Genomic DNA, 241389 nt, shown 5'->3' on the forward strand with positions numbered 1-241389 from the left:
TAAATAGCATTTCCCCCCACGAATGGGAACGAGTGGTCTTTGACGATACTATTCCTGAGAGTGGAGGGGAGTTCTCCGAAACAAAGGCTGCAATTTGGTTAGGAACATGCCATCCTCGTTTGCAGTGTAGGGGGTTTGGGAAGGGAGATGAAAACTTTTTGAACGTGTGCCATGTCTGTACCATTCTCTTATCTGAGGCCCGCGACTGCCAGCTGGCGGCAGAATGTGCCTACTTGCACTGTGATGATGATGCCAGCCAAGCTAGTTGGCACACAGTGTGGTAGGACTGGCATGTGATCTAAAGCCAATCTGTGTGGGGTAGCTGCGCTGTCTGGTCCCCTGTCCCCGTCTCTGGAGAGCAGACTCTCCCCTGGTCCTGCAATCTACAATCTGAGCATCATGGAGCACTGTGCTTTAATCACAGGTGATCATTTCCTCACTAATCTTTGCTTTTTATATGAAAAGGTGGGAAGTTTATACTAAACAAAACAGGAGGGAATGACATTATATTGTTATTGATATAAAGCCTCATACACTGTCTCTAAACCTCTGGTGTCATATTAACACAGTTCTTACAATCTGGTCACAGGATATTTCAACATTATCTGTGACACGTGTTACGACGCTGTGATTTTACTAAATGGAGTGAGCAGCAAATTACTTTCTACTGTTTTATTGAATAATTTTAATAGTGTAGTCCAAATGAATGGGCCAATGTGTGTGTGCGCACGTGTGTGTGTGTTTTAAATGCATATGTCTATTCATGCACCCAGGTATCACAATCTCAATGAGGCAACATGTTTGAATAACATTTTTTACGTTTTTTTTAGAGGAAGACAAATTACATCATCACTGAAATATCTTAAATAATTAAGTACAGTGTTATTAAAATATCAGTCATTTTAAATTGTCACGATATTGACATCATATATGATATCTGTGTGTACTGACGAGGCGGGAACCATCGTGAGCAGTATTGGTTTCATGTCGGAACGTTAATGCCGGTGCACCGTCCTTCACGACAAGGCACCGGCTTCTTGTTGAGGTGAGTGTGAACAGAATAAAATGTGTTCACAGCGGAACACAGACATTAGTAAAGAGATTTTTCTCGGAAAAATGGATCGTTTAAATCTTCCGTGTTGTTCCTCTGAGTGGTGTCGTCTCCTTCAGTCGCTGTCAGTCACAGAAACAAGTCAAATGTTATGTTTAGCTGAACTTTCTGACGTTGTTGTCCTTGTTGAACCTGATGTGAGCGGTTACAGCTGCTCTGAACGACGTGATGGTTATAAACACAGACGCTTCATCGCCATTTTCAATGTTTAATATCTCAGGAAGCTACTGAGAAAAGGGTTTGAACCTTGATATTTGTGCTGGAAGTTTTCTGGTGAAAGGAGAACTCAGGCAGCAGCTGGTGTCTTATGCAGGAGGGTTTAATGTAGACTTGATGTACAAACGCCAACAGATTAACATGAGCAATTGTCTCCCCCAAGTCTGAAGATGTCTCCCACAGCATCCCAATTCATGTCCCTCATCTTGCGTCACCCATCCCAACAGCGCATCCACGAAAGCATGCATACCTAACCTTTACGTCTAGCCACTGATGTAATACGCAAAAGAATTGGGAGTTGGTGCCTCTCTGTCTGGGCATCTGAATTAGATATGAAAGTCCATGAGCGTAGACACTACAATGTACTGCTAGTTGCCCCTTTATCTATAACCTGACCTTTGGTACTGCTAGGAGAGAAGGGAGTATCTGTGGAATGAGTCTGGCTGTAGTCTCTTCATGGTGAACAGATTTATGAGAATGGTAAAAAATAACTCACAATATTGACACACAGATAGATAGATAGATAGATAGATAGATAGATACTTTATTGATCCAGAGGGAAATGTAGGAATCCAGTATCACACAAAACATTCAAACACAAGAGCATAAGAATAATAAAAGGTCAAAATAAGTCAAGAATAAGTTCACTACAGTGAGATGAAAGTCCAGTCACCAGATCTACTAGAAAGTTGTCACTATAAAGAAGTTTGTGCTTATAAAGATATTTACAATACAAATATTTCATGTATAAGATACAGATTTAAAGATAAATAACTGAAGCTGTACAAAGTTGTTCATTGAAAACATCATAGACAGTGGAGGCAGTCACACATCTACAGACACATTTCTGAAATATACCTTATATCATTTTTGTTGTGTAGATTTGTGTAATAAACAGTCCGGAAACTCAACACTGTTAAGACACTACACGTCAGCTGCAGAGTTCTTGTCCCAGAGAGCACTGCTCTGCCTGTGTAAACAGTTGCCTCATGTCGTCTGTGGCTCTGGAGGCGTGCAAGTCTGACAGAGTCTGAGCCAGAAAACCACGATGTTGAAAATGATTGTAGGACAGGGACCCAGTATCCAAGTGCTACAAAACAGGTAAACTGGACATGGTTGAGTTTCTTGAAGACATGTCACCTCTCATCCAAGAGGCTTCCTCAGTTCTAACTGACTGCTGGGAGTCGTAGGTATACCACCCAGTGTTGTGAGTTTTCAACAAACTTGAGTCTAAAAGTCAGGATCTCTCTGCTGCGTTAACAGGTTTCTGCAGGGCCTTAAAAAGTCTGTAATGTATTCATCTGAGTTTTAGGTCTTTAAAAAGTTTTACAAATGTTAAAACATTACACACAGTACTTGGCTACTTCACTTTATCTTTAATTAGGAAGTGTGAATAATTCTGGGTAACTGGGACGATATTCTTTCATATCTGTTTTAGTTGACATAGGTCTTCAATTTCATTAATAATGGTCAAGACAAAATAGTTAATACCTGCTGTAATTTCTGTCAATAATTGTATCAGTGCATTTTTCAATCTCCCCCTTTAACTGTTTACCATGTGTAAAAGTGAAGTAAAAGGTGGTACACAGGGAGGATAGTCAAAGTCATACATTCCTGTGGGAGAAGATGCTGATCTTTGTGAGCTGCGTGATACAACAAAGCTCTAAAGCTTTTTTTTGTCCTGTCACCTCCCAGATCTCGTCTGATATGAGCAGACTGAGAGTGAAGCCATCCTGAGGTTCAGTCTCTGGAGGGTATGAACAGCTGAGTCTCAAACATGCTGTCAGGACTTGTTGCTGTTGCCCGTCGCTCTCTGAAGCGGACTGTGCCTCACTGGAAAGCCACTCTTCACAGAACCTGTTTTCCATCAAAGGCCAGGCAATGGCTACTGGTTCAAAGGGGCGCTCACAGATGGACCTCCGCCCCGTCATCGAGGATGAACCAGAAGCCAGCGTTTGTCAGAGCTCCAGCATTTGGAGATAGGCTCGCTGTTATAGACAGCAGTGGCAGCCACAGCTACAAGCAGTTATACTGCAGCAGCTTAGATCTTGCAGGTAGAATCAGCACCGCTCTCAATTCTGACTTTGCAGGTCTGGAAGGAAAACGAATCTCCTTCCTGTGTGCTAATGACGCGTCATACACAGTGGCACAGTGGGCAGCCTGGATGAGTGGAGGGACAGCAGTACCACTGTACAGGAAACACCCTCAGTCGGAATTGGAGTATGTGATCTCTGACTCCCAGAGTTCACTGCTAGTGGCGGGGCATCCCTTTGCCGAGATCCTCGAGCCTCTGGCACTGAAGCTGGGGCTGCCGTGCCTGACGCTGCCTCCTACGTCTGACCTGGGCACTTTAGGTGTGGAAGACACAGAGGAGAAGGAGACGTCCGTCACTGACTGGGCTGATCGACCAGCTATGATCATCTACACAAGCGGAACCACAGGGAGACCCAAGGGGGTTCTACATACGCACAGCTCCATCCAAGCCATGGTAAATGTTGTCTTTTTAACCATAACTACATTGGTAACAAACAATACATTTAAAATCCTGGTTGTCATAGATTAATAGACTTCCAGTTTGTCTGCGGTGAAAAAGGGGTTTTCACCACTCTCACCCAGTAGAGCATGATACAGCTGGTGCACACTGACTGAAAAACTAATTAAAATAACGAGCTGTGTGCGTTGTCTAATTTTTTGTTTTATTCACAATAGTCTTGAAATAGACCTGTTTCAAATAATTTAATTAGTTTATAACACCCCTTCAATAATCAGTATTTCATATTTACAATGTTTTGTGTAATATTGAATTCATGTGGGGGTGCTTTTTTAAACTTCAACCCATTTTCAGTTTTAATATTACAAATAAATAAAATCTGAAAATGTTGCTTTGGTGCTACCATATAGAAATAAAACTCCTTTTTCTTGTCTTGATGAAATAAGACTTTCACATCCTTCATTTCTGAAATAACTGCAAGTAGAATATCCTTGTAAAATAGTCAAAAGCTACTTGAGATTCTGAATTTGTGCAATTAAATGACACAACAGACTAGTTGTGTTAATGTTGAACAATGAAAGTGATTCAAGAGGTTGGAAAGTGTTTCATAACTGTTTTTGTTGCTGTATGTTGCATTTCTGAGCCGTTTTATTGTTTGTTGGTGATATTTATTCTTTTTATTTCTGTTAACTACTAAAATCATGATGGTGTGACATCATGAGCAGCTACAATTGTAGTTTCGAAACATGAAAATTAAACGGTACTTAATTTTATCTATAAGTTTACATACCACATAGGGGGAAATTAATTACATATATAGATGTCACAGGAGTGATATTAGAACATAGTGCGGTTTGATTATTTCATTTATCGATTAAATGTCTTTATTCATTGAATTCTGGGAATTTCAGAAGTCATTGATACAGAAAGTGAAGCAAATAAACTTCATCAGAAGACTTACACATGATGCTTTTCTTAAATTCATCCTCCTCAAGGACAAGATGAAATGTATTGTATTCATCGATAAAAACCTACCATTACACACAACAAGTTACATACGACCAGAGGGCCCTAGTACAGTGGTGAAGAATTTAACAGGAATCATTTCTGTAATCTTGAAATGTCCCAACTGACGGCAAGAGGGAGATCATCATGTCTTCAACAGTGGGAGCCGGTTGACATGATTTATTCTGAAGATGATGAAATAGTCTGACCCTTCACCCCTCTTTTCTTTCCTCCTCCCCCCCCCTCAGGTACAGTGTCTGGTTTCAGAGTGGGCGTGGACCAGAGATGATGTCATCCTCCACACCTTGCCGCTCCACCACGTGCATGGCATCGTTAACAAGCTGCTGTGCCCGCTCTGGGTGGGCGCCACCTGCATCATGCTGCCTGAATTCCAGCCTCAGAAGGTCCAGACTGCACTTTATCTCTTTCGTTATCCTCTTCTTCCAACTCTTTCTCTTGGTACAGTGTAACTTTCATTAACCAATAGAGGCAGATTTACAGTTGTAATGTGGAGGGAGACTGAAGGAGCCAAAAAGAAGATGTCCGGCATGGTCAAAGTGTTGCACGGTTGAAAAAGACCTTGAGCTATTTCCACATCAACCCTTCTTTCTCTATGTTTCCTCTTTTACTTTTCTTCTTCCCTCTTTTCTCCTCGCTTCATCTCCTCTCTGTCTCTCCCTCTATCAGTCCCCCACAGCCCCACCTCCCCACCCCCCGCCTGTCAAACTAAGTGTTTGGGGCTCAGTGATGAATTGCCCTGTGTGGCTTTGTATCTGACCAATGCCGACTCACAGCAGGGGCTTAAGCAGCAGATCAATCGATGAGCTGACATTGAAGGATGATAGTGCTTGTTTGGCCCGGAGAAGGGAGGGGAAGATGGGGTGCTAAGCGTGTGTATAGAGGTTTAGATGCACGTGTTTTCCCTATAGTATATGTGTGATTGTTTGTTCGTCAGGACCTCGGCAGCTTGATGGCAGTGACAGTAGAGGGAAAGTAAAGGTCTTTATAGGACATGTATGCATCAGTCAACAGGGGTATTGCTACGTTGTTATTATAGCTATCAGTATTCTACTGTTATCCCTGACCTTGTGTACCAAACCACAAAATCCCTTCTTTCAACCTTAGAAAAAACCCTTTATTCTCCTCCTGCTGAAGTTACAGTACATTGATGAAGTGATCGATAGTCTGTCTCTTCTCTCCCCGAAGATCTTTGAAGGGTAGCCCGGGCAGCAGAGGCCACCATTGATTTTTACTGATTTCGCCTGGAGATAGTGGCAGAAATTTTCAGCCCAGGAATTGTGATCCAGTAAATCGCTGTTAAGTCTATTTCAACTGTGCTGTTTACAGACTGACGTGAGCAGATACTCATCCAGGGGTTTACAACACCAGTCTTATTTTGGTTACTTGAATCCCACTGACCACCTCAACAGGTAATACTGTATTTCAAACAGTATGGAACTATTCCTTCAACATAGCAGAAAAGCACAAATGAAATATTGCAGACATTGACATTGATATTTATTAAAAGGAACTGATAATGCACAAATTCTTGTGTTCTACCAGGTAAAGGCATTTTATCAAGTTGATTGATGGAGGCGTTATTTACACACTCACATCTTCCTCTTCTATAATTCAAAGTCAACACTGTTATCTCTAAAGTGATATTTTATACACTAATGGTTCAGGTTGAATAGACTTGGGGGGCATAAAGCATTTGACAGTGTTTTGGCTCTAGGGATGGCAATTTAAGTCCATATAGCAGCCTGTCGGTCATCCACCACTTTCTCCAGACAAAAGTATCTCAGCTACTATTGGATGAATTCCATGGATATTTGCACACACAATGGTCTCATGGCCCTGAGAGCATGAAGCCTACTGGCTTTTACGAGCCTGTAGTGTAGCTGCAAGTTCTTTCGACACACCTTCGTAACCAATACCAGAACTGTACCTTTTGTACCTTGTTCGTAACGCAACGTAAGCCAAATGCATCAATGTTGTTTTAATAAAAGCCCCTGGAGAGTAAAACCACTCTGAAAGTACTGATCCATCACAAAAAGCTGATAAAGAAATAAGTAAATGATACAATCTGGTAAACCCTTAATGTTAACTTTGATACTTTTTCAACATCTGATTGTTCTTTAGAAGAATTGACGTATTTGAGTGCCGCGCTGAGCAGCTCATACAGTTATTTAGGATGCAGTCCATGGCTCAGGGTTCTCACCACATCCTGTCCCCTAGGTGGAGGCCAACTCTTTGACAGACATAAATTGCCTTCCTCTCCCCTCTAGACTGGACTTGGTGGAAGCGCTCCACTGCACTTGATAGACACCACCCAGAATGGTCAGGGCACACAGTTAATAACCCTGCTCGCTCTGCACAAAGTTTGATTCTGTATGAGCACAGGTGAACTGTCAACGCTGGCACATCTAATGATATTGTGAGAAATGGCACAAGTATAGACTGTAAACAATCATTTGAGTTGTATTTATCTAGATATTCTTTATTAGACGCAGAAGAGGTGATGGAGGAGTTAATAGGTGAAAAATTTGGTGTATTCTACGATGAGGTGACTCGAAGGATGAGTTGAGAAGTGTTTGCCACATTAGGAAGGGATGTGGTGGTACTGTAGGTGAGAGTGATGATAGGAGAGACTGCATCTTTCTCTGTATGTGTCTAGTTGGTGTGTGTGTGTGTTTGAGAGAGAGAGAGAGAGAGAGAGCGAGCGACTGCAGAGGCAGCGAAGCAGGAAATTACGAAATGGAGAAAGAAGGTAAGTGAATGTGAGATAGGGAGCGAAGGTAAAGGGGGGGCCAAAGATGAAGGGAAGATGCAGGGTCAGAGATGAAAGTAAAGAATAAAGAAGACACACTGGGTAAATGGAGGTAGAATGAAAGAAGAAGAAGTGATCTTAAGTAGACTAAGAGAGGAGAGGAGGGGAGGAGAGCGGAGACAGCTGGGGAGGAGCGTTTGTCTCCCAGGGGGGAGACCAGAGTTAGGGAAGCTGTCGTTCACCTTCACTTAATTCATGCTGTTGTCCCATCCTCCCGTTGTCTACTGCGATGCACCCAGACGACTCTGAGTGTGTGTGTGTGTGTGTGTGTGTGTGTGTGTGTGTGTGTGTGTGTGTGTGTGTGTGTGTGTGTGTGTGTGTGTGTGTGTGTGTGTGTGTGTGTGTGTGTGTGTGTGTGTGTGTGTGTGTGTGTGTGTGTGTTGGAGTGGGGTGGGTGGGTGGGGCTGGGTGTGTGAAACAGCTTTGTCCTTGAACAAGTGAGTTAATGTGATATTTGAACAGTATTTTTATATGTGCATGTTGTTCACAATGTATGTTTATGTTCATCAAGGGCTGTGTGTGTGTGTGTGTGTGTGTGTGTGTGTGTGTGTGTGTGTGTGTGTGTGTGTGTGTGTGTGTGTGTGTGTGTGTGTGTGTGTGTGTGTGTGTGTGTGTGTGTGTGTGTGTGTGTGTGTAAAGCCTCTGTAATAGTCAAAAAGCACATTTGTCAACAGTAGCTGGACAGAGGCCTTTTCACTGGCCCACAGCGATCTGCTGTTTTCCTCTCCCTGACCTTTACAAACCATGACTTATTTTCTTGTCTTTTTTTGGCATTGTGTTGACAGCTTTAAAATAAGGTTGCTGTCTGGACTATACTCTGCCATTTACATCAAATACAGGAAAATAAAAATCACACCTCTCTATCACATGCCCTAATGGAATGCATCTGGACGTTATAATTTAGTTTGCTTGGCTCCATCCATTATATACACTGCTTTCCTTTTTTACCTATCCTTATCTCTGTCCTCCCTCTTCACTTAAGTGTTGTGCTTATCTCTCCCCTTTCTCTCTGTCTCTCTCTCTCTCTCTTTGCTGCGTTGCAGGTGTGGGAGATGCTGTTGAGCTCTAAGGCTCCCATGGTTAATGTGTTCATGGCCGTGCCAACTATCTACTCTAAGCTGATCCAGTACTATGATCAGCACTTCACGCAGCCTCATGTCAAGGACTTTGTCAAAGCAGTGTGCAAAGAAAGGATCAGGTACTGGTTGTGGGATGGATGGCAGTCAGCTCACTCATGGGTAGAGGTGTTTGTGGATACGTGTATGCAGGGTGCGATTCTATTTGAGGTGATTACTGACACCAGGGCGTCGGACTGTTGTGTTGAACAAATGACAACCTCCACCGACTTGGGTCAGGAAAAATATTGAACTTCGATATCACAATTTTGGAATATTTTAGCACAAAAAATGTAATTCATAAACTAACTAGTGTCATATTTTCACTGCTTTCCTCATGTGGACAGACGATGGCTGTGATCATACACAACAAAACAAGAATTGAAATGCTATAGAATGCTTGAACATAATTAGGAACTAAATCCACGTTTCAGTACCATGGACAGTGACACTTGGCCAGTGATGCCAAACACATTTGTAAGCTTCATTATTTCAGAGAGTAATCACAAACTGTGAGAGCACAATGGGTCATCAATATAAAAAAAAATAGACTTTTGTTGTACCCATAGATTTTATATAAAGATTGACGACATGACTGCTCCCCAAAAGTGAAGCCAAAGCGTCTCGATCGGTGGATGGCTGCAGTACAGGTTATAAATTCCACCTCCTCCTCTAAAAAGTAAAAGTACAAGCTGAATAAATTTTGGCTGCAGCAGTTTTAGCTAGTTCCTGTCACACTGATGTTTGTTCAAGTGCTTTTTTTTCTGTAAGTTTGATTTTTTTTTTTGTTATTTGATGCAATTAAATAATAATCTAAAACATGTTTTTAAATTTTAGCAAATTTTCTCTGATGTTTCATCAACTTTTAAGGTCATCACTACCCTGATACAGTTTTAAGTTCCAGTCCCAACAGACTGTAAATGAGGATGTTTCACAATGTCTTTTTATGGCATATTAAAGCCTAGAAAGTTTTTTATTTGGAGCCTGGAGGGTTTTCCTCATGTCTGGCCTTCTCCCTCCAGGTTAATGGTTTCGGGCTCGGCTGCTCTCCCTCTTCCCACTCTGCAGCGCTGGGAGGAAATTACAGGACACGCACTGCTGGAACGCTACGGCATGACTGAGATTGGCATGGCGCTGTCCAACTCTCTCAAAGGCCCACGCATCCCAGGTACACAAGTTTGACTGACTGCATACACCCACACAAAAAAGATTTTTGGAAAAACAAAGAGGCAAACAAGTGAAAGTAAGATAAAAGGTCATTGTCAGACCACCTCTGTTTCAAACTGGTTTATTTGAAATCCTTAACTTCAATAAGTGACAATAATGTACTGCCTCAGGTGTAAAAGGACTGACAGCACAAACACAACTGTGCCAACTGTTGGTTCAGTGGTAGGAAATTAAGCCAGAACTAAAAGTTTTGAATGGTATTATAACAGTCATTGGTATTAACCAGTGATGACTGCTGAGGAAGTGGAGACAAGCTGTCCTTCTTTATATACAGTCTATGGCTTGAACACCATCACTCTTACTCAGATCATCAAACATTAGTCATGTGTCTGTCTTTCATTTACAAATGCTGGAACAAGGCTTTCACATTATAAAAATGCTGTTTTATGTTCTGTGTTGTGCTCTTAAGAAACATTGTCATCACTCTTTCAGTGAAACTGAACTCATAGTTTTACTGGCAGTGAAATTGGTTGCCAGTCACCCCTTCTTAAAGATTCACTTTCCAAACTCGATAAGGAGCATCAATGTTTCAACTTATGTTAGATTTTAATGTGTAGCATCTTCTGGGATCTCATGGACATTTTCCTTGGCACAAAAGAAGTTAAAAAGCACAACCTTGCACCACAGCATTATTGGTCAGGTTTACAGAAAACAGCGACAGCATGTTAGCTTGAGCCACATTTCTGGGATTATTCTGCACTTTTGGCCAAAGAAACTGAACCGTTGGTCTCACCACAGATTGAGGTACTTTTCATTTTCTTTCTCGCAAATCTCAGATATCTCTGATATGATTCCGTCTCCCTCACCACTTTGATTCAGTGCTTCAGCTTCGTGGGTCGTGTTTTGATCATAGGAAGTTCTCTCTGGTTTGATGTCAGGTAAAAACCCCACGATCCCAACTACACCTCCCTCACACATGCAGCAACAAAGACAGGGACTGGAAATGAGGTCAGACTACTGGCGGTTGCTTTCTTCTCCCGTCTTTGCCTGCCCCCCCCCCCCTCCTTTTCTCTTCCCATCTTCTCCTTCCCTTCCTGTTCCCCAGCCAACTCTTCCTCTTACAGGTAAAGCTAATTAGCTTGCAAGTGGATTGGGTAATCCTCTGTCTGCTGTTTTGCTGGGGCATTGTTTTGTTTGTTTGTCAGGTTATGTTTGGCATAAACTGAACAGGTTGTGTTTGATTCCTCTCGGGTGATTATTAAGAACGGCTTCAAGAGGTCTATTGATGTTTCCATTGCAGCGCTGAGACTTGTGGAGGATGTGTGCATGTTTGTGTGCCTAGGTGTGTTTGTATATGTAAGTGTATGCAGTCATGAGCTTGTGGCTGTTTGAGTCAGTGTGTTCCTGTCTTGTCTTTAAGTAGGTTAAAATGGATCAATAGCAAACCGTAGGAAACACTCTCAGAAGAGTAGTGGAGTGGAGTCACCTTCTCTATGCTCCTCTTACACACACTCACTTTCTCTTCTCTCTGTCCTTCGCCAACTAAGTAGCACACAACTCAGCTTTTAATGCACCTTATTGACAGCAATTTTATTAATAAGTTCCGACTGTAAATACAGCATCTAACTGGCCTGATTTTGTTGTGTAGCGTACAGTTTTGGAGCATTCCAGATTAACAGCAGCGTGGCTTTCTAGGTCACGTTGCCCTTGTTGAGATGTAAATATGTGAGATGAGTTCACCCTAGTTCTTTCCATCTCATTATTATCTCACTCTGCTGCCCCTTTTATCTTCATAAATCTTTTTCTTCCTTATTTTCAGTCTCTTTTTTTGTGCGTAGAGAACAGAGACACCTTCTCGCCCGAAGTCTCTTCCTCCAGATGTTGTCCTTCCAAACCTTTATGTCATTTACCCTGAAGATTATTTGGTCTTTCTTACAGCTTCTTTGAAGAATAACTGTAGAGCAATACTATTTGGACCCTTTTCCTTATTGCTCCACACATTGCCTGAGTTATACTATTGATTGATTTTGGAGACTTTGCCGTTGAGGTTGTGGAGGCTGTTTTTGTAATTGTGTAGTTTGCAATTTTTCGTTGTACTTGGAGAAGAACTCAAGATGATCCCTTTATTTTTACCAGGTTTGTTCCCAAGGGCAATTTTAATCCTTGGTTATTATGTCATTATGATTGCTACAGACATTTTTATACTAAAATAAAACAAAAGCCATCGATTTTGTGCCGCTAATTTAGGGTTGTGTTGTCATGGAAGTAGGTCAAGCAAAGTAGTCCAGATGTCCCTGTCCCCAGCAACCTTTTCCAGCTTCTTCTGGAGGAGGAGGCCAGGGATCAGCATGCTCAGGCCCCTGACCTGGCTTGTTGCCCGGCTTTCATTGCAGCCCAACCTGATGCCTGTTCCTGCTGTGGTGAACCCAGGGTGTTGACTTTGTGTAATTCCATGGCTTCAGGGATTAAGGGCCCAGTCACCAGGAGTTCACTGGTGAGCTCTCCTGTGAACCAGGTCTCGCTCCAGGATTGTGCCCTTGTTTTCCTGAGCCAGTCAAGTGAAGAATAACTTTATTCTGGTTGTTGTAAATCGAACTTAGTCTGATCTCTCTACTTGAACCAATTTGCTTTGGGAGGCCAGGGGCAAAGTAATGCCCCCCACCTGAAGTGTCCTTAAGCAAGACACTGAATGTCCTCCAGCTGAACCTGATCCTCATCCCACTCCGCTTCTGTACTAATGAAAATAAGTTACCAGAACCACCTTGTGCTGCAGGTGTCAATTAACCTTGTTCACACTGTCCACAGCAGTCCAGGATATCATTATAACCAGTGGTGGAAGATGTATTGAGATCCTTTACTCCAGTAAGAGTACCAATACAGCAATATTACAAGTAAAATTCCCATTTATGAATAAAAGTACATAAATATTAATAGCTGAAATACTGATATTATATATGGCATTATAAGATGATTAATACTGAAGCATCAGTGTGTTTTAGAAACTGCCCAAGTTTGTAATTGAGCAGCTTGATATTTTATCAATTGTGTAAAATTTAAATCTTAAAAGTAACTAAAGCAGTCAAACAAATGTAATGAAGTATAAAGTACAATATGAAATAGTTAATTTGTTACTTTCCACCACTGATTATGCCCTCGACAGACACAGCTTGTCTAATCTTCGGACTCCAACTTGTTTGTTATCCTGCTCAGTATCAGTCTTTTGTGGTCATTTCCCTTATGGACTGAATGCATGTGAAGGGGGGCATGTGATAGACATTGCCAATCAAGACTGGAGTGGACTGGATCAATATGAAGCGAGAGGATCAGTCTTTAATTAGGACCTGACCTGCTCCTCACTGCGAGATCAGTGGTCTGTGAAACGGCATAATAACCTTAAAGGTGAAGGAAGCGATTCTCATCCGATACACTTTTTGTCAATCTCAGTAAATAACTCCTCCGTGCCCGCCAGCTCTCCATTCTGTGGGTGTTACTGGACAGCCCTTGCTCTGTAAATGAGAGATAAATAAAATATCTTGGTCCATGCCACACAACAGTATTCCTGCTACAGCAACAGGGAATGTTAATGCACAGGAAAAGTAAAAGAAGCGGGGACATTGTGAAAAAAGGGGAGGTGGGAGTGAAAGCTGGCTAATCTGGCACATGCTAGTGTATAGTACCAATCTAAGGATTACCAAGGGAAGGGGAAAGAGAAGTCAATCCTTCTTTCACTGCCAGACACGGTAGATTGTTGTGTTATGTTGCAGAGCCAATAGTAATATTTGTCCCATCTTGTTACTCATCACGTGTGTCTGTGTCAGTTATGTAAAATTACTTGCCCATTGGCATTCAGCTTGCTTTGTAGTTTTCCATACGTCCATACAATGTGAAACAACAGTGTGAAAAGGGTTTAATATACTGTAGAAGAGCTAAAAGCTGTATGTGTTGTATTGTTACCTTACTTATTAGCTTGGCTATAAACCTCTGATCCTTTGATTTTCTTCAGATTCATCCAAAAATCTGTGAAAAGTAGAAGCAGGGAAGGATGATCTTGTGTTATTGGGTTTACTTGATACCATGGGTGCTGCAGTTCATACATTTTGAGAATTCAATTCACTTGATAGATGGCAGTGTCTTGGAGTGTATCTGGGATCTGTTTTTAAGAGTCTAAGACAGATGTCCAGAAACAGTTCTCTTATTTGGAGTTTACGCGGATGCTGGTGAGGCTGCATTGGGCATTTTCCCAGAAATCCCCATTACTGTCAACGTAAGCCAACTTGTGGCGACTGAGATGAATGGCTTTTGGTTTCCACTGTTTTACAAGCTCAGAAAACCATTAAGTGACCGGTTATGCCCTGCAGATGGAGGGTAATGCCGTCTTGGAAGAGAACACTATCGTTGTCGTATATGCTTCGCCAACGCTGATGATCATCACTTTGTTCGATACGGCCCAAATATGTCCAGCTTTTTAAAAAAGGGACGAAATCATCCCATCTTTTTTGTAATAAACCATCTTCCCTTTGTACTGTGATACTTATGTGTGTGTGTCTCTGCTTGATTTGTTGACAGGGGCTGTGGGGTCACCGCTCCCAGGTGTGGAAGTTCGGATTGTCATGAATAATGCAAGCAACACCACGATTGCGGAGGGCAGCCACAGAGAGACTCGGGTAATCTATAAATAAATAGGTTACACACTGAATTATCTATAGGAAGTGAAATATTTCAAAAGGTTGTATAATTCATTGAAATTCAAACCTTGAAATGTACTTAAAAAGTCCTGATACCGATAGTGACTGCATACTTTCCAGAAGTGTATGTTAAATGTGGGATAGGTTTATTTTTCAGCACATATTAAGTATCTAAATGCAGTATTTTGCTTTCAGATTAGATTCAGTAGTATTTGTTTTCTTGCTTGTTGTTGGAAAGTTCATCACCCAGCAATCAACTAGATGGTAATTTAACACTATTCTGGCTAATATAAACTCTTTTTTACTGTCTAAACCATCTGTTTCGGTCTCTTCCTTTTATCTCTGTGCATATGCTACAGGTACGTGCAGGTCTGGAGGGGAAAGAGGGCGATCTCCTGGTTCGAGGTCCATCTGTCTTTCAGGAATACTGGAACAAGCCTGAGGAGACCAGAGAGTCTTTCACTGAGGGCGACTGGTTCAAAACAGGTATTGAGCCCTCATCTCCTCCTCCACCCTTTGCTCTGGTCTTAACTCACACTTCAGCACTGTACGCAGGCCCACACACATTCGCACACACACATTCGCACACACACATTCGCACACACAATCCCTTGGAGGAAGTGAATTCTGCCACTAATTGCATCTACATGAGTGGTGCTGTCAGAGGGATTCACAGGAGGAGGAGAGATGTCAAAAGATTTTTTTTCATCTTCACTACAGACTGCTCTTCCAGGGCCCGATTTTAAGCACTGGATCAGGAGTCCAGTCACCAAAGCACACACACACACAGGCAGGCACGCCCGCCCACCCACCCACCTGCGCGTACACACACACACACACACACACATACACATACACACACACACACACACACACACACACATACACACACACACACACACACACAGTTTGAGTATATGTGTTGTTTGTGTTTCGGGGGACTATAAATGGACTATGTGTGTTTTTGGTGCTGCAGGGCATTTTTCCTCCTAAGTGGTTATGACTGCTCTGGGTCTTGAGGAACCAAGTATTGCTCTCTCGCTTTTCCTCTCCCCCTCTGTGTGTGTGTGTGTGTGTGTGTGTGTGTGTGTGTGTGTGTGTGTGTGTGTGTGTGTGTGTGTGTGTGTGTGTGTGTGTGTGTGTGTGTGTGTGTGTGTGTGTGTGTGCACGTGTGCGTTTAAAAGCACAGAGAAAAGCTGTCATCGGAGGCTTTCTCCCCTGCGGCCAAGCACTTCATTCTCTGCCCCCCCTCCCCAAAGGAGCACTTCTTTACTGCAAAGCCACCGACAGACAGGTGTTAGGTTGTCATGGGGGAGGCTGGGTGGTGCACAAGGAGCTTTGAATTGTAATGTACACGACAGGATATAAGCAAGAGAGTGAGGAAAGAGCTGGAGGTATTGAGCTTGGAGATGTTGTGGTGGAGGGGTTAGAAAGAGTCAACTGCAAAGGGTGGCATGTATGGTCCCAGAGAGACTGGTGACGGACAAGGTAGGGATGGGGAGCGAACAGTGGTGTTGGAGGAGGAGGGAGAGGGAGAGGGGGGCAAAAAGCAGCAAGGAAGGAGCGAGTGATGGAGAGCGAAGCAGGGTGAGGCAGTGGGAGAGCAGGGCAGACTGTGTTTAATTGGCTTTGCAGGCTGGAAGGACAGAGATCCAGAGCACAGCACGCTGCTGTCACACTCCATTACAGCCACTGGCCACATAATGAGAGCCAGTGCAATCAGCTCCCCACAGACTGGTACCTCAAGCAACACACACACACACTGTAGACTTTTATGTAGGAAGTTTTCAAACGCGTTCCTTGCCCTACCTGCCTCTGATGAAGTTAAACAAACATACACTGAGTTGTCAGTATATTACACACCTAGTTAAAACTCACCTCTTTAACACAGTTAAAAATGAACATTCATCCTTTATGTAGGTGTAGTTGCAAGACTGTTGTATTAGACTGCACTATTTTAAATCTGGGTGTTCCTAATAAACTGCCAACTAAGTGTATGAAGGTGTGAATTGAAAGGTTTTCTCGAAATAAAAGCCCTGTCTAGACAATGTTTGGTTTAATCTCTTTCAAATCTCATTGTGATTGAATCATCTGTTTGAATGATGAGAAACTGAGCTGGAAAATATCTGGTTCTCTTTCATTTTTTCTCTGTGGCCATAGATTCACAGCAGCCACAGGAACACATCAGCTACGCAACCGTGCAGCGACTAGTTTTGCCTCCAATGCCTGTTGTCTCGCTCAATTTGTAGGAGCTCTTTGTTTTTATACTCTGGCTCAAAGCACGAGCAGCCATCGTAGTCGATGCTTAATCAGAAATTAGGAAAAGATTCAGCCATAACAATCCAAACGCCTCTCTCTCTCGTTTCAACCTCTGCCTTCCTAAAACAACCCAAGTCTCAAAAGATTTGAGTGTGAGACTTCTTGTTGAGTGAGAAGTGTAATGTTGCCTTTTAGGAAAGTTTGAACCTTTTTATTAGTGATAAAAAAAAAGCCCTTTTAATGGACATTTCTTGGACTGTCGCAGTTGCCCCAGGATTACACTGCTGCTGTGTTGCAGCAGTCAGGGGAGGAGATTTAAAGTGAAGGCTATAACAAAAACACACTTTAGTTTATCCTGTGTTTCTTTGCTGTGGAACAATTTACGGAGAAGAAAAAAAAACATCTGTACCCCGCAGCTGATCCCAATCCACAAGTCTAAACAGTTAAATCTGTTAATTTCCAGATAGAAACATGCTTTTGTGGACTGGAAACTCCCACGCACGCTACTCTTGCACTTAACCTTCTCCTGAGCTTTCTACCTCCCCTCTCACATTCGTACCATTTTTACCCTCACACCTGCTCCTTGTTTCACACTCATTTCTAACACTGTCTCATTCTCACACTCCACTGCTGACTTACTAAGTCCTGGCTGATCTTTTGTCATCTTCCCTCTGAGCTTTTCATGTGTCAATTGTTATACATCCCCCAGGATTTAACCTCCAGGTCAGGGAAGAGAACATAAAAGATGTTCAGCCCTTTTCAAGAATCAGACTTAGATCTTGATGGGAGTGATGGGAGTTCACTTTTTCAACAAATTTGATTCATGTTCAACTCTCACACATCCACCAACTGATCCTCAGCTTCTCCTCTCCTCTGACCTGAACCTCCTGTCCTTAGCACCATCTACATCAGGACTGTGACCCTTCATCCGTCTCCAGCTGAAGTGTAGTGGGCAGGATTTGTATTCAGCCTGAGAGACTCAACTCAGGAAATTCTATTTGTTATTCATCAAAGTAGCTCATGACTTAAGTGCAGGACCAACATTTTAGCTGAGACATGGAGAATGAGTAAAGGAGATAGCCCTGTAGGTTGAAAATAAGTTTGTGGTTCATTGAAAGTCAAAAGTGTCCAGCATTTCACACTCAACTTTCAACAGAGTGTAAGATTTAAGAGAAGTAATGTTCAGTTTTGCAGGTACATGTATTCTTAGTAAAACCTTATCTTATTATTAAGATTATTATTATTTTTCAAATTTATTTAAAAAAATAACACAGTTTGCTTTTGACAATGTTGAAAGGTTTGAGAAGAAGAAGGCACAGGAGAGCTGGCTGGAGAAAAGTTGAGCGTGAGAATCAGAGGAGGAGTGTGAGAGTTAAGATCAATAAGTTCTCAGCCGGCCAGAGGTGTCCTCTCTAGTGCGAGGGACTTCTGCGGAGCATGACTGGCAGCTTCATAGGAAATCTGTCGCCTTCTGTTCACAAACATCTTTGAGTACGTTGGCCCCCTCTCACCTTTTACAACCTCTTTTTGTGCTCGACAGTGTGTTCTATATAGCTGTTTTCTGACACGGACTCCTGAGGAAGTCCGGAGAATTGTAACTCGGACATTTGCCTTTCACACATGAAGAACGCAGCAGAAAGAAGAACGTTGCAGAAATTACATAATTTGATTTCAGTCCTTATTGTCAAAAGCTCTCAAATCTTGTCTTTCCAAGTTTACATCTTTCTCATCTTCAAGATATGTATATTATTTATTTTTGCTTTGCGTCTCTTGCAAGATAGAATCTCACTCCAGACATTTTCCTGCTGTATTCTCACATGGGCTCACTTGGATATTTTATGGATATTTTACTCGGGTGTGGCAGGAAAAGTTCCAGAAAAATGTCTGGAGCTACTGCCTCTAACATGCTTTCTCACATACGGCCCCTCTGGAAAATGTATCGAAAATATCCAGCCTTGCGTGGGCTTTAATTGGATATGATGTACACTTGTAAATACAACACAACAGGGCCATCATTTTTTACAAAGCTTTAGTGTTAAAAGCATTTGGTTGAGAGGGTACGTATGTGTGTGCATATGAGTGTGTACTTCTGCATGTGTGTGACCGAGCGAGCAGTCACCCCAGCTGTAAAGGTGAGCTTCAGATCTGCAGGGTAACTTCTCCACAGACAGACTGACAGCAGTGTGGCTCATATCCTGCAGAGCCATCACTACTCATTTGTGCATGGGTCTTTCGCTCCCAGCTGTGCTCTCCTCTTCCCTGCCTCCGTCGCTCTCTGTGTTTCCAGTGTCATATTTTACCGCGGGTCACATCTTGTCCTCCTAACTCCAATGTCAGAGCTCCCTGTGGGATCCGCCGACACCCCACCCTCCGAGCACTCTGTTCAAACAAGCCGTCTCTGTGACATTTAAACAGCAAAGGTGGCACTGCATGCTGCTCCTCGTTTTATTAGCACCAGTTGAAGGTAACTTTTTTATTTCATTGGTATCTGCTGTACATTCATCTGTTTAGGGGCCTGTAGTACGAAGCAGGATTTGTGGTTTATCGAGGTAACTTCAGGTTTAATTCTCAACTTCATTCCTACAGGGTTCGGACAGGGACAAAAGAGTAAACTGACGAATGATAAAGAGAAATTTGTATTTATATAGATCAGTCAAATCCTTTTTGCTGTTCCAGGCTGTCCTTCTGACAAACACAGGGAGATATCAGATTGAATAAATACACACAGTATATGTTATAGCTTCCTTTATATTGAACAAAGGGTTCACTGAGCCAGTTGATAGTCCAGCTTCATATTACAGGATATCGAGGACAGTCAGTGTTATGTTCAGTAAAGCCGGATCAAGAAAATATATATATATATATATATATATATAATTCCATTTATGCTGCACTTGCTACAGGCCCCTGGTCAAAAGCAAAGACACTAGAGGTGCTGTGATTTCATAATCAACCAAAATTAAAATGAATTTGAGTTTTGCTCAACACTCAGACTTCAATGTGTCTTGGCTGACTATCGGATAGTTATTCTTTTGATTCAGTGCAGAGAAGGAGCATATAAACAACAGTTAAGTAGTTTGCCTGATGATCATGAAAGATGTGAGACAGACATCAATCCTCAAGTTCAGCTTGTTATCTGCTGGTGGAGAGGCAGCCCAGCACGGACTATAATCAGTAATATTAACATAAAGCAATTCACGCTCCTTTAATTGCATTATATTAAACAAATTAGATCACTCATCCAAGTGCAAAGTGCTTTATTGTACAATATTAATTACTAAAAAAGGAGCTGTGACAAAAGTTAAGGATGATAAATAATGTCAGAGCTGAGATTTCTCTGCTCGGCTGTCTGTTATTTATCCTCATTAACTCTTCCATCTAGGCTGTGGGGCTTTAATGTGGAACATTAATATTCATATATGCTAAGTGTTTACAGTCAGTCTGAGGAGAGGCATGACTCACATTTAGACCTCTGTCATCTCTGTTCAGATAAGGCTCTCCTCTCCACTGTGATGGAGGGCACTCCGCTCTAACCCGCAGTGTGAGGGTTTAGGTTGTGATGAAAGACGGTGACTCCACTTGTACCTTCTCGCAGAGGAGAAGCACCACCACTTTTAAACACTTTGGACTCGCCTACGCACGACACAACGTGACTGTCAGTGCCTCTGAAATGTCAACGTTTCTGAAGGGATACGACACTTCTGAGTCTTGGCTGAAGATGGAAATTCTTGAAACTGTTTAACAGGTTTTAAAAAGTTTGAATCGACGTGCCTCGGTGTCTGCAGACATGTTTGTATCTTCACTGAGTTGGGTGCACTTATTACCTCGGCCAGGGAGATTGTGTTTTTATCTGCATTTCTTTGTTGTTTTTTTTTCTGGTTTTTTTTTGTTTGTTGGCAAGATTACACAAAAACAACTGAACGGATTTCCACAAAACTCAGTGGAAGGATTGAATAGGACAGCGAAGAACCCATTCAATTTAGTTGCCGAGGCAGATCTATTATTCAAATTTCTTTTTCTAGTTTTTCTTGGTTAAAAATGTAAATACAATTAAGGCCTACATAACTTCAGCAACCTCCACAACTATTGGTATTGATCAGGTCAAAGCTTTTCTTTGTCTTTCTGGAATGAGCAGAAGGCATCGAAAAAATATCAATAATTATCGCAATAGAATTGTCGTCAAATGCAATGTAATAAAAGTCAAATATATTACTTATGCATTGTGCAAACGCAGTGAGGAGGTATAACACATAATTGATCTACCTCAGATTTATTACATGTTTTGCTGTTTGTCATTATCTGTTTAAAACCACAAACTTCACTCAGGAGCAAAAATCTGTCTTTAAACTTAAAATAAATTTTAACGTCATAATTCTGCCTATCGACTAATGTGAACATTTTTATCACAATAAAAATCCTAATGTCACCTTTGTGTGTTACAGTTTGGGATCATCTTGTTCATTAGACTACATAACCTGGTGTTTACAGCAGTTATAGGACAAGTTATAGACGTATGTGACCTCGCTGTCGTCAGGGCTTATTCTATCAACCTTCAGATGCAATGAAAAGAAAAGCAGTTGATGAGGACTTCGCAAGACAACATTAGATAAGAGGAGATAGAAATTTCTTTCATCCTCCCAAATGAAGAATTGTGCAAAAGCTGCTCAGTAAGAAAGTGACACAAACGCTTTGTATAGTCACAAAGAAATTCAATTTTAACTTAGATTTTCAGGATAATTAAAGTGTTTGAGTGTTTTCATAATGTTTTCATCATTTTACTAAAGATCTTTTGCCTTTAACCACCCAATTGAACTTGAATTATTAAGCCACATCTCATCCTTGAATTTAAGTGTTTTTCTTACTTATTCAAGTGTTTTAGTCTCTGTTTGAGAGTGCAGTAAATGAATGTGGAAATGTTTTCATTTTATTCCTCAAAGTACGCGCTTTACAGGAAGCTACATGCCAGCCCACGTCTCCAGGGCTGAGTGGGGTGTGCACACAAAAACAAGTACATGGTACTTAGATCAAGGCCAGACTGGAATCACATTCAATTACAAACACTCTTCTAACACGATCAGTGACGGCAGAAATGTGTTATGGGGATGAAAGTTCCTAAAAGTGAAGAGATGACTTCTTTCACCTCCACAAAACCAGTTTTTATGCATTCTTCGTGTCCGCTCTGCTTCCCCAACACCTCCGGCAGCGATGCTTGTGGCAGCAGGCTGAACTGTTGTTGTGGCGTTGGCCTTTGTCATGTGACACACTCTGCCCTTTTCTTTCTCACACTCTTGTTTTTCCTCTAAGAAAGGCAACATGCTCAGACTCTTGCCTGTATCCGTGTGCCTGTGTAATTTTGAATAGTTTTGTGGCTGCTTTGCAGAGCAGAGCTACTTTTGTCAAATTATAGTTCACATTTTCTGAGGTAACATAAATGCACCGTAACTGTGGAACCCTCAGCTCTGAGTGTTTGTTGAGTGAGGACTCAGGGAAGCAGGGACAGGTTTAAAGCCGAACAGCCTGGTTCTACATCCAGGATCTTCCCTGACTCTTCTGGGCTATAGACTCTTTATAAAGATGGACGACGGGACGGCTCCTCAAAAGTGAATCCAAAGGGTCTTAATTATATATAGCTATGTTAGAGTGACCATTCGACTGGTTATTTTGGTATTTTTTTAGTTATCTGATGCTATAAAAACGTGGTGAAAGCTGAGAGTGACTTCTGATTGGTTGAATGGGGGTGTTGCAGGACCTCGCTTCGACAGCTCAAGCCTCTTTTCACTTCTTCACAGATTCTGGCTCCAAATGTGCAAAAAATGGCAGCGTTTTTAACCAGGATATTTTAGCTTCTTTTCTTAATAGTGGGTATAAGTGGAGACATTTTAATATACTGTCTATGATCTGGGCTTAATTTAAGCTCCAGCCAACATCACCAGTAGTTTCTGTAAATATCAAATAGCCTTTGTCTCTTTACTAAAATACTATATGGGTGCTCAGGATTAAAAAATATGACGATGAAGATCAATAATCTATGTTAATAATTTCATTAATCCTCTAAAAGCAATGTTGCATAACAGCACGTGTTGTTTTTTCCTGTTAACAAAATTATTCTTAATAGCTGAAAGTAATTTAGTGTTGATTTTCTGCCGTTGTGGTTTAACAGTTCTGTGGCGGCAACTAATGTAATTTTCTTGTTTTCTCTGAAAGACATTAGTGAAGTTTTCTCCGCCCTCCATCCTCAGTTAAAGTCTTGATCTGTTTTTATTTCTTTTTTTTTCCCGCACTGTGTGCCTTCACTTTCTTTAATGCCTCAGAATGAGATGAAAGCCCAGTGCAATTAGGCTTCTTATCGTTTTAATTAAGAAAGCCATTCGGCCATATCTGGCTCCAACGCCATAACACATAATGGCAGAGAGTCTCTGATGCCTGAAGTAGTGTTTGTGTGCATGTGTGTACATACCGTGTGTGTGTGTGTGTGTGTGTGTGTGTGTGTGTGTGTGTGTGTGTGTGTGTGCGTGTGTGTGTGTGTCCTAGTAACACAGTTCCCGACAATCTCTCCCGACCTTCTTCCCTCTTTTATCAGTCTTCGTTCTCCAATCACTATTCCCACTTGTGCCTCTCTCCAAACATGCTGTTCTATCCCTTGTTATTTACTTCTCCTCAAAGAGAGACAAGGTCAGAGTCCTGTGTAAGTGCTTCAAACTCAGTTCAAGTATGTTTTGTACCAGTGTTTCTTTCAAAGCCCTTTTGTCCAACGTAGTCTCAATAATTCTGTTTCCTCGCTTCAACATTTGCAGCTAAATGGACCCATTTTATGGTGTTTTTATCTGTTTCAGCTTGTGCACACACACACCTACACACACACACACACACTCTCACAGGGCATGATAAGAGCTTATCAATGTGCATGTAACCAGTCCCTTTCCCCTCATCTATGTGCATAAGATGATAGAGCTGCATATCATTTTTTCCTTCTACCCCCTCATCCAAAGACGGAAGAGAACTACCCTGTTAGTAGTGTTAACACCCAACCAAGCTCCTCCACTCCCCTCCTCTAGCTCCCTCTCCCCTCTCCCCCCATCCCCCCTCTCTCCTCCTCTGTTACCCCAGCCTATCAGTGCGGAGCAGTGGTCTGTGAAGAAATTCCCAATATCTAAATTTACACACTGTATCAATCTTGTTTAATAGACTGGAAAGCTTATAGCCGCCGTGGCAAGCCGGCAGAGAGGGCAGCGGTGATAAATTGTCGGTGTGCAGGCGACAGCCGCCCGTGATGTATAATGAAATATTTATGATTTATCCCAGCTAATAAACTGAAATGAAGTGCGTGATGTATGGGAACAGATGGGCCCTCTATTGATGCTGAGGCAGAGAGGCAAGGAGGGAAAGGAGGAGACAGGAAGAGAGGTGGAGATGTGATGAGAGATGCTCCAGACGTAGTGAAAGAAAAAAATGGAGGGTAAGGATGGGAGTAAAAAAAAACAACAGTTGTGTGTGTCTGACTGACACTGTGACACTGGAGAAGGGGAAGCTGGGAAAAAAAGTTGACATAAATGTGAGATTGATGGAAGGATTCCGGGTTAGAAGAGAGAACAAATGAGATTAAATGATGGAGAACAAGACATACGGAAGATGGCAGTAAAAACAGACCACTATCAAAATATAATCCTTCTCCTATAATGCTTCATCGTGTTGAATCCAGGCAAGGGAGGGCCAGTTGTTTTCTTTTATTGAGTCGATATTTCAGGTGCACGTTTTTTTCCAGCTCTGGTGTCAGCAGACGTGCACAGTCTAACATTGTGGAAATGTTCCTGGCAGGGCTGTACCGACGATTTTAGAAATACTGAAACCTCGAGGTGAGAGGCTCCATATAAGAGTGGAATTCATTTTCTTATCTAACTCTTTGCAAGAAAGTAAATAAGTGTCAAATTATTGTCATTATTATCATTCCTTTAAAAAAACAACCATAAAAATATATAATATATGATTTTGGGGGGGTTTTCATTGTATTTTTATATAAATTTAACCATTTAATGGTTTAGTTTCTGTAAATGTGATGTCCCTGCAAACTGGTCTAATTGATTCTCTGTGCCAGGTATTATTTCATTTGGCTGTAAAATAATAAGTTCCTTTATGTAAATGTATTGTTTGTGTAATAAATATATTTTGGGTTTGCTTTGTGTCTAAGTGTAAAAGCCCATATATAAGAATGGTGACAATTAGCCTTCCATCTGAGAAACTCTATATGTATAGCAGTAGTCTCCAGCTGTGGCCCCCACCCTTGACTTTTCCTGACCTCTCCTTCATTCAACCCCATCCAACCTTAACCACATTAGTGTCACACACACACACACCGTCACACACTTCCATTCCCTCCTCGGCCCCAGCTGTGGACGCAGCACCTGTAATAATCCAAAAGGACACCTTCCTGTTCCTTCTTTTCTTCTCCCCCACTCCTTCCCTCCTCCGTCCATTTTTTATCCCTCTGTCTCTCTCCACTCATCCATACTGACCCATTTCCTCTTGCTTGTCATCCCCGGGCCCAGCTGAGTCCCCCATCCCACATACTGTACTCATCCTCCCCCACACCTGTCCCCCAGACACCTCTGTGCTTGTGTGTGTGTGTGTCTGGAGGATGTGGGGGGAACTCTCATCCATCCACTGCACCCCGACTTCCTCTGTCTCAAACACACACCTTATATTCAACCAAGTTTACACACCCTACATTCCTTGTATCACGTTATGTCGTTTTTATGAGTATATATGCTTTTTTTGTTCAGTTAATTTTTTGGTCACCCACATAGTATTCCCCAGAAAACCCAAAAGTTTTCTCTGACGCAATAATTCATTCATGGCTATTTACAGTAAATGAGGAGGTCTTGTGGCATAGAAAAGAATAGAATATACTTTGCGTAATAGAAAGATAATAAGCTAATAAGCTGCTGGTCATGGACAATCAACGTAATTTAAAGTGTCTGTGGTGCAAATGGATAATGTTTCAAAATTAAAGATAATATTTGTAACAATTATTCATTAAAATGTCTAAAAACGAATATACCTATCTTAAGCATTTTGTTGACTTGTGTACTTACAGAATTTAATGTTACAGCCCAGAGTCCAGGTAACAGGACGTTTCATTTTGGTCGCCTTTGAACTGCATCATATCTGCTTCATCTTCCAGGCTAAACACTGTATGACAAAGGAAAATCCAGTTAGCCAATCAGTCCATCAATTTTCGACCCTCTTAAATAACAAAAAATAATGAGCCATGAAAATCTTACGGGAATGTTTTTATTGATCACCCGCTCTCTCCCTGTTTGTCTTTTAGGAGACACAGCCGTCTATAAAGATGGTGCGTATTGGATCATGGGCCGTACCAGTGTCGACATCATCAAGAGCGGTGGCTACAAGATCAGTGCTCTCGAGGTGGAGCGGCACCTGCTGGCTCATCCAGCCATCATCGGTAAGAGAGCTGAACACGTTTAGTCTGTCGATTTAAGGACAATAACGCACTTTACATTTTTAGGATATCTCTGTTCTGCAGGATACAAATTAAATGACTATGTTGTGAAATTGACGGGCCTTTGCATTAATATTGTATCAAGACTTATAGCTGTTTTTAAACATTATCGTATTCCTCAGTGAAGGAAATGAAATAAGACAATGATGCTGCACAAACATGATGACGGAGGAGAGTTTTATGACGTGGGATGTTACAAAGAATGGTGTAATTTCTACATCTAATGTGCCCTAACCCTAACAACCTCTAATTACAATTGAGAGTCAGCACCTTTAACCCCGGTCATTGCTGCCCTTTAAAACCAATGTGTTTAAGTATAGAGCAGACACAGCAAAACATGGCAGTGTCTTATTATTCTTAAGTACTGCCCTAAGATGAAAGAATTGGAGCAGCTGAATCTTAACAACAACGCGTCTGCTTCGCGTGGTCTTAACTTCACAGATGTGGCCGTCGTCGGGGCCCCAGATGCCGTTTGGGGTCAGAAAGTCACTGCAGTGGTGCAGCTGAGGAAGGGCCAGAGTATGACCCTGCCGGAGTTGAAGATCTGGGCGAGGTACTGTGACTTTCAGCTTTGTAATAATTCCTTCACAGTAACTACCTTTTATTTCTCGTATAAATTTGTTTATACTTGATTTCAGAATGATGTTAAAATCATGCCACAGTCTGTTAACAGATCAATAAATGAACTTCATTGGCATATTACTATTGCTACAGGGTTAGCAACACATAAGCCATAACAACAGCAGCCTCAGTTGTTTTGTTCATAGACATTAAAGTCGGAAAATGCTTCCAAATAAACGGTAATAAACCTGCATCCTCGAGTCTAAGCAGACGACAGCGCTGCATAAAGATGTGCATCCCCTTCATTCATTCATTCCTCTCTCTCCTTCCACTGTCCGCTGTCAAACTAAAAAGAAATGCCACTAAGCACAATATGATTTATATATTACATTTTTAAAAGTTACGTATTAGGAAAAGAAAGATGGTGATCAGGTCCTTTTTTCTTAATAAAAAGAAAAAAGATGAACTTCTTGGAAGCACCCAATATTGACAAAGAGGAGCTGAAACTACAACAACTGCTGTACCAAGGACTTACGTCCCAAAAAACAAAAGCCGCAAAATCATCGAAATCTCGTTGCTGATGTGAAAGCTTGCATTGACTGGATACAAAAAAAAAATATATGAATATGTTTGAAAAATATGAACATCAACTGCACGAAAGCAAGTAAAGAGACAGTTATCCAGATTTGTATGCCGGTTCAAATCATGTCTTTTTATTACTGCGTTGACAATCTGAACATTGTCACTGTATATTTGCAGTAGACGAGAAGAAGAATTATATAAAGTTTGCTTTGATATTTTCTTTTTTTAAGAAGTGCAGTGTTTTGGTGTCTAATAAGGAATAAAGCTAAACAAAAATAGATATATACATTAACTCTAAACTTGCCTTTCTGGATTATATCTGATCTCACTAGTACCTGAAACCAAATGTTTGCTTCACACCAGCGGAGCCGTTTGTTTTTCTGTTGTTTTTGGTATGAATGACCAGTGAGGATGAAACCACTAACCACTGGACCACCTGCCACCTTTTTAAAAGTGCTTTGTGGCAGCAGGTGGACTCCAACCAGTACCACCAGTGGAGACAGTGACCTGAATAACTTGCTACCAATCCATCATCCTGAATTCACAAAAACAAAACGCAAAAAAAGGAGCGCTCCGTCCCGTTACTGCCAAAGACTGCTGACCCTGTCTTATTGCAGTGATTCCAGAAGACAATTTTTCAGTCCTGTGGTAAACAAATGAAGGCTCCTAATGCTCTTCCAGCAGTTCAGCACACACATCCCCAGTGACTGGCCCTGAAGTCCTCAGATCAATATGGGAGGATGTGAGAGAGAGAGAGAGAGGCCAGAGATGGACTAATGAGGGGAGCTGAAAGAAAGACAGGCGATGAAAAAGAGGAATATGTGTGAGAAGTGAACGAACCATAGTTACAGCGGGCTTTGTCTTTTCCCCCTCCCCTTCTAAATGTCAGCAGAGTTTGTTTTGTCGAACATGGACAGGTACTGTTGACATGCTGCCCTCCACTCCACAATGACAGACACCCCTCTTTCTTTTCTTTTCCCCTTCTGTTGCCTCGTTTTCATAAAATATGGATCCATTCATCTGTCCAATATTTTTTTCTTCGTTTTGTCTCCTCCACTATCCTGTCTAGTAACCTGAGTGGGTGGGTGTGTGTACGCTGTGGGCTCCATATGGTGTGGGGGGGTGTTAGATGCTACTGCTGTGGACTGCTCGGCTGGTCATACTGCTGCTGCCTGTTACCCAGGATAACACACACACACACACACACATACACACTCTCATACACTCACTTACAAACACACACACAGTGTTTCCAGCCACGGGTGCTGCCAGTGGACAGGCAGTGCCAGCGCACTGTGCTGAGGCCAGTGTGTAGAGGAGAGGGAGATAAGATGAGACGTAAACAAGTAGATGGATGCTCACTCTTCAGTGCCCTGGCTTCAGCTGTCAGTCTGAATCTCTGTCACGCTCCCTTCGCCCCACGCAGCCTCGAACACGCACGCACGAACACGCTGCCCCGGAGAAACCTGTGACACGAGCGAGCCCCATTACAGAGAAGTGTATGTATGTACAAATACTCGCTCACACTTCACTCACTGAGGGACAGAGACATCTGCTAAAAGTAGTGTTTGATGGCAGCAACATGAGTCATTATGCACACTCACACCACAAGCACGCACGCACACACACACACGCATGCTCACAAACAAACAAACTAGGTTAGAAGATAATAAAAAAAAGCTCCAGGCTTCAGGACTTGACGTAACAACCATGCACTCAAAACGGAAAAAATAAAACACTTTTAATTATCTCAGCCTTCTGTTTTTCCTTTTATTATTAGTTTTTTTTTTTTTTATTTCATCTCACAGTGATTATATTGTTTTGCACAAAGGGAATTGTCTGTGTCTGGAAGGCGAATTGGGGATATAAGGGAGGAGAGCTGCAGAGTGTATGAAGGACATTTCTTTCCTTATCTCGACTACTCTGCCACAGGGCTAGCCTTTGTTTTGCAGTTGTTTTCTGTTTTTGTTTTCACCCTTTTTGTTGTTGCATACGTGCCGGCGTGCACACGTTTATGCATCCGCTCGTGTTATGTGTGTCCCCGTGCGTGCTTGTATTAGTTTAGTCTGTGCGTTTCTGCAGTAAACAGTCATCAGTTTATTAACACCAGTGTTTATTGCAGGGAACACATGGCTGCCTACACCATCCCCACAGGCCTGGTGCTGGTGGAGGAGTTGCCCAGGAATCAGATGGGCAAGGTCAACAAGAAGGACCTCCTGCGACACTTCTTCCATTGACCGAGCCACCTCGATGTGTACGACAACAAACAGGTTCCTGGTCACTTCCTGGCTGCTCTCATCTGGTTCATCTAGATTCGAATATCACAGAGAAGTAGGCAATACAAAATAATGGATAAACAAGAAAACATGTAGGTAATTCTAATGTGTTGAATGCCAATTATCCTGAGAACTCTTTTATGTCAAATAATCTCTTTGATATGTAATTTTCTAGACAATTTGTTACAGATCTTAATAATGAAAAAAAGGTTCAAAATTCTAACTAACCAACAAGGATGTGTCAGACGAACAATATGCAAGAAGTTGTCAAGTCCTGTTAAATGCTGTGCAACCTAATATGACCCACTTTTGTAGGGTTTGCATTTGAAGCAGTGTCACAGTTCCATGCCACATGACTGTATGAATAATAACCAGGGTTAGACTATGTAGTGGGTTCATACTGAAAACAGAAGTATAAACTCTAGACAGACAGAATGCAGATGAAATACACCTGATTTATAAGAGTGTGTTCAACTATTGTCCAACAAATGAAATGGAAGTGATGCTCCACAGCTACAAACTAAAAGATCCACCTCCACCATCGCCCAACAGTCCCCTTATGCAACCACATTTAAATTCACTAGATCCATTTTTTTATTTGGATCTGCACAAAATTGTACACACTCATAAATATCAGCCTCCTAAACACGTCTGATTTTGTTTCCATTAATCCATGAATTATTTTCTGGGATATCAACTAAAGTTGTTGTAAATCTCACAATGTTGAAGAAAGAGTAGAAATATAACTGCATCCACCCCCTGATCAGCGCCAACATTTAATTGGTTTCTCCTTGACCCATTCCACAACCTTCCACCAAAATGTTTGGAAATCCATCCAGCAGTTTTTGCGTAATCCTGCTTAATAACTGACAAATCCATGCAGACGTAAACATAACAGTTGGTAGAGGTTAAATGTAATTACTTTAAACTGAGACAGCTCTTAAAAAATCTAATCTTTTCCTCTTTAATGAAATTAATTTGAAATGTTTGGTGCAGTTTGTAGATTGTTCTGTATACGGTGTGTAATGTAGTACAGAAGTGGGACAAAATATTTGATACACTTTCCTCAGAGTCCCCGAGCAGAACTGTGGGATCCACGGTTCCATCTAATGAGACATGAACAGCTAGGGTGTCGTCTGCTTTGACTCCTGATCAATAAATCCACAAACCCTGAATGTCCAACTTTTCCAAGAAAAGAGTTAAACACAGCGGTACCTCTTGGTAAAGAGTGCTTAGGGTTCTGTTATTTGTAAATTCAGATGTTTTATTGGTGTGATCACATCATTTTGTTGGTAGAAGTGGTTGATTACACCCGAACGAATGGTTAGAAAAGGAGACATTGAAATGTAATCAGCGGGAAACATGGTTAAGATTCATTTCTTTGCACCCACACAGATGCACTTGACATGTTTATCTGAAAATTAAAAAAAGTTTTTATAAAATATAAATTTCCAAAGTGTTATTTTTTGTTTGCTACTTGCAGACTTCTTACATGTGTGTGTGCGTGTCTGTGCAGCTGTGGTTACACAGGTGTGATGAGAGCCTGAAGGCAGATTCTCTAGCAAGGCACAACACCACAGCTGGATGCCCCGCACTCCATCTGACTAACCCTCTCTCTGCGCTCGCTCTTCGCACCTCTCGTCCTTTTTTCATCTCCGTTTCTCCAGACACTTCACCTCCTCTTTCTTCATCACAAGTCAAAACAGATTGCAATAGCAACAGGACCAACTTGACTGCGAGGCTCTTTTTGAATGAGCCCTAGCGCGCAGCCAGAATAGGCAGAGAGTGCATGAAAAGATGAAAGAAAAGGCAGAGAGAGGAGTTAAAACATAAAGCAGGACTGTCAGAGATTGGAGCCTTAACAAGAGCTGGCTAGAGAAAGTTGATCAGAGGAGGGGATGAAAGAAATGAAAATGCAAAAGAAAAAGCCAGTGTGTGGTTTTGAATAAGTGATTATTAAAAAATATGGAGATGAAAAAGGGGAAAGAGAGGACGTGCGAAAATACGGTTGAGATAAACAGATGTGATGAACAGCCAGAGAACTGAAGAAGGAAAGAAACACAAAAACCTTCGGCCAATAAAACCGCCCGTCCACACACGCACACACTTACACACACACACACTAAAACACACGCTCATCCGCCCACAGTCACCAGAGACCTGATTAAGAGAGCAGAGCTATCGATCTGTGGGCTGGCAGGCTAGGATGGATGAGCAGGCAGGGCTGCAGGAGCACCAGAGGACAGCTTCGGTGCCCCCAAATCCCTCGTCGCCCCACCCAACCACCCACGCCAGAGCTGAGAGTCGGCCGGGGCCACGGGCAGGAGGCTGCCATGCTGAGGCCGCAGCTGAGGGTCAGAACTGAAGAGTGAGGAGCTGGTGCACAGTTGTAGTTGATGTACTTTGGATGAGGGGTGTTCAGGACCAGGTTCCAGTGCTCGTCTGGTGCTCATGGGGAAGCTGGTATAGATATTCCCTCGACTCCAGCTTGACGGAGCACTCGTGCCCTTGAACCACCTCCACCTCCCCTTTCGCTCCTCTTCTCTCCAACACACATTCAAACGCTCCCTGCCTGAGTCCGCTGGAGCATGGCGGAGGAAGTTGTCTGCAGATGGCTGCTTATTGGGCCCCAGGGTCCTGAGGGGGGGTGGGGGTTATGGGGGACACCGGTGAGGTTGTATTTGTGTGTTCTGTCGAGTAGAAAAGGTTCAAAGAGCAGGTGATGTTACAAAGAGATGACGGAGAAGTTGGTGTTCTCATGGTGCAGTTTCACTTTTTTATGTAAACCTCCTTCGAAGGTGATATTTATTCCTCGGGACTAATTCCGCCTCCTGTCCAGATGACGGATACATCACCTCGGAACATGAATCAGGTGGCATCGCAGGATAACAAAGGATTGAAAGAGAATTACACTTTTTATTACATCCGGCGCACTGATTGAATGCCAGCTCATTCAATCACTGATTCATTTTCTCTCACCGCCTTTCAGAATCTTATCCCAGCATGCACCTGGTCGAAAGGCAGACAGGAAAGCTCGACAGCTTGCAGCTCGCAGGGCGGACAGACACCAATGGCCACATAGTTCAGTCGTGACAAACTGAAAAAAGGACACAAGGGCAGGTGTGAATAAAAAAACACCAAATCTGTTTGAAAAATGTGCTTCAGAGTAAAAGCCATTGAAGAGAAACTTAATGGCAGCTGAGGGGGGGTTCCAGTGGTTTAACCTCTCGCCGTGTTGCGGTGATGTAGAGACGTGTACAGGGATGCTTCAGTGCACTACGGCGTCACAGTTGAGTGTAACCACATGTGCAACCAGCATATTCTCATTAAACCTGGTGCCTCAGAGTCCCTCTGATCCCCAGGAACACACCCTCACCCATCAGTGATACCCTTTGTCAAACATGAGGCACAATTAAAGCTGATGGAATATAAAAGGAATATTTGCACATATGCAGAGATAGGTTTGTCATGAATTGGGTGAGAGGATCTATACCCCTCTCATTCCTGCGTGTAGCCAGTTGTCTCAGCAGAAGGCCGGGAAGCAGAGGATACAGATAACGTAGAAGTTGCAGCTCCAGGCCCAGAGGCAGTCCAGCAGTGAAACCACAGCTTCCTGATGTACACTTCAGGTATTTTTACAGATTGAAGAGGCTTTATGTAAGTTGTCTCTACCACCACATGGGGTTTCACACCAGGAGTGGGTGGAGGTGATGGTCATGTTACCTTTGAACAGAACCAGGCTACTTCTCTCCTGTTTCCAGTCTTGGTTTTAAAGATTTTAAAATGACGGGTCTCAGTTGGCAGAAGAAAGGCTCAGAGTTCAGCTGGTAAGTGTTTATTGTAAAAACTAGCAACAGATCTCCGGCTGGTTCGGCTGAGGTGCTGGACAGGGGACGTGGTTGTGATTGACTGAGCAGGACAGGCAGGTTGTGTCTGAACAGGAGTTCTGAAACCAGGCAGGTTGGAGAGGGTGACGGACAGATGGTGAGGCTGGCAGAGACTCTGAACCGGACAGGCAGACAAAGACGAGGCCGGACGTGGCCGGTCACAGGCACAGGTGGGGCGGTGAACCTGAGGCAGAGGCAAACAAGTGTTTAACAGGAGCAGACCGACTGGCAAAGCATCAAAGCAAAGGCAAAGTGTGGCTGTGACGTTTGTACCACTGCTGGTGACTGAACAATCTGCTGGAGCCTGGAGGGAAGATGCAGGGTTTGACTGCTGCTTCTCATGAGGAGCTGACCGGGAGATGACAGACACACATACATGTATACAGGGGAAACATGAGGAAGAGGGGAATGCAGAGGGATACTCTCAACACTTGGGGCTGAGTTAAGCTTTGTATTTTATTGCTCAGACATGAGAGTGGTGTCAGTCTTCTCAGTAAACTCTCTGAAAAATGACGAGTAAGCATACATATCCCAATACATTGAACTATTTCTATGTTGCTTGAATGATATGATCTAATAATGAATAGTAAACTATTCCAAAGGTTAGATCATGAAATGTAAATAGAGATCGAGGATGTAGCTCCACTTCCTGCCAAAAATTTATCTAAAATGTCCTGGTTACTGGCATCACCGTGTTGTGCTTTTGAAGTCATTTATACGCAGACTCCGCAGTAGCTTTTATAGTCTCACGAAATTAATTAAAATAATACTGGAAAAATGAGCACTTGAACATACTTCATACTAGTTTATAACTTATACTGCAGCCATCAGCCACCATGAGGAGATCCAGATGATTTGCCTTTCTTATTTTCAGCTCTGGGAACATCTAGAGTGAAGTTCTGTGACCTGAGTCACTATATGAATACAACAATTCCGAAATGTGCCCAGGACCTGCAGCATGCAGAGCCTGGGATGCAATAATTAACATTTAATATTGAAATAAAATGAATATTTAAACATCGCAGCCGATGCAGAGGGGTGACACTGTATTAATGTGCTCGCTGCATTCGGAGGATTTGAATTCAGTCTTGCGCGTACACACTGTGTTACTTTGAAAGTCATCCTCGGCTGCTCCGGCTCCTCAGAGGTCTCCGTCAGCCTGTCATTCTGCCGCGAACATGAAAGCCGTCCATCATGAATGATTCTGGAGAAGAAAGAAGTTCATCCCTCGTCTCTTTTTAACACCGGCTGCATAATAAACAGGTCAGACTGAAGTAGTGAGTCACAGAGACACACGGTGGCCTCTGCATTCATGGCAGAGCTCTTACACACTGCTGCTCTGTTGTACATTTCTGGCACAAACAGAAATATCAAGCTACAATTATACAGTCAAACATTCGCATGTGCACACTTCTGACAGTCACAAAAGGCTGCGGGCCTGCAGCTACTTGATCAACATGACAGGCTTTATGCATGTAAGTGGGCAGAGGGGAGGAGTGATCGGAGGATGACAGGCAGGGCTCCTCAGCCCCGGGGACACCCTGAGTGTACAGTGCACACACACACACAGTCAAATGCACATCAGTGAATCCAGAACCCCACCAGGTCCGTGTGGGTACATAACCGATGCTTGTAGTGGCAGGTTGTTGTTTACATGGAGCTCATGTTTATTCTAAAGCTACTTACACCTCACTGGCTCAGCCTCGGGCTCCGTTCCTGTGAAACTCCTGCTGACTCGCTCTCTGTTTTCTCTTTGCCTTTTTCTCTGTTGACCTTTTTCACATTTTCTATCCCTCTTTTTTCTTTTCTTTTCTTCTCCCCTCTGTCCCTCATGACTCAGTTATTTTTATTCGTCTCGTCGTTTAAGATGGAGGATATTAGACGTCACATTTCAGAGGGCTATACGTTAAAGTATGATAGTTACGTCCGCCTGCAAAGTTGTGTTTTCAACTGCGTTTGTTTGTTAGTTAGCAGGATTATTCCAAAACTACGGATTGCCAGGAAACATAGTGGAAGGATGCAATATGGCTCACTGAAGAACCCATTCAATTTTACTGCGGATCCAGGAATTTTTATTCTCTTTCTTTAAGCGATAGGGCAAAGATCTGGAATTCTTTCTGATTTCCCAGGGAATAATTTATGGATCTTGATGTGTGTAATTTGGTGCAGCTTGATTGAATTTAAGGGGACTGTTGGGACTAGGTGGAGCCATCTGCTCTACTGAGTAACATTCTAGTTTTTATTTGTATTGGAACATATCATCATGATATTGCCAAGTAAATATTTGTTATGCTTTTTTTCCCATCTCTATCTGTGTCTTTTGATTTGCAGTTAAAATTTTATTTTTGGGGAAAAAAATAAAAGTTTAAAAACACAGAATCAATACTGAATTATCATGTTTTAGCTCTCATAACTCGGCCCACTCCACAATGGAGAGAGACAAGGTCATGAGAGAATAAATAGCAGGCAGACTAGCTAATGATCTATCATTCTGGACAAGCGGCTGCACCCAAGAGCGGGCTGGCTGACAAGATCATTAATAAAAGCTGCTGGGAGAGTGATCGATCGGCTTGATGGATGATCAGAGCCACAAATACTATAAAACACCTGGATGTCAAGCCTCGTCTCTTTGAAGAGAGGGAGGGGGGGAGGAGAAAGAGAGAAAAAACCCCGACCCCGATGGGGAGTCGTCAGAGGGGATCAAACCCTGACGCTCAACCTCTGTACTGTGCTGGAAAATGAATTCAGTGCTGCAGCCGCAGGTGTGGTTTTATGCATGTAGCCTATCTGTGCATAGCCGCGCTGTAAATCTGTCTGTTTTTGATGCAGTCGGTGTGTGTTGTCGTTCCACAGACACTCAGTGTGAGAGCATCATTGTAATTTGAGGTGGATGAGGGAGCCGGCAGGTGTCGTGTTGTACAGGCTGATGCAGCAGTCCACTGTGGTGTAATGGGAGGTATTTATTATTGACGTGCTCCGCTCACACCATTACTGAGCTCTGTGGTGGTAATCTGTGTCTCTACAACGCGTCTCCACTCCCTCCTTCTATCTCCTCTTTCTCCCTGCTCTATCTGTGGTATCTGCCGGTGTGTTACAGTGTCTCTTTTGTCATCTACACACACACACAAACACACACACCTTACTCAGCAGTTCATCTCAATTCCTAATCTTTTCAGTAAGAGAGAGAATGAGTTCAGAGGGAGTGTAGTCTCCTTGCATGGCTGCGTGTATCAATATCTGTACATTGATCTGGCCTCGCCTCTCCTCCATTCGTGCAGATATAGATTGGTTTTCCCAGCAGGTATCTGTGCCTAGAATCTGACTGATGGGCGGAGTGCATAAGGGAGGCTGTATTGAACCAGGGTGTCCCACATGCCACTAGAGTGTGTTAGACCGCTGAGCAAAAAAGCACTGGGAGGAGGAAAGGGTGGGGGGGGGGGCAAGGCTCTACTTCAGGCGAGTGCAGCAGATACTGGGGATAGAGGAGCGACTTTCTTACCAATATCTGAATTCATGCAGAGGTAAAGCCAAAGGCCGAGGGCTGCAATGATCGTTTTCATTATGGATTAAACTTTTGATTACTTTTGGATTTATTGATCAGTCATTTAGTCGATGGAATGTCACCAGTGAAAGTGGTGAAAAATGCCCAACGACCAGGAGTCCAAAATGTAAAGATATTTAACGTAACAAACATTTGAGAAGCTCAAACCAGATAAGATATTATTTTTGATATTTTAGCTTATCGAAATAGGATTTTTATGAATATATGAAATTATGGACTTCATAAATGATAAAAGATTAATTATATTTCATATGCCCTACTCGTCTTTACTTGACTGTTTCAGTATTAAAGATGTGAACAGCCAAACATTTCTACACTGCACGTCTTAAGGGACCTGATACTCAAGTTAAACCGTTTTCAAACATTGCATTGATATCATACAATTTTTTATTAGAATAGGTTTTTTTTCCTTCCACTTATATCGAACCTAGGATTACTGGCCTGTGGTTGTATGCCTCCCTAGGTCACTGTGACATTTGACCACTAAATTTGAGTCTGAGGCACAGATGGTTAATGTTTCAGCCTAAGTGAACATTTGTGCCGAACTTGAAAGGATTCTCTCCGGGCGTTTTAAGAAAAAACATTCATGAGGCAAAAAAAAGGGTTTTGTGTGGTTGCTGTGACCTTGACCTTTGACCTTCAACCACCAAAATCTAATCAGTTCATCTTTGTGTCCAACTGAACATTTGAACCAAATATGAAGGAATTCCCTCAAGGTGTTCTTGAGATATCGTGTTCACAATAGTAGGACAGACAGCCAGCCAAGACAGAACAATATTCTTTTCAAAACTTTATGACATCTTTAAAAGTCATCTGTTATATTTTGTATTTAAAGACATATTACACAGGCTTCCTGCTCTGTGACTGGCACATACCATACATGAATTAGTCAGCACATTCATTTAAAAAATCATAGTGCAAAACAGACACATGGTCACACCCAAACTTTTCAACAACAATAATATTAATTTTAAGATATTTAGAACATTTATCTTAACATATATAATAATAATGATAAATTACATCCTGATTAATGCATGTTGTCCCCTACATTTAAAAGCTCCAGATTGACTGCACTGACTATTTAGTTTACTAATAATATGTAAAAGCATAAACCTAATGGATAAACTCCATACAGTAAATAGAAAGCTGTGTAATCTGTGTTTGGGTTCGGAGTGTGTAGGATGTTTTATGTGCGAATGCATTTTGTCTGTATGTGTCTGTGCTGTTAGCATCAGTGCCTGACCATAAATCAGAGGCCCTCAGGCCGTGGGATTGCCCATCGCGTGGCTCCACGTGTAATTACAAAGCTGACATTTAAACAGCAGCAGCCATATTTCACTCGCGCCAGCACCGGACGCAGAGTGGTCTACGGATGGAGTAAAAGTTTTCGAAAAAAAAAAAAAAAAGAAGTCAGGAAAAAAAATCAATAAGACATAGAATGCATTCTAATGCCTTGTTAATGGACCCGCATATTAATTATTCAACGGTGGCCATTTTGTCTGCTCATTAAAGTGGCAGCTGTGAGGAGAAATGTGCAGCATTACTCTGGCCTGCTCTGCAGCTCGGTGCGACGCTATTACCTCATTCTCCTCTTCCCACAACGCAACATGTCTGCATGTGCTTGATCCCTCTCAGAAAACTGATGTGGATTTGTTGGTCTGAAGATCCCTCATGTTTCTATTTCCTGGTTCTTGTAGGAGATGTTATCTCAGTGTGTTCAGAGGAAACATTGTTTTTAAGTTGAATGCACCATGCAATGTAATCGCTAATGAATTATTTCACATCAATCATGTCATATTATTACTTTTATTTATTTACTTGTGTGAGATTACTATTTGTTATTATTTTCTTCTCGTGAATGGAAAAACACCTTGATCTTTGACTTGCCTTCTTCGTTTGCTTTCCTCCATTACATCTCTCTAACATGGATAAACAGTATCAAACTGTCTGAAAATTGTGACTTCACACGTGAACCATGTCAGAAACTGCAGAGGTAGAAGAGGCAGAAGCTGAGGCAACGTGAAAATAGTGGGTGAAAGGCAAACTCGGGCCATTTTCCTGATTTCATGTTCGAAAACGACTTTAGAGACAGTTACATGTTTGTATACAGGCTGCAAAAATGTATGTAGAATTTAACTTGAAAACTGTCTTAAAAGAGGCAAAGTAAGATTTGTTTCCATTTCAAATGATCTGTTTGTTTGTTTTAAACTCGACCAATAATGAAATTACCTGATTACCTTTGTTATTCAATATATGATTTTGATGACTTTTTCCTTATTATTTAAGTTTTGAGCTAAATCTTTGCACATCATCAATATGTACAAAATCAATATTTGTTATTTATTTTACAAAATAGAGGATTACACAGTTCACACTAAAAGGGAAATTAGAAAATTCAAACATTTAGAAAAATGGGTTTTAACCTTTCCAAGCATGTTTTTGCAGCCTGCGTGTTACATATTATGAGGATGAGGGTGAACGTTGCTGCTGGCAGGTTGACCCGGTGGTTAGGAAATGTATCTGAGGTGGGAGCTGTGAGACATGGGGGGGGGGGGGATTAAAATTCCTGTTTGGCCTGCTGTCAACCTGCGTCTGCTGACTGCTAAGAGAAGCCACTGCGTGACGGGATTCCTAATGACACTGCAGCAGCTATTGCCACAAATTGCTTTGACTTGATTTATTTCTCCTTTTACAACCCACCTCCCCACCCACCTCTGCTCCTCCTCCTTCTTCTTCTTACTTCCAACATTCAAGCATTCGGTTTCTCTCTCTGTCTCCCTCTGTCTTCGTAGACACACACACACTGTGTGCACATGGGATAGCATCTCCTCTGCAGCGCCATGCCAGTGGCAGGCAACATCTGTCTCTAGGTCCCCCTGCCACACAGTGTTAGAGTCAGGGTAGGTCACTCACTCGACTGGCCAGTTTGGAAAGGCCTGTGGGCAGAGCAGAGCAAGACTGGCTCCGAAATGAGGGCGTCCAGGCGGAAACTTGTCCCCAGGTCCATCCTGCTTTGCCTGCCTCATGCAATTTGTATCTGTTTGTGTGTTTGTGTGTGTGTGTGTGTGAGAGAGAGAGGGAGAGCTTTTGCAAGCACAGACAATGATTTTGTAGGTCAGAGGGCAGCAAGGCATCAAAAACAACTAAAGGCTGCTTCTACAAGTCCTCTCGCCCTGTGTGTCTTTTTCTGAGCTTGTCCAATGCTTGTCTTTCTGTTTGACTTTGTGAAGTGTGTGTGTGTGTGTGTGTGTGTGTGTGTGTGTGTGTGTGTGTGCGTGTGCGTGTGTGTGTGTGCGCGTGTGTGTGCGTGTGCGTGCGTGCGTGCGTTTCTCATTCTTTCGGCAGCGCACAGCCCGCAGTGATGCATCCCTGTGCTCAGCCACTGTTTGGCCAGTTTTAATCTCCTTACATTTAGACTGTTTAAATTGTCTCAGTTCAGTTAAGTTCCTATTTACCTAACCAAAGTGGAATGCTATCAGAGGCAGCAGGCAGTCGTCTGCCAATCACACAACAGATAGCTCCTTCATGCAGCGACAGCCCAGATAAGAGGAGAAAGTACTGTTTCATTAAACAGTGGAGGGAATAGGGGATGAGCACAGGCGGCCTGGACCGGGTCGCATCAGCTCTTTATTCATTCCATCGCAAAGTTAGTCCTTCTTAAATTCAAAGTAATGCTATAGCTTCAAAGTAGTGATTTACAAAACTGGCCTGCACCTTTAAACTGTATCTAAATCTTTAGTAATGTCCAGTCAAAAGCAATAATCAGCTATGTAAACATGAAGTCACAAATATAACTACTAATTGTAACTGTTTTAGAGAGGCTGAAAATATATATAAAGGTAGGTATCACCTTGTTTTATTTCTATGTTCAGTAATGCTATTCAGCTAGCCATAATTTGAGGTACATTTTTTTTTAAATTTAAACTAAATTCTTCAGCAGTTTACATAAATATTAAACAGCATTTGTTGTTAAGTCGACTAGAAAATGGAATTACTGAAGAAACTTGTGTTTGGATTTCTGGCCTCTGCTCCAGCTGGAAAAAAGATACATGAAACTGTATGAAGAATCAGTGTGAAGCAAAAAGGCACTGGCCAATCAGATCGTGTTAATGTGACAGAGGAGGCAGAGAACTCATATCTAGAAATAAGTGGAACGGCAGACACTTTGTTTTATGGGTCTGTAAATTATAATTCATTTCCAAATGATCTCTCAGGATCAAAAAGAACCGTGTAATTTGACAGTAATTACAGGTAAAAACAGAGGGTCACTTGATAAACTAGCTTTTTATAAAAAATTAGCACAACCTTGAGATTTTATACGCAATGTGTGAAATATGTTTAACAAACAGTTGACACTGTTCAGCCTGAATAAAGGATAAAGTTCACAGTAGAAATTAATAAACTATTGATAAATATTTGCTGGGGAAAAAACTGAAGAATTTCTCTAATGCAAATTACAGTATATATTTTTCTCAAAATAAATTATTGAACTAAACGAAAAATAACTCTTTTATTTTCCTTGTTCCAAATTACTAAACTATATCAATTTAATCTCTTTGTGAGGTTATAGTGAAGCTGAGTTTGGGCTTATAAAGAGTAAAGTGGAGGTTCCTGGTGCGCTCATGGTCGTCCTGTCCCCTTCTCTGTCGTTTGTCTTCTTCTTCAGTCTCTTTCATCTTGAAATCCTCGTCATTCTTCTTCTTCAACTCCACAGTTTTTTTTTCCTCTCCCACAATCAGTTCATTTCGATATCTGTAACTGTCTCTCTCTTTCCATATCCATCCATCTTTTCCGCATGCCCTTTTCAGGAGGTGGGGTATTTATCATCTTTATACCTGGAGGTTTGAGGGCTGTGCACTGGCCTGATAGATGGGCGAGCCACTGATGTGCAACCACCTCAGGAGACACAAACCAGACAGCTATTTAGTAACTGAACAAGACACATTGCTTTTTCTTTTATTGTTTTCAAACTGCAAGGATGTGTGTGTGTGTGTGTGTGTGTGTGTGTGTGTGTGTGTGTGTGTGTGTGTGTGTGTGTTTTTGTTTTTGTGTGTGTGTGTGTGCAGGGTGGGTGGGGAGAGGGCGGTTTAAGAGGAGGAGGACAAGGAAGGAAAGAGAGGAAGAAAAAAAAAACAACAGATGCTCCTTCGCTGTCCAGAAAAAATGCAACAACTGTGCACAAGATGGGCCATTATCCATCTATAGTGTATCACAATGTTGTTGACAAATCAATGACTCTGACAGTGATGACTCTGTGTTACAGCAAACACAAAGCACTCAGACAGTCTCCCTGCCTGCTATGGAGACTGCAGCGAGGGAGCACTCGGGGCAAGGGTACTCAGAGCCAGGAGGAGTGTGTGCATGTGTGTGTGTGTGTCAGTGTCCGTGTGTGACACAGAAAGAGTTTATATTGAGCATATTTGTGTTTGCTGTTTTTGCTAATTTAATGTAAAAGCACAAGAGATCCTCATTAAACCTTCATGCGATTGATCCGATTTTATGAATCGTACATATTATTGCTGAGGCAAAATATTAACATTAATTTAAAAAGCACCTCTCAGCCTGACCTCAGACATTTTCCTGGTTTCCTGAAGTGCTGAGGTTAACACAGCCACTTTAGTTCTTTAACACAAATCGGTCTTTTCACAAGCGTCTGCAGAGGCTTTAATGCGAGACCTGACCTGTTCCTGGCTAAAGCTGCTCTGCATTCATATCCTGCAGACTGGAAATATTCAGGAATCACACATGCCGCCTATAGCAGACTGTGATGCAGAACAAAAATCCATCTGTGCAGACAGACTGCACAGAACATGGGATTCATGGTTAACATGCAACATGCACGCTGAGACAGGGTCGGAGATGAGCAGTGGCATGTAGTGAGTTGGAGAAGACTTGCAGCGTGAGCCTTGTGGAAAGAGAGGGGTGGGCGTTAATATGAGTTTGATTGACAGGTAGTCTCAGAGCCCCCCGTGGACGGTGCCAGGGGCAGGTCACTGGGGCGAGAGCACTGTTGCCCATATAGATATAAACGCTTGAGCGCTTGACTGCTGTCTTTGCATAAGGGCCTCTCCCTGCTCAGGAGTCCACTGGTTTATAGTGAGTGATGCTGGTGCATTAGTTTATTCTCTTGTTCTTCAGGGACACATTGATAAACACACGGTGTGTTTTTCATCTGTTGACCGTGTTCAGACGTCAAAGGGCAAGACTGTCCTCCCATCAAAAATGTAAACCCAGAGGACATTTGTGCGAGCAGCTTGATATGTCCCAGAGTTATGTTCTATCAGGAGGTGACGTCTATTAGTCTTGTCAGGCGGCATCAGTCTTTTCAGCAAATGCCCGAAAACATGTTTACATTCAAGTGACTGAGTCGTCTTTTGGCTGAAATAATATGACGGAGCAGGGGAGGAAGTCAGGTGACGTTATAGAGCGAGGCCGCGTCTCATATCCTGTTTCATACTGAGAGTTAACGTTGTTACTTTTATACTTTGTTATCACAATGACAAAGATCGTTTTAACCCAAACCATCATCTTTCACTAAGCATAGCCACGTTGTTTTCAGAGTTATTGAATTTTAATCATATTTATCTGTGGCATATCTCTTGTTGTCATAAGGGATTATAATTCAGATAAAACTCCTGAAGGGACTGTTGTATATGCTCATTTATTTTCAAGGGCTTGTTTTAAAAGGCTCCTCAGATGCTACATTTATTGTTCGAAGCCATGGAATTGAATTGAGTACAGTACAACTGAGCAGCCAAGGAAAAAATATAGAAATCACATGTTGAAATTTTTGTTCATACACCCCTGATTAAAAAACCTTGAATGTTTAACACCAGTGTGAAGTACAAAAAAATTTGTGGAAAAACAACATTTTATATTCATAATAATAATGTAAATATAATGGACTTAATATAATTATATGGAAACTTTGTGAGTGTGGGGAAGTGAGTGTAATTTAGTTTTTAGGGTTAAAAGCACTAAGAAAAAATGTACCTTCAAGTCGCAGCTGTTCAAGTAATCACCGTGTTTTAAAAACACTTTCTGATGTTATTTCCAGAATCCTGCCACCACCTGGAAGGTTCCTGGGAACAATAAAACTATTTTCATACCTATATGAAAATGTCTATTATTAAAAAGAAAAATAAACATGTATATTGGAATATTCCAAATTGGGAAAGGTGGTTTGCCATTTCAGGCGACAATCTTTTCTCCTTTTTTTGGGGGATTAGACAAAAGACACACACACACACACACACACACACACACACACACACACACACACACACACACACACACACACACACACACACACACACACACACACACACACACTGGGAGGTCAGAGCTCAGGATCAGTGCAGAACGGCATCAGTGCTGAAGGACGGTCCCTGTACTCTATACAAAACCATGCAGCCACAATTAAAGTGGCTACAAAATCTGGTTATGGATGAAAGAACAGAGGCTGGAGGAGAAAAGTAAAATCCCTGTGAGTGTCATTTTCACGTCCCTGCACAGACACGGGAGGGAGGGGAGCAGCAGGGAGAAACAACAGGGGGAGCTGAAGGGGTTAAAAGGGAACAACGTCAGCGGCACACAGGCAATAAGACAAGTGTCGACAGCGACAGGAAAAAGACGGAGGCTGCCCATGTGCCTATGTCTCCTCCGCCACCCGACCCCCACCCCCCCTCTGTCCCCACCCCCTCCACTGCAGACGAGCATATGTGGGCTGACAACATGACATTGCCGGTGAAGAGAGGGAGGGACAGACAGAGAGAGAGAGATGGAGAGAGGGAGGACCAGGAGCCTCTGTAGCCCTGACATCCCTGAGTCTGACAGCTGATGGAGGCAGATTAGGCTCACGCATGCACATAACTGTCACCCACCTCCAACTCCACACACATCCCCATCCAATCCTCTCCTCATTCCACCCCCCCCTACCCAAAAAGACCTCTCTCTGCTCTTCTCCATCCCTCGGCTGCTGCTCCTCCTTCCCTCCATCCCTGCTCCGGCTGCACAGGGAGCAGCACTTCCTCCTAAACTCTCCTCCCTGTACTTCTTTTAGTGAACACACACAAAAACACACGGTTGGCAGAGAAAGTGACCATTACCGGCTCAGCACTGAGGGGATGATGTTATACAGATGGGTTTTGCATCACACAGAGCTTTGTGAATTTGCACAGTACAATGCTTATACTTTTGCTTTGCGGGCCATGACCCAGCTCGTATTGACAGTCAGGGTCGTAACAACCGAATCAAGATGCAAGCCGGCAGCCGCAGAGTCGAGACCTGTTACTGAGAGCAAGTTCACGCAAGCCGTCTGCCTATTACAGTACACAGCAGATATCCATTACCATAATGTCTGTAAGCCCCATGACTCGAGTGCCCTCACACAGCCCTGACACGGGGAGCTGGAGTTATGAACGCTGATGCATTAGCTGTACAGGTGCACACATAACTTCACTATGCATTGAGATCTTTGGGTCTTATCTCACAGCGGATAATGGGGTGTGTTTTTCTGGTGGGAGGTCGTTGTTAGAAGCATAGAGGAAGACAAAGAGTTTGTGTGTGTGTGTGTGTGTGTGTGTGTGTGTGTGTGTGTGTGTGTGTGTGTGTGTGTGTGTGTGTGTGTGTGTGTGTGTGTGGCTTGTGTAGCTTGTGTAGCTTGTGTACTGTATTTCTGAGTAAGAAACAAAAAGCTGACATTTTACTCTCCGACAGAGAAGAGGTTGAGGCGAGAGAATGGAAGAGAAAGTGTGTGCATGTGTGTTGCCTCTGTGTGTGTGTGTGTGTGTGTGTGTGTGTGTGTGTGTGTGTGTGTGTGTGTGTGTGTGTGTGTGTGTGTGTGTGTGTGTGTGTGTGTGTGTGTGTGTGTGTGTGTGTGTGTGTAGCGAGGCAGACGTCCACCCTGGGACTGTATGTCATCGATTGAGCTGCAGGAAGAGGCCTATTATCTCCAGCCATGGTTCAAGCGGGGGAGTCAAGTGTGTCATATGTGTTGGCTCTAATTGGCAACCCACCCTGGTGGAGGCTGACTGGGGGTGAAGGCAGAGCTGCTGCAGCAACACGACCACCTCACACACACTCACCTCCCTCCACCGGTGCCTTTGGTTATGTTTCATTATTCTGTTTGGTGTTTGAGAGGTTGTTTCTCTGCACGTAGACAGATTTGTAAACGAGAGGAATGTTCAGAAATATCATATCGAGCATAATGACAAGCCGACATAAACGGAGGGATTATTACAGTGCATTGTGTTGCTCTGTGTTTGTGTCTGTAGTTATATATGATGCAAGGATTTGGGGGATTAGCCGACTGCACTTTACTGTTGTGCTGTGAGTCAGTCTCTGTTTTTTTTTTTCTGCTCAATATTTTGCCCTCCATCCTCAGGGTCATTATTTGTTCTATTCTGCAGACAGATCTCTTATCAGACAAACCCTCAAGTCTCACAAGTTTCCTCTTTTCGTGTCTCTTCAGCTGTATGCTAACACAGTCTAACACTGCCCCCTACAGGTCCACAAAATTACTGCATTCTCTGCAAAGATAACTGCTTTAAAAAAAAAAAGACCTGATTACAGTGGATGGAAAACGCACAAAGAAATTCACATGTATATTTAACAGTCACAATCTGACTGATACAGAAATATTAAAAAAAATCCTGTATATGAGTCTTAAAAAGCTTTTTCAGCCTCACGTCTTTTATTAGAATAGTCATGAACTCCCATATATTTTGTGACATCATTCATTTGTTTGGTTGGTTTAATATTGCCCACCTAAATTATTGTGATACAACATATATAGTTCAACATGAGCAAAGAAAGATTAGATGTGATGAGACATGCATGTATTTAAAAACAAATGACTGTGCAAAAACAACAACTTAAACAAATCTGATGCCTTGGCAGCCAATCAGTGACTCACACTGACGATGCCAGAGGAATTAATCAGTTGTTCACTGACAAATATCAAGAGCTGCAGCTACAAAGTTGAGCAAATGGAATATAAATAAATCAAAGTATCCGTATAATAAAGTGATACAAGTATTACTATGAAGGGGCAGCAGAGTGGATCGGTGGTTAGCCTCACAAAAGAGAAGGTTGTCAGTTCAAATCCTGGGGTTCTAAATAGAGGTGTAAATGTGAGTGTTGTGTCTGTATTTTGATTCGCTGGCGCCCTCTCCAGGGTGTATGTCGCCTCTTATCCAATGTCAGCTGAAAAGGATAAGTGGTACAGATAGTGGATCGATCGATAGATAACGGACTGATCGATTACTGTGAGGCTGCCTTGTTAAACCACACACGTCACCAGTAGAGATTTCATCCTTTGATTTGTGAGTCAAACCTTAAAGAGATATTTCGTGCGAGGAGATTTTTTTCTCATCAGGCAACACTGCTTTCATTATTTTTTTTTCAATTTAAAGAGCTTTTAATTAAACCATTATTCATTGTTTGTTAAAGTGGGCTTCATAACCAAATGACATTTAGAGAAAATAATCCTCAACAGTAGATTTGTTCTCGACTGTAGCTGCTACTGACGACAGACATATGTGAAAACCAAGTTGCTCTGCCCCCTCCCCACAATATCCATCATTACTGGTGTTACTGTCCGCCTGGAGAGCCAGACAGCTCCCACGTTTGGTGCCTTATTTTCCAATCAGTGGGGCTCCGAGCCACCTGTATGTTCACAATATTGTGTAGTTACATGACTACAGCTTCAAGAACACTACGAGTCTGCTTCCCCATTATCACCTCAGTGGGTCCCAAAAGGAACAAGCCTTTGAAACTCTCACTTCATCGTGTTCTGCTGTGTCTGATGTTGGCAAGGAGCTGCAGTGCACAAACGTTGCCTCTGTTTGTCGTCGTCTTCCTTGTTCAGGAACAAAATCGACATGCATATTCATGAAGTTCATGTGTTTTTTTGTAATATCTTTAAATATATACATAAATTATATCTATTACCTTAGCAAAGTAACCTTTATTTTCACCACTGTTTGTTTGTTTGTATGATGTTTGTTTGTGAGCAAGATTACACAAAAACAACTGAATGGATTTCCATGGAACTTAGTGGAGAAATGCCGTACAGGTCAGGGATGAACCCATTCAATTTTGTTGCGGATACGGATCAGATGGTGGATCCAGGATTGTTTTATCAATTTCTTTATCATTGAGAGACAGAGCGTTTTCTCAGGAGGTATACGCTCTATTGGGTGCTTTTCTAGTTTCAACTGTCACCCGAGCAAATAACTCTGAAACTGTTCCTTCCTTCTGGATGAATATTTGGACGAGGCTAGGCTATAGCTTCATTGCTAGCGACCATGAATAATGGAGAGAGGACAATGCACTGCAGAAATCCTGCTAAACATTTATTTAACAGGATGTATATAAGAAACAAAAAAATCTATAAAGCAGATAAAGATTATCACTATCATTAATAATCATTGAGATGAGGTTCCTATAGGGTGTTGCACTAATTAATGTTGTATATTAAATCACAGATTTGAGGTATGCAGTTTTCTGCAGATCTATATTTAGCATCTTTCAGCTTCTTACATGACTCAAAACTTTTTAAAGGAACCTCTTTGCTAACATGTTAGCAAACAGTCTCTTCTTACAGTAGAAAGATACATATACACATAGAGTTGTATTTACATATTATTCTTTTAATTACAGAGGAAACATGGCTTAGATTAAAACAAGGCCACGTCATTCATTTATGTGGCAAATAAATCCATCAAGATTACACTCTTATTTTGTTTTTGAATATATTTTGTTTTTCTTCCTGCTGCTTGTCCTTGTGTTTCATTATTCCATTCAAAAGGCTCAGTTGAGTTCATGCAGACTGTTAGTTCTGCCAACAGTGGGCAGCAGAGCTCTGTCGCTGAATGTGTAAGAAATGTTTTTAAGCAAGATTATAATTAGTTCAACTTTCTAACTTTAGTTTTACCTTGTGTTTATGAGAAACTCACCTGGACGCCCTTTAATCTGATCTAATCCTACATTATCAACTGGAGAAGAGGCACTCCTCTAGCACCATCTGAAATGTGTGTGTGTGTGTGTGTGTGTGTGTGTGTGTGTGTGTGTGTGTGTGTGTGTGTGTGTGTGTGTGTGTGTGTGTGTGTGTGTGTGTGTGTGTGTGTGTGTGTGTGTGTGTGTGTGTGTGTGTGTGTCTATGTCTATCTTTTGTTATGAGGGCCAGTCAATGGGCTGTTGGAGGGGTAAGACTTGGTTTTAGGGTTAGGGTTAGGGTAAGGGGCTAGGGAATGCATTATGTCCTAACAACTATAGAGAGACCTGTGTGTGTGTGTGTGTGTGTGTGTGTGTGTGTGTGTGTGTGTGTGTGTGTGTGTGTGTGTGTGTGTGTGTGTGTGTGTGTGTGTGTGTGTGTGTGTGTGTGTGTGTGTGTCATCAGTGTGGCTCCTGCCAACTGCCTCTGCCTAAAATGACAGAGACAGGTGCTGTAAAATCGCCCCCTTTATACCAGACACACACACACACACACACATTCATGAACACACATGGAGGCATGCGGACACCCACTCAGCATGCAGGGCCAGTCTGCCAACACATTCCCGCTGCTCTGCTTTCTAACACCAGTATCTCTACTGTAATATCAACAGTCTCGCTTCTCTAACTGTACATTCATAACCCAGCCTGTGATTTTCATTTGTGTGGCAGCATTTACTGCCAGAGCGAGTCTTCACCTGAGGTTTTCAGTAGAATTTGTTGTCTGACCTGTGAGCAGAGCAGTGTCTGTGGTAAATGAGGAGCCAATGTGCTCCGACATTGTTTACGTTCTAAAGATCCGTATCGACCGCTGACCTGTGAGCAGCCTTGCTGAGGGGGTGTTGATGAGTAGCGTGGAGGAGACCTGGACTCTGCACGTCTAATGGTCCCATAATGCCAAACACATCTTTCCTGCAGGTTTTCTCTCCCTCGAGGGCGTCCGTCCTTCAAAACAAACTGACGTTCTCAACTTCGTCCCTCTGAGGCGGACAAACAGCGAAACACCTGTACGCAGGCATTCCTCACTTGTACCTGACAGGTCATGGCAACGTGTCAGTCACATTTCAAGCATCACAGAAATGGCAGTCTGAATTTTGACATCACTCATAGAGAACCATAGATCTTCATCTTCTGCTTTGACAGAGAGTTGAAAATAGCAGGCGATCAAAGGGTTGTGTGTGAATGTTCTGAATATGTGAGGGTGCAACTCACACCACACGGCACAGGGAGGTCAAGCATCCGACCTCACGACATCAGGACTCATCTGAACAAAATGGTTTTAAGAAGAAATCCTCTTCTAAGCCCCTGAAGACTTTGACAGAAGAGAATATTGTGATGTCAAGTTGGGTCTGTAAAACACGAGAAACATGTTTTATTTCTATTTCTCTGTTATCATGTCAGCAGGAGATGTTAGAGGACTTACAAAGAAATCGAACTATTGAATTAATTTGCGTGCCAATTTAGTTTTAGAATTGATGTCATTAGCTGTTTTTTATGGAAGCCAATTTTTACCACTTTCCATCAAGTCATTATAATGAGAAACTTTTACAAAATAAGGACATAGTATCTCAAAATAATGAGAAATTCTCAAAATAGTGACATGCTTATTCAAAACAATGACTTACCTGCTCAAAATTACAACAAACCTTGTTATCATACTGACTCAGTATCTCAAAATAATGACTTAGTATCACAAAATAATTACTTGGTATCTCAAAATGATGACTAACTTAATAATTGGTACATATTTAGCTTTTTTGTTTTATACCATTATATAGTTTTGGGCTGTTGATGAGACAAAACAAGACATCTGAAGATGTGACTTTGTTTCTGAGAAACTTTGATGATTTCACCAACGGCATATTTTATTAAAGCAATTTGAAATTCAAGTCCTTTTTTTGTTGCTGCTAAATGGTACGGTGCCAATGCAGACGACCAGAGTTGCATCTGACTTCACATTATTCCATCATTGCCAGAACCAGAGCTCAGAGAATTTGGAACAGCTTTCGTCACTTTTCAATAAGCTACATTTAAAAAGAGAATTTTAAAACACATTCGGTTTGATTGATATTTTACTGAAATAGTGATTTCACATTACTGCTTCATATGTATTGCTCAGAAACGTGTTGAAGTTTACTCACACACTCATTTTCATCTGGTGAAGACACAGACTGCGTCCACACTACCAACAGCTGCCCTGCCTCTCTCTCCATCTCTCTCCCTCTTCCACTGGGTTCATGAGTGACAGCACATGTGCTGGGGTACTTGGGAGGGCCGCTGCTGAAATTCTAACCCCCTACCCCGCGACTGTGAGACATACCCCAGCTATGGACAGGGAGGAGCTGTGAGAGACGGGCGCTGGGAGAGGGACGGGGGGAGAGACAGAGGGAGAGACTGCGAGAGCGAGAGGACAGAGAGAAGGAAGGAGCAGGTTCAGGATTGGAGAGTTTGGCCCAGTGGAGCCACTCAGGAGCTCAGGTCTCAGTTGGAGGAGCCTCGGATCTTTGAATCATCAGTGGTCTGTTAGTACTGAGTTTCTGAGTGCAGGTACTGAGGATGGGGGCGACGACGTTGATGGTGTGTCTGCTGGGTGCCCTGCTTGGTCAGGTAAGAAACAGACTTTACCTCATGTTGAGTTATTTGAGCATTAAAGTACGTTCGTTCTTGTTTTCTGTTGAGTTGAAGACTTTCGAAGATTTTAAAGCACAGGTGCCTGAGCAATGGAACTAGTAGGAGTGGTAGGGGGTGCTTCTGATTGGTTTAAAAATCTCATCGACTACTATAAAGGCATATGTCATTTGCATCAAACTGTACCGTTGTGGTACTGCCCCCCCTCTCCTCCTCTGCTCTATGGGTCTATATTCAACCTACCTCCAATTTTTGGCTCTTCTCACTTCCTGCCCCTTCAGAATGCGAGCTTGGCTGGAGAGTGACCTTTCACTGGCCCTGCTCCTCAGATACACAGTTTATGTTTTTACCTGAGTGATGTCCTCAGCCAAACATCAACTTATTTCCATCAATATGGAGCCACTGCACCGGCTCTGCAATCAAAGGCTCCTGCCGATATAAACACTCGAGTTGTAACGAGGATGATGAAGCGTCCTGAGGAGGACGAGACTCCAGATGTGTACAGAGGGCTCCGGGCATCATTAGTCGCCCCTGTCAGCAGACGCCATTATGAGTTCCAAAATGGATGACAATGTAAACTGACTTATTACCAACAGCACTTCCAAGCCCCATCCGTCTTTCTCTGTGTTTGGAGTTGTAATGCGGCCCAGGTTGGGAGGCTGAGTGACCGGGCCATGGGTGATTCTTGGGGAACGTCTTGCTATGATTTGCTCATAGTAAATAATTAAAGCCATTGTTAATGTTGCAGATTCTGTGTGGCTGTGGAAAGGAATAATTCAGATCTTCTTTATCAGTGAACTTTCTCACCAATCATACATTTTTGCAAATGTTGAGTATCTTCGGGGTCTTTTTTTTTACCTTGCGCTACTTTTGTGGTTCATTTTCATCTTCCACCATCTAACTGATTGAGAGAAAGCCCGAGAAAATATTTTTTGTCTATTTTGAACATGGGAGTAATAAATCACTGACACAGCCATGGGGAAAACCAATTTGTCACAGTGAGGCCCTGAAGTCCTGTGACATTACACAAAAGATATTTTGTGTAATGAGTAATAATTTCATTTCAATGACCAGAAGTAACCTACGAATGATCTGAAAGCAACATGTCCTGTAGTTCATGGATCCTGATGAAGAAATATCAGTCATATTATTTTATATGATTTGTGCAATTTAGTTTGTGTTTATTAAAGAAAGTTAATTTGAACATTTATGCATAAATGCGTTAACTTAATAAGTGACGAATCAACGACTGTAAAAAACATTGAGGCCGAAAAACAAAGTAAAGGAAACTGACTTCACTGCTCAGTCAACTAGTTTTTATGACCGGGACGTTGTCTCTTTATCGTTTGCTCCCCTTGAAACCTTAGTCGGTGTAAAACAGCTTGCAGGTATCCACGCCCAGCAGGACGACTGATTCAGGCTCTAAATCCTCTGACTGATTGTTTCCGATGAGTGAGACCTCAGCGGCAGCTGGCCGCTGCTACACTCTCTTGATTTGTACCCAATTTCATGGTCCAGAAGTGGCCCACTCCTCTTTCCGCCAGGGGGATTACAGAGCGGGACAAATGGCATCACGTATGCATCTGGGAACAGCTGTGGCTGCTGCCCACTCCTCACCTCAACAGACACCCACCACCGCAGGGCCGAGCACTGTCCGCTTCAAAACAACACCAGCTCACTGAGATGAATGGAGCACAACTGACGCACAAGTGGAAGCTATCAGGTGACACTGAGAGCTTTCACTTGGACTGGACTGACAGCTGCTGATGGTTGAATTGATCTATTCAGATTATTTACTCATTAGAATTCATAACATAATTCTATTCATTTTACATATGAAACAGCCACCGGTAATATTTGAAGAATAATATACAAAGAAAATATGGGTAATCTCTGTAGAGATTCTGCACATGACATGACTGCTCCCAAAAGGTGAAGCCACTCTCCGTGTTAGTGGATGGGACAGTCAAAGTACACGTTAATTCCATTTTTCTCTGGTGAGATTGGATTTAATTAGTCATTTGATACAGTAACTGTGGCTCCACTCCATGTTTACATCTGCACAGACTTCAGATCCATATTGCGTCTATTTTAGCTTTATTTTGGGACAGAGGAAGTGGAGATGTGTTTTCCATGTTTATGTTCATTCTAAACTTAAAACTCTGGAAAGCTTTTAGCAATTGTTGATTAGCATCTAGCAATGTCTCCTCCTCCAAAGGAAGGGAAGGGAAATACAGACTTGAAATTCTGTAAACAGACTTTTTCAGTGTTGTAAATTCACTCTTTAAAGGAATACACAACCAAAACGGAAGCTTCTGAGTCTTCAGTTCCTCAGTGTTGATCGGTGTGTTCAGTATGTTCCAAACACTTCACTGTTGATCAGTCTCTTCCTGTTTGTCATGACGCTTCCCTGAACGAGGTGTATCTAGTGATTTTTGGTTTGTTTGGAGTTATTTAAGCTGTTTTGATGTTTTCTCTCATCACAGGGATATTGGATCGTAATTGCAGTCAACTAATGCTGCTGTTTCATATGAGGGAGTCAGTTATAAACATTTTAGAGCCACCTCTAAAGCCATCATTGGATTAGTAATAGGATTAGCACTCAGTAGAGGGGATTCCTCCACCAACGCACAACAGTCTCCTTATGAAACCACATTTAAATTCACGAGAAACAAAGATTTTTGATTGGATCCTCACCAAAATTGCACACACTCATAAATATCAGTCCATAAATATGACATGTTTTTTTTCATCAAGATCCATAAATTGTTCTCTGAGAAATCTCACCAAATTTTGAATTGTTTTTGCGTAATCCTGCTAAACAAACACGAATGAGAACATAACCTCCTTGACCGAGCTCATCGCGTCATTTAGTATCTTTAATCCACCACTTGTCAGATGACGTTATTTCCGTGTACATTTTTTCAGTGCCCCCACATTTCTCTCTCTATTGAGTCCTCCCTTTAGACTGACTTGAATGTTACAACCTTGCTCAGCATTCCGAAAGATCAGACATCGGCTCCAAAGAGGACACACACTTGTAGTGGCTCCATAAATAGGGTGTCCATACCGATGCTGGGCAATCATGACTTAGCAAAGAGAAGGGTGTGGGACCAGGCCAGTTGCTGGTGAATGTGGTTGAATGACCAGTAACAGAAGTGACCAGGGAGGCACCTGTGCGACCTCTTGGCCTGCGGCTGAAGGAAGTGTCAGACGTGCGAGACGTTACTTCTCAGGCTGCGCAGTGTGTTGTTCTGGAGTTGTTTGTGTGACTGTTCCACTCACACACGTCTGGTCTGGAGACGCTCAGGCCGATAGAGATTGAGATAAAGATAGAGATAGAGATTCAGTGGGCTGTCTCTGGGTGGGGGTGCTTTTCTAATAAGTCAAATGTTGCAAGGAGGCATTTTTGAAAAATCTATCACTTGTTTAAAAACATCACAGGAATTGTGGTTCTCCCAGTTTCATTTCTTTCTTTCACATGTCTCGTTTTTAGTGTCGTGTAAACATTCCTCACTTCCTATGGGTTACCAATACTTTGAGCTTGTACCAAACAATCTGAAAGGTGTTACTCTACAATCAGGGCTGTTCTGAGGCATGCTGGGAAGGAAGATTGCAAATGCTCTGAATGTGTGTCCATAAGACATAAGGCATTTGTACCTGTTACAATACTTGGAAGGTGGACCACCCCATTGGATTGTGAGTGAAGGTCCCAGGTTTAATGTAGTTGCAGCAGTGGCCAAGCTTACAAAGCAATTTTACAGGTATCAACACATGGTGGTGAATGTAAGCGTGTGTTACTACAGTCTCACACTAGTTTCCTATTTGTGTCTATACCAGTATAACCTGGCTCTATTGATATGTTGATCTGTTGTTATTGCTGCAAGTTATTAAACAAGAAACAGGAGAACGCATACCTTCGCCAACAGTCCTCTAATGAAACCACTTTTAAATTTACTAGAAGATTTTATTTGGATCAGCAGCAAATTTCACACAAATATCAGTCTTCTAAAAATGCCCGATTTTTTTACATCACGATCCATAAATTATTCTCTGACAAATCAACAAAAATGTTGAAAAATGCCCGAACTCGCAATGTTAAAGACATTTATTCAGATTTGAATAAGCACAAAACTTTAATGGTTTATTTCTTGACCCACACATCCTTCCCTCAAGTTTCGTGGTAATCCTTCTGGTCGTTTTTTTTTTTTATTTTACTTAATAAACAAACAAACAAATGGACAGCAGTGAAAACATGTCCTCCCTGGCAGAGACAATAATAAATTCAAAACTGAATTTTGATAAAGCCATTTTTAATTAACAGTTATTTCCTAAAGAAAGGACACATTCAAAATAGGTCTTTAGTCAACATCTGTACTTAAAATCAACAGAATCCTAAGTACAACATGACCCTTTTATTGTCACAATCCAGCATCAAGGAGGCAGAATCAAGTTTTCTAGAACTCAGCAAACACTCTTCAGCAGCAGCAGCAGAGTGCTTCATGGCTCCTGAAGTGAGGGCCTATCCTCCCCAAACAAGCTGTCCATGCTTATGTGAGGGCCTGGGGTCAAAGGTCAAGCTGTAATAGTGTCTGGGAAAAGCCTCTAAAACGGTTGATCTGTGTGTGGTGACATCTCTCAGACTGTCAGAAAAGGTACTTGTCGCTCTAATTGGTAACGTGACACTTCCATTCAAGTTTCCTCATCTTGGTCTGGTAAAAACATTCTAACAGATACTTGGTGGAGCCACTGTCCAAAACACGGTGTCATGTTCCGTTCAGACTCAAGAGACAGGACAGTGATGAAGGGTGTGTTCAAAAAAAAAAAACTGTTATCTGACCGTTGTATGCTTTTCTATCTATTTCTTGTTTTATAATCTGGAAAATGTTGTGGTTTACTTCAGTATTTCCACAATAAAGTTTGTGTCTTCATTATCGTCCATTAAACTTTTAATTAATCTGGTTGTTTTTTTACCATTAATGGATTAATTGTTTGAATCACGGCATGTTGGTCAGTGATCAAGAAAATAAGTGAATTTATTCATATTTTAGTGGCACTTTCCTGACATTGCACCGAAGCGTAGAGGAGAATTCAATAAGATGAGTATCCTAAAGAATAAGAAGCAGCATTAAGAATTAAAGAGATTGTTAACAAAAATCCTTAGGTTCCAAAATTCACTGTGAAATGAATGTAATGATGAATTATAGACCATAATGTCCAATTAGTTATTAATCCACATCTAATTTTCTGAAGATCTGAACGTCCCAATGAATCAGCACAGTAATTCTAAAACATTATTCCTCCATGCATATTAGAGCAAGATAAAGATGGTGCAAAAATAGACCAGCAAATGAATAAAGCTACCAACTTATTTTCTAAAAATAAATCTCCAGGACCTGATGGTTCTGACAATGATCTTGATGCTCTGCTTTTGCATATATATCAACCATCTTTTACCAAATCAACATTCATCCTAAGATGCTGATAAAACCTTTGAATTTAACCAAATGTCAAAACTAACATCAACCCTCATCCTCAACCATATTGTTTCGTACTAATGATCAAATTCAAGCAAGATCTAGACTGAATATAGTTTTTGTCAAATTCCTCTTTGTTAAGTCTCATAGACGATATCCTGTCACACCTTCATCCTAAATGTTCTATTGTTTACTTGGGTAGTGAAGCAGGATGTACTACAGAGAAGGGATTTGTCTTAATGATGAATCTGCTGTGTGTGCATTCTTAAAGAGGAGGTGGTTGCGACGACCGAAGAGTTCACAAATCAGTCAAACTGAGAAAGTGCTATATTTGGACGTACAACTGTGGTGCAGCTGTTATTGATTTTGAGGTGAAGTAACTATACACAATGTGTGCAATGCTGGAGGAGGTTCGAGAGCTCGTATGTGCAGAGGGCTTCAACATGGAAGTGGATAGCTATCAGGATGAATTTGTGTGGGTGATAGGCACTGCCGGAATGCGCCTGTAAACATCTCTGTGGATGTGTAGATGAGGACGGCTTCGAAAAGTTAAATAGGTACGAGCCGGGAATATAGAAAAAGTCTAAGATTAGCTTGGCCCCTGACTCGGCCTGGAGATGCCCGCCATGGTTGCCATTCCTCGCTGTACTGTCCAGCGGCGTGCCTGAGGGTCGGAATATTAGCTCACCCACCCCAGAGACAAGGGATCACAGGCCATTAAGGAAAATATTCACAATTCTATCCACTGTTTTAGTGAGTTCATGTTCAGTTATATCTCGGTTTATGTCTGGTTTCATTGGACTGTGTCTTTGAGCTGTTCAACATATGTGACGTAATGCTGAGTCCAGTGAATTCCCACAGAGGAAGCAACTTACGGAAGTGTAATGTTGGACCTGAGCGTGGGATGGTGTTTTGTTGATGCACGTGCATGTACTGTATATTTGTGTGTATGTGTGTGTGTGTGTGTGTGGGTGGGTTTGCGTCTGTGGGATTCCTGCAGCAGAGCAGCTCCGTAAGGTGACCCCAAACTCCCAGTCAGGTGCAGAGCTAGGCATAAAGGGGGAATTTGTGAGTGTGAGTGGGAATGCTTGTGGGAAAGCACAGGATCTAAATCCACAGTCGACAGCTGTGGCCTGAGTATTCTCGTGTGTGTGGGTGTATTTGTGTGAACGTGGTGGAGACAGCAGCGTGGAGGAGGAGGAGGGCTTGTGAAGTGAGCATGAGTGTTTGTGTTTCCTCGTCCTCAGATGAATTTGCGCCCAGTTCAAAGGGAGCTGACAAAGACGTGTATTAGTGAGTGAAACCTGAAGCCGTGGCCCCTCAGACCTCCTGCCCTGAACAATCCCTGCTACAGCTAACATACAGAAATTCCATCAGGCCTCTGAGAGTAAATAGCACAGAGGGATACTTGTGATATTGTTTTTTAACAGCTGCATATGTCTATAACGACATCATTTGTGTCGGTCCCTGAAGGAGAAAGACTGGAAACAAAAACGTTGAGTGACTTATCCACATGTTATATGTTTATGTTTGATGTAATGTAGGCTAACTTTGAATTAACTGCATATTCCTGTGACCGTCAGGCTTGGAGCGCCGCAGAACATCATCGCAATGAGGAAGAGCTTCCTCCTCAGGCCCTTTACCCCTGGAGAAATCAAGGAAGGGGATTGGTCAGGGTGAGGAGAGACTGGATCATCCCTCCAATCAGAGTGTTGGAGAATAGCAAGCAGGTTCCTGAAAACCTTGTCCAGGTAAAAGCGTCAATATATAACATCATGATAGGAAAATGCAGAACCCTGGTGTAAATGGTACTTAAACTGAAGGTTTACAATATAATCTGCTGAGAAACACGAGTCAGATGTCCCTACAGTGTAATAATATTATATAATAATGATAATAATATTTCTCCTTGCTGTGGTGCACAGTCACTCACTCTATACATATTAAGAGTTTATGTAATTATAGCTGAAGTAGCTGATGTGAGGCCTCAGCAGAGAAACACCCTCAAGGCAAGGAGCATGATCAATGCCTGTTCACACGGCTCACGCACAGTTTTCGATTTACCTCTCAAATTGTTTGGAAAGCTTCAACACTATAGTTCCCTGACTTTCAAAAGAGGTGCAGGCGAATAAAGCTATAACGGCTTTATAACCTTTGTTTAACATTGTCCTAAACTGTCTTTTCAGTCTCTCCAGCTGTGAATTCAGAAATCTTGGAGGTATTTTAAACTTGATAAGAAAAGACTGAGGCTAAAGCTACATGAGTTGATCCATATAATACATTGTTCTTGCAGTGTAATAGATATAGAGCTGGCATGTCGTAGTATTACAAAGTACATGGAGGGGAAAAAAGAGACTCTGATTTCATGTAACAAATCGTGTTTGGCTGCTCAGCAAGCTAATAAATTACTTCATGTAAATCATTCAGATTTTCATTCACTTGATACATTACAAGAAAAAAACACTCTGACATTTTTGGACAGATTAACAGGGAGCTGACAGGAACAGTTCTGGAAAATGTCCAGAGCAATGGACATGGACATTCGCGTTCTCACATGCAGCCCATCTGGAGAAATGAAAATGTCTTTCAGTACATGTCTGAAAACAGCTTTACTTTAGTTGTGGTGACATTTAGCTTCTAATGTTTAACAGCAGTTGCTAACCATTTGCCAAACAAGTGCATACATATGTTTATATAATGTGAGTAACAGTTATACTTAAACTATAATCAAAATTAGATTGTGATGAAGGAAGAATCTGGTGTTTTTCTTCTCCTGAGGGAAAACTCTTTATTATGCATTTGTTTCAATGAGCTGAGGACTGACTCCAGTTAAACGCACTGCCTTGTGTAGCCATGCACTGTTGATTTGAAATGATCTCACACTGCTCTGCACCAGGTTTTTAAAAGAGGTGTGTAGTGTAAATGTTGTGTTAATGCTGTTACAGGCGACCTGTAATATATAAATCCTATCATACAAGAACAAATATTGAGGCACTTTTATGAAGTGATGAATTTGCTGTAAAGACAATATGTCAAAAACAGTGACTACAAAATGCATGAAATATGGACTCCCTGCTACTATTACTTCAGAATCTCATTTCCTGCTATAAGTCAAAGACCTCTCTGAGTTTAAACACTCCTGTCTCAAGGTCCCCGTCAACATCCACACATCTGGTCTTACGACATATGGTTTACAACCCCCCCCCCCCTTCCACCTTCCCCTGAGGTTGTAACAATCATATCTCCTTCCTCTGTCCAGATCAAATCGGACAAAATCTTTACAGGTGAGGTGATCTACAAGTTGGAGGGACCGGGGGTGGACCAGGACCCCAAGAATCTGTTTGAGATCGACGATATAACGGGGATGATCAGGAGCAAGCGGCCCCTGGACCGAGAGAGATACAGAAGCTTCACGGTAAGAGAGCATTTATTGGTGTGGCCACTTTAAATCCTCCAGTCACTTGAAATGGGTTTTAAAGCCCAATCAAACAGAGGTACTTAACACAGCGAGACACCGGCCACGTGTTTCAAAGTGTGGGTCCATGTTTTCGTCTCAAAGCGTAGATCTGCCTCAGACACCAGCACAAACAGCCAGAGGTCAGTTTCCAAGGGCTTTAATGGGCATCTAGGGAGCGACTTCAGGATGTTTCACACCAGATGACTCGTGATGTATACTCATGATGTCGAGGCAAACATCCTGCACATTTCTTTCTGCTATACCCAGCATATGTTGTGTACACGTATTACAGATACCTGCAGATTGTCCAATATTTCCCTCATGATTGGTGCTAATTAAAGTGTAACTTCACCTCCAGCTCTGAGCCTACGGGTAACGTAACGTTAGTTAGAAGGTTTGACTTTTAGCCAACATTCAAATACGTTGTAGAGCTATGTTATTACCACCACATCAAATAAATTAAAGGGAAATTTCACCCAAAAAATGAAAATTCACTCATTATCTACTCACCACTATGCCGATGGAGGGGTGGGTGAAGTGTTTGATTCCACAATCTCTTCTCTAGTTTCAGGGGTAAACAGCGTTGCAGCCAAATCCAATAGAATTGAAGTAAATAGTGACTGATTCTTCAAATGTAAAAACAACAGAAAAAAAACATTAAACGCCTCCATACTGCTCCTGTGGTGTCATCAAGTGTCCTTAAGCCCCGACATTTAAATTTAAAATCAAAACGGTGTCATTTACACATTTCTTTAAGCCTTTTTACGTTTGAAGAAGTGGTCACAATTAAACACTGTTTACCCCTGAAACTCCTAAAGTGTTTTGATGACTCAGACATTTCACCCACCCCTCCATCGGCATAGTGGTGAGTAGATAATGAGTGAATTTTCATTTTTTGGTGAACTATCACTTTAAGCATTCCATCCTGACCAATAACGTCCTCCACCTGTGTGCGGGCTCTGCAGACCAGAGCACAGTTTGTCTATTTAACCCAATTATCACTCTCTGATAATGAACACGCCCATTTTTGATTAGAGGGTGTTAACTTTCAATTTCATGACATAGAGATTGTTTTAATGATTGACTCTATGTCAGCATCGGCCTCACAAGGTCCAAGATGGTTTGAAACACTGAGTGGCATTATGGGGCATGTTCAACCCACGAAATGACAATGTTTAATAAATTTGGCATAAACTGTGATATTAAAACCACCATTAATGTAAAATAAACATTTGCTCTTGTAACTGTTTGTGTTTGTTTTTGTTACTTGCAGCTAAAAGCATTTGCGCTGTCGCCCAGTGGACAGAGACTAGAGAATCCCACCACCATAGAGATAGTGGTGCTGGATCAGAATGACAACAGACCCTTTTTCACCCAGAGCCAGTTTGTCGGTGCTGTCTCTGAGTTCTCTGTCCCAGGTACGTCCATGTGTTATATGTTACATCACTAACCTTTCATTTTCTCACCTTACACACAGTTTCCTAAAAATCCCACGTTACATTTCCTTCCTGAAGTGGCCTGAGTAGCTTTCTGGTTTGAATCCGGGGTCTTTCTTTGTGGAGTTTGCATGTTCTGTGTAGGTTTCCTCTGCGTACCCCAGCCCCCTCACACATCACATTTGACAGATATAATATTTATCACTTTGCTGCATAATGTGAATAAAACTTTAATCCATAACCTCATCTGTGAACAAGATTTGCGCCTGAGTTGCATCAGGTAGATTTTCATTGGTAATGGTGATGAATCATTGATCCCACGCTGCCATCAGAGCAGGACTTTTCTTAATGTTTAGATTGAGAGACCCCTTGTGGCCGGAGTTATATATTGTAAATTTAACTTAAACGTGTAGTTGCTAACAAAGTCACCAAATCAACTTACATCAAATATGTCAGTGTTGTGTTTACAGGCCGAAAAATCTGAAATTGAAGGTTTGAGTAAAATACTCAAATAGCCAAGTAAATATTTTACACCTAGAGACACATTGTCTTTCCATTTTAGGAATAGTATGTTTAAGTGTATTTTTTTAGTGCAGCCTGCCGCCTCAGCTCACCCTATTATTTCTCATAGGCACATCAGTGATGACAGTCTCAGCCACTGATGCAGACGACCCAATGACAGAAAACGCCTTTCTGAGCTACTCGATCATCGACCAGGAGAGTGATCCTGCCAACGCCTTCAACAAGACCATGTTTGGTATTAACAACGAGACGGGAGCCATCTACACGAGAGACGTCGGCCTGGACAGAGAGGTGAAGTGCAGGTCAACGTTAAGATGCATTTTCTCACATCATTACATCGTTCATTTCATTAAAATGTGCTGAATTCTGTTTCAGGTGGTGAAAAGTTTCAGATTGAAAGTGCAGGTTGCTGACATGGGGGGCATGGGACTAACAGGTGTAGGTGTGGCGGTCATACATGTATCTGACATCAACAACCATGCTCCGCAGTTCAGCCCTGTCTCGGTGAGTCTCAAACAACCATACAAGAAGTTTTCCATATTAAATTACATAATGTTAACTTCCTTTATATATTATGAGATACGTTGCTTCACAATGATTTCAATGCTTCGGCCTGTGTTCTGTGTGTGCATGCAGTACAGTATGACAGCAGTGGAGAACAGGCAGGACTACGAGATCGGCCGAGTGAATGTGACGGACAGAGACGATCGGGGAACAGGAAACTGGGAGGCCAAATATTTCATTTCCAATGATCCTGATGGAAACTTCGCCATCGCTACAGACCCCGTCACCAACCAGGGCGTCCTGTCAGTGGTTCAGGTACAGTTTGCAGGAGGAGAGTGTGAGGGAGGGGTCGTGATCATTGTTAGGCATCACACATTTAGACTGTAGAGCCCGACTGGTTTATCTGTTGGACGATAATATTAACTTTCTACAGACATATCGTATCAGCATTTATGTTTCTGAATATGCTTTTATTTTACAGAATAAAACTTAAGTTCTATATATTTGGTTGTATTTGTTTTTTCTCTTTATTTATAGTTACTTATAATCAAGTTTATGATTAAACTGTAAAAATATCAAGCCTCAGTTACATTTCATTGTCATAAGGGTTTGATAACATCTCAGGAATCATTGCCAATAATTTCCAACATACCGGTATATCGGTTTCAGGAATTTTTTACTCCTTAATATTAGTATCGACATCAGCTCCCAAACCTCCACATCAGTCGGGCTCTAATTGAGACATCACATAAGTCTCAGTTTGATCAAACATGTGGATTCATGTCAAGTATCCACTGTTACTCTGACAAAGACAAATGACTCATCTATGTGTTGTTGTGGGGCCCAGGAATAACAAGAGGTTTTCAAAATGGGTGATGTTGCCCTTTAAATCAAAACATACACTGAGGTCCACAGACACAGCTCAACTCAATACCACCATCTAGTGGTCAGGTTTGGAACTAGAGGTTCCTCATACAAAGATTTTAATTTGGCTTTTCCTACATGTGTGATGGTAAATTAGTTAGAAATGACTGAAATGTTGGTTTTTGCTTTAAATGTGAATTTTTGTGAAATGTTTTCCTTCATTTAAAAACGGTGTCCTCTCCTGTGTTGCAGCCTCTGGATTTTGAAGCACATAGTGAGTATGTGCTGAGTGTAGTGGTGGAAAACGTCAACAGTCTGAGCAACAAGGCTCCCAACCTCCCAGCGAGCTCTGCTATGGTGGTGGTCAGTGTTACGAATGAGAACGAAGCTCCACATTTCAGGGAGGACCCGATACAGATCGTGGTCCCTGAGTCTGTGGTTCCCGGGACACTCCTGAAGAGCAACATCGCCTTTGACCCTGATAATTCTGAGCTGAGGTATGAAGATACAGCAGAAACACATAGGGACCATTTCCTGTTTATAAAACTGTCAGTAAATAAAAGCAATCCTCCGCTCTCTGTGTGGCAGATATGAGATCGTCAGGGATCCGGAGAAATGGCTGGACATCAACAGAGATACAGGAGATATTAGAGCCAAGAGAACCTTTAACATGAGATCTCCAAATGTTAAGAACCGTATCTACACTGCTGTGGTGAAGGTGACAGGTCAGTTCATCCACTTATTCTGACTCTGTTCCTCTGGCATTCAAAATATATATATTTGCATCTATATCTGTATTTAATATGACATTTGAGAGTTGCAACAGTTTGAAAGAGTTGCAGGTCGACTGTATCTTGAGGGAAATTTGTCTTGGACACACACTGTTAAAAAACAGTAACAAACTTACATGCACTGGCTGTCACACACACACACACACACACACACACACACACACACACACACACACACACACACACACACACACACATACATATGTTTCTGAATTAATCAATTTATAAAGCAAGAGACAGAAAAAGAGCATTTAACTGCCTTAAAATATAATAAAAGATGGCAGGTCACTACACGAATATCAACATATCTGATTTGAAATTGTAGATCTTGCCAGTTGATTTGAGTTGAAAACGTGAGGTTCTGGTTAATGTTTGGTTTTCACCTCCTTTATGAGGAATTAATGTCTCATTACTAACTTTCATTAACTTGTATTTGCATTTGAAGAGAGAAAAGCAGACATAATTGATTGTTGTGGACGTTGATAATAAAAAGTTGGCTCATTGCTGTGTATTTATGTTTCTCCCTGTAGACGGTGGTGGTGTGTCGACCACAGCCACAGTCGTCATCACACTGAAGGAGACCAATGACTTCCCCCCTCAGCTCTTTCCTCTGAGCGGCTCTGTGTGCAGGGGTGCACACCGGACACGTTCTGGTCTGATGGTGACGGCGGTGGATGAGGATCTTCCTCCGCACGCTGCACCCTTCACCTTTGAAATGTCCAATTATCTGTCAGTCAACTGGACTGTTGTTCAAGTCAATGGTAAGGGTGAGAGTGAGGGGGGGGTAGCTGTGGATTTGTATAAAGGATGTTTAGTCTCCTCCTGATGTCAAACCTCATTCAAATTTTTTCTCATCTTCAGATACTCATGCTGTGCTTCAGCCCCTGGTGGAGCTGGAGACAGGAGAGTATGCAGTCACGGTACTGGTGTCAGACTCCGGCAGCCCAACTCTGAGCGCCTACGCTCAGGTCAACATCACCGTGTGTCCCTGCGACTCCTTCGGAGACTGTAAGTCTGAGGCAGGGGCTGTCTCAGGCTCCAGTGTGGGAATCAGCTTCATCGCTCTCATTATCATCATGGCCTGTGTTGCACTCCTACTGTGTAAGTCCTCTTAAAGAAGCATGAGTCTAGTTTCAGATGCTTTCAAACCTTTGGGCTGATGTGTTGTTTGAACAAAACGCTAAAGACATGTCGACTTTGGACTGTTGATGACTTGGTTGGATTTCTTTCTTGATGATAGATGCGATAAATCAATTAATAGAGAAAATATCTTCAAATTCAATAAAACAGTTAAATAGTAAAATATGACAATAACAATGTTGGCTTCAGCTCAATCATTAATGAATCCTCACTGTTTCCCTGTGTTTGATTGCAGTGCTGCTGCTCCTGGCAGTGGCAGCGACCACCTGCGGGAGACGCCACCACATCAAGAAAGGAGGCGGTCTGCTTGTCGGGGAATCGGAGGATGACATCCGGGACAACGTCATCAACTATGACGAGCAGGGAGGGGGTGAGGAGGACGAGGTGAGGCTACTATAGATTTTAATTATTTGGGATTTGTTTTCTTTGTTTTTATGCATCATCGCTGATTATTAATGTGCACGTCGTCAAACCGTTCATCTTATCTTGCAGAACGCCTTTAACATCGACATGCTGTGGACTCCCCATGATGCACCTTCAACCCCGGGGTCCTACTGCCCGGTGCCCCGTGTTCCTCGAGGCAAGCAGCCCCTCAGGATGGACGCCCCACACAACCTGCCCTCGCCCATCTACCCAAGGAGACCTCCTGCAGATCCCACTGACATCGAGGATTACATCAATGACGTGAGAGACATTCATGACAGGCCCAAATCATAATCTAATGTCATACAATGAAGGAAAGACAGGAACTCACTATCCCTGTGTTCTTCTCAGGGCATTTTCCTTTCACTTATCAAACATTCTTTATCATTATTTTTTCCCCTCAGGGCCTAGAGGCAGCAGACAACGATCCTAACGTGCCTCCATATGACACAGCTCTGATCTACGACTATGAGGGAGAGGGATCCCTGGCAGGCAGCCTCAGCTCCATCGCTTCAGGCAGCTCGGACGGAGACCAAGACTACGACTACCTCAACAACTGGGGACCACGCTTTCAGAAACTGGCCAACATGTATGACCCACGTTAAGTTGGACCGCGGCCCCCCCCCATGGAGAGAAGTATCACGAGTAGCTAGAGACACAGATCCTGCTGCGACCGTTATTATCTAGACACGGTTGATGAGTGTTTTTTGTCCAGGACGAGATTTGAAGTGCACCGGGGAAAATGAATGTGATGTAAAAAACCGTGGGGCTTTAATCTAATGTGCCTTATGTTGAGGATCATTCGGACACAAGTGTCAAAATGGCTCGTGCCACTGTTTTGAGGTGAGCTCAGGAGAAGTCAATGAGAATGTAAAAATCATATGTTGACGTGGTCACACAGGAAGGAGCTGTGCATGTTACAGGGCAAACAGAACGTGTGTTGAAATGTGAGTCCATGTCTGGTGTGGCTACTCTTCAGACCGGGATGACTCGGTAATGATTCATACAACAAACCTGAAATATAAAACATCTTTTAAATGTATTTCTTTTTTTATATCAGTGATTATTTTATAAAATTCTTTGCTTTGATATTGATTGTTTGTTTTTCTGTTGTCATCACAAATCCTCCATTCCAGCATCTGTTTCAATCTTTTCAAAAAGCTATCGCAGCACAAAACATGACTGAAGAAAACACTGTACCGCACTATGTTCTGTATTCAAACCGTTGGAGGTTAAACATTTGAATGTTTGTTAATGTTTATTATATTTAGATCATACTGGTTTCTTCAGAATAAATGTAATTATTTTATTTAGTGTCTACTTCGTATAATGATCACTATGAAACCGGCTGCAGGGTTACTCGTACTACATACATGTTACCAATGAAATTAAATGCTACACGAACAACACAGTATTTAAGTATTTATTTATTTAAATATTTAACAACACAACCCTTTGGATTTTCATATTCACAAACCAGCACAGAGCCTCTCAGACAGATACTGTATTATGGTTTTCCATCTGTTAATTCAATCTATCTGCTGCCAAATCACCAACATGAGTCTTTTGAATTTCAACCTTTAAGGCCTATTTCAAAATGTACAACGTAGAAAAGTTTCCTCTGTTGATGGAGAGCAGTTTAATTTGTCCATTTTCTACCACACGTCTGTTTCAGCCTGGTCAAAGAAAACACTCCACAGCAATTTACTCATGTGAATACAAACACAGTGATGCAGACCTGAATGCGTTTGTGTAGAACCAAAAAATCCAGATATTTTTGTTGCATTTGGCAACTCAAAATCTCCCTTAGACATCTTTTTCTTCAGTGTGCAACTTGAATCCGAACCTGTGTGTGCCACAGTGCGTCTGCATCAAATGATCCCACATCTGTTTCAGGTATTAACACAGAGTTGTGCAATCCGAAGACAAAACATTTAATTGTTGATTACACACAAAGTAAAATGCTGTTTAGAAGCTTTTTCCTTCTGCGCTTTATGCGAGTCAGAGACATCCTGTTTAAATAGACTTGTCTTTATTGCGTCCAGAGTATAATTAACTGCGGCACACGACTAAGAAAAGTAATGGACTTCCTCCCAAAATAATCATTCTGCACTGGCTGCACATTAAAGCCTACGTCAGATGTTCTAAATGGCTCAGTACACTGGAAAATAAGTGCAAATGTTCTTTTGGACAAACGTCTGCATGGAGTTCTGAAAAGCTAGGATTTCACCTTCAGTCATATAAAGCTTCAAAGTGAGGGAACAGTGCTAGGTTTCAATAAGCTCACCCAGCCCCTGATGAACCGCTGCCCCCCCAACAAACGCAGTAGTTTGAAAATACTTTCGCTACATTCACTTCAAGATCAGACTAGCTGTGGATCCATGTCGTCTTCCCTGCGTTTGTGAGGAGGTGGTTGAGGTTCGTCCTCTCCTGTGTCTTGTTTGTCCCTCTCAGCTTCCACCCAGCTCTGAGGGGTGATCATCTTCTTGGGTCCGTGAGGGGACGGGCCGAGCAAAGCTTCGATGTCATCGTAGTTCACCACCTCGCGCTCTAACAGGGCATTGGCCAACTGCAGAGACAGAAACAGACTTAGGCCCCGTTCAGATCAGTTATTAACATCCTTCCTGAGTGATCCAATCACAAGTGGACAAAGCTTAGTTCTTCTGTGATCAGATCTCACTTCACCGCTCTATATGCAAATAATAACGTACGTCGTTTGCGTTTGTAAAAACCAAATGATGTTTTTACCCAGCTTACAAATGTGTCCGATATTACTGTGAGTGTGTGTGTGTCTGCACGAGTGAGACATAGAGAGAGAAAGAGAGGGAGCAGAGTCAGGAGGCGCTGGATGTATAAATCAACAGTACGAAGAGCTTCTATGAAGACAGATCGGAAAAAGTATCAATTGGATGTGGTGATCAGTGTTGGGTACGTTAACACATGTACTTAGTGTTGAGCACTAGTGATCAGATCACTTTGGATAAAAGTCAATAGCAGGTCTGAACTGGGTCTTACTGCAACTTCTCATTTTAACAACAGAGAAAAAACAGAAGGGTTAAGACAAAAAAAAGGAATAATCAAAGAAGTAAAGTCTGACCAGTGTCAGTTTGTCTCTGTTGTCCTGTATCAGCTTCTCCGTTTGTCTGTAAGCGCGGGCTATCAACAGCTTGGCCTCCTGAAAGAACATGTTCAAATTTAATAACATTCATTGTGAACTAGATCAGTTAAACAGGGGGATGATAAAGTAACTAGACCTACTTCAGGAACACGGTTAACATTTCGGCCTCATGAAACTTAAATAGCTAAAGTTAAAAATAATATCTAAGTTTCAAGGATTTTAAGGTGATAACCAAAAATTGATTATGTCGACTTTCACAGTGAGCTAATTTAAGAACAGAGAACTAATCCAATTTTAGAAAACTCACGAGGTCCATCTGTTGCTGCAGGCCCTGGCTGAAAGGACGACGTCCAATGGCACCTTGTGACTCTGTCTCTGGGAACGAGACTTGTCCGACGCTGTCACACATGCCGTACTGCTTCACCATAGAGTAGGCCACACGTGTCACCTTACGCAAATCATCCTGAGCTCCTGGGTAAACCACACAGAATAGGAGAGTATTGGCTGTGTAGTCGGATGTTTTTAAACAATTTCTCTTTCTTAATTCTTGATGCAGGAATAAAAATCAGATTTCGTGTTAGGAATAATAAAAATGATTTGGTTATTTTAAAACTTAGGAATTTGAAGAGTGGAAAGCTATGAAGAAGTGACTTGGAAACAATCAGCAGGATAAGTGAGGAGCGTTTGTCAGAAGGTGATATGCACGTGAACAGGCTGTGGGAGTTGTACCTGTTGTAACTTTGTTAAAGGTGATAGCTTCTGCCGCTCTTCCTCCCAGAGCCATACACATCCGCTCAAACAGCTGCTCCTTGGTGAACAGGTACTGGTCACGGGGCAAGATCTGAGCAAATCCCAGAGCTGCATTGGTCCGTGGAGCAATGGACACCTGGAAAACACATCATGTGATCCATCAGTAACAGCAGACGTTACAGTCTTCAAGGCTTTTATCTGAGTCTATGCATATTGTGCTAACATCAGCCATGAGAGGGTGGCTGTTATTGTTTTCCCCTTATGAGTCAGTGTGTTTTATAGGTGTGTCTTTGTTAACAGATTTTGTCATCGCAATCACAACTGCCACAACTTCCTGCACTGACTCTGTCCACAGCAGAAATCTTAAAGATCCTTTCATTCATAATTCTGGCTTCATAATTTGTACTCATTCATAGATGAGGCTGGGTTTGTAGGTCGCTCCATCTGGCAGCCAATACCATATTAATGGAGCGTTCCATATTTAACACCTAGTCTGATGTCCTGGTCAATCGGGCTTTGACTCATAGACGTGTGGAAGAGAACCTGGATCCTTTATTCTACTTTAACATAATATACAATTGCTGAAGCTTTATAAATTGCCCCCAAAAAATTATTTGTACTCAAAGTCCTCTCAAAACATTAACACAACTTTTTATGTTAAAGGATGTATTTACACAGGTCCTGCATTTAAAGTAAAAGCCTACCCCACATCAAGCAGCAGACACAAGTGTGTTACCTTCATGACTGCCTCTGTGTGCTCAAGTAACCATCCCACTAGCGCATGTCCTGACTCATGGAAGGCCACCACTCTCTGCTCCTCTTTACACAGGATCTTACTCTTCTTTACGCTTCCTGAGGACACACACACACACACACACACACACACACACACACACACACACACACACACACACACACACACACACACACACACACACACACACACACACACACACACACACACACACACACACACACACACACACACACACACGTCAGATTTCAGAGTAGCAACTGAGACATATGAAATGTGTTGGTGTGCTGCTAGTAATATGGTACCTGCTATTACTCTCTCCACTGCGTACTCAAAGTTGAAGGTATGGATGGACTTGTGTCCCTCTCTGGCAGCATGCAGAGCGGCTTCGTTGCAAATGTTAGCAATGTCTGCACCTGCAGAAAAACAGTGGAACAGAGAGTTTTCATATTTGTTGGAGAGTTTTGACATCGGGGGTGCCATTATTTTGTTATGGCCACAGATGTTCGTCGATTTACATGAGGACAGAAAAGTAAACATGCGTACCACTGAAGCCTGGAGTTAGCTCAGCCAGACGCAGAGAGTAGAAGTTCGCTGGCTGTGTCAGCTTCAGGATCTTCAGATGCTGCTCGTAGATCTCCTTCCTCTCCTGAGAGACAACAATAGAAATTAATCAAAGTAGATCTAGGTGTGTATGCGTCAGTTGTCCCAGTATTATATGTTGATACATTGTTCTTGAGAATGTACAATGGAACAGCTTATCGAATACTAATGTGTAGGAAAGGAGTAGTTACAAGGAATGGAAGGTTAGTTAGTTCCCTGCAACAGATACAGTGGTTTGTCAACAGTAAATAAACTCACAAGGTTTTGCTTTACAATAGTACGAAAAACACACGTTGGGTAGAGATGTTCCACTAGATACCAGCATCAAAATGCCTCTGATATTACAGAAAATGCCAGGACAAGCATCGACGAGTACACAAATGTATGTACCATCTTTTAAGTATGTAAGTATTCACCCAGATAAAACTTCTCTCTTCGCAGAAATCACTTCTTCTCCAAAACAGCAGTTACACTGTACTGCCACAGGTAAATACTGTTTTTAGAGATGTGAAGAAGACGTGATTTCCAGTATTGTAGCGTGAGACAGAGCTAGTAAAAATTTCAGAAATTTCACACTGGAAAGTCCCAAAAGTAAAATGGAGATGAGTACTGTATCCAGGACTTCAGTTTCAAACGGTGGTACTACTTAAAAGGTCTTTTTTTCTAATTTCAAGAAACTGGGGCTACACTACAAGTTTTTATAGGAAGTAACTGTTGTGTATTCCCAGCTTAATTTATCAATGATAGCAATCATAACTTCCATACAGGGTTAGTAGCATACAGCTGTTAAAATATAATAATATTAATAATATATGTTTTTATGCAACCACATCAACTCATTATTGAAAAGACTCAAAAAGATACAAGTAAGTGCAGAACAGTAACTACACTTTTTAAATTGAGTCCAAAGTGAGTGTAGAAGTCTACCTGCAGTGTCGGCATGTCTATGAAGATATGTCTGTCCAGTCTGCCTGGTCTCATGAGAGCATTGTCCAAGATATCCGCTCTGTTGGTGGAAGCGAGGACGATGACATGGTCTGTCGTTCCCATTCCTGTAGGAGAAGAGGAGTTCAGCGTTTCATTGTTCTGCCTCTGATGAAAACAAGCTGCTCTGAAGTCCCAGGTTTTACTCACCATCCATCTCGACCAGCAGCTGGTTGAGGGTCTGCTCCTCCTCAGTGTTGGAGAAACCGGACATGTTGGTCGAGCGCTTCTTTCCTACAGCGTCGATCTCGTCGATGTAGACTATGCAGGGCGCTCGGGCACGAGCCTCCTTGAACAGACTCCTGACCCTCGCAGCACCCAGGCCTACACACAAAAACACAAAATTAGTCAGATCACAACTGTAACATACCCACATCTAATGTGTCATGAGAAATTGACATTCTGATAAGGCTTCCATGAACCGCCGTCATAATTACCTCCAATAACCTCCACAAACTCAGAGCCAGCCATAGCCAGAAAGGGCACCTGGGCCTCAGTGGCTACAGCCTTAGCCAGCAGCGTCTTCCCACAGCCTGGAGGACCAAGCAGCAACGCACCCTTGGGAACCTTGGCTCCCAGCTGGAGGTATCGTTCTGGATTCTGACAACAGATAAAATCACTGTGGTGAGCAATGCACTGCTAACTTAAGTGTTCAAAGTTTGCATTGACATCCTGTAGCCAAGGGACTTAAACATGAATCTAAATCCCTCCATCTTTAGATTACTTAATTGGAATTGAATATTCAGGGGCTAATATATCATACAAGAGTGACATATATTATTTGAGTCTGGTTTCTTACCTTGAGGTAGTCAACGAATTCCTTCACTTCTATTTTAGCCTCGTGCAGCCCTGCTACATCTTTGAAACTCACACCTTTACCCGACTTGCCATCCACAATGGTGAACTTGGCCATCTTCAGCTGATTCTGTCAAGTGTGTTGTAATATGTAATTAATACGCATGATAAAGCAGTGGAACACAGCAAAAACCCTAAATGTTAATGTACACAAGTAGATTTGCTTATGCAGTGTCAACTCACAAAAGCACTGAAGCCACCTTCTCTGCCACCCATGCCCGCGAGTCGAAAGATGTACCAGAGAATAGCCACGCCAATAGCTGCCATCCCCAGAGCATAGACTGCACTGTGGAGAGAAGAGAGGAAAAGGCATCGTATCAGAGCTTTGTTCTCTTTACATCAGTGTAGGAGAAAATCTAAATCAGGGTTCAAGATATTAAAAATACAGCTGGAGTTGCCAACATCACAAGTCACAAACATAGCCACATTAAAAACAAAAAAAGAAACTGTTCATGGATTATGGTAACAATACATAATGATAGTGACTGGCTCTTTAAGAAATTACCAATGAGTAGAAGAAGAAGAAGAAGAAGAAGAAGAAGAAGAAGAAGAAGAAGAAGAAGAATCCAACGTAATTACAAGTTAATTGATGAGCTTTTTGTGATTGACAATTCCTTTGACACTATTTGGAGATAGCATTCCTTCAAACAGCAGGAAACACAATATTCAATTTTAAGTTTACGGTGAGAAAGGTCATCTTCTTACTTTCCAAAGAATCCAGTACGTTTGTACGACACCGGTATCCTGTCTTTAGCTTCAATACTCAGCTCCTCTTCAGCAGCTCGCAGCTTCTCCTCAAATTTGTCTATGTTGGCGACCTGCATTCTGTACATGAGTGCCAACCTCTGCAGAGCGAGAAAAATGGAAGGATATGAGAGGTTAGTGTGCCATGGTGCTGTGAAAGCTCTGGTGCTAATTACATGTTTGCATTAATCCTGCACAACATACAGGCCTCCCAAAGATTACTGCGCCAGGATGAAGGTAGATTTCTACGATGTCACTCTCAGGAACAACTTGCACACGGGACACCTCCCCCTTGGCCAACATCTCATTGACAAAGTCGTTCCAGGAGATGTTACCACCGCTGGTGTTAATAGAGTTCAGCAGGCTCATGATGAGCGCGATGATGAAGAGCGTTCTCAAGCGCTCCCTGTACATCTGGTCCTCTTGCTCACGCCGTTTCTTCTCCTCTGATAGGCGAGGAGGAAGAAAACAAAGAATATCAGAGAAAAACATTAAGATCACAGCCGGATGTTGTAAAGTTATTGAATGGCCATCTGCCAAAGCAATTCGTCACTTACCTTCATTTTCCTCTGGAGTTTTTCCCTTCGGTCCATCACTTTTCTTTTTCTCTTGTTTGGATTGAGACGTACTGAAGAAGTTTGTTGACCCTGAGATCAGAGTGTTTTTAATCACGAGTCAGTCACATAAAAAAATACATAATCACATTCAAACTAAGGTTAACAGAATTGATTGTTTACCTAATAGATTTATCAAACCAACAGGGTTCCTCAGTAGGTTGCTCCTGATTAAATCTTTGCTAATTCCCAACAGGCCAGGACTCAATGGTCTGTGGAGAAGACTCTGAAAAGGGAATAATGACATTAGGGTCATTCAGTGACAAATCATCACAGGGTCGAACCATCACAGATTTGATCTGACATGCTGATTTGATCACGAGAAACCGATGGGACTGAAGATATGAGATATTAACTTTTTTGGGGGGGACTCTGTTACTCTGACTTTGACTGTCTTCTTTAATATACAGTAGGTCACGTGGTTCTCATATTGTTTTAAAGCTCTATTCCAGCTCGATATTTATCCAAAACATAGAAGTTATAAACCAACCACAGTGTGCACAACATCTTTAAATTAAATGATGCATTATACTGCCTCACCATGCATAAGCAATATATAAACATATTGAACTTAAGTTATATTGCTATCGGTGAGGATTATATTGTGATGATTATTGATATCAATCCTACTGAATGTGTGTGTTAATAAAGTTGTGTGCTATGGTAACAACTGACTCTCTTCTATCAGTTTACTACACTTGACCCACAGTCTGTGACAGTTAATAACAAACCACATGTTAGCTCGGCCCGTTTGGAGGATCCATGATGTGCTGGTCTCACCTGGATGACTTTCTGAGGCTGACTCGTCACTGTCCGCTCTGACTGGGAAAGCAGCATCTTTCTGAGCAGCACATTTTTAACACTATCGCTGAAGATCGTCCTGTTAGCTAAAGCATGAGCGCTTCGCCTCGACAGTAACCACAGTAAACGTGAGCTGTGTTTCCTGCACAGACCAAGACGGTGCTGTAACAACAGAGCGGCCATGACGCCGGTGCTCACTGACTTTGTCAACTGAACAAGTGTTACGACATAGTTATTAATGTCGTATTAAGCTCAAAGTCAAGCTCTGTTTACCTCTAGCTTGGTGCAGCGCTAGCTAGCTTGATTGCTATGTTATTCAACTGTGCAGCAGAGCCAAGATGTCAGCGGGAGAGGGCGGGACCTGGCTGCAGACAAGATGGCGGACCACCAACCTCTGTCAGCGCATGCGCAATAAATACGCACTCGACAGGAAATTATGCAATCCCAGCAGCGGAAGTGGATCTTCTTACTTTATTTTAACAGATTAATCAAACTATACAAATTTTATTCATTAGAAATGTTTTTTACAAGTTACCTGAGAGTCGATACTTTGCATTATGTTAATTTATACATTTTTAAAGTTGATTCAACAAGTCTTTAAAAGATCTCCAATTATTATATCTAGGATTGAAATCAAATTTAGATACAAACAACATCTTTTGAACACTGTATAAACAATGTATGTTTATACATATACATAATGTATAGGCGATAGTTAGATATACATGTATTAAAGCAAATCTTCCACAAATGTTGTTTCCTAAAAACAACTGATGTTTTTGTTGCAAATTTGAATGAGAATAATATCGAATATTGATACAAAAATATCTGAAATGCTAACTTGAATAACCAAATATATGAACATTAATTCCAAATCGACCAGTTGTGTGTTTATATCTTTTCTTGTTTAGTATTTAGTTTTTCCTTTTTTGTGCATGTGTGTGTATTATATTATATACTATACTGTACTATATGTCCTCTTGAGTGCCATGAATAACTGCATGTTTTGCCAACTTTACGAAAAAGTGCATTAGGGATATAAATAACATTGGCTTGGTTTACAAATGTGTCTTTATCCGTGTGATATTAGGCCAGGTTAAACCAAACTGTTTGTCTCGTACTAAATTTCATGGTACCAAGAATTTTTAAAAACATAAAACATTTAATTCAGCTAACTTTCTGCATTTGAATGTAGAATCTGGACCCTAGAATAAAATGATATTATTTTTTGTTAGTATAAATAGGTTTGTTGACATAATGGTTGAACAGCGAACCAGCAGAGGGCACTGTTGGTTAATTCATGATCCAGAGCTGTGGCTCGACTCGGTCCAGTTGATACGTGTAAATATTTTGTTTACAGTTGCACGAGTCTACTGGTAAAAACCCAAAACACGTTTTAAACTGGATCATCGTGGAGCTACGTGTCACTAACAGTGTGTCGCTTATTATTACCGATAATCACCAGAGCAGATCGTTTTATTAATCACTTTTAACTCCAAACATTAGAGGAGCACAAATCATTGAACTTTACGAGCAGCATCTTTACAAACTAATTTCCAAACAACTGCAGCGTGTTAGTGCGCGTGCCCCCATCGTTGCTGGAAATAACGAAGGAAATAACGTCGTGTTTAGCGACGTGTACGGGTCAGTTTGAGTGACATGGGAAGTCAGCAAATGAGCTTCCAGGATTTTCCTTTGAGCCAATGGGATCCTTCCTTTCATCCCCTCCGCGTTTCAGCTCGACTTTGGGTGCGTTCGTTGTTCTTACCGACACGCTCCGATCTCTCGCGAACTCGGTGTGCCCCTGACATATGTGACCTTTATTTGAGGTCTGATTCTCTGCATTGAATATAAGATATAGAGAGTAATTAAGCCCCAAATATATGGTGTACACCGGCGTTTGTGATTATACATTTATGAGAAGTTAGATGACTATTAATAGCTGGTACTACATACATTCGTAAAATGTCTTAATTAGCAACTTTATGTGTATTTATAATTATTAGGTGAACTTTTGGAGGATACATCAAAGTTCAATTGACCTTCGAAAAATCTATATGTATCAACAACAACACAAAAAAAACAAATTACACTTTGTCAATACGCTTCACGGTCTGTATAGGTGTTGAAAACGAGCGCACCCGACGCTCGTACTCCATTTCCTTTTCTCGGTCTCCAACTATATAATGGAGTGTGGTCCATTGCGCTTGAAACTGTGCGCGTCTGTCAGCCACGTTGGGGCTTCGCTCGCGTTTGTTGTAAACGGGGAACAAGACGCTGCGCGGATCCAAAATGGCGTCAGTTTCATAGAGCGCGGAAACGGTATCCACCCACAGCAGCGGAGCCAATCAGAGCGCTCGTTTTTATCTCGGAGCATTTCCGCCCCGCACGTCCACACAGCGAAGTCAAAGGCCGTTCGAAACCCGCTCGAATGTGTTGGCGGAGAGGATTAAACCGAAACAAAATATTGTCTTTTGCTGGTTTACGACCACCACAGCAAGCCCGGCGTCGTGCAAATGGACTGTTAAAGGTTCCACGTTGTTGGTGGAGACGAAATAACTGCGCAGCAAACGAGTTTTCGTGGATATTTTAGTGTTTCCCCCCCCCCCCCCACCGCTGGAAGCCTGTTCGCACTGTTTTAACAAGCTAGTGCTACTAGCCTCGGCACCGCGGAGCTGCGATGGTCGTCGCGGTTTTTAGCGGATGTGTCCGGGCCACTCTTTACTGAACCGACGACAACAAATGGGACCGTCCAGCATCGGCCGAAACCATCGCGGCATAGACTAACCTTTGAGAGACATTTCTCTCTTTTTTTTTGTGGGAATTGAACCCGAGGTAAGTCACATTTTACTTTGCCCTGCACAGCTAAAACGTTAACAACAACAAACTGAGTATTTCCAGCCCCGTGGGTGACTCTGGTTGTTGTTTGTTGCAACAAAGGTCAACTCTATATCTTCATTTCACTAACGATTTATAAGCATTTGCGTCATCAATAGAATAATTAGTTTTCATTGGTTTTTGCCACGCTGCTCTGTTTATGTAATGCATCCTCCCAGCTGCTTGTTGAATCGGTGATAATCTGACCAGAAATGTAGGTTATTACGTGTATTACACCACCTGACACTGTTTTGGAAAACGCAGTTTAGCTGTCATTAGTGTGATGGGTCTTGCACGAACAGCAAGTTGGTGTTTTCAAACTAAATTCAAATGTTTTGGGTGAGAATCCAGTGCTGCATGCCTCCATATCATGCATGCAGGTATACGTACGTGCAAGCCACCAGAATAACAAATCAGCCTTGTGCGTGTGTATTGGGAGTCTTGTGTTTGAAGCCATGAGAAATTTACTTATTACTATGTACAATAAGTTTAATAGTAATGTTTGGTTGTGTGCATACTCTCGTGATCAGCATTTTCAATATCACACGCTCCAATTATCATTGCATTTCTCAAGGAAGTAAACTGACAACCTCCAAATGTTGACCTGGTTTTGATTGTCACATTGGCAATGGTTACTTTGCAGGTGACCCGAGTCAACACGACTCCACCTGCTTATCCAGTTATGTGTGCATGGCGTCATAAATTGCTGTCACCATGTCTTGCCCATTTGCTGGTGTGTTCCTGCCCTAAAGCTGAATTGATGTGTCACGAGCCTGTGTGCAAGGATGGCAATGCACTAGATTGTCAGAACTACACAGCACCAAATATATAGGTGCTTTGTAGTACTATTTAAAGAACGGTGCTTTATAATGCCCACAGGCTATCTGGAGTTGTCAGGAAGTGTCAGTAAATAGTAGACTAACAGTGGGCTGTATGAAGGGATAAGTGTCACTGTGATTACCTAAGTTGGTTAAGTGGAGTGCCTGTGTTTTCTGTGGTAAATAACATGTAAAGGAGGCACAGCATGGTTGGATTTGAGAGACTAGTTGCAGAAGGAAAGAGTGTGGATAAGAACCTCTCTACTTTGGTGCAGTACCAATGCTGAGGAAAACACTGCAGTGCCGCTGGTGGTGTTTTCCACCAAGATACTGAGAGTGTTTTAGTTTGTTGGGGCGTTCATGTTGACTACACTGCAGAGGCAGTGATGCATATCTCTGTCTCCCTTGAGCTTGTGTAGGTCCTATTTTTCTGTGCTATATTAAAACACTAATGTTCAAATGGTGTCAAATGCTCTTCTCAGTTACATGAAGATTATGATGATTGGGATGTAAATATAATCAAGGCTTTATTGCATAATTCTTTACAGACGTTATCTCTCGTGCGTTATTATTCATCACTGATGACAACCCCAATACTGATTTAAAACCTCATTGTAATTTATCTTTCTGGCCCTTTTGGGCAGTGTCTTTTCAACATTTTATATTCTTTGACATTCTGTTAAATTGCACAGGTCTGCAACATAGTGGTCTCTTGTATACCTTTTATTAATTTGTTTCCTTATGAAACTATTTACTAGTGTTAAAGTGTAATTTATGATTGTAGGCAGTATTGAGGATCCCTGAATTAGAAATAATAAATAATCTGCACGTTTACAGTAAGCACTAGGCATTTATTTTATTCCGGGCTCTTTTTGAGACTTTTTAGAGTTTAATGCCAAGTACTTATCTTGTCTCATGCACGGATAATTGCCATGTTGATTGACGCTCCTGAACTGTATGTCTCACCTGGTTCCTGTCAGTAAAGGTACGATTTTGGCCCTGCTATAAGTGGTACCATATACATAAGGCATATCCTCTGTCTACAGCAGGAAATGGAGATTTGTTGGCATCAGAAAGGCCATGAGCTGTGGTTGTAGCTCCAGGATACACATTTTGTGTCGTATAAAAACAGGTAGTAAGTCTCTGCTCCTCGACTGTTGTTGCCTATTTGATTATGAGACATCCTGATCCTACCATGTATTTGTATTACCTTGAGTAGAAGGTTGAGTTTAAGACAAACACAACTGAGTGAATTCATCATGGCAAAAATACAATTAGTTTGAAAAGAACCAGATACTTTGCATTGCTGTATTTGGACGACTCAACAGTTGTACAGGATGAAACAGAGGATTCTTGTCACCAAATATTTCCCACAATTAATATTGTTATTCGTAATCTGAACCAACACAGAATTGACCAGTAGCTTCAGAGCAATGAGTGTGGCGGTCAGAGAGGATCATCTGTTTTACCTTTACAAAAGTGCGTTTTAAGGTTTGCGTGTTGTCCCAGCTCGGGAGCAGATGCCTCATCTCTGGAGTCGGGAGGAAATCAGGTGTCTTAGTCAGGTGGACTGTTAATGCCTTATGGAGGTTTAGAGTTGCTGGCCAGCTTATGCCCGATTCACCTGTACGTATTGTATATAGGAACCCTGTTGTTCTTGCTTCTCTTTCCGGTTACTTTCCTGAGGTTGTTGGTTTGTGAAGATCCGCAGTAAAACCCGGAACAGATTGTTTTTGTTGTATCTGTTTTTTGTTGTTTGAACTGGATTGAACTGAACTGTGTTGGGCCTTTGGGGGAGACTGAAACAGACTTTGTGTGTATATGTATATATATATATATATATATATTATATATATATATATATATATATATATATATGGATTGAACTCTGGACGTTGAGACTGTGGGAGACACACCTTTACATCGCTCCTATTCATTGGTTATTTTTGTTTACGTAGTTTCACGTGGAGTCAAGTACCACATGTTCTTTAGTGTTCTTCTCTTTGCTGTTCCAAATGTTGGATTTTTCTTACGAACCCACTACACACACTCCAAAAAAAAACGAGGTATGAACTGAACTGTGTCTTAAAAACCAAGGTCCGAACTGATACGTATATAGTATAGTCAGTATATATATATTTGACTACGATCACTCGAGGAGATGGTTTTGTCTATTTCTGCAATCATTATTAAATCAACAGAGAGTTGATGTTAGTTTTGATAATTAGTCATTAAAGTAATTTTATAAACAAAATGCCAAACTCTGAAATGCTGATTTCTGGTGTGCGTGAGAATACACATGAATATTGTTGCTTTTTCAATCAATTGAATAGTTAGTTGTTGATGGAAAAAGGTAATATAAGTGGTCGCTGAAACGCTGTTTGTCTTGTAAGATTTCCCTATTGTGAGCAGAATCTGTGCCATTACACTAAACTTTGTAGTTTTGTTTATGTATCAGTTGTCTTTCCAGGAAAGAATGGGCATTACTTTTCCTGCTCCCATGCTCTCTTTATAAGATCTATTATATAATGATAAAATGCGTAGGTGGCTGACACTGTACATGATTCATTTTTGCAATTTCTTCCTTGAATATTGCTGAGAAACCCTCTTTAGGATCAAATGGAAGAATACAATAGCTCGTGCTGGTTGTGAGAAGGGGGAGAAGCATTTTGCTGCAACTTCAGCACTCACTCACTCTGCCTGCCCTCTGTGTATGCAAGCTCTCCCCTCCCCCTCTTGTGCTGAGAGTGTGGTCCTTTTAGGTAAACAAGCATGGCTACTCCTGTTTCTTGCCTCTCTGTCTCTGCCTTGTTTTCTCTCTCTGTCGTGGTTTCTCTCTCACTCCCCTCTCTTCCTCTCTGTTCAAGTTGTCTAAATCTTTAATTGCTGCTGTTCTACCAGCACAATCTCAGCAGATACTCAAATGGCATCTGAAGCCCTTTGAAATTCAGACTAGTCCTTTGCCCCCTCCTCTATCCTCGAAGCAAAATGGAACAAAATGGCGGGCCCCAGTCCTGCTGTTTCCCTCTGGGACTGTAGAGCCTTATTTTGGGGTTTAGGAGGTCCTGGTGGTTGACGGCATCTTTAACTCATGTGAGGTTGTGGTTACATGCTTGCCTTCCACTGCACCACTCTCGATAATATTTTCTCTTTCCTGAGTCGCTTGAACATCAAACGGACGGGTTCTCTATTTTGGCATGCTGCTGCTTTTCCAGAAATGTGCATTTACAGACTTGGCTTTTGATCGTTCTGATTTAAGCTTGAAGAAGGAATATTTTATGCCCTAAATTTTAGGGGTACATTCCCAATATGCCTTGTCAGAATCTCAGGCACCCAGCAAGTCTCAAAACCTGTATAATACATGAGTTGGCTCCTGGGGGGATTGATACGATTTGTTGTTCTTTCAGAAATAAAAAAAATCTTTTAAATGATTTCTGGAAGGGAACTAATCTTGTGTATTTGAAGGTTATTATGTACATGCTATTGTAAACAGGAAGCAGATTGTCAATTTGTAGGTTGAATTGTTAATAAAAGTTAGCGTTAGCATTGCTTTGCATTCAGTGCTGGAAGTAGAGTCATAAGCTGCTTTCAGGACTGGACTCGGCAGATCCACCGTATTTTCTCCGGAGGAGGTGCATTTGTGAACGCAAATGTCCGAGTGAGACGCTCCACAGGTACTACAGACTTTATCCACCTGACCTCCTAGTATAATGTCCATAGAAACCCAGGGGAATCTGATGTGTGAACACAGCAAGGGATCCCCCACTGGATTTACGTGCAAGTGGGGGAAGATGACCCACGAAGATGTCTAGGAGAGTTTGTGGAGATAAGACCTGATGACGGTGTCGGGGTGCTGTAAACATGATCACGTGATCTACGCAGCAGAGTTAATACGTCAATTCCTGCCTCTGTCTGCTGCACCATACTGCTCCACCTCTTGCCTGAATAATGCAGAGTATTTAAAGCTGTTGTGAACGCGTCTGCGCAGAGAACCTCCAGCTTCGTTGTGCAAGTGTGAAAGGTAGACTCTGGGTAAACTCCGTAATCCGTTTTCCGGGTTTTTACCCAGAGGTCATATCTGAAATGGCTTTACAGCAACTCCAGAGTGGCTTGGACACCAGGTTTAAACTAAGCACAAGTGATGTGTTTAAAAAATGAAAGGTATAAGTGTTGACATAGGGGCAGATATGCATCAGGGGTGGTACAAATCTTAAGACAACACTAGGTGCTTAGTTTGGATGTGCCGGAAGTAGCATGGGATGATGCATTTTCCATACATGGCAGAAATGGATACTACTGGAAATGTCCTGAGGTCAGTTGGCCAGGTCTGGGAGCTGATGGCAGAGACAGTCTGTGTGATGTGTCCCTCTGGGCTGAGCTGTTATGGTCTGCTCAGCCTGTAGTTGACACACAGCGAACAAGACAGGCTTGCTTGCCTGGTATCACTTACCTACTCTGTCTCTACTCCTGAATCTTAAGTCCCCTTTTTAACCATTTGCCATGACTAAGGTATCAGGCTCAAGGGTTGTTTTTTTTAACCTGCTAACAAGCTGTGTTATAAAACAAATTGTTGTTCATGCATTGCAGTGATAAATCCACGACTGAAATAAATTAAGATCTAGCTCACGCAGTATACACAGAACATTTAGTGAATAAAGCTTTATTTTGAAGTAACCATAGCAGTTCTTGCTGACAGAATCCTATATTGGTTTAGTTGCATATTATGTAGGCAAGAAGCCGGTCAAAATCTATATTGGTTCATTTTAACTATTTTGCTGAGATTAGTAGGCAAAGGGCTGCAGGTCCCAAATGCAGATTGGAGAATGACATCAAATTGATGGTAGACGTGATATATGAAGCAGTTTGGTCTTTTGTGTTCCCCATCACTACAGAGATGGAACAGGATTTTGTGTTGTGTCCGTAACCAACCTTTGTCACCCTGAGATAAATAAAATATGTCTGGGATTATTGCCACTTTTAGAGATTGCTTCATGCTGTCTACTTTTGTGCTCAGAGGCAAATGGCTATATCAGTTTTCTTTAAGCCGTCTTGTACCCAGATGACCGCTTCATGTTGGACATAAGCTATAAGCTGAGACAGGGGGTAAGGGTGTTGTGACAAAGTGTCGGGTGGGGGAGGGTAGAGGTGGTGTGGCCTGGCTGAATCTCAATCACCAAGGCCCTTCAGCAGGGCTGGCCTTTTGATGGGCCAGCTGCAGCCATTCATCCAGCCATTTACATTGAAATGCAACAACAGGAAGGGGGGAGGGGAAGACTGTGGGGAGATGGGCCTCTGCGCTTGTGCAAGTGGGATGTGAATGAAAAGCAAAGGCATACCTAAATACCAAAGAGAGGAGGTCCGTCAGTCGGGGCCCACGCCCCTGCTAGCCAATACGTACTTTGTTTTTCACCCAGCATGCTGTGGGGCAGTATACTTTACACAAAGGATCTAAGCACCCTTTTGACCACTACATGCATTTTCACCACTCAGCTCTTTTCTATCTTTACAGCCAGGCTAGTGGCTATAAAGAGATCGTGATTCATCCCACTGTCCGTTTTAACAGGACTCTAATGTTACACCTGTTGACCGTAATGCTTTTCTTACTTTTCTTTAATATTTTGTGGGTAATTGCCTTCAGACAGATGATTTACAGATGTTATTTCTTCATCAAGACTTATTTATGAAGCTTGTAAGGGCTGTGGAATTTAAAGTTCTTGTTCCTGGCTTGCTGTTATGGAGGCCATGCTGTGCTATTGGCCGGGAGAAGAAACTTGTTCTCATTACGAGCTTTAGACACACAAATGAGGCCAGTGTGTCATTTTTCTGAGTTCATCCAGCTTTCCAGGATAACTTGGATGTCTTCAGAGGTGTGCATGTGACAATGTTCAAGAGGCGTTTTGGGGAAAGTGTTAAAGCCAAATTCCTACTGGTAGTAGCATTGCATCACTAACCACATCCTTATTTATTTCAGGTAAACTACTACATAGGTAGCCCAGCTAGAGGGCTGCAGCAAAAAAAACTGACAGAACTTAAATCTGGCTGAACCTTTGCAGCTACACAATTCATCGTCAGCTCCACAAATGCCATTTTCAGACATGACCTGCGAGCAAAAAACGGGGAATTAGTTTGCCTTCAAACATGCACAAAACAACGGGAGGTTCTCTGCACAGATGCATTCACAGCAGCATAAAATCCTCCGCATAATTCCAGCCAAAGGTAGAGCAGCCGGGTGCAGCGGGCCGAGGCAGGAAGCGACATATTAACTCTGCTTCGGAGATCACGTGATTTTCTTTACAAAACACAGACACTGACGTCAGTGTTGCACCCCTGAATAGGAATTGCATAACTTGAGTCAGAAACACAGCTACTGTTCAGCTTTCAAGTCAGTGTTTTTAATGACTGTTATCAAAACAAACAGCGTTACACCAAGGTGATGTCTTGTTGGAGGACATCTTGTATTCATCAAAACCTTTGTTTTGACGTTGGCTGAAGTGATGCTTGGTTCAAGTACTCATTCTAATATAGTGCCACTTATAATATCATGCCTTACATAACTTTTAGATTGCAGGCATGGTACCTGTCAACCAGGGCTGATGAATATTTCTGGGCCACTGCACCAAGGCCTGCAATCAGATCACTATTTCATGCTCACAAACCCTTCTGATTTTTATGATGTTATAAAGGAAGTTGAGTGCCATTGTTTGTGTTTCGTTATTAAACTGGAAAAAGAAAATCTAAATATTTACCCCTTCAACTAAATTTGTATATGTCGGCACCTTTGGCTGAGATCACAGCTTTGAGTTGACATTGTATTTTACTTTTATCATGTCTTTGAAAAGTTGAACATAATGCAGCAGCTTTTTCTCAGAGAAACATTTGCATTACATCACACAATGCAGGTTTTTGACATTTATTCTCTCTGTAGAAACATATTTTGTGGATATAAGGTCTCACTGAGATATTAAAGATGTCTCTTTGACTTATTTCAAATAGTTATTATTGCTGTTGAACCAATGCTGTAAATGCCTGATGGTATTACAGAGTTGGTAGCTGCAGTAAACAGTTGAAGCTTGAAGGCTATGTGCTGCCAAGCATGTACATCAGCAACGGGACATGTACATTTCAAGTAAAAAAAAAACTCAAAGCTAATGATCTGTTGAAAATGTATAAAGCAATGAGATATCGCTAATTTTAGCTCGTCCACTTTCCTTACTTCGTGCGTTGCTTTAGCTTGTCAAACTAGGGCACTGTAAGTACAGTTTGATGCTTTGCTTTGATTTGCTGTACAATAGTGTTCGATTCATCATAAGCTAATGCCATTTGTCAAACACAAAAGTTGATGTTACATCTGAGTGTAACTTGTCAGAGTTGCATTAAAATGTTTGAAGTGCATTTCTGTTTGAACAACTTACCATCAAATCTTAAACACAACTAAGCATTGGATGTGTTTGCTGTGGGTCTGTTTCCCATAATAATAATATCAATCGATTTAAATGTTGTAATTCAAGCAAAATAGTTTTCATCAAACAATTGATCCAAATAGTAGCAAGCAGAATAAACAATACTACAAGAAAGCTTAAGTTGCTGCCCTGAATGGTTATTTATTTGATATTGTATAAAAGATTCTCCCTAAGTCATCGAGACGGTGAGAATGAAATGTGTCTTTTTGGGGGGTAGGGGCAGGAATTAGCTTGTGTGTTTTAACTAGAGCAGTCAAGAGGGAGTGGAAAATCACATCATCTTCATTCAGCCTGCACAGGGACTTTCCCTACTGAATATGTGGCAGCACAGAGACGCTTTTAAAGCTACAGGCCACTATGTGTTTGGCCCTTGTATCGAGCCTTGTACGTCCACATTGAATCCCTGTGTCAGACATTGTGAAGGTAATTCACTGAGGTATTTGTTTTGCCCAGAAAGGCAGCATCCTAAATGAGAAGTGGAAAATAGGAGAACAGGAAATATAGAAAACATTTTAAGTTGGCCCCGAGCTACCAATAATCTTTCCAACATTTCAGTATGTTTGTCTGCCAAGGCTTCGCAACAGTCATAGATCTGTGATTGGGTGACTACAGTTAACCAGACACTGATCTTCTAAGTTCTTTTGATGCAAGAACCTTCTTCCCTATAAATACACTGCCTTGTTTTTGTGCCCATCTCTGTGTTTGTGAGGGCGTCTGTGTGCGTGGTTGCGTGTGTGCTTGTGCCACTCATACTCCCTGCAGTGAATCTTTTTATAGAAACAGCAGCCAGCAGTGTAATCTCTGGCGTGGATGTAGGACAGCCTTTTATTCCTCCTCATTACTTATGCAAAGCCATTTCTCACCCACAATCACTGCATAGCCTGTTTGAAAAAGGTGAACAGTCAAAGGATCATACCTGTGTTTTTGCATGGTTTAGCACATGTTCTACAAATTGTGCATACTTTGTTGCTGCTGGTCCTTTCTCTGAAGTGTCATGTTTTTATTTTATTTGAATACCTTTTTCCTAGCTATGATCCGCCATGCCTTTATTTGAATTTCAGTGCATTTTGAAGTGCTTATGTATCGCAACAGTTTTGTTATAATACAGAAGTCTTCCACATTGAGAAGGACTAACAGAGAGGAAACTTAAGCTGGCACACAGTATTATATTCATGGTCTGCGGTGTGAGAAAACACACCTGGAAGACAGGAAGCAAACATTAGTGTCATAAAAACAGTATAATGAATCGGATGGCGTCCTGCATTAAAATGCCCTCCTTTGTTGCCAGCTCTCTCAAGTCAGATTTTAAAGCCCCACCATTAAACGATCTAAATAATGGAAAAAACACAGCTCCTGTAAGCTTTAAATGCGCACATATTTTGCCTCAGGCGTTTCATCTCAAACAATAAATGTCAGAGGCTATGATTTGGTTGATGTCACATAACATTCCCCAAGGTTGTGATCAGTGATAAGTATTGTTGTTGTTGGTTTTTGTTTTTTGGGACCATGTGATTGTTAAAGAAGAAACTCTTTTTTGCTGCAATTGTTCTATTTTTTAATTATGTAGTTATAAGTGGCTATTTTTCCTTCATACAATAATTCATACATCCTGCTTGTCTGTGTTGATTGGCAATACACACATACACCCTAATTGTACTAACATGGACCGTATCTATCAAATTTCACAATGTTATCTGTATTTCTTGGACAGAATAGATTGTCTATTGAACTCATCCCTGTGGTGCACTGTTATGCTGCTCTCTCACACACGCTTGGATCATCTCTCCCCCCATCCTCTCTTTCCGTACCCAACTACCTCTGTACTTGCTCCTCTTCTGCTTCCACTCAAACCCTTATAAACCAACATTTGGCCATATATGTTGGTTTTTAAATGCAGGCAAACTCAATTACTCTATTTCCATTGCCAGTAGACACGTTTTCCTTTCTGTTTTTGTATTTTTGTTCTTGGTGTGTCACATTTCACGTCACAAATATGCTGTAAAACAGATTTGGTAGCTAGCAGCACATAAGCCAGTGAGTATGTTACAGCAGTACCTATTTAAATATAGTTAAACTGCTTTGAGTAGAGAGGAATTGAATTTAAGTCTGAGATGGCAAATAGTCTCACAAGTTACCAATTGAGGTGACAACTTTTATCACCTCTTAGACAAACATCATTGCATTGCGTTAATTTGATTTGGAATTAAATGTTCCTTTACTGAGGACTAATGCCAGAGATTAGTGGATGTTGGCTGGGTTTTTGGTCCAGTGTGAATATAGCCGTTTTCAGACATGACCTCCGGGTAAAATCCGGAGAATTGTCTATGGAATTAACCCAGACTTTGCCTTTCACACATGCACAACACAGCGGGAGGTTTTCTGCACAGACGAATTCACAACTGCATCAAATCCTCCGTGTTATTCAGGCGAAAGGTGGAACAGCCGGGTGCAGCAGACAGAGAAAGGAAGTGAAGTATTAACTCTGCTGTGTAGACCACGTGATCATGTTTACAACACTCCGACACCATTGTCAGCTCTAACCACCACACACTCTCTTGACATCTTCGTCAATGTCTTCTACGTGTGTCACTGCTTTTTCACCGGGGCATTTTTGTTTTCTTTTTGTTTTTTATCTTTGTGTCTCACACATGCACCTCCTCCGGAGAAATTCGGAGGTTCTGCAGAGTCCTCTGCATGTCTGAAAACAGCTTATGTCGGTCTCTGCAACCCTTTCCGTATTTTTGCATACTGCATCCTCACATGCCCATCCTCCCTCTCCCGTCCCTGACAGCACCACCCCCCCCCCCCTCCCCCATTTCCACCTCGATGCAGTAGCCCTGGGTCCTCAGGAAGCTCTGCTTGCAGGAAGCTGAGGGCGTTGGACCTAACTGTTGGGCCTTGATTCCTTCTTTGACAAAAGTCATAGTAAATGATGCACACTGGCAGGCTCTGTGTTTTTCCGTATTTAGTCTATTGCATTTTGTGTTAGGTAATTCAGGATTATTTACTTGACATGTCTTTTCTGTAGTCCAACCTTCAAATATGTACATTTATCTAAGAAACCCTTTTCCACTGCTGGAAGAGCCTGACGCCGAATCTTTTAAATGATGACCAACCTGCACTGCTGATATGATAGCAGTGCAAAGTTCATTCTATTACCTGACTTAGTGGAAGTGATTGAGATCTCTATTCTTTGTGTGAGGCAACGAGAGGCGGGCTACTAACCATACAACTGTCAAGGCCATTTAACAGACAAAAAATGTGGATGTATTTTATATATCATTGTCTCTTTCATGAACAGATCATCTGTTTCTACAGTTGCACATTCAGTATACAGTATATCCAGATTTATGAAATGCTGAGATTGTGAAGTCTCTTCTTTATTGTCTCCATGTCTTTCATGTTATCTCCATCAAGGTGGTTATGTTTTCAATGGTGTTTGTTTGTCTGTTAGTTAGCAGCATTTCACAAAAACTGTTGGACAGATTACCATGAAAGTTGGTGGAAAGATGCAGACTGGTTCAAGGAAGAACCCATTACATTTTGATGCAGATTTGGACCAGGAAAGTTTTCCCTTTCTTAAACGTTGCATCTTTATTGACAATTTAGATTTCCCAGTGAATAATTCATTGATCTAATTAAGGGGACTGATATCTATGAGCGTGGGTGCACTTTGGTGCAGCTTGATTGTTGGGCATGGCCGATATATGTGCTCTATTGAGTGCATTCTAGTTTTTTTGTTGAATTATATAATTAGTCAACCAGGAAGTGAATTAGAATAATAATAATATGTCAGGTGAAGGGAGAAACTGATATTTAGCAAAAAGAAACATACATGGTTTCTCTTCAAACTAGTGCAAAACTCTCTCCATCTTGTAATATGGCATTCTGTGTCATGATGCTACAACTGCTTCTCTGGTGGGGAAAAAAAAAAAAAATCCTAGGTTTTTGTCATAAATGGCCACCGTCCTGAGTCCTGTATATTTCATACCTCCACAGATTAGAGTTGTCACCAGCTTTTTATCTAAGGGATCAAAGCCCTCTTCAGCAAGCTTGTGTCTGATTTGTCTTTTCCCTCCAAGGAGTGAGAGGAAAAAAATATACACTACACTCATACCGTGTGGGTGTGTGTATATTCATGGAGTTCAATGGCAATCGTTGTTTTCATAATAGTAGCTTGACAGCCTCAGTTAGCGTTCTTACTTAGCATGTTTATATTCAGTGGCAACCCTTAATCGGGTCGTGTTGTCTTAACATATACATGCATCAACCTACTGCTGTAGACATTTTCCCACTTTGTGCACCGTGTGCTTTGCAGTACTTTTCACACACCCTTTAATTTATGCACGCCCATCTAAAGCCTTTCAATAAACGCCAGATGCCGGCCAAACAGATGACTTTTCATAGAAGTCCAGCTGGCTACTCTATCATGGTATTTCCGCAAATAGTGACCACAGCCTTTATTTTCCTAGACTGCAGAAAAGTAAAGCCTTGATTTGAGGAGGACTTGTTTTAGAGATATACTTTATTTCTAATTCCCTGTGTTTGATAAGTGTAATTGTTTATATTTTAATATGAAGCCCTGTCTGCTCACTGTCCAGGGTGCGGCTGCGGTGTATGCTCCACAAGCACAAACACACTGAGTAAGCTGATCATAGAGGTTGTGTTGGATGCACACAGTGACCCAGTTGAAGTTGACGACAACAACTCTAATTTTAAGTTTAATTAAAAGGCCAATACTTTATCAACCCACCTGTTTAACACACGTGTATATACTCAAATAATCAGCAGTCAGCATATATATTACACAACCACAACATGCTTCTGCAGCTAACAGGGCATTTTGATGGAGAAGGTAAAATGTGTGTGTAGTGTAAGTAATCATTTTATTTTGCCACACATTCTTGTAAACGTAGCTACTGCATGAGACAAACCAGCCCACCTCCTTTACCAGCGGTACCTGCAGACAGTGAATCACAGCAGCTTCAGAGGGAGGAGGACATGAGGATGCAGTGACTACTAACCCTAACCCTACTTTGACATGTTTCATTCTACTGACATTTTAGATGTCTTTGCATTGAGAGATTATTGATGTAAAAGTAACTTTTGCTGCTCTAAAATACTACTTAGTTGTCATATCAGATGCTCCAAATAATGTTTAAAAATAAGTAATATAACTTCTTACAGTAATACACATGATCGTATTGATATATTCTTCCCCACAGTGTATATGTTCTACCAGAGCTACCAAATTTGAGCTTTTCAGTGCTAAGGACACCCCTAGCTGACTACTTTTACTTGCTGGCTTGTTGCTCTGTATACTTTTGTCAAACCCCTGTTTTCTCAGGTTTTTAAATAGGTTTCCAATGAAGACTAAATTAGAAATGCCATTGTGGCTCAACCTTGTCAAAAATGAGAAATGGGTTATTGACAATATGGCCCAACGAAATACAATGAAGATCACAAATGGCTTTTTGACAATGGTACAGTCGCATCCTGCATGATGGCATGGTGGAATTTGCACTGATAGAAATCTGAGTTGCACATCCCTCTGTAGAATTAGAGAGTAGACTTTGGTTCAGTTTGTGTGGAGACAATGTGTGTCAGCTGGAGATATGTATTAAATGCCTACTTTTTAACTGGCAGAGAATTGTGTGGGTGAACGGATGGCTGCAGGCTTTCAGAACAGTCGACTTGTTCTGTGGTGTTAGAGCATGTGCGTGTGTTTATGTCGATAATGTACCATGAGCTGCTACTCCTCCATTTCCAATATTCATAGGGCTCTGTCTTTCACTGCAACCATGGCAACAGAAAATTAACAATGGCAGAATTGTGGAGATTAGGGTTTTTTGCAGGGCTGATGTCGATGCCGATCATTAATAATCAGGGGGACCGATAACCAACATACATTTGCAGTTAAAATAAAAATCCGGGTATCAAAATTTAGAATAACACACCGGCCCCTGGTAATTAAGTGATGCGCAAGAAATAACGTTATAGCGTATGAGTTTCTTTTTCCTAGTTAGGTGGCATAATTAAAGATCAACAAAAGAACTTAACTTTTACGTTAGCTATCACATTCAAGTTAGCTCTACGAGACAACATAGCTTACGTTATAATGGCCGTAAGCTAGCCTACCTATAACCTATGTAAAAACACCAACTAACTTAGGGCGAGTAATGTTACGTTTGCGATATGGTGGCTAAAATAAGTTCCAGTTGCACCAACGTTACTCAAAAGATATAGCTGTCACTACATAAATAAACTTAACTGTAGGCTGTATCACAAGTGGGCATTTTCAGTGTAACTGGGAAACTGGGCTTGTTTGTCATCATAGAAATAGATCATAAGATTATGTGTTTTTGCAACTTGTCTCTCTGTCTCTCTGTCTGTCTCTCTGTCTCTCTGTCTCTCTGTCTCTCTCTCTCTCTCTCTGTCTCTCTGTCTCTCTCTCTCTCTCTCTCTCTCTCTGTATGTGTGGGTTTCACTCTAACACACATGTCACTGGTAAAAAAGGATGACATCCTCGTAAAAATTACATTATTTATTGCCATTTTTAAGGCAAACCCTATGGGGTAGCAGCTCCTCCTCTGCAGAATTGCGGCTAAACAGCAGCCAGTGTGAACAGCAAACAACCGCGACACACAGAAAAACAGCGACGCAGCCGTTCCGCGGCGCAGCAGCAGCCCGTGTGGTCCGGGCAGTTCTTTTGAAACATAGCTCTGCTCTGTGATCAAAGTTGCTCCAGTCTGAAATGCGTTCCTTTGCGTTGGTCTGTGATAGATTGGATGTCTACTAAATCAGATAGTGCTGTGGGTGGGTCATTGCTCGAGACGACAGAGTGGTGTCTATAGACATTTTAAAATGAATTGATATTATCGGCAATCCGATAAAAAAAATTACAGATACAGATAATCTATAATAAAGAAGCCATATATCGGCCCCAATAATCGTCCGGCCGATAATGGGTCAACCCCTCGTGGAAATGCTCAGGTTGTGTGTGAGGCTGAATGACAGAGCGAGCTTTCTTGAAAGAAAATCAAATCACTGTAAGTGAAATGTCTGACTTCCCTACGCTTATTTATAATGCCATTGTTAAAAAGCACAGATTATTCAATTGTTAAATGACGAAACATCATGACTCAAATATAACCTAAAATGCTTTGTGTTGTTTGACTGTTTTGTTAACATTTGGTAACAACTAGATGCCAATGTGGCACATACCATTCTGTATCTCGATTTGCAATATCATAATTAGGAACTATAATGTGCTGTAGAAGCTAAGTGAACATAGACCTCAACAGCTGTACAACTGTTTAAAAAACTGTAATCAAGAAACAAACGTTAGGAAAAAAATGTATGAAGTATACGACACTGATATGTCGGCTTGTATATTAAATAATAGGAGATGCTGTATTGATGAGCATAGTACAGACAAGTGTGATTTGGACTCCACACATGTATTTGAAGCCAGCAGTAGTGTTTGAAATGAGCATATATGACTTAGACACCACTGGCTTCTAGAGAAACAGTTTGTAAGTGCAGAAATTATTGTTGTGTTATAGTCAGTTGACAGAAAATGGATGTCTTATCAATTTTAAAGTGTATTTTCAAAGTCATAACTTAGGAAGAACACATTTACGTCATCTTAAATGAAGAGCAGTGTTATTGTGTTTTGGATTTACTGAGAAAAACCTGGTTGTCGTAATGGTGAAATCAATAGCCTATAGATTTAGTGCTGATGTGGCTTGGCAAATGCAGACAGTTTGTCTTAAGATCAGTGATTGTTCAGTTATCAACATTAATTGCATAATAAATCTAAAGCCACACTCCTTTCTTGGCTTCTTCTGCATTCACAGGTTTTGTCTATGCAGCAGTTCTGGCCCTTGCTTCTGTAGCATTGCTTTAAGTTGTTTATGTAAAATCTACAAGGAAATAGCAATAGGAAGTTGATTAACTTGATTTAATAGAAATTAAACTTGGTTGCTGTTGGTTTGTGTGCTGCTGTCAGTGCTTGTCAAAGAGGGTTTGTGAGCATTACATTTGTAATGCCAATGTACAGCCATGAGTTTGTAATATTGTTTGGATCACCACAAAGAACCATAACCACTACAATTTAAAAGAAGACGCATAAAGTGAGTGAGATTAACTCCTCTATAGCTGTGTTATTTCAATATGTCAGATACATAGGCTATTAGTCAAATTCTAAATAATGTAATCAGACTCAGTATTGACATAAATGCAGTGTTAAAATTACACCGTTTCTGTAAATAGAACACCTGTTACCACCTTAATGCCTGATTTAACAGTGAGTTAAGCCCGTCAATCACTATTCTAAACTAACTTTGCTAGTAAAATATGAATCTGCTGCGAAATAACTGTATAGTGAACCTACTTCGTTGGTTAGTGGTTTGCTGGTGTACCTTTTAATGTACAATTCGACTCAGATAGAGGGGGAGATGAGCTGTGATTGAAGGAGATGATGATATAAAAAAGCCACAGGCTGGGCCCAAAGGTCTGTGACCAAGGTGGTGTCAGGATTTTTGAGCCAACTCTGTCAGAAAATAATGAAGCTTCTTTAAATTTGACTTCATCAGAATGTAAGACTTAAGGACACAATATGCAACAAGCCCAAGCTGTAACTGTAACTATACAAGTACAACTTCTATGCTTTATTTGGTTTACACCCATTTATATTTAACCATGTAAAGAATAACTAGGTGCAACGCCATGGATGTTTCACCTAATCAGAAAGGATTGAACTAGCTAGGGAAGAGACTTATTGGTTTAGCTTCTCTCTTGTTGATGAGGTCTTGGATTAATTTACTTGATTATTTTTAATGAAGCAGCTCTTAACAGCATTATTATGAATGTTTGAACAAGCACCGTGCTGTCATTGCTGTTCTTCATTTTCATTCCAGCTACATCAGAAGTTACAGTATGGCGGTACAGTATGATTTCTGAATTCCATGGAAAATTAGAAAGTGTTTTCCTTTGTTGCACGGCCAAGCTGAGGATACCTTCATCTGCACACCCTGTATATTAAGAACACATGCAAGTTTCTGGTTGAGGCCAGCATTTTAAAAAATAAAAAAATAAAGCATCTTTTGAATGTGAAGGTTTTTCCCAGTCCAGAGAGCTTGTTACCTTGACAACAGCAGAAGATTCGTAGCAAGGGGAACTGAGCGTGTGAGCTGAGCTTGCAGTGGCATGGCTGTGCTGAACAAACAAGCGCTGTCGCTAACCATGTCACGAGCAGTGCTGCTGCATTTCATTGCAGCTCTTCTCCACTCCCTGCTCCTCCTCCTCTAACTCCTCAGCCTTGATTTAATATCAGGCTTTTATTTGGCTGGTTTGTTGTTCAGCTACCCCAGCCATGTGACAGACTCACCTTTTTATCTTTCCTATCTTTTATTTCTTCTAACTCCCAGCTCCAATTCCCCCCCCTCTCATGCTCCTACCTGCATTTGCTTTTATGTACCTCTCATTGTTAACTTCTATGCAGATGTTTTATCTCTCACTAGTGTGTTTGGATAAACTGATTTGGATAGAGCTTTCATGCTGCTGTCTGTGCTGATTGTTCATGCTGGAGATATGGAGGACCAGTGTGCTGTGGTCCCTCCCTGCAGAAGCCAGGCTTTATCAATAATGTAGATGTTTTTGAGGAGGAGAGGTGTGGTGTGTATCTCTTTTCCTTTCTCCTCCCCCTGGCCCATCTCTCCATCCCCCTCAGCTGTCTCCCCATACCCTCCAGTGTCAGGTTTCCCCTCCAGTATTTGCGCATAGAAGAGCAGATGACTGAATCTAATTAGTGAAGATATTACAATAAGCTTCGATACCTGATGCTTTGACATACTGCAGGCCAAATCCAGGCGTCTATATTAAGCTGCTGTTGCTTCCTATTGTTCAATTGGTATTGTGCTCGGATCTTATATAGGCATTCTTCACTGACAGACAACCCCCCCAGATATTATAGGCAGTGTTTCATCCATGTGTAGTACATAATTTTAGTAAAAGTAGTTAGGTGTTTCAATTGACTCAATCGATTATAATCAAGATGTCACGATACCAAAAATGTAGTAGTCGATACCGATAGCATGAAATTTCCACGATTCTCGATACCCATTTCGATGTGAAAATTATGAGATTTCAGTTATCAGATATAACTGAATGACTGAAAGAAAACAGCAGAGGCATGCACACGCAATGTACTAACACACGCACACCTATATACATGAGTGCAAGGCTGCAAGCAGTAGGTTACTACAGCAGAAGTGACAGACCATTAAAAAATATATTTAAAATTCTAACCTTATCAGTGGCCCACCTCTGCCCTGGTCAACAAATGATTTTGCTTCTCTGCTCCTCTCCAATCACACACAAGCAGAACCGATCTCCACAATATCCTGTTGAACTCCATGTTCCTGGATAAAGGTGCCGAAGCTGTTTCTGCAACAATGAAGTTGAAACACTGTGTTGCGTCACAATCTTCAGAAAGAACTTTGCCATAAGTGAATAACTTGAGCTGCTTTCAGACATTCACTGAAGTCTGGACATTTTCCTGAAATTTCGAGAGTGGCTGTATGCGAGAGCGTCCGCATCAATTGCTAATGGGATTTTCTGGAACTTTTCCTGGCAGGCCCCTGGTAAAATGTCTGAGTGAGGTCATGTGGTAACGCAGCAAGAAAATGTCTGGAAACGAGAATGAGTGGGCATGTTGATGAAGTCTCTATCGCACGACAGACGTGAAATGGGAAGAATACAATTTTATCAGGACGAAAAAGAGGTACCATACACGTAGACGGCGATGTTGATGTTAACTTGGAAAGATAATAAGATTTGACCGCTTTTGGCGATAAGGGCAGATGCCGGTGTCGATGTGCTGTCAACCACTTGCTTGTTTTTATCACATTGCCATTGATACGACAGCTAACAACATAACTTTAGGCATTATTTCATGGTTCTTTCATCAGGCTGCTTTGGGAATTTTTGTTCAAGATGATTTACTGTGCTGCAGAGTCTACAGTGTGAGCAAGCAATTAATGTCCCGCTATGACATGTATGAGGCCTGCATTATGCTTTATGAAATCAGACATAGGTTAGTATTGTTGCTACAGCTGCTTTTTAGTTGGCTCTGTTCTGTTCGCCGAACAAGACAGCCAGACACAAGACTGACTGAGGAGGTGTTCTGCAGCCCCGCGGGGGTGCACACTGATGTGTTTGTGTTATATGGTCCAGGTATCAATTACAAACGTCATGTGCTCCCATTGTTCATGCACATGGGCCCAGCATTCTTTAATTGTTTTCCAACCATGAGGTCTTGATAGCAGTCTGCAGTTTGGGGTTTGTCTCATACATTAATACACCTTTCCTTAATAGTTTACTATTAAATCTCCTGAATGTCACCTCCATATCGAACATTGGAGCGCATTTGAGGCTTTAGTCCGTGAATATATTGTGGGACAATTGTTGCAACGATTGAATTGAGTAAAACCAACTAGCAAGAAGCCATGTTTGGCTGCAACTAAACGTTTCAGTCTCTCTAGTGCGAAGCCATTGCCCCAGCTCCAGTGAAGAGATTTATCCTTATCTGCAGTCATATTCTGTCAGCATCAAAGACAGCCTCTGATTCTTGTTGAAGGTCACTGTTAAAACCAGCATTGGTCTCACCAGCTCTCTCACTTACAGCAGTGTTTTTAAAGAGCTTGTAGAGCAGCTGCCTCGACCACACATGTGCTTCTTGCCCCCCTGTGCCTCACAAACGGTTCTGATCCTCACCAATATGGCAAAATCTCTGCTGCAGTGATGAGCTTAGATCTCTAAATCTCTGATATTTCAGCTGCTTGTCAACAGTGACATGTCTAGTGAACATGCAGATGAATTAATAATGCGGACATGTTGTCATGGTGATGCAGAACTAGAAATTTGCTGTATGTATGGCTGCACTTTGCTGAAGCAGGCTTTTGACTCAGGGCAAGGTTGTATTGAACCAAGGTTTAAAGCAGGGGTTTGGCCTCTGACCTCTAATGTTTCATCAGCTCCACCACATTAGTCTTGTTCACATATATTTAATCACATCTATAGATTTTATTTTGTACACACTTGTGCTTTTAAATTTATGTAAATTTGACTATTCAGCAGATTTGCTATTTGTCATCCCCTCATTCTCTCCTTGTGTAGTTTAGTCAAAGCTAATAAGCTAGGTAGCAACTGTTACTAAGGAGCATGCGTCTTTGAACTTTGAACTGTCCCAACCTAATGGGGACTGCTTGGTTGAACTTATTGAACATTTGTTGAACTTTGCTCAGAAGCAATTCCAAAATAATTGACACCATGTCAAACAGGTCGTTTGTGTTGTGTTTAAAAGTCAAATCGCACTTTGCGTATCACAGCTTAATGTTTAACGCTGACACTTTTTTGAGTGAACATATGATAATTGACATATTTAATATGATTGATCTAATAATGATTGAATAGAGTTCACCCAGTGTACCATGGCCGGTTTAGTTAATCTAAACATGACCCTCAGGTTATTTTTTTCCTGCAACCAATCGATGGGTGGAAGAGTAGGTGCGATTTCAGTCAACTAAGATTAACCAGCTACAGCCCTAGATAACTTTCAGCTTCCAACTAACTGCTGAAACTAGTTCAACATGTTTATTTATATTCTTAAGCTATCATTAGTCTTATCTGTTACACCACAATTCTTGTTGGCAGAGCAATGTGTCTTATGTCTTTGTCTTGTTCCCACGGCGGGGTTAGTCTTCTGAAGTGTGCTGTACAGTGAAGTGTAAGGTTTTGTAAAAAGCGATTGTTGGGTAACACGTGAAATTGTCACTGATATAGCTAGTAGGTGATCAGTTTTCATATTCTGAACAGCTTTCTTTTATTTCACTTCCTGACAAATTTCAATCTAGAAATGTTCATTGTAGTGACAGTCGACTCGTTTTCTTTCAGCTCATTGTTTTGCTTGCTAGTTTGTCTTTACATTAGTGAATTGTATACAATAAGAAATTCTAATTTTGTAATAAAGATAATTCATAGTTTTCGTCCCCGACTTACTTTGGTGTAACGATTTTTTGTGTGCTTTTTGTTGGTGTTATTTGGATCGTTTATTAATCTACCGCTCTCAGTTGAAACTGTGTCCTGTAAGTTTTTTTGGGTGATTGTCAAAGTGAATTTATGCTGTGTCTCCAACTCTGTTGGGAGTATAGGGTTCTGCTTCCTGGCTGGATTATTACATTCTGTCAATCCTGTGATTCCCACTGGGAAAGCCCCAGAGGTTCCACTTCAGAACAAACATAAATACACATCTAACCATCATCCTTCTTATCACTTAGGCCTTTCCAGCATGGTCTGGCCTTAATCTGTCCTGCGTACCCACCTGCCACCCTGCCTGTACTATCAGCTTTTGAGCTCTATCCAGTAAAACCCTCTACAAGGGTCCTGTTTGATATTCATACCAATAGCAGAGGTACAAGATCACTCCTACCAATAATAAATAATGATTTGTACATGAATGCAGATTGTGAGATAAAAGGGACTTGTAAGTACTATATCTATTTAAATGGTATTAACCCTGACAGCTAGTTGCAAACAACCATTGGACTCCAATCCTCTTGTGATGCCTTAAACCAGATTGATGGAACAAATGTGGGTTCAAACTGGGGGGGGGGGGTCCAATAATCACCGGAATGTTACCAGTTTAGCCTGACAATGGACCTCTGTTAAATACCCTCCCATGTCCCGCCTCCTAAATCCTGATAAATCCTTGTCCTCATAGTTGGGAAGAGACTGGGGGAAGGGCCACTAGCCAGACAGGTCAGTAACATTAGCAGATCTCGGATGCTGGACTGTGGCTGATATGTGTTCCAATTTGGCTCCTTACTGTGGACCAGATATGGAGATGTTCTGAGGACAACCGGGTGCAATAGTCTTAGGGGCTGGCTGCCACAGTCTTCCTTATATGTGCTTCTTTTACAAACCATTAAACAGGACACAACTAAAGTTATAGGTCAACATATTTTTACACATATTTTTGATGCATTGTGACTGTCATTTCATGAACCCTCTAAACACGAGAGTGGCAAAACACTGAGGCTGTTGGTGTACTTTTGTTGGTGCATTACCTAACCACATCCTGTTTATAAATTCAGAAATCTTTGTCTCTTTCTGTCTATGATTCTTAGTTCAGTGCTTTGATGAGTGCTCTTTGAGACCCCAACCCCCAATTGTTTTTAAACTAGACTTGTTTTTATCTCACTTATGTGACAGAAATCCAGGTTGAAACGTTTAGTAAGGGGAAGGGCTGTCAATTATTTTTCGCCATAAAACTCCAAGCTATTTATTTCAAGTGACATTAAAATCAGATGTTCATATGAAGGATTCCTAACAAAGCCATGTGAAGAGGCCTTTTTTTTTGCAAAGGGCCTATTGATGGCATTTTATGGAACTTGTATACGTTTCCCAAAAGAACTGAGAAGTAGCAGAGAGCCTATTTTTACTTTTAAATTGCTGGCACAGATAGACCCACACATGTATTCTACTGTCATACCTGTAGCTGTGTACATTTATTCACTGATAAACAGTTTTTTGGCTCCACTTGAATAATGTTTCCATCTCATTGCTGCACACCTCAAAATGCAGACAGTTTATTAGCACATTTGTTATGTGAACACATATAAACGACTATGTTTTGGATTGTAAACATTCCTATGGCATGTTATCAGAAGGTAAATCTTAAATCAAAATAAACCCATAAATGTTGTTTAACTGATAATCTGTCTATACACAATTCACTTTGCTTTGTCAGGGAAGGTGTGGGCTCAAGTCCTACAGTTTAGGACAAGACAATGTAAAGGTTTGTGATAATGACTACACAGGAGCACAGGGGCAGGGTACAAATATTTTCCATCTTGTCCTATGTTCTAAAATGGATAAAGACAAGGTTTTGAAGAAACAAAAAACAGGAACAAACAGCTCACTATATTTCAGAGCATCTGTACCCTGTTCTCCCATAGGCCTCTCTGAGCTTGTCAGAGAACAGTGGGAGAACCGATCCTGGGAGGAGAAACATGACCCTCTGCATCCACCCCAATACCCGTCCATTGCAAGGAATGTGAAACTGCTTGTTCTGTCCAAGTAATTAATGCCTGGTTTTGTTTTCATCTTGTTTTTCAGGATTCTGTGGACTCTGCTGCAGCAGGTGTTTTCTAGTTGGATTTTAGCCCACTGACGTTCTCCCACAGCCATGGAATCGGTATGTTAATAAAAATCATCTTTTACATCTTCAAGCTGATATTCGGTCCTTTTTATGGCAGATCCGTTAGTAAGCACTTGCTTTTTAGAAAGATGTTTCTGACTAGTTCCTACATCTATTTGCAGCATAGTACAAAATATGCAGTACATTGTGGTATGTGTGTGTTGATGTTGGTTTTTAAATTTTGGTAAAGCAACTTGAGACCCTTTGAGGATATATACATCACAATTTCCCCTATATCTTTATAAATCATATGCTTAAGTATACAGTCTTTCTGCTTTGGTTTCACTGCTAACACAGACACCATACAGTGAGTAGCCTATGCAGACACTGAAAAATTTAAACGCATTATTTCCATTCCAACAACATAGTTGTATTGAAAAAATTCCACCTGGCACCAGAAAAGTATCAATCTTTATGTGATGATCAGTGTTTAAATTGTGGCGTCATTTCAAACAGATGAACTTTTGAACTGTAGCGAGTCAGAGACGTCAGCTGAATCGGAGAGAGAGAGAGAGAGAGAGAGAGAGAGAGGGAGCACACAGCGGAGTGTGTGTGTGCAAGCGTCGTTACCTTGCCCTCAGGTTCTGGGACTGTGCTGTTCTTTTATAATAATCAACCGCTTATAGACATTAATTTGGCCAAGGACAAACATGATCACTAGCAGTTTCCACTGTACTAGAATTTTGTCGGGTGCGGAGGAGACACGAAATTTGATGGAGGTGGCTCGCAATTCTCAATGCAGGAAAAAACCTGGACTGGCCCGTTAATTTTCTGAATATCTTTAATTTATTATCTAGGGCGTTAGGGCTCCTTCTAATTGGCCAAATATATTGATATGTAGAGCGTGAATGCATGGCGCATCGAATACCATTTATCGCAGTTCAAGTCTTTTGCGATATGTATATCGCGTATGTTCGTATCGTTATGACAGTAAATTATTTTTATATCGTGCAGCCCTAGTACAATGTTTTAGTGCTTTATTAAATCTCTGGTATGATGATATAGGTATGGAAGAGCACAATGAAATGCCTTTGACCTTGCATGCAGCCCAAAGGGAAAAATGAAATGCGGAAGACGAGAGGGGGCCCTCCTACACAAGAGTACACTCCTGCTGTGGAGCTGGCCCTTTGCAATAATGAGGGTCGTTCATATAAAAAATTGTCAGGGAACTCCAAAGGGTTTTATGGGTCTCTGAACACTTTTGCGCTTCTAAGAGATCATCTGATGATCCACAAACCAAGCTCCACGGGCCTTCCGTAAATAGTGCTGCCGGTTTCCAAGATAATTAATTGGCCAATAGGTGGTGCTTTTATATGCATTTATTAGTTTTGATCGCACTTAACCAGCTCCTATGCAGATTAGGTGTGTGAGGTTAGTTACCATGGTGATGTCACCTACCCTTGTTAAATATGAAATTATCTCATAAATCAGAAAAGCCTGAGGCATCTCAAGCTCTTCTTTTTAAACCAAACAACTAGTGTATTGTGTTTGTTTTAAGCAGTATTGAAAAAGACTACCTGTATATGAGTGCACTTGTATACGTGTATGTGATTACATATTATAGAAGTCAGGCTCTACCTTTTATTGTCAGTCATGCAGGGGACTGTGTGTGTGTGCAGAAGTTGCTTGTACCAACAGGCAAGTGCAGCAGCATTGAGCTCTATCCACTGGAATGCATGTATTAAGAACAGGGCTTAGTGCATGGCTAACCTCTGCTTTCCTGTCCCTTTGTCAGAGTCTGTGTGTATGTGCTTGTGTGTTAGAGACTGTGAAAAATAGGTCACAGCTTCTGTAGTGCAGCGTTAGCATGTGTCCAACCGAAGCCGTCCATCACCCTCTCCCTGTCCCACTCACACTTAAATTGCATACATTGAATACACACAACAACATCCTCCTCTTCTTTTAACTCAGTGTAAAGGAAATTCAGATATTTTTTTCTAGACTTGTTATTGAAAACATTAAAAGAGACTGAAATATCTAGTAGCTACTCAATCCTTGATTTAGACTTCCAAACTGTTTCATTATTTTTGTCTTGATGATGTTTTTGACAGTCCAAATATCATGTATCTTTGATGCACTGGAGCATTACTGAGTATGACCCCTCCCCTGAAAGTGTGACAGGAAAAAACTAGAGCACATTAGCATCAGTGGTTCTCCAGCTTGATTGCAAGTCCACTACATCCGACAGTTTACTTGCTAGCTATGCTAATCTTCTCTGGATGCTAGAATTTATTTATTAAACTGCTCTCATTTCTTTAAAATTTGTTAAAATGAGAAGAGTTGGGTCGAGTTTTTTGAAGAACTCTGACAACCACTGCTAGCACCGTGAATCTACCTCTTTGTTTGAAAGGTGCTTTATAAATAAGATTGCCTTGCCTTGCTAACATCTGTCTTTGTAAACTTTAAAACAAGGGTTGGTAATCCTGGAAAAGTTCAAGAGCAGCCTACTCTTTGAAAGAATGCACCCAATACATCCCAGCCCCCCCCCCCCCCAGCCCTCTTGTCAAAGCTACGTCCCCAAAACACATGAAAGCGCACTGCTTGATAACTGCTAGAATCCGACTTTTCTGTGACCTGCTCGCAACCTCCTGGCTATCATCTCTGCTCCAGCAGTGTATGCCTCTCTGCGCCAATCGTTTGAAGTTTCAGACCACTTCATTTGTTGATAGCTATGGAGACGTGAAGAGGATTTCAACTAATAAGAACATGTGTCAGAAACAGCTTACCAACCCAAACCCCATTTTTATGTGTGACGTCGCAAACGTCTGATCATGTGAAGTATTTTGACACAGACAGGATAACATCCTGAGTGATTCTTTTTTATTTTTCCGAGCAGAAGTGTTACATCTGTGAGCCACAAAACCTGAATATGTGTTATTAGAAATCTGCGGCCTGGTGCTCGCTGTCTGCACTGCCTACATTTCTTGACCAACAGCTGCAAAACTGGCTCAGCCCCCCTCTTCCTCTGCACAAAGTCATCTCTCTCCTCTGTCTCTGACTCTCTTACTCTCCTCCCACCTTCCTCTCTTGCGTCTGTTTGTCTGTAGCTGTGCACCAGTAAGAGCTGCTAATGTTTACCTCTCTGCTGCCTATATCTGCTTACTGTCAGTGGCAACCACGGAAACTGATCACAAAGCTTATTGTGGTGCCGGGAGCCTTCTACCTCCCCTCATGTGATGCCAGTCACATGGTTTCCAGGCAAGCGGCTCAGTAAATCAGAATCAGACTTTTATTTTTAACTGCTTTAAATCCTCCACCTGGTCTTCATCATTAGCAGAAGAGACTGAGGTGTGTGGTGATTAAGACTGGGTTTTGACACAGATTTTTAACAGTCAATTGATTCTAAAACACACGATTTGTCATGATTCCATATGTTAGTTTAGGGATAATTTAGTTACCCACTACCGCTATGTTTTAGCACTGAATATGTGAGAGTGATGTGTGGAACTAAAGTTATGGGTTCAGGCCTTTGTGGCAGACCTTTAAATTTACAATAGTTTTGGGACCAAAGTGTGATGAATTTGTCAGTTTTTGTCTAAAAGTGGTGTCGCCTCTGTGCTGTAGCAGCAGTACTGATTTTAATCTGACTGGTATCCTTCAGCAGATGAGCTCAGAGGGGAGGGGTGTCTGCGTGTTTTCGATTTGTTGCAGATAAAAAGCAAAAATTCTTGTTATCACACCTTCTCCACTGGTTCTCTCACAGCTCGCCTTCTATCCCCTCCCCTTCCTCTAAAGCAGGGCTCGTTCCTCAGTGGGGATTAGTGTGTGCTGCAGCTCAGTACAGGGAAGTGGGCCCTGCTAGTGGCATTACATAACCCGCCCCCGCTAGTGCAGCTCGGGCTGGCCTGGCTGGAGAGACGACTATAGAGGCTTTGTTTTCCCAACCTTCCCTTCTTCCTCCCCTCTGCTGCTCCTCCTCTTCCCCTTTAAGCAAGCTGCATACTGATGCCGTATAGAAGGAGTCTGTTTGCCGGGAACAGGCGAGGCACTGTGGCATGGAGTGCAGAGAAATACGCTAATAGTGAGCTGAATGGTGCGGAGCGCACCTCTTAGGCAGAGGAATTTGAGGGCCGCCATAGGTCATACAATTTCAGGGAGATAGGGGAAACAAGGGACTGCAGAACCGGGCTTTAGTATCCGCCCAGGGGTTCCACATCAGCATTCCCAGTGTTTATACAGAAGGTTAGAGTTATTTCGAGTGTTGGAGCTCTGTGCCAAATTTCTCAATGTTGACAGGTTATGAGATGCTTTCTAAGTATTTTTTGTGCAGCACATGAACACACACGCACGCATACAGGCACGTACACTATTCCCCACCTGGCAGTCTGCCACTGTAGGGTGGGAGTGGGAGGCCAGTGTGCTCTGTGTAATGGAGGTTCAGACCAGTTAGCACTCTGACTGAGAAGAAGTAACCCGTAGGCGTGAGAGTGAAAAAGATAAATAGCAGTGCACAGCGGCAGCTTTATGCACAACATCTTGCAGCAATGAGTCCTTTGCTTGCTCTTTATTCCTGCATTTTGCCTTGAATTGATGAGGAGGGAAAGTAACTCGACACCAGAAGATACTTGGTGTTATGGGTATGAGTAGCAGGGATTTTTCCGTCTCACACAACAAAACACTTATTTGTTTCTACTGGCTTAAATTCAGATTTGTGAGATATTTGAATACCATGCCTATAATCATGCTAGAAGCATATTCAGCAAGTTATCTCTTGGCTTGACTGTCACACATTGCTGCAGCGGTTAATGTAGTTCATATGGTCTCGCTACGTGGTAAATTAGTCTCTGCATTTCTTCCTTGTTTCTGACTCTTCAGGGGTTTGGTTATTCATATGTGTTGAGGAATATATTTGTTTTAAGGTCACAAAAGCCATCAAGCATTTCAAAACCTGTTGGCAATGTTTAGAAAGAAAAAGAATAGTCGTCATATGTTGAGTGTAAACATTTAATTTCCATGCAAGCCCCTCTTGCTATTTAGATATGAATACAAATAATGTGGTTACACAGATTTGGGATATAAATAGTAGTATCTGTGCTGGTGCATGGGCTCCATGAGCACAGGATGTTGGTTTGCTTTCATCAGGATTTTTTCCTGCTCTTGCTGGGAGGTCATGGTTTCTTCCCAGGCACTGTTTTCCACAAACTTAAGTACACGTTAATACACACACGCAAACAGGATCTGTACCTGATGGTTAGACTGATTTAGACTCATTGCTTTATAATGTTGGTGGTCTATGAGTTGCCATGAATTCTACTGTCTACTTATTCCATCAGCGTCTTGAAGCCTGTATTTTTAAGAACTGGTCTGTTTTATGTCATTCTCCCTCTTGAGTCATAGCTGCTGTCTTCGCCCTTCCTTTATGTCTTTTTTTGTGGCTCACCTCACTTTATCTTTACAAGAGTCTTGTCATGGAACTCTAGTTTTTTGGTTACTTGTAAATAGTAAAAAAAATTATGTGATACAGTATTCTTCCAATACTGTATCACATTATGGCAACAATAAATGTTTTTATCAATATTATCTGATATGTTTCATACCAGTAGACCAACTGTATGCTTATTGTATTAATTTTAAAATTATGTTTGATTGGAATGGCTTTTTTCATATTGATAATGAACACAATTTACACAATAATAGACACTACAACATTATTATGATAGATAGTGATCAATTAAGTTTATTATGCTGTGTTATTGGGCCCACTTTCATCCAAATGCTTCCTCCCTGGATATAAAATTTGAGACAGTCAAGGACTGTGTGTCTCTAGTTTGCATTTTTATACTATCTTGGCGTCATCTCTGCATTTGGAGATGGGCTTGAGTGTGCTTTCAGTACGTCAGCCATGAGCCAAGTTCCCATCAAAGAGTCGCTGCTGCACCAAAGACAGTGTTTAGATGTGATGGCTAATTTTAGAGCAGCTAGGCTCTTGTCCAAGGTGGGGGAGGATAGGATAACATTGAAGCAGCTCTCCCTCCTTACAAAGTTTGGTTTTGATTGTCAATCCAATATCCATCATCCAGCTGCATCCATCACCCCTCATTCAGCCACTGTGAGTGTTGGGCACAAATTAGATTTTTGGGTGTAGATAGATACAAACCTTATTCATGGTTACCAACTCTCAGTAAGTCCATGATCTCACTGAGGATCATACAAGCAAGGTCATATTGTCATCATATTTTACTTAAATAAATTGGCCTTAGTACAATTGGCATTTGTCATGTATTTTTATGAAGTTAAGTGCTACATCATCCCTTCTTTGTCTTGCTAATGCTCCAGTCCACTGGGGACCATATCTGAAGACAATGTACAGATACAACAAAGGGACACATACTGCCTCATATGTCTCCACATCAATGTGTAAGAGCGCAGCCTGGATAAGCAGCTATTTTGAATTTCTAAACTAAACCATGTGTTTGACTGTGCCAAGTTACTAGGGGACATAGTTCCCTAATCTTTTGCTGTATCCGAGTGCAGTGCGAGTCAATTGGCCTTTTTTTTTTCTAGGAAGGTAGTCAAAACCAAGCAAGGGGCTATTTAATGTTGAATGAGAGCAGATAGCAGCTAAGATCCCTTCTCTACAGTTTCTGGCCATAATGGACTGTGTTCTGATTTGTTTATGTCAGAAAGGCATCTGGTTTCAGGAAATCTGGCCCTCAATGGTTGTGGATATGTTACTCGTTCATTTATTCTCTACCAGAGATCTGAATTCCATCAATTTGGACGCGCACACAAAAACATGCAGTTACACTCCCACAGCACATCATACTTATACACAGACCATGTGGCAAAGCTGTCCCTGTCTGGCCCCTTTCCCCTCTCCCTCTCACAGCCACAGAGCACTGACCTTGGTTTCAAGTAGCTGTGCTCTGTTAGAAAGCCAACACCTCTCCCGGGATGGGCTGACCTTGTTGTCTGACACACTGTAAGTCTGCACGCCCCTCTCTGTCTCTCTTATTCAGTCACACACACCTCAACCTCAGCGGTCGTAACAAGTCCCTCTGTGTGAACTTCACCTTTGCAAAATCATGTACATTATACTGTAGAGGAGCGGGTCTCTTTGTTGTCTTGTTTAAATACAAATGCGGAGTTTAGCAGGTTTGGGCTTCTCCCCCACCAGGTGTTCCTTCATCAGAAAACCATCTCTTCTTTCAGTGACAACATGCTCTTTTATGATGGTGTTTGCAGCATTGCACATCATTGTCCCCTCCCTTTATGCTCCCAACTTTGATTCCCTGCAGCTGTCCAGCTGTGCAGTGCATAGATGGGTCCAGACATGTATATCCATTTCATTGTAGGCTCATAACTGATAGTGTTCATATGCAGAGGAGGCTTTTCATCCATTCAACAAGCTGGCCTCTTTCTCAATTTGTGTTTTAGTCACACAGGCATAGGTTCAATTTGTGGAAGAAAGTATTGCTAGTATTTGCATAAAGTGTCAGCCAAAGCAAATTTGAAGTGTATGACATTCAGTGTATCATACAGATTGTTGTTTTATTCAAAGAATGAATAATGAAATAGTGAAATGAAATTTAAGCAAACAGGTTGTTCTATATTATGTAAGGTCATTATCGTAGCACGTATATCCGGAGCAGGGATACCTATCTTTCAATTTGCCCTTTACTTACTCACACCAAAAGCAACATGTCATTGGCATGTAACGGTGTGTCTACACTGTGTTTCAGACACGTTTTTAAGTCATCCACTCGTTGTAGGTCTGACAGAAGACATAAGCTAGTATACCAGCTTGCGTTTCACTCAAGCTACATACTAGTAAACACGACCGAAAGCATATTCTTACATTTCCAGTCAAGTCGAAATAAGAAAAATGTTGTTAGAGAAACATCAGGAATGTTCCTTTGGTGTCCAGGCTTCTGAGGTGGTGGGAAAGTTTGTATATTGACTGACAGCTGAGCCTGCAGCAGCAGTGAAGCTCAATGTAAACAAATGTGTCCCTGTAACTGTAGTTCACCTGACAACAGTTGACAAAAATGACCAACACAATTTCACATCTCAGATGAACATTTGACACAGTTATCTGAAAGGCTATAGCCTATGAAAATGGTAGGTTTACGATTCTTCTAGAAAACCTCTCTACATGATCTCCTGATGTGGTGAAAATCTTTGTAGGTTCTTGGCTATGCATGTAGCAAAATAGCGCAATAATGCCCCCAACAATATTTAAAAGAAGTAGCCCTCACGGTATGTTTCACCTACACCTTTTTTGAACTTCTAGTGTATTTTACCATTTAGAGCCATCATTCTATCACAATTTGTTAAGCTTTTGAGTTTTTGTCTGATGGTGTGGCCGTGGCGTGGACTTTCTATGTTTTACCACAAAACAGGAAGCGGTTTGTAACTCGATTGTAGATATTGTAAATGGTCAAATCAGCCTCAAACCTCACATTTGATAAGAGTCCCGATTAACACTTCATGCGGCTTTAACTACACAACTTTCTGTTATTCCTATATTGTGATCCATTTCTTCTCACAACTGTCAAAAGGTATTTCCAACCAGCAAAATGTGTGTTTTTGCTCTAAGCTTGCTGTAGAGTACTGTCGAGAAATGTTAAAGACATTCTCAGATGTTCACTTAAATTTATCGGCCAGGTCTTTGGCCCAGGGCATTGGTATCTAGTTGAAGGCCATCTGGAAAACCCTTCCGTACTTATTAAAAAAATAAAAAAGCAATGCAAAAATGCTCAAACCTGTCAGCATTGTGGTTTGGTTGTGTGCAGTCCAGTTGCGTGTATGTGTTTATGTGCTTTATAAAAGTTGGGCTTGGGCCAATAGCCAGCCAGGAGGACAGACGAGGAAGCAGATGGATCTGTTTGGACTTAACCCTTCCCACGCCACTTCATCCTCTTGGCCCTCCTTTTCCAACCTGCACGCCTCTCTGCAGAGTAGAATGAAGGGAGGGGGGGGGGGGGGGGGGGGGGTGTGTGTGCGAAGACAGAAAGCAGACAGACAAAACCAGAGGGAGCAAGAAAGTCTTTGCTATTGCAGACCTTTCCATACAGATTCAGTCTGCTCTGAACTATGCTGACATATGGCTCCTGCTGCCATGTAGGAAATGCTCTGGTACTCGGCTCTCTGTCTCCGGCTCTTCTCCCCCTCTGGTACTCTCTGCTGTCTGCTCTCTCAGCCAAACCAGCACTTTGCTTGTTTGTCCCACGAATGTCTTGCTTTTTCTGGGATGTTGAGTCACCACACCCAATGAGGTCCACTGGCTGTCTGCCGATTGTTTTAGCCACTCTGCCTCCCTCTTTTTTGCTATGGCCGTTCACCACAGTAGTCAACGTTTCACCTGCAAACATATAATTGCTGTTGGTTCCATGCAAAAAAATCATTTTTTCACAGTCAGGCACACACCACAATACGCAGTATACTTTTTTTGTGCTGAGAGGTGAATTGATCGTGACCTTGTTGTTTAGCCCCAGTTCATGGCCTGGCCAGTGTCTGTCTACAAACATGCTCAGGAGAGGGTTTGCAAGCGATGTCACCACAAAATGTCGCAGTCACTCCACAGTCACTGCAACAATGCAACAATTAAAATATAATCCTCAAATGTAAAACAGCTGGTGAATTGAACAAACAAAATTAAACTTTCTCAAACTTGTGTAGTTTAAAAACAAGACAAAAACGGAACAGTCGACTAATGCAAAAGGGAGATTCACATAGTCTACGTGTCAGAAAGCTCAATATCTGGCTATATTTTGTGTTTACTAGATCTGAATCTCATTGTTTCATAGAGTCAAAATACAATACCTGAATACCTTGAGGCATTCGAGAGTCATTCAGATTTTGTGTAGAAATGCAGGGTCCCAGTATTATTGGAAATCAGTGTCAGCTGAGTAAAGTTTCTGGAAGACACCCTCCCTCCTAACCAGTGGACTGTAAATAGAAAACCCTGAGGGAAGATCAATACCAACTCTGCCTGTTGATGAGGAGGGAAGCTCACTGTGTGAAAGAGATGCACGGCATGTTTTATAGAGTAGATGTGCTCACATGGTATCCCAAAAATTGCCACCATCTTTTTCCCATATTGGCATGGCTCGATAGGTCCGTCTACTTTTGTATTTTGTTACCTCTTGGTAAGGAGGTTATTTTTTCACCCCTTTTTATATTTGTTTATTGGTTTGTATGTTTGTAAATAGGACTACACAAACAAAATATATCAATGGATTTTCTCAAAACGTTTCTTTGTATCACACTGGCTCCTCCACTTCTTTTTGGAGAAGAGAGCAGCTGTGGGTCAGTGCACTGATGTCATCTGTTGCTGTATGGTAACAATAGCTTTAGTTCCTCTTCCCATTCCTTCCTTCCACCCATCCATTACAACTACTACAGCCAATACCCATCTACTACACTCCGACCCCCCCTTTACCGTCCACCAACAGAAATAAGAGCCTTGGTCTTATTGTTCTCAGTGATGTAGATAACCATAACATAAGGGGAGCAGGAGAGCCAGAGTCAAGTAGAGAAAGGGGTAAGGGGTAAGAGGAGGAGCTCTGGAGGCTAGCTTTTGTTTAAAAAAAGTTGAGTCTCACAGTCTTATGTGGGTGTTTTATGGATAGATGGTGGGGGATGGTATGTAGAGGGTTTAGACAGGCACTGACCTCTGATCTGAAAGACGTATTCAGGATTTTTTTAAAGTCAACTAGTTCACCACCCTCTGGTGTCTGTCTCTTATCATTATCTCAGAGCGTCAACCAGCACCCCAGGAAAGACTGCTGTGCTGTTCTTACATAATCAGAACTGTGTTCTTTACGTGCTTCTTATTCTTACCTCTTGGCCTTTTTTGTGACCTTTGGCCAAACCTTAATGGCACTGCATTGACAGCGTCACAAGCCTTGCAGCCTTTCAGAAGCTGTTAAAGGGAGATGGGATTAAAGTTAGACCTGTGTTCAAATTCAGCAAAGTAAGCTACCAAAGTGTTGTTATGGTATGTGCTTGTTATGATATGTTATGGCGAAGCAGTTGTCAATGTTGATATGATGAAAGTTACAAACTTTTGTCTATGTATTTTGCATAGTTGCTTCAGTATCATCTGGAGATCAAATACAACATACGTCATAATTTCAACAAGCTTTAGAAGGGTCTCAAGAAACTATGGTCTTTGTTTATATACTCTCTTTCACAAACTCATAATAGCTTTTGTTCACATTTTCTCTGAATATTTAAGCCCCAATAACAAGCCATATATCTGTGTTTCAAGTATTGTCTCATTTCTATCATTAACCGTTGATTTGTCACCATTCATTGTAGTACTTGCATGTTAGCTGAGAAAATGGGCTGGCACATAATGTACCAGTAAATGACTTCCCAGTAGCCTGAGACTTAAGAATCTGGTATGTGCATGTGTGATAGCGGTGCAGTATTTTAAGGCTACATACATACAAACATGGTTTCGTTTAAAAGCAGAACTTGAAAATTAAGACGAAATCCTTCCACACATGCGTTTTATCTAGGCATTCTCATACTCGTACCCATGGCCAACAGTGTTAGGAGAAGTGGGGATCACAGGCGTGAAGCGTTTGAAAAATAGAATATAGTAATGTGGATGTAGCCTAAAATTAGGTAATCTGTGTCCTCTGTACTGATGCCTGGCCACTACCTCAGTGCTCCTTTGTTGTACAGTATTTGCCTGCTTTGACACCACCTCTGCTGTGAGAAGACAGAAATACAAAAGTAAAAAATTTCAGGAGAGCTCTTCTGCACTCTCATTTTGTGTAACTAAGTAATGTACCAGTAATTCTAGAGGACCCATTCATAATGACATGGTTCATAAAGTTTAACAATTTATTTGTGACATGCTGTTGATGTCATTTATATGGTTGTAATTTGGCAGAATTTTTAGTTTTATTAAATTCTGGGATAATGGACCTTTTTATTCCTACCTCTGTTTTTGTTGTTTTTCGATTAAAGTAGGTCTATGGTGCGTCACTACTAGTTGTGTCAAACAAATTACTTTTTAATGGGAAAACCCTTGTTGGGTTTGGTTTCTTGTCATGATTTGTTTATTAAGCAGTAATTCCTTTGCTCTTTCACTTTATTTTCCTAAAGCAGACTCTAAAAACATAAATGTGATAGTATCATGTGATGGGCTTTGCCTGCAAACAGAGGGGCAGATCACAAAGATCTGGCAGTTGGGAAAGTTGGTTTCTTTATATTATTGAGACACAGCACCCTGCCATCTCTGTGCATTTATTGTCATTGTGTTTGACAAGCTTTGTTTTCTGATCCACATCATAATTTAAAACTGGCATTTTGAGATCTATCCACTTCGGAGATTATTTTTTGAAAAAGCACCATGATGGGTGGAAAAACATTGACTTTGGCCCGAACTTAGAGAAAATGATGCCTTTTCAGATTTAGCAGGCTTAGCCTGGATATTTCCTTAACTAGCAGTCATAGGCAGCAGCCACTCATAGTATGATGTACCATTAGATTGCATCAGCCAGATTCAAAGCTCTTCCTTCTGTCTGTCTGCCTGCCTGCCTGTCTGTCTTTCTCTTTGCTGCTTTGCTGTTTCTTTCCTGTTTTATGGACAGCACAACATCCTAATTGTCTCTGATAGCAGTATTTGCTTAGACAAATGGGATGGCAACTGCTACGACTAACTACTAATGTCACAGGAGGCTTGTCTGCAGTTTACTTGCTTTGTTTTACTGTCATAGCCAAACATTTATTTTAATGGATTAGAATCAGTCCTGATGGATTAATGAATTATTGGGTGCATCACCATTTGGGGAAAAATAAAAAAATCAATAACAATGTATTAAAGCAAATTAGTTAAGGCCTCGTATCTTTGCCACAGATTGCTGGGTTTTTTGTCATGGCCAGAAGGGAGAGTGACTCACGCTCATCCGCCCTCACATTTAGAGTTTGTGTGCTTGTGAGGAGCGAGCGGCTTGTTTGTGTGACAGTGATGTGTTCAGATAAGACATCAGAGGTGTGGCGACTGTCTATTTTCTGCCCTGCATCGTTATCTGCCTGCTCCTGGCCACGTCACAAAGCTTGAAACTCACCCACTGCACATGTAGGGTTGTATTGTATTTTTGTCAGTCAGCAATGCACTGCTGCACGCTCTTCAGAAATACCAGTGTTGTGTGGATTGTGTGGAAGTAAACCTAATACAGATCAAATAAGCAAATATATCAACTTAAACCTTTTTTTATTTATTCTTTTAATTCCAGTCACCACTCACATAGTAGTAACCCAGTCAATGTAGCAATGAGGCAGGTTTTGGTCTGGTTAGGTCATGTTGGCTCTGCTATTATCTTGATTTTTTTTTTACAGCCCATGTGCCTGTAATTGGGAAAAATATTGGTCTTGGGTTAGGTCCGGACCCAAAAAACTGAATTCCTGTTGGTTTCGAGTTGGGCTATGTTAGTTTTCTCTCTGGCTTGGACAGAAGATTGCTTCCTGAGCCGCATTCTAGTACTGATTGGTCTTTGCTGTATATGTTTTGTGTTGTCCTTTACAGCATTCACATTTTAACTATCTCTGTCCTAGCACGTGAAATACCCTGAGGAGATAGAAAATAATGGTTCATATAAAGTATTACGAAACATATTAATAGGTGAGAGAGCTGTGTTTGTAATCCAATCTTTGTCATTTAGGTGTGTTTGTGTTTACTGTATGTGATCACAAGGAATGGAAACATGCACTCTGCAAGGCCCAGCTTTTGTACTCTTGCACCAGTTTGCCAATTCTAGTTGTTTTCAACACTAATACACAGACACGTGCGGTTTTTGTTTTTACTGTTTCCTCAAATGTGTTGATTCAGGCAAAGTCTTCAACATTTCACCCGACTGTCCTTAGCATCAGATATTCCATTGTGATTAATACCTTGCCCCCAACCACCACCTCTAGCACGTAACTGCTCACCTAGAGTACACATTATATTTCAACTGGAGACTTGGGCTGTATTCAGACATGAGATTATCCAGACAATTGGTTCTGCACATTCTCCAAACTTTGCCTTTCACGTATGACCAACACAGCAGGAGATTGTCCAGGTCAGATGCATTCACAACAACAGGAACATTGTCAGCGCACTCGGCTGAGGGGTAGCGTCTGGGTAGAAAATGCAGGAGGCAGGACATAACGTATTAAATTCTGCTGCGGAAATCACCCGTTTTACTTTTTAGCACATTGGCACTGCCATCTGTTCTTTTTGCCAAAAGCTCTCGAATCCTACTGCCTTTGAAACCTTTGTTGGTATCTTCTACATGTATATCACCTCTTTTTCATCTAGATATTATTATTTTAGTTTTTTTAGTTACGCGTTTGTTGCATGTTAGAAACGTCATCAACAGGCCCACTTTCTCGCTGTTAATTATCTGGGTATTCTCCTGCTGTATTCTCACATGGACTTACTCTGACATTGTCCGGGCATTTTAATAAGGCGCTGTCAGGAAAAACTCCAGAGAGCGTCCAGAGCAACTGACTCCCACATCTGCATTATGTCATACAACCTCTCTGGATAGTCTAAATTTCAGTGCATGTCTGAAAGCAGAATCAATCAGAGCATTTTATAAAGACGACCAGAAGCAGGGTATTTTTTTAGCAGGGTGCCCTTGAGACAAACAAATTTACTAATGCATCTATTCAATACACTGGATTGGTATCAGCACTGTTACTGAGCTTACTAAATGCTTAAGCCAGATAGGACCAATCGCCAGCAAATTATTTCTCATTTGCTTCTGGGAGGTAGCAACAGTTGCGTGTAATATATGTGTAATATAAGCATTACAGTATTGCATATCCATTCTTTTGTCATTGTGGTTCATTTCACAATTCCTATGCATTTCATTTGGATCTACCTCAATGTGAAAACAAGTTCAGCACATGATAAGGTGTGATTTTTCTGTCTAGTGAAATACTTCATTTTAATATGTTTGGTGATTTACCAGAGGTGAAAGCGTCAAAGGGAATTTTCTCTGCTCATATTCACTCAAATCATCCCAGCAGGGTTCTTCTTTATCCACTGCAGTCTATCATGAGAAATTCTATCTCATATTTTCCGTATTTTTCATATTTATCTCAATGTGACCCACAATTCCAATTTATAATTCAATGCAGTTCCGCTTTGATATGTAAATTACATTTTGAAGTATGGATTGCATGATATGTACTATTATTCTGGGAAGACAGAATCCAGTAGATGTTGCTGTGGGTGCTGCTAAAACTGTCACTCTGATGTGGTTGAATGCCTGAACTGGAACAGTAAATTATCCCGCTTATGCCTGTATCACACAGTAAAAAGCAGGGGGAGGAATTTATCCTCTCACATAAATAAACAAGTGACATGGGTGAAATGATAAAGGCAGATTTATTTTTATTTTTTTCAAGAACTACATTTTCACCTTATTCTGATAATGGAAAATGTTTCATATTTGCGTATCTTGGCAAACGCTTGTGAGCTTTTTCTTCTTGGCTTTGCTGCTGTGTAGTTCTTCAGTCTGTTTTGGCTGCCCCTCTTGTATTGAAGTGATGTAGAGCACTGGAGCCTGAATAGGCTGAAATAAACAATAGGAAGTCTAATCTCTTCCCCAGCGCTCTCCCCATAGTCCCGTGTTTAGCCCTGAGCAGAGTGAAATGCCTAATTTTCAGCAACATGGCTGCCTCTCGACAATTTTGAATTATAGTGGAAAAGCTGCTTGTCAGTTTCTTCAATCTTTTATGTTTTCCTGGCTATTTCATCCCACTAAACTTAGTTCATTGAGTTCAACCAAGGTGTAGATATCAAGCCCTTATACCAGCTCATTGTTTTCCTTTCAAACCAGATAAGCTCCAGTTTCTTCATTGAGCTGCATGGTTTTTATTTTCCGCAGAAATGTTGGTGACCTCAAGCTCAGTTCACCTGTGCTCTAGTTGGCATTGTATACTCTCAACTTTCCAGTGCTGTGGCTCACGTAGCCAACTGGTGTGAGTTGCTGAGAAACGAGGCCCTGCATAGCAGTGGAATAAAACACAGCACCTGTCACAGAGGCCTGAGGGGGACGAAGAGGACAGTGCTACATCAGCAATGCTCCCTGTATGTTTCTTTCCCTACATTTTTATTGTATATATCCTCCATACTTAGCCAGTAGAACTGCACTAAATTTTAGTTTATACTGTAATGGTGTGGATCTGGACAAAGGGGCCAGAACTACATGTTCACCTTAATCTAATAATATAATTAAAAATGTTTCATATTTGCGTATCTTGGCAAACGCTTGTGAGCTTTTTCTTCTTAACTTTGCTGCTGTGTAGTTCTTCAGTCTGTTATGTCTTTTGAATAGGACATGGGCCAAGACAGGACCCTTTAAATCTTCATGTGGATCTGGACAAAGGGGCTGATCTTTTCTTTCACATTGTGTTATTTGATACTTTCACATATTTCTCTGGGAATAATTGATGTGGCTTGAACAGGCATATTTTAGGGACTGATTTCTCATAAAATATAGATCTAGCAGATTTAAAAATGGTTTCATAGGGTGGCTGTTGGGTCTTTGTGAAGGTATGTGTTCTGAATCCCATTCTAGGTATACTTTAATTTTTATCTATACTTTAACAATACCAATTTTGATAGAGACTAGCATTAATTGTTATACTCAGGTGTTCTAACTACTAAACTAATGTATGGCAGTACATGTTTGTGTGATCCAGACCACTGACTGGATTCTACTGGTAGTAGGCTTACAGCAAAATAACAAATCCTCTCCAGATGAAGGTGCATGTGTTAAGAGCTGTGACTCTTTAGTCAGACAGGAGAAAAATATAAACTGGGTCCATTTTGACTGAAAGAAGACAATAAGACAGTCAAGTCTGTAACATTCAAATACTAATAGCAGTGTAATAGCTGGTGCTATTTGGTGTGTTTTGTCTGCCAATTTATGAACCACTCTACTGTGTCAGTTTTTTGTACCATTATGCACTTTCTGTGTTTATATTTTGGATGGTCCTTCTATGGGTGTTTATTAGTTTATATGTACTGTAACACATTCAACTTAATATATGACAATACATACGATAAAAGATGTCAATTTCAAGGGATTTTTACATTGGGTGTCAACGACGCTCAGCCATTTCCAGCAAAGACAGGAAGTTAAGAAAACAAAATTGCAATGGAGCGCTTCCCTGATGCAAGGAAACATGAGGTGGAGAGCAACTGCCTGGTGTTCAACCCATGTTCATAGTTTCAGACGGGGAGGGTGGCGTGTTTATGTGCAAGTGAGTAGGTGGATGGGGGAGCTGAGGGTGGCATCTCCTAATGGAACTGGGTCTGTACGTGATCAGGAATGAGATGAGGCAGATCTGCTCCTCACCTGTCCTGTAGTGCAGGGTAAGACACGCACACATACACAATCTGTGTATCAAGGAAAGCCTGCCCTGAGTGCTTGCTGGATAATCTGATGAATCTCCCCAGCAGCATGTGTGCCCACCTGTTAGTACAGCCCCTTGTTCCCCCTTCAATCACTACCACATTACTGAGAGGGGGGGTAATAGTGTGTTTTCGTGTGGATAAGTGGGCAAGAGTGGCTTGAGGAATGTAAAGCCACTTAACTGTTGAAAGATGACTGGTTACGGTGCGGTGGGTAGAGGACAATATAGGGGTAGAGTGATGTGTGTGCTTTGCTGATTGAACCATATAGATCTGGAGATTAGTGCTTTTGCAATCAAACATTTGCCATACATGGGCTGCTTTTCCTGGAATCTTACATCCGATCTACTGTACGCTGGTGTAGGGATAAAGAGGCATGTGTGGTTGAACAAGAAATTCCAGTGTTCAAAAGACCGAAGAGCCCTCCAGTTCTTTGCCATTGCTGTAAAACACAGTAGCAAGACGAGCCAAACCTCTGAGCAACTTTTGAATGACAATTAACCGGCAGGTTTGACTCCTTTTGGCATGGTTTTAAACACCAGTATTATAAATTAATCATACTGCTACCTGGTAAGGCTGCATGGCTGACAGCTGTTGAGTGTAGCGTATGGGTGCTGACCAGCTGCTTTCCCTCCATGCCAGTGTGAATGTAAAAGCTTTCTGTTAAGGAGAACTCTGCTTGGGCTGATTGTCACACTCAAGAAAGGACAGAAAAGTAGTACTCCACAAAAACAGCAAAACAATGTAAGAATATAGTTTTCAAATATGTGTTTGATGCATGGAAGCTGTGTAATTGAATCAGAGAGTGGCCAACACCAGAGTAAGTAGCTTAGCAGCTAGTAGCCATTTTCAGACATGAACTCCAGAAAATGTCTATAATATTGTGTCCGGAATTTCACAACAACAGGAAAATGTCAATAACATTCAACAGAGGGGTGGTGCCTGGTTAGATTATGCAGGAGGTAGGTTATAACTTATATATTTCGTGGCGGAATTCCCTTTTTACTGTTTACAGCACATCAGCGTCAGTCCTTATCATCAAACGCTTTCAAAGCTCGTTGTCTTTCAAAATTGACATTGTGCATAGCTCCTCTTTTTAATCCTGAGATATTTGAATTTGTCCTGTTTTGTGTCTGTTGCGTGTTAGAAACATCATCAACACACAAACTTGCTGTGAATGTACAAACTTTTTAATTCAGTTTTATCACATGGGCTCACTCTGACATTTTCCATACATTTTACCAGAGGGCTAGCAGGAACTGACTCAGATATTTGCAGTGTCACTTACAGCCTCTCTGGAAAATTTCAGGAAAATGTCTGGACTTCAGTGCATGTCTGAAAGCAGCTAGCGACGGGCAGGCACCAAAATACCTAGCTTAGCAGCTATTAAGAGCAGAGTTGAAGGTGACCCAGGTGATCCTGATGATTCTTGTCTTCACCCACCAGGCTCCTGCAGACAGGGAATATTGACAGAAGAGAAAACATGAAATAGGGCCATCAAATGGTACATTCCTGCTAACTCAGCCAAAACGCCATAAACCCTGTAGCTGCTTCACACTGTAGCGTACTCTTCAACAGCACCACACCTTGTGTTTTACTGAGCAGCCCCAGCAGCAGCACGAGGGTTGGGTAGATGTAGAAGTGTGCTGCGATGTAGATAACATAAAAGCATTAGGTAGAAAAATTAACAAGTGCTGAAGCCACTGAATTACACAAATGTGATGGAGCAAATTAGATGAGGCGGTGTGTCCTTTTCCTGCTGTGTGGTTGCTGAAGCTGTTGGCTGGGTGTCTCTAAACAGAAGTAACCAGCACACACTCATTGGTCTCCTGCACTTCCCCTCTACCACTCGGTGGCTTTCACACACTGCAGAAACGTGAGCCTGAATAAATTGTCACACGCTCGCAGATTATCTTCCCAGGATGTTATTTTGTGCAGGGAGGATGTTTGAAATGCCAGTCACAGACAGTGCACCCTCCCCCATCCTCTCTCCCACACACACAGTCTTTTATAATGTACCGTTGAGCAGCAGTGGAAGAGTGCAGTGTAGTATTGCAGAGCTCTGCAGGGCTTATTTTTTTGTGTTTTTTGAAGTGTGTGAGTGTGCCGGAACACATCGTGACAGTGTGGCGTAACGAGGCAACACGTGAGCCATTCTCACAGTGGGACTTTATGGAGAGGCTGATTTACAGCACAGCTATTCACACCATCCTGCTTGTTCCTCCAGACCCTCCCCTCTGTCTTTCTCAATGAGCATCTTCCTCTTGATCTCCTCTCAGTCCCTTTCTAGTCATTTCTTTCTAGCTCTTTCCACCTTTCCCCCTGTAAAATAAAATGCATACTACCTCCTCAGTTAACAAGGGGAGATGAGCCATCTGAGGCAGTGAGGGAGGGAGGCTGAGCTCAGCCGAGGCATTGACAGGAGTAGAGAGACCCAGAACGGGTGTGAGCAGCTAAATATAGAGCACCTCTTTGGAGCGGTGATGATGTCACAGGCCGGAGAGGAGAGGAAAACAGGGGAAAAAGAAGCAATGCAAGACTCGGAGGCAGCAGCCACTTCTACTAACTGACTATTCACCAAAAGCCATACACAAAGAGCTGTGTTTTATTACTGAAGCATGAGTAAATGTAGTAGTTTAAGGTTACTTTCTATGCAATTATGTCATACCAAGGCTTAAGATGTTTGTTTTGAAATCTGAAGACTTATGATCTATGGTAGATGCAGTAATGAGGGCTTTAGTTGTGTTATTTGGCATAATGTTACATTTTTAATTATGATAGGTAATTTTTATTATTCTTGATGTCAGGGACAAAATAATTTGTACTATATTTCCTTTGCTAACGTACTGATATTCTTCGTAGAAACATATTTGCACAGTTCTAGTTTTGCGTACATGGTGTGACAGTCCCACACACCCCCACCCCATACTCCATATCAAGGAGACTACCTTTGTTGCACAGAACTAATATGTAATCCTGTCAGATCTCTAGCACGAGATAACTGGATATGTGAATGCATCTGTAATGGTTTGCAGTAAAAGGAAATGTGGAGGAGCGCTCGATTTACTGCAGCAAGATCTATGTGGTTGTGCACCCGTACAAGCCTCCTTGGTTTTTTTTCTTTTCTGCTGGGTCTGTAGCATAACACTCTTCAGATGATGGCTACTACAGAGGGGATGTTTAGTGAGAAACATGTGGCCATATAATGCTTTACTGAATTTTACATTTCTTATATTGTGTCCTTCAATTTGTGCGTGTAAATGTTTTGATAAATTAGAGAGGCTAATGTTCATGGTAAAGGGACAGAAAACAAAGCTCTTTAAGTGCTTGAATCACCTTGTCTACATGACTGTCTTTTTTTGCTTTAATGTGTCTACATCACATAAATGTATAGCTTGGTACGAAACGGAATTGAAGATTGGACACCATTGTTCCCGTGGTTACAGCGTTATTTACTGCTGATTGGGAAGCCTGTGGTTTATGGGTGTGACAGTTCTGATGCACGCTCGACACAGTTGACCAATTGCAAAAGAGTGGTCCAGCTGACCAATCAGAGCAGTCTTGGAGAATTAAAGATAGAGAGTGAAAAAAGTCACTCTGATATACAGTATGAGACAAATGTGTATTTTGAACATTACCCCCAAATTATGAATCTGTAACTAGCAGATGTAAGGGCACTTTTAAGTGTGTGTTACAGCGGAAGAGTTGAGAACAGGGTGTTGCTGGTAATCCAACTAACACAGCCTTTTTATCAGTATTAACTTTTGTCAGGGCCAGTGAGGATTTTATTGCAATGCGGCAGCTGCAGCAGAGAGTGATGGCCTATTCCTATTGATCACTAAGCCTGGTGGATTGTTTAAGTACAGAAGGTTGGCTAGTCTGGTTGGAGCTGTGTATCATCTACAGTAAAACTACCAGCAACATGTTTCTAAAAAACTTTTTCAAGAAGCTGTCAGTTTGACGTTTGAATGGAATCGCAAGAGTAAATGACGTGTGGTTGAGCTGAGCAACGCTGAACTGGACTATGCTCTTAACCCTTTGTGTTTGTAAACATGACAGCTGTAAAAGCGTAAAGTTGGCCCTCTTTATGACCCATCTTTAAACAGAGGACTGTCCGCCTCACAATACCTCCCTTTTCTGTCATGCTCTCCACCTCTCTGTCGTTGGCTTTGTTTTTCAGTACATTATATAAGTTGTTGCTCTTCACCAAGCAACTTGCAGCAGTGCTGTAGTTCCCTCAGTCAAATAACATTCATATGTTTAAGGATTTGGACTTGAAAGATGTGATTGTCACTCATTATGGCAATAAAACACTTTGGAAATAAAGAGTTGTGACTCACCCAAGACGAATGTCTTCTTACCTTTGACCTAGCCTATAACAGATTTAACATCCCTTTCATTCTATCATATAAATAGAATGTATTTTATCTATATGAACTGCTTCTATTTTCCAATCATTCTAGATTTGGCTTCAGGGGAGCATAAACCACATATTATTGTGTGTGTGGGTGTGCATGAGCCTGCACATGTCCCTCATGTGATCTGATGTAGAGTGGCTTTCTTGTGTAGGTTGCTAGGCAACGTGCTGTAGAATTCTCAGTCATAATCTTTGATTTTAGCTCAGAGAGACGGAGAACGAGTGGAGGAGGAAGCAAGAATGAACGAGTGTTTTAGAGTGCATGGCTAAGCCCTCAGAAAACACATTCACTGCCTTAACAAGCTGCAGTCCTCCTTCAGAGTGGCTTTTGTAATTTTCGTGATTCAATTTAGTTCTGTGCTAAAAAGTGGTTGTGAAGCCCATCATTTTCTTGGAACTATGATTTTTTTTTTTTTTTTTACATAATTTATATGAAATGTACAAAGACGTCCAAAACAGTTGAATTAGGTTGCTTATATGAACATGCAAGAGGAACAGATATTTTATTATGTGGGATCAGCAGTGGGAGATCATTTAGTGGAGTAAAGTAGGATGGTTCAGTTCAGTTATTGTGACCTGTGTAGAATATAGTGGTAATGGGAAATATTGGCATAAAAATTTTAATAAAACATATTCATACTGGAGCTTGCACTTATTTAAAATTATGTTTGTATTTTCCCCCTTTACTCAGAGGGGACATGAACAAGAGGTGGTTATTCTCAGAGGAAGGTGGCTTTTAGTTGTTGCCCAATAGATAAAGCATGATGTGAGTAGTAATTTGGCCTACTGTGTTGTAATCTCTGTTAAGAATAAATACAGCTATGCAGAACAGTCCAAATTTCCTTCTCCAACACATATCAGGTTGACCCCATTTTCACATTTCCATTGGCTGAGAAATTACATAGAGAGTCTGTTCTTATCATCTCCTTATTATTCTGCCCTGTTTACACTGGTCTCATTCGTACCTTAACACTCAATATGCTGAAAGCATTATGGTCAGACCGCATTTAACACCTAATGCGATTCAAATCCACTTTCCCATTGTTTAAATATATTATCTGCCATAGTTACTGTGCTACTACTGTACTAACAGTAGCACAATCTCTAATGTCTACAATTGAATGGCATTTTCACAGGCTTATCTGAATATACTAGAAAAGAAAGGCAGGGAGAGGAGTTTGGAGAGCTGTTTTCAAGCAGGCTAAACAAACCTGGAGGGAAAGAGGCGGTGCAGACGGCCTTGTAGCTGACTAAAGAGCAAGTTGGCGAGCGGTAAGGGAGGCAAGTCTGCGAGAGGATGGAGGAAAACAGCCGAGTGACGGCACAGAGGTAGTGTGTGTAGGCTGAGGAGCTAGCTAGCACCCTAGCTGGAATGAAAAGCCTTTGTGTGCTTAATAAGATTGCTGGCAGTGCTCCAGCAGCTCTGGCTAGTGTAGGATTAGGCTTGGACAATCAGGACTGCAGGATCAAAACAAGGGGCAGGAACACCAGGGTCATTCTGCTTGCTAGGATACCATCTGCCCTGCTTGCCTGCCTGCCTGCCGCAGTCAGGGGGAGGGGAAAGAGAGAGAGAGAGAGAGAGAGAGAGAGAGAGAGAGAGAGAGAGAGAGAGAGAGAGAGAGAGAGAGAGAGAGAGAGAGAGAGAGAGAGAGAGAGAGAGAGAGAGAAATGGGGGAAGGGCAGACCAGAGCTCTAGAGGCATCAACAATGTTGAGGCAGAGCTAGGCAGCTTTGTATGCAGCTCAGCTTTGCTCTGCTCAGTTCAGCATGCTGTGCTCTGCTTGCATACGCACACACGGAAACCCAAAATATATGCCTGTGCATCAATATCGTGTACAGATATTAAAGATCATCTGACATTGCTATACCCTCACAAAAGGCCTTTCAATCGCAGTGACTAAACGTGATAATAAAATACACAACTTTAACAAAACAAATCATAATAAATGTCCTTTCAGTGGGATTATTAGGATTTTTTGCATTGAAAATGTATTCCTTTTCAGTCACATTTAATGCATACAATATTACACTTTTTACACATTTTCCATTTTGTTTTGATCTCTGCACAGTTATTTCTCACATTATCAGTTTTACAGACGTTTTATGTTGTTGTTTTTTCCCCTTCTCATGCTTTGACTAAAACTTTATATTTTTTGCACACTAAAAATAGCAAAAATAAAGCGCACAGAAATGTTAGAAATGGTTTTGCCTCATTATACGCTTTGTTTTTATGGTTGATATTGCCAAAGGGCGCATAGAAGTGTGTGTGTGTGTGTGTGTGTGTGTGTGTGTGTGTGTGTGTGTGTGTGTGTGTGTGTGTGTGTGTGTGTGTGTGTGTGTGTGTGTGTGTGTGTGTGTGTGTGTGTGTGTGTGTGTGTGTGTGTGTGTGTGTGTGTGTGTGTGTGTGTGGAGAGAGACAGGTTTCTTGAACGACTGAGCTGATTGCCAAGGCTCTTTTGGGATCTAGTTTAGTATTCCAGCAACATCATGCAATCAAAAAATAATCTGCTACCTTCGTTTTGCATTGAATACACTCTACTATTTATTCCCTTTCTTACTCCTAATATTTTCCTTACCCCTTCGTCCAGCTTCAGCTTTATGCTTATCCTTTCTCTCCAGTCTCAGACACAACATTACCTGCAGGCCCCATGACACAAACACACGCACACACTCTCTCCCCCCCTCAGTTCTCACACACTCTCTCTCACACAGACACGTACACACAAAAGACACGACAAGCTCAGAGCAGGGGTGGCGTCATATTGGTTCAGTCCCCCCTTTGTGTTTGTGTAGAATGGACTTGTCCAGCAGGCCTGTGTTGTGCTTGGCCTGCACACTGTATTGTTGGAGGGGGTACTCTACATGGCTCCTAGCCTCTCTATGAACTCAGATCTTGTGGTTAGCACTTTCCAAAGACTGCACCTGAACTCCCAACACAAGTATTTTTGTTAAATCATTAGTCTTTTGCTTGGTTTGCGATTTCCACAACAGATGTGAGACTGAGTGTATAAAAATATCTTGTGTTACAGCAGACTCTGTGCTGGGGAGGCTAAAAGTGTTGAGGGTGAAAGCTGTTGTGGGGATGGTGTGACAGAAGACAAGAGGGCAGGTTGAGGTAAAGAGATTAGAGGACCGTCAGGCTCAGTCGAGGCAAAGGTTGTGGGTGGTGGCTTGAGGAAAAAGAAGAGAGGGGACATACAGCTGATGTAATGTGTAACAATATCCATGCTCCTTGTAAATGCCTGTGTGCACCTTTTAGAGTGTGGGTGCATGCGTGCATTAGTACTAAGGGCCAGCCTGCTGGCTCTCATCAATAATTCACCAGTCCTTTTAGTGAGTCTCTCCTCCTCCCTACCTCCCCTCCCCCAGCTGCCTCCTCTGTCCTCCCTCTTTGCCCTAACCCCATCTCTCCTTTGCCCATCACCAAACACCTTCCAAAAACACACACCATACCCTCAGTACTTAACCATAATCTTGATACCCTATCCTGTACTACAAAGTCCCAAGCTAGTGCAAGCCAGTGTCCATATCAGATCCCCTCCCCCTCTACTTAGAGATATTTTTGTAGTTTTTGTTATCTGGTTTATGGTCCAAGATTCATAATAGGGACATATCCCAAGATCCCTTGTGTGAGGGAGAGTGCTAGTGCACCAGGGGTTTCAGGGAGATGACGTAGTTGGTTGTTTTGGTTGCAGCCATCCTCTTGTGGATGGCAGTCTTGCAGCTTTTTGGCAGAGCTCCCATGGCCACATTTAATGGTGATGCAGCACAAAAACACAAAGTAAACGAAAGGAGACAGTGGGGGGGAAGCGGAGGTCTGCCTCTTTATTACAGAATTGTATTTCCTGATTTAATTTTCCTTTTCACTTATTTGTATGACTCAGTTGCACTGTTAATTACTGCTTCAAACAATGTATTATAAATAATTTTAAATCCAGATACATGGATATTTTATCATTAAATGCACATAAACTGTGATACATTTTGGCCAGGTTTTTCTCTAAAACCTTTATATAAGCAAATGCCTATTACCCTGGCCTTGGTTTACTGTTATGGCTGCTACTGTGGAGATTTCTTTGAATAAAAAAAAACTACATAACTTTATCTTAATTTCAAAAGTAAATCTCTACAGGTTTATTCCAATCAATAACCTAAAGGGCCTCAACACAAAAAAAACACACAGCCTGATCTGCAAACTATTTCAGCTGCAGTTATTGTTGCATAAAGTTTGAAAGTCTTGCATTTTCAGAGTGATAGCTTTTCCCTTTGTTTTACCACTTTTCCTTGTTCTCCTTTTGCTTTGCCTTAACTTTGCTTATCACCGACACTGCTCATGCTCTCTTCCCCTCATCGGGCCGATTCAGCCCAGGTCGTCTTGTAGTGTGAAAACTGCTCCATTGTATTAGGAAATTTGTGGGTGAGACAAAAGAGGGGAAGAAACAGGGTGCAGCGGTGGAGGTAATTAGGAAACCAGATCCACGGCTTGGCTTCAAAGGCAACTAGATCCCTTTGCTGCGCTTATTGATCAGCCAGGAATGTTGCTGGTCTCCTTGGTATGGGAGTGAGATATCATGGAGACACTGCACTCACACCATAAACATTTGAATCTGTATTTTTTTTTTATGTCGATTTAATATGCAGTAGAAATATAATGTTGGACTGTCCGCCAGCATGAATACTGCGAGTCTGTGATTATCCAGCACGCTGTGCTTTTTGCTTTTCGTGTAGGTTTTATGAAATTTGATGGCTGGATTTTGTGTGTTTGTCATGAAGTGTAGAGATCAAGAGAGACCACAACTGTGACAGCCTTTGTATTATTTAACTCCTTCTTTCCTGTCCCCTAATTTTCTTTTCCATCCTATCGTTATCTACCCCCCTCTTGCTTTCCTTTTTCCTGTTCCCTCCCTCCCAGAGAGCAGGCACATGCAGAGCCAAGTAAACACTTTGATATGCAGAAGGAATCTCTCTTATCCCCCACCCCCTTCTCTTTCTCTCTCACTCTCTCTCCCCACAGCCTATGTAGGTCATCATGACTCACTCCTTTATGCTTCAAAAGCCGGATCCCTGCTCAGTTGCTCTATCTTGAGCCCTCTCACGTTCATCATTGTGTAAGAGAAGTGTTTGACAGAGTGTGCAAGCAAGGGAGTTGCAGACGACCATTTTATGTTTGAAATGTTTTTTCTGTTGAATTTATACTGTAGGTTTTTAGCGTTAATTCTGTAGTTTGTTTGCTTGTAACAATCATTGCTTTCAGCTGCAATATACAGATTTCTTTCTTCGAAGCAAATACAAAAAAAAAACAGTCCTGCTTGTTTCTCCTCTGCATTTTCTCTGACCTAGATGCTACAGCAATCAGATTTAACATTGTGCTGTGTCAGAAAGTAAATGCTTAGGCCTATTTCCAGGTTTGTGGCTAAGAGTTAAGTTAAACATTTTCCTATTTCTTTTTTTGTCTTACTTATAGGCAGGTTTTCACATTTGAAAATATTTTATTCTGATTCTTTATTCATCCATGCACATTGTGTACTATTTTAGATAGATTTTACATATGTTCCCTGTTTTTAAGCCCACATCCATTGCGTGACCATGTTAGCAATCCAATTGGGTTAAATCCAGGCCAGTGCACGCTGCACATCTGTTGCTGGTGCTCGCTTTTACTACTCCTCCAGCCGGCTACCTGTTGACTGGTTAGCTCACTATTTGTGTGCTTCGTCCTTGTGAGGGGTTGCAGTTCAGAGGGAAGCCCCTTTTTTTGTGCTCCTTCAACACATGGCAGAGTATCTGCATATGAATGCTGCCTTCTGCTTCTCCGCACTGCCACTGAAGAACCACCCCCATAAACGCCAAGGCCTCTTGACATGTATGTGTGCTTACATGCATGCGTCTGCACTGTCAAAGAGGATAAATCGTTCTTTTGGCATTTATATTTGAAGTTAGCAGATGAGACCAAACTATGCTGAATGTATTAACATCATCTGCGTGTGCGCGTGTGCGTGCGTGCGTGCGTGCGTGCGTGTGCGCGTGTGTGTATGGTGAAACTGCCAAGGGCTACAGTCTGTCAGAGGCGTTTACTAGTGAAGGCCAGGCTTTGAGGACCAGCTCACTATTCTGACCCAGATCCCAAAAGGCCTTAGCGTGTCACATGTGTATCCTTTTGTGCTCCTCTCTCCAGGGCTGCTTTCATATTGGCCAGACCTTAGATGGATATAAAGGAGTGCACAGGGGCTTTTTTTGATGAGTCACTCAACCGAACAAAAACAGAAGGAGGGGTGAAGGAAAAAACACAATGCCCAGCAACCCCCCACCCCCAACAGTGCTCCCTGAAAACAGTCCAATATTACATCACATACAGTGAGGACTGACAGTTAAGAGTGTGTCTAGTGGTCTTAATGGTGGTCAACCGATACGCGCTACATTATGCCATAACATAAAGGGACATGCTGGGAGCAAATTTAAATCGCCAGGCGAGCACAATAAGGAGAGGCTGAAGAGGCTTGTGCATCTGTGTGCAAGATGAGGAGGGGGGGGTTGGGTGTACCATGGTAAAAGTAAAGCTTTGTGAAGGAAACCTGAGAAGGCTGAGTTTTGGGGCTTTACATTCACACACCTGTATCATCTGTCCCTTCTCCCCAGCCTCTGTGCACCCCTTGTCCCCTGAAATATCCCATCACGGTCCCATCTTCCAGTCACTCCAGTACTACTAAGACCAGAAACTATGGCTTGATAAGTTGGGATGTCCCATACCATTTCCCCATTCCCGATACCGACCTGTACTTGGTCATTGGCTTATACCGATCTGATACCAATGCATTTAAATAACAAACTTATATAATCCATTTTCAACATCGCTATGCTACTAACCCTGTATCGAAGCGATAATTGCTTTTATTGCTGTATGGCCTGGCTCAGGTTAAACACTTTGGAAAACAAAAACACAGAGAAAATGACCAAAGAAGTTCCTTTATTATCTAGTTTGACAGTCATAACTGGAAAAAGTACACAAATAAATAAATCTAGGAATACACAACTACTACCTTAAAATAACAGTGAAAGAGCAGCCACCTTATTAGTAGTGCCACCCCATGAAACGTACTTGCCAGTGCCCAACCGGCCGTTTCGGCAGTATTTGAGAATTTTCCAATGCTGGTATCAGAATCTCTATTGATAAGTGAGTCCTTCAACAACCTCTGTCCATGGATCAATCCCAAACAAAGACTGGGACAGCTTCAAATTCTGTGAAATCCTGTCCAGTACAGTGACATGCAGTCCATCTTTGCCTTCCTGTCTAATATGCTGTCATTATTATCAACCTCCTTTTATAGCCTTGTCAGCAACTTCTCTCTAAATGCACTTGTGTATTTTCCACTGGTGTAATTTTAGTAGCAGTCCGTCTCTCTGGCATGGGTAAATGGTTAAGTGTGCCAGCAGTGTAAACTTTCCAGATTTTGCCAGAAGGCACCATTATGACATGCATTTCTATTCAGTAGTTTTCTCCCTCTGTCTTTCATGCTCATCTTCAAAGTAACTTTTCCATAAGAGAGTGGGCGTTTGCACTGGGCCATCAACAGGAAATTCCAGACTTGGAGTGTGGGGGTAGGGGATGGCTGGGAGAGAAGTGAGAAGATCAGTGTGTTTGGCAGTTTTATAAGAGCACCCAAAGGTCTCTGAGTGGTTTGGGCTGCATAAGAGCTCCCTCTGGTCACTTGAATGGGAAACAAAACGCAGTATCTTCTACACTAGTTTTGAATCGGCTCTCCTTCCTCCTCCTCCTCATAACCTTATTTTGCATGTCATTTGTAATCTCTCTTCTTAACTATAGTTTGCATTTTTTCCTCATAATTACTCCTACATCATACTTGATTTATTTCATCTACCTTCATTTTCCATGGAAAGTGCTTATATTATTTATGCTTAAAGTCTTTGTTCAGCTTTATAAATGCTGCTGAGATGACCAAGTGGTTTTCTACCTACTACTGTGCATTGGTTTCTACACACTTAAAAACTCCAGAAATTGTGTACACACACATTCTTATTAAGTTTTCGTCCTTACTAAGGATGCGGATACTAACAATCAATAATCCCTAGACATTAATCATTTACATATAATCCAAAATCTTTATTTGCCTCAACAATTCATTTTAAAATATATTATATATAGGCCCCAAACTTTACCTGGGTGGTAATTTCTGGGAGCATCAACTGGTGTGCAGACATTTCTTGTCTACTATTGTTCTCTTGTTTCTCAGTTAGATAATGTTAATCTTCACATTCATGCATTTTCCCATACTTGCATAAACATTTGCTTTAAAAGCTGCAATATAACGTGTTTATCACTGCTTAAGACACAACGGAACTTGCCACCAAGCAAACAGTTAATGCAAACCATAATTACAGGACCGCATTGGTGCTTAATTCATGTTAAAGTTTTGTGTCGTTAGTGGCCTTAAAATTTAACAGGAAAGTGGCCCAAGCAATGAAAGCCACTGCCGTTCTCCGTTTATACATCATTCTCATCTTCTTTCTAGTTATCTTTTTACTCCTCTCATGAAAACAGTGTGTACTGCCTCTGCGGTAGGGCAGCACAGGGTTATGGGGTAAAGCTTTAATTGGCTAAATTGCATACATATGTTGATAGCTTTTGTCTGGCTGGAAGTGTGTGCGTGTGTTGTATGTTTGTGCACATCCGTTTGCAGGTTCAGATGTTAAGAAGTGATACCTTGTGAGCACCAGCAGAATAATTCCCTCAGGGTAGTGCCTCTTTCAGTTATTGCCGTTTCCATTCCTGACGAAAATAGTCTGTACACATTCACACATACACACTCTCTAGACACGAAGACTGAGACACACACTTACACGAAGAGATAAAGGGATGATAATTCAAAACTGCATGTAAACTGGGTTGTGCTGCTTGGCTTAAGCATTAGGTCTTGCTATTAGATAGGAGCCATTGTTTCTTCATAATAGTCTATTGATCAAGTTGCTGGTTTGGGGTCAGAACTAGTCTTGGTAGTCCAGAGTGAGGGATGGTATCTTTATTTATTCCACTACTCCTTAACTGGTTTGGAAAAGTCCAAATCGTAATGGCAATAGTTTAAGAGATCATAAGGTTGAGTTTTTACCTGACTTGACTGGAGAACCCCATTGTCGTAATACAATACATGGTTCCCTCCAAGCCATGTTGATGATGATTGATGATTTCAGGGCTTTATTTCATATCTAGTCTCAGTGCTGGTGATAGAATATAGTGATGTAGGTGCTCTGTGGCCTCATCGATGACCATTCAAGGTATCCTCAAAGGCCCTTTCCTCAAACCACTAATTGGAGCCTTTTTGTTCCACTTGATGAGGTTATTGATTGTTCCATTATAAGGGAGTGTGGCCTGCTACAGACCCTACCTGGTCAGTTGTTTGCATGTCTTGCCTTCCTGTTTGTTGTATTTGTTCTTCATCAATATTTACTTTACTGTGGTTAAGGTGAGGCTTAAGTAAGCTAAACTAAGCTAAGCTTGATGGCAACCAAAATTAGCAAGAAGGAAAGTGAAATATGCCAACAAAAACAGTTTTCAGACATCAACTCCCTAAAATGTCAGGAAAATTGGGTCCAGACATTGGTCTTTCACATTTATAAAATTCAGCAGGAGATTGTCTGGGTCAGTCGCATTTACCACAACCGGACAGTTTCCGGGACAGGAGAGGGGTTATGTCTGGCTAAAGCATGCTAGGGGCTGGACACGTCGTATAAATTCTGCTGTGAACAGCACTATGTTTTTGTTTATAGCATATGAGGTCGTTGACACCAAAAGCTCTCAAATCTATGTTGTTTTTCCAAGTTTATATATTTGCCTGCGCGTTCTTTGTTCATGGCACATATTCACTGTGAATTTTTTAGATATTGCATATCTGCAAGTCGTCTCACGTAATTATTTTCCCTGACAATTTCTTACCTATAATTCTTTTTCTTTTGTCTTTTTTAAAGACATGATGCGTGACAGAAGTATTTCTTGTCTGTTTCACAGATTTGATCTATTAGTTAAGTTATGTCATCTAATGTCAATAAAGACACTCAGAACTCATTCGCACTGATAAATTAATTTCCTCTGTGGCAGCCGAACACGTTACACCAGCCTTCAGAAACTCCTGCCGCTAACCAAACACTTACAGTGTAAGGCTGATTAACTCTGACAGACCCACTGTCGATGAACTTAAAAAATAAATTTACTAGCCTAACAACATTAAGGCTACATACTACCCAAAATGCAACAACGACTGTTGTGACACTGGTACTTGCTCCATCCTAAAAGAACACCAATTTTATTGAATTGACATGCAAATACGGTAAATTTTCTCCCTAGCTGCAAAGAACTCCCAGCAGTTTGTTGTGGAAAAAAATCGCACCCAAGAATTCCTGCTACACATACATGACCAGAGACTGCTGATTTGTAAGCTCCTACTCTAGATTACACGATTGAAACATACCTTGTTTACCAAGTGGCATATTTATCTGTTCATCGTGACATAATGACTGAGCTTGTCAAAGACTTTTAAGTGGCATCCACTACACACACATTTTGCTTCTTGTAGTTTCAAGAACATGTTTTCACACACAAACACCCTGAAAAATGTTAACATGCAAATTCTTATTAGGAATATGCACATATTCTCAGTTGCCTCAATTTGGCATCCCTGCCCCCTTTTTAAGCAGGCACCGCCCCGGCCCTCAGCTGGCTGTGCTCTGCAGTAGCAGGTCTTTCATCCCTCCATCCCTCAATCCGGCCCTGCCCAGTGATTTATAATTCATCTGGGATCCTGCGTCCCTCCACCCCTCTGCACCAGGACAGCATTAACATTCTGTTTGGTCCCCAGCTACTGTGTGTGTGTGTGTGTGTGTGTGTGTGTGTGTGTGTGTGTGTGTGTGTGTGTGTGTGTGTGTGTGTGTGTGTGTGTGTGTGTGTGTGTGTGTGTGTGTGTGTGTGTGTGTGTGTGTGTGTGTGTGTGTGTGTGTGTGTGTGTGTGTGTGTGTGAGATTCCTAGGCCCAGCCAGTGAGGCTCCATTTGGAATGGTTGTTACTGTAGCTGTATGCGTGTTCATTCTGTTCTGGCTCTGCCAGCCTTCCTCTGTCATTGTAGGCATCAGGTTGCTTGTCTGGCTGTCAGTCTGCTTCTTCTAATCTCTGTTTGTTCTCCTTCTCCTCTGTCTTCATAAGTCAGCTGCCCGTCCCTCCTTCTGATCCCTGTGTAATAACAGAAAGCAGTGCGGCAGAATGTTTTAATAGGGCTGCACGATTAATCGTAAAAGTGTAATATCAATTCATACCTCGGCACAATCTCATTTGTAAATGACAACTATTCTCCTGCATTTTCATCAGGGATGTCACCTGCATCCAAACAAGTGCTTGTACTTTCTCCCTCAACAAATTGACAATGCATACGTTACACTGCAGCTGCCGAAACCAGCAGTAAGGAAAATAAACTCAGTGAATAAGGGAAAATTTTTTGAGGACAAATAAAAATGAATTCAGAAGAAATGTGGGAATGTCTAAGAGGGTTTTTGTTTGTAGTGGGTCTGTCCAGGTGTTTGAGAGAAGCACTAGCATGTTACTGTAATCAACCATAAAGTATGTACATTAGCTCAGATTGCAGTATAATCATTACTGAAAGTGAAGAGAGATGTGTTGGTCGCTCAACCTGCTTTGTATGCAAGTAGCTAAGGCCATTTTCAAGCTTGACATACAGGTAAAATCAGGAGAATTGGTGCAGAGTTTACCTGCAGTTTGCTTTTCACACATGCACAACACAGTAGGAGGTTCTCTGCACAGACACGTTCACAACAGCATCAAATCCTCAGCAGTATTCAGGCAAGAGGTGGAGCATGGAGTATTAATTCCGCTCCAGAGATCACGTGATTTTCTTAACACAAGACACTGGTGTCTGCTCTTAACACCAAAAACTCTCTTGACACATTCGTCGTTGTCTTCTACATGTGGGGCTCCGCTATTTTTTTTTTTTTTTCGTCTATCACGCTTAAGAAGCATCATCATTGGTTGTGTTAATTTTTTGATGTCACAGAGAAAGGTTACCAACAGGAACACTGGTGCGATTCCGTCAATGTGCTGCCACGTTCTTGCAGAATATCTTAACGATAAGGGATAATGTTTAACACTGAATGGACCTTCTGCCTCTCACAAATCAACTCTGGAAAATGTTTGGTTATACATGTCCTAGGTCATTTCACTGTCTACCACAGTGAATGAGCTCATGTCTTGTTCTCACGTGACGACAAATAGGAGCAATTAGTGAGAAAGTCAATAAAAGAAGGAGAGAGCTATAAGTGCTTGAGCAAAACAAGTGTACGTTTAAATGTACAAGAGGCAATTAGCCATTGTAATGAAACAAAAATAGCAACAAATAGCAAGGAGATAAAAATGGGCATCACATGTAGTTAGGCCTGCAACAGAAGGAACTTACAGCTGCTACAAACAGTGTTTTTGCATGTGTTCTACTTAAAACTGCTATGGTTTTATCAGGGTTGCATCACGGCATACAGTTTGTTTCAAAAGTGGGATGCTTTTCAGATGTTGGCGGTTTCTACATCAGTCTGTGTTTGTTTGCATGTGTGTGAGAGACATTATGATGCTCATCTGTGGAAAGGTCATATCCACCCTCTGTGCCTCTCTTGCTTTGCCTCTCTCTCACTGTTCATTATCCATCCAGGCTTTCTCCCTGCGCTCTGCATTTATTTTTACCTCCTCACGTAATCCTTAATTAATGTAGATCTAGTCGTCGTGCCTCACATTCTACGACCATACACACTTGCTTGAACACACGCTCATTCATGTTTCCTCCAACGGGCACACACAATCAATCATTTATCTTCTCTGTCAGTCTCTTGCTGGCGCATAATGATCTAGATCAGATGAACACACAAACACATTTTAACATATTGCACACTGTACAATCACAAACTGATTGAGTGGCTCAGGAAGCTAAAGCATTTACCATATAACCATCATTCTCTGAGTTCAATAAGGAATGGGACCTCTTGCACATACCAGCTCTACCTCATTCTCCAGCTGTGTTGAATAGTTTACAAAAATGTGACATTTTCATGATTTCAATTGGTGACTGAGCACACATTTTAGATTAAATTTGAACAAATATGCCTCAAGTTTATTTATTATAAGTTGAAAATTTAAACAAAGTTCAACATTGGAATGGAATGGATCTAAATTCTTGAAATACTTATATATAAATATTTATTACCTCCATCAAGACAGTTTTCACCCCTGTCCATTTGTTTGTTGTTGGTTGGTTTGTTTGATTGTAAGAATGATTACACAAAACCTAAAGGATAATTTACCACGAAACTTAGTGGAAGGATGTGGTATGAGTCAGAGAAGAACCCGGTAAATTTTGATGCGGTTCCAGGAACATTTTCACTCTTTTCCCAGGGGATAATTTGTGCATCCTGATGAAAACAGGCACTGATTTCTATAAGTGTGCAAATTGGTGCATGCCTTGGCTGGGGTTTGCGCTCTACTGAGTGCCATTCTAATTAGTACTTCCTGAACAAAATCTAAATTATGATGTCATAAATGGTTGTCCTCCTGTAAATGTTATATCTTAAGCATTACTTGGAGCAATAGCTCGTTCCTTACTGTCTAGTCTGTACGACAAAAACAACAAGTCAGTGAATTGGCCTTGAGCCCTTTTAGTTTCATAATAAAATGTTGAATGGAGATAACATATGTGAAATTATTTTTGGAAAGCTTGTTGCTAGCTGTCACTACAGTGGTGAAACCAGAACTGAGACTTTTGTACTTCACAAAGAAACCCCAAAGCATGGCCGTGTTGTAAAGCTGTGCTTCCCCTCCAGTGTCTGCCTTAAGCTATAAGCAGCGAACACTCAGTCTTTAATTGACGTCACTGGTATGATTAGTGTAAGAGCCTGAATGCAAGAGGCTGCAAATGCTGTATGAGGAATGGGACAGCACTTCAGGCTGTGCTGGTAACCCCTGGTGCCTTAAATCACATTAAGATGTAGTACATGTTTCTGTCTTTATGAATAGGACCTGGGAGTTGTATGGGTAATTTTTTACTTTTCGTTTAAATCTGTGTATTGTATATTATGATGTCCATTACTCTTACTCTGGAAAGAATATAACCATTAACCATCTGCAGATGACTAATCAGCTATTTGCAGAGTTCATTATTGTTATAATTTTGCTGATCACATCTCGCTTTTATTGAATCTTGCTTTACTGCTTTATTGGTATACATACTTATTTGAGTTGGTAACTAAAGTTGTTGATGATATCATGTTCAGGATTTGGAGGTTTAAATTTATCTTTTATTCAAGGCATAAACATTACCTATGCATTGTCCTATGTTCCCTATTTGTCAATGTTACACTATTGCATGACCTTTTGTAGGCATCAAAATATTTCTAACATAGTTTTTAGAAAGCATAATTGGTTGGTGATTTATTCACCAGATAATTTAGTTTTTATGTAGGTACGGTCGAGATCTGTAATACTTCACCAGAGGTGTAATCTGTGTTCAGGATTTAGTAAGTTTGGAATCCCGTGAATTATTTTTATTTTAACTACATTTCAGTCTGAGATATAAAATCAGTATGTCGTATGTTTCTGTTTGGTTTACATAACTGTGAAGAGCCACCACTGATCATTTCTTTAATCCATTCAAATGACTGGTACTCATTATATGTTGTTTTACATTCCTTCTGTGCTGGAGCAGAATGTTTCATCGTGTTTGAGATGTTTTTTTCGTTGCAGTTAATGTTCTTGCTTCAGGTGTTACGTTGACTAATTCTGACTAAATGTAGCCAAACCTGACACCCTTCTTTCATTGTAGAAAAGACATTGCTTTTTATGCCAGCGATGATAATAAGCACATATAGGACTGTACAAGTGCACAAAGACGCAACGACGTGGCTCCAGTGCGAGAAAGCCATATTAATTCATATTTTGTCTTTCAAAATATGAGTTATAATAGTTCTGTTTTGAGAGAGGGGCTCTGTCTTCATGTTGAGCCATTGAATTTTGTTTTGAACTTCATACAAGGCATAATTTGATTTGCATATGTGATGTAGAAAGGTGATAAGGGTTTCGATTTGAAAGCTTGCAGGACTTAGTCTACATGGCATCAGTAATTATATTTTGTGTGGGTGTAACTTAAAGTGGCAGTTTCGAAGATTTAAGCTCAGGTTGATTTGGTGAACTATTGTGATTTTATTCAAGAAGTCAAGTTATAATTGGCCTTTTTTCCTTCATTCTATGAGCAGCTGTGATCTGATGTTTTGCTGCAGACCTATGAGTCTGCAAAGAGCAGCGCACAGAGAAAGTTGTTGTTTACGTCTCTGAGAAGTCGGAGTTGTGCAGCATGTCGCTTGAAGCTCTTTGACTAACAGCTCACTGTGGCTGCTCCACCTTGTTTCATTACTCCCTGCAATATTTCACACTGATCCACTGTCAAAAAAATGCCAACAATAAATGTTTTGTAGATTAATTTTGGATGAACGATTTGTCAAGTGCTAAGCTCACCATCACATTGCCTTTCCTGTGACTACTTCATAATAAGAAAACTTGTGTTTTGCCACTTGCATGCTTTTAGCGTGAGACCACAACAGTAGGAAATGTTCTATTTGCATTAGCAGTAACTTAATACAGCATTTTCTTCCAGCCACAGGAAGAGAATTAGCTTGTGCAAAACAATATTTAACTGGAGTCCCCCTTGTAAAGAATCGTGTCTGGTAACTAGGACACTTAAAGATAAACTTGCTATTTTGGTGCATTTTGTGCTTTGCTGTGTGATTATGATCCTAATCAGCCTGAGTACATTCCCTGCATGGAAAGATGGGTCAACCAAACATGCTGCTGTTCTTTCCATCACTCCTGCTTGACAACCGCACAGTCAGGGGGTTGGGCATGTGAAAATAAGGCCGAGTTATCCAGAGAACTGGAGCAGATAATGTGGCTTCAGCTGATGTTTGAAGTGTCATTTTTGTTGTTGTGTTTGTGGTGGTGCTGGTTGTTTTGCAATCTTTCACTGATTTCCCTGCTGCATGGTGTGATTACTCCAGTTCTAATGTTTTTAGGACCGTTCTGCTATTTTGCATTGTACAAATTGTCATGCATTGTGACTCCATGCCACTAACTGTGTATTTCTGTAGTATCTATGTTAGAAATGACATTTGTCAGCACATAGGAGGCTGTGAATGAGTGAAACAGCTCGGTTTGGTCAGACGGTGATCCAAAGGTCATAAAGTGATTGAATCCTTGTTGGTTGAGGTTGAAACGTAGAGGCACTCTTTTATCAATTGGTTCCCTCTCTCCGTTCACAGCAATTTCACTAGCTTCTCTGATAGCCCTGCATCTGTCTCATCCTTGAGTTGCTAGGCAACAGGCTTTCCGTGTGTGTGTGTGTGTGTGTGTGTGTGTGTGTGTGTGTGTGTGTGTGTGTGTGTGTGTGTGTGTGTGTGTGCGCGTGCGCGTGCGCGCTGACACGTTGCTGTGGCAATGTCAGGCTTTTGCCAGTGAGAGGAGAGAGGGAGAGATTGAGAATAAAAAGAGAGGCAGATGAGAGAGAAGTACTCAGAGAGGAGAGGGGGAAGAAATGAGAATGAGTCAGAGCACTGATGAAGCTGAGGGATTGGAGAGGAGAGAGCTAAAAAAGCACTAGATTGTCTCTGGCCTTTCCTGTAGCCTAGCTGCACTTATACATATAATGTTATATATCTATATCTATATACATCTATATATACAGGCCTGCAACTATCTTAGTGAGGTCACTGGCAAAGACGGTATGATTTACCAGACTGGCAGGCAGGCAGGCAGTAAGCACAGAGCTCTTATTGGATGGAACAGAGAGGTATAAGGGAGAGTGAACGTGCTCAGAATAGGAAATCAGAACAAGTGATTGGATTCCTCCCCACATCTCACTCCTCTCTTGCTGTCTGGCTAGAGCCTTATGGATAATGGAACCACTCCCACTTACTCACATTTCAAATATATTTTTGTCATTTCCAAATGCCCTTGTGTTTCACCTGCCGCTCATATCGATATTTAACCATAAGGACATTTTATTGAGTAGGAAAATAAATCGAATATTGACATACTATTGAACCCAAAAACTTTTGTTTTGCTGAAATACAAACTAAAACACAAGTTGGTAGGCTAGCATTCTAAACCCTCCTGTTTCCCAAAAGCAGACTTGTGGAGGAGCTTGGCCCCCACCCTCCAGAAGTATAGATAATCTCTGTTCTTTGATTCAATGCTATGCACACAGCAATTCTGCTCTTTTCTTGCTGCTTTTGAAAGCACACAGTTCTCGTCTCGCATAATGCAGCTTTCCTCCGAGTGCTTGTGTATGTGTTAGCACACATGTTTGTGTGTGTTGCTCTCCTCTTTCCCTACACAGGTTTATAATGAAGTGAATGGGCCCAGGTCAGGGACTGAGCAGCCAAGCTGGGCTCTGGTTGCCAGGATACAGCAGCCAAGCCCGGCTGGTTTATTTGCACACCAAACAGGCTAGTTAGCTGCTGCTGCTGTCCTGTAGACCGTTTTCCTGCATAACATGTCAATAGATTTCCATGGGCACTACTGGGTAAACACACAATTTATGGTATAAATTTGACATTACAATCACAAGAATTTGCCTAATGTTATTCTTGAAGTCAGGTCAAGACCACATACTTAGCCTGATGACTTCTGGATCTGTTGGAATAAAACTAGTTTTTGCAGCATTACACTTAATCTTTAATTAGAATGAGGAATACAGAGGGAGAAAATGGTTCACAACTACGGATGACACCTGAACATTGAAAACATGGTCCAGTCCCCATCCACATAAAAACACATTGGTAGCTAGTGAGAGGTTTGAGGCAAACACTAGCAATCCAGAGACGTGTGCTGGAGTAGCACACGTCTACAATAAATTACAATCTTTCCCCTGCCATAGCCTGAGGGTAGGTGGGCGCAATGCAAAAAAAAGAAAAAAATATATTATTTACCTAATTTATGTGCACTTGTTTCATTTGAACTCGGTGTGAGAGCCTCGGCTGCAGCAGTCTCTCTCTGCTTTCTGTTTCACCCCATGTGTCTTAGCCTCTCCACAGTCTCTGTCCTTCCCACACAAACACAGAGGCGAGGGGAGCAGAGAAAGAGACAATTTCGTTAGGTTAAGTGCAATAAAAGCTTTCCAACAAGTGTTATAAATCCCTCTAAAACCAGAAGTGGACAGACATGGAACCCAATCGTCTTGAGTGTTAGCCTTTTTAAACTCACCTGTCACAAGTTGTACATTTTACCACCTTCATATAACTTATGTGTAATAGTGGGTGATGCCTAAACAGAACACAACAGGCTGTGTCAGTGTGTCTGGTTGATATTATGTTTTTGTAGCCTTAGCCTGTAGTTTAAGGGACTGGAAGTACAGTACCTTGATGTAAATAAATTACAGTTGTATGCAGAATGTGATAAAAACATTGGCTTTTGACTACCCGTGTGTTTTTAGCTGTTAGCCATTAGCTTGTGGCACAGAAAATATCGCTGCAACATTTGTGTTGGATGCTTATTAACTAAGTTAAATATTTAAGTATTATTGTAGCAACACAGATTAATAGCTCCGCTAAGGAAGCTCTTACCCCTGTCCATTTGTTTGTTGGATTGTTAGTTTGTTTACAAGAGTATGCATAAATAACAGATTACCATGAAACCTGGTGGAAGTATGCAGTATAGATTTGGGAAGAACTCATTAAAGTTTGGTTTGGGGGCAGTTCCAGGATTCTTTTATTCACTTTCTTTAACACTGCAGCGTTTTTGTGTTCTTTATTTTGTTGACATTTTCACAAATTTAAGGTGATGACTTTCCAAAGGGTGTAGAACTTGGCCTGAGAAAAGAATGAACTGAAGTTGACTCATAAACATCTCTGGTATGAGGACACTTTGACCTATATAACATTTGCTCCTCCATCTCTGTTTATATGCGTGAGCCATAGCGCATCTGTTAACCAACACCAAGCTATCAGTTGTCTGGCTGTCATAGAGTGTGCTGCTGATTTGTGTCTGATTGTGCAATAGGCAACAAGGTTTGTGCACACAACACACATGAGCAGACAGACAGACGGAGAGCAACGTGCCCATCCCTCTATGCAGCTGCTGTGTTGTTCAGCTGTTCGTGTGGAACATTTGAGGTGTGTTTTTGTGTGTACAGTGAGAGTCATGAGTTAGGAGTGGCATGGGGTTTGCGCAAACAGCTTTTCATCTCTGCACCTTCACTTCCTTTATGTGCATTAACATATCTGTTTTCCTGTTGCTGTATTTTATTATGTATGGTAGAAAAAGGTCCATGAGCCGTGCGTGAGGTCACTTCATTCAGTATTAGTTTAGCAAATGTCTTAAACAAATATCTCTAAACCATACCCTAGGATTTTAATCCATCCTGTCAAAATACATTAATGAATATAACATTAAAATGCTTAAAAGGATTAAATCTAAAGCTGAATCTGCCAATATTAGATGTGTCCGCTTTTATTCCTATTCATAGTTTATAAGGACTGACTCTGTTATTGAATCTGCTTTTGGGGCCACTACCAAAATCAGTTTCACTAGTTGTGAAATTGTTTGACACTTACAAGATAATTTAGATAGGTTTTAAAATTACTACACGTTGTCCTAACTTCAAGGCGGCCTTAATGTAATGTGTTTGAGAAATTAAGTACGCTTGTACTATGACGTCCCCATGTAAGTGTGTGCCTGTGGTGTGTGTAAGTGCGTCTGTGAGTGTGCACACAGTATGCTGCAATATGCTGAAGCGTTGGCCTCTGTCTGACCGCAGAGGGAGTGGCTCAGAGGATGGAGAGGATGCTACAGGAGAATGAAGAGAGAAAGTAACGGGGCACAGAAAGAAAGGCGTGTGTGCATTTATGCAAGAGACAGGGAGAGTGTAATGGAGAGTTGTACTCGCAGGTCCTGTCCTTTGTTTGGAAGATATTCTTTCATTGGCTCACCTCTTACCAACTCCTCTCTGCAGTCATCATCTCGACGGCCAGGTTTAACTTGATTGACGTCACATATAAAACATTAAAACTCAACGTGGCTGTTCCTCTGTGTTAGGGTTAGGGTTAGGGTCAGGGCACGAGTATTATCAAGAGATGTGGCCATAGTCTGTGGGTCATTCAAATATAAAACCTGACTACCGTGTTTGAAAATGTACTTAAATAAATATTTATATTTTTTATTTTTATATTGTTTGTTTGTTTTCGTTTGGATTACGCAATAACTATACAAACTATTTCCATGAAATTTTGTGAAGGGGGTGGGTAATGACCCAAAGAAGAACTCACATAATTTTGATGTGGATCCTGAGCTTTCGTTAAGATTGCAAGATTGGTTTCCACCAATTTCCCAGAGCATTATGGATGTATATCTAGATGGAAAAAGTATTGAGGGGACTAATATCAGTGTGTCCAATTTGGTGTGGTTTGAGTTTTCTTTTAAGGAGACTGTTGGACCTTGGCTAAGGTCTGCACTCTTCTGAGTGCTATTCTAGTAATAATAATGTTATGTGTTAATTCCCCACAAGTGCACTAAGTTTTTCCTATCACGTCAACCTCACAATACAGCCTTGCTTTGTTTTGTATTTGGTGGCTGTCAAGAAACAGGATACTGGCCTAGAAAGTTCACTTCCTCTGCTGCTCATTACAATTACCTGTAAGCTTGTGATTTGCCACTTATCTTCTTGCAAATGTGTACAAACCCAACCTTGTGGTTTTCATTAGATGCACAAAGGAAATTAAGTAGCCTGGTGGTCTTGGCTCATGTTGAAAAGCAGTTGATGTGAAAGTGTACGTGCATGTTGACCAATAGGGACATAATGTAAAATATGTTAAATGTTTAAAGGGTCATAGAGTACATGGTTACAAAAGTGCTGCTATCACGCCAACTATTTTCATCGTACTGGCAACAGCAGAATAAATAATTAAAGGCAGATTTTTTTTTATTATTATTGTATTTGTTGTTTTTGTAAATGTTTAATGGTGTCATGTTTTTCCAGCCTAAATTCTTACATTCATGATTCAAAGCATTGTGTGCACTCTAATCCTGCTTAAGTGTTTTCAACATTTTGGCAACATTTTCATTTACAGTTTAAATAAAAAAGTAAAGCTCTGGAGAACACATGATCAGATGCAATGCTGCTTGACCACATCACAAAAGATATATTTTTCTATTGTTGATAAACTTAGTTTTACATGAACAAATTGGTTCAAACAGTCATATACACACAAATACACATATGGAACTACTCAAGTATTTATTGGTAACAACACTTCACTGAGTGAAACACACACACACACACACACACACACACACACGCACAAAGTCAGTCGCACACTGTTAGCAGATGTTGTGTGTCTTTTGATTGGGATGGAATTACAAAGGAAATGAGGCCTGTGGTTTTCAACAGGGTTTCCTCTCTATAACTGTACCTTTTGTGCGACTAGGAGTTTGCAGACATAATTTTCCTGTATTTCGCATGTCAGCGAAATATTCAGTTGCTATATCCGCCCATCATAGTGGTCCCAAAATACTGCTGAGATTATTGTTCTAGAAGCCCAGCTGACCCAGTTTAAGGTGTGTGTGTGTGTGTGTGTGTGTGTGTGTGTGTGTGTGTGTGTGTGTGTGTGTGTGTGTGTGTGTGTGTGTGTGTGTGTGTGTGTGTGTGTGTGTGTGTGTGTGTGTGTGTGTGTGTGTGTGTGTGTGTGTGCAAGGTTTGTTTGGTTCTGAGAGTAGTTGATCTTCCCTTCCACTTTGTTTGATGTGGTGAAGGTGGGAGTTTAGGAGATGTTGAAATGAACCTCACAGTAGTACCGAATGGGGAATAACAATGAGCCATAGGAGAGAGGAAGGGGGGTGTGGTTTGCTGCGTCTCATGTGTCTCTCTTTCCATTTACCAGAAAAGGGGGAGCAGTACATCCTCTGTAGTTGTGTGCCTCTCCGGTTGGTTGGCTGGCTGGCTGGCTCGGTGGCTGTCTTGACTTGACTGACTTGACTGGAGGGATATAAATAGCAGTCTTTGAGTAGGATAACTGCGGAGGGAAAGAAAGGGGGGATGGGCGGGGACATGTAAGTGGCGCTAGGGAAGATAGGAGTGCCAGTGTCTCAGAAAAAATAATGCAGCCATGGTCTCATCTGTTCAGTCACTCAGTCAGTCACAAGGATGATTATACTTGGACGCACTCAGAAGAGAAAGTGCATTATGGAGGGGAGAATTGAAGGGATGGAATGTATGATTAATTCATGGCCCTGTGAAGCTGAAGGCCACGCTTCATGAAAGAAGGCAGTTGGTAGTAATGCACATGTTTTGTACATGCACAAAGCAAAATAGAGAATGAGAACACAGAGCACATATGATACTTCAGAACCCTCTGTTGTTTAAGGTCTTGGAGACAATGGTCAATGTTGTTGGCTCACTATGTTGGGGGATACCTTGAATCAGGATGGGGTGAAGTTCACAATTACAAGGGACGGCTGTCTTCGAGAAGCTAATTGCCAGTCACGTTCCTGGAGTCATTCCTCAGCTGTTCCTAGTTCACTCAGTAGCTGACAACCTTGGTGTTATGCAATATCTAACATTTTGTGTCCTGGTCTGTCATACATTAAATCCAGTGTATCAATGCTTTGGTTGAAGTATAGCTGAGGTGCTTAAAAACTTCCACATATTACAAAGCATGTTTTTAAGTTCTTTAGGCAGATGTGCTACAGCAGCAACCTAGCCTGCTGTCCTCCCTCTCAACTGCTCTTCCTCAGGAGCAAGGGTGTAATGGTTGAAAATAGAGTGCTTGATGTACCGCTAATGGCTGCATTGTCTGGCAGTGTGTAAATGTGTTTTCAAAGAAACCTAGTGGCCAGGTGCTAACCTCTCGCCCCCATCTCTTTTTCCCCTTTCTCTTTGTTCCAGACGGTTGATGACGATGCAATGGCAGCGTGAATGAAGCTTGGCGTGGGGAGAGCTGAACGATGCCCAAAGGTGGGGGTTCTAAAACCCCCCAGCTGGACCACTTCCCACTCAACACCGACATGGTGGAAAAGCAGGGTGGGAAGAAGGTAAGACTGGACAAACACACACACACTACCCACTAACCAAATGCATGTATACAGATAAAATCCCAGTGTGTGTTAACTGATGGACACATGAGGGGATATTATTTACATTATCTCAAACACAATATGAATTCGCTCTTGCCACAGCATCATTGTATGTCATGGCCTTTGTAGTAGCCCAATTTCAACCTACAGCTGTAATTTACTCGACAGAAACATGTTATCAATGAACAGTTATCAACATCATATCATGGTACCAAGAACAAACTGGATGCTGTGGTTGTAGAGTTCACCATTAGTTACCCAGACTGTGGCAGCCCGCCATATTCTAATCTGTCCTGCCACACTTTCATAATGAACCCAAAAGTTTTTTTCCCTTCCCATAATAACATAAGACATCTCTAACTTTGTGTTTTGCTACATCACTGCATTTCATAGCTGTGTGCAGTGCTATTTGCAGCACTATTTGCTGTATGCTCGCTCGCACCATGGTCCACAGCGTTTTAACCATCCACGCAGTTGGACCTCATAGTTTCATGTACGCAACTGCAAATGGGAATGAATGCAGTTCTCTCTTTAATGCCAGATTTAATGTTTCGCTCTTTAGTCTGTGTACCTGTCGCAGAATCTGTTGCACATAAGAGTGACCTTAATGCGTGTGCACATAGTTAGTTCATATTTCCTAACTTTTCCAAGACCACCTTATGACACACTCATGCATGAACTATTGGCTACGGATTAACAGTTTTTGTGTCCTTGAAATTCAGGCAAAACCTTTTTACAGGATTTATCAGCCATATTTAGGAGCAACTACAGCAATGTTGGCAGGTTATGACATATTCAGTCTTGACATGTTTGGAAGGAAGCATATCCTTAATTTGACACAGGTACGGTCATGTTGTTTGCAGTGGAGCAAAGTGTGAGGCGCAGCTTGATGATGTCACTGTGTGTGCCAACTGTTAAGCTACAGGCAGCAGCACCAAGAGGCAATGAGAGGAGAGGTAGGGCTTATGCAGGCATGGATTTACAGCCCTCTGCAAAGGATTGCATCAGACTCTGGCATGGAGGAAGGGAGGGAGGGAACGAAGAGCACAGGGGCGGGTGGAAAATGGAGTGAGACAAAATGAGCAGGCATTGCTAGGAGACCACAAAACAGGGTGTCTAATGAAGGCAGATCTGAGGAAAGTCTCAATGTCAGAGCTGTCGTTAAATTGAATTCACAAATGAACAACATGAGATAAGGTTCTTAGTTATTTTACCATTTTCTTCTATTTACTTCCAATTCAATAGGTGCCAAGTAGAACCAAGTTCTAAATTGTCGGTCATCTATTTTTTTTCTCTCCCTCTTCCCCAAATCTTGCTCTCCCTTTCCACATGGCAGGTGTGTGCAACATGCTTTTGTGTGAATTGTGGGTTCTCTTGTAGAGGCCTTTGTGTAGGTAGGGGAGATACAGACAGCGATAGGAAAGGAGAGAGAGAGAGAAAGGGAGAGCGAGATCGGCTGACTGTAGCTGACAGTGTTTGTCTCTACTGTACCATGACATCATAGTCTTATGACTCGGGCAGGGCAGGGGGAGGAGTTCACAGAGTCGCCACATAATGGAAAACCTGCCCTGAGGGTAGAAAGAGATGAGTAGGGGACAGAAGGTAGGACTGAGAAATTAAAAGAAATAAAGGGAGCGTGTGTTCATTGTGTCTGACCTGCTCCTGTATCTCCTTATGAGAATTTAAACCCTCTGTAAATAAAGCATCATGATTCAACGTATCTGGACCTTGCAACAAAATACTCCATTGTTTGTACACTTACGCTTTGTGGCCAAATATTTAGGATTAAGAAAATCAACAAAATAAAAACAATATCTGTTCAGAGAAGAGTTTTAGCTCCACATCATAAATAATCTCTCTCTATATCAATACACCTGAAAAGGCATATCACATGACAATTCCCCTACACTGAGCATGAGTAAATAGGAAGCTGATTGTCTATTCTGCAGTTGGTTGCTTAGTTGCAGGAAATGCTACAAACAAGCAAAATAAACTTACTGAAAGTAAGGGTTGGCAAAGCTTATAATGTATTATCCATGTTTATTTATTATTCCTGTTGCATTCAACACTTCACAGAAAAATTAACATGGTGTCTATGTCATTGTCTCCAAAAGTCTCCGTTTCTGCCTGTCCAGATTGAAATGCAAACTCAAGAGTTTTCAAAGTAAAACAAGGCTAGCAGGATTTTGATTGAAGTTTAAGAGGTTTGAAAACTACAACATATTAGTACTTTGATATTCTACTGAATTGAAGCATGTTGCATTTACACATAATGTAATTGTTAAAAGGCACAACAATATTTTACGTATCAGTAATCATCTTATCATTATTGATTTAAAGATGTCTTAGCTTTATAATTGTGAATGATACTTTTTTAGGGTCAGAAACACGTCTGTGTTTTTTTGTGTTTAATATAGTGTGCATTGGATAAGTCTAATTCCCCAGGATATATCCTGACCTGGTAACATTTTTGTAGTGTCCTATAGCATATCTATGACATTATCACTTTGAGTTTTAGAAACCTATGCTAGGCATTTTAGTATTTACATTATGTGGACAAAGCACAAAGCAGCTCCTTCTGTTCTTTGGTTCTAACTGTTGTAAAGCTGCTAGTCAGGATAAGCAAGTCATTATCACTATCATATTCCAGTACAACAAAGAAACCTGTTGAACAAACACATAAGTATTTACATCTGTTGATAGCACATACAGTTTGGCTTGTGATTGTTTCCAGCAGCTGTAGACCACAAAGCTGAGTTGGCGTCAGTGTTGCCTCCTCTCCCTGTGCCTTGCTGTTTGTGCTGCGGCCAGAGAGCCAGGAATGTAGGAGGAAAATCCATTGAAAAGTTTTGCTTAGCAAAGTCCGTAATGGAAAGAAGAGTCAGGGCAGAGAACGGCACTTAATTCAGGAGTGATCAATGGTCTTTAACTCTTAACCATGCCTTGCACAGTGTTCTTCATGTTCTGATTTGTCTCCTTTACAGGATAAAGTGTTGTCAAACAAGACGCCCAAGTTGGATCGCAGTGATGGGGTTAAAGAGATGAAAGAAAAGGCCCCTAAAAGGAAGCTGCCCTTTACTGCTGGAGCTAATGGAGACCAGAAAGATTCTGACTCAGGTAAGAGATTTTGGCATATGTATACGTCCCACCACCATGTGGGTATCAAAAAAGAAATGGGAGTTATTGCATCACATCCACTAAAGCTGGCAGGAAGTTTTTAGCTATTCCTTGTGATAGGGGGTTGGGCTTTTAAGTGAAAGAGCTCCCAGCTCCTGGTTCAAGTCATTTGTGTGTCTGTGGCAGACCCAAGGAGTTTGTTCCTGCAATCACAGTCAGAAAGGAGAAGACGACCACACAAAATCATGATCCAATTAAGTGGGGATTTGTGTAACGTACAGGTCTGACCAGGTCTGGCTTTGGTAAGGCTCCGGCTTTGTGTTTTCTTTAATTAGGGAGAGAAGGACTACTGCTCGTGCTTGTTTGACTTTGGGCTTTAAGGGTTCAGGATTTAGTTTGTTGATAATGGTCCAGCTCAGAGGCTTTGGTAACAGCCTTCATCATCAGCATTGGCTGAGTTGCTACATTGGTTTATGTTCAGCGATTAGAGATGGAAAAAGACTTTCCATTCCAGGCTGGAGTGGAAAACTAAAAGTGTGTGTTGCACCAAATGACTGTTATGGTTTGGGGTCATGCATTTTCTCGACATGTGGGTTTGTGTGTAATTTTCTGTGTAGCGCAAGGGAATTGTGAATAGGTGAAATGTTTGATTGAGAAGCTGTATCTTAAATATAAATACAGACCATTTATCTTGCTTCCTCACTACTTTAATTGTAACTCTTGAATTCCTGTCGTGTTTTGGGCATGTCATTGCCGTTTGCACGCTTATACTTGTATTTCAAGATGATTTATTATATCCTCAAGAGTAGTGTGTTCCTGTTGTATATTATGATTATTATTTTATTCTAATTTGCTGGGTTCATCTCATTTACCTGTTGGCTTTCTCAGACTGTTTCTCAGTCTGTAGCTTCTGGGAGAATGAGAGTAATACCAACCCTCCCCCCTCAGTAAAGAAAGGTGTGAACTTTCGTCTCAGGAACAATAGCAGGACAGTCTGTTAGTATGCTAATAGTGTGGTCTGTTATTCGATGGGGCCATATGGTTGTTCAGGCCTTGACTCTCATCTCTCTGCAACATATTCTCAAAAGAAGTTTCTACCACAGAAGCCTTGAAATTTCCAGGCCTCATGCCACTGTTGTTTATTAGGGTGGATTGCAACACAAAATCGTATATAAAAGCTGTGGCTAGGCTAATGCTTGGTTGGAGAATTTGCTCAGTATCAATGCCATACTTTCCTCAACTGTGTGTTGAGTCGTTGTTGTTGTATAACTGTGTTGTATAATCTGACTTTGTTGTGTCGCCTTTCATGTTCTGACCCTGCTGGGTCAGCGTCTAGCTGCTCTGCAAAATTTCACACCTCTGATACATCACAGCACCCACCCCCCTTGCGACCTTACCCCACTACACGATCTCCTTTCTGCTGTGGCTTTGGCTGTTCGAGATTAACTACGACCATGTGGCAAAGTATCATATACCAACAATATTTTCTACAATCTTGTCCTTGCTAACATCGGTATTTAATTTATTATACGTTCATGTAGTTAGGGGAAATAAAGTGCTGAACAGTTAATGTAACGTTTATTATAGACCAAGTGATTGTGTTTTATTTTCTTTCCTTTTTATTAATCAGTTGGTTTTTCTGTTCAATGAGTTGATATGTTAGATTTGTGGTTGCTTCACAATAACCAGGCATAATGGAGTAGGAAAAATATCTGGAATCAAGTCACCACAGGCAGATTTCTCACTGTGTAGCTCTTAAATCCTGTCCAATCACTTTTCATTAAATTTAGCTTTTTATTTTAGCCTCTCTAAAACGTTTCAGCTGTGTTCTGTATATTTTTTGGTGTTTCGGGAAATTGTCTTCTGATGAATACAAAATAAGAGTTCTTCTCTAGCCTGAGCTTGGGCTAATTTTAAATCAGCATTGCTTACTCGCTCTGCCAAGTAGGTTTGTTTGTTTGTTTGTCTTTTAGTCAGCAGCATTACAGAAAACTACTTGACAGATTACCATGAAACTTGGTAGAAGGATGCAGTATGTGTCAGGGGAGATCCATTTAATGTTGGTGCGTTTGCTTGCTGTGAATCCTGCAGAGGATCTCCTGTTGTGTACTTATATTGGCTCCTCTGGACTTTATCAGGACTAGGAGGGCCAGGTGGAGAAAGTTCACAGAAACTCTGGACGCTCTCACTCGGACATTTTTGCATTCACACATAAAGCCCCTGCGGAGAAAGTCCAGAGGATCTCTGGAGTTCAGTGCATGTCTTAAAGCAGTTTATGGGTGTGTGAAATTTGGTGCAGCTTAATTGAATTTAAGGGACTGTTGGCCTTGGTGGAGGTATGTACTCTACTGAGTTCCCTTCTAGTTTCTATATCCTGTACAACAATTCTAATGTTGTTTGTGTGCATTGCTATCAAATCAGCCTCTGATTAGCATGCACATGGAAGGTGCCTGATTTGTGTTTACAAATATTACAAGTACCTACTAGCAAACTAGAGAAGTGACAGGAGTATGTATTGACTGTATGCCTCTGAATAGTAAACAGCAGATGATTTGAGATGAGGTTAATCACATCCCTCAGAACTACAGCTCTCATCATTTTGCAGAATCGCCAAGCTTCCCTTGACCTCCTCATGAGGAGCGTTAGACAGCAGCATTCTTCCTTCCTGAGGTCATCCTCCCCTTGTCCTCTTCACCACCACTTTCCACAACAGCAGTTAGACTTCAGGGATAGATGCTAGAACAGTCTTGTCAGATAACGACAACGCCCACACTAAAGATGGATAATTCTGAAAGTGCTGTTTACTCGTGAAAACCGCCAGCGTTTTCAGGTCATTTTTGTGGACATCAATGATGCACCAAAACAAAGGAAAAGGAACAAAATATTTTCTTCTTGCACCTACTTGTCTTTTTATTTGGAAACAACCTAATGTTGTGTTTGTTGAGACCATACAGACCGTTTTGTTGTGTTGGAGTCAACCGGTCATCTATTAGTCACTTGGCAGTTAGTCAAGTTTTAAGCTCCTTAAACCTAAGGATGTGCTGCCATCAGTTTTTGTTGTTGTTCAGACTATTAATTTGAAATGGTTGCTTTTCTGTGTGGGTTTGTAGTATCTTTATTGAAGAGCGTTATCTTTCAGTTTGAGAGCAGGACTTGCAAGCAGATATTTTTTTGTTTGGACAGATTTCCTGCGCTCCAGCTTCAACCGACTCCAGTTCGACTATAAACTCCCCCCTCTTCATATTCGAATTTTGAATAAAAAGTGACGGCTCTAATATACAGAAGGCCAAAACGAATCCGCCAAACAAATCTTATCAATTTGCTGTTGTGTGGTCTACGTCATGTGCTCTTTTTGTGTCACTTTACCCTCCTTTGTGCTTTCTTTTGTGTTATTGCAGCCTCTCCTATTGGTTCTTTTTGTCGGTACAGTAGTGACGGTCATGTTTTGTTAACGTAAGCTGAGCCATGTATAGAGGTTTGCAAAAGGAGCCTGCACGTCCGTCCGTCCCCCCGGCAGATTATAACATACAGAGATGTGTCTTTCTGACTCCCAGACTCACTCTGAATACAACCAGAAGACAAAAGCTATACACTCATTGCCTAACTGATTCAAACAATATTTAACACATGTGCCAGCTGGACAGAGAGGACAGACACAGCTTTATACACCACTATGTTCATTACATATATTTGTGAGTCTCTCTTGCTCAATACAAAGCATTGACAAAACATCCTGTTGGCCACTTCCTGCCTCTTCTCTCTTAACTTCCTGTTTATGCAACCTTTATGAGTCCCTAAACAGAACACGTTTTTTTCTTCTCAGTCCAACGTGCCTTGGTCAGAGATACCTGGTAGGACTGGTTAGAGGGGTTCTTCTTGTTGTTGAGTTTGTTGGCTAACTGAACCAGACACTCTCTTTGTTTTGAGATTGGCTAACACTAAAGGATTGTCTGCCTGCCATATCAAAATCTAACTCTATTATAGCTTGACATCTATGTTTGATGTGGTCCCCTCCCACAGTTGAGGTAGGCAGTCTATTCACGGCCTGACTCTCCCTAGCTAGCTTGCGTTCCTTTTTATATTCTCTTTTTCGCTTATCTTGTTAGTCAAGTTTCATGCAGTGAGGAGAGTTAGGTTTCAACCCTGTCTGTAAGCTGAGCAATATCATTTTACTGAGCCAAACAAAGGCCACAGCAGTGTTCCCTAAATGGACAACCAACTGCCACACTATATGAGACACAACGTTGTGCAATTGTTCATTTGTGTGATTCAGTAATGCACATGTGATGTGTATTTTTGTTTCACGTGATGATGAATAATAGACAGTTTTGTGTTTATTTTCTCCAATTTTGATCCATCTCATCTTTCTCTAAATTCTCAGGATGAAAAAGCAAACACAAACTACATGAAAGCAAAATCATATCCCTCCTTTAAACATGTGGAACACACTTTGTGTTTATTTGTATTCCCACAACATCATGTTACTTCAAAATCATACATATTTGTACAAGCACTCGTCACTGGGTTAAAAAGTTGCCCTTTTTGCTTCACTGGTACAACTTGAAAGTTCTTAGTTTGAAACAGAGATCTTGCTCCAAATGTCTGTTCAATTCTGAACAAATTTGAGATGTTTCCATACAATTTTCCTTTTCCAATACTGATTCTGATACCTGGACATCGCCTTTCGGCTGCTATCGAGTACCAATACGTTCCAATGCATTGTAAGTGATGATTATTATCATTATTGTATGGCCTATTGCTAGTGTTGTAAATGGCAACACTCCTCGTAACTGAAGTCCTGCATACGGTACACGTTTACAGCATGAAATATTACTGATATTTTAGCTAGCTATGGCTAGTTCTACACTACTGGAAAACACTTATTTTTCATTGCTCTAAAAGCCGTACTATAGTCTAGCACAACTGCTGTGTTTAAGCATGGAAGAAGAAATGATTACTGTGAAGAGAGAATTGAAGTTTTATTTTGGTGAAACTAATAAACACAGAAGTGGTATCGGATAGTTATATAGATTTGCATAGTCTTTCATGCCCAACCTTGCATTACTGTCGTATCAGACGCTTTTCTGATGCTGGTATTGGTACCAGAACATCTCTAAAACAAACTGTCCTTTCTGCATTTTGTGTCACCTGGAGTCTGATCCATGTGATGATGACTCTTGTATTAGAGACTTTTGCCTTGTGTGTTGTTTTTCATCGCAGTCCTCAATGTGTGTAATAGCTGCCTTCCTGGTTCCCAATCTTGTAAACATAGTATGGAAAGGCAAGCGTAGCACTTTTTTCTCTTCTGCTGCCCAAAAACATGTTTGGACTGCTTCTGTGGTTCCCGCTGTTAAAGTCTTAGCAGAAGGAATGTGTCTAAATGGCAAATGCTTTGGAGAACGTGAGAGTGTATCAAAGAGGGGTGGGGGCACATTAGCTGTAAGTGCTCACAGATGTTAGTGAAAGTTCATCAGCTCTGTACTTGTGACTGGAAAAATATTTTCCTGGAAATCTTTAAGCCACCGGAAGCATGAGCCGCCATGCTTCCTCCTCGACTTATTTACTTGTGTTTTTGTGGCCTTGAGCAATGAGGCTAGACTTGGAATGAAAAAATGTCCCACACAAATAATGCTCAGACCTTTTCATTGTTCTACTGGTTCCTCTGTACATGCTCATTTGAATTTGCTGGTTATTTCGCTGCTGTAGGAGTCTGTATCGTTGACAGTGTTTTTTTCCAGTGAGCTGTGGGAGTTGTTTCCCCTCACTGATGAAGTGTTGCAGTCCTGTGTAGCTTTACCCTCCATAAGGGTCATCAAATGGTATGTTGCCACTGAAAATAATTGCTGGGTGTGTCTTTGTGGAGCAGCTGCTTTTGTCCAGTAGCACCGTGTCTCCAGTAAGCCTGGCACGCAGGCAGGCATGTGGTGACCTTGGCAAGGCCATGTTGAATTGAAATGTACACCAGATATTTCATAATAACTGTGGGTCTGCCAAGTCACACCCTCTTTCCTCTCCTCTCGATGTGGGCTGATTGGCTTGGAGACAGGCAGACATAAACACGCCGCCTGTTAGCCCCTCCCTTCCTCAGGGGCAGCTGGGTAATAACAAAAAAATCGCCCCCTCCTACCACCCAATCTCTCGCATACTGGACTACAAATGTGTAGTATGTAGTATGTACCTTTTTATAGGATTTTTTAGATGGTTTAGATTTCTTTGGCTGTGGAAATACTAAGTGTGCGTTGCATTGGGTAGACTAGATTGTAAATTCAATACTACTTTTACATTTTTGTACTTTTTATAAACATTTTATAATTAGTCTGACTGTAGTGATATATTTAATGTGCTTTTGAAAGTTTGTCAGATATAAGAAATGCAGTTTGTACTGTACAGCTCTCCTATAAAATGAATGCAGTTTAGTTTATATTACTAGTGTTAATATATATACTTTAGTAGTCACAACAAGAGATGATCATCCATCTATTAGCTCTACCTCTTTTCCTTTTGTGGGCCACGGTGTGCTAAAGCCAATCCCAGCTGGCATTGTGCGAGAGGCGGAGTAAACCCTGGACAAGGTTGGCAGTCTGTCACAAGGCTGATGTACAGAGACAAACAGCTATGGCCGCACACATTTACACCTATAGACAATTTACCCAATTGATGTTTTCTGTCGGTATAACACTTATAACACCATAACACTACCATTACTCTCCCCTGTCATAAATTTCAGTAAATTTGTTTGTGTGTGCATGACTGATCATGTAGTGTCTATACAACCCAATAAAATGAACTTTGCTCCTTTCTTTTCTTTTATCGTTACAGAGAAACCAGGTCCAGAGCGGAAGCGAATTAAAAAGGAGCCTACCAACACCCGGAAGGCGGGCTTGCCGTTTGGGATGGGGATGCCAGGGATCCGGGCCGGGTACCCCCTTTCTGAGCGGCAGCAGGTGGCCTTGCTCATGCAAATGACAGCTGAGGAGTCCGTCAACAGTCCAGGTGCGTGCTTATCATGGAGGCCACGTCCTCTGTGGACGGGTGGCAGAGGAGGACAGGGAGGGAGCTTTATGTTGAATGTGTGTATGTGCGTGCCGTGCCGTGCGCGTGCTGTAGATGAATAAAGGTGGTCTTGAAGGGCGAGGGGGACGGGGCTGATTGTTTTTGTTTCTTTTTTTTTTTTAGCTCTGCATCTTGAATCTAGTTACACAAGCTAATCCACATTAATTCTCATTACAGCTACAATGTAGAGCTATGCCGTCAGTGAAAGTGGTTGTTTTTGTAGCAGCTGTAATAGTCACATATTGGTTCATCAACAGCAGTGAAACTCTTTTCTAGAATACAGCATGGGGCCGTCAAGGAAATGAAACTAAACTACCCTGGTTGGTATTGCGTTAGACTGGAACTAATGGCGCAATTTCACAATCTGAGCCAAATCGCAGCCAGACATCCAGATGCAAAGCTCCTGCGAGGATTTCGTTTTTGTTATAAATCATAGTTGCTGTCAGATGGTTGATCTGGCCTAGTTAATTACATTTACAACCTACTTATCCTCTCAAATTATAATTTTTTGTTGTCGATAAATGTATTGGACAAAAATTTTTTGCAAAATTTTACTTTTTCTCTGTGTTGACATTTGAGATGTAATTGAGTTGGTTAGGACCAATGTGTCACCACTTTTATTTATATGTAACTCCTCTGTTGCATGCCTGTCTGCATGGACAATGATTAAGTGGGTGTGTTTCAAATATTATTTGCGACAATAGTGATACAAACTCAATAATGTAAATGTGATTAAGTCTTGGATTTAATCTTGTAAATGAGATGAAATGAGCTCAAGTGAAGTAGGTCCAACCACTCTGCTGCTGACTGGTAGGGTAAGACTGCCCCCCTCTGGCTGAAAGCAGTTCAGATATATTGATATTCATAGAAGTCATAATAGTATCAATAAAATCGTTGTCTTAATATATGTGACCAACAAAACTGTTCTAGTGTTAAAGTGCTTTGTCCATCTCCGTCCAACAGACACAACACCAAAGCATCAGTCGCAGTCCAGTCTGGGTCAGAAGGGAACGCCAAACTCTGCATCTAAAACCAAAGACAAAGTGAATAAACGGAATGAGAGAGGAGAGACTCGGCTGCACAGAGCAGCGATCCGTGGAGAGGTACGCCGCATCAAGGAGCTCATCAGCGAGGGAGCTGATGTGAATGTAAAAGACTTTGCAGGTGAGAAGCTCTTGTAGAGATTGTCCTTTGCTTTTTGCATGAAGGAATATATGTTACTTCATATTCTGCATACAGCTCTCTTACTGTAATTCTTCTTTTGTTTAGGCTGGACTGCATTGCATGAAGCGTGCAATAGGGGGTACTATGATGTGGCCAAGCAGCTGCTGGCAGCCGGAGCAGAGGTCAACACCAAGGGCCTGGATGATGACACCCCTTTACACGATGCATCCAACAATGGACATTTCAAGGTAGTAAAAATAAACACTCAGTCAAATCGGATCATGTCTGAATTCTGTCAATACTATTATCACAGTAGTAAAGCTTTAGAGAAACATTTTTACATTTTCAAAGACTCTGAAAATGTAAATGGTTGTAGAGACCCTTTCTCATCTTTTCCTTGACATCATTACTCTGTCAAGTTTATTAATACACTCAAATAGTAACTTTTAAGTTATTGGTGCATTAATTTTAGTTTCCTTTGACACTATGTAATATAAATGTTCTTAAATTAAAGCATATATTAATTAAATATTTCCTATTGTTTGTTTCAGGTGGTTAAGCTTCTTTTACGGTATGGAGGGGACCCACGTCAAAGCAACAGGCGAGGTGAAACACCACTGAAGGTTGCCAACTCTCCAACTATGCTGAATCTATTGCTGGGGAAAGGCACGTACACTTCAAGTGAAGAGAGTTCATCGGGTACGGAACCACAAAAGTTTTGTGTCACCTATTCACATGATTGTTACAAGTGATGGAAGTTATTCATGTAGATAAGCTGTTAGTGTTAAATTGTGTTTTGATTGTGCTTCTCTTTACTTTCCACAGAATCATCAGAGGAGGAAGATGCCCCCTCATTCGCCCCGTCCAGCTCTGTCGATGGCAATAACACAGACTCAGAGTTTGAGAAGGGCCTGAAGTTGAAAGGGAAAACTATGGACCCTCCTAAATCTGCGACCACACAAGTCAAAGATGAATACGAATTCGATGAGGATGATGAGGAGGAACGTGTCCCTCCAGTGGATGATAAACACCTCTTGAAAAAAGACTTTCGTAAGGAACCTGTCCCCAAGCCCAACAGCTTGGTCGCCGTACCCAAGACGGAGGTCAAAACTTATTCCAAAAGCAACTCGCTCACACCAAAGAAAACTGTCAGGCGGATCATCTCTGACAGTAACAGTTCAGATGAGGACGACAGGACGTTGTGTTTTACGCCAGCGCCTACGCCGCGGCAACAAGCCCAGCAAACAAATACCAAGGCTAGAGACTCTGGCTGCATGAGCTCAAAACAACAGAAAGACAAGAATAAAGTCAAAAAGAAGCGGAAGAAGGAGACTAAAAATAATGTCAGTAAAGAAGTCAGGTTTGGTAAAGTCAATGACAAATTCTGTACATCAGATTCTGACTGTGGAGACATGGAGAGTGAGGACGACAAGGGCTCAAATAGTATAAAGGACTCCTCTGCAGTGAGCCTGAAAGAATCCCCTGGCTTTAACGCATCCTCCTCCTCCTCCTCTTCCCATGGTACCTCGAACTCACAGAAACAAGCACCGTCATTAGCAGAACAGCATCCAAAGCAGTGGAGGACAGATGGATGGAAGACTGTGTCCTCTCCCACATGGTCAGATGTCAGTTCTCTCTCTGATTCAGTCAGAACAAGACTATCCAGTGAGTCTGACTACTCCTCCGCTGATTCCAGTGTAGAGTCAATAAAACAAGTCAAGAGGAAAGCACAGGAGAGCAAAAAGAAGAATAACAATGTGCACAGTAACACAGTGGACAAGAAAAATTCTGAGCTCTACAAAAACTCCAATGCAGAAAGTGCGGTCTCCAAAACCGACGTAGACGGCAAAGTGCTGAAAAAGCATAAAGTGAAGCACAAGCACAAAAATAAGGAAAAGGACAAGGCTCCCAGTCTAGTGCTTAATCAAGACATGAATGAGAAATTTGTCAAGAGCTATTCTTTTGATTATGATGATTCTAGGCAGAAGTCCCTAATTGTTGAGTCAGAGTCACCAGCTGAGAGCAAAGTCAAGTTATCCAAACATGAAAAAGACCATTCGAAAAAGGAGGACAGGCTTTTGAAAAGTAAGTCTGAGGACAAGGATTGGTCGTCTGGGAAAGACCTGCACAGAACGACAAAGGAAGAGAAAAACAAAAAAACTAAGGACTCCACCAAGGACAAGACAAGTAAGGAGGAGAGGGAGAAGCCGGTAAAATCTGACAAGGAGAGAGCTTTCAAAGAGAAGGAGAAGCCCAAGGAGGATAAACAAAAAGCTCACAAAGAGGAGAAGAAGAAAAAGTCCAAGGAGAAGTCCTCCTCAAAGGCAGACCGGAAAAGTGAGCAGAAAGAGGAAAAACATCTAAAGGTGGACAAGGAGAAAAACACCAAGGAGGAAAAAGAGAAATGTAAAAAAGACAAAGCACAGAAGGAAGAGTCTGAGTATGAAGGCTATGATGTCAACAACCGTTTCCTCAACCTTGAGGACACAAAGCTCAGTGCCTCAGATGACCACCATGACAGATGGGGCTCCGAGATGTCCTCTGACTCCTCCCTCTACGAAGATGACAGTTGGGATGCTCCCATTAAAGAGTACAAAGCCAACAACGCTGTAAAACTCATTGTTGAGACTGTTAAGGAAGAGACGAGGAGGAAAGAAAACAAAGTCAAGGACAAGAAATCAGATCACAGTGAGAAAAGGTCAGAGAAAGAAGCCACATCTAGAAAGAAAGACAAAGACTCCTCCGAAAAGACAAACGAAAAGAAAAAAGACTGGTCTGAAAAACAAAAATTAAACTTGAGTCACTCAGTTGAAAAAGAAAAGAAGCGGAAGGAGTCCACAGAAGTGGTCAAAGACAAAAAGGACAAGGATTCTTTGGACAACAGTCGAGACCGTAAAGATTCATATGAGTCCATAAAGGATAGAAAGGACATGAAAATCAAACAGGAATCTACAAGAGATGATTATGGCAATGATACTTTCTTTAAAGACGTGGATGCTGCAAAATCATGTGATGTCCGAGAAAGAAACTACTCTGGAAAGGAGAAAGAAAAGAAGGGGGACGGAACAGACAAGAGAGAAAAGACGAAAGCGGACAAGCACAAAGACAAAACAAAGGACAGAGGCACTGATCAGGAGAAGGAGAAAAGTGAGAAAAGCTCGACAGAAAAACCTGCCAAGGAAAAGGACACAGACCGGGGCACCAAAGACAAGAAGGAGGGAGTAAAAGACAAACACAAAGAGTCTCACGGCAAAGACAAAGATCGAAAGATGTCTTCAGAACAGACCAAGGAGAAGAAAGAAAAGGCCTCTCAAGACAAACACACTGATAGGGAGAAAGATTTAGTGGAGCTAAAGAAAGAGGAAAGAAAACCAGAGAAAATCCGAGAGAAAACGTGGTACAAGATTGCCGACATATTCACTGATGAGAGTGACGATGAGGAGGACAGCTACAATGGTGGTGTGCTCGTGTCTGACTCCATCAGGAAAGACTCAACACCTGATCAGGACGAGCCAGATCATTTCCCTTTAGAAAAAATTAGAAAATCTTCTGTGGAAGCTAAACACAACACTGAAAAGGCAAAAGACAAAGACCACAAAGAAAAGAAGAAAGAAAAGGCTACATTTGACACAGGTAAAGAGAGGAAAGGCTCCCTGGAGAAACACAACAAGGACAAGAAGGACTGTGTGGATGCAAAACACAAGGAGAGAAAAGACCGAATGTCAGTGGACTCAAACCAAGAGAAGAAAAATAAGCAGAAGCTCCTGGACAAAAGGGACACGAGTGAGGAAAAGACAAAGAGCAAATATAAAGACAAGCTGGAACACTCAAAGGAAAGGAAACCATCAAAAGGCAGTGGTGAGAATGAAAAGTCCCTTTTGGAAAAATTGGAGGAGGAAGCGATGAATGACTATAAGGATGATTCCAATGATAAGAATAGTGAAATCTCCTCAGATAGTTTCACTGACAGAGGTCACGAGCCAGTCCTCACCGGTTACTATGAATCCATCAGTCTGACTGACGTGTCTGAGGACAGGCGAGACTCCCTGTCCATATCTACACCCCAGGACAAGTTCAGAGAGAAAGAAAGACATAGACATTCCTCTTCATCCTCGTCCAAGAAAAGCCACGACAAGGATAAAGAAAAGGTCAAGAAAGAAAAAGGTGACAAACGTGACAAGACAGAGGAGATAAGAGAGTCCTACAGCCGCAGAGAGAGCCTACCTTTTGAGAAAGAGCCCATGCCTCTAGAAGCTGACCCTTATACTTTCCCATATGGAGGTAAGGGAGACGGAGACGATGACTTTGAGAAAACTTTGGAGTTCGAAAAAGAGATGTCCAAAAAAGACAAAGACAAAGCTTCGGGTGTCATCAGTGACAGAATGAAGGACAAAAAGAAAAAGGAGAAACATAAGGAAAAAATTAAGGAGGAGAAAAGTAAGTACATCGATGGCTTTGGGTCAGTCAAACACTCCAAAGAGGATGTAAAGTCAGGCTTGAAAGACAGCCCACAGGTCACCGTTCTGAAAGACAGGTCAAAAGAAGACAGTCCTAAATTCGATATGAAAAAAGACAGAAATCGGGATATACTGGACAAAGACAACAGGGTGGACCACAGCAAATCTAAGGCTAAGGATGAAAATGAAAAGATCACTCAGTCCAAAGACACAGTGCGGAAAGATAATCGTCCGCGTGAAAAACTGTTGGTGGACGGTGATTATCAAATGACGAGTTTTGGTCAGATGTTGAGTCTAAAAGACCAGGAGATTGAAGAGCGCCACAAGAGACACAAAGAGAGGATGAAGCAGATGGAAAAGCTGAGACCCAAGTCAGGGGACCCTAAGCTGAAGGACAAAACCAAGTCCACAGAGGAAGTACGAAAGAACCGCAGTGAACTTTCGTCAAAGAAATCCAACAGCCTGGAATCTGGTCTTAAAGAAAAGAAGCTGAAGGATGTGGGTCTTCCAGCGCAAATGATGTCTCCGGGCAGGAAGTTCCAGCCTTCGGACAGTCAAAACTCAAAGGATTGGCTGGGCGGACCCCAAATGAAGGAGCACCTCCCTGCTTCTCCCAGGCCGGATCAAAACAGGCCGACTGGTGTCCCCACACCGACATCTGTCATCTCCTGTCCCAGTTTTGAGGAAGTGATGCAGACTCCACGTACCCCATCATGCAGTGCAGAGGATTACCCTGACATCATGTTGGATGGGTTGGATTGTCAGAACTCAACAGCTATGACCATGTCAATGAATGCCTGCTCTCCATCGTTCTTTGAAAGGTATTTACACACACGAACAATAAGGCAGGGTTACTGTTGTGATCATTAAAATGTTTTCTTTTCCTGAATGTGGCATATTTTTCTAATGTCCTCTCTTTTGTCTTGTGCACCCAGCAGGTATTCTAACTCCCAGAGTTTCCAGGAAGGCACCTGCCCTACCCCTGCGAAGAACCTTCAGCTTTCACTCGTCAGCCGCTCTGCATCCTCAGACGTCCGCAGGCCTCTGGAGGATGAGTTTAAGGCTGAGGCTGTCAAGTTCCTTCGACAGGAGACTGATCCAGAAGCCGACTTTGATCCACCCTCTGCCCAAACTCCAGAGGACAAATCAGCAGATAGGCTAGAGTGTCTGTCTTCTCCTTATTTCTCCCCATTGGGAATGTTGTCCCCTCGGCAGGAGCCAGCACTTCCTACACCAGATGTGGCAGCACCAGCTCTGACTGGTTCTGAGGGTAGTGAACACCTTCCTGAAAGTGTATACAGCTTCTTGCCGAAACCCTCTACACCAGTTCACAGGCCAGACCCCCAGGAGCCCTGCTTCGACATCGCTGCACCACCAACACCAGCTCCTGCTGCTTTGCCACCCCTGGACATCGATGACATCTCTGAGCCTCACCACAGTGAACCTAACCTCGTCCTCTCCGATCTTCCTTCTGTCACAGAAGAACAGGAACAGGAGCAGGAGGAGGACGAGGAGGAGGAGGAGGATGAAGAAGAAGAAGAAGAAGAAGAAGAGGAAGAGGAAGAAGAGGAGGACGATGAGGAAGAAGGCATTATGGACGACAGAGCTGATGGAGACCACTGTGCAGTGGAGGTGCCTGAGCAAACAAGGGAGCCAGGTTCCTTCTCTCCTCAGGTTGAGGACCCTCTGAGGAAGAGCTGGCCTGCAGAGTCTCCAGACCGACAGGATCCAGAAGTCCACGAGCTCTCCCCCACACACTCTGCCCCCAACCAGGGAGAGAACTGTTTTGAACACAGTATGGGCTGGAACCCCGATATGGACCTCAAATCTCCCCACAGGACATACGGGGAAATAGAGGCTGCTGTCTCCAAAATAACCAGTCCTTACTCTCATTCAGACAGTGATATGCTTCACTTGACTGGACACCCCTCTGTCACTCCCCCCTATGCCTGGAACAGGTGGCACAAAGAGGACCCAGAGGACTTTGATGAGCAGAAAGAGGCTGTGGCTGACATCCCCTCCCCAGAGAGACGTGACTCAGTAATCGATGTGGAACCTAACTATCTAAACACCTCATCCTCTTCCAACAGGCTGGAGTCTTTCTTCCAAGAATGCAACAAACCAAGCATGGAGGATAATCACCAGATAGTTGAAGAGTCAACATGTGTAGAACCAGACAGCAGACAGAGTACTCACACTTTCAGTGCTACAAGTGAAGTCATCATGAGTCCAACAGTGGGCCCTGAGCCTGTGGTGCCCTGGGCAGACCCATTCTCAGCTGACACAGATGAGCTAGATGACCTGGGACCATTCTCCTTGCCTGACCTACCACTACCAGACAAGTCAGAAGAAGCTGAACCTCGAGACCCTGAACTAGCTGACCTCACCAAAACTGTGCCCATCCACATCAGACACAGTATCACAGAGAGAGATGACCCAGACATAATAGAGGTGGACCTTCCAAGCCTGGCTAAGACCACATGCCCTGCTGGAGACCTAAGTTTGGAGGAACCTACCGGTCAAGATTTGGTCGTACCGTCACCACATGCCAACTTCCAACAGGACTTGGACCTTGAGCCTCAAAGTGTGCCGGTCAACAACTCTCTATCTCTCATTCAACAACAGGAGAGAAATGGACCTTATACAGAACCTGATGAGTCGGAGACTAATATGTTGTATTCAGCTGTGAGTCCAGATGCCAGTCAGCAACATCACCTACAGATCCACTCCCTCACTGAGTCGCTGCAGTTACCCCTGGATTCAGTGTCTGCTGTCAAGTCAGAGGTGATACAGGAGGAGATGTCTGAGCCTGTAGCAGAATCTGTGACATGCAGTCCTCTTCCTCAGCCTCCAGTGGCAGTCTGCCTCTCCAGCCCACTGGAACTACCAGACACTCAGGAGACCACGTCCAAGCTAACACCTGTAACTCTGACCACTGTGTCCACCATTATAGACATCCCCAAGAAAGTGGATGAAATCCCACAAAGGATGACCCGCAATCGCGCCAAGAACAATCCCTCTGCCGCTGCTGTCCCTTCTACCTCCAGCATAATAACCTCGTCTGCTACTGCCACCCCTGTAACGACCAGTCCAACAGCGAGCATTAACGTGATCCCCATTCGAACCCCAACACCCACCTCAGGCTCCTCCATCTCAGTTCTGAAGAAAGACAAGGAATCTGTGATTCATGTCACCTCTACTGCATCTATTTCAACCCCTGTAGTTTCTGTACCTACTTCTGTGACAACTCCTGCATCAGTGGTTCTCAGTAAGACGACAAAAGGACGCCCTCTCCAGGTGGATGAAGAGGAGTCTCAGACCCAGCATCCGCGGAAGAGGAAATTTCCACGTTCTACTGGGCCGCAGGTCCAGGTCCAGCTGGTAAACACGACCATGCAGCAGACCAGGGAAATGATTCAGCAGACTCTGGCTGTTGTAGTAAATGCCATCCAGCTGGACGATATCGAGCCCTACCACAGCGATCGTTCCAACCCTTACTTTGAGTACCTGCAGATCAGGAAGAAGATTGAGGAAAAGAGGAAGATTCTGTGTTACATCACCCCACAGGCCCCACAGTGTTATGCTGAATATGTGACCTACACCGGCTCCTACCTGCTGGATGGCAAGCCGCTCAGCAAGCTTCACATCCCTGTGGTAAATTGTCCTGTCTTTATTTTTTCCCAGAATAAAATCAAAGTAGTGAGGAGTTTTCAGACAGTTTGGAATATATGCCTGATTTTGGTATAATTCCAAATTTCTGTCTGCTGTAAAGACAAACATTAGTGCATAGCAGGGTGTTTTTCTTTAGAGACATAAATGATGTATCTAAAAGGTAAACTAACTAATGTTATATTTGTTTATCAGATTGCACCACCTCCATCACTGTCAGAACCTCTGAAGGAGCTCTTCAGACAACAAGAGGCAGTAAGAGGGAAGCTCAGGTTGCAGCACAGCATAGAACGGGTAAGAAATATACTGTCATGGCACATCTTATTATCTGGGATTATTCTCTCACCTTAATTTGCGGTTGGTCGGCTTATATTCATTTTCTTAGTTTTTTTTTACTGTTCACAGGAGAAGCTGATTGTGTCATGTGAGCAGGAGGTTTTAAGAGTCCATTGCAGAGCAGCCAGGACAATAGCCAATCAGGCTGTGCCATTCAGCGCCTGCACCATGCTGTTGGACTCTGAAGTGTACAACATGCCAACAGAGAGCCAGGTACAAATCGGTTAAAACACATGATTGGTCAGATATCATTCTATCAGCGGTGGCCATATCTTTATTTCATTCATTACTTAGTCTATGTTATAACTTGGTCTGTGTTCTCAGGGTGATGAAAACAAATCTGTGAGAGATCGCTTCAACGCTCGCCAGTTCATTTCCTGGATTCAGGATGTGGATGATAAATATGACCGCATGAAGGTAAGTATCGACACTCTGCAGTGATTTAATTTGCTGGGATGTCTTCAGTTACAGACATTGATGCCACAACCTGTGTATGTGCCAAGCATGTTTATTCTTTGCTTCTCCTCCCCCAGACGTGTTTGTTGATGCGGCAACAGCATGAGGCAGCAGCGCTCAACGCAGTGCAAAGGATGGAGTGGCAGTTGAAGGTTCAAGAGCTGGACCCAGCAGGACACAAGTCCCTCTGTGTCAACGAAGTGCCGTCCTTCTACGTGCCAATGGTCGATGTCAATGACGACTTTGTCCTGCTGCCTGCATGACACACCTGTGCTCACAGATCAAGCGCAAACTTTGTCTGAATCACTTCTTCTCAAAGAGACTTCGTTGAACAGAACGAATGGAAAGGGCTAGCAAGTTTGACAGAGGACTTTAGACAAGAAAAAATTATATTCTATAGAAAAAGTAAAGATGAAAAACTTGCTCTCAATTCCCTTACACGAAGAAGGAAACATGTTTTTACTGGGGAAAAAGAAAATACACAACTTGCACTTTCATCCTCAAACGTTTTTACGCTTTCGTTTGGTCAGAGTGCGAGAAGCAGAAACAGTTTTTGCTTTGAGGCTCTGACATCAGGACACAGCTCCTCAGCGCTCGGTTACGGTGAGACCGGGGACAGAGATATTTTTTCTGCATTTGTTTTTAGTCCCTGCTCCAATAGACCCACCACCACTGGGAGGTATCTGCAAAGAGTTATCTCAGCAGTGTGGTGCCTGTCGTGAAGGAGGACTAAGGTGAAGCCTCCCCTGTTGATCCGGGGCTCCTGGTGGGCCAGGGGAACCAGACAGAGTCAGTGCTGGTCTATCAACAGAGTTGCGGTGCATTATGTGGATCTTCAATGTGGATCTACCCCAAGAAATCTGGGACGGACGGACCTGGAAGCTAGAACCATACGCTGATGTTTTGGGTTTATAAGATAGTACACCTAGAAGACGCCGTTTCGGTTCACCGCACCAACTCTGGCTGAGCGGCAGCGCAACAGAGCCTGCAGCAGGTCGTAACATAGCAGAGGGTTAGCGATGTGTGTGCACGTCAGGGCCCAGTGTCTGAGGGGAAGAGACTGACCCTTCAGCCTCTCAGCCTGGCTACACAGAAGAGGACAGGCATGGATCGCCGAGGACAGACCGGAGTGTTCCTCGGCCACCGTGTTTGCTCCGACACAAAAACATCAGACCGCCGTGGACTGCAGAAACACCACATGACAACCAGAAGACACAAACATAACGAATGTTGAGACTCAAAGAGACTATTGAGAAATTGTGGTTTAGCAGGAGAGAAATATTGTTTTTGTCTATTTCTTTACTTGGGCATTTCATTGCTTCTGAGGAAGTGACTTGAAACACTACAGAGCCAATATTAGTTTAATGGAAAAAAACAAAAGAAAACTGAAAAAAAGTTGTATTCCGTAAATTATGTACAGTTTTTATATTCGTTAACCAATGTATTCTTGCTGCCTTCTAGATAATTTATTTTGCCACACATTACTGCACAGTTGTAAATAACCTATGTACTGTAATATCACTCAGTTAAGTGTAAAGAAAAAACATAAAAGAAATAAAAATTATCTTTTTATGTACAGTTCACTTTTGGGCAGCACTTTCCCCCCCCCCTTCATATCCATGGGCCAAAATGTGTACACGATTCTGTCAGTATTTGAAAGACTCCAGTGCACAGTCATACGATCCCATCTCTAGATCCAGTCCAGGCTCGGATAAGAAGTCTCACCTGGACGCGGATCACCACAAAACACAAATAGCTGACAGAAAACACTTGTGGATTTAACCAGCCTCCCACAGGCCAACCACCATATAGTCCCTCGGATGTAGCAGAATAACTGTTGAGGATTTATTTAAAGAATAGACAGAGGATTATTATTCATTGCTTTACTACACAATTATATCTGAAAATTTTCAAACCAAGAAAATGCCTTTTTCAGTGAAAAAAATGTACTCATTGTTGGGCAAAGTCACATAGATATATATCAGTGGGGTGAAAGTTGGAGAGATGTCATTTACGAGCAATGCCATCGTGTTCATGTTAGTATGGTTTCATTTTTCTTGTTTTTACTTTACAAAAATTGGACTAAAAAACATTTCGAATGATCACAAAACATTGTGTGAAACCAACAAGACGCAGGTCTTTCAGCATTTCATTATATGTTCTGTTCTCCCAGCTCGTCTGCTTTTCACACGATAAAGACTGAAGAGTTGTAACAGCTTTTGAAAGCTTTCATTCCACAGCGACTTCACGCTGTTCCTCGTCGGTCTGTCTGCCCCTCGGCCAGTGTTGGAGACCAGCTTATTTCCATGGTGCTGTTCCAACGCCAGTGGCTCTGCGTGTCAGAAAATTCAAGAACCCTATTTGGTTTTGCATGAGACCTGTGGCCTTTAAATATATTTTATGTTTTTAAATATATTTAAATTTTACTAGAACCCATAGAGAGTTTAATTCTCTTAGTTTGGCCGTCAGTTAAATCATAATCGGCTCAAGAACAAACACATTTTTTATCCGTGCTTAATCTAAAAGGCGTTTGGCTTTGTCGGGGATTATAAATGTTAGGTTAATTCTTGACATAACTCTGATGTGTCGGGGGCATTCGTTGGGATCTTGCAGCTTGCGTTGGGCCCAAGGAAAACAGTTATGAGACGTAGATCTTCTCAGAATCAACCAAATAGTGAACAGACATCAACACAGACAGTGGAGGGGGAGGATATAGCCTAATGCTGAACAGACCATTTGAAATCCCATTGAAATGTTGATTTGTGACAACCTGTATTGATTCTGTTTATTTGGTGGGTCTTGGTTTTGAAAAGCTTTCCCGACCTGCCACACAGCCGACGTTCTGTCCGTGTGTGAGAGCTGCTCACGTATCCTGATGGCAATATTATCTGAACCTCTTTAAGTTATTTAAGTCAGTCAACATAGCTGTGTATGGTATGTCTAGTGCTAGTGCAATGGTTGTTGCTATTACACTGTGCAGACAAGGTGGCTAGATGCATTGTCCTGGATAGTTTTTGACAGATCCTGGTTGTTAAACACACACACACACACACACACTTGGATTCATATAGCCAGAAATTTGGTTTCAAACCCTTGCTTGTCTTGATTTAGTTTTTATTTTGTTGTTGGTTTCTTACAGTTTTTTTGGGATGAGGGGTAATGGGTGTCTTTTTTTCACAAAATCCTTGTGGGTTTTGTTTAGCTCAGTGTTTGTAGTTTTGAATGTTGTTGTGTTTATCTTAGGTTTTTTTTTTTCTCTTTCTAATTCAGACATAAACACCAGTGGCATGTCAATCACATTGCTTATCGAGCAGAATGTATACCGTTACTATGCCCCGACCGACAACACCCTCTCACTATTGTTTACAAGACATCAAGTGTGTTTCCGTTTTCTGCGTCACCTTTTTAACGGTTTGAGCCCCGCCTTTGTTTTTGTTTTTTACTTCTGTAATGAGTCGTTTATTTGAACCACAAAGGCTTGAAATAGTGATGGTTGACATATAAGTGATATGCCATTTCTAACCCCCCCGGTCTGCGGTACAGCGTCACGCAGAGCAATTGAGTAAAAACACTTCCCACCGCGTCGATTCTCCAGTGTGAATATTCAACTGACAAAAAGATAGAGTTCTGGATCAAATTGAAAGAAAAGACATAAAACACACGTCAGTCCTCAGATGCACAGTAGAGCACTTGGCCGTGGTGATACAGATGCTAGCCTGACACCACCTCAGTCAACAACATATTACCTCTACTCTCCTTACATTCACTCATAATGTTTATTTTAGATTTGTTATTTGTTGTTTTTTATTCTTACTGGACGTAAATATACATATTTGCTATTTTTTCATTATATAAAATCACGATTTCAAGCCTTTTTTTTTCTAGTTTTCTTTTGTTTTCTTTTTTTTAATTAAAACCCAGACTGTAGCTGTTTATTTGTTCCTTTTTTAGAATGGAAAATGACTAATAAAAAGCATGGAGAACTACTCTTTAAATGGTGAGAAATAACCTATTTATTATCTTTTTGTTTTTTCTGACACCTGTGGTATGTTTTGAGTTGAAGTTGGTCTCCGCTGTGTAAATTTTCCTCCTTGTAATGCGTGAAAGAGACATACTGTACATAGCTCTGTAAATAAAACCTCCCAGGACGTTTTGCACCCTCCTCTTTGTACTAGTCTGAAAAATTGCGTAGAATGTGGGGTTCTAACAGCAACGGGCTGCGTGCGCTCGCTGCAGGTGATTATGATGTAACAATGTAACATTTTTTTATTTGTACAATGTAGTTTATTTGTGTACATATTGTTGGAGCAGCTAAGGGGGAGGGCGGGAAGGGTGTAATGAGGGGGGCGGGGGGTTGTTGATGCTATCGTCAGTGCTGTAACAGAAATCCAGTACTTTCACCTCTAGCTGTTGTTGATTTCCTGCAAAAAAGAAGAGTTTAAGAAAAAGAAAAGACAAAAAAAATAAAAACGAGAGAACCTGAAAATGAGGATGGATGGCAAAAAAAAGACTAAAACTAAAAAGTAAAAATTCTAAATTGTTATTTTCTACAGTTGCATGTACAGAGAGCGCAAGAACTGCTGTTGTTCCTCAGAGATTATGTTCGTTAATAAAATTTTGAAATATTACCAGCTGCCCTCTGCTTTTTGATTTGTGTGTTTGTCATGAGCCATACGGTACTAAAGCTTCATCAATGCTGCCACTGATCATTTCTGACGCACTCAGAATATCCACTCCTAAGAAAAATCTATACATTTAAGAATATACTTGTTAAGAGTAGATACACATTTAGCTATAACATCGATCTGTATATAATGTCCTAGAGACGCGTTTCTATAGAGAGCAGGAAGAGGAAACATGTCTGATGTCAAGAAGATGAAGATTGAGAATGAAAACCATGTCTCTGTGTGAATGTTTGAAATTCCTTCTCTGCTGGATGTGGTCCATGAGGTCGTCCTTCTGACTGAAATCAGATTTAATAGCATGAAGTTATCAACAAACAAAATTGTTTTATTTCTGTGGTGGAATCCTTTCACCAAACATATTACTAACACATTCATGGCTTTTACCCATAGACTGTAAACAAAGATGGATGCACTTCCTCCCACTTTCAATAAATGAATCCATAGGCTGGATATGCTCCACCAATCATAAGTCAGTCTCAGCTGTCAATCATGATGTTTCACCCGGTTTTTATAGCATCAAATAACTAAATTAAATCAAACTTACTGGGATTTTTTTTTTTACATTTGAACATAAATTAGGGAGATAAGAACTACCTAAAAAGACAGGAACCATCTTTGAGAAAAGTTTATTTGACGTGTACTTTTTGGTTTTGTCCACGTCCCATCTATTAACTTGGAGGAGGCAGGGTTTATCATCGATTCTGCAGCCAGCCACCAGGTGGCGATCGAGACGCTTTGGCTTCACTTTCGGGGAGCTGTCATGTCGTCCATATCTGTATATTCAGTCTGTGACTCATGGGGTAGAAACAGCTGTTTGCTTTGAGTCACCTTTTGTATGTGATGTCATCCTCACAAAAACAAACCAGTTCTTTGTCACATGTTATATTTACTGTCCCTGATCATTAGAACTTCTCTTTAGTGTAATTCGAGGTTTCACATCTGAGTCCAATGACACGAATACAAGTCACCTGCTGAAGTGGAAAACACGCAGATGTAAATTCACAGCACTGAATCCACAAGTCCCAAACTGATCCACAGATCAAGTGAAAACTGCACATGAAGCCAAACTCCTCAAGCTCTGCACACGTCACTGAGATCTGCATCCAACTGACGACAATAAAACCCACCTGAATCCTCACTGCTTGAGTAAAATCAGGCAGTTAAATAAACCACAGTAACATAAAATGAAACTAATTCTACTTACACTGAAAAGAAAATAGTTTACCAACTAAACAGAATACTTCATTTGGTAACACAATTTATTAAGATTTTTCAAATTAAAATGGTCACTTGATAGTTTAACTTGTTAACTTTAATCTGAATAAACTTAATAGGGTTAGGGTCTTTTTTGAGTTTAGATGCGTTTAAGAATCATATTTTTTTACTTTTTTTAAATAAACTAAACAGATGATCAAAGCTGTTTTCATTTTGTTCATAGTATCATGGTCATTTATATCAAAATAGGATCAGGGGAATATTTTAAGTTGCAGGCCACTGATTTTTCACCTGAAATCCAGTTTATGCTGTGTGTGACTCCTGATGATTTCATCAGGGTTATCTCCTCTTCAGACTCATGGTGTTACACTGAAGAGACGGGGGGTGATGGGGCGGGGAGAGACAAAAGAAAACAGTTTCTTGAATTGCATGATGGGAAATTTAGGATACAGTGTTTGACCAAACCACCTCTGCCTCCCGCTGCTTCAGATTTGAACAGCAACAGGTACAGTAAAGATGGACGTCTGACGTGACCGCTTTGAAAAGTGAAACCAAAGCATCTTTATTGCCACCTGGTGGCTGGTTGCAGTACAGGTAATAAAACCGGCATCCTCAATGTTAGTGAATGGGACATGAACCAAACTAAAAACTCAAAGTACACATTACATAAAATGTCCTCAAACATGGATTCTGACATTTTATGTAGTTTTTCTCACACGGATGTTTGTTGTTAATTTTTTTCAGTAAGTTTGGTTTTAAATGGTTATTTGATTCTTTAAAAACAGGGTGAAACGTTGTGAGACTGACTCACGATTCGCTAAGCTTGTTTATGGGTGGGACCTCGCTACTGTGGCTCCGCCCCGAAATTTTGTTTCTTCATTACTTTTTTTATTTGTTTACAATTAAACCACTTATAACTTCAAAAATAACAAAACATCACAGACAATAAGCAAAATAAAACAGAATCTAAATTTAAAGACTACAAATAACATAATATAACATCTTAAATGTAATGGCCAAAAAGGTCTAACTACTTTTGTTGTGTGTTTCTCAGCCCTGTGAACTCACCGTGTTCATTTTAGTGACTCAGTAAATTAAGTTTGTAACGAGGGGATGTTCAGAAGTGATTCACGTCACGGGTTCATCCCTCAACCCTGTCCCCTCCTCCTCCATGTGTTACCTGCCGCTGCGCCTCCTCTCTCCGGACTGTGCGCCCTCACTGCGCCATGGCCACGGACACATGCTCCTCCGCTCGCCTCCTCATGGATTACGAGACGCAGCTCTTCCCTTACACCGGCGGCTACGGACGCTACAACCGCGTCGTGGTCGTGTTCAGCTGGTTCCCCAACCTCGCGGTCATGCTGAACCTCTTCAGCGACGTCTTCTTCACCCTGCTCCCGGACTCGTACCACTGCAAGCCGGACCCGCAGCTGCTGCCCTCCACCTTCCTCCTCAGCAACTTCTCCAGACAGCGCTACTTCAACCTCACCATCCCCTGGGTGAACGACTCCGGCCTCAGCCACTGTGAGCTCTTCAAGTATCCGGCCAACACGTCGGAGCTCGCCGACACCGTGCCCAGGGAGAGGGTGTCCTGCACGCAGGGGTGGGAGTACAGCAGCTCAGCGGGGCTCCAGAGCAACTTTGTCACCGAGGTAAGGGACCGATCACCCCGCAGGTCATCGTCAGGTCTGTGGATCAGATGTGGACCTCCTAGATCAGGGCATGAAATGGATGAGAAGGTTCATTCATCCAAAGTTGTGTAGCTGCAGTGAGGTTCCGCTGGATAGAGCTGGATTTGTAGATTTTTCTTGATTCATTCACTCTTCTATAAAAGTTTCCCTGAGTCACTAAAAGTTGCTGATGTGTTCTGGCCCTGCACCAACATCTTGCTGCTGAACAGTTTCCTCACTCAGGCTTTTGTCAGTGTGGTGTGGAAGATGGCTGTTCACAGCTTCCTGTCAATATTTGCTCAGGTTGAGCTGTTCAAACAGATCTAACTCTCACTCATCTGTGGTCGGGCTCTGGGTCACATATGATCTACTTTAGGATTAAAAAGTGATGGTGGAGTGTGTGAAAAGACAAAAAGAAGTGTTGTAGGATTTTAACTCAACACTCCTACTAGAACTCAGAGCTCAGACCTCCACCGAGGTCTCCTTACATTCAGTCAAGCTGCACCAAACTCCACACACTCATAGAAATTAGTTCTCTAAATGTGCCTGTTTTTTATCATCAAAATCCATGAATTATTCTCTGAGAAATCAAGGCAAATGTTAAGATCTTGACCTTAAAATTGAATTGAATATGTCCCTAACATCTGCTTACTACATCTGTTTTTATTGCCATGTATTTTGTGAGGCACTTTGTAACCTTGTTTAGATAAGTGCTACACAAATAAAGCCATTATTATTATTATTATTATTATTATTATTATTATTATTACAAACATCTGCCACCTGATCTTGAGCTGCACCTAAATTGAACAGGCTCTCTCCTGACCTATACCACGTCCCTCCACCAGGTTTCATGGTAATCCGACATGTAGTTTTTGTGTAACTCTGCTTGTAATCTATTAAACAAACATCCAAAACCAACCAACCAACAAACTAGGATGACACTGGGTAGAGCTCGTACTTCCACCGAGGCCCAACAGTCACATTGAATTTAATCAGGCTGCAACAAATTTCAGTCACTCATAAATATCAGTTCCCTAAATGTTGCTGATTTCTTTCATCAAGATCCGGGAATCATTCTCTGAGATGCGCAAATGTCAAAATCTTGCATTGTTAAAGAAGGTGATAAACACCTGGAACCATCCTCTGAATCGGATCTGCTCCAAAATATAATGGATTCTATCCAATTCTCCCCCATCCTTCTCCCCAGTTTCATGGAAATCAGTTTAGTCATTTTTGTGTTATCCTGTTTACAAACAAACATAAACAGACGGGGGTGAAAACATAACCCTCATGACAGAGGTAAGAATCAGAGCCTGAACATCATGTTTCATTGTGGTTGTGTCGCATTGTGCAACATGTGTAAATAAGCAGCAGAAACGTGTTTATCTTTTCACTGGTCTCGTGCTCCTCACTGATCCACCCCAGTCTGCAAATACTGATAACAGGTTCTCACAAAAACTCTGTCTCAAGGTGTCGTCACCCAAACACCTCACACGAGCACCACATCTGTTTCTGTGCAGTGTGAGGTAACGTACATCATAAAACCACAGGGGGGTTTGATGCAGTCTCCGAACCAGAGTCATTATGGGTAATTGCCCCTCAGCTTTTCCTCAGATTATCTTCAGTGTGTTGTGGTTCCAAGGAAATAAACATCCAGCAGCGGGGAGACCCTTTCCTCCTTTTCCCTCCAGCGACGAGCTGTGGCGCTGGGAAGTCTGAGGCCTCGATGTTCCTTCCTGAATCAACACGTCCTTCACTGACAATGGCTTCCTCTGAACATGATGTCCCTCAACAGGCCAAAGGAAAACTTCAGGAAAGGAAAACTTTAATAAATGACATGAGAGCTCATCACATTAAAAACACACAGAGCGATCTAATGCAGAAACACCTCAGAGTGTCGTCCTGTGGTATCAACTCATACCGGTGTTGTTTGCTGTGAGACGGACTTGTTTATTGAACTGGATGTCCGAGGCGACTGTTTACAGAATGGATGTTGGTCAGATTCTGCCTGAGACCACTCCTCCACTTTGCTGAAGTCTCTTGCATTAGCACATGCTGTCATGTTTTTCAGACTAGATACATGACTGAAGTTTCACCGTGTTTGGGACGAGTTCAGCAGCAGCTCGCTCAGCAACTATTTGTCCTTTGTAGCTGTGAAATAAAGAGCCTCAGGTTCACTTCAGGAAACACACTAAACCTGATTTGTATGCTCGTCAGACCGACTAAAGTTTTTAGATACAAAACCCTGTATTAACAAAATGCTTATTATAAACATCAGCTGTTTATTAGTTACACTTAACTAAAGCTAATGGAGTGTAATACGAGAATTCTGCACTGAATCCTATAGCATTTATAAGCTAAGAAAAGAGGATGTATCTTCATGACAGTTCACTTTGTGTCTCTGAGATGTGGAGATTTGTGTTGTGTTGGAATGAGGGACGGTTCTACTTCACCCTGTCTGGTGTTTATTATTGTCTCCACCACATTTATATCAAAGTGAGTAGAGACCAGTGGAGGAGAAAAGTGGAGAAGTTTCCTGCAGGCGGCCACTAACCAGGTGTAGATCAGCTGGCACTGACAGCCTCTACTTTGAGCTCCACTTTGTTCTAATGTAATAACAGTCAGCAGACATTTAACTCAATTAGAAAAGAACATGAGCTACATTCCTGCTTCCTCACACAAGTCACTGTGTGTGACTCGCCTGCTGTTCTCTGCATTCTGTGTCGTCAGATTACCATGAATGCAGCATGTTGGTGACGGTGTGTTCATGTCCCTTATATAAAACTGTCTGACATCACACATTTGAATTGGGTATCTGCGTTTTTCATATTTTTACATATTACAAATGTCCTATATTGTCGTCTATTTTCAAATCACATTACAAGTCATTAGTTTGATTCAGCTGATGCCAATTAACTTACTGAGGCTTGAAGCTGATCGGTCATCCAACGGTAATGAGATGAAATATGAAAGAAATGGAAAAAAACATGTCAGATTCTGAGTGTCAGCTGCTGGGAAACAGTAAATTCTCATTAAATGTTTGTGACAGATTCAAATCCAGAGGAAAACTTAGAAACAACCGTGGATAATGTTTGGCAGCTCAGTCTCAAATCTCAAAGCCTGATATTTCTTTTTCCATCCATCAAATTTCTGCTGCTGATCTGACTTCATGTTGTGATGGCAGCAGGTCAATTTTCTGCAGATGCAGAAGTGAATTTGAATTTTGAAAAGAAAGTTTCATCAGTTGGAACAAAAAACTACAGATCCCTTCTTTACATTTTGTATCTAAAGCCAACGAAATAAACAGAAGTTTGTTTCCTTTTAAACAACTAAAGGAAATGGCAGCACCGTCTGTTTTTAGTGAAATTTAAGTTACAATTTTTATTTTATGTTTGTCGTCCTCTGCAGTGGAACCTGGTTTGCAGCGACTACTGGAAAATCCCTTTGCAGCACATCTGTTTCATGACAGGGTGGATTCTGGGATACATCTTCATCGGTACATTATGTGACTGGTAAGTGTTGATCATGTTTTATGTGGAACACCAAGGTGTTCAATATTCAATAAATAAAAAATACACGAACATTAACATGTGAATATTTTCTTTTATTTTATATCAATGAACCAACTTTGAAAAAATTGACACAACTAAACTATGGCTACTCTCGGACATGAACTGAAAATGAAAACATCAGATTTCTGCAGCTGATGACTCCTGCATGCTCTACCAGGGGGGGGTGCCACCCTTCATCCAAACGTTCCAGACAATTTCCTGCTGTGTCTCATTCAGACAATTCTTCATATGTGAAAGGAAAACTATGGAAAATGTCCGGATTCAATTTTCCAGACAGTTCATGTCTGAAGACAACTTAAACGAACCCAAAGTTATTGAGGAAAACACCATTGTGAATTAACAATGTCCCAATGATGTGTGTTTGCAGGTTGGGTCGTCGTCGAGGTTTCCTCCTCTCCATCGTTCTGTCCAGTCTGCTGGGGGTCGCCGTGTGTTTGTCCAGCAGTGCTGTGGTGTTCCTGCTGCTGCGTCTCGCTCAAGGCGCCATGCTCGCCGGGGTGCTCGTGTCCTCGTACATCACCAGTGAGTATCCTGCTCACACATTCCACTGAGGCTGAGCTTGCTGCGGCTTCATTACGTAATCGACTTCTCTGGGGTGGTTGGAAAAAACAAACAACCTCCACTCACTTCTGTGTTTACTTTAGAGAGCACTTCAGGATTCCTGCGCTCCAGTGCGAGTCACACGCTGGCACCGGGTTTATGCAGATGTCATGTTATTCTCTATTTTAATAGCATTTGTCACTGGGATTTGAATTTAGACGAATGATCTAAAAGTAAATGTCACTGAAAATAACTTTTGGAATTAGCAAGATTTTTGTCTGTTTTCATGTGGAAAAAGAATCGTCTTTAATCAAAACCGAGCGTTTTTTTCTCAACGGAAGACAATTCTATTTTCAGTATCATTATCTCATTAAAACATAAATTAATCTTGTTTAATCCCAAAAAACAGAGCAGAATTTATTTGTATACTGTCCAGATTATATAGTGAGTTCTCTTTTTAGGATTTAGCTGCAGCCATCGTGTGTTTGAGAGCGATTATACATAATATACGTTTTCTCTTGCTGGGAGATCTAATGTTATTTAAATGTTAATATTGTAAATTCCTCCCTTGTGATTCCCAGTGTAGAATAAAATGTAACTTATTGAGTTTGATGGAAACAGCTACACATCCGACAGCTTGTGATGTAAAAGTGTCGTCAAACTACCTTTTAACTAACTGAGGTATCGAATCAGTCCGAGACAAGAAAAGTCTCACTGTGCACTGTACAGAAGCAAGTTAGAAAAACCTGCTTATCTTCTGATGTTTTATTCCTGACTGCCCTCTTTCCACTGTGGGACTAATACAGGATTATCTTATCTTATCTTATTTTACCGTCTTATCTTTATTTCACGAAACACAAACAACTGAAGTCTGATTTTTTTATTTGTGAAAGTCAAGAAAGACAGTTTGATATATATAATGATTTAACAATGAGGGCTGGATAGTTTTACCTTCTGTTGATTCCATACGACAGGAGACTGTAACGGTTTCTCTCTGAATACTTCTCGTCTGCTTTGGGCTAATTAAGCTTTTAATAAAACTTAACAAAAAACTCTTTTATTCTTCTAAAAAGGGTTTTATATAAAATTTAACAGTATTTTAACTCATGTTTGCATGAGGAACAATTTAATTACCCTGATCAGACCCACGAGTCAGATAAATGATCAGATTATCATATTAATGTTTCGACAAAACATGTGAATGAAAAGCTCTGAGGATAATCTTAAAAATGGCATATCTGCATTTTCAATCAATCAATCAATCAATCAATCCAATTTTACTTGTATAGCCTATATTCACATTGTCTCATAGGGCTTAACAAGGTGCGGCATCAAGAAACTTAGAAACCTCAGAGAGAGTCCCATGTGAGGATCCCTCTCCCAGGACGGACAGAAGTGCAATAGTAGTACAGCATAATATACTGTAATTAAAAAATACATGTTGGCCATCAATCGTACAAGTATAACGTTAAAGAAAAGATAAAAAAATACAATTATCATTTAATCTTAAGTGTTTTAACCCCTCGTCCCACATTGAGTCTGACTGTGATTTAAATTGCATTAAACTTGGAGGAAATAGCCGAGGCTCAAACACACCAACCGACAGCCAAACATGTGACCACAGGGGCTTTTCTCATCACAGGAAAATGAAAGGAAATAATTGTTGGATCAAAACATTTGTACAACTCTCTTTATTTTGAAAATCTGTTATTAAAAGCAGTTTTGATCTCTGGTCACACTGTAGCAGAAATAGTTTTTTTACAACAGAATCTTTGGATCTACTGAAGAAGAAACTTTTTTCCCCCACAAAGCAGTGCATAGTGATCAAAGGTCAAAGGTCACATTGACCTCATATGAGTCTGGAAAGACGTGTGTGTCGACTGAAACTGCTCTGGTTATTGAACCCATACATCTGCAGTGTCGTATTTCTACTGTGGTCACAGAATAAATCGAACTAAGTCGTCTGTTGCCATTGGCTACGTGTCAGAGTAGATAAGATACAGACTTGGATCACTGTTTTTCCCAGGTGTGTGTATGACTGACTGTGTGTGTGTGTCTATGACTGAATCACTGTTTGTGTGTGTGTCGTGCTGAGCTGTGACTGACAGCCGGCAGCTGGTTGGGGTTTGTCTTTACTTGTGCGTCTCAGCTGTCATCTTACAGGGTTTCAGCGTCTCTGTGACGAATCTTTAGCTCCGTGCCGACGTCTCTGACTGGTAGAGGAAACACAGTGTCTCCCTACCGACCTGCTTGTTGTTGTTATTTCTAGAACTATCTCCAGAGTGAAGCAGCATGGGAATGGAGTTACGTGAACAGCACACATTCCTGTGTGGGAGGCAGTGACACTGGGTAATGGAGTGTCCCATCCGAAACACACGTTTTCAGCTTTTAATCAAATGAGACCATACTCCCACATTCCTGCAAGGTCAGAGCGAGATTGAGTCCAGGTTCTTTTTTTTAGGTCAGGCCTTGAGAGATTTATTTTTCCTCAGTGATGTCCTTCCAAGCACATCTCGTCCACAGAGAGGAGCAAACAATAGCAGGACAGAGCTGAAGGCGAGGAAGTGAGCAGGAAGTGAGCAGGAAGTGAGCTCCTCGTTTTCCTTCTCAACCGAGAGGAGCTGGAAACCGAATCGCAGCTGTGGAGGGAAGGAGGTTAAAGTTCAGGAGAAACTGGACACACTAGCAAACAAGTTTACGTCAGTACCTGAGTGTGGAGTTTGTTATCTCCTTGCTTGCTGAACCTTGCATTAGTGTTTATTTTCAGATAGTGTGCAGATTCTTGCTTTAAACCAGCAGACTCGACACTAGAGGAGATTTGATTGTCCTCTGTTGCATAACTGAGTTTAGTACGGTTCTCATCGAGGAGACGCAGCACTTTTCTTCCACAAATCTACAAAAGCAAATGAGGTTTTACTGTAAATGTATATTATACTGTCAATATAATACATTTAGCTTGGAATAAGAACATTACATTATTTTTCAGAAACAAATTAGAACCTAGATAAGAACTACCTAAAAAGACAGAAACCATCTTTGAGAAGAATTTATTTGACATTTCCTCAGTCGATGTCTCATTCACTAACATAGAGGTGGTGGTGTCGATGGCCTATACTGCAGCCAGCCACCAGGGGGCAACCAATCTGTCCATCTTTATAAACAGTCTATGATCCTAACATTGAATATTCTTGGCTAATCTGTGCTGTTAAAGATTAGCTAGTGGGCAAATATTTTGAAATAGATGCAGTTATACAAACCACACACCTGTCCTGACAAGACATTTGAATAAAAACACATCAATAACATCCAGTAGTTGTGTGTGTGTGTGTGTAAGGTTTCGAGTTTTGACAGGAAGTGGTTTGGTTTCAGACAAAAGGAATTAGTGTTTCTGTTTTTCCCCTTTTTGACGTTTGTGTCTCTCCTCTCTCTCAGGGCTGGAGCTGTGTGATCCTCCTCACCGTCTCATGGTTGCCATGGTCAGCGGCTTCTTTGCCGTGTTCGCAGAGCTGCTGTTGCCGGGTCTCGCTGTATTGTGCCGCGATTGGCCCATTTTGCAGGCTGTGATCACGCTGCCTCTGCTCCTGCTGCTTTCCTATTGGTGGTGAGTCAGGCGGCAGTATTTACACACCAAATACACAGACACACACCTCACCATGTGCGTATTTGGTGGTGCATTAAGGGCTGTTGGTTACAGTGGTGCTCGATACCAGTGTCACATTGTGACATGTGTTAGTGTGTGTTTGACATGTCTGCAGTTTGCTTCTAGCAGCCACACCTGAAGGTTTGAATAAACCCTCTGATAGTGTTGTCATGTTTTCAGGTATTGAACGAAAGCAGTTATACACACACACACACACACACACACACACACATATTCTCAGGTATTATGAATGAGGAAGGAGACCCTCAGTCTTCAGAGGAGTGAGCAGGGGCGATGCTTCAACAGTAAAGCAGTCAAATGACTGGGCCCCAAATAATGGCTGATTACATTTTTCCTCGTCAGCGACAATATTAATGTTAAAACCTCCTTTAATTCTGTGATGGCTCATGTAGAGGAGACTGCAACGATATGTCGCTCACCCACTAATGAGGCCCCATGTTTCTAGCTTTCTGCAAAGAGCTTTGTAAATTTAGAGCGTTTGCTGAGGACTAACACTAAATGTGTGTGTCTGATGTGCCTGGGACGGTGGTGGGTGTATTCACTTCACTATTATTTACGTCTATGCTCAGTTTGCACCGTGTTCGGTTTGGCTGGAACAATCCCTTTAACCTCCGGCCCTTAAGTCTCTTGAATCGCTTCAGGAAGTGAGTGTCTTGCAGCATCCGTTTATTTGACATTTGGATATAATAATGATTCTTATCTAATCCTAACTTTGCATGAGGAGCTTGTAGAGCCTGACCCTCGTCTGTATCAGGGTGTCATGCAGGTGCAGCGGTTAGCACTGTGGCCTCATAGTGAGGAAGTTCTTTGTTCGAATCCCGGTTCTTTGTGTGCATTTTTGCATGTTCTCCTCGTGTCTCCTCTGGTCAGGTAGATCAGGTAGATAATGGCTGGATGTGGATATAAAAAAGCATGTTTGTCGATGTTACAGAGTGTTTGAGCTCTGACAACCGGATTTGTTTTGCTCAGCTGTGAGTCCGTGTTTCCTGAGTCTCCTCGCTGGCTGCTGGCCACCGCTCAGATCCCTCAGCTGAAGAGGAGCCTCCAGGAATTCTCCACCAGAAATGGTGTTTGTCTGCAAGATGACATCTACCCTTGTGAAACTCTCCTGTCAGGTACTTGCACTCACACCTTTGTGTACGCACACAAATGCACGCACACATATTTTATTGAAACATCCAAAATGTTTCATAAACTTGCAAGAAAACAAGCTCTATCTAGGCATAATTTTATACAGAGCCAAACTGCCAAACACATAAGACATGAGGGTTTTTCTCCTACATTGACAGAAAACTCAAAAGCAAGATAAGATTTGTAAAATTGTTGAATTCTTGTTTTCAATCCCCTTCCTCTGTTCGCAGAGATAGATTCAACATATGTAGAAGAGTGTCGACCGAGCTACCACTCAGTTCTGGAGCTGCGTGGGTCTCGTGTGATCTGGAAGAACTGCCTCATCCTCAGCTTCACTCTGTGAGTTTTTCATCCTGTGAATCCAGTTTCAATCTTTCTCATCTCACTGATTTCCCAACTGAAATGTCCCTTTTTAAAGGCAAGTGAGATGACGAAGAAGGTGAACAGTACGATTTTAAAAGAATGATTTTTAAGCCTCGATGTACACGATGTGTTTAAAGCAGATCCAGTGGCTTGTTTCTGAGGTTTCACTCCCTGGTTGCTCTCCTCCAGGTTTATTGGAACAGGCATTCAGTACTGTTTCACCAGGAACCTGCACCGTTACTCCACCAACTTCTACTTCAGCTACTTTCTCCGAGTCATCACCGGAGCGCTGGCCTGCATCTTCATCTGTTTGTCCGTCAATCGCTTCGGTCGTCGTGGTATTCTCCTGCTCTCTGCTATCATCACTGGGCTGTCGTCACTGCTGCTGCTGGCCCTCACTCAGTGTAAGTCACATCTCGAGCTTCATAATAATATTCTACTTCAACAGTTGTTCTCAGGCCGTTAAAGAACACAACACGAAGCAGTTATTAAATCATATTATGGAAATATAATACAGAGATTTTTTTAAATAGGTGACATACATTACATGCATAATATTATAATGAAACAGTTTCATGTCAAAACACCACAAATACTCACCTCTAATTGCATTATTTTCTTCACCTCAGGTTACATCTCGCTTGTACTCACATACCACACGTACTTTACTATTATTATATACATTAGTTGTATGCCACTTATTGTGAAATAATGTATACTTTATAAACATAGAATGTTTGTATTCATTTCATATTATATACTATACCTGTGTATATACAGTATTTATGTTAGTCTATATATATATTTCAGATTTCCTTATTTTTTTTATAAATATACACAAATACAGTATACATCCTACATATCTGCTAATTCTGTACAATTATAATTATTATACTATATAAGCACAGTAAAATTAAGTATATAAATATAAAGAATATACATATGTAAAGTATGTGTAGTTTGTGTGTCTATGTATATAAATATATATTTGAACTAACTCTACAAATCAGTTTCTCATTCTCGGGGTCAGGACCCAACATGGAGTCACTTGATAGATATATATATATATATATATATATATATATAATCCATATCCTCCCTTCATGCTATTGAAAATCCAATGTGTACGCCATGCTGATCTAATCAGTGAAGAAACCAATCCTCCGCACAGTGCTGCTGATTGATCGTCTGTGTTGATGGTGACAGTTTGTCCTCTCTGTGTCAGACCTGCGTGGAGGCCTGGTGTTGGTGCTCTCTGTCGTGGGCCTGCTGTTCTCTCAGGCCCTCGCTATGCTCAGTGTGTTCTTCGCCTGTGAGGTGATGCCCACTGTCATTCGGTGAGTGTCAGTTGATCCAGTAGTGATTCACATCTTGAGGACTCCTCCCTGATGGTTTCACATGATGGCATCTAAACATCTAAAGTGTTTCAAACTTAAAACAAGTATTGAATTAATCTCAATAAGAAGCAATCCCTATGTAACTGAATGAAGTGATAAATGTATATTAGTCCACGGCTAAAAAAATAGTCCCCCTACAACAAAATATGTTTTAGAAAATTAGCCTTTTTTTAAAATGATATTGAAATATATTTCTCACCCATTTTCAAACAACAATCCCAACTTCCTGTGTGGATTTTGCATGTTCTCAGTGGGTTTGCGTGGGTTTTCTCCAGTTTCTTCCTTGCACTGTCCCAAAACATGCAGATTGAGATCAGATCAATAGGAAACTCAACTGTGCTTGGTGTGAATGGATGTTTGTCTCTGTTTGTTGGGCCCTGTGATACAATAGTGAACCCCTCCCCCAATCAGCTGGGACCCTCAAACGATAAATGGTACAGATAACAAATTTTCATGTTTACGTCTTCACATGGGCCGGAGTGCTGTACACAGAAAACATGTAGTATTGTCTGACCCTTACACCTCGATGCCTTCTTCCTCTGACTGTTTTTCTTTTCCCTCCGTCAGAGGTGGATGCCTCGGCCTGGTTCTGGCAGCGGGTTGTGTCGGCATGGCCGCCTCGTCCCTGATGGAGCTTCAGAACAACAGCGGCTACTTCCTCCACCATGTCATCTTTGCCTCCTTCGCCGTCCTCTCCGTCCTCTCCATTATGCTGCTTCCTGAAAGCAAACGCAAGCCGCTCCCTGACTCCCTGAAGGAGGGCGAGAACCAGCGGCGACCTGCGCTCTTTCTGTCCCGGCCCGACCGGGACAACCTGCCTCTGCTGTGCACCCGGCCCCCTCCGTCGTCCTACAACCCAGACAACTATTCCCGCTTGGTTTCAGCCACCAGGAAGATGTTGACTAAAGAGAATTTGCCTTATCGGATTTCTGTACCAGCTCAATCCCCTCTGCTGTCGAGAAGTGAAACAGAGGGACAAGACAATGAGACACAGAGGGCGGATGTATCTTAAAAACCTCCTCATCCTCCTCTGTGAAAACGTGGATTATCCCTCCTCCTTCATACCTCTGATGGTTTTACCTTCATCCTTTAGTGAATTATTGTCTCAGGCACTGGATGCTCCTAACTCAGCAGTAGAACTGGCCACAACTTGGATTCTTTGAACTTTAGAGCGATAACTCCAAGTTTGTTCTCAGCAAAATATCAGTATCTTCCTGTTGTGTTTTACACTTGAAGCCGTTACCGTGTGGTGATATTTTCTCCTGTGGATTCAGCTTTTTTTGGAGGCTACAAAAGCCTCCGCTGAACTGTGAGTGTGCATGTTGTGTCTCTTTGTGCTGTCGACTCCTTTTTTAAAAGCTTAACACTCCTCTGGAAAGTCCAGGTGAGGTCAAGCTGCTTTATGAGGTTTTCAAACCCAATTGTTTTTGTTTCCCCAGAGAAGCTCGCTCCACTGTGTGGCTGCTGTTAATCATCATGGGATCATGTGAGCATCGGCCCTTTGTCCATTTCTTAACAACTCATGCACTTTTCATTAAGTCCGTTCATCTGATTCACCAGCAGTGTCTCCGTGCTGAGAGGACACACAAGAGTGGTTCATTCTGTGGTAGTGGAAGTCTTGTGTTTACCCAGGAAGCCCACAAGAGGATGCTAGATGATACACTGGTCACTGAAAATCACTATCCTGTGATAGACAATATCAATATCACAATATTATTATTATCAATAGGAATAAAACTTAAATCCAATAAATACATTCATATATTTTGTGTGTGTTGTGTGAGCACAGTGAGGAGGTAAAGCCCATAATTCATCTACCTCAGATTCGTAAAGTTTGTTATTCTCTGCTCATAAAGACGAGTTTAAAACCACAACCTTCACTCAGGAGCAAAAATCTGTATTTAAATGAAAAGAAAGAAGAATGTGACATTATCAATAAAGATATTATATAATATTTTTCCATATTGTCCAGCCCTACTTTATTCCTTAGCATTTTAATGGTGAAGCCACTAACAAGCTCTGATAATCAGAGTTTTTCACTTTTAAGTATTGAACACAATGTGGTGATCTGTGTGGAAAATGAACAACACATACAAAACAGTTTTTTAAAGGTGCTATTTTATAATAGTTTTCTTTGTAAAAAGTGTGCGTGCGTGCGTGCGCTACAAGAAAAAAAACGGAAAGGAGATGTTACTGTGATATTTTTTACAATAATTCACCTTCAGTGTGCAAACATTTGTATGAACTTAAATTCATATAGTTAAAAACTGATTTTACATGTTTTAATCATCAATCTTATGTTTATTTGTCTAAAATATGATTTTGATGTGAAAACCGTAGGATTTAAGCAATGCCAGATTTTTTATGTTTCAACTCTCATGCCATCAGTTCACAGATCGAAATCATGTTAATATTTTCAAGCCAAAAGTGGAGCAACTTATCTAGAAATTAAATTTAAAAGGTGTAAATCTGCAGTGACACGCTTATCTCTCAGGTGCATTACCCTCTCAAACCACTAGGTAGAGCACTTCTCCTAGAAATATGGACATGCTGGTGTTGAGTGTTTTTGACTTCATGTCCTGATCATCTTTTTAAATGTTTTATGAATACAGATGACACTTTGACTCAGGCCTGAACAACTTCAACTTGACGTGATCATTTCTGTTTGGTTTTAACTGTGACACTGTAACTGAATCAAACCTGTTGAAGTCCATTAAAATCGGACAAGACACAAGCTGTCAAACCCGATTGAAACTGCAGCGTTTCAGTGTTTCTTTCAGCACAGAGAGGATACGTGGAAAAAGCTGATTGTAGATCTATATATGGACAAACTGCCTCAATCATTTACACTGTTAATGTGATAAGAGCCTGCAGAGCCAGTGTGAGCAGGAGGCCCAGTGCACTGTGGGAGTGGACGGCTTCGGAGCTGGGGAAGAAGTACCTCGTCCTGCACGGGTTCTTCACCTCCTCATATGGAATAGGAACATCATCCGGACTGGCACCATTCATACTGTCACGGACCTGACACACAAAGATAAGACCGTCAGCCAGCAGACGCACAAACACTGTGACGTGTGTGCTCTCTCACAGCGTCCGCCTGCTACCAGAGCACCTTCACCTACTTTTTTATAGAAGATCCACTGTTTTTTAACATGAATCACTTTTTAATCTGCACAAAAGAAATCTAAATCTTTTGACTCTTATTATAGATACATCTGCCGAGGCTCAACAGTCCCAGCACATATACATTCTCTAGATTTTGTTCACCATATTGCACAGACCCAAAGATATCAGTCCCCTAAACATATCAGATCAAGTAAATGTTGACACCCAATCTCACAATGTTAAAGAAAGTGAAAAAAAAACATGTTCTTGATCCACCTCCTGATCCGGATCCACACCAAAAACTCCAATAAACAAACAAACACAGACGAAACCTCCTCGGGCAGAGGTCATAAAAAGATTATTGGTTTCTCAAACATTAGCTTGTATTTCTTTTTTATCAGGATTTACTAGGCTAATCAAAATAATCGTTATAACCTCCGTCACCGCCGGTTGTTTGGTTTGTTAGTTTGCTTGGGAAGATGCTGTGTGGGGCGGGTGAGGGAAGAACCCATTCAATTTCCGTGCAAATTCAGAACGGGGCAGATCCAGAATTTTAGCACTGCAAATATTTTTTACTCCATTTTCACCATTTCCCAAGGAAATTATAATTGTATATAGATCTTGATTAAAAGAAATAAAAAAATCTGACACATTTAGGGAACTAATGTCTCTGAGTGTGTGAAATCTGTTGCAGTTCAAATGAATGGGACTGGTGGGCCTTAGTGGAGATGTGCACTCTGAGTGGCATTCTAGTTGTGCACGTTACAGTGTTACCAGTCCTCTGAAGGAAAAACAAGCTTTACATAATTTGAAATCAATTGGGTTCTATGAATGTTTCCAGAAGAATATCAGGGTTCATATTAGGACATTTCTCTTTATGATTAAAAGAATCAGAAAGATACTAGTCCTTCCCACTGGCAGGGTAATCATGGACACACTGAATTACTTTTCATACTGAAAATAAAACACATCTAAACCAGACACTTCAGTTACGTGTGACAAGGTGTGATTCAACTGAAGATGTGTAATGTTTCACAAAATCTGTGCCAAAGGCCAAAGGGTAAATCTAATGGATATAGTGTTGTATAGTCAATGCAGAGTATTTCTAACCCTCACATGATCAACTCTGGAATCATACAACCACCTTGTATTTTCACAGGTTGTAGAAATGGTGTTTTTTACATTCTCCATCTCACATGATGAAGGTGCAGCATCAGATGCTCCCGGCCTGGTTCACACCCAGTGGTTCACACCTACGTCTTTAAAACTTTACACCCCCAGTTACTAATCCTGTCTCGCTGTTATCAATGTCTTATCTCCAAGATAAAACCCTCAAGGTTATTTTCTCAGACTTGACAAACCTCTTTCCCAGCCACAAGCAACATTATGCAACTGTTCATTCAATGATTCAGTGTTTACTGCAACTACTACTGCAAAAAAAATGTTCCCGATGGTGTTTGAACTGATATCAGAAATACACACATAAGAGTTCATGGTTGTTTTTGACAAACTTTGGTTCAAATCCATCGTTATTAGGATATTTTGCTCCTCAAAGTTTCAAAGAGTCTTTTGAGGGTTACCACTTGTTTTGGGTTCAGGTTAGAACTGTTAGTTTGGTCATGTGTATCGTTTCATTGGTTGAAGAGTTTCATTATAAATGCATTATGTCAACACAACTGTACAGATTCAAACGTGTGCGAGTGCGTCAGTGTCTTTTCTTGACCTTCTCGACCTCTCTCAGGACGCGGAGCAGGTTGTTTCCCAGAGCAGCTTTAACCTCTTCATCAGTCCATTTTCTTCTCAGCAGTTCAGCCACCAGATTGGGCACCTTGGACACATCCTCCAGACCCTCAGGTACTCTGAAGGAAATGAGGATTTTACTTCCTATTAGTGACACAGAACTGTCATGTCAAGTCTTTTGTAGTGTATTTACTACACAATAATTGCTCAATCAATTCCTCTGTTATTTTCTGGAGAGGTGGACCATGATCCAAGATTGAACTCTCAAACAATTTTGGTGCTGATCCAATTCATGGTATCCAGGATTTTTTTCCCCACATTCTTTAACATGGTGAGATAAGATGTTTTTCAACATTGTCGTTGGTTTCTCAGAGAAGAATTCATGGATCATCAAACATGATTAGGGGACTCCAAATAAAAATCTGTATCTTGTGAATTTAAATGTTTCATAAGGGGACTGTTGGGCATTGGTGGAAGTGTAAACTCTAATTTATATATATATATATATCTTTCTATTTTAACCCATTGTTCTATATTTCCAAATAAATTAAATAACAGTCTTACTTGCTGTAACATTAAACATTCAAACATTCTTAATTATTTCAAGTTCAACACTCAAATGTATTTGATGTGCTTCATCATAATGTTCACATAATGCTGACAATACCTAACCCCACTTGTGCTGTCAAATCTAACTGTTGCTGCTGATGTCTGCATGAAAAGTTGTGACAAAGAAAAAAGAAAAACAAGATCAAGAACACAGAAATATCTTAATAGCCGGAACTTTTCTAAATCGGAGAAAATTGTGTTATGATGTAAGATCCCCGTCATTGCTCGTAATAAGCCGCTCATTTTGGAAATCGCCTTTTCTGGACTCTAAGTTAATGTTGGAATGGTTCCTGTACTAACCTGGTTACTCCGTCATAATCTCCGCCAAAACCGATGATACCCGCCCCGGCCACTTTCTTGATATGGTCAAAGTGATCTACAGTGACAGCAGAAAACAGAGATTAAAGTGCATCAACATGGAGGGGCTGTAGAGAGAATGATCGCTGTTAATTTTCAACCAGCTTTACAGTGGGTGTCATCGTCATCAGCATCATAATCAGCATCATAATGGTTTAATTTACCAGCAACATCCGAGAGCTTCGCGGTCTTGCTGCAGGTCACATAGTCGTTGTAGAAGTTCACCATGACGATTCCTCTGGTTTGATTCTGCAGCGACAGACAGGATGGGACGTGGCAGTGAGACATGGAGAGAGACACAGTGTGATTTCTGCTCTGTTAGACATGGAGACCCTGCAGGGACTGAGAGAGAGACGTGACCCGAGCCAAGAGATGTGTTCAAACCCGCTGTAATCCAAGTACATGAGGGCATTGACCTCCTCTATTTGAATGCCTGGTTGGAACCGTTTGTTATTTAACACCACTGCACAATAATCCTCCTTTTATTGCCTTTAAACGGGAACCTGCCTTTATTATATCAGTATAAGTGCACACAAGGTGAACGGTTTACAGCTGCTTCGAGGCCTTCGGTGCCATAAAGAGCGTGTCAGTTATCTGAGATAGTGAGCAGGGAAGGCAGCTTGTGTTTTCATAGTTCTTAACAGCTCCTGTGGACCGTTCACCTGGCAGTTACTGCTTCTCCAGAAACAAAACACCTCCAATGTTTGTGGTCAATAAAAGCTCAGTAACATTGAGCCGTGTGCCGTGAGAACGTGAGTGAGAGAACACCACAGCTTTGTGCTCCTCGCGGCAACTAAACTGTAAATGAAGATGGATGATGTATCTGCACCCATTCACCACGTTTTTATAGCATCAAATTAAACTTCAGCAATCAGTGTGATGAAAACTAAAGTGACAGAAACCATCTTTGAAAAAAAAATTAATTTACGTGTGCTTTAACTTTTTTGTTTTGCCCATGTCCCATCCATTAACATAGAGAAGAAGGGATTTATATGAGAGAGAGTGAGAGAGAGAGAGAGAGAGAGAGAGAGAGATAGAGAGAGAGAGAGAGAGAGAGAGAGAGATGCAAGGTGGAGATCTTTAAGTTATTATGTTGACAAATTAGACTATGGCGGGCTGTTACAGTCCAGGTAATCAATGGGAAACACTGAGCAATACACACACACACACACACACACACACACACACACACACACACACACACACACACACACACACACACACACACACACACACACACACACACACACACACACACACACACACACACACACACACACACACACACACACACACCCACAGAGTGACTCACGACTCTCTTGAGAACATCATCAGGGACGTTCCTCTTATGCGGACAGATGCTGTAGGCAGAGGAGTGGCTGAAGATGACGGGAGCTCTGGACATATCCAGCACCTGGTTCATGACGGCAACAGTCACATGAGCCAGGTCGATCAGCATCCCCAGCCGGTTCATCTCCACTATCAGTTGCTGTTGAGGGAAAACACTATGATTAATAAAACATGATAAAATCAATACTTTATAGATACACTTTATTTTTCTTATCTACTAGGACAAACATATTAGAAGTAAAAGTATAACACGTTGTTATTCTAATTGATTAAGACACATTTGCACCAGAAAAAGGCTTAATTTCAAATTAATTTCAAGTGTGAAAGTGGAGACAGTTTTCATTTGACACATTTTTGAAGAGATGTTTGGTGACGCCTTGATCGTGCAATGGAAGACACTTATCAGACCTTGCCAAATGGAGACAGGCCATTGTGTTCAGATGGCTCTGATCCAGTGTCAACAAGCCAGTTATCCGCCCTGACAAGAAAAACAAAGAGATTACCGTGAAAAAATCAGACTGATCAGAGGAGGAAATTTGTTTTGACTCCTTGGATTGACCCAATAATACTACTAATAATAGTACTTATCACATTTATAGTTTTGGAAATTTTATTAAATCGATCTGTTAAGATTTAATTCCCATGTGAATTTCGTTTTTCAAATACCTGATACTGTAGCTACTGCAAATATTATTACAAATGCTCATATATGACTTCAGGACCTCAGTGGCTCCTGCAGAGAATCTGATATCGATGCACACAAGGCCTGCAGGAAACCCCCAAACTCCCCACATCCTTAGCTGAGCTCGACATCCGACTGTTACACACCTCACTGAGCTCTACTGAAAGTTTGGTTAGTAAACAGACAACTGCTTTCTCTAGTGAAAAATCAGTAGATCATTAACCCTGGGAAACGAGAGATAGTTCGTAGACTAAATTGAAAAATGTACTTTATATATTTTCTTAGCAAAAGAAGATTTTGCAAAGAAAACATAAAATACAATGTCGGGCTATAGATTAAACTACCTGACGAGATTTGATTTGATTTGACGGGATCTGAAATGATTTATTGATTTGTTTAAAAGTTGATCTAAAGAAAGATTTTAAATATTTTGAAAACTGATTCACTAGCAAGGGCCACGCCACAACAATATGTAATTTAAAGGTTGAATGGATATTGGACGTTGAGGGAAGGGGCTGAGGTGGAGATGTGTCTCACAGGCTGGTCTGGGAGGAGGCACTGGGGACCGGGTGGAAGGAAACTCATTGTGGGCGTTCTGTCTCAGGCATCATTATTGCGTGCCCCCCATACCAGTACCTATCATGACACATGTGAGACGTGTGCACCAAGCTGAATGAGAAAGGATGAAGCAAGAGAGGATGAAGGGATGAGGGCGAGCAGAGGGTGGAATGAGGTAGAAGGGTGAAAGGATGAAGGGAAGGGAAAGGGTGGGTTGAGAAATCTGAGACAAACAGAGCATCCTGGTTGACTGGGCATATGTGTGCTTGACAGGTGTGGTGGAGGCGCGGCCCTGCTCCCGTTCTTGAATTGCACTAGTTAACATTTCAAAGTTCCACCAGTGAGAATTTGCTGATTTTCCATGTGTTAAATACTTGAAATAAACAGAATCATTTTGATTATCGTTTGGACAAGAGATTAGAAGCGATCACTAGTTCTTGGTTGATGTGTTCCTCATTATTTTCTAATACTTTACAAATCAAAATCAAATCAGTTTAGAGTTCACTCCACCTCAACCAACAACAATGAAGGACTAAACCTGTTTAAAGGTCACGTCTCATTTTCCTTTGTGTACTAGATGGCATAACTGTGCGGTGCTGATGTCTCTTACCACGGTGTGTTGCAGGAGTGTGTGAGAGTCAGGTAGCGGACCCCCAGCTGGTACATGGCGCGGAGGGTGCCCAGACTGCTGTCTACAGAATGACCCCCCTCCACCCCGATCAGACTGGCTGTCTTGTTCATGTTGAAGGCGTCCATGATGTCTGTGCAGCCAGACGTGAGAGATGACAGGTGATTCCACCAGGAAGCAGAGGCAGGTATGAGCAGAGACGACGTAGCAGTGCATTTCGTTGTCTCTGAAATTACTAGTACAACTTAAAGTCTCACCTTTGCTACTGGTGGCGAACATGAAGGTTTCTGGGTATTTTTGGCAAATCCTCTGAATCACATCGATCTGCTCCAGTGTTTGTCTGACGGCATCTTTGTACTGAGTCTCACATGGAACGTAGGCTGACCAGAACTGAGAGGAATAAATGATAACGTATAGATTATCTGCACTGCTGATGTGTAGCATACAGCGGGTTCTCAGCAAGATTCTTCACAAAGTAAGACACGAGAGATTTAGAAGGCATCACACCAAGGGTTTGATGTCTTCAACAAATGAAATGTTTGATTTAAGCTGTGGGTCCCTGTCTAGATAATGATGTCATCTACATACAGGTGAATCTTTACAGGCTAAATGAAACTACACACCCCTGTGGCTGTAGTTTCAAGTAAACAGTTTCATTCTATAATATTTTATTTAGCATAGAAATAAGGATGCTACTACTTGCAAGGCACAAGTGCTTATTAAATATCATTAGATCTTCCTCACACCTTTTGTCATGACCCCAATATATGAAACCTCTGAAATGATATCGGTATCCTTAGACCTTGAAAGCCTAGAGTCCTTTCATTCCCAGTACATCCTATTCTGTATGTACCTGCGCTCCCAGCCGTCCCTCTTTGATCTTGGGGATGTTGGTGTGTGTATTCTGGAGGGTGTTGAGATCCACTTTGCTGAGCTCATTGTTGAATTGCTTTAGAAGCTGCCATGGCAGGTCATTGTGGCTGAAAGATCAGAAGGTGGAGGTGTCACTCTCTAACAAAGATTTTTCTCAAGGCTTTCATTACAAAGTGCTTTGACAGCAGGGAGGAAAACTCCCGAGTTTTTTTCCTATTTGTATTCAAGAGCATGGACTTTCATTTGAGAGGATAATATTTTAATTTCTTTAGCTTTCTGTGCAGCAGTATTCTCTATTGTTTGGATGATTTTGCACTTGTTTTGAGAAAGGGGCACCAGCTTCTATTGGAGCATGATTTAATCAGACTCAAATTATGAAGTCATGATTTCTTGACTCAATGGATTAACGTTCTCTATATCAAACGAGCACAAAGGGAACAACCGGGTACAGAAACCTGAGATTTATTGACTATTATCTGCTAGGAAAGGAATATTTACAAGGATGACAACTCAGGAAAATTGCAAAGTGGAATAAATGAAACCTGCCGTGGCTCAATTACTGCTGGTCACAAGTTTCATTCCAAGAAAGGCATGTTTAGAACAGTCACTGCAGTGTGCAAATGTAGTAAAGTCAACACAAAGTCTGGGTTCAATTCAAAATTATATGAAGCTGGTTGTTCATATAACAATATTTTCTAATATTTTCTTTCACGGTTTTAAGAAACCCAGTGAAATTATGAGCAGCTCAATGTGTTGCGTAATCTGAAATAATCTCACTGTGATGTCAAATTGGTAATAAACTGGAATGTGTTTTGAGAACTATTCTTAGCTCCATCAGAGACAACTCCTTTTTTTACATAAACAAACAGAAACTAGTTTGTTGCCAAAGTGTTAGCATAACACAGGGTGTTTAGTATATTTGAGAGCATATTATCATAGATTTATTTCAATGTCATTTATTGCACTTTTAAAAGAATAATGGAGCGATTAAAATAAAAGATCTGCTGAGGCTGGTTGAACAGGAAATAAATAATTGACCAATTTTTATATATACAGCTATTGGGGATAAGTCAGTACAACCCAGAAAAGGCTTCTCCTCATTTCTGAACAAAAACCGTGGTTCAGGTTTTAATTAAGGGTTTTATGGAGGTGGCATTGGCTCTTGAAAAACGCTGCCAGATGTTCACAGCTTAAGGCTGCCCTCTGAAAAACTGTTTTGAGCAGGAGCAGAGGAAAATGGCACCCAAACAGTTTCTATTTGCGAGGAAACCTCATAATAAAGAAAGAAACCCCATAAAAACTGCTTTTTTGGCTGAATTAGCACTGGAAATTGCTTCCGAACGCTTTTTATGATGCTTCCATGGCAAAAACCAGATACCATAATCAAAAACATCATGTGAAACTCTTTTTATTCTATGTAGGACACTTACCCATCGATGAGTGGCGTCTCAGACATCAGCTTCAGAGCTCTGGTCAAGTACTGGTCTGCTGAGGTGAAGGCACAAGAACTGACCCACACCATCAGATAGACAGAGATAACCCTGGACAGCATTTCTTTAACTTTTACACACTATTGAATGCTCTTCTTTTTCTTTGTGTAAACAAACTTTTTATATTTAGATTAGATTGTACTTATTTTTTATCCTCTGAAGCGATCCTGACTCTACTAAACTGCAGCTGGAAAAGATTTCCCTCTCGTCTACCAGTTTCCAGTCTTTTAGTTTTTGGTTGTATAGGAGCAGATTCTTTTGGATTCTCACCACAGTCTGTTTCCATTTGACTACGCCTTTAAACATCAACTCGGCTCCTTGCTCCTCCTCTGTGTTGAGTCTGTTTTTTATTACTGTGCAGTCGCTTAAACAATCCTTACAATCTCTGTGGTGGTTGAGCAATAACTGGTGGTAAATGTATATTGTGCCTTTTGACTGCTTTGCCATAGCTCACAATATTTACTCTTTGTTTTCATTAAGTTTGTCAGTGTAGTTGAACTTCACTAAGAATTATTGAATTTCACATCAAGTTAGATCATATTAATAATGTCTATATTTGCATATGTCCCTTTTTTTTCTCATTACCTCTGCCAAGGAGGTTATGTTTTCATCTGCATTTATTTGTTTGCAGAATTACTCAAAAACTACTGCACCAATTCCCATTACATTTTGTGGAGGGGTGGGGCATAACCCAAGGAACTACCCAGTGAATTTTGCTGTGGATCTGAATTAATCCCATATAATAGAAAACTACTTAGTGAGATGCTACCCAGGCTTGGTGGGAGATGACTAATGAGAGAACTTTAAGTTAATGTATGATAGACCAAAAAGTATAAAAAGTGAAAAAGTAAATCAGGCAGAAAATTGTCATCACCCAGCCCTAATATGCTACACTTTTCTGTAGTAGGTGTTTGATGTTGAGCTAATTCGATAAATAAAAATGTAACCACATATCTCGTAAAAGTCAAAATATGATGTTTCTCAATGGTTTATTTAGCTTAAGAAGTAGATTTTATATCCAACCATGAAGGAACATTTAGCCTTTGAAAAATAGTAATGCAGTGCAAATCCAATAACATCCATATTTAAGCATAACAATTTGCAAAGCAACCAATGTAAAAAAACATGAAGTGCAAATAGTGTATTGTTAAAAATATATTCTTGCTGTTTGTATAACAGAGCACAACAAGAATATCCGGGAGAAGAAAAACACATTTGAGGCGTAACCAAATATACTTAAGGGCGTTTAAGCCCCCCCCCCCCCAAAAAAAAACGCTCGCTATCTCATGTCCATAAACTGACATTAACACTGGAATTCCTCTGGTCTGACATCTCAAGCAGTTTATCTCGATATACTTGATATTGAATCACATATCGCGTGAAGTGACATCGTGTCACCTGTAACTCACCCGATGAGAGGGCTGAGCTGGCTCCGATGCTCTCTCAGCGTGTTTTTAAAAGATGCTCGAGGCTTGGATAAATATTGTCCATGTTTAGTTTCTAAATGACGGCGGCGCACTTTACATGGTCCCAGGATCTCGTTAGCTTGCATCTCAGCGCACAGCACACACACACAGGCTTGGGGGTTGTCCTCTCGGCGACAGGTCCTCACTTGAGTCCTTTCTGCGAGTCCTCTTTTTAGTTTTGAATGATTCAGTTGGACTTCCTGATTCCCCTTCGTCATTAACAGATTTCCTCTGCTCCATCTTGCTCGACCCAGCAGATAACAAAGTTCTCCCTCACCTATGATTCCCCCGCTAAGGATGCGTTCAAGTGTTAATGTGACGGTCAGCAAATACAACGACACCTGCTATATAGGTCAGATAAAATAAGAACAACGTGGAATTTAAATCTCATGTCTTTGTTTCATTACCTGTGATGATTACTTTTTTTTTTAAATCAATCATAAATGTTTGGTGGTAATCAACGCTTACTTACAAATCTGAAACTTTTTTATCTATTTATTTTCTGATGGCCTCTCACGGCCCACCTGCAGTGGCTTCACGGCCCACACTTTGGGAATGACATTGTGAATGTTCTAGAGCATAAGACAGTTCCCTCGATTATCAGTGAAAATGCCCAGGGATCTGTAGAATGTGTGGCTAGTGATGAGGCCGTTCTGGTGGAGTAATGGGATGGTGGTGGTGGGATCGGGGCGGTGGGAGGGGCTGGTGAACCTCACACAGGGCACCAAGAGGGCGCGAGCTGGCCCTGGCACACAATAAAGAATTCACTGGTGGTACAGACTTTGTAGTGAGAATTAACACTGCACCAGTGTTTCTGACTCAGCAACTGTTGATTGGATAATAATTAAAAGCTGATCCTGTATAATGATTAGAATTACTAAGGATTTTCTTCGTGCTTGAACATGCACTTAAAGCACAGTAATTTATCTCGACTATGACATGTAGGAGATGCCCTTTCTGTGAGGTGTCACATATGTAAGCTCTGATTTATCGCCCGTAAGTGTCGCCCTCTTATCTTCAAGGCTGCTCTGGGACAAAGGGCTACAGGCAAATCACGCAGTGCTCGAGCAAACGGAAGAAAAGATGATTAAAAGGCCGTCATCACATACTCACACGTACATGACCTTCACTTCCTCACTGAGATGAAGACTTTTCATTCACCACCTCCCACCCATCAAACGTCATTTTCATTTTCCAGTTGCACTCTGAAAACTAATAATGTTGTTCTTTATATCAAATGAAGGGAGCGACGCTTGTGAGCTAGTTCAAGCAGCCAACTCGACTGCACTTGAGCTGCTTGACTGAACTATATCCTCATCTCAGATAGAAAAGTTGCTTTTATGAAAAATATATTTTTTTGGGAAACAAATTGTAATTTGTGTTGAAGTGCAGGAGTTGTGATTTTTAATAGGATGATAAGTTAACATGTTATTTTAAAATTTTAGTTGTATATAGTTTTTCTTTGTAATTTTATAGTACATCTGACCTAAAACAAATACTCACATTCTCACCTTCCGACATCTACTTCAGCTCTTCCCTCTAATTTCTTCATTGTTTAGTTATTTTCTTACAGCAGACAGTCCATTGCACATGTTCATTACTAACCCACCTTTTCTTTCCTCTAACCATCACAAGAATTACGCCTCTGTCTGTCAAGCAGTTGTCACATTTCAATTTCCTCTTTCTACTTTAAGTGATGCGTGTGTGGTCATCGCTTGGTTTGCTCACGGAGACAGAGACAGACAGCGACAGGCAGAGCTACAGAGCGGTACACACCAAAAGAGAACTGCTCAAGATACAAGAGGAAGCTACAAGAGACACGGAAAGCAGCCAATACTTAACTTACATTGATGCAGGATATGGCCAGGTTGGATGTCACAGAGATGTTTCACGGTATTTCGTTTCCTGGACACCTGCACACCCAGGAATCCTTACAACTTGCTCTCAGATTTCCGTTTCGGGACACGGATGTTCTCATCGTCTCCTACCCGAAGTCAGGTAACTACAGAAGACAACTAAACTCATGTTCTATCGGTGCAATTTTAATTTATTATATCTTATATGTGCAATCATGTTCATACTGTATATATTCATTTCTCCTTTGTACATTTTATTTCTGTTTTTTATATTTCACTGTGTTTATATTGCATTTTTATGACTTTTTACCTCTGACAAGGAAGTCATGTTTTAGCCCCTGTCCATTGGTTTGCATGTTGGTTTTTTCATTTGTTTGTTTGTGAGCTGGATAACACCAAAACTACCAAAAGTATTACTATAAAACAAGAAAGAACCCAGATTTGGACAAAGGGGAAGATCCGGACATTTTTTAACACTTTCTTTTCACTTATTTCCCAGGAAATAATTTATGGATCGATTTGAAAAAATTGCAAATTTAAGGGACTGATATTTATTCGGTGCAGTTTGATTTAATTTAAGGGGACTGAAGGGCTTTAAAAAGATCTAATCTTACTTATCTCATCTTATCCTGACTCACTGCTGACTGCACACACTGTAACATTGTGACTTGTAATCACATCATGAATCATTTGTTTGCAGTTTGGGTTTTTAAACTATTCTAAGAACCTTTTTGCTTTTGAATGAATGAATTGAATGTGTCAGCACAGTGTTTGTTTCTCTCTCTCCTCTCTACAGGCACCACATGGATGCAGGAAATTTTGACTCTAGTATCGAGCAGAGGGGACCCACATCTGAACCAAACTGTTCCAAACTGGACCAGGGCTCCCTGGCTGGAGCAATATTACAGTGCAGCTGTACTGGAGGCCTCATCAGCCACACAACGCACCATCACCACCCACCTGCCTCATCACCTGCTGGGCCCGGCCCTCCAGGGCTCCAAAGCCAAGGTCAGAATTACACAGTTATTGTAAACTGGTCAGGTCGATATTTTTGGCGGTGTATGTCAACTGTAAAACGATCCTGCTCAGTATGTATCTTGTTTTGAATTATTTTAAACATTCCTCACATCAGTTATAAGTTATATAAGTTATAATTCAAAATGTTTGACGGCGTGGCTCTTTGTCACGTCACAGGTCATCTATGTGAGCAGAAACCCCAAAGACGTGGTGGTGTCCTTTTACCACTTCCACAAAATGGCCAACTTTCTCCCTGGCGCTGGCACGTTTGACGAGTTTTTAAATAGATTCCTCGAGGGCACGCGTGAGTGGACAGAGAACACGTTTTTCTTTTGTTTATGATTTATAATTTGATCAAAGACACATGATTGATTTTTTTCCACACATATTTGCTGCAGTGAACTTTGGCTCCTGGTTTGACCACATCAAAGGCTGGACCAGTCAGACGGCGTCTATGGACAATCTGCTTCACGTCACCTATGAAGAGATGTCGCTGGTAGAAGAGAAGTGATGCATCATTCTCATCACATGATATTTCTATAAATGCATATTTATTAATAGACAGTGAACCTGCCTGTTTCTTTTAAGATGCTCCAATCACATGGGCCACAAGACAAAGAGGAATTTTATAAAAATATTTACACTGCCGTCATCTCTTCAAACTCAGCTTTGCTCACATACCACAGTCATTTTGGTGTTGCAGTCTAAACCTTATATGTTGACAAATCATTTAACATTATTATTTATTTTTATTGCGCGCAGGACCTACATGGTGCCATAAGGAGGGTCAGCTCTTTCCTACAGTGCCCCCTGGTGGAGGAGGAGGTCAACAAGAGTGTGCAACATTGCAGCTTCGCCAGCATGAAAAATAACAACATGGTCAACTACACCCTCATCGCTCATGAGATAATGGACCATAGCAAGGGCTCCTTCATGAGAAATGGTGAGGCTATGACAATATTAAAATAAATTCTTTTTTTAAAGTGGCCACCAAGATTGAAACCTGCTCCAGCCTGGGGGGGACAAGTGGTCCCAAGATAAAACTGAGGGCACAAAGAAGACAAAATATTTTAAATTACTTGGTTGAAATTATTACCAGCAAACAAAAAAATGGTATACTTCAACTCTCCTTTAAAAATTCTTAAAATGTAATAATTTCTCTGCAGTTAAAGGACTGTATTCTTTCACAGTGTTGTTTCTATTACACACCATTTACATACAACTGACTGGGGGAGGCAGGGAACAGGCCTCCAACGCTGCTGTCACAACCACATCCTCTTGACCTAGAGGTCATTGGAGTGTGGTTTTGTTTGGTTGCTGCTTCCGTTTGATTTGCAGTTCCGTTTTATTTGCAGTCGTGCCTGTAGTGTCAAAGGCACTACAGGTACGACTGTGGTATCAATCTTCACATCTACCTCTTGGCAGGGGGTAAAAAAAGATGAATACCTCCTTTAAGAGGTGAACTTACTGTATCGTGGGTAAACATGAGTCAACAGGCATGTTTTTAAAATCATGATCAACTATTCAGTTTGGTTGTAGATATAGATTCACCTTCAATATGGTGTTTAAAATCACATTAATCAAATATCATCCTTGTTGCTTCCCTTTCCAACCATATAGGTAAGACTGGTGAGTGGAAGAAGATGTTCACAGAGGAGCAGAATCAATATTTCGAGAGCGTCTTCAAGTCCAAGATGCACGACTGCACTGAGTTTGTGTGGGAGGTGCAGGATCAAGAGGAGACGCACGCTAAAGAGCACATTTCTCTATAGTTTAAACCGTAACAGCTGCATAAATCCACGAGTATGCAATAGATTCAGTCCTAAATAACATATTGTTTTTAACATAATCGTACAGGGGCACTTTAGCAGTGTGTTTCTATGCCTCTTAGTATTTCTTGCTGTCTTACTTTCATTAATAAGTATAATGTGACATTTGTGATGGTGCATTCAGTCTAATAAATGTGTGGATAACTCTCAAATCAACTGAATCCTCTTGTGGTTGACTCTGAACAAAAGTCTTGGTGTCTTTGCTCCGGAAAACAAGTGGCACTTTGGGTTGCTAATGTGCGCAACAAGCAAAGCGATTGAACGTTATGTAAGGAGCCCAATAATGAGCAGAGGAGGAAGATGAAGTCAAAGATTTTAGTTCAACGCTCCTCATCCAGAGGGCTGAGTCATCCTTGTGCGCCCTGTAACTTCTGCCACCCAAAGAAAGGTGTCCTTTACAGGCCACTTTACATGCACTGGAGTTGCTCTGATCTAATCCCAGTGCATGTGTGTGTAAGATCAGAGATATGGTACAGAGTGTACATAACATGGTGTTCTCTGTGACTGTCAGGGTGGATAACTGGTGGAGATGCTCTGGTCTGACACAGGTTAAGAGGGCATTCATCTACTGAGGCTTGTCGCTATATGACATCTTATTGATGCTGGACCAGTCAGACGGCGTCTATGGACAATCTGCTTCACGTCACCTATGAAGAGATGTCGCTGGTAGAAGAGAAGTGATTCATCATTCTCATCACATGATATTTCTATAAATGCATATTTATTAATAGACAGTGAACCTGCCTGTTTCTTTTAAGATGCTCCAATCACATGGGCCACAAGACAAAGAGGAATTTTATAAAAATATTTACTCTGGAAAATATCTCTTCAAACTCAGCTTTGCTCACATACCTCAGTCATTTTAGTGTTGCAGTCCAAACCTTATATGTTGATAAATCATTTAACATTATTATTTCTTTTTATTGCGCACAGGACCTACATGGTGCCATAAGGAGGGTCAGCTCAGCCGAAACAGTGTTATATGATAGTTTGTAGAATTCAAGTGTCCCAGCATGTTACGAATGTTTCTGTGATTTAGTCATGAAAACTAATCTAAATTTAATCTCCAGCTAAAATCTAAAATAATATGTTTGAAGTTCTCACTCTAACTCTAATACATTTCAACAATCAATGGGCAAACTGAACGCTGTGTTATATAATTGTGCTTTTATGACATTCAAGTTTAGTAACATCATTAATGCCAAGAACATATCTTTACGAGAAAGAGGCTTTCGAAAAAATAGTTAAAGACCTTCTCACCCAACAATTTCCCCCATCACATTTTGATAAAACAATTCGTCAAAGCGACATTTATATTTTTATTAGAGTATGTTATTTGACGTGTTGAATATGTTATATTTAACATCCAGTAAAAGAGGAAATGAAATAGAGGAAATGCTCCCAATGTCATCTGTGATGAGAAACCTTTTACCACATGCATCACACATGGACACTACTTGTCCACGTCATTCAATTTAGACTTGAGTGTGTGTGTGTGTGTGTGTGTGTGTGTGTGTGTGTACACTTCTGGCTTAACATCTGGCTTGATAAGAAAGAAAGGAGATTCAAACTCATGCTCATGCAACCTTGAAGATCTTATATCTTTTCAGAACATTGTATGAAAACAATAATAGATTTTATTTTCTATGTTCAATGACACAGTGAAACAGTTTTCTCTTTTTTTGGGGCTTTTTCTCTTCTTTTAATTTCTGTCACTGATCCGTTTGATTTCTGGTAAATGTGTAAAGAGTAATCAAGTTGACAAGGGCTCCAATGTGCCATCAGCTGCGGATAAAGGCCATGCATCGGTCACACACACACACACACACACACACACACACACACACACACACACACACACACACACACACACACACACACACACACACACACACGGTTGAAGCATTCAAAGACTTTGTTGTGCAGTCAAACTCACGTTTCCTCAATGTGAGAAGCCACTTCACACCTCTCTATATGTCAGACTCTGCTGAGGGGAAGGAGGATGAAGGATATAGCTGATGTCAGAACGAGATCAAACTAGAACGTCACTCAGTAGAGCTCATACCTCCGTCAAATTTTTTTGAAACCACATTTAAAGTCGCCATTTCTAGATTTTTATTTGGATCCGCACCAGATTGCATGCACTCATAAATCTCAGGCCCCTTAACACGTCCAAAACAAACGTACAGGGGTGAAAACACAACTAGGCGCTGATAACAAAACAACACACTGGTAAAATGTGTCAACCTTTATTGTTGTTATTATTTAATTATTATTGTTTTTTGAACCACTGATTTCATTCTGCCCAGCTGATTCAACAACGGAGCTGCGTTCACTCTGACATGCACAGTGACTGTTGTTCCTGTTTGATAAGAGACTGCTAATGAGAGCAGGATGTTTGTGCCCTGGACAAGAGAAGGTGTGACATTGACGGCCTTTGCGTGGCATAGTGTCTAACAGTTGTAGAGTATGCAAACAGTTCATCTCAACACACACACACACAAAGAACAATTCATTTATGCACACAGAAGAAGATTTAGTGGGAACTGCAGGAGACCGCACATCGGACTGAACATCAGTGTGACGAAGAAAAGAAAACCTTGAGTTTCAGTCGTTTACAGGCTTTTTGTTGTCGTTTCCAAGGATCAAACATTACCTTGAATCCCTCAAACTTCTTTATTTACTTTCAGTATATCTGCGACAGTGTCTGCCTCTGGTACGACGCAGGAAATCTCAAGTTGCCACAGCAGCACATCCATTTTGGAGCTGTTGAATGAGCAGAATCCACATCTGAAGGTAAAGAAAGTTAAAGTTAACTCTAATGTAGGTTGGATTCTACTGACATCCTGTATTCAAACTTTTGAATTTGTGTTTTTGACATGGGGAGATGGGCAAATTCTGAGCTTGGCTCTAAGGTATCGACTGTTTCCAGAGCTCTGAATAACTGTTGACATCTTCACTGTCAAAAAGATGTGGTGGCTCTCTTCAGCTGTTCAGACGTGCACTGAACATTTTCCTGAAATCTTCCAGCGGGGCTGTATGTGAGAATGCCAAAGTCTGAGTCAGTTGCTCCAGACATTTTACTCAACTTTTCCACCAGCCCCCAGTTAAAATGTCTGGAAAATGTCAAAATGAGCCCATGTGAGAATACAGCAGAAAAAGTCACAACGTGATGTAGAAGACGCAGACGAACATGTCAACTTGGAAAAACAACAAGATTCAGGAGCTTTTGGTGATAATGTGAAAGGAAAATTCTGATCTCTGAACTATCTATCTGAAAACGGCTTTGCAAAATGCTGTCTTGTTTCTTTTTAGATCAACAATTTAACCAATCATTGCATGTATTGGTTCGAATATTGTACATCACTATATTTAAAATTACAACTGTTACCTATAACCTGGTTTAAGACTAAATTGTGTCAGAGCAACGATGGAAGGCGTATTTAAATCCCAAAGTTGCAGCAAAATGTAAAAATAATCAAAAGTAAGTCATCATTACCATTTTAGATCTTTTGTTAGTTGATTATAACAGGTGTCTCAAGAGTTAAAGCAGCAAATGTAATGAATGTGTGAACATAACAAATATTTCTAAGTGTTAAGCAGCATTAAAATCAAAAAGTAGCTCATTAATCCAGTGACATAAAGAAACATCACACTGAATAACCAAGTAGAAATAAAATGTCCTTTCATTGTCTGTCAGGTTTATTCACATGGTTCAACCGATGCTTAGCAACTGACCCTCGGCATCCCTTCACAAGGACATCTCTTCAGCTTCCTTCAAGGGACCTGATAAAAAAAGGTGGAGGAGGTGAATAAACAAGGAGACAGACACTGTGTTAATATTTAGAGATTATGACTGTTGTGTTTCCTGACGGTAACTGTTTAATATGTGAAAGGAAGTATCATTCATTACCCGGCATATCTATTGGGAGTAAAGTCTGTCCGTGGCCAATGAAAGACACAGTAAATCCTGTTTTGACAAACAGTGGAAAATGATCCATCAGCCGATACAGTTCCACACAACTGTTGTTTTATTACCCTGTGAAAAGCTTGGTGTGTGTGTGTGTGTGTGTGTGTGTGTGTGTGTGTGTGTGTGTGTGTGTGTGTGTGTGTGTGTGTGTGTGTGTGTGTGTGTGTGTGTGTGTGTGTGTGTGTGTGTGTGTGTGATACAGTAAATATGAGGTGGGTGACTCAGTTTCCCAGTGACACATGAACACAGAGTAGATAACCTGGCAGCTGAGTACATAGCAAGCTTTCAACAGCAGAAAGGATCAGAAAATACCACTGATAAGTATCATTCCTACCTCAGAGATCCAGTCCTGTGTTTGACGACTGAAGATACAGGTGTACAGTCGGTATCAACACATTCAGTACCAGGGCATTCGCTCTATAAGTGCACGTGTCAAATATTAAAACTAATACTAATTCAGAGTACTTGTGGTCTGAATGTAATATATATAATAATTATTTAAGCAGCAGGAATTACAGGAGTAACTAGAATCGCACTCAGTTGAGCTTGTCCTTATGAGACCACATGTAAATTCACTAGATCCAGATTTTTATTTGGACCTGCACCAAACTGCACTCATGAATACCTGTCCCCTAAACATGCCTGATTTTTGGGTTTTTTATCAAGATCCATGAATTATTCTCTTCAGAAAATCTGAAGAACATTTCACTTTGGCTGTAGATGTAGTACAGCTGAAGAAATCAAAAACATTATTTAATGAGACCATCATCGGGTATAGATACATGAAGATGTGCTTTAAACAAACTTTATATACCCGAAGAGGGTCTTTAACTGAAATTTTTTTTTATTGAGCAAGTGTAGGCAGTGATTCTTCATCATCTTCAATCAAAAACAAAGTTTAAACAAAGCTGTATTAGAAGTGGTGATGTACTCTCCATTCATCAGTACATCAAACCGACTTCAGAGGCAAATTAACCATAGATTTTGTCCAAGAACAGCAGCGTGAAATCCCTTTTTACTACAAACACAAAGAGTTTTACATATTGTATGAAAAGTGTATCTCGTCTCACATACAACAATGTTCATGGTCCATGCGGATTCTAGTTCCAGCTGCAGTGAGAGACGGTCGGTGTTGTGACCTCAGTCAGTGCTCTGCAGGAGTGATGGAGTCAGAGAGCGTACACTCTGAGACTGGTGAAGAGTAATGGCCCTTGACAGGGATATTAATATTTTAGAAGCCAAAGAAGAACCTCATGCACCCTGCAGCCGACCTGCTAAAAACCTCTTCTTAATCCTTTCAACAGCTTCATTTTTATTTTACCTACACAGGCCCGAAACATTCAGCAAGACAAACTGTAGTTTCTCTCAAAATCTCTGACTGAAGCCAATATGATTTCACAGAGTGTAAATCAAGGCCTGCACATGTATGCAGTGGACTGTGAGGGACTGATGTGCACAGGGTGTTCTTCCTGGATTAAAGGGTTGTGTGTTTGTGTGTCTGGTGAAAGATGCAGGAGAGTCTGAGTCAATTCAGAGTAGAGGAAAAAAAAGAGAGTCCACAAGTCAGGTTAAAGAATCATAAGATCCAGTGCATATGCAGCTTGTCATAGATAATACAAGTCTATATACGTCTTCTTGAGTTTACCTCATCTTGGCCATGGTTCTGAAGATTAAAGGTGTTTAATGTTTTTGTCATGTGTTTTCTTCCGGTTCTTGTCCGAGTCGAGAACCACGTTCTTCAAGATATTCCTTCATGATGACAGAGTGCTGTGCAACATGCTGGTCCAAGATCTCCCAGCTGTGTTGTGATGTAGATGTAGATGTAGAGGACACAGAATGTAACCACTTCCTTCACACCAGGGGTTACGTCCAAAAACAAAAAGGTGAGGTCCAAATGCAGATACCAAACGAGGAACCTTCTAGAAAACAGTCAGACTTTCGGGTTTGGGTAAACAGGAAGTCAGGTAGAATCCAGACATCTCACAGGTTGAAGGTCAAGAAACAACACTTGATAAAAAAAACTCACTATAAATACGAGGAATAAACACTGAAATGAAAGCGATTGACCATTAAGAAACTGACAAACTGGCACTGAACAAGTGAAACACAAATAAAAAAAAGGGCTTCACATATGATTGACAATATGATAATAAGACAGAAAAAAAACAGCAAGCTAAAGAAAAGAAACAATTAAAAACAATTTGAGAGTAATGAACAAAGTAAAATGGAGATAAAATAAATACATAAATGAGTAAATAGAAGAATATATAAATGTATATAAAATATACGTTAATTAAATGGCTAATAAAAGTGTGGAATAAAAAACAAATTAAAAAACAAAAATATAAGAAAAAAATTATAAGAATGAAAATAATAAAAGAGATATAGTAAGAATAAGTAAAAATAGTTATTAATGATAAAAGAGAGTAAACTGTTGGAAAAATATATAAATAAATAAAACTTAAAAATGGCCAAATGTCTCATTCCTAGTCAAAAGCAAGACTGAAGAGGTAGGTATTAAGTTAACATTTGAAAAAGATCCAGAGAAACGAAAACAGTAGTCTCAGGCCCTGCACTTTGATTTCCTCTTCCCTCTCATCTTTTCCTCTCATATTGTATCAGACATGCATCTGTCATCGTCCCTCTTCTCTGATGTGGAGAGAAGCGTTTGTTATTGAGACAGTTCACGTGTTGTGGCAGAGTGGACGCACCTGCCGGATCGAAATATCTTTTAAAGTCCCACTTCTATTGTCGGACAAAAAAACTCATCTGCAGGCAATGATTTGAGTTGTGTCTTTCATGCTGAAGACTGTACATGAGGAAATGTGGTCTCAACCTTGAGTCCTCCAAATGAAGAGAAATTATGCAGGATTCAAACGTGTGCGTTGGAGGCTTCAACCAGAACGCTGCTCATTGCCTTTGATTGAGGGGATATTATGCGTTGCAGAATTGCATTGTGGTTCTCCTGAGTTGCTCAGACATTGTTTAGCAGAGGTTTAGAGGAGCTCAACTTTTCATGTGGCAACAGAGGCACCAGCCAATCAAGTAATGTTAATTCAAAAGCAGATGTGGTTGTGGATTTTGTTTTCCGTGTACTTCTCTTTAGCATTGCACGGATAGCGAGCATGGCATGTCAGCATAAAAGCCGGCTTGTACGTCCCTAACACGAAAGAGTGATTGATATTGATATATAGCAATCGCTCCTGCACCATGCATCACGCACGCCCATCGCCAATCAATGCATAGTTGTGAGTCCAGCATCATTCTTTTGTCCTTTTTCCATTTTTTTAAATTTTTTATACAAATTTTGATGTACGCTCAAAAAGAACTTGTTTTAAGTGTTTATAACAGTAAACCACACAGCTGCACACCGGCCAACATAGAGGGAGGTGATACGCAGTCATTGTTTAAGTATGAAGATAACATTGCTCTCTTTAAAGGATCCTGTAAGACATCCATCATGTTGTACTCACCTGTGTGGATTATGGCAAACAAGCAGAAATCCATATATTGAATTTATTTCAACAAACATATATGTATATATGTATATTGTCAACAAGTCTACCCTTTTCACTTTTGTCCATCACAACATTAAAGAGACAGAAGACAGCAGTAGTTACGTTATGAATGGTCTATTTAATACAATTCACAGTTTTAAATTTCACAATTATTTTCATTACAAAATTCAAAAGAACAAAGCCTGAAGCTCTACGGCTGCCACTTGTACATTTTGGACATTGCATCAGCGAGCAGAGCAGACGATTTCTCTGTGTCTCCCCTGATAACACTGTGAATCCAGGGTAAGTACGAGGAAATCTTCATATAGACTCCGTACTTGTATCTACTGCAGGGTTTGTCATAGGAAAGGATCCCTGCAGCGTAAATGTCCCCAGTTTCTGTGTCATTGACAGCCAGAGCGCCCCCTGCATCCCCAAAACAAACATTTTCCCCAAAGTTAGTAGCCGCTGTGCAGAACATGTTGTCGTCTACATCTGGAGTGAAAGATACACTTCCATATTCTGCTTTACAGTGAGAATGATCAGCTAGCGGGAGTTTGAGGTATTTCAGTGACCTAGCAGGGGTGAGGTGGATCCCCCAGCCCCAGCCGGTGATGACCCCTGACCCTCCCACGGTGTTGTTCAGGTCATGTCCTCTCTCCGGCAGGGGGATGGGGGTCACTTTATCGCTCATAACTACAGGCTCCTTCAGCTGGATCAAAGCCAGGTCGTTGTCCCAGTCAGAGTGATTCTGGAAGCCTGGATGGAGAACAACCTGCCGGAGAGGAAGGTAAGTGTTTCGGTTATTTATCTGGCATCTGTTTTTTCACTAAGAAAGCCAAAGATTCGTAGTATTATAATCATATAGATGTTTTTTCATCCAAATGTGTTGTGTCATACATGTATATCATAAAGCTTTGGGATTTTCCAGGCTTAAAGACAATAAGAATGATTAGTGAAAAGTCAATAAGTTAAAGTCTGTCTCTAACCCTGATATAGAATCTTTTTACCCACCTTCTCTACTGCGACCTCTTTAGAGGCACCAGCTTCTTCCCGTTCTGAGATTCCCACGTACACTTTGGGGATTATGGGATCTTTTCCCTGAATGTCCTCTCGACTCTTCCTGACAAACAGGTTCCTGCCAGCCGTCAAAACCCATCGATCAGAGATGAGAGCACCACCTGCATAGCCTCCGTCGAGCACGCTGTCAGCAAGGTACACCATGACCTGCCAGGGGACATGAGGGGCCAGAGTTCCCCCAACCATTCGCCTAGAACGGAGTGATGCCAATCTGGAGGCTGGAAAATGAATCATTCATTTATTTTTTCATTCTTTTTACTTGTTTTATTTTCTGTTTCAAACCTTTTGATACCTTATAGCTGGTTAAAATCTTGTCTTTCTGGAAATCAATTCCCAGACTGGTAGATAATGGTGTCCCACAAGGATCAATATTAGTGCCCCTACTATATACTCACAGAAATATTATTCATTTTCCACAACAGATATTATAGCCTAGGATTTCCTTCACTATTTCCTTCAGATATTAAAGCATGTTGTGTATTGCTTCGATGCGTGTGTCTAGTGTGGGTGAGTATCCATGAAAACAACTTCATAAGATCAAAGTAGTGGCAAGATTTTAAGTACAAGGATGACATTATTCAGAAAACTGTTCACGATCTTTAATTATCATTAATGACAAGGTTCATGGATCATTAATGATTATCTGTGACCTGATCAATGTGTATTCAAAACACTGGACAATGACTTACACGTACAATAAAATGAATGAGACTAATGCACTACATAGATTGCGTGAACAGAAAATGGATTCAGTGCTTCTGTTACTTTATGTTTTCCTCATCTCATTATGTTTATCTTTATACTGAAAAATATATTCCTCCTGTTATCAACAAATCATTTTTCAACGTGCCTCCAGTCAGATAAGTCATATCTCTCACCGGACTCTGATTTATTGGTTTATCTCTCTTTTTTAGGGTTGTCAGATTCTGTAAGTTCAGAACCAAATGAAGATCAGTATCTGAAATGAGCTGTAATAGCCCAGACCTCAGATTGTGCAGGACAGCCATGTCATTCCATGCAGGAGTTATCCTTCTGAACAGCAACTGTCTAGAAGGTATTAGTGTTAAGCAGCAGCGGACATCAGAGCGATGGAGCCTGTGGTCACTTGGATCCACTTGAACGTGTCCTGAAGTGAAAGGCTGCTGTTTGGATGGATAAATGTGGGGATATATTCTATGTACATGCATTCTGTTAGAGTTTGAAAGATGGGTTTTTTGTAAATGTTACGATAATCTTCCGTCGAGTATGACAGTGTAGTTACCAAAGTTGTTTCAAAATTAATCTTAACAAATTAAAAAATACAGTATAATGAGAGTGGGCTGTTCTGAGACAATGTGCTCTGTATACACATCGACCGTTTTTTGGGTGTACACAATTATTGAATGGGTTGTGACGAAATTTTGTACACACATTTGCCCAGAGGACAATTTGTAAAAACTCCTTTCCCATCTCACACAGCCCCATCAACAGGCCAAACTTTTAATTTCTTCATTTATAGCTGTACATCTGCCTGTCTGATGATCTCAGGCAGCCAAACTCGTTATCCTCTTTTAAATCTGATATTTTAATTTTTTTACTTAACAATTTATTAGTTTGTTGAATGATTTTATCTTGTTTATTTACTTTTACTGTATTTCTTTTTTAACTTTTGAAACATGCTAAATAGATGAACCAATTATGACAAAATAGCTTCAAAATAAATGACAGCTCTTCACTTGCTTACCCATAAAGTACGGATACAAATTAGGCTAATGTAAACCAGCTATACATCAGAATGCTGGCATCGTCATTGTGACTATGTTGGAATGCTGATATTAGCATATAACTCTCATTATCTACGCCTATATGCTAAACCTCCGGTGTAACAATGGCTGTAGGTTTGTACTTGTCATGCTCTGCTGGTCAAATTGAGTTACCTACCAACAATTGTTCTATCGTCTATATTTATCATATTCATGCAGTATTGATGCAAAAACTATGAAATGGCTTTAAATGAAGACACAGTGTTTATCAGAGCAGGCATGTGTGTGTGTGTTCGTGCAAATGTTGGTGTGTGTTACCTGACAACGAGCGTTCAATCCTTTCCTCAGCATGAGACACGTCTGCCAGAGAGGCCAGTGCAGCCAGGAGGAGCACAGTCAGAGAAAACCTTCAGACAACGACAGATACATGATGAACAAACGGTAAATCTTTCTGTATCATTTCGAACAACAGGTCCACTACTGGAGTAAAATTCTTTAGTTGAATATTCAGACACTAATTTACATTATCTCACCAAACATCACTGGGTAACTCATTAGAAACTTAAAGTCAGTGACAGTGGAATTTAAAAAAATAAGGGTTAGAATAAATGAACTTACCACATTTTGTTCTTAATACTCCTCTTTTTCATGCAGTGACTGGTTTTAATCTCTGCTCTTGAGTGTGTTGTGCATTTTGGAGCTGGGAGTGTTTATAAAGGCTCAGAGCCCTGAAAATTTCCCAAGATTTCCCCAAATGTCCCAGGACAGAAATATTGATTCCCGGATTTTGAAATAAAACGGTTGTGAAATCTCTAATGTCCACAGTCTGGATTCAGGACACAGGACATTTATCTGTGAATAAAATCTGTAGCAGTAAAAATACGACAGCAAATCATTTGACAGATTTGTAGTTATTGATTTCAACAGTTTGACCAAATGGTGTAAACGTTTTCTGTCATTATTTACAAAAGGTAAGCAATGCTGACTGATTTTTATCAGTCCAAGATTATAACACAATGATATTGCAACACAATGTGCAGTTCAATTTGTTTTTACAGTAAAAAAAAAGCACATGCGACCCCTTTCGATTTCTCTGCAGGGAACACAAACACAATATTTCATCAAATTCCTGGCAGTAAATAGTTAACTGTGCCGTCAGACGTGTGCTCGAGGGAGGAAAGTCCAGCATTACTGCTTTGGTTATTTACAAGAGGTCACAGTGAGGCTCCAAAGGTTTGTCACTAAGTTGAGATTTTGTATTTCAGTTTGCTGCCTTGACATTTAATTATATTGCTTTGCATTATTTAAAAATGCTGCTTGTCAAACACAATAATGTCACATCAACAGTCATCAAAGACAATGTGTTACATACAACATACAGTATGATAGTTTGCTAAAACTACAGCCTCTGCTTTCATAAAACTTGTTTTTGGTTTTGATTTAGCATTTCATTTAATCTTTTCAATTTTTCTGCTGGTTTTCAGTATTAAAGTAAGTGAACATATTGGCTCCAGCTCCCCCCATGACCCTCAAAGGATAAGTATATACCGAGGTAGTTTATATCTCCATCTTGTTGAGATGACATTCCCAGAAGTTGAAGTTGATCTGATGAAAGCCCTATGACAAGTTCGTCAAAGTAAAAATGTGGAAAATGGCCAAAATGGCCACTAAAGTCAAAATGGCGGGCTTCCTGTTTGGTCTAGCATATCTATCCAAGAGACTTTTTTGTTTGTCATGAAAAGACACATGGCCCTATCGATTTTTGTAGATGTCGGCCAATCGTAGTGCCGGGGCTGCACTTTAGGGGGCGCTAGTCAGTTATTTTGCCACGCCCATTCCTTAAAACCATATGAATATCTTCGGGGGGGGGGGGGGGCTGTTGATACACACATGTAGTTTGAGGGAGACTGAAGTATGAACACTGAAGTTACAGCAATTTCGTGTTTCATGGCGAGTTGATTAACTTTGACGCCACGCCACTATTATGGTGTTTGACGAAAAGTCACAGTAATCTTATGCCTTCATTAACAATGTCTTGAGACCCATTTGATACAGTTTGATATGGTTGCAGTAAGTGGATGAGGAGGAATACATCCAAGTGGAAGACATGCAAAAAACAAGACATTTCCTGTTGCCACCATGTACCTGTAACGTAACGTAACGTAACGTAACGTACATGACGTACATGACGTGACGTAACATGACGTGACGTAACATGACGTGACGTAACGTGACGTGACGTGACGTAACGTAACGTAATGTAACGTAACGTAACGTAACGTAACGTAATGTCACGTTACACTTTACGTCAAAAGTTACAAAGTAACTAAAAGTAACTAACAGTAACGAAAAGTAACTTTTGTACTTTTAGTTACTTTTGTACTTTTAGTTACTTTTTAGTTACTTTTGTTCTTTTAGTTACTTTTTAGTTACTTTTGTACTTTTAGTTACTTTTTAGTTACTTTTGTACTTTTAGTTACTTTTGTACTTTTAGTTACTTTTGTACTTTTAGTTACTTTTTAGTTACTTTTGTACTTTTAGTTACCATTTAGTTACTTTTGTACTTTTAGTTACTTTTTAGTTACTTTTGTACTTTTAGTTACTTTTGTACTTTTAGTTACTTTTTAGTTACTTTTGTACTTTTAGTTACTTTTGTACTTTTAGTTACTTTTTAGTTACTTTTGTACTTTTAGTTACTTTTTAGTTACTTTTGTAATTACAATTGCACCTCTGACCTTTTTTGTTTGTCTGGTCATGATACACCTGGGCTACGATTTTTGTGAAGATCGGTGAAAGCTAACTGAGGGGCTTTTCCTTAGATGGCACTGTTGAGGCATTTTTCCACGCCCATTTCAAATTACTTTTTGGGGTTTTGAATTCCCTGCAAACTTTGGTAACAATTTGAGCATGTCTAGGACCTGAAAAAGCCCCAAAAGGGAAATAAAAATCCTTCGAAATACAATAGGGCCTCCCACCGGAGGTGCTCGGGCCCTAATAAGGATGGATGGATGGAGGGATAGATGGATGAATGGATGGAAGGAAGGATGGGTGGCTGGGTGGGTGGGTGGATGTATGGATGGGGTAAGTGAACATGGTCTTAATCAAACATAAAATGCAAACAAAATCAACAAAGTGCCATATGTGGCAGGTAAAAATAGCAAAATAGACAAATTAACAAGAAATATGGTGCGTTTATTTTCACCTATGTGCACAGAGAGTAAGTTTAAATGTTTGCAGAGTGTATGTAAATATTTGAACAGTATGTACATGAGTACTGATACGTAAAGCCTGATTTTCACATGCACGCCGTCTGTAGAACATGGTCCCACGTCTAACAAGCCCGTAGAGAGAGACAATGGATTTAACACAAAAAAGAAGACTGACACGAGACATAAGGAATCACAGGAAATCTCTCATGTTCCTCTCAGTCCTGCAAAATTAAACTGTACTTTTTGTTTTGTGATGATAGCAAACGTTTGTATGCTAAAACTAAAATGGTGAACATGGGAAGCGTTATAGTGTAATCAATATAAATCAGTAAGTTAATTAAGTTAGTGATGACATTGTCAGCTTGTTAGCATGCAGAGTTAATAGCGCACCTGCTCCTTTGACTGCACCCTCACATCCTATATGCTTGTGTTAATGGAGTATTTAAACATCCCCTCAGGCATGTATTGGAAATACAGACTATACTTTGAATAATAATTTGTGACTTTATGATACTGCTGGATTTTTTTTTCCTGTTAAAGGTTTGGACATTATTTTATTGCATCTGTATTTTAAATTTTAATCAATTTTATCCACCCTTAAATATGAGTATGTTTTTTTTATCCAATTTTGTTCACTTGTATTTTTTCTATTTATTGTAATTTATAAAATAGCTTTAAAAAAGTCCCAATGTAATTGTTCTTAATCTTAAATCCATTCTCAGTGCATGTGCAATGCAAACTTCACATCACACCTGTGTAAGTTGCTGATTGGCCCAGGATCGGCGTCCACTTGTGATGTCACAATATCCTGCTCAAAGACCTGCGATTTTATTTGAGAAGAAAACTTTCCCTCCAGTTGATGCAAGTGAAAAGAGTCTTCCAGTGCCGAGTGCACGGACGTCATTCTACACAATGAAGCTTGATGATCCAATACAATGACCAAAACTCATTTTTAATTAGAGGGGGGAAGTAAATATAGCTTTAAAGTCCCCCCACCCCCCGCAGAAAGGATTTCATAGAAAATTAACTCCTGTTCACACGATAAATGACACAGCGACTGTCACTTTGAGAGCAGATTGGTTCAAGTTTCTGCCTGTGCCGTGTTGTATTATTCATAGCGTGACTTGTAATCTTCTACCAAAGATTATGTTGTGGCAGCAGGTCTGAGAGATGTTGAACTGACTGTGCTGGAGCATTGCACATCCAGTCACTCAGGCTACTGGGATCCTACATGTAATCAAACAGAAGCCAGGTTGTACCGGTGTAAATATTCAGTATTTATTTATGAGATGTGAGCTTTGATTTCCGTTTTATTTTCAATGCATTTGTTGTTCAGTGACTATTCAACCCGGCTCAGGGAGATAGGGTCATGGCAAGAGCAAATTAGCAATGTGTCCTGTAACGTGTTGACCAGCTTTTCCAATCCGATTCAAGGGCAGGGGTCTCACTTGAGTGCAATGGTCTCTGCTACCTGGGGCAACAAAGAGAATGGAATATGACCCGTGTGCCAGCCAAGGTCAAAGCCGCGCGCACAAGCCAAGGCCATCGGCGGGAAAAACTCAAACGCCCCAAGAGAGGATGGATGCATTATCCCCCCACTACTGATACTGTAAAAGAGTCACCTCTCATTAGTTCCATGTATCTGTATCTCTCTCGGGCTCTTTTTTCCATTGTTGTCTCTTTCATTCATTCTGCATCTCTGTTACAACACACAGAGCAGGAGCGAGAAGGATGTCGCGAGAAGTTTGGAAACTTGCAAGTGTGAACGATGAAGAAAAGAAAATGGTCCTTATACAAGGTTGAAGGTTTACGTCCCTTGTGTAAAGAGTTAAATTAAAAATAATAAAGCGTGAACTGAATGCAAGAGTTCACAAAGAATACATAAGGCCTGAGAGATGCTTGGAGGGTTGAAGAACAAGGGGGGAATAAAATGAGTGGGAGGCGAAACGTGGGAGGAAAGGATGAGAGAGGAGAGTAAAACGCTGCTGCAGACTTTACCTTGAAGCTCTAGGGGAAGTGCGTGTGCATGCGATAAGGACTGCAAGCCATGCAGAGGGTGACGGGAGGAGAGGAGGGGGGGCAGTGGGGTATGGAGGTGGAATGTCGAAAGAATGAGAGAGAGAAAGAGAGAGAGAGAGAGAGAGAGAGAAAAGCGGAGGAGGGAGAGAGGAGGGAGAGACGGGGGAGAGAGGGGGGAGGCTGAATCACAGGGACAGAGAGTTGGAGCGGGTGAGAGGCTCTGTGCTGAATGTGTGCTCCAGCAGAATGAATGATGAGACGACTACAGCTCCACTTTCTGCTTCTCTGGAGGATTTTAAACGGATTTTACACCCACTTTAACACTGGATTGTTTTATCAACCTGTCTATGCACAACTGCTCTGTGGTCCATGACGGTGGAAATGCAGGTAAGATCATCCATCTGATTCTCTTTTTAAATGTTTGGTTTGTGTAGTATATGTCATATATCATTGTTTGAGTGTTGATTGAAAATGGATGAGTCATGTGAATTTGCCTCTAAGTGATTATGAATTATTATGGATATTTAGTTTGATGAGAATACTTTTTTCCTATGGAATAATATGACTTTCCAAGTAGTGGGATTTCATAAAGTGGAAAAGTAGCTGTTTATTCAGCTTCATGTTTGGAGTAAAAATGTTTCTATGTTATAGTTTTAAGTTTGTCTAACTCATTTTTGATGCACTTACATGGACTGCTAACAGGAAGCTATTGCGAAAATTTTAAGTGTTTCTAACAAAGAGAAGCAAAATAATCATTGATACTGATAATGTTGAGTCCTTCGTCCATACAACATTATGACCCTGATTTTGAAATCTCCATTTGACCGTTAAAATTCTTATTTCCACGTCTAAAATCACTTAAATACACTTAAATCAATATAAAAAGAATGAGCCCGAGGATTCCTGGTCTGAGTCTGATCATTGAGTCATGCAGCGGCTGACTAAGTAAACTGAGGTGGGTGTGATGACCATTAGCAGCATGCAATTTACACACTGGAGACACCATATACACACACACTCATACACTCATGGCCACACATTCAATTTCAACAATCACTTCAACAGCAATCTGTTCAGATTACAGCTCACAGCTATGGAATTATTCTGTGCATATAGTGCATCAGTTAAATAATTATTGGGTATTTGTACATAGGCACAAGAGAAAAAGACAAAAGACAATTGTAGAGCAAGGGGAGTTCACACTTTTGTTTTAAGAAATTAGACTTACTCAGTAGTTTTAATGAGGAACAGTTGAATTACTAATAATAAGATAAGTACAGTGAGGTAACGGACATGGAACTGAAGGGAAATTGTTTATTTTACATGTATGATATATTTAAATATTTGTAGACTTGAATACTTAATTTTACTTAATGATTTTTTTGTGCATTATTGTTGTTGCTGGAGAACAACACATTAGGCCTCACTTTGAAAGAAGGGTGTGTCTGTATATATAGCTTTGTCTATAAAGGAGATTACAGTTTTTCACAAATGTTTTGCTGTAATTATTATGTAGCTACAGTGTTTTTGGACTGTATAATACATTGGTCCTTAATTAATTAATTTATCCTATGGAAGTGCTAAAATGTATATTAGATAACATGCAGCACATATTGACACCTTTTCATGTCATATAGTGAGAGGACATATATATATATAGTACCCTGACTATTCAATATTTAGTGGATAATTTAAAAAAAGTACTTATAGACCAATTTATTTTTAAGTTTCCACAAAATGCAAATTTGTTCTGTGCTTGTTTCCGATACCTCTTTTCTTGCACTTAAAGATATTTACATACAAACTATTAACAGAATAACTGATAGGATGTGATCAAATTTCAAACACATTTTAAAATATTGAAAATATTAATTTTTGTAATATATGTTTTGAAGTAGAAAGAGTTTTTACAGGAATTGCTGCTGGGTTCAAAATTCCCATGAATGCTATAATTGCTGTCGTGAAATTACGTTTTGAAAATAGAAAATCTAGAGTGAGGTGTAATGTAAAATGAGAATATTGGTGTGAAACATATTGTAGCACAAACTCATGTTGCTAAGGAACAAGAAAATGTGTAAGCGTGACGTTAAACAGGAAAAGATAAAATAACCAGAACCAGATAGTAACACTATGTGCTTGTATCTGCGTTTGTGTGAGTATGTTGCTCGTGCACTTTTCTGACAACCACAAGGGAAACGAACACAGACAGAATGACAAGTTAAGATGTGAAAAGGAAGTGGTCTTTCCGCTCGTGTGCTGTGGACGTCGGCCTCAGGCGGCTCAGAGCCAGCCTGTCCATTATTACTGCACATGACCCCTCTGCGCGTTGGGCGATCTGGCCTGAGAGCCATGACCAAGCCCCCAGACTCTGCCTACATATGTCCGACCTGTCACTCAGGGACACAGCGCTGTCAGAGAAAATTCATTGCATGCATGAACAACAACCTCAAGTGCAGCTATTCCAGCACAAGTGTCTCCAGAGAGAGACAAAGGGTAGGCGTTATTAAAGGACCCCCAGGGTTGGATTTATTTGTGCACATGTGGTCAAATATAGTGAATTACCAGTTGTTCAAGTAACTCATTGCACTGCAACTCAGTTGAATTCAATGTTATTTGTATAGCGCCCAATCATAACATGCATTATCTCAAGGCAAATTAACATAGTAAGGTTGAGACCTCAACAATTATAGAGAAACCCAACAATGCACTATGGAGAGAGAAAAATGCCTTCATGAACAGGAAGAAACCTCCAGCAGAGCCCAGAGCACTCAATGTGGCTGGACATCTGCTTCCATTGATTGGGGTAAGAAAGACCTGCATGGCTACAAAGTGTATGACTCTAAAGACAATGTCAATGCAAGGCCTGCTCGTAAATTGGTCCATTCGCCTTAAGACAGAAATGTATTAAGTGGCCAATTCATCCTAGTTTGACTACTTGGATGGATTGACATGAAATTTAGCGCCTATATCCACAGTCCCACGTAGATGAATCAAACTTACTTGAGGATTCCCTAACTATTCTTCTTGCGCCACCATGAGGTTGACACCTGCAGTTTTAATGAACAATATCTTGACAACCATGGATTGCCTTGAAATTGAAATTCCAGGTTCATAAAGGATTCATTCTAATGACTCGTCCTCTGGCATCACCATCAGGTCACAGGTTTGACTTATTGAAAAGAAGTGGTACTCGGGTATTGACAATGATTCAGGTATTCAGAATACCTCAACATCATGAACGCGGTGGTGCGTCTGGTTTTCGATCATCCTTAAAGGAAACATGCCACTCTGCTGTTCATTGACCTTCACTGGACATGCATGGTCGTTCCAATCAAACTCAAGTTTCTAATGCTTCCTAACACAGAGATTATTGAACCCATGAACTCGATCATACAGGTGTATCTTCCATCTCTGCCACTGGGTTCCTCTAAACTGGATTGTGAATCCCAGATGGTGGAACAAGCTTCCCTCTCTGTCGCCAAGAACCGCTTGAAGAGTCTTCTCCTCAGAGAGCGCCTCCTCTCCTAACACCACTAACACTCTACCTGCACTTACTGCACAGTTCTTTACCACATCTCTTTGCACTTTGTCCCTTAGAACAGATTTAGCACTTATTCAGAAGTCTCCTCCAACGTACTGCAGTGGGGCTTGACTGTTGTTGATCACATGTAAGTCAGTACCAGCCAGCCCCATATATCAGAGTAAGTCCACGTCAAAATACAGCAGCAGAGTGTTTGCAAAATCCAACAGGCGTAGATGTAAAACTGAAAAAAACTAAAACTAAAATAATACAAATATCTCTGGATTAAAAGGAGGTGCAACACAATTTTTATGAAAAATGTCTGGCAGAAAACAGTTTTGTTTGTGCACTTGTTTGATGTCTTTTTACTTTGTCACATTGAACAGATTTGGCCTCACTCCAAGGTCTCCTTCAATATAATGTACTGGACCTTGAGTGATGTTTTTCACACGTAAGTCAGTTTGAATATAGCTGCCAAATGATGTATATATATAAGTCAAATGTCATAACATTGGATTGATAACTATTGGATGGATTGCCATAACATTTTTTTTGCCATTCATTTGCCAGATGAATTGTAAAAACTAGACCCCCTGACTTTTGATTGATATTACATTTACATTAACATTTAACAGCAGTTTCAGACTCATTCCCCTTTAACATTACATGAATCACCTTGATTGTTTTTTTTTCACACTGTAAAATACAGCTTCTAAATCTACACTGTTGAGGCAGGTCTGCAGTATTTGACTAAAGCACCCTGTTAAAATTCAGATATAGGAGCTAGTTGAAGGAGATGTTGGTATGGCATCGCTCTACCAGCAGTAACTGTCTGTGTGTGTGTGTGTGTGTGTGTGTGTGTGTGTGTGTGTGTGTGTGTGTGTGTGTGTGTGTGTGTGTGTGTGTGTGTGTGTGCGCACGTGCACTGTCTTTGCTGTCAGCTGTTTGTCTCACTATCCCTGAGGTCTTGCCACAGGGAACACTTCCGCTTGTCATCTTTAGTCAAGGTAAAGGCAAAAAGCTCCTTAATGAGGTTCAACCAAATTTTTTTTTTCATTTGTTTCAACTCCAGTGTCATCAGATAAATTATGAGTAAAGGGATGGATTTGTTAAGACATTATTTAGTGACATTATATTTGCCCAAAGCTGTTGGAAAAAAACAAGCATGTGTATAATTCACGATTTATCTTTGGATGTATCATTTACGCTGCACATTTTAATTATCCTCATGATGAATCTGTTTAAATGATTTATAGATCAAAACAATCAAAGGATTTACAAGGTTCTTTGGTTTGTCAGTTTTAACATGTTGCTGCAGCTGATTGTTACTGTCACTGATATGAAGTGAACACCAAGGTGCAATGAGAAGCATAACTTTAACAAACATACAACTTGTACCTGGAAAACCAGCAATACATTCATTTACAATTCACCTGAATATTAAAAGTGTTAAAGGAAGGACTCTCAACTAGACTGGTTGAGGTTAAGCTCAGTACTTTTGGACCCCAGTGGAATTGAAAGGTCTCTGGTAGCCTTTGAGAAAAGCCAAGCATGAGACCAAAAAGCTACCTGCTCAGGACCAACAACAGATACAAAATTATCCAATTCCAATTTTGGAAATGTCATCAACACGCCCACTTGCTTGCGGTTAATCCTCTGGGCAATATCCTGCTGTTTTCTCACACGGACTAATTCAGACATTCCCCAGGCATAAAAAAAGGAGAAGTAATATAAATAATTTTGTGATAACAATTGTGCAACTATGACGCAATACAGCAAACACTAACAACATGCAAGGGTTAATTCCTGGGAAGTCTCATGTGCATACTCTTAAGTATGCTTGAGTGGCATGCTCTAAAAAGATATTGTACACAGATGTCTCTGTGAGTGCCTGTTGGACAACAAGGCACTCACAGAGTCTCACATAATTTGACGCAGTCCTTTAAGAAAGCTGGTATGATGGCAGAGTAAATACCAAGACAACAGTATAGAATGGTGTAGAGGCTGCAAACAATAGCATCAATCCAGCGATCAGATAGCCATTCGATAGTCTCTCCGCCTGAGCCATTTTCCCACCTGAGGCAGAAACATGACTATCTGAGATTCACAGTGTGCTGATAGGAGTGAGGAAGCAGGATGCTGGTGCCAGAGGGCGCAAATGGGTTCAGTACTTTAAATCAAAGGTCAATAATCAGTTGATCAGATTCAAAATGTTCAGTCAGTAAAGCATGAAAACTGGGAACTGAATATTTTGATAGGCCCTAGATCATGATTATTTTTATATATACCTTACGCTTTTGTAAAAAAAAACTCACCTGCTAATATGACTTTCTGTACATAAAATGTTTTACTATCAGCATATTTGAATTTAATTTGTGGAAGGATCATTAATTCAAAATCAAAGTTAGACCAGTGTGTAGTGGCATCCGGTGGTGAGGTTGCAGTTTGCACCTAATTGAATGCTCCTCACCACTCGCTTTAAGAATCTACAGTGGCCTTCAGGTAACGTAAAGCAACAAAAAGGTCCTATACTGCAGCCAGCCACCAGGGGGCAATCAAGATGTTTTGGCTTTACTTTCGGGAGTTGTCATGTCAATGTCTGTGGTTCCCTAAGTCAATATAAATGGCTCATGAAAACAATAATTCTAAGTTTCAGGTAATTATAGCTAATGAAAACATTATTATGAATCAGACAGTGGTCCTTTAAACAAGCAGGAGGTTTTTCTCTCTTGTTTGTCAAGTTCTCATTATTCGGAGGCTAATTCACTGCTGGTACCAGATGTTTCCAAGCTTGTGACGTTTCTTTGATTGTGTTTCAAAGCCATGGCGAGAACATGGGTTTGACTTTGGTTTTGCTCTGGTCTGAATATGTCCATTCCTGTTACCCTTTGTTTTGTTGGACGTGTGCACCTTCCTGCTCTCCAGCCCAGTGAGCAGCATAAATGATTGAAGGACCTGCGTATTTGGTTGTCAGATGAGAGGGACATTTAGTACTGAACCTAGAGTTTCTGCATGGGTACTGACAGCATCGAGGTGCTCCCAACAGTGTTAGAGTACAGAGAGACATCATGTAACCACAACACACATGTAAAAAAAAATCACTGTCCACACTCGCTTTCTACTCCAGGTGGAGGTCAATAACTACAACACATATTTTTCTTCATTTTAAAAATAGTGTTTTCAAGTCTGCACATATTGAGTCTTCAACAACCTCCAAACCATCATTGAATTATGGGCTTCATATATGATAAGATATTACAAAGAAAACAATCACAAAAAAAAAACACATTATTTTCTAAACAATCATCTATGTGCAGCCGTGAAATTTATATATAGCAACATTTTAAACAGCAACTAGGTTTATAGACCTATGCACAGAAATAAATATATTCATGATTGTGGCTTCAGGAAAAGATGTCCTAAAGACCACTGTTTAAATTCTTTCTAATACATATTGATATATTGATATATTGTCAGATTTACACACTACCCATTGAATTTGTATAAGACCCACATTGTTCAGTGTTATCAACGATAATTATATATGACAAAACAGTATTTCGAAAATGTGCAAATCGTTTTTGGATGGTAAATGTGCCGTTAAAGTGGAAGATAAGAACATTTTGTCTCGTTTTAGCGCTGAACACTTGAGATATTAGATTTGTTTTGTATGTGAAGTGCGTTATCACAGTTATTTATAACATTAATGATAGCGGAAATCAAGATTTTGACTTGACTGCATAATGAGAGTGGATATTCTGTTGTCTGTGCTTCACACAGTTGTGACTGAGCTTTACTTTATGATACAAGTTGACTTGCAGGGCTGGAGGAAGTACTCAAATGTTTTACTTAAGTAAAAGTACAGATAAACAGACAAAAATATACTCAAGTAAAAGTAAAAGAATCACGTTCACTTTTCTACTTGAGTAAAAGAGTAAAAAGTAAATATTTACAGAGTCGCCAATGTTAAGGTCTGCCACATCAAAACCTGTGCCATCTGCATGTCTTGTTTGATACAAGAATTATACAGACTGTCATATTTATAATTAATGCTGCAGATGATGCTACTGAAAACACTTAATATTAATTCATATCTGAGTCTGGTCAGGGGCCTTCATCACTCTTTTGATGATTCTTTACTAGTGATGATGCTGCTCCAGACATGCTTTGATGTTGAGGAAGACAGTGTTTTCCTCATGTGATTTAAATGTGTTCATTCAACAGGACAGTTCCTCAGCACAGGACATGGTCTCCTGAGCAGCCCGACCACGGACACATCCAAGGGATAAACCAGTCAGTGTATCCTGGGCCATGACTGCTCTGCTTCACAACGTCAGCGGCCCAGGGAGCACAGCGGTTCTGCTGCCGATCACAGACGGACCATTCAACCTGACAGCAGCGGCTCAGGCAGGACCCGGGTCAGGCCAATCACTGGCTCCTCTCTGTACCCTCTGTTGCTGTGGGTTTCTCAACCGTACCTTGGCAGTGGTGTTCATGGTCAGCCTGGCGTTTGCCATCGTGGTTGGAAATGTGGTCACGCTTACTGTCTTTGTGCAAACAAGGCAGTCGAGAACACCACAGGGATACTTGAAAGGTAAATATTGTAAAACATATTGCTAACCATTTTTTCATGTGGTTTTTGTACATGTCGGCCATTCGTGGTGCCGGGGCTGCCCTTTATTTTTCATAATGCTCCTTGAGACTTTTTTGTGCGTCTGAACATGATACACCTGTGTATCAATTTTTTGTGAAAATCTGTCAAAGTGAACTCAGGGGCTGTGTATAGGTGGCGCTGTTGAGCCATTTTGCCACGCCCATTTCAAATTACTCCAGAATACGTAAATTTCTCCGACTTTTGAATTTCCTGCAAACTTTGGCGATGATTTGAGCATGTTAAAGCCCTCAAAAAGCCAATTCATTTGGCAGAGAATAATAATAATAAGAATCCTTACAATTTCAATAGGGCCTCCCACCGTCGGTGCTCGGGCCCTAACTAGAATAACTGGAGGCGAATCGAGAAGAAAACAGCCTGAATACATCCCCTGACTTCTTCTTCTTCTTCTTCTTCTTCTTCTTCTTCTTCTTCTTCTTCTTCTTCTTCTTCTTCTTCTTCTTCTTCTTCTTCTTCTCATTGTGTCTTCTCTCTCTACAGTGTCTTTGGCCATAGCAGACATGATGGTTGGTGTCCTCGTCGTCCCTTTCTCCGTCTACACTGAAATCTCTCTAATGGTGACGAGCTCTCTTCCCATTTGGTACCAGGGTAGTTCCACTTCCCCGGCCTCCTCCTCCCTCGGCGGAATAGTGAGCCCCTGGCAGCCCTGCATGCTGATTGGCCCCGTGTTTGCTGGATGCACTTTTGTCTCCATTAGCACCATCTTCCTCATGACGTTGGAGCGAAGCGTGGCCATCTTGTGGCCGCTCCAAAAGGACGCCTTGGTGACTCGGAGGCGGACTCTGCTCCTCATCCTGCTCTCTTGGGGGGCGAGTTTCCTGCTGGCTCTCGCGCCGCTCATCTTCAGCAGTAACTTCATTCTGGAGTACAATGAGTGCAGTCGTATGTGTAACTACACACCTCTATTGCTTGGAGGCCAGCTGCCACCCGATGCCAACATTTTGCTGCTGTTCCCAACGTTTGACTTCACGCTGCTTGGTGGCACGTTAGTGGTTAATATTTTGTCTTTCACAAGCATTCGACGGTACTCCCGAAAACGCAAACTGCTCTCAGAGGGAAGTCTGAGTGATGGAGGGGGTGGAGGAGCAGGAGGCGGCGTAGGAGGCTGCCCTCACAGGCCTTCTTTCTCGGACATTAAAGCTGCCAAGACGATTGGCATACTGACCTTTGCCTTCACAGCATCCTTCTCTCCCATCGCAGTGTTTGTGCTCGGGAACGTGGTGGGATACACCTGGTGTAACTTTTCCTTTGTTGCCTTCTGGATCCTGACAGGAAACAGCTGCTGCAACGTGATCATCTACAGTGTCAGGGACCACCGCTTCAGGAAGGGTGTGACACTACTCTTTAAGCGAGACCACTCCCCCCCACATGGCGATAAATCTTGAGAGATACATTCATCGGCAACAGGTTTACTGTTTTGTGGATGTTTTCCAGTAAGTTTGACTTTAAGGGAATAGGTTGACATTTTGAGGAATGTGCATATTCACTATCTTGGCAAGAAAAAGAAGAAACCGCTCTCTCTGTTTGTACGGTAAATATGAAGCTGGAGTTTGTGGCTCGGTCACATAGATTGTATGTAATGATGGATGAAGCGTCTTCACTTCTAGAAATGAAGTCAAAATAACCCAGATATGGACGACGGCATCTTGCAGATTTGGAACGAAAGTCTATGCAGTAGTAATTGGGGGATGGAACCTCTGTAGCAAGGTCCCTTCAATACATGTGCTTGATTCTATTAGCAGTCAGCCTCAGCTGTCAATCATTATGTTTCACCTTGTCTTGATTTAATTAAATAAGTATTTATTTAATATATGACATACCAGTGTGATGATAATTACCTAAAATGACAGAAACCATCTCTGAGAAAAAAATATTGATTTAACATGTTCTTTGAGTTTTTAGTTTGATCCATGTCCCAACCACTAACATGGAATAGGCGGGATTTACTACCTACACTTCAGCCAGCCACCAGGGGGTGATCAAGATGCTTTGGCTTCACTTTGGGGGAGCTGTCATGTCCATCTTTATATATTCTCTATGCTCTGCTCTGTCTAAAGATAACAAAATCCTCCTTCAACCAGCTTGCTAAGCTATGCTAAGCTTACCTATGCTAAGCTAACCTTATTAACTGTACATCCGTGAGAGTCATCTCAGTCTTCTTGTTTATCTCTTGGCCAGAAATTGAAATGAGCGTATAATCAAAATAAGTAATTTAAACATGAAAGTATTGCAAAACTTTGTGTCTAAAAACTGTAAATAGAAGGCAGATTTTTTTTATTTTGACCTCCATCCACATTTATCTCTGCTCAAAGAAACCAGTACTGTATCTATGCACGTCATGATGAAACAGCTTTCAGGATCTGACCAAACACACATACTGTAGATCTAAAGGGAAAGAGACACTTTCTGAATAAACTGCAGGTATTTGTAACAACTCTACTGCCGTAACAATCTACATCCTGTCCTCATCGTCCTGCCTCCGTCTGGAATCAAACCTCTGTCCTGAAGATTTACGAATGACAATGCTTTTCAATAACTTCAGGATTAAACCCACAGTCTCTCCAGAAGGTGCACTGACTACCACAATAACCGTAATGGTTCATTCAAGGGTTTTGTCAACTCGAGGTGTTATTTATGTGTTTAGAAATCTTGCTACAGACTCCTGCTATGTTTCGGTTTTGTGGTGTCACATACACTATTGAGCATCTACGTTCAATCTTTTGTGATATCAATCTGCCTCAATCAGAGATGCACTTTATCAGTTACCACGTGAGCCATTTGCATTGTGCCATGTGTCAGACAAGATTAATTTTGTACAAGTTTTATTTGAGGTATTTTATATTATCGCTTATTTCTTAGTAAACGTTAATGAAAGAGATTGATCTGTTTATTTATTCAATCAGTAATGATGACTAAATGAATGGGATGCCAAACATAGAGATTTAGTCTGAAAAGCATAACGATTAAAGCAGACCCTCATGCTCTGCCAGCCTCTGTCTTTTCAGGGTATAATGTATTTGTAACATGAAATGATCTCATCTGTGTTTCAGCTATAAGTCTTGTGTACTGTTTGGAAATCTGTATTGTACAATTTGACAATATAATGATTAAATGCATGAGGCCGAGGGGCATTTCACATTGTTTAATAGGTATATTTCTATTCATGATTAAAATGTTTGCATTTCAAGAATTCCTGTGATAATTGACAGGCCTTTGATGTGGTAATGATTCAGCAACTGCATCAACGAAAAGGGAAAAGTTCTGTTGTCTTGCCATTGCTTGCTCAAACTTGTTTTTGTTTTTTGTTTTTGTTTTTGTTTTGTGAATATACAAATTGTATTGCTATAGTTCTATCGACATGATAAAAAAAAAAGTGTCCTGTTTACCATAAAGTGCCCATTAAAGGAACATTTTGACATTTTAGAAAATGTGCTTATTTGCTGAGAATTCGATGAAGAGATTGATATTATGTCACATTTGCCCTTTAAAGATTGGGTTGGTAATCCTGGAAAAGTTAGATAGAGCAGGCTAAACTTTGACCCTCTTGCCGAAGCCATGCCCATGTGAACATGCACTGCCTGACAACTGCTCGAAGCTGACTTTTAACTCACTGGCTAACCTCTGGCCCTCTTCCCTGCTTCAGTGGAGTATGTCTCTACAGCTGAAGACTCCGGTCATGCACAGTGAGAGCACAGGCAGGCAAATAAGATATAAAGTTGTTTAAGAACAAATCACCAACCCTACCTTTAAGTATGAGGCTCCAGCCAATAGGCAACTGGCTTAATTTAGCATAAATAATGCGAATAAGGGGGGGAAATATCCCTACAAACTAAAAGTGCAATGCAAAATCCTCTTCAACCAACTTACAGCCTTTGTGCTAAGCTAAGCTATGCTAAGCTATACCTTAGTAAGTTAACATAGCTGAAGTGGTGGATGCAAACAGCTTCATGATTGCATCCACCACCTCAGCAATAATGTGAATAAGCACATTTCCTCCAACCTGTCATATTATTCCCTAAAAAACAACTGACTGACAATCCAGTGCATGTTCATTGTAGCATTTTATAATATTAAGGGTGCTGTGATATAATATATGTTGATCAACAACAAACATCAGGGAATTTAATGGTCAACAAAAAAAGGAAATATGTTAATATGTCATGTGTGAACTTCACAGAATGAATGAATATCTTACATGTACAAACTTGCAGCGTTTTCCCACCGAAAACGGTCACAGTCATTGAAATCCTCAGCATCGTAATCATCGTTGGTGAATAATTGATTCTCCCTGTGCTGATATCGAATCACTGTACAGAGTTGTATCAGTTGTGCATAATTCATGAGTGGCGATTGCATCAGATATGGTAATAATAAATGTGTTTGGGAACATTTCATTTGTGAGTTTTAATGGGCTTCAGTTTGACAGTGAAGCACTCAGCTCACTGCTGTAATATGCACAGACTCAGCAGGTACAGAAGCTGCTCCCAGGGGAAAAAGGAAACACCTCAGCTTTTCTCAGTTTACTCCGGAGTATTATTGGCTTAATCCCACTGGGATCAGATTTGTCTTGTTATGTAACGTGGAGGAGAAAGAGCCACAGTGGCATCACAGTCACCCAGAGCGAAGCGATCTTTTCACAGTGTGCAGGTAGGGAGGCAGAGTGAGGTCGAGTGTTCAGTCTATTTCTTAACATCTGAAATAGCACAGCTGATGAGCCTAAAGACACAGCAGAGAGGATCTTGAAACCTAGTGACCCAAATTGTAATTTGAGGAGTGTCTGTTCGCAGAGATGTGAAAAGAGTTTGCATTTTACATTTTTAATGCCAGAGAGAGATCTCCCACTTTGTGAAGACATCAGACGAGAGGCTGATGGCTAATGTCAGCAGTGATGTGATAAAAGCGTCCTCCACCTCCAGTGTCACCATGAAATAAATGGTCTGACACTTGCCTACTCATGTGACCGAGTACAAAGAATGAGGAACAAGAGGTTATCAGAGAGAAGTGAGAGACTGAGACAATTAAAGACCAAGAAAAAATCTTGGAGTCTCTTATGAATGTATGTGACCAATGAGTGTATCAATGCATATCAATCTACAGAGTCTGATTTGCTTTAGTAGACTCGTGTCAGCACATTATATCCTTACAATAACAGTCCTTTGACTCATGTTCATTGTGTGTGGTAGAACATCTTTAGTGGCTACCGACTGACACCGTCTTAAGGTTTTTATTCACGGCTGCTGCGGTAGACAACTGACTCACCTAATGTGGAAATTTGCTGCAGGGCGGTGGAAACTCTACTGGAAAGATACTGTGTGTCCTGTTGTGAACCCCCATGCATGTCTGAGGATTTATATTAAAGCATAATAGTCCCTTTGTAGGTCATGTTTTTTTATATTTATATTTTGTTACATGTTCAAAGCTGCGTTAGTGGAACAGAGCCTGCCATTAAAATTGCAAAGATAAAGAAGCAGCTACATTGTGTTTTTAAAGTTGTTTTATTTTCGTGTTGGCTTCCTCTGGTGCAAAATTAACATTTCAAAAGACAAAATAATAAACAGTTTGAAGTTCTACTGTTTGTTTGTCATCTGAGTCGTCTGAGGTCAGACTTTACAATAATCTTCCCTCAATCACATATCTTCCATTACTTATGTTTATATATTATTAATTTGCAACATGTCACAATTTAAAACCAAATGCAGGATGTGAGTCATGCTGCTCATGTTCTCCTGCACATGTGTACTTGTGAACAAAATAAACAAAACAGACTCGCTTGAAAATCCTTGCTACATAGCTCCCCTAGTGGTCATAAACACCAAAGGGTACCTTGATGACATGTAGTAACTAACAAATAGAGCAAAGCAACCAAAGTCATAGTATATATATATATATTAAAAACCAGGCTGGCTTACATTGAACTGAGGAAGCAGTTTGAAGAAGTTTGCGCTCTTTAAAACCTTCCAAGACCTCAGAGAACAGAACAGCTTGTAGGTCAATGTAGAAAATCTGAGATTGAGGTATAGTATAGTTTAGGACAAGTATCATGTATCTTGTAGCTGAATGAACCCAGTAGGATTAATCAAGTTTGAATTTAAATTAAGTTAATTTTTAAAACATAATTCAACAGAACAGCCATTAAAAGTGCTTTACATAGGATATAAACGCATCATAGCAAATTATACAAAAACATTAAACAATTTTTTTAAAAAGCATTTAGAAAGAAATAAAAGAAGTTAAATAGAGATTTATAAAATCTGAAATAAAAGACTTAAAGTAACAATGAAGTGTAAGAAATGAAATTTATTATATTTCTTATTTTATTTTATTTGAGGAAGGTTTTTAGAATTGATTTAAAAGAACTAACAGTAGCAGCAGGCCTGCAGTTCTCTAGGTGCTTGTTCCTGGTTTGGTGAGCATAAAAAGTGCTTCTCCATGTTAAGTAAAAGATGAAATGGAAAGGATAATTTTTCCAGGGATAAACAAGACACTCCGACCTGAACAACCACTCACGCAGCCACTTTTCATACTGAATTTAGTTTGCAAACAACAAAGGCGGCCGCAGCCCTGTTGTTGGGAGACGACTGTGTCCCAACAATCTGAATGATATTGCAACGGATGTAATGTCTAGTGTAACAACTTGTCACTGGAAACATTTGTGGGAGACGGATCAAAGCTGCTTTGTAGTTGGAAGAATTCAGGAGGGAAGAAATTCAGTCTCTTATACGTGAGCTATAGAGACAAACAGTAGAGACTCATTTGCAAGTAAACAAAAAAAACCAGGCTGGTGGTTATTTGTTAGTCAGAATCATTTAAATGTGGTCAAATGTCTGGAGATAGAGTGTATGTACGTCTCTACCTTAGTCTTGAAGAGTCTGTGAGCGGAGAAAAATAAGAATGAACTGACGACAGTTAAATACAGAAATGGACCATTTCCGGTCTGGAAACAACAAAGTGCGTCACACATAAATGTCGCAGGATTTTGGGGTAACAGCAGAGCAGGGTTGTTTTCTATATTAGACAGACTCTGTATCTCTATAGTTACACCACAACACAACCACACAACCCCACAGACACAACAATGCCGCCAGCAAGAGACGCTGCAGACGATGGGTCAGAGCACTTTGGAGCCTCAGCAAGGTTATGTATTGTTGTCTGTCCTATTTCTATTTCATCCTCTCCCGTTTCATTGTCCTAATGAATTTTTAATTGTCTCTCTAAGCTCTTAAGGCAAGAGATGTGTGTCAGAACCGATAAAGCACAGAGACCACCTGTGGCTGGTGTCTGTTTTTGGCTCGACGGAGGGAAAGGGCAAAGGCAGAGATGGCTGAGAGGGCTGACAGGGAGGGGGGGGTTTGGAACACTGTGTCTCCTCCACAGGGGCAACGACAAGCCACCTCCACTCCACGATCACGGGAGTCCAAATAATCTGTAAGACGATACTGGAAACAACTGGGGTTATCTTTATCTCTTTGTCATACTCCACTGATCCCAGATCAACTGCTAGAAAATGTAATTCTTCCTGACGCTTTAGACCAAGTGTGAGAAGTGGAGGAAAGCAGGATGACTTTGATTTGAACAGATTGGCTGATTATCTTCAGTTAATGGTGAAAAGATTAACATGTCTTTGTGCTGACAAAACTGAAACACATTCAGGATGAGGGAATAGGAGCGTGATAATTATGTTGCATACATTTTATTGAAAGATAATAGTTGGTAATAGATACTTGGTGATTCAGACTGAAAGAAGAACATCTTTTGTTTAAATGTATACTGGGAGCCACTCAGCACCTCCTTAATAAGATGAAAAAAAGACTGAGTTGTCTATTTCAATATGAAACACTTGAAGCAATAATTAGACATAATGGGAAATGTGCTTTTTGCTTTTCTGGCAGCTCCATCCCCCGACTCTGGCTCCAAATGCACCAGATGGCCGCGTTCAGCTATTTTAGTTAAAAACAGGGGAAAAGTATTTTATCAATTCAAACTTTTGTTTTCTTTCTTCTGTCTTCTGATCTATCCATCTACTGTTGAACTGCTGTTCATGGAGTGCATACGATATAAGAGAGTGTGAGTCTGAGATGATTGAACTCCTCTACACCAGTTCCATCTTCATCTGTCCCTCTTGCTCAGTCCCACACTTCACAGACACGTCAGTCAGATTATTCAGCCGTTATCACAGCGTGGTCCACAAGAGGCCCCCTGCACGACCAACCGAGCCCGAGTCGAGTGCAGACTGTTGGTCTCCAGATATATTTCGAGTCCCTGCTGACATTGTCCACTATAAATACACACACCTGCACAGTTCGTCGAAAGTCTCCTCGATAAACTCACCATAGCACTTATGTTGAGTGGTCCTGTCTGTGCGGCTTGTCCTCGGGCAGAGTAGTGTCTCTGTATTATTCATCACAAGGGTTTTACTGTGTTTGAGGAGGGTGGTATTATAACACAACCGATATGACCCTGGGAGTCATCAGTTCCCCAACTGGATGCACAATCCTTGTTTAAAAAGCTGGAAGGATTTAAAAATGTATCTGTCTGTCACATCATTACCAATAAAGAGGACAGTGAAAAATACTGAGCACCTTCCTCCTTACTAAAGAATATTTAGATTCATCTATTTATCAAAATCACATTTGGTGTAAAGTGTCAATTAAGATTAACAAACCAAATCAAAATCACACTTGATTTATAAAGTGCCATATTAGGTTGAAATACAAGATGCTTAACAAGTCAAAATACAAGAATGGAATAAAATGCTACACCGCAGCAATCAAATTAAAATAAAATAAAGCAGCTAGATTAAGATACAATGAATTAAGAGAACGCAAAGTTTAAGAGATAGGTCTCAAAATTGAAAGATGGATGACAGTGTCAATGACAACTCCTTATTTCACTTTTTTCATTTTAAATGTTATGTCTTAAACCTAGAGTTAATCAGGCTTTGTGTTTAAGTATATGCATGTGCGGTGTACTGCACGTATTGAATGTATGTAGGGCTGGGTAAACATATAAAAGGCCTTTAGTACAACCTTTATCTCTAAAGCCTGTTCAGCGCTCGTTCACGCTGCTTTGAACTGATGAGAGCTGAAGTCATACGCCTGGACTGCATGGCAGAGAGTGAGTGGGTGTTTGCTTACTTTATCAGAATCCTGAGTTATGTAAAACCTCAAAACAACTGTGGGAAATGCTAAAAGCGAAGCAATGAAGTCGCGTTATTTGAACATGAAATGTTACTTAACTCGTCACAAATGCTATAATGGGAGACTGATAAAACCATTTTGAACTCAGATCGTTGACATTTTGTGGAAAACAATTTGCTCAGCTAGGACTCAAAAGTGTGGAAAATAAAAAGCAAGTCAGGGACAACTTCGAGGCTGAGCTTTTTCTCAGCCTTTAATAATATACACAGGCTCCAACCAAGTAATGCACTTAAACTTTCATTGAGTTCGTGGTTTTTTATTACTTTTTCATTCATTAATTTGTTTGCATTCAGCATGTGAACATCAATTCAATAAATGTTTTTTACATGCTATATAGCTTTAAATGCGGTTTAAAATGATGATGCCAGTTTTTGTTTTTGTATTTTAAAACATAAGGACACAGAATAAAAATACATTAAAATTGTAACTTATTATTGAAAAATATTTATACTTATAGTATTTAGATTTTTTATTTGATACTTTATGTCCTTCTGCTTTGTGTGTTTTGTATGAATGTATATACACACCCTCCCATCAGCGGGAATCGGTTTGTGCAGCGTGGCGTGGCGTGGATGTCTCTGTTTGCCTCCATCACACCTGTGACTTCCTGTAGCCAGAGGCCTCACCAGCTTTCATAACAGCCATCTGCACAAGGACACCGGGCTGTAAACGTCACTCACACTGCACTACAGACATCCAGCACAATAAAAAAAAACAAGTTCACGTCTCAAAATGCGTCAAGGCTTTCTAACATCCGCACCAATGTAATGTGTGTTTCCACTTTTTGTACAAACAACAGTTCAGATCCTACTGTTTTGCACTGAAATACTCAAATTTGGACCTTCTGTACTTTATCTCATTTGGCATTTACAGTATACAAGGGCCTAAATTTTCACATAAGCAACATTTCCATTTATTTCCCCAAGAAATCGTGGTGCAAGTTTATCCTCCAATCCTCCTTATTATCAGATGGAAGAGAAAAGCTGCCTTTAGTGTTGGCCACTCGGCTCCATTGTGCTGCCAAGAGACACTGATCGTGTTGGTGCCACTCAGCTCTTATTTGCATTAAGTCCAGTGAGACAAAGAGGGTGTGGTAGCCCTGGTGCCCACTGTGGGTTACACTATGTGCACCTGTACATTTGTATCTTTAACAGGATCAACAAACCACACAGGGTCAAACGGTCTCTTCAAACGTCTCTCCACCACAAATTCTCCAAATTAAAGTTGACAGGGATTGTTGAAAATTATGCTTTTTTGTTGAACAGGTATTTAAAGGATCTTTTAACAGGTACACATAGAGCAAAAATCAACTATGCGCATGCACATAAGAAGTTGAGTTCGAGAGCCATCGATTCCACCTGCACTTCAGGGTCTAATGTGTTGATGGGCAGTGTGAACCCGTTATAACCCCCTCCCCGCTATGTCAGTCCGACCCCATTCTCATCACCATGGTGACAGCCCGGCAAGCCACGTGTCTGTATATAGTGAATGTGAAGTACTTGCAAGTACTTTTCTGCGTTTCATCCATTTTTTCCTTAAAAAATATTTTTTCCCTAACCCCCCATAGTCTAGCATATACAATTATATGATATTTGCATATACATTCTATGATACTGTTGTAAATCAGTGTTGCACAATGTAAATTGGGATTACATTTTTTTCCATCAATTGTGGGAAGCAGAGGTATACTTAAATTTTGTTAAAAAATATTAGTAAATTGTTTGGATACAGTTGGTATAATAAACCTTTAAATCCTTGGGGAAACTTTTCAAAAATTATTGTTAATACATCAGAAAACATTGCATAGTTGTTGAGGTAACTGTGTTTCAATGCATCTATAAAATATTGTTACACCAACATAATTGAGATTCTATGTTTTTATGTTGTACGTTTACTTAATATTTGGATAAAAATAACTTCCTACAAACTTACAAATATGATGACATCACCATCAGGATTCAGTAAGAAAGTTTTTTTTTGCCGTCTTGGTCGACCTGACCCGTCCTGACAGGCTCGCAGCTGTCGTTCCTCCTCTTCCTCGTCCTTATGGTAAACAAACACATCAGACAGCACCTGCAGCTCCCCCACTTACATCACCTCGTCTGCTTGACATCTGCCAATCTGTGCATTGATACCTTTCACCACCTTCTCAGAGTTTGACATGATTCGTTCAGAGCCTGTCTTCATTCAAGACTGTGACATGGTGTGTCTCAGTTATATAATGGTTCGTTTTGAAACAGATTTTTATTGTAAGGTGCAAGTGCTACGGAAAATGAGGTGCCACTAATGACGAGGAGTGCGGTAATCTGGTTCCCCCGTGTTGATCCTTTGTCCTGCCGTCATCAGGAACTGTCAAAGAGCTGTTGGGTTTGTAAGTGGAGTCATTTATAGGAGTCGATGATGTCTGATATCTCAATATACAATTATGACGTTAAGCACATAGAAACCGAGGAGGTTTCAAATCTTGATGGACTACATGCACTGATTGTTCAATGTTTGGACTAAAGTGTCATGTTTATTGACCTTGAATTTCAAAACGATGTGTACACTTTGAGGTAACCAGTTGAAATAATGCTGAATAAAATGGTGTAATACATGATTGGGTGATAATTTGTTACTAATGCTTTTAAAAACAGGCAAAAAAAGGCAAAAGACAAAAGTGTCATGGTCGACAGGAAGACAATACGAGGGTTAACCCAATTCCCTGTGTTGAACTTCTGCAGGTTGACTTCATAGCCCTGGAGGAGTTGCCTGTAAAAGGATAGAAATGTTGACGAAGCATGTGGCTATATCATTTTTTTTAAAGCATAGAGCATATCTCCATTCCTGGATCCTTGTCTAACAGCTTTCCTTCAATTTGTTTTTTATTTTACTTTGTCTTATTGTATGTTTTTAAATGAAATGTCTATGTTAGAAACTAAATTGCCGACTGTGTCAATTAACCGACTGCTTTACCATTATTTTGAGGAAATGTAAGAGTTGCTCTCAACATCTGTATTCCTTTGGAGCACATTTTCACTTTGGGATTTCCTCCACCTACCTTGCAGATTAGTTTTGGCTCTGTCAGGTTGGCCGTGTATTGCCTGTGAAAAGGGATTTTCAGGCAATTCCACTGGTTTTCATTGTGATTCAAGACAGAGCGTTCGCGTTGGCCCCTGCAGGGATTTCATGCTGCTGCTCGGAAGTCATTCCATTGTTGACAGCTCTCGCGCCTTTGCCGCACAGTTCTAGAGAGTTGTATCAATCTAAAGTGTTTGGCAATGTAAAGCAGCTTTCCTGTCCAGAATCACCCTATACTCATCTCAGTTCACTGCAGTGTTGTGTCTCACACGCCTCCTCCCCAGGACGCTGCCATCGGCTGCACGCTTCACAGTGAAAATGCTGTTAGGTTGGGTGACGAACAAAACTCCGCTCATGCTTGTATGAAATGTCTTAAGAAATTCCAGGCTGTTCCACACCTTTTGTCAAGGGTTGCTTCCTTTCTTCAAACATATAAAGGTCTTGGTAATCTAATGTTTTATTCATATATACATTTTTAAGTCTATTGATGCTTCAACAGTGAAAGGGCCTTTTACATTTCCCTGCATCTGCACATATTGACAAACAAAATGATGTTTGTTTATGTTACTCTTTCAAAGCATTTGTAAAAAAAACAAAAACAAAAACACGATATCTGTGCAACCACATATATGTAAATGCTGTTTTATTGTCGGATCGACCTGTCACTAAGAGTGATTGTATTCCAGGTCCTTGACTCTGTCAATGCAGTGCTTCATAGCGTTTATTTTCTGAAAGTGTATTTATTTAATTAACTGAAGTCACAATCATGTTTTAACTGTCTTGAATATCTTTTGATTGTCTGTTTTATTTATATTTTCATTAAAAAAAATGCTTTTTATTTGACTAAGTTTGAAAAATGTGACAAAATATTAAATAAAAAACATTAAACATTAATTTCACCCACTGGCCTTGCAATACATTCTTAAATTTATTATTCTCATAAACTACTTTCTTTCTTTCTCTGAGGGGAAATTTTTTTAATCATGTTTTTAAAGTTGACAAATGACCCAGAAACATTTTGCTTCACCTGGTAACATTCAGGGTTGATTAGTTTTCTGACCAATGACCAGGAAGACATTGGCTTTATAGACCTCAAGCTCAAACATCTCCAATAGTCTCTTTGACCAAGAAAACGCTTCACTGGTTTTGCCATCCCACGTTCCAGGAGAATACAAATATCACACAGAAAAAAGAAAAATGAAAAGAAAAATACATATATCAGAAATCAGGTCTCACGCTCGATACCACAGCCTGTGTTTTCTGTTTTCATCTCCACAGTCACTGTCTGGTCGAGATGAAAAAGGCCAATAGAGGAAAAAGACGCAGTGAGAGACATATCGTAACGAGAACAATTAGCTATGTTTCTGTGTTTAATATAACTTATAATTGAATATTTGGGGTTTGGACTGTTGGACAGACAAAAAAAAAAACTATTTTCAGACTAGGTTCTGGGAATTTTATACCATACACCATTTTATAAACTACACAATTTGATGAAAACCCTTGTTAATTGAGGCCCTGGTAGAGTGATTTCTCAATGAGGTAGAAAGCAATGCCAACCATTTCCTTTTCCTCGTCTGTTCCTCCACATTATCATTGTTTCGAACACATGCTTTGCATACACGTTCGTTCACTGCAGGGTCCCCCCCCCCTCTTCACTTGCTTTACGTACATTATCAAGACATCTGCTTTCAACGGGTCAACAGTCTATTTGTGCGTTGATTAGTCACACCAGTGTATGACAGAAATCTGCCTTATATATGCCTTAACTGTAATGCCCTCATAATAGATATGATGAATATCTGTCTCATTCAAGCTGATAAATGACCTGCACTGATCTTACTCTTGCTATTAGCTTTCAGTTTGTATCAGTGCACGGCACAAATAGCATCTCCGGGACAGATCTGTGCTGCCTCCAAGCTACGATCGATAAAATCGAGAAAAACTTACATCTCAGTGGCCTTAAGTTTTAAAGTTTGTGTTGTCTGGAAGTCAGGCCTCATCTTTCCTCCCCCTTGTGTCACCACATATGGGATACAAGCCTGTTTGGACTTCGCCTCAGGATAGGAAGAGGAAGGCGCTTGGCAGCTCACAGCTGATCCTCACAGTACTGCTGCGCTCCCTCACTACGGTCGCTGTCTATTCTAGGATCAACAGGCGGTGCTGCGATAGGCTAGAAAGGCATCACAATGTGTCAATGAGTGAGGACAAACCAAATGTATTCAGATAGTAAGAACGGGGGTTGTGTAGGAGCTCAGCTGATGGAAGTGGATTTA

The 241389-nt window shown here is 41.2% G+C and overlaps 9 protein-coding genes and 1 long non-coding RNA gene across 13 annotated transcripts; 6 read left to right on the plus strand and 4 right to left on the minus strand.

The window, feature by feature from the left end:
* The first annotated feature begins 976 nt into the window (after positions 1-976).
* acsf3 (acyl-CoA synthetase family member 3) lies at positions 977-30024 on the plus strand. Of its 3 annotated transcripts, XM_034579139.1 has the most exons (11): positions 977-1045; positions 3023-3381; positions 3472-3815; positions 5072-5227; positions 8697-8851; positions 9791-9936; positions 14502-14599; positions 14980-15106; positions 26205-26339; positions 26838-26949; positions 29662-30022. In XM_034579139.1, the coding sequence occupies exons 2-11, from the start codon at positions 3105-3107 to the stop codon at positions 29774-29776; spliced, it is 1665 nt and encodes a 554-aa protein (XP_034435030.1). In that variant the 5' UTR covers positions 977-1045; positions 3023-3104; the 3' UTR covers positions 29777-30022. The 3 variants fall into 3 exon arrangements, with proteins under 3 accessions (XP_034435030.1, XP_034435028.1, XP_034435029.1); XM_034579137.1 differs by having other exon boundaries at positions 3023-3815; positions 29662-30024; XM_034579138.1 differs by lacking the exon at positions 977-1045 and adding an exon at positions 2388-2517 and having other exon boundaries at positions 3023-3815; positions 29662-30024.
* Positions 30025-51637: 21613 nt separating this feature from the next.
* On the plus strand, positions 51638-68646 carry cdh15 (cadherin 15, type 1, M-cadherin (myotubule)). The gene is made up of 14 exons (XM_034580126.1): positions 51638-51871; positions 58953-59120; positions 60629-60784; positions 62100-62244; positions 62894-63075; positions 63160-63288; positions 63421-63603; positions 64405-64649; positions 64741-64877; positions 65474-65704; positions 65805-66044; positions 66319-66467; positions 66576-66767; positions 66911-68646. Exons 1-14 carry the CDS (start codon positions 51821-51823, stop codon positions 67109-67111), a joined length of 2409 nt encoding a protein of 802 aa, XP_034436017.1. The 5' UTR covers positions 51638-51820; the 3' UTR covers positions 67112-68646.
* spg7 (SPG7 matrix AAA peptidase subunit, paraplegin) lies at positions 67916-76118 on the minus strand. Its single transcript, XM_034580139.1, has 17 exons — positions 75709-76118; positions 75052-75154; positions 74872-74961; positions 74519-74760; positions 74276-74415; positions 73754-73856; positions 73515-73640; positions 73153-73315; positions 72866-73039; positions 72659-72783; positions 71675-71777; positions 71434-71544; positions 71111-71226; positions 70354-70510; positions 69932-70095; positions 69604-69681; positions 67916-69075 (listed from the first exon to the last, which is right to left on the minus strand). The coding sequence occupies exons 1-17, from the start codon at positions 75910-75912 to the stop codon at positions 68869-68871; spliced, it is 2406 nt and encodes an 801-aa protein (XP_034436030.1). The 5' UTR covers positions 75913-76118; the 3' UTR covers positions 67916-68868.
* A 1964-nt stretch (positions 76119-78082) lies between these two features.
* ankrd11 (ankyrin repeat domain 11) lies at positions 78083-171978 on the plus strand. Of its 2 annotated transcripts, none has more exons than XM_034570712.1 (14): positions 78083-78564; positions 102065-102143; positions 146911-147056; positions 150083-150215; positions 157035-157208; positions 158232-158432; positions 158538-158680; positions 158984-159131; positions 159258-163710; positions 163825-166543; positions 166754-166852; positions 166964-167107; positions 167219-167311; positions 167428-171978. In XM_034570712.1, the coding sequence occupies exons 3-14, from the start codon at positions 146970-146972 to the stop codon at positions 167611-167613; spliced, it is 8580 nt and encodes a 2859-aa protein (XP_034426603.1). In that variant the 5' UTR covers positions 78083-78564; positions 102065-102143; positions 146911-146969; the 3' UTR covers positions 167614-171978. The 2 variants fall into 2 exon arrangements, with proteins under 2 accessions (XP_034426603.1, XP_034426611.1); XM_034570720.1 differs by having other exon boundaries at positions 163828-166543.
* On the minus strand, positions 111091-127590 carry LOC117752973. The gene is made up of 4 exons (XR_004612172.1): positions 126511-127590; positions 120889-120967; positions 112932-113013; positions 111091-111450 (listed from the first exon to the last, which is right to left on the minus strand). It is a non-coding gene; the product is annotated as an uncharacterized LOC117752973 (long non-coding RNA).
* Positions 171979-174470: 2492 nt separating the features above from the next.
* On the plus strand, positions 174471-187700 carry slc22a31 (solute carrier family 22 member 31). The gene is made up of 9 exons (XM_034581153.1): positions 174471-174902; positions 178332-178435; positions 178863-179017; positions 182468-182636; positions 183666-183811; positions 184058-184166; positions 184380-184594; positions 185416-185527; positions 186155-187700. Exons 1-9 carry the CDS (start codon positions 174477-174479, stop codon positions 186597-186599), a joined length of 1881 nt encoding a protein of 626 aa, XP_034437044.1. The 5' UTR covers positions 174471-174476; the 3' UTR covers positions 186600-187700.
* Positions 187701-187791: 91 nt separating this feature from the next.
* Positions 187792-197312, minus strand: dpep1 (dipeptidase 1). The gene is made up of 10 exons (XM_034581154.1): positions 196920-197312; positions 195470-195596; positions 194874-195006; positions 194599-194749; positions 193157-193226; positions 192711-192887; positions 191563-191647; positions 191342-191417; positions 190416-190551; positions 187792-188608 (listed from the first exon to the last, which is right to left on the minus strand). Exons 1-10 carry the CDS (start codon positions 197039-197041, stop codon positions 188432-188434), a joined length of 1254 nt encoding a protein of 417 aa, XP_034437045.1. The 5' UTR covers positions 197042-197312; the 3' UTR covers positions 187792-188431.
* A 2831-nt stretch (positions 197313-200143) lies between these two features.
* sult5a1 (sulfotransferase family 5A, member 1) lies at positions 200144-203291 on the plus strand. Its single transcript, XM_034581155.1, has 6 exons — positions 200144-200443; positions 201098-201309; positions 201496-201622; positions 201717-201814; positions 202081-202261; positions 202939-203291. Exons 1-6 carry the CDS (start codon positions 200296-200298, stop codon positions 203088-203090), a joined length of 918 nt encoding a protein of 305 aa, XP_034437046.1. The 5' UTR covers positions 200144-200295; the 3' UTR covers positions 203091-203291.
* A 7442-nt stretch (positions 203292-210733) lies between these two features.
* On the minus strand, positions 210734-214190 carry hp (haptoglobin). Its single transcript, XM_034581399.1, has 4 exons — positions 214055-214190; positions 213755-213843; positions 211629-211912; positions 210734-211389 (listed from the first exon to the last, which is right to left on the minus strand). Exons 1-4 carry the CDS (start codon positions 214084-214086, stop codon positions 210826-210828), a joined length of 969 nt encoding a protein of 322 aa, XP_034437290.1. The 5' UTR covers positions 214087-214190; the 3' UTR covers positions 210734-210825.
* A 4627-nt stretch (positions 214191-218817) lies between these two features.
* On the plus strand, positions 218818-228599 carry LOC117759486 (beta-2 adrenergic receptor-like). The gene is made up of 3 exons (XM_034581624.1): positions 218818-219051; positions 226409-226778; positions 227337-228599. The coding sequence occupies exons 2-3, from the start codon at positions 226496-226498 to the stop codon at positions 228239-228241; spliced, it is 1188 nt and encodes a 395-aa protein (XP_034437515.1). The 5' UTR covers positions 218818-219051; positions 226409-226495; the 3' UTR covers positions 228242-228599.
* Positions 228600-241389: the final 12790 nt, after the last annotated feature.

The sequence above is a fragment of the Hippoglossus hippoglossus genome, chromosome 3 (genome assembly GCF_009819705.1).
Source record: "Hippoglossus hippoglossus isolate fHipHip1 chromosome 3, fHipHip1.pri, whole genome shotgun sequence".
Lineage (NCBI taxonomy): Eukaryota > Metazoa > Chordata > Actinopteri > Pleuronectiformes > Pleuronectidae > Hippoglossus > Hippoglossus hippoglossus.

Excerpts from the sequence above, each read along its gene's own strand:
- acsf3 (XM_034579137.1), top strand. The coding sequence starts at position 3,105 with ATGCTGTCAGGACTTGTTGCTGTTGCCCGTCGCTCTCTGAAGCGGACT. Across the intron at positions 3,816-5,071 it reads ACAGCTCCATCCAAGCCATG|GTACAGTGTCTGGTTTCAGA; the intron begins GTAAATGTTGTC and ends CCCCCCCCTCAG. Across the intron at positions 26,950-29,661 it reads GAGTTGAAGATCTGGGCGAG|GGAACACATGGCTGCCTACA; the intron begins GTACTGTGACTT and ends TGTTTATTGCAG.
- cdh15 (XM_034580126.1), top strand. The coding sequence starts at position 51,821 with ATGGGGGCGACGACGTTGATGGTGTGTCTGCTGGGTGCCCTGCTTGGT. Across the intron at positions 59,121-60,628 it reads TTCCTGAAAACCTTGTCCAG|ATCAAATCGGACAAAATCTT; the intron begins GTAAAAGCGTCA and ends TCCTCTGTCCAG. Across the intron at positions 63,289-63,420 it reads CGCAGTTCAGCCCTGTCTCG|TACAGTATGACAGCAGTGGA; the intron begins GTGAGTCTCAAA and ends GTGTGCATGCAG.
- spg7 (XM_034580139.1), bottom strand. The coding sequence starts at position 75,912 with ATGGCCGCTCTGTTGTTACAGCACCGTCTTGGTCTGTGCAGGAAACAC. Across the intron at positions 74,416-74,518 it reads CAGTAATCTTTGGGAGGCCT|AGGTTGGCACTCATGTACAG; the intron begins GTATGTTGTGCA and ends CTCGCTCTGCAG. Across the intron at positions 73,040-73,152 it reads GTTTGTGGAGGTTATTGGAG|GCCTGGGTGCTGCGAGGGTC; the intron begins GTAATTATGACG and ends TTTTGTGTGTAG.
- ankrd11 (XM_034570712.1), top strand. The coding sequence starts at position 146,970 with ATGCCCAAAGGTGGGGGTTCTAAAACCCCCCAGCTGGACCACTTCCCA. Across the intron at positions 157,209-158,231 it reads GGAGTCCGTCAACAGTCCAG|ACACAACACCAAAGCATCAG; the intron begins GTGCGTGCTTAT and ends TCCGTCCAACAG. Across the intron at positions 166,544-166,753 it reads GCAAGCTTCACATCCCTGTG|ATTGCACCACCTCCATCACT; the intron begins GTAAATTGTCCT and ends TTTGTTTATCAG.
- slc22a31 (XM_034581153.1), top strand. The coding sequence starts at position 174,477 with ATGGCCACGGACACATGCTCCTCCGCTCGCCTCCTCATGGATTACGAG. Across the intron at positions 174,903-178,331 it reads AGAGCAACTTTGTCACCGAG|TGGAACCTGGTTTGCAGCGA; the intron begins GTAAGGGACCGA and ends CGTCCTCTGCAG. Across the intron at positions 178,436-178,862 it reads ATCGGTACATTATGTGACTG|GTTGGGTCGTCGTCGAGGTT; the intron begins GTAAGTGTTGAT and ends GTGTGTTTGCAG.
- dpep1 (XM_034581154.1), bottom strand. The coding sequence starts at position 197,041 with ATGCTGTCCAGGGTTATCTCTGTCTATCTGATGGTGTGGGTCAGTTCT. Across the intron at positions 195,007-195,469 it reads AGGGACGGCTGGGAGCGCAG|TTCTGGTCAGCCTACGTTCC; the intron begins GTACATACAGAA and ends TATTCCTCTCAG. Across the intron at positions 194,750-194,873 it reads GTTCGCCACCAGTAGCAAAG|ACATCATGGACGCCTTCAAC; the intron begins GTGAGACTTTAA and ends CTGGCTGCACAG.
- sult5a1 (XM_034581155.1), top strand. The coding sequence starts at position 200,296 with ATGCAGGATATGGCCAGGTTGGATGTCACAGAGATGTTTCACGGTATT. Across the intron at positions 200,444-201,097 it reads CGTCTCCTACCCGAAGTCAG|GCACCACATGGATGCAGGAA; the intron begins GTAACTACAGAA and ends TCCTCTCTACAG. Across the intron at positions 201,623-201,716 it reads TAGATTCCTCGAGGGCACGC|TGAACTTTGGCTCCTGGTTT; the intron begins GTGAGTGGACAG and ends TATTTGCTGCAG.
- hp (XM_034581399.1), bottom strand. The coding sequence starts at position 214,086 with ATGAAAAAGAGGAGTATTAAGAACAAAATGTG. Across the intron at positions 213,844-214,054 it reads AGTATTAAGAACAAAATGTG|GTTTTCTCTGACTGTGCTCC; the intron begins GTAAGTTCATTT and ends CGTTGTCTGAAG. Across the intron at positions 211,913-213,754 it reads GATTGAACGCTCGTTGTCAG|CCTCCAGATTGGCATCACTC; the intron begins GTAACACACACC and ends TTCATTTTCCAG.
- LOC117759486 (XM_034581624.1), top strand. The coding sequence starts at position 226,496 with ATGACTGCTCTGCTTCACAACGTCAGCGGCCCAGGGAGCACAGCGGTT. Across the intron at positions 226,779-227,336 it reads ACCACAGGGATACTTGAAAG|TGTCTTTGGCCATAGCAGAC; the intron begins GTAAATATTGTA and ends CTCTCTCTACAG.